Source organism: Candoia aspera, chromosome 6 (genome assembly GCF_035149785.1).
Source record: "Candoia aspera isolate rCanAsp1 chromosome 6, rCanAsp1.hap2, whole genome shotgun sequence".
In the NCBI taxonomy this organism is placed as follows: domain Eukaryota; kingdom Metazoa; phylum Chordata; class Lepidosauria; order Squamata; family Boidae; genus Candoia; species Candoia aspera.
The window spans coordinates 49603163-49812269 of record NC_086158.1 but is presented as its reverse complement, the minus strand read 5'-3'; the positions used below and the strand labels follow the sequence as shown (position 1 = coordinate 49812269).

The 209107-nt window shown below is 38.4% G+C and overlaps 2 protein-coding genes across 13 annotated transcripts; one reads left to right on the top strand and one right to left on the bottom strand.

The window, feature by feature from the left end:
- Positions 1–1499: 1499 nt before the first annotated feature.
- Positions 1500–81917, top strand: NT5C2 (5'-nucleotidase, cytosolic II). 8 transcript variants are annotated; one of them, XR_010068207.1, is made up of 19 exons: positions 1500–1577; positions 17094–17235; positions 37526–37599; positions 53304–53421; positions 56110–56205; positions 57023–57114; positions 57281–57338; positions 57747–57840; positions 58539–58592; positions 64182–64265; positions 71724–71765; positions 72523–72630; positions 73812–73878; positions 74624–74794; positions 75628–75679; positions 75935–75995; positions 76951–77127; positions 77984–80130; positions 81602–81917. XR_010068207.1 is itself a non-coding variant. In XM_063307099.1 (19 exons), the coding sequence occupies exons 2-19, from the start codon at positions 17135–17137 to the stop codon at positions 81644–81646; spliced, it is 1623 nt and encodes a 540-aa protein (XP_063163169.1). In that variant the 5' UTR covers positions 1500–1577; positions 17094–17134; the 3' UTR covers positions 81647–81917. The 8 variants fall into 8 exon arrangements, 7 of the variants coding, with proteins under 7 accessions (XP_063163169.1, XP_063163168.1, XP_063163174.1 ...); XM_063307099.1 differs by having other exon boundaries at positions 77984–78112; XM_063307103.1 differs by lacking the exons at positions 1500–1577; positions 17094–17235 and adding exons at positions 47241–47300; positions 54912–54970; positions 55919–56008 and having other exon boundaries at positions 77984–81917.
- A 5513-nt stretch (positions 81918–87430) lies between these two features.
- CNNM2 (cyclin and CBS domain divalent metal cation transport mediator 2) lies at positions 87431–201675 on the bottom strand. 5 transcript variants are annotated; one of them, XM_063307097.1, is made up of 8 exons: positions 199872–201627; positions 117829–117972; positions 113245–113382; positions 112217–112386; positions 98680–98773; positions 96947–97012; positions 93239–93423; positions 87431–88557 (listed from the first exon to the last, which is right to left on the bottom strand). In XM_063307097.1, the coding sequence occupies exons 1-8, from the start codon at positions 201487–201489 to the stop codon at positions 88348–88350; spliced, it is 2625 nt and encodes an 874-aa protein (XP_063163167.1). In that variant the 5' UTR covers positions 201490–201627; the 3' UTR covers positions 87431–88347. The 5 variants fall into 5 exon arrangements, 2 of the variants coding, with proteins under 2 accessions (XP_063163167.1, XP_063163165.1); XM_063307095.1 differs by lacking the exons at positions 87431–88557; positions 93239–93423; positions 96947–97012; ... (1 more) ...; positions 112217–112386; positions 113245–113382 and adding an exon at positions 124734–124796 and having other exon boundaries at positions 117902–117972; positions 199872–201675; XR_010068204.1 differs by lacking the exons at positions 87431–88557; positions 93239–93423; positions 96947–97012; ... (2 more) ...; positions 113245–113382; positions 117829–117972 and adding exons at positions 122459–122977; positions 123029–124796 and having other exon boundaries at positions 199872–201675.
- Between the last annotated feature and the right edge of the window lie 7432 nt (positions 201676–209107).

The window sequence follows — 209107 nt, the reverse complement described above, 5'->3', positions numbered from 1 at the left end:
GCTGCCTTGGAAGGGAAATTTGTAAGAGTCCCTTATAAAGACAGTTGTGTACTTGTGGATCAAATGCAGTGGAATCTGTCTGGCGATGTTTTATCATACTACCTCTTCTACAGAGATATTAGGAACAGGTACATGGCAGCTCTTTTACTGGATTTCCCAGGACATACAGACCTTTTTTATATGCAGCTACTGCTGGCTGATCAGTACAGTCTTGCACATCTGGCAGTGGCCAAATTCTGCCTTTAAGATCAGAAGCCAAATTCTGATCCAGCAAGAGAACTATTCTGCTCCTGGATAAAACAATCCTAATTGTTTCCTGACTTTTCCTTTTCTTTTCGTCAGCTTTTAAATAATATTTTTTCCTGTTTTGTTTTCTTTCTGTATTTTGGTCTATGACCGTAAATTGAATAACTGAAACGAAATGCATGAAAAATTCATGGGAAAATAATACAATTTTTGGAAATAAATTTCACTTTATCCAACCTTAACGAGATTGTTTGTTTAAATAGCCTTTTTAAAATTGAAGAGCCTTAAGCATTTGCAACGATATTTACAGGCGCGATTATTCAGACCCAAATTACCTTATATTATTTTTGAATGGAAGCTAGCATAACGTCCGGAAAATGAATGAAGTTCCCGTTCTGTGTGACCCAGCAGAAACAAACCAAACCTCACGAAGTTACTAAACACCTCCCTCTGTCCCCGTTTTCATTTGCCAGCCAACTCTCCTCCCCTTTGCGCATGGCTGGTAGCGTTTAGCTGTTTTAGGGACGGTACGCAAATCACTGCTCCTCCTTTCTACTATTTTGGCAAGCAAACTAAGCAAGCCCTTTATTCGCTCAGAAGCGCATTGTAAAAAACCGGAAATTCGTAGTTCGCATCCGCGGTCTGTCTGTGAACTGTTTTTAAAGGAATGGTGAACATGTTTCGTTATGTTATAAATTAGGTTCCACATCGGGTAAGCCAAAATGTGCTTTGTTTGTTGGTGGCATAATGTCTTGCGTGAAGCCACCCGTAAAAGAATCTCTAGCGAAAACAGTGGAATTTCTTCAGAAGGTCGTTGGGCTGATTGATTATGTGCCATCAGTCGTTCTCGAGTCCTAGCGGCTACACTGATAGATTTTCCCCATGGTGATCCGTTCCCTAATCTGATCTTTCAGGTCGTGCAACTGTCCTTGGGATTATTACTGCAAATAAAAAGTGATAAGAATATCTTTAATTAAGTGGAACACACAGAGGACTGTAACCAGAGAAGTGTGTTTTGTGCTAACCTCAGCTTCATTGCCGGACCATAGTTCCTAATCTGCAAAATATGAATTAGTCAATACAACAACAAAACAGCGTCCCGCCCCGCGCGCGCTAACCGTCCCGCCGAGTCAGTCCAAGGCCCTACCCGGGCTTTCGGCGCTGCAGTAGAATTGCACGTTGTCTCGGGTCCCTAACCGGGGGGCGGGGGCAAATAAAGTGATGGAGGGAAGGTCTACTCTTGCGCATGCGCGGCTTGCGAGGTCCAGCGCTACAGCAGTCCTGCGGTTTCTTTTGGGCGAGGGCGAGAGGCGACGGACGGCCGCGGAGAGGTGAGCGGGGCAGAGGCCGAAGAGCCGCGACCGAGTTTCTCGCGGAGAAGGGGAAGGAGAGCAGTGCCTTTAAAGCGGAGTTGCCAGGCAAAAGGCGGGAAGTGAGATGACCCCTGCAGACTCCTATCTCAGTCGGGGGAAGGAGGAGAGAGAGAAAGAGGCGCCTTCTTGTTTCTTTCTCTTTCCCTGAGAGGGGACGGGACCATCCTTCTCTTTCTCCGGTGGTAGCAGGACCCTCTGCCTGCCCGCGCTCCTCGCTCATCCGTGCACTTAAACGCGGCGCGGGAGAATTAGTGGTAGAAATCCCATCCGGGCTGAAGGGAAAACCGCCCCACCGGGTGGAGAGAACAGGCACCCTGCCTGCCCCAAACTCGTAGGCTGAGCCAAAGCCACGGTTAACTCTCTCTCTCCCTCCCCCTTCCTTGTGCCAAAATATAAGGAGAAATATATATTTGATGAAAAAGTATATACCAAAGTATCACCGAAAAAGTGAACGGATATCCTCCTGATGCTTAACCCCGTATATTTCTCTTTGGGAATGGAAAGTATGAAGAAAAATTCCAAGCTTTCCTTCCAATCCGTTCACTTTTCAGGTGATATTTGAAGTCTCATTTCATGATGCAGATGTGGTATCATTTTGCTCGGTGCTGCATGCATGTCCACCTTCTGTCTTTATATGATATTTATACCTTTCACCTAGTGTGTTATTAATAGCAGGACTTTGGAAATTGTTTCAATACTGTTAATTTTTTTTAACAATAAAAAAAATTGTGCTCCTCTCAAATGTGGATCAAAATAATCTTCAAAAGTAGAACTCAGCTGAATCTAAGTGACTGATAGAAGAAAGGTCTTTCTTTAGAGACACTGGATAGAAGAATCATCTTGGTTGTAAGGAATAGATAGATGGGTGTAATCTGTTTTTAGTCCCTCAAAAGGCTGTTATTTGCACAGGAATATTCTTTGCCCAATGTGTACAGTGCTAGTCAAAGGCAACTTGATGCAAAAAATGTACTCCCTAAATTGTAGTCTCTGCCTGCTTAGGGCTGGTATTAAAAAAAAAAAAAGCTTAACCTTTCAGATGTCAAGTCTTTCAACTTATCCTCCTCATCTCAATTATAACTTCACTCTAAATTTGAAGTTTTCTCTCCTTATTTCTTTCCTGCAGCTATGTACCATTTGCATCCATTCATCTAAAGTTACTTTATTTTTAGGATATATTCTGGGGGAAGCCCTTGTTTAGATGGGGAAAGAGTGATTTTTAAACAGTAATGATGGGGAGTGATTTGATTGCCAGAACTTTGCAAAACCTCCACGTAAAAATATGTGTTCAAATCAGCTAGTTGTAAGATAAAGTGTAGGTTAGAAGAATGCCATTAACATGAGTCAGTTTTATTTCAGACCAAAGCATTAACAGCAGCTTTAGATTTCATATTAGGTAGATGCTGTTAACAATTTAAGTATCTTTGGCCTTATGCCTGAGATGAGCAGTAGTTTGGAAAGGCAACTGATGTTTTCTTCTTCATATAATTTCATTGTGCAACCACAAAATCTGCTGGTGAAAGAGAGGGGCAAAGGTTGTATATAGAGTAAGTAGTTAGCCGAGCAGTGTGTTGGATATTTCAGGAAAATATTTTATAGGAACTGAGTTGACATTCTTTATTTAAATGTAGGTGGCCTTGGGGAAGGTTTTTGCAACAGGCTGTGGTTGCTAAATTACATCAGAGAGATAACTGTCAGGTTGAGTAAGAGGTGTCTGAACATGTGTTTTCTTTTCCTTTAGGCTTTTAAGAGCATCTATCATTGGTGTTCTGTTGCAACATGAACCAATTTGCAGTAATCATACATTAACTAAATTGTTTAATATGGCTCATCTGTATTTTTGTGGTATTAATTAACTGCAGTCCTTGGAACTGCAAATAATTAAACACCTTAATGTTCCAACAATTGAACTTTGTTCCTCTAATAAGGACATCTGACCTGCTGGCCTTTTGTTTCATATTCACAGATGTAAGAATCTCTAATGTTAACTGTGTATAATGATAAATATGAATCAAGAACATTTTGAAAAATGCTTGCTATGTTGAAATTGGTAACATTGTATTGTATTTACCTGAAAGGCAGACAATTTCTCCCTACCCCCAAAAAATATCTGTGAATTGGGGAATTGTCTTATGTTTGCAGAAAATGTAATAATACAAGATTCAGTTGAAAGCAAACAAATGGCTTCCAGGTACACCATGGCTTATAATAGGGCAGAAGTAGAGAAGCTTTGGAGGGTATAGCATTGAACATGTTAGCCCAATCCTCATTTGTCACCCTCCATTTGTGGAAGGTGAGTGTCTACTATGGAGAGCCTCTTCTATCCATGTAGATTAGAATTTTTGGAAATTATGATTTATTTATTTATATTTCAAATTTCGTCACCACCCATCTCACTCAAAGAGTGACTCTGGGCAGTTTACAATAAAACTGGAATAAAGATTAAAATACAATAAAAACAATATTCTTAAATATAAATATAAAATCCAAGATAGAGATGTTAAAACATTCTTAAATTAAATTCATTTAATTCATGGAAGTGTCTTTAAGGTGCTAACCACCCCCAGGATTGATTACCCCTCCTCATGCCCAAAGCAAGATGGCAGAGCCAGGTCTTTACCCCTGATGAGCCTGTCCATTGTAGACACTCTTCCACTGTTCTTTGCTCAGCTTATATGGAGTAAGATGAACTGAACAGATCTATCCTCAATATAGCGGCAGTGTATGTATACTTCAGTGGGAGTAAGAGCCATTGAACTCAGTTGGACTTGCTACAGAATAAGCACATCAAAGTTTAAGCTTGCTGAGTCTATAGTTTCACATGGGATCAATTAATTTTGCAGCTGGAGAGCCTTATTTTACAGGCAATTATTTGTAATCACTATTCATTAGTTCAGTAAATATTAAATCCTTCCTTCGGTCAGTACATAAATACACATACATATTAGAGCCATCCAAGATTTTTAAAGAGGAGCTTCACAACATGCAGCAACAAATATGAAGCAGCTCTTTTTGAATCATTAAAGCAGCCATGTTGTTTGCAAAAATGGCTTTGGAAGCTGCTCGTGGTTGTCTCTCCATGTGCAAACTGCACACACATGCATATAAGGGCAGCAAAGAGCTGCTTCCAGAGTTAAAACAACTTTAATTTTTTTTTAAAAGAGCTCTTTCCTATGCACTTCCACTTGTTGGAGGCATTTCTTTGAAACATTTTGAACCAGCAGTAACTTCTGGATATTCTTCAAGGGTAGCCCCATGTAGAGCGCATTGCAATAGTCTATATGGGAGATGACCAGGGCATGAGTGACTAATCGGAGAGCCTTCCGATCCAGGAAGGGGTGTAACTGGAGTGCAACACAAAGTTGAGCAAAGGCCCTCTATTTATACTATACAATTATACAACTTCTTATGCTGTATTATTCTGAGCACTGAACAAATGGAACTTGGTTAGATTAAACTTCATTATATGAACAAGGTTACAACTGTCAGCCTTTCTACTAAGTTCTTGAACAGTGATAAATTCATGAGTAGCTGTTCTTCAGTTTCTTTTCTTTTTTTTTGAGGAGATTGAACATAGTGCTATTCCTTTTATTTTTGTTCTTATTGCCTCTCTTTTTCAACTATTTTTCCTGTAGTCTGCATAAGCTCCACCAATATTCACAAAGAATTAATTGATATTATATATTACGTATTGATGAGATTACCAATTCAGTTGAATTTCACAGTACCACCATCTTTTTCTTGAGCTTTTGTTCCAACTTTTTCAGGATCATCTCCACCTTTTCCAGTGCCATTCATGGAATAATAGGGGAGCCTACATCTTGAGCCTCCTCTTTGGTGCTGGTAACGCTGGTAACCATCAGTCAGATTAGTATCTCCTTCCTCTGCAGAATTTTGACAAAGATTATTTATCAAGTGACACAGCTACATGATGTATTTTGACCATCTTGTCATTCTGAGATGTAGATCCATTCTTTTCAGTGATTAACTTCAATATTTTTGTATGGCTTAGCAGTCACATGGGTTCTATGCCTACTTTATCCAACTGTGTTCACTATTCTCTTACATAGTTTGCTGGGCTCTGCCATTCCCACCATTAAATATATAAGTTTCATTTTTTCATAAAAGGTACCATCAAATAAATTCCCATCTTGTCAGATGAACCCTGACTTCTACTTGATACTTTTGCTATCCTAAGAAGATTGGCAGGCTTTCTGTTTTCATTAGGAGACAACTCTTTCAATTTAATGTCCTCTCTTCTTGTCATCCAAGTCTATGGCATCAACATGGAAAGTCCACTTTATCTCTGTCCTAAACCCTGTCATTTATTAAAATGCACCTAAACTTGCATCAGGGTCATCTTATATATTTTCTGACAGGCATTATATGCTGAGTCAGATAGCATATAGTGATCACTTGGCTATGAAAAAATCGGCAGCAAAATTTGGGTCTTACGGCAGCTATTTCAGCTATAGTATTGAATATCAGACCAGTCATACAGATGCTGCAATAGAACATTTCACATTCCAATGGTATGTCCCTATCCTCTAACCTTGTCTGCATCTTTCTTTGACAACACAACTGAAGCGGTAGATAGTTTGTTAAATTCTTGTTTCATTCCAGCAGCTGATCCTGTCTTGCTTGTGCACAACAAACATCTCACTTTTACACTGTAGGGCAAACTATGTGGGTTTTTGAATTCATGTAGTTTGGTCTTGGATGGAGAAAATGACTAATGGTTAACCAGGCCTTGGTATTTTATCCATCCTGCACTATATAACATGGAGAATACAGCCATACTCAGTGTGTCATGAAATATATTGCAGATTATTGAGATGGCACAGCAACCCTCTGCTTACTGGTCATAATTTTGCAAAGTGGATTTATTTCAGTCATTTGATGCTATATTTGGTGTTCTGTTCACTGTGTATTTTAATAAATATTGAAGTTTCATCTGATTTGACAATTTGGGAATATTTCATTTTCTTCCCTCTTGTTGCTGTATCTGCTTAGCACATAACTGTTTCTGACTGTTCAGTTTTTTCTCTATCACCCTGTGGAAAAAATGTCTGAGAAAATCAGGAACCATTGAAACAGACTCAACTTTCTCCTTAAATTCTTGAGCTGTTTATATAGGACTAAGGTTGAAGCTTAGTCTCATTGACTGACACTTCAGGAAGCCTTTTAGGTTTTCATTGCCTCTGTTTGTAAGACTGGTAAGTTTTCTGATGTATCATGGACCCACCCGAACTAATTTTAAGTTACAGTAAAGTGGTACTCAGACCTGTGACTGAATCCTTTTACCCACCTTTCTTGTCACCAGAACCTTTCCTCATTCACCTGGTCTAAAGAGAGCAATCATATTTGATCTATACTGCTGGGCACTCATTGAAAAGGACTTCTTGTCTCTCCCAGTGCTTAACTTTTATTCTGAGATATTAAAGAATATTCCATGTGAGCAGTGACTTTGTTTACCGCACATATATGTGTAAATGATTAATCTGGAAATAAGCTAATTGGTAATCTGGTCCGATCTTTCAATATGTGTTCATCATTATAGATTGCACATCTGTGTAATTAATGATATATTTTAGGGGGAGCTATTACTTCCCTCTCTTTTGACATAATATCTGATCAATAAGTATTTGTTGTTGTTTATTCGTTTAGTCGCTTCCGACTCTTCGTGACTTCATGGACCAGCCCACGCCAGAGCTTCCTGTCGGTCGTCAACACCCCCAGCTCCCCCAGGGACGAGTCTGTCACCTCTAGAATATCATCCATCCATCTTGCCCTTGGTCGGCCCCTCTTCCTTTTGCCTTCCACTCTCCCTAGCATCAGCATCTTCTCCAGGGTGTCCTGTCTTCTCATTATGTGGCCAAAGTATTTCAGTTTTGCCTTGAATATCATTCCCTCAAGTGAGCAGTCTGGCTTTATTTCCTGAAGAATGGACTGGTTTGATCTTTTTGCAGTCCAAGGCACTCTCAGAATTTTCCTCCAACACCACAGTTCCAAAGCATCTATCTTCCTTCTCTCAGCCTTCCTTATGGTCCAGCTCTCGCAGCCATATGTTACTACAGGGAACACCATTGCTTTAACTATGCGGGCCTTTGTTGTCAGTGTGATGTCTCTGCTCTTAACTATTTTATCGAGATTTGTCATTGCTCTTCTCCCAAGGATTAAGCGTCTTCTGATTTCCTGACTGCAGTCAGCATCTGCAGTAATCTTTGCACCTAGGAATACAAAGTCTTTCACTGCTTCTACATTTTCTCCCTCTATTTGCCAGTTATCAATCAAGCGGGTTGCCATAATCTTGGTTTTTTTGAGGTTTAGCTGCAAGCCAGCTTTTGCACTTTCTTCTTTCACCTTCATCATAAGGCTCCTCAGTTCCTCTTCACTTTCAGCCATCAAAGTGGTATCATCTGCATATCTGAGATTGTTAATGTTTCTTCCAGAGATTTTAACTCCAGCCTTGGATTCCTCAAGCCCAGCATGTCGCATGATGTGTTCTGCGTACAAGTTGAATAGGTAGGGTGAGAGTATACAGCCCTGCCGTACTCCTTTCCCAATCTTAAACCAGTCCATTGTTCCATGGTCTGTTCTTACTGTTGCTACTTGGTCGTTATACAGATTCTTCAAGAGGCATACAAGATGACTTGGTATCCCCATGCCACTAAGAACTTGCCGCAATTTGTTATGGTCCACACAGTCAAAGGCTTTAGATAGTCAATAAAACAGAAATAGATGTTTTTCTGAAACTCCCTGGCTTTTTCCATTATCCAGCAGATATTGGCAATTTGGTCCCTAGTTCCTCTGCCTTTTCTAAACCCAGCTTGTACATCTGGCAATTTTCGCTCCATGAACTGCCGAAGTCTACCTTGCAGGATCTTGAGCATTACCTTACTGGCATGTGAAATGAGTGCCACTGTTCGATAGTTGGAACATTCTTTAGTGTTTCCCTTTTTTGCTATGGGGATATAAGTTGATTTTTTCCAATCTGATGGCCATTCTTGTGTTTTCCAAATTTGCTGGCATATAGCATGCATTACCTTGACAGCATCATCTTGCAAGATTTTGAACAGTTCAGGTGGGATGCCGTCGTCTCCTGCTGCCTTGTTATTAGCAATGCTTCTTAAGGCCCATTCAACCTCACTCTTCAGGATGTCTGGCTGTAGCTCACTGACCACACCGTCAAAGCTATCCCCGATATTGTTATCCTCCCTATACAGGTCTTCTGTATATTCTTGCCACCTTTTCTTGATCTCTTCTTCTTCTGTTAGGTCCTTGCCATCTTTGTTTTTGATCATACCCATTTTTGCCTGGAATTTACCTCCAATGTTTCTAGTTTTCTGGAAGAGGTCTCTTGTCCTTCCTATTCTATTGTCTTCTTCCACTTCCGCGCATTGCTTGTTTAAAAATAATTCCTTATCTCTTCTGGCTAACCTCTGGAATTTTGCATTTAATTGGGCATATCTCCCCCTATCACTGTTGCCTTTTGCTTTCCTTCTTTCTTGGGCTACTTCTAGTGTCTCAGCAGACAGCCATTTTGCCTTCTTGGTTTTCTCTTTCTTTGGGATGTATTTTGTTGCCGCCTCCTGAACAATGCTGCCAACGTCTGTCCAGAGTTCTTCCGGGACCCTATCTACTAAGTCCAGTCCCTTAAATCTGTTCTTCACCTCCACTGCATATTCCTTAGGAATATTAGTGAGCTCATATCTAGCTGATCTGTGGGTCTTCCCTAATCTCTTTAGTCTGATCCTAAATTGTGCAAGAAGAAGTTCGTGATCTGAACTACAGTCAGCTCCAGGCCTTGTTTTTACCGACTGTACAGATGTCCACCACCTTTGGCTGCAAAGGATGTAATCAATCTGATTTCGGTGTTGTCCATCTGGTGAAGTCCATGTATAAAGCCGTCTCTTAGGTTGTTGGAAGAGAGTGTTTGTTATGCAGAGTGAGTTGTCTTGGCAAAATTCTATCAGCCTATGTCCTGCTTCGTTTTGTTCTCCCAGGCCATACTTACCTGTAATTCGAGGTGTCATTTGACTGCCCACCTTAGCATTCCAGTCTCCTGTGATGAAAATAACATCTCTTTTAGGCGTGTTGTCCAGTAGGTGCTGCAGATCCTCATAGAACTGCTCTACTTCAGCTTCTTCAGCATTTGTGGTTGGGGCGTATATTTGGATCACTGTGATGTTAGATGGCTTGCCCTGAATTCGAATTGAGATCATTCTATCGTTTTTTGGGTTGTATCCAAGCACTGCTTTAGCCACTTTACTATTAATTATGAAGGCTACTCCATTTCTTCTGTGGTCCTCTTGTCCACAGTAGTAGATCTGGTGGTCATTTGATGTGAAGTGGCCCATTCCAGTCCATTTCAGTTCACTGACGCCCAGAATGTCTATCTTTAATCTTGACATCTCACCAATAACCACATCCAATTTGCCCTGGCTCATAGATCTTACATTCCAGGTTCCAATGGTGTGTTGATCCTTAGAACATCGGATTTGCCGTTCACCACCAGCACCGTCGGCCGCTAGCCGTCCTTTCGGCTTTGAGCTAGCTGCGTCATCACGTCTGGGGCTAGTTGAGCTCATCCTCTGTTCCTCCCCAGTAGCATTTTGACCATCTTCCGACCTGGGGGTCTCATCGTCCGATGGTATACCGACATATCTCTGGTTGTACTGATCCATTTAGTTTTCACGGCAAGAATACTGGGGTGGGTTGCCATTACCTTCCCCAGGGATCGCATTTAGTCTGCCCTCTCTGTCATGACCTTCCCGTCTGGGGTGGCCCTTCACGGTTTAGCTCATGGCATCATTGAGGTGCTCAAGCTCCAGCACCACGACAAGATAACGATCCTTTGCTGAAGAAATAAGTATTATATTTACTCATATGGCTGGTTTACCGACACCATGAAGGAAAGCAAATGGCTTTATCATATAAGCCACTCCAAGTTTACATTGGCCATAATAAAGAACTGAAAAATAGTTCATTGCTGTGAAGTATCCTCTGTAGCTTTTCTTGATCACTATAGCTATCCATGGAAACTAACTGGCGAGGATGGGAATCTCTGTTATGGACATATGCAGGTAGGATAGGAGGAGAGGTTCCTGTTAAACTCTCAGCTCTTGGAACATTCTTAATGAGATATTGGACAAGTGCAGAAAGCCATATATATGACTACATAGGTAATTACTCAAAGAATAGTAGCTATACATAAGACACTTGTTTTTCTGGACTGTGTCCCTATGGCAAAAAACCCCAGTACCTTTCTCTTTTTTTGTTTTTGTTGCTGAAAAACAGATGAATATAACTTGTTCTGTTACTCTGAATATTGAGATACAACAAGTTAAAGTTAAGAATTTAAGAAAGATACGCTGCCTCAGTTCAGACAACCCTATAAAGTTGGATGATTAGAATCAAGTTGCAGGATCATTTATTTTTCCCTCTACTACTCAGTTGCATTCTTCCATTTCAATTACAGGTAAGCTGTGAAGTCAGCAAGGTAAGACTTTATATGAGAATAGGAAACCGTGGTTTGAAGGTGGCATTCAGTTCTGATTTGAGGTGCAAATGCTAACCATAATTGTGATGACATTGTAGTACTAAAGTATAATCTGAAAGTGAACCTGTGGAGTGGAGGATAGAGGACATGATCCCAGTATATATTGCTGATCCTCCAACCCATACCTTGGAAGATTTTTTTAACTGATTGTGATTGCCTCTCTTAAATCCTGGGTGAGGAATATTTTTTAGCTGAAGGCTATAGTCCTGTGGGAGTTATCTGTCAAGTGTTGTATGCTGCTGGTGGACAGAACTCCAGGTAGGAAACCAAAAGGGTCATCCCTTCCCTCAAGCTTTTGCTGGAGGGATAGATTACTCTTGCAAAATGTAAACTAATTTTTTGCAGAATACTCCCCCATTCCCTTTCTCTTTTTATTTAGCTTCTCCCTATTTATTTCTTCCTTTGGTGTTACTTCCCCCATATCCATATGTGTGTGTGTGTGTGTGTGTGTGTATGGGTATGCATACACAAATAACACACACTTATACAATCATATACATCTATGCATGCAAGCATGCACAAGTTCTTTAATAGTTTGGTCTCAGGTGCCTTTCAGTGGCAGAACAAATCTGCCACTCTTATTAGCAATTTATGTTTGAATTATTTAACAGCACGCTGTTTATTTTCTATGCATGACATCTTCATTGCCAATAAGTACTTCAACTTCCTTCTATAGCCAGAAATATTGTTTTATGGAAGTATTTTGTGTAGAACAGTTGACACGTTCTGGCAAGTTTAAATATCAGGCCTCTAGCAAAATCAGACTGCAAGAATAAGGATATAAAAAGCCGAGAAGTAAAGGCTGTGATAAAATAGAAGATAGAACTGTTCTGGTGTATATTTGTGCTCAGTTTCTCTATAGTGAATCAACAATAGCTTTGGGCAATAATGAATGTGTTCAGGTTAGGTTAAAAAATAAATTTTTGGACAAATTTGAATTCAGGAGATACTCCTTTCAAATACTATCAGAATCATAGTCATATGAGGGAGAATATTAATAATTTTGTACATGCTCTGCAGCTTTGTAGTAAAAAAAATACCACCACCTTGAATGTTGCTTGGCCTTCTGAGTTCAAATTGCTTAAAATAAAACAAGTGAAATTATTTTGGCCAATAATTCTTGAGTATCTTTGCATTTTTGAGAACAAAAGCTGACTATGTCCACTGTATGTTTATTCAGCAATTTGCAATTAACTGCTTCTTGTACAGTCAATATATAGAAAAAGGGAAGTAAGCCAGTAATAAGACTTTCCTTGGGAGTTATGCAAAGAATGTGGTATATCTGTTTTTGTTCGTTGTTTTGTTAGTTTAATAAAATAATATTATGGTTCTTTCTTTGGTTTGGCCATTATAACATCCAAGTACTATGATAATTTCTCTACAACAGTAAATCTTAACCTTCTCCTTTATTCAGACTATTGCACCATCATTAAAAGCTTTTGAAAGCCTTTTTACATGAGCCAAGAATTAGCATTGTGGCAATTGTGGGTTCCATGGCACACATGACTCTCTCAAGATGGCACCCGCGTACTTTAAAATTAAAATTAAAGATTATTTCCTTTTTAATGGCTGAGATCATAAACTCACCAAATCTCACTATATTTTAACATTCCCACCTACATTTTTGTAATATTTGGGGCAAAATATCTCAAAAGATTTCAAAAGAAAATATCAACATCTTGTAAAATTTGGTGCCTCATCTGCAGTGCCATTGCTCTACAATAATTACCAAAATAAGTTCTCACAGTTGAAACCTATAAAATGGATATGCCTTAGTTGATAAATACTTACTTACTGCTTTTAAAATAATAACAGAAAAAAAGAAACAAAAGACAAAGATAATTACAATGCAAATACATACATTTTCGAAGAAAAAAACCAACTCATAAAAAGTGCTTTAAAAGTGAAAAAATACAACAGAAAAAAGAAACAAAGTATAATATATTGCTATAATAGTTAACAGTTACAATTCTATATATACTTACCTAATGTAAATATTATTCAAGTGTATATATATATATTAATTTCTAATACACTTATATAACTATCATTCTTTTTAACCTACTGCATTTTGTATAAACGAATTCCATATTTCATTATACTTGTTTGTACAAAGTCTATGTCTATAGGTAATCCGCTCATAGGTGGCAAGTATAATCAGGTCTTCAATCCATTGAGTGAATGGGGCCATACATTTATCTTTCCAAAGCTGCAATATCAGTCTTTTGGCCATAGTAAGGTCATGGAGAATCCATTTACATTGTCCAGATGTCAAATTCCATGTGCTAGGTTTATAGTTCAAAATAATACTATCTCCGAGAATCTTAGCTTTTGTTGCACAGTCATATTTATATAGTCCACTACTTTCTCCCAAAGCTTAGTTAAGTATAGAACATTGTAAAAACTTTGCTTAAAAGAAGCATTATCCTTATTACAGCTCCAACAGTCCTTTTCTATACAAATAGAGTAATGGAGTCCAATAAATTCTAAATATTATTTTTTGTTGTTTAAGGTCCATTGACACTCTTGCTATAGAAGTTAAGATACTCTCCCATTGTCTAGGCAGTATAGGAACCTCTAATTCTTTATTCCACTCATTTCTTAGCATCTGCATATCAAATAGATTTATTGATAACAAATATCTATAAAAACTAATAGGGTTTTTTTAAAATTTTAAAGGATTTAACAAGTTCTAGTATCTCAGGTGTCTCAGAAGCTGAAAATGCTGCTGGTCCGAACAACGTTATTAACAAATGTTGTAGCTGTCAATATTGCCATTGGGTTACACCTGATAGATCATATTTATCTCTTAACACAGCATATGTTAAAAATTCATCTTCATCACTTAGCAGTTGGTCTAAAGTCAGTATCCCTGCTTCCATCCAATTTTTCCATATTGTCATCTTTTTCCCAAATTTTAAAGTTGGATTTCCCCATACAGTAAATTTAGCATAGGAAAAGGGGTCAAAACTTTTTTTATTAGACATTACATCACATTCCATAACTTTCTAACTGACATAATTGTTTCCAGAGATACTAGAGTTCTAGTTTATTTAGATCCTAATGCTGTCCATCCAACCAAAGGTACCATGTATGTATATTCCAAAGTTGCCCTAATCGGAAAATTAACACCAGTTGTTGGCTTCTAGTATTTAATACTTCACAAAAGGTAAGCATGATGATATAGCTCCAGATTCAGAAAACTGAATCCTCCCTCATTAATTGGTAATTGCATTTTCTGTAAAGATATTCTCAGAATCTAAGAACCCCATAGAAATTTTCTAAACAAAGAATTTATTTTCTGAAAATATTCTCCAGATACATGAACTGGAATTCCTCTCAGAATATAAATTAATCTGAGAATGTTCACTTTTCCCCAGAGGGTGAGGTTTAATGACTCCCATCTATCAACACCTGAAGAAACCTCTCTATATATTTTACTTATATTACATGTTGCTAACTGAGTTATATCTTTTGGTATACACATTCCTAGATATTTAATGTTCAGTTGAACACAAATTGGTTTTGTTTGCAGACAATATTTTTTTGTTTATTTCTAAACCTCATACTACTATTTCAGTGTTGATGCAAATGATAGATGCCTTTACTAAAATAGCAGGATACTCTATTAACTGGTCCAAATTGGAATTGATGCCAATAGGTGAAAATTTGGTTACCCATCCATTTAAGCAATATCAATTATGTATTTGTACCAAATCTATTAAATATCTAGGGATCTGTATACCAAAAGATATAACTCAATAGTTAGTGGATAAAAACTTTAAAATATTAGATCTAGATTGCTATCCCGTATCCTGCAAAAATAATTGATTTTGATGGAATTTCTGAATAAACATGTATAGGGTTATTCTGATAGACAGTAGTGAAAATAGAGAGTTATAAACATATGTAGTATAGTACTGTAACATGAGTTTGTTTCCAGATACTGATTGGATAGTTTCTTGGTGTTACAGTACTTACTACTTAGTTTTTCTCAGCAGTACTAAATAAATATTAGAACATAGCTTAATGTTCAAAGTGTTCCATATGAATGAACTTAGTAATTGTGTAGTATAGTATAGCATTGAAATAGTATTGTATTTCCTGTAGAAACAGATAGTCCTCACTTAACGACCACAATTGGGCATGGTATTTTGGTTGCTAAGTGAAACGGTCTTTAAGCAAATCTGACCTGATTTTATGACCTTTTTTGTAGCAGTCGTTAAGTGAATCACTGTGGGTTTTAAGTGAACCACATGGTTGTTAGTTGAATCACATGGTTCCCCATTGATTTTGCTTGTAAGAAGCTGGCTAGGAAAGTATAAAATGGCAATCACATGACCACAGGACTCTGACAGTCATAGATGTGAAGCGGTTGCCAAGCGCCTAAATTGTGATGATGTAATGGTCATAGGTGTGAGGACTGGTCGTAAGTTGTTTCTTTCAGCACCGTCATAAGTTCGAACCATCACTAAACAAATGGTTGTTAAGTGAGGACTACCTGTAACATCTTTTAATATATAGCTTGTATATATTTAAAACCTTTGTATATATGTGTGTGTGTGTGTGTGTGTGTTTGTGTGTATGGGGTGGAAGGCAGGATCCAAAAGTATTAAAATCTGCACCTAGTAATTTTTTTTTATGAGAACATCAAATGACATTTTCAACCTATGATTTTATTCTCATGTTCAAAATTGTTATATAGTGTATGCTTAAAAAAGGCATCTAAAACTTTTTTCATGACTCCCTCTAATTTACTGCCCTTTAGCCAAGTTAGGAGGCCTTCCTGATACTGCATTTGTTATGTGAGCTACAGTATTCTTGTTTCTGGAAATTGGAATTTAAATCCAGCAATTGGCAAATAACATGCCTTGCCTCAGGCAAATTTCCAAATGTGTTTAAAAACCATTTTCTACCCACTTACAACAGCTGGTAGTGCATCTAGCCCCATTTAACCTTCTATAGGAGCATAGCATGTCCTGTGAACCAATCAGCTAATATGGTTGATGGATAGCTTTGTCTTTTTCCTTTAACCAGTTTCCAGTATAGAATGCTGTGCAGACTGAAATAAATCTCATATCAACAAAATAAGTTAAAAAGTAAACAGTTTTTAACAATAGTATTCCATTTTTATAATCTGTATATGTGTTTCATATATACACAATGGCATAAATACATAATTCGTTTTATTAACTTAGTAAAAATGTTATACCTAAGAGTATAACAATATAAAATCTCTGAAATTATTTCACAGAAGGAACAATCAATTACTTAATAGTGATAATGTCAGAAGCAATGTAATAAAAATAAATTGCTAAGTTATTTAGCATGTTTACGCATTTCTGTATTTATCTGAAGCTATTTACAGATGCTTAAACTTTAAAATAGATTTTTGTAATTTAAGAAAGGTGCCATGGATTTCAGTAGCTTATAATTAAGAATTTTAGCTGGCTGCCTGCCTATACTGTTACATACTTATCCCACTGACTTAGAAAAGTATGCCAGAGTTCAGACAACTTTATTTTTAGGTTGTATCCTTGACATCATTTAAAAAGAAGCAGTCATACATTTAAAGCAAACAAAATTATAGAGAAAAACAAGACCATGAGGCTAAGAAGTGACAGGATAAGTGGGAACAATATACATGGGAACAAGTTTTTATGTGATAAAGTTCCAGACAAATATAATTTTTAGTTATCAGTTTAAAATCATGAGGCTTACACACTGAAGTATGTATTCCAAACGTATGCTGACATTTCTGGTTTTTCTTGTGTTTTGTTTAACTAGCCAATGTGAATTGTTTTTATCAGGTGCTTGTGGATGTTTCTCAAATACTCTTGTCTTTTTAAAAGGGTAGCAGTTAGACAACACTTTGGAAATGTGTATGTAAGTTAAATTTTTATTTGTTTTTCCAGAGTTTATTAACCTTTTAAAGAAAATCAGTCAATCCATAAAAATGACAACCTCATGGAGTGACCGACTACAAAACGCAGCAGATCTTCCTGCAAACATGGATGGCCATGCTCTGAAAAAGTATCGGCGGGAAGCATATCACCGGTAAGCTCTATCAAAGTGTTTCTTTGATATATTGAAGGAAAAGCTGAAATCCTAAATACCACATTCACACACTCTATTGCTTCACAGTTCTGATTTCTTCCTAAGGAAGAAATCAGCATCCTTGAATGTTGCTTAAATTTGATCATGGGATGAATGAGAGAAAACAAGTGAGATTACATCCAGACAAGATGGAGGCACTGATAGTAAGGAAGAACCTGGATTTAGGGCAGAGCTTTCCAAACTTTTCATGTTGGTGACATACTTTTTAGACATGCATCATTTCATGACACAGTAATTCAGCAAACCGGAGGTTAAACTAACCCCTTATAAGAGATATGGACACATAGATAAATTAGTGGTTAGAAGCCAATCGGGCCTCCCATTGTTTGGCTCTCCTTCCTGCTCGTCGATCTCTCGCACTGATTGGTGGTGGTGACGGCAACTCACGCCCCTGACCAATCAGCTGCTTTTCTTCTTCCCACGCTAGGCTCTTCTCAATTTTCACGCCTTCCCCATCGTTTCCCGCCAATTGACCTAACGGTCCTAATGGACCTTCTTTGTCTTCCTCTGACTCAGACTCCGTCCTAACACACTGCAGGTGCGGCCGCGTCATTGGAAATCATGTGGAATCAACTGTTTCAACCCGATTACGCATACTGCACATGCACAGTACCTGTATGATCCCTCAACCACACAACACACCTAAATGTTGCAGCCGACACACTAACGTGTCATGACACACAGTTTGGAAAGCTCTGATTTAGGGATTGAGATGAAGCCTTGTTTTTGATGGGGCTGCATTTCCCCAGAAAGAGCAGGTTTGCATTTGGGAGTACTTCTTGAACTTTGTGATGGTTATCCACAATCCTGGTTAATTCCCATCCTGACTACTGCAACACGCTTTATATAAGACTGTCCTTGAAAAAGCCTGGAAAGTTACAGTTAGTGCAAAATGCAGAAATTGAGGCTGCTGACAGGAGCAAGATACAGAGGTAAGATGCTTGTACTAAAATATCTGCACTGATTGCCGGTTGTCTACCGGTCACAGTTTAAGGCATTGGTGTTAACGCTTATAGCCTTAAGCATCCTAGGGCCTATCTGGGGGAGCACATTCCTATTATAAATCTACCTGATTACTTAGATCAGCAAGAGACTGCTCTCCTATTCTCACATTCTGATCTTTTCTCTGGATTTCTTCTCATTTCCTTCTGCCTCCTCCTGTTTCTCCTAGATGCATTAGCAATGTTATTTGTTCTGTTATGCAAACTCACTATACAGCAGTTTTGATCAAGCAAGTCTTTATTATGGCAACTGCTGGTGTGACTTTTGCAGATCTATTGGCAGGAGTTCAAAGAAAGGTAGATAGAATCCTAGTTCAGTTTGCCTTTCCCTTCAGCTCTTTTACAAGGGAGGATAGGTTATTACTTAATTTATTCTCTCCACAAATGACAGATAACTGGATAATGAAAAACAACATGCATTGAGTGAAGTTGAGGCTTTAATGTATTGTTCTGAAACATTATTAACAAACTGGGAAAAGATATAAGAAGTAAGACCTATCATAACAATTCTTCCATCCTAAAACTGGAACAATCCTTCCATCCTAAAACTACAACAGGTGATCATGAGGAAACAGTTAAACTTGTTTGTCATTCCTATATTATTTTGGCCTCTTCTGAGTTTCAAAAATAGTGTAACCATCCTTGGATGAAAGAAAGATTAATCAGACTTAGTGGATGTAATGGAAAATATTTTTTCAAGCTGTGCGTAGTCAATGCCACTAATGTCAAGGCAACTCTCATTGCGTAACACATTGCAAAACATTCCACAGATATTTTACAAATATAGATAACAGGCAGCTTATGTAAGGAAAAAAATCAAGCAATTATCAATATAAAAATTATATTCCAAAACCAATAATATTAGATACAATATGGAGTAAATATGAAATGATGAAAGCCTTGGGAAAAATATATTGTCTAATTCTACAACATAATTATACTAACATCATTTGTAAACTGTCCAGAGTTGCTGGGAGTTGAGCAGCATATAAATTAAATAATAATAATTTTCCAAATGATCTATTTGGATTTAATTAATTTATTAATTAAATTTATCAGCTGGCCCAATCTGACTCTGGACAGAATACAACAATAAACACACTATAAAAGCACAAAAATAATCAAAAGTCATTAAAAAAGTAATTATTTAAAAAACAGAGCATCATACAAGAGGCCTATTACTCACACTGACCTGAGGCCTGGGGACAGAACAGAGCAGGGGCCATGACAGAGAAGGCCCTCTTCCAAAGTCCCACCCAAAGGCGTTGTTTAATTGATGGGACCTGGAGCCTGATGACTCTGGTCAGACTGTGTGGGATGGGAAGAAACTATGGGGGATAGGTTGTCTCTCAGATAAACAGGCCCTATGCTAGGAAGAGGTTTATAGGTCATAATCAGCACTCTGAATTGCACCTGGAAGCTTACTGGCAACCAGTGCAGCTCCCAGGACAGAGGTGTCACATGAGCATGCCATGCCCTGCCCATAATTGCTATTGTAGTAGTCCAGCTCTGAGGTGACCAAAGCATGAGTGACTGTCTTAAGGGTCTCCCAGTCCAGATATGGATGCTACTTGTGAATTTGTGCAAAGGCCCTGTTGGCCACCTGCTGCTCAAGTTGCACACCAGTGCTGAAGAAGAAAATGCAATCCCATTCAGGACCAAAGATGGAACAGCTCCAGACTTGGGAGATCCAAACATTCACATTCACAGCCACTCAGTCTTGTCGGGGTTGAGCCTAAGACTGTTCTCCTAAATCTAGAGTAATACAGCCACCAGACACTAGGACAAGACCTTGACGGCATCACCCAGCCAGCCCAGGGCTGAGATATATAGCTGTGTATGTATCATCAGCATACTGAAGTTACTGGACCCCAAACCAACAGATGACCTCAATCAGTGGCCTTACGTAGAAGTTAAATGGGGGGTGAAAGTGTAGAGCTCTGAGGCACCCCACATAACAGGGTTCTCTCAGACTTGATTTCTCTCCTTTCCCCCACTGTTAATGTTGACTGAACCCACCCACAAATAAAGGAAAACCATCAGACCACCATGTTCTCCACTCCCAATCCTTGCAGATGGTCCAATGGGGTACCATGGTTTCTGGTATCAAAGACCTGCTGAGAGATCAAGTAGAGCCAGGACAGTTGTGTTACCCCCATCCCACCTCCACCAGGAATCATCAACAAGCACAATCACTGCAGTCTTAGTACTATGTTGTGATCTGAAACTGGACTGAAACATAATTCATATCCTCCAGAGCCCTTTGAAGCTACAGTCTAACCACCTGCTCAATAATTTCTCCAAAAAGGGAAAGTTCTTTGACTGGACAAAAATTGTCCAGAACAGTTGGGTCCAGCAAAGCTTCTTGAGGAAGGGGCATACCACCACCTGGTTCTCAAAGAGCAGATACTACTGCAAGGACCCAACTACATATCACCTCCCGGGTAACTTTCACTAGTTAGGAGGGATAGAGATATAATATATAGCTCATTGGCCCAAGGTTCCTGTTCACTTCACTGGGAGTCACAGGCCCAAACTCATCCCAGATAACAAAACTCTACAGCAACCCGCTAAAAATCCTGTGACCCATCCCTCATAGAAAAGTGGGCTGCTAGGAAACTATCTGAGGACACAGTAAGGGTGGAGAAATAATTTTGCCACTCTTATTACCATGATGTAATCCAGGTGGGCTCTTACTCATGTCCATTTGCTCTTTTTCTATCCTCCAAAGGCTCAATGAGAGAGGACAATATGATTAGTCACATATTCCTACAACTATGTTAATACTGAAGTGGGTGTTGAAAGAGGAAGAGTAGCCCAAACAAACTTTGTTTGTTTTTTAACTTTGTGTTTTGCTTTGCTGAAACTTGCTGGGAATAGGAAGTATTTTAGCTTCTTATAAGGTAGTGTTCACAGGAGAAGAAGGGGCAGATACTGAATTGGCATAAATGGGGAAGTCTTAAAAACTTCCAGGTTGACATATGAAGATCAGAGAGGATTATGGGAAGAAGAAGCTGAGTAATGGAGTTTCTGCTGCAATAGCTAAAATGGATTAGACAGTTCTAGTAGCTGTTGAAGATGGACTGTTGACCTGTTGGTTTTTATCTGTAGTAAGCTGGGCTGGTAAACCTCAAATTGACTGAACAGTTTATACTAATTAAGATTTATGGGATGCTGGGTGAGAATGGGAGAAGACTCACTGAAACATTTGAGCACACAAATGGAGAGAAAAAATGCTCAAGGGGAATGAGAGTGGGACAATTTTATAAATGACCTCCAAAATTCTCAGAATTTCATGGTTACATTATCTTCCCAGCCTGGTAGAATCATCCCTTCATTCAATGATGAATTCACCACTTGAACCAAGTAAACATCATCTCCCAGGAGGCTTTGACCAACCAGGAGGAACATGAATCTAATAAACAAGTAATTGGGTTCATAGTCCTGAAGACCTTGTCCACTTCTTTGAGATTTACAAGCTCAAACTCTTCCCAGGCGGTATCTTAAGTCACCTCAACAATACTTGCATACCATCTCAGAGAGACTCCAATTGTCCGTCAGATGCCTAGAGTAATCCCCATAGCAGCCCTGCAGGTGTTCCTCTAACCCTTCCTTTCCCAGTAGGGGACTGGGTCATTTTAAACAGGGCTATCAGCTGGCATTCTACAGATTCAGTAAGTGTTTTCCTGATTTTATTGCCATGATGTCATCCTTAATATAGGCTTTAACATATGTTTGATCAGAGTCACTAATCTTTCTTCAGTGGCACTCCAGGAATCTCTTCTGTCATTTTTTTTTAGATTTTTTTTATCCCGCCTTTATTATTTTTTATAAATAACTGAAGGCGGGGAACATACCTAACAGTCCTTCTTCCTGTTTTCCCCACAACAACAACCCTGTGAGGTGTTTTTTTTTTTTTTTTTATCGTATGGCATAGCAGTTCGGTGTTCATGCTGCTTTTTTCCTTGCTGGGAAATCCTTGTGAGGTCCAGCAGCCAGATGTGTAGACTATTTAGCCTTGACAAGTCACGTTGCCCGGGGTGCACCACAAGGAGGCTAGTCTATATTGCATCGAGTTGGGCTGAGAGAAAGTGACTGGCCCAAGGTCACCCAGCCGGCTTTCATGCCTAAGGCGGGACTAGAACTCACAGTCTCCTGGTTGGTTTAACTGCTAGACCAAACTGGCTACCATTTCATCTCCAAGAACTCTTCTGAAAATCAGGGAGTCCCCCAGGATCCCTAAACAAGGGGAGTACACAGGTTTAATCTAATCTACAGCTGTCACCCTCTCATTCCAAGTAACAAATAAAGCTATGCAGCAGAGCCTCAAGGAGTTTCCCAAGTTCCGTCTGGAACCCAGATAGGTCCATTAGGCACCTAAGGTGGACCAATCAAATCATCCTCTATCATACCTGGCCTGAGGTCATGGCTGATCCCACTCCAGAAACCCACCAGTCACATCTCTGAGAGAGAAACACCCTCCCTGCCAATCCAGGTCTTGATTATACAAACCGAGTTGGCCCTCTCATCCATAATGATTCTGGATGAGGGAGGCCTTATTACAGGCCAACCTGGCTTATAGTAGCAACAACCAGAGCTGCTAAGGATCTGCTGACTTGGCATTGGGACTTGAAAATAGAATCAATGAGACACCAAATGGTCTTTCCTGAGATAGCCCACTCCTGTCTCCCACTGTATCTCCCTATTGAGATGTTACTGTCTGACTCCCCATTGTAGGCCTAATCTCCCTGCCCCCAGTCCTAGAGCCCCATACCACTGTGAGATATCTGCTTGAGCATTCAGCAGCCCTCAGTACCTGACAGCCTAGCCACCAACCATTCCTTATTCAACACATTCCCCCAGGATTTGTACATTCTGCCACTGAGACCAGCCCAGGGCACAAAACAACTAGGATGGCTAGACAGTGATGTAGTTGCTCCCTGCCTTTCATCTTGGAGGGAGAGCTGGTGCCAAACACCTCAGCTGTTCCCAGTCCACAGCCAGATATTGAGACCCATTTCAGAATTTGACTCACTGCTGAATTCCTCTACCATTAAAAAAGAAAAAAAAACTTCTCTGGCTCTGATGGATAGTCCTAGCTGCTGGCACAATTGTTCCTTGCTGTCTTATTCCTTTATAGAGAAGACAAGATGGCTGTCACCTCACTGGTGAGTATCCAAGCAGCCTTAGGACTCATCCTGGGGCTCACCCCAATCACCAACCTCCTTCCGCTCCTGATGCAGATCTCCCTGGGCCACTGATTGCTGTCATATTCTGCTTGCTAGAAGCCCAGTGCGCCTGGGTTGCTGATGGCTTCCACCAAGCAATGGAACAGCTAATCTGGTCATTGCTAAATGGCTGTCCTCTTGCTTCCACCAAGCAGCTGGTGTCTCAGACACTGCTGAGCCCAGCTTCTACCCTAGAGATCTGCTTGCCAACAGCTAATCTCTGGTATAAACTGATTCCTCTGTGAACTCCTCAATCTAGACTTGGTGGGCTTAATCTTTTCTGTAAGGCCTGTTTTTAGGACATCTAGAGACTTGTACTCACAGCTATCTCCAGTCTCTTCCACCCATCTTGGCATCATCCCAAAGTTTGGCCACTCTGTTCCCACTTTCTGTCTTTTCCAACCTGTTCACACTTCTACTGCCCTAAATGTTTACACCATCCCACCCATTTATCCTGTGACCCGGTTACCTGGCCAAAGCCATTTTGAGTTCAGATGGGCATTCCCAACTTCCATCCTAATCTAGACCCATTCCACCATTCCCTGCTGAGCACTTCTCCCACTAGTGTTCAGTTGTTCAAAGGCACTCACTCCTCTGGGGGTGATGCTCCTCCAATTAGCTGTTCATGGTATGTGCCTTGCCTCCCCTGTTCTTTCACTTAAGGCAAGAATAATTATCATCCCAGGCTTATAGTCCAGAGTCATTTGATAAGTCTGTGAATCAGTCCAAGATCACCTCTTCTGCTGTGGCTCTCCAACCGGAATTTCAATCAGTGGAGGGGTACATTCTTTTTTGGTTGGGAGTTTCCTGGTTACATAGCTTGGGCTATTATTTCTCTCTTTATCCCATTTGCCCAGCAGCTTTGGCGTCATCTATTCTCTTCCTGTACATCATCCTGACAATAGGCTCTGTAATGGTAGAACCATTGCCCCATTGCTATTCTATCATCAACGGTTCTTTGGTTCTGTTTGCATTATTTCTTGTGTGTGTGCATGTGTGCATGCCTTCAAGTCAGTGTTGACTCCTGGCATTTGCCTGGACTAGTCCCTGCAGTTTTCTTGGCAAGGTTTTTCAGAAATGGTTGCTGTTGCCTGCTTCATAGGCTTGAGAGAAAGTGACTGGCTCAAGGTCACCCAGCTGGCTTCATGCCTAAAGCGGGATTAGAACTCACAGTCTCCCAGCTTCTAGCCTGGTACCTTAACCAGTACACTAAACTGGCTATCATTATTTTTTATCAGCAGATGTAATACACATTGATCACTACCAACTTTAATTTTGTTTATTTATTTATTACATATATTTCTATACTACCCAGCTCTTAAATTTCTAGATGGTTTACAATAATAAAAGCTAAAAACATAGCACAATACAATCAAAAGTTGTATATGCAGAGAAATTTAATAATAAATAAAATAAAAAGGCAGTAATTGAATAAAGAAGCACCAAAAACAGAGCCAAAGACAAAGGTTATTATGAGTAGAAAATCACAGTCACCTTAAGATCATGACCCAAATTCTCATTTAAACAAAATGCTTTTAGGAGTTCTGCCGAAAAATCAAGGAGGATGCTACATGCATCTCTGAGACCAAGGTGTTGCATAGTTTGGAGATCATCATGGAAAAGGATTATCTTTGGATCTATGTGTATAATTAATTTGTTCCTAGGATTTCAGGATCATAATCATGCTATCAGGGCTGTCTTGCTCATAGATTTATTCACCCTTCTATAAATATATTTGTTTGTTTGTTTGTTTTATTATTCAAATTTATATCACTACCCATCTCCGCCCCCCCAAAAAGGGGGACTCTGAATTAAAGGTTCAAAATAAATAATTATTAAATTAAATATATTAAAACACATAGTAAAATAAGATTGTGTTAGGTCAGACATGGCACTATGGATTATTCAATAGGACAGTATTATTCACCTTATATGTGGGTACCTAATGGGACTAAGAGTTAGAGTTTAGCTTTGAAACTAAAGTCATCTAGGACATTCATGGCAGAAGGAGGATTCAAATTAGAGAACGTTGCGATTTGTAGCTTAGTATTTTAGTATTATACTACACAGAAAATAGATATATAGATATAACTTTACATGAATAAAATACCTGATAGTGGATTTTAATTTCATCAAAAATTATATGGAGTCCAAAGGCCACACTTGGCTTTTATTATTTAAGCTGATTGGTTTCATCTGTCCAAAGGAGGTATGTATCTTATAGCTGTCTAGAGTTGGGATGATACCTGCTAGTCAAGCCATCTGGGGCAAAGTCCCTTGTAGATGGAGAGGTGGGGAGCTGACTTGTGAGTAACAGCAAGCAAACACTGGACTCCAAAGATACAGAAAACCTGCTGCAGTTTATTCTCCCCAGACCCTTAAGCATTCAGGGTCAGGGGTTAAAAACAAAAACAGACTTTTTGGAGTGTCAGCAGTCCAAATCAAGAACTCAAAAGTAATTTCTCAAAATAAAAAATCAAGTGGGTCTGGCAGCAGCAGTTTGAGGCTTGTAATCCTCCTTTTGCAGCAGCAGACTCAATGGAGGTTCCAGCCTCAACATAAAGGCAATTCTCTTCTTCAGAAGTCTCTGGCCCTTTCCTTTCTTCTAAGCAAGGCTTTCCAGTAATAGAAACCAGCTCTATTCTGTGCCTGAAAAATGAGCTGGGTCCTAACCAGAGAGTATAGAAGGTTGGGAAAGTCTGTTTACACAGGCCTTGATAAGGGTAATTCCAGCAGGAGCTTCCTCTGCAGGCTTCTCTTTGTCCTTTACTATCTGCCATATACCTCCACCTACCTACCTCCTCCACCTACCTACCTACCTACCTTCCTTACACACACACCTACAGGCAGCCTTTAAACTTAGCCAGCCCTGTAGGCACTTACAGCCAGGAGCTGTGGCTTACTTACAAGGAGCCTGGTCTTTTCCCTTCACCACACCATCTTCTTGTTTTTTACTTGATTTGATTAGTATGCTGCTTTTTCACTGAGGGCTGAGAATTCTTTGAGTTAAAGTTCACACATCTTTGCAGACATCTTCCTTTCTTTTGAGATATCTGTAGACTGCCTGGGAAAGCTGTTCCTCCCGGTACCACTTCAGGGCATCCAGAATCTAATAGTGAATAGGCCAATTATGGATCAGTGGGCAAGTAGAACAAACCATGAACTCAGACAGGAAGCATGAAAAGAAAAGTCAACTCTTGAACTTAGAAAGATTCCTATTCCAGGATGTCTGGAAGCCTGTTAAATATTCCTGTAGAAGTTTCCTTAAAAAGGTGTGCTATAAGTATAATCAGGTTTTCTTTATTTTTCCTGCTTATAGAAATTCAGCTGTTTGTATATACAGGTCTATAGTTACTGAGCTGTGTATGATGCTACCGTGGTGCTTAAAAGTTTGTGAACCCTTTTGAATTTTCAATATTTCTGCATTACAATGATCTAAAACATTATCTGTTCTCCACACAAGTCCTAAAACTAGATAAAGAGAACCCAATTAAACAAATGAGTCAAAAACATTATACTTGTTTATTTATTAGGAAAATGATCCAAACCTATACGTTTGTGTGTGGCAAAAGTATGTGAACCTCTAGGATTATCAGTTCATTTGAAGGGGAAATTAGAGTCATGTGTTTCAATCAATGGGATGAGATATGAGTGTGGGAGGTCCTGCCTTATTTAAAGTACAGAATTCTGGGTATTTGCTATCAAAGTCTGATCTTTACAACACAGGTATGTGGAAGTGTGTCATGGCTTGAACAAAATAGATATCTGAGGACCTCTGAAAAACAGTTGTTGATGCTCACCAATCTGGAGAAAGTTACAAAACTATTTCCAAAGGATTTGGACTCCAACAGTCCACTTTCAAGCAGATTGTGTACAAATGGAGGCAATTCAACGGTACCCTCCCCAGGAGGAGTCGACCAACTAAAATCACATCAAGAGCAAGGCATGTAATACTCGAGGAGGTGTCTAAGGAACTAAAGGCCTCTCTTGCATAGGCAAATGTCAGTGTTGATCAGGAGAACACTGAACAATGGTGTGCATGGCAGGGTTGCAAGGGGAGAGCCACTACTGTCCAAAAAGAATATTGCTGCCCATCTACAGTTTGCAAAAGACATGTGGCTAATCCAGAAGAATGTTCTCTGGACAGATGAGATTAAAATAAAACTTTTTGGCTTGAATGAAAAGGGTTATGTTTGGCAAAAGACAAACAGGAGAAGAACCTTATCTCATTTGTGAGACATGGCGGCAGTATCATGGTTTGAGCCTGCTTTGCTGCCTCTAGACCAGGACAGCTTGCCATCATTGATAGCACCATGAGTTTTGAATTGTACCAGCAGATTCTACAGGAAAATGTCAGGGTATCTGTCTGTGAACTGAAGCTCATGAGAAAATGAGTCATGCAGCAAGTCGAACACCCAAAACAGGCAAGTCATACAACCAAAGAATGGTTAAAGCAGAAGAAAGTTAATGTTTTGGAATGGCCAAGTCAAAGACCTGCCCTTTGGCTCATTTGTTTAATTGGGCTCTCTTTATCTAGTTTTAGGATTTGTGTGGAGAACAGATCACATTTTAGGTCATATTTATGCAGGAATATTGAAAATTTGAAAGGGTTTACAAACTTTTAAGCACCACTGTGCTCCCTCTACTTTGGTAGGGACTTTGTAGTTCTTTTTTGAGACCCAGAGATTCTCTTCCACCACCACTCAAAATAATCAGTAAGAAATTGCCAAAAGAAACGGCAGTGCAATTTCTCAATAGATGAAGGAAAGAAAAAAAAAACGGCATGCAAGCCATTATTCAGACTGACTGAATGAAATAAAAAACCTTTTAGAAATCTCAATTCTGTTTAAATAATGTTATGTCACTACTTTTATCCACTGTATTACAAGACTATTAATATTTTTAGACGTAATCCCTAGCACCAGAAATTGTCCTTTCCTCCTCTACAGTGTTCCATCTAATAGCTGAGAAGAAGCTAAAGGGCAGAATGGTTGTCAGGAGTGTTGTGAGTGATTTTTGAGGACCATGTTGTTTAAATATGCTGCAGTTACAATCAATTCTCATGGTTACGTTAAAAATAATATACGTGTATATATTTTATATTTTATTATTTATTTTTTACTGGAATGTATTTTGGAACACTCTATACAAAACTTAGAGAGTTGTATATGTATGTCTAGTTATTTCATCAGGATAGCTAGAAGTTGGACTGAGTCATTCTGTTGACAGATCTGTTGTATTACATCACCCTGGGTGGGTGTTGTGTATAACCTTTTTACAGCTGTCACCCTATAAGACTGGCTTAACCTGTATAGTGAATACTGATTCAGTACCTGATAGATTATCATATATATTAAATTGTACATAATATTTATATTTTGCTTTATGTTTTGATGTAAGTACAATTCAAGAAGTGTTCAAAAAACCCTGAGATGCTCATTGAATCTTAGGTGTAATATTAATTAGGAAAATATGTTTTGTAAAGCATGAATTAGAATAGGAAGTACTAACTGTAAATTCAAGGAAGATGAAGTAAAGGGACCCATGGAAGATGGGTTACAACCTCTATTCTTACTTTATGTGTAATATTTATACAAATCCCCCCTTTCTCCCTCCCTTCCACTTCATCCCAAATAATAGCTAGCTTTAGACTCATAGCTGGTGTCAACTGTAAGTCTTATTATATCTTATAGCCTATTTGTGGAAATGCTTATTGTGTAAACAAAAATAGAAATTGACTATACAGCCACTGACTTACTGAAACATTTGGAAATAAGATGCTAGTCTTTATAAGCCATTACTGATAGAATGAATTTGGGTGGAAATAAAGCTGACATTTAAGTAGAAGGAAGTTCTTCGCTGTATAGAAGAAAAATGCTATCTCCTTTACTCATTGTTGATGTATCTGGGTTGGGAGTAACTGTGAGGCTGGTCCCTCTGTAGGAGTACAATCACGCACTGTGATTGTAGTTAGACAGGAAGGAGGTTGAGTATGAGACACCAAATTGTTGTGATGTCTATTTTTTAACTCTGAGGGAATACTTCTCGTCATCCTTTGGATTATTGCATACAGTTCTTTGGTGTCTAACAGCTGTTACAAGTAAAGGTTAAACAATGGAAAAAGTTGGGTTTCCATCCTCTCTTGTTACTAGCAATTGCCAAGAAGCAGAATTCAGGTATTTGCATTATCTTATTTTATATGTGTATAATTAATTGGCTGTAATAGTTCAAGATCATAGGATAAAATTAGTTATTTTGCTACACATATTTTTACAAATAACTCTATTTAAATATAGATGATTTGAGAAAGGATTCAGTGCTTTGCTTTCTCTACTTTTGAAGACAGCTGAAGGTTGGGATAAAATTATGGAAGTTAGGCCTCTATTTTTGTATTATGATCTGCCACTGGACTTACTTTGGCTTCATTTTGGACATCTTTCTTTATTTATATCACAAGCTTCACTGAACCAGTGTGAGATTGTAAAGTTCTCTGTCCTGAGAGTAAAAAAATAGGCACAAAATGTGTACTGTGACTTCACCAGAGATTTGGTTTGCCTGTGAGAAGCATCCAAAATGTGGAAATTGAGATAGATGAAACTGATGTTTAAACAGAATAGTGTGAAATCATTTAGAATTTGCCTTCCTATTAACAGATTATCAGATCTAAGTACAAAGAATAATTTTCTGAATTTTACAGATGAAAGTTACCATCAGCTTTAAAAGATTTAATTTAAAAGACTGTAGCCTAAGAATTTCAATTATCTTTTCAAGAGTAGTTTGTGTATGGTTAGTATTACTGAATACATATCCCATGCTTTAAAAACTCAATGCTCACTTTTTATGAATGTTTACCAGAGTGTAAAAGAAGTACATAGAAAATAGATTTAAAAAAAAAAACTGAACTGAACACAGGAAGGTATCAATGATTCAATAAAGAACTGAGTAGCAGCTAATGCTTATGAAAAAAATGTTAGCTCAAATACCTCTTCTGATTTTGGTAAGCAATTTATTTACACCTTTTCATTCCACTAATGAAGTGGCCAACAGAAAAGTTCTAACTATTGTTTATTTATCAGTTGATTTTTTTTTCTTGATAAGTGAAATTAAATACATAAAATAAAGAATATAAGGCTAAGAATAATCCATGCTTGAACTTTAGAGCAGTTGCCTTTATTTAACTTCTTAGGCTGAATTTTAAAAAATGCCAGTTTTCTTTTACAGTGGTAGAAGGAAATATTTGTCTGCATATGTAATCATGATAGTATACAATTCTGCAATCATGATTTTTATGTGTATAATCATCCATATGAGAGTAATAGCCTTGTACTTACATGCTTGATAATGCATCTGCATATATTGACGGCCCACTTTTCTGATACTCCAATTCTATTAGTGATCTCTAAAGCTGTAAGATACACAATCAAATTCCTTTGATGCATCTTGCAAATGAAGGGGTTACTGTGTCAAAATGTTGTTGTTCCTCAAGAATTGTGGTTAAGAATTTGTTTTTATAATGTATGTATTTCTGGAGAGTTGCACATAATTTTGTAAGTATTTCATATATTTATGGCAAAAATAAAAGCATTACTTGTTAAAAGGTAGAAAATACAATTGGAAGACTGGATCACTGTAACGCCATCTGCACAAATGAATGTGGTAATCTTATTGGGAGCATTTTGTATTGTACACCTGCAATTTTACTCAAGATTCAATGAGAAATTAGAGGTGCTGGATTGAGATCATTGTGTAGAATGTACAGTTTAATCATTTGATGAAAAGCAGATTAAATCATCATCTTTCTTTTTGTGTCTTAAGGGAAATAGAATAAGCTGCAGTACTTTCTCTTTTTTTGCTTTGCCTGATTCTCAAATACAACTCTTAGTTTCAAATTGAGATGTTCCAAGGCATTTTCTTAAAATGTAATTCTAGTTCTTAAATAGACTAAAAGGATTCTGTATAATAGTATCACTGTCATGTTCATTTTATGAGTATGAGTAAGGTAAACGTTTATATATAAAATGGCAAACTGTTGTTTCTACTCTCATCCATGGAAGAGTAACAAATATAGGATGCTTGTTGACCAAAAAGTAACAGTTAATCATCTTCTTTTAGCAAAGCAATTTATAATAGCCTGTACAAAATTGCTATATATATGAAAAAGATTCTCATTTGGATGTTCATATTTTCTGAAAAGAATATTGAATTGGTGACCTATGGTTATAGCCCTGTACCCACTTATCTGAAAATAACTTGCACTGTGTTCAAGGAGTCTTATTTCTTAATAATAAACATTAATCCATAAAACATTGGCTACATTTGGAGGATCTCATTTTTAGTTTGACAAGCCAAAATGTAAATGGCCTTCAGGCACACATGCATAGCTGTTTTGTTTTTCCCTTTTTTATGAGTGAATAAACAAGGAGCTTATTATGCATCCAGATCAGGTAATTTTGCCTTCCCCCCTCCCCAAAAAATCCAGAATATATAAACCAATTTTAAACATGGGCTTGAAAATCTCTTTTGTAAGTTCTTAATCCTAGTTTCTTGGTTCAAATGCAATGGTAAGATATAGTTAATTACAGCTTCCTGGTTTTGTTTTCTTCATGTAAAAAATGCTGCTAAGTGGCTGTGGGAACCCATTTATATCTTCATGTATTATTTAATTATCGGAATATAATAGTTAAAATACTTTTTTTCCCTTCCCCTCTCTCCGGCCTGGTTAGGATTTCAGACTCTGTTTTTAAAGACTTAAGTTGTCTTGAATTAAAATACACAGCGGTTTTGATAAATAACAATCCTATTATATTCAAATAGTAAAACAGTTGAGAAATGAAGTTTAAAAAACTGTTTCAAGTTTCACTTATATGGAAAATGATTTAAGAAAAATAGGATCCATTATTAATTATGTACAGAGTTTTAAATAGTGCCAACGTGAATTTGATTCACATGTTTGAGGACTTCTCATTTCTGTTAGAATTAGTTGAGAATCTCACAACCAGCATTTCTCATATGTCTTTTAATTTTTAATTTGAATTTTAGAATTTGGTAAGAAAGAGAACTCTAGCAGGTTGAAATATTCAGTATTTTTCTTGGTAGGAACTTAAAAATGTTTCTTTTAAGGTAGGAATGGATAGTCTTTTTTGTGGCTGTGGGCTACAATTAATAAAATAATCAGGTTCTTACATGCAGAGAGCATGGTAGTGATGTGATTCTGGAAAGAAAATATCATTGCAGTTTTTGATTTTGCTTAAGTTGTTTATATCTATAATTTTCATAATGTTAGCAATACTTCTGGTGAACTTTTCCAAATAAACAAGTTTTCATTTCATTTTATTTAGTAGATTTATATGGCCACTCATCTCAGATACATGATTCTGGGGTGCTAACAATATTTAAAAGATGAAAACATGTACAGAAAAACCATAAAACAGCCAGAAAAAAATATAAAAGCAAAGATCGAACATTAAGCACCACCAAGAAATGGGCTCCATCTCACCTCTGAGTTTGCCCAGGAATATCTAGGGAGGAGTGGGATTAATCTATGAGCTGCATACAGCTTCCATGCAGCTCCTTTGTGACTCTGAAGCTCTCTCTTGAAGCTAAACACACACTCTCTCTCTGTTTATATTTGAGACCCAGACCATTGAGAATTTGCTATTTTTTTTTCTTTTTGTTAATACTTTTGTCATTTCTCATTTTGATGACATCCTATGCAGTGCAGTCCTGGATGCTAAAAGTTGATACAACATTAAATGGTATTACCAGAAAAAGATATGGTATCAGCTTATAAATGGCCATATACCATTGTACCATTACTGGAATTCCCTTACAGTATTCTCTATTATTTAGGAATTAACAGAAATAGCATAGAAAAGTAAGTCGTGTGTTTATATTTTAGTAGTCCATCAGAATCAAATAAGACTTTTATTATCTAATTCAGTTGGGGTTATCTGATTTGTGGGTGGAGGATAAATGACTGGTAAATTGTATTCTTCCCATGAGATGGCTGAATAGCCTTCTAGTCACAGCCCTGCGTTAGACTCTCTTGTAATGTAAGTGCCCTGATTGCTAAGGATCAAAACTATTTATCTAGGAAAAGGTATGTCTAGTCCAGAATCATAGAGGGTACAATGCAGGATGGGCAGTATTTACCAATGCCTTCCCTTCATTTGTAGGAGAGATCAAAACAGAATGAATCTGAAATGGAATTGGTTTCAAGGAATATTTATCTCTTGGCCTGTATTCACTTCCTCCAAGTGACTTAAATACTTTTCCTCTAAACCTTAACAAGCTAATTTTCTCCAATACTTACTTTCAGACCCTATCACACTCAACGTTTTGTGGAAGGACAAAGAGTAGATTCAGTCCTCAGTGGAATGTGCTTGCGTTAAAAAAGTACACATATTTTCCTACATTCCAAGTGGTTTCCTGTGCATGTAAAAACTATCATAACAGTTTAGTAGCCCTTAATTGCTGCCCTGCTGATCACCATGGGATTGTTTAATATTAAAAGAGACATAAAAATTTCTAGCTGGCATGGAACAGGATCATTTTCTCTGAATTGAGTCTGGAGGACTCAAGGAGAAAAGAGAAAAGGTTTGTAGGAAATACAATGGACATTTTTTAAAACCTCACTTTCCTTGCTGTCCTTTTTGTGTGTATGTGTGTACCTTTGAGTCAGTTCTGATTCCTAGCAACTACATGGACAAGTCTCTGCAGTTTTCTTGGCAACATTTTCAGAAGTGGTTTGCTATTGCCTTCTTTCTAGGGCTGACAGGGAGTGACTGGCTTTGTGCCTAAGGCAGGACTAGAACTCACAGTCTCCCAATTTCTAGCCTGATGCCTTAACTACTACATCAAACTCATTCTCCCTTGCTGCCCTAGATAGTGTTAAAATTACTTATTTTTGAGATTAGCTGCAACAAGGAAGAAGTTTCTGGAAAATTAGAAAGGAAATATATATTATTACTTCTATCTTACCCTATTGGAACTAACCCTTCTTGCGCAGATAGAACAATTCTTTAATTGCGTGGTGTGCTTACCACCCCTGACTCTGTTCTCTCCAAACAGATTGTGAATTTGTTATGGACTCGAACATGCAATTTCTCCAGTCTCTCCTTTTTTCAGATGAGATTCCTAAATGGTCATAAAGATTTGAGCTGAACTCAAATTCCACAGACCATTTGGAGCAGTTAATTTTTTTTAATTTACAAACTAATATCTGCGTTTATATCTGGAGAATCCTCAGAGTATATAGAAACCCCACAGCCTTTTTGTGGTGATCCTGTTGCCAAACAGAGACCAAACCATCTAACTTGTGTATGAGAAAGATTAATAATCTCTTGTTTACTCAAACCATGATGATATTTAGCAATGTCGCCTTTCTGTTGATATCCCAAGGGCTCCTATGGTGCATCATGAAGTCTTTGCAGTATTTCTTCTGTTTGGAGTGCCTTTCATATATTCCTGTTGTGTAACTTTTGTCATGTTTAACTCCCTGTCTGTTCCCCCTCCCATCCCATTCCACTGTTGTACTTTCTGTGCCTCACTGCCAAAACAGGCAGCTTGCCAGGAAATTATGACTCTTAGAGCTGCATGGAAAGTTAAGGGTAAAACATATAGCCAGAGAAATTGTATTCCAAATGGAGATGTATTGAACAGTGATATCCAGTAACTTGCTAAATTAGCCGCAGATCTATGTTCTCTAGCACTGTCTAAAGAGATACGTGGCATCTCCTGGTTTGCTTCACACATAGTGCTGTGCTGAAGTCAAACCAGAAAAAAGCAAAATTGCTTCTGTATGGGGGAAGGGAGCCTTTTAAAAAATAGGTAACATGATCAGGCTGAATTTGACAGCTACAGATTTTACAAGAGGAGCCTCCAAATAAGATGATGAGGTAAGTTTGCTAGTACAGGAATATAATAGTTTGACCTTAGATGTTGATGGTTTGCAGTTCAAATGTTCACATGTATAAATTGCCTTGTAGTGAGACTAGCTCTTTATGCCTTGCTTGGATTTTGGAAGGGAAAACTCTGAGGTTAGAAGCAGTTAATAATTCGCTATTTTCAGATGTATTTGTTTGCTTTTTTAATAGTCAGCACACCTTATAATCTGTATAAATGAAATGTTAGTTTAATCTTCTGTATTCTATAAATCTAAAAAGGAAATCCAAGTAAAACCTGAAGATACAAAATGCCTGTTAGTGGCTTTGTAATTGACTACTATATTTATTTTATTAATGCAGAAGCGTTATTCCAGAAGTTTGGATTGATTAATTCATCTGAAATTTTTCAAAAATGTAGTTGTAATTTTGTTAACTTTGCCTTATGACAGAATATTAATTGCATATTTTGAGTACTTTATTTAACAAGCAAGAATTCAATCACTATTCTAAAGTATATTTTCCAAACAGGTAATTTCCTTGCTTCATGTATATGTGTAATAGCAGGGCAATTTTTTTAAAAAAAATTAATGCAAGATCTTCAAAGGATTTTGAACCAGAAGTAACTGAATTACTGTATTGAATCAGCAATAAGATTAGCTGATTGTTCAAGGTAGTACATAGCACACAGTAAAGAGAGGAGCTAAGCTTCTGCTGTTCGTTTACTTAGTGTCATCAGAAAATTTAGATTTGAATGTCTCTGACTGATACACTGTTGTCCTGAAATGGGCCCTGCAGGAAATATGTGCTGTAATCTATTACAAAGGTGAGCAGTGGCTGACTGGTGGATACATGGGCTGGATTTACACCATGGTTTGATCATTGATTCTGGTATTGAATTTCAGTCAAAAGTACAGTCAAAAGTACTTAACTATACTAATATACTATAATTCATTTTAATGTCTTGAAAGACTTGGCTGCAAGATCTAAACTCTTCCTTCATTTCCCCTTTTGCTTTAAGTTTTGGCTTACTTTAAATCTAGCTGTCATTAGGGGGTAAGGCCAAGAGGGGAGTTAGAGGAAGACATGGGGCAAGCCCAGGTAAATTAGATTCAGATAAGTTGCCAAAGAGTTCAGCACTTCTTAAATGCAGTCAGATCCAAGGATGGATAGACAGACAGACATGAAGTTAAGCTGAAAGAGGCAAGTAGAGAATGCAGGGACAAGATTGTGCAGGGACAAGAATGCAGGGACAGATAGAGAGGCAAGTGCATGGAGTGACAAGATTGTGATGTAACGAACAGTGCACTGGTATGCTACTTACAGGGTGAAATGTTAAAGGAGGAAGGGGAAGTTTACTGTGGGTAGTAGAGTTCTTTAGAATTCCTTAGCTTTGGCATGATCTAGCTGGGAAAGGTCTGAATTCAAATTAAGGAAGACTTTGATTTGTGTGGTAGATGAGATATAATCTGACAAGCATTTTTTTTTCATTTCCATTAGACTTTCAGACTTCATTATTTAAAAATCCGTTAGAATATTGCCTTCAACTGAAATATGCTTTTGAATATAAAGTTGCTGGTGCAGGGATTGGGTTTAAATAATTTAATATATAGTATGCATTTATGTATTGGTGGGATTGGATTTTAATTGCTATGGCATTTTTTAAATCTTAGATTATTTAATGATACAATGATACAGACTTGATTTTGACAATAAACTTGCATAGTATTTCATCCTTTTTTTTCTGATTTTTGATTTGGTATCTGCAATTTGTGTTTATTCTGTTTTGTTCACACATGTAGTATAAATAAAAAATCAGAATCATATAAATACAACTGCTGTTGATAGCATCCAGCAATCTTGTTGCATTTAGGAGATTAACAGCCCAGTTCTATACAGTACAAAGTTATTCCCAGATGAGTCTACTGAGTCCAGTGGCATTTGCTCCAAAAAGTGAATGTGCCCAGGATCAGTATGAAAGCATCTCAGTCATTTTGTCCCTTGGCGTGTTCCCTTAATAACTCTTGGATGCTTTGAAGCATATGTATTCCTCATGATGTTTAATCAGATTTCATATCAACAATACTTACTGTTGGTTTTCTTACTTTTTTTTTGGCAGGGTTTTTGTGAATAGAAGTCTAGCCATGGAAAAAATAAAGTGCTTTGGATTTGATATGGATTATACCTTAGCTGGTAGGTATACAAAGCTATGTTTCATAACTGAACCTTATTGCTAACAAAAGCAAGAATGTATTAATATATTTTGGGATAGTAAGTGCTTATTTTAAGTAATTACTTAAACTCTGTTTAAGCAGTTTATAGACAGAACTAAAAGAACAGGCAGCAGTTGGCTACTTCTTATCATTTTGCCTAAATCTTGTCCATTTTGCTGAAGTCTGTTTATTCTAATAAATGAACAGAAATAAACCTCACCTCTATGTGCAGATAATTAATCTTAGCTTTTTTTTTTCCTAACACCATTCTTTATTCTGGATCGTATAGTTTCTTCTTGTCCCCAAGCTTTTAATGTTTAGTTTTTATTTTCTTTTACCATACAGATTTCTTCTGTCTCATTTTCATCTATTTAACTTCTCCAAGACTTGGCCCTTTTACTTTTGATTTTTATTACTGCCATTGGAATGGTCCATTCTCTTATGGTTTAGGATTGAATTCTCTAATACCTTGCTGGTTATCTCTCTGTTTCTTCTTAAGCCAGTTTTGGCTGTGCTACATGAATTGCTTGAATTGTCTATTTCTTAATATTGTTTTTTGTTCTGTTCCTTCAACTCACTGTGCTCTTCAGGCTTTTCCAATTTCATTTTAGATTGTGAGGAGTACTGTGCTTTGCACTGTCTGCTCTCTTTCCCTACCTCAACAAATTTATTTCTTATGCATTTTCTTTCTGCTGCAATGACTTTTTACCTGATTTACAACATGCTGTGACTTTTTTCATTACTGAAATGTCTTTAGAGTGGCATTTCTGCTCATGCATTCCATCACAGAAGTGCTTCTTCTCTCTTTTCTTCATGATGCCCTCTTTTAGAATTGACCAATAGAAACGTAGTTCACCCAGCTAATGCCAGGCAGAGTTGATTGAAACAGTAATTTTTCATGAAAGGACATATTCCAAAGTATTTATGTTAATAATAGTTCATATTTATAAGTGCTGGCTTCAGAGGAGGATGACCAATTATCCCAAAGTTATTACATCTCCTAATTTCAATAATATTTATTTGTCTTGGCACTATCATCTTACAATCATTTGCAGAATAAATTGTCCCAAAGTTGGCAAATACATAAGTGATTATGTGTTGCTTTTTAAAGGAATTTAATTAATTTTGATAATAATTAGTGTTTTGCATGTCATGCACAAAAACTGAGCATTACATTTTGGAAACTTTGAATGGATTATGAACTTGTTATGGTTAAATGCACGAAGACACACACATCACACAAATGTTGTAACAATAATCCCTGGTTTTTCTTTGATATTTTTTGTTTTCTCTATGGCATAAAAACATTTTCTACAAATGTATAAACATTTATATATAGTAGCATTTCAGGTTAAAAGATTGAAAATACTTCTACGTGCATGGTCCTCTGACTTGCCATTGCATGCTGCTAACTCAATAAAAAAATTATTATTCCCTAAATTTTTGCTCTCATGTTGAGAATCCTGTATACCACATGGAATGGGGTGATGTCAGGGCCAGCCTCGCTTCGCAATAAGACACAGACTCACTTAATGGGTATTAAGGATTTCTGGTTTATTGGAATGATAGCTGACAGAACGAAAAACGGGAACGGGGTAGGTAGTGTGGGGGTGCCCCTTTTATACCCTCCTGTATTGCCCCGGGCTTCCCCACCCCTCAATGCCCCGATCCCTCTTGATGGGATCCTTGATGGCTGCGTGGGCGTTTTCCCCGGTGTCCTCTTTGTCTTCCTGCAACGGTTGAGTTCTCCGGGGCACCATGTGCTCCTTATCTTCACTCCTCTGACGTCTCTCTTTTCAGTTGTTGATGGGATCATGGGTGTGGGTGTCTTTGGGTGCTTGTTTTAATCCCTGATTGGATTATCTTCTTCCCCCTTTTCCTTAATGATCATGATCCACGTTGTGAGGCTCTTTGTGCCTTGCAACGAGGTCATGACAGGTGATTTGAGATGGTTTTGTACTCAGTTGTGGTGGAAGTGTTAACTTCTTCTGTGTGATTCAGAATCTGTTGTGGAACTCCAGCTCTGATATATAGCTTGGTGACTGAGTATTCAGGAAAGGAAAGGCATTTCTAAACCAGGGCTTTATTATTATTTTTTAAATAATAGAAATAATTATAGAAGTCAAATAAATAAATAGGTAGATAGCATCTTTGGTGCTTGTTCATATTACAGAAACAGGAGTTTTAGATTAGGGGTTTGACAGAGAGTCTTCAAGATCTCTAATCTTCTCAGAGAGTCTCTTACAATCAGTCACTCCAATCATAGTAAGTGACAAGATGGGGGTAGGCAATGGTGATATGATAGCCCTGTTTTTGCTACCACTACATTTGACACTGCATTGTTGCCCAAGATCTCTTTTTATGCATTTGGGTATGCAATAGTTAAGTGTGTGAAATGTTACATTTTTGAGACAAAATGTTCCAAGGAATTCTGAAACATTCCATTCTTCCTTTGGACAGTGCTGATTCAGCTGCTTTGGGAGTAGTCTTGCAATTGTTTGGAAGTGAAATGTGCTCTCTAAGGAGATGTTTCTTGCTTCTACTATCTTGCTATTTAAGAAGATGGTAAAAACACATCTATTTTACCTAGCTTTAAATGGTTAATTATTGTAATGAACTGTTTTAATTTTTTTAATTTTAATTGTGTTAATTTTGTTATGTTTTATTCTGTATCTTTTATTCTTACTGGCTGCTTTGAGTGTTGGAATAAACAGAAAGGTAGGGTATAAATTCAATATAATGGCACAGGGTTTTCCAGACATATAATTTGATAGAAGTGGCTTGTGGTCCAGAAGAAAAATGTACTTTTTGTTGTTCATAATACAGGTGTATGTCAATCTAGTAGGCAATATCATCCAAATATCATCCCTCTGGGACAGGAGCTGGAGGGTGGGCCATCTTTGGAGAACACGCCCCCGGTGTTTATTACCTGTGGTGTGTTCTGACCCTCCATGCTCAGACCTAGGCCCTGGACAGCAGACTTGTGGGGGCCCTGGTTTCTGGCTGCTGCTTCTTAACACCAGGTCAGTTAACAACAAGGCCCATCTCATATGTGATTTGATCACGGAGGAGGGGGCTGACTGGCATGTATTACCGAAATCTGGCTGAGCCTGGAAGGAGGGATACCCATTTCGGAGATGTGCCTGGCCAGGTTCTGAGTATGGCACCAGCCGAGACCACAGGGCAGGGGAGGTGGGGTGGCAGTTGTCATCCGGGAATCTCTACTGGCCTTCAGGAGCCCTGCTCCACAAGTGACCAGTTGTGAGACCCTGTTTTTCAAGTTGGGTTCCCAAGAACAGTTGGGAGTGCTGCTACTCTACCAGACTCCCTGTTGCGTAGCAACCTCCCTGCCTGAGTTGCTGGAGGCTGTTTCAGGGTTGGTGGTGGAGTTCCCCAGGCTTAAGGTTCTGGGGGATTTCAATCTGCCTTCCCTGGGGCGTGCCTCGGAGGCAGCTCAGGAGTTCAAGGCCACCATGGCGGCCATGGGCCTGTATCAGATTATTCAGGACCCAACTTGAGACAGTGGTCTCATACCGGATTTAGTTTTCTTGTTGGAGCAGTGGCAACATGATCTATCCCCGTTATCATGGTCAGATCATGCCCTGGTGACCTTGAGATTCTCCTATGCCGGCCCCCTCCGCAAGGAGGCAGGACCCATTTGATTGGTCTCCCCCCAGCGACTGATGGACCTGGCTGGGTTTCAGAGGGAGCTAGGGGTTATCCCCGAGGAGCTGCTGCATGGTCCAGTGGAGGCCCTGACTGCAGCCTGGAATAGGGAGGTGGCCGGGGCCTTGGACAGGATCGCACCTGTGCAGCCTCTCTTGTCCCATCAAACTGGACACTTCCCGTGGTTTATGGAGGAGCTGAGGGTTCTGAAAAGGATTAAGAGACGTCTGGAGCACTGCTGGAGGAAAACAAAGACTGAATCCAACTGAACACAAGCTAGACCCACTGTTAAGGCCTACATTGTGGCGGTAAAAGCAGCAAAACGTCATTATTTCTCTGCTCTTATTGCATCTGCGGAATGCCACCTGTCAGCCCTGTTTAAGATCACCTGATCCCTTCTGGGGAAAGGGGATTCAGAAATCCATCTACAGGGCCATGGTGAGGAGTTTTCTAGGCATCTGGAGGATAAAATTGCTCAGATCCGTTCCATGTTGGACTCCAAGCGTGAGACAGGGTCTGTGGAGATGCCTGGGGAACGTACTTACCCAGTTATCAGGGAAGAGTTCGATCCTGTTGGGCCTGAGGAACTGGACAGGATCCTCCAGACCGTAAATGCCACCACTTGCCAATTAGATCCATATCCCTCCTGGCTAGTGAAGGCAGCTCAGGAGGTGACGTGTGGCAGGGTCCAGATGATGGTAAATATATCTTTGAGAGAAGGAGTGTTTCCGGTGGCCTTTATGGAGGCGCTGGTGCACACCCTCCTCAAGAAACCATCACTGGACCCTATTATCCTAGACAATTTTTGTCCAGTCTCCCATCTCCCCCTTTGGGGGAAGGTGGTTGAGAAAGTGGTGGCATTGCAGCTCCAGAGGATTGTGGGTGAAATGGATTATCTAGACCCCTTTCAGTCATGTTTCAGGCCTGGTTATGGGACGGAAACTGCATTGGTTGCGCTTATGGATGATCTTTGGCGGGAGCGGGATGGGGGCAGTGCAACCATCCTGGCTCTTCTTGACCTCTCAGCGGCTTTCGATACCAGCAACCATGGTATCCTTTTGGGGCAGCTTAGGGAGTTGGGGGTGGGCAGCATGGTTTTAGGCTGGTTCACCTCCTTCCTCCAGGGCCAGTCCCAATTGGTGTTAATAGGGAGAGAGAGATCCAGCCCTCGGCCCCTTCTTTGTGGGGTGCCGTGGGGCTCGGTACTCTCTTCGCTCCTTTTTAACATCTACATGAAACTGCTGGGTGAGATCATCCATCACCACGGGATGAGGTATCATCAGTATGCTGATGATACTCAATGATATATCTCCATCCTGGGTGAAGTAATTGATGCCGTGACCACCCACTCCAGGTGCCTGGGGGCTGTGGGGGCCTGGATGGGAAACAACAGGCTTCGGCTGAACCCTGGTAAGACAGAGTAGCTGTGGATTAATGGCTCTTCAATATCTGGGAAATTGTCATCCTTGGTTCTGGATGGGGTTGCACTGCCCCAGACAGACCCGGTGCATAACCTGGGGGTCCTCCTGGACTCATGACTCCTGCCCTTCAAATGGTCACTCATGCCCTGGTCATCTCCAGTATAGACTGCTGTAATGCACTCTACATGGGGCTACCCTTGATCCGGAAGCTACAACTGGTCCAGAACGCAGCCACACGGGCAATTTTAAGTGCCCCAAGGCTGGCACATGTAACACCTTTGCTATGCAAGCTGCACTGGCTCCCAGTTTGCTTCTGGATCCAATTTAAGGTGTTGGTTATTACCTTTAAAGCCCTACATGGCATGGGGCCAGGTTACCTGAGGGACCGTCTCATCCCCATCACATCGACCTGTCCCACCCGGTCATGCAGAGAGGGCATGTTACGGTCCCCATCCGTAAAGGAATTCCATCTGATGGCGTCCAGGAAGTGGGCCTTCTCTGCAGTAGCTCCCGCCCTCTGGAACATTCTTCCCCCAGAGGTGAGATAGTCCCCCTTGCTCCTGGACGTCCACAAAAACCTGAAAACCTCGTTTTGCCATCATGCCTGGAGCAGGATGGGGAACAGCCATTCGTGGGGATGGCTAGTGCCCTAGAACGATCTTTTAAACTCACAGACTGAAACACAACTTTTAGTCATCTGGATTTTATTATATTTTATAATTTTATTGTCTATTATTGTATTTATATTGATATTGAATTTTAAATTTTGTTTCTGTAAACCGCCCAGAGTCCGTCCTTTGGGTGGGAGATGGGCAGTAATAAAATTCGACAAATAAATAAATAAATAAAATGATTGAGTTGAAGACAGGGTTTCGTTCAAATTGTACTTACAAACAATCACTGGATCACTGGAAGAGTTGCAGGAATGGTCTGAAGAAATGGCTGCTATTCTAAAAAGACTAATTGAAAATCAGTGTACTCATTTCTCCAAATTTTAGGAAACTGTATCCCTATGTAATGGTCACCTATCCTATAAACTTTATCTAGATATGTTAACTCTCAAGGAAAAAAGAAGAAACCATTTTACACCATTTTTTTCTCCTTAGACCGTTTCTGTCCATTTTTGATCCTAGGAAGTTAAGATTGCTACTTATATTCTGCCTATAAGGTAAATAAATGAGGTGAAAATATACAACATTGGCATATTCCTTTCCCCATTTTGAACCATTTAGTTACTTCATATTCTAACTGAGGCTTCCTGGTTATTATAGTAATTTTTCAGTAGGCAATGAGGTGTTCTGGTACACCATGGTTTTAAGGACTATTCACAGTATGTTTCAGTCTATCCTGTCAAAAGCCATTGTATAATCAGTAAAACAAAATAGATATCTTTTTGGACCCCCCTTTTCCATCATCCATTGAATAGTAGCCAAATGATCTTGGGTGCCATCACCTCTTCTGAATCCAGTTTGTACACCTGGAAGTTCTTGTTCCATGTATTGTAGAAGTCTATGTTGTGAAATATAGGGCATTATCTTACTAGGATGTGAAATTAATACATTCTTTAGCATTACTTTTTTATGGTACTCAAGTATGAACGAAACTTTTCCACTCCCTTGGCCACAGTTGTTTTCCATACTTGCTTACAAAACCCTTTTCTGTATCATGTCAGATTTTACAGAGCTCCGCTGTTATATCACCAATTCCTACAGCATTGGGTTAGCAATATTTTCTAGGGCCAATTTAACTTCACTTTCCAGAATGTCTGGCTCTAGTTCAGTGATCAAACATAGTAGTATATTAGCTAGCTATCAGACATCTTACTTGTTAAGTATAGATACAGCTGCAGCATTTCTGAAAAAGATAGTTGCAAGTCCATAAGATATTGGCATTGAATTGTTTTAGGTGCAGTAACTCATTACATATGATCAGGTATATGTAACCAGGAGATGGATGAAAGGTACACACATTCCTTAAAAGTTAACCACAGAATTCTTGATTTAACTAAGATAATTTCAGAGAACTCAATTTAGTACAAATTTATAATGTGGAGCTTATCTGTATGCTTTTGGCTGTTGGTATACACTTTTTTCAAAGTACATAGCAAAGTTAATGGAATTTTGGAGATTTTCCAGTACTTGATATACTTTTGCCTGAAATCTTGAATCCTGATATCACTTTACCATCTGTTCTCATCTGTAGCCATCTGTGTTAATACTGATTGGAAACCTCTTATTGACTTTTTGTGTGAAACAGAAAAAAAATGAAATTATGAAGTATAGTTTTGATGATTAGAAAAAAAATAGATTATAGAAAAAATGTAAGCAATGCTGTAACCATAGAATAAGAGGTTAATTTACATTTATACTTAACAACTGTTGTAAAAGAAAATCAGAAGTCATTCCTTTATTTTTTTCTTTACTTTCTACCCTTTTAGCTTTGTTCTTTTCTTATTCCCTTCTTTTTCTTCTCTCTTCATTCTAAATATTAGTTCTTGTTAGTTTTTATCTTTCTTTTAAAAATTTTAATGAAGTCTGTCTGTCTGTCTGTCTATCTCACCAAAATTGAATGATAGACTTTGACAGGAAAAAAGATAAAATTGGAAGTATGATCTGAGGAACAAAGGGATTTTGAATATTTGGAGTCAGGGATGGAAATACAATCCTAAATATACCACTGCCAAGAAAAAGAGCAGAACATGTCAAATTTATCAGGTAAAATATTTAATCTTTTCCATGTTCAGCAATGGTGTCTGTTAGCAATATCAAATAGTCCTCCAGGAGGCCTCCTGCTAACTTTTTAAAAATTACATTAGGGGAAAAATAGTTACGCTGTGGAAAACAGCCAGTTCTTTTTGCCAAATTTTGATAATGCAGACTCAAGTGTTGAGTGACTACAGAGGAATGCTAGGGGCCACATGTGGCCCATCAGTTAAGGAATGTTGCTATTAAACTTAAAAGCAGACTCTAATAAAAGCTGAAACTAGATTGAACATGGTTGTCAGATTTTGTTTCAACAGAAATATTATTTCACATTTGGGTGGTTAATTCTGATACTGAAGTTTCTCTTTGCTGCAGTTAAAGGAGAATAAGAATCTGCTTTTGAGAGGGGAGGGATGGGAGTAGAATATGCTTGTTTTCACAGCTGGCTTTTAATCTTTATAGCAAGGTTAAAGAAGAGTCATCGTTCTCTCTGCAGTAGCTGTAAGTGAAGCCAAAATAGCAAGAAGAGCTTTTCGCTCTGGAATTACATGTTCTAAGTTTATGTGCATTCTTCTTGCATGTATAGTCACATATCTGAGTTTTATCTATGAAATTGCTCTTATGTTTAGAGATATGGAAACATCTTACTTATAGTATACTTCTTAGATGAATTTTAGTAATTCACAACATGCAGTCCATCACAAGTTTACTCAGAAATGGCACACAAACACCTCAGCAGTCTTTAGTCTAACTTAAGCATATTTGGTAATGTATCAGGTGATTCTTTCAGAGGTAAATGTTATGAAAGCTATTGCTTCATCTTCCTATTTCACCTCTCTGTTAGTGTTTCTCAATGTACTTCTGCATTTATAAGAAATTTAAAGAGATAAGCTCCCATCTTTAGTCATGTTTGACACAGTTGTCCTTATGGCTGCCACTCTGAGGAGTGGGCAAGCTAAGCCTCCATGACCACATGTAACTCCTAAGTTCCTGGATCCTTTTCCAACCATATTGCTAAAAATCTGCAGCATATTTCCTTCTATTCTGAGAAAAAAACAACAAAAACTATTGTGAAAACCATGAGATCTCACAATTTTAAAAATAAAAAACTCCCAATCTTCCCAAATGGGACTTGCCCATTTTGCATGAACTGCATTCTCATTGCAACCCTTATCTTCTCCAGATGTGTTAAGTGTAATCATTTATCACCTGCTGAGCTTAATATTTTTTTATTCTCAATTACTTTATTTTATTTGATACTCCCATAAGCTATTGTGGACTATTAACATTTCAATATTTATTTCAACATATGTCTCAATAAATAGGTGCATGATTTTCTTTCAGAATCCTGACATGAGTATTATATATGTACTTCTATTCTCTTTCCTTCCAATATGCACTAAACTGGCTTTTGTGGTAGAGGAAATGGGAAAAAGTCAAATATTTTAATTAAACCAGGTCACATAGAGCAAATAATCGACCTCGACTTGATAAGTTAATGTTTTATTATAAGTTCTACAATGCTGCTGGAATAACACTATGGATTTGGGTCAGAGGTCTAGTTTTTTTTTTAATCTTTGTAGGAACATAATTCATATATGAATGAATCAACACCTCTGTGCTCAGGCCTCCTGCAAATTTTCTGTTTTTAAATCTGAGAGCATTTTGTCATTTGAATATGGAATTTTGCCTATAGATTAGCAAATATAAACCATGTCTCATTGGCTAGTTTTTGGTCATTCTCAAGCCAATAGCTGAGGCAAGCATATTGGTGTTAAGACATCACCACTGCTGCATTTTTTAAAGTCAGTGTGATTCTTTCTTTTTGACAGGAGAGTCCAGTGTAACTCCTTCAAGACTGGAGTGACACTCTGCATCTGCCTCTGCCTCATGTGAGTTAAAATCTTGGCAGCAGTATTTTGTGCTAGGTGGAGCGGCTGCAGATTTTTTCCCTCCACAAAGGCTATAAATGTGGCTACTGTGCCTGTCTTGATAGAACAAGTAACCCTAGCATGCATGAATATCTCATATTTTAACATATAGCTTCCTGTGCTTTTGGGTTCTTTTATGATTTTCATACTTCATAAGGAAACCTACATTCTTTAACTTGTTAAAATATTTTTGAACACAGTACATTTTATTGAATATTGCATTTGATCGTTACCAGATCTGTAATGCTGTCAGCTGGGTTGTGTTCTCAGAGCCTTGCTCCATTTCCCAAATCACCCCTCCCTAATCTGACATTAAATTTGTTGCCTTGACTGATGACTTCAGTATATCTCTTGGTAGCCTTGTGGTCTTACTGCACAATTGATTATGTATAGCAACATCTACTTCTCTTCAGTATTTCAGGTGGGATTTCCTCATCAGTGTTTTCTGCAGTTTTCTTGGCAAGATTTCAGACGTGGTTTGCCATTGCCTTCTTCCTAGGGCTGAGAGGAGTGACTGGCCCAAGGTCACCCAGCTGGCTTTGATAAATAAATCAATAAATAAAATCTCTGTGCAGGCAAATAATAAATCAGTGAATGAAGTGCTTACTCCTTTCTATATATCTCAGAGGTAGGTTTCCAGAAAAAAGAAGCAGTTAGCTGATTTCCATGAGTTTATGAGGACATTGCTCTCTTCTGCCAGTTTCCAGCAGCCTTGTAACTTTTGTGGGCTTTTTTTTTTTTAAATACAGTGCTAAAATAAACATGTACTGATATGGATTGATGAAGGACCCTGAAAATGGTGTTTCATGGATAAGAGAATCAAATTGTATATAATTGATCTTAAGTCCTATGCTAAATAATCTTTTTAAATTACACAATAAATGCAAATGGTTTGCTTAAATACCTAAGTGCATTAAATGGCTTAAATTGTCCAATCCTATTTTAGGATCTAATTTCCCCTTGAAGTATTTGGGTTCTTAATCTTAATAGTTTTCCTTGTACATATGTAGAAACTTATGAACTATTATTGAACAAATAGCTGCATTTACTGTTACGTTCTCATGTTTTAAAAGCATATCTGAATACACTGAATTACATATATATTCAGGGATCTATTTTGCTAGAGCTTTTCCTAAGTGCTTAGTGAACTTCACATTATAACATATGCGTTATATTGGTGAATATTGATATGATGGGCCAGTATATCCCGATGACACAATTAATTTATATCTAGCTCTCAGTATGCATGATGCTTTTCAGAGTAATAACATAAAGACAAATCCTTGCCTTAAGATTATAATCTAAAGTTGATCCAAAGAAAGCAACACCGAAAGGTGGTGGTGGGAGATGGAGGTGAGAATAATCAAGGAATGAATGTAAGTTTATATATATTTGATTTCAGAATGTGTTAAGAACTGCCAATTTTTCTTTCTGTGGGAAAAAGTGAGATTTAAGAAAGCAGTTTGCACTGTTCCTTAGAAATTGTGTAAAGCTATAAATTGTGTAGCTTTTAAATGAGAACTATGTTGTATGTGCATCCTCATGTGTGTTATGTAGTTGCACAATCCCCCCACCCCCAGCCCTGTATGGGAATAATGCATGTGCTTGGATTTTGTGTAAAAAATGGTTGGAGACATAGTGCTAGGCTGTAGTCACCTCATAAATTAATGTGTTGCACCAGATTTGAGTCATGAATTTCAGTTTACATCTTCGACATTTATTTATCTGCATTAGATGAGGCAGTGATACAAAGGAAATTGAGTCTTTTCATGTATATGGGGATTGCTGGGATTTTTCTTTTTGTTTCTTTATGCTAGCTTATTTTAGGACTTATGCTAAAATGTCATTTATTTCCTCTTTCAAAATGGAAGGAAATCAGTTTTCAGCAATTGTTCCATAAGCAATGTGGCTGGAGGGATTTGTGAGCCATAGGCTATATGTATTCCTGATTTGCTACCTTAGCCCTTTTGAAAACTTATTTTCTCCATGTTTGGGAGCAGTATACTGTATGTTATAAAAGATCTGACTTGCTGGCCTATAATGAGGGGCAGTTTCAACTAGCAAGTAAAATCTTTAAGTTTTCTTTAGGTCTGTTTTTTTCCCCAAGTCTATAGTACAAAATAGCTTTCATACAAGTGTTTTAGGAAAAAAAAGTGAAGTTCTATAGACAGAGACCTGAACACTGAAAAGTAGATCAGGTTATTAAAGGAAGATGGTGAGAGAGATGGTTTGCAGCAAAATCACTACTTTGCTCCTCATTATGTGATACCAAGCTTTTATTTTAATTGAATTGCCTGATGAAGCAACCTCATCAGAACAAATCCAGGGCTGTTTAGTCCCACTATTGGCCCACACATGAATCTAACTGTTGTGCCTAGAACCCAACAGTCATGATGTGGTGATACCAAATTGCACAAAAAGATTCATAGAGCTGCTGTTGGATTTTAATGGATATTAGTAAACTATTACTGTTTTTTTCATTGGGGAATCTTGGGTAATTACAAAGAATCCCTTATTTTCTGGAAATATTGTTTGAGAAGCATAAGGTTAGTAGCAAGAAAATTCAGGATTAAAATCTCATTATTTATTTGTTTATCAAATTTGTCACCACCCATCTCCTCCCACCAGAGGCACTCTGGGTGGTTTAGAATAAAATAATCACTAAAACAATAAATAAATAAATAAAATGCCTTATAAAATTACGTATCATTAATAATATAAATAAGAGTAAAGTCCAGATGGCTGTTACCTTGTTCAGTCTTTGCATGGAAAGGGTACTTCAAGGCACTAGCCAACCCCAGGCATGACTGTTCTCCTCCCTGTCCCAGGCCAGGTGGCAGAGCCAGGTCTTCAAGTTTCTCCGAAAGGCCAGGAGCGATGGGGCTAGCCTCACCTCTGGGGGCAAGATGTTCTAAAGGGCGGGCACTACTGCAGAGAAGTCTTGCTTCCTGGACCCTGCCAGATGGAATTCTGTTACCAACAGGGTCCTCAGCATGCCCTCTCTGCAAGATCAGGTGGGGCGGGTTGATGTAATGGGGAAGAGGCGGTCCCTTGGGTAGCCTGGCCCCATGCCATATAGGGCTTTAAAGGTGATAACCAACACCTTGAATTGGACCCGGAAGCAAACTGGTACCCAATGCAGCTCACGTAGCAAAGGTGTTATGTGCGCCCTTCTGGGGGCGCCAAAAATAGCCCGTGCGGCTGCATTCTGGACAAGCTGAAGCTTCCAGATACTCTTCAAGGGTAGCCCCATGTAGAGCGTGTAGCAGTAGTCAATATGGGAGATAACAAGGGGATGAGTGACCGTTCGAAGGGCTTCCCGATCCAGGAAAGAGCGTAACTGGTGCATAACACGGAGCTGCACAAAGGCCCTTTTGGCCATGGCTGCCACCTGCTCTTTGAGCAGGAGCCGTGAGTCTAAGAGGACCCCCAGGTTACGCACCGGGTCTGTCTGGGGCAGTGCAACCCCATCCAGAACCAAAGATGACAAAGTCCCAGATACGGAAGAGCCATTAACCCACAGCCACTCTGTCTTGCCAGGGTTCAGCTGAAGCCTGTTGTTCCCCATCCAGGCCCCCACAGCCTCCAGGCACCTGGAGAGGGCAGTCATGGCATCACTTACTTCACCCAGGATGGAGATATACAACTGAGTATCATTGGCATATTGATGATACCTCATCCCATGGTGAGGGATGATCTCACCCACCAATCCCTGAGATTATAGTTCTCAGGGATGTGTATTTAGTATCTGCTTTCCTCTATGTTTTAATCCCCATATACTGTACAGTATAGTATGTCTGTTTATCCTTATTATATACACTGTTGCACTCTAGCAAAATTGTTAGTGGTTTACAATATTTCCATGAAAGCTATAAAATCAGTGAGTAAAAAAAGAATGAATACAATCCAGAATCTCTCCAGCTTCTGTTAACAACAACAGTCAAGGTACAGTATTATTTAACATTCTATTGATCCTTTCTTGTTTAATCTGTATTATGCAATGGTTCAGGGTTTACAGTATTTCTTAATTTTCTTTGTTTATAAAAGATCTCATGACTTACTTATTTTTTTTCTGGTTGAAATGTAAGATTGTTTCCTGTACTTTCTAGCCTTCTTTCCTCTTTTGGAGTTAACTTGTACAAGAGTTTTTCGAGGCAGTACCAACTCCTGGGGACTTCATGGATAAGTTCATGTAGTTTTCTTGGCAACAATACAGAGGTTGTTTACCATTGCCTTCTTCTGGGATATTTTCTGATTTTCCTAGTGTAACTTAAAAACCTGAGATTTCTGGCAGTCTTCCACCCACATATCAACCTGGTTCAGTCCCAGTTAGGTTTTGTGAGAACAACCAAGGTTGGCTAGTTGTTGCCTTCTGTTGTAAACTGCAACTCTTACAAATATTATAACTCTCCTGTTGTAAATAATATGAATCTTTTGGAAAAAATAGCTGTTTACATATGTTCAGTCTGTGAAACACTTCAGTGCTGTAGACAACATGGTGCAGTATATCCTATAAATATCAAAGGGCACTTTTGATTCTTTTGGGGCACCTTTTGAAAAATTACATGGATAGTTACTAAGAGTTTCCCAATACTTCCAAGACTCTAGATCAGTGCTTCCCAAACATTTTCCTTCATTACCCAAAACCACTTATCAGAAAGTCCTTTTTACTCAATGTAGGCAATACACTTTAAGTCAATTTAATGGATTTGTGTGTCGTTACCCCAAGAAAAACTACTTTTATCACATTTTGGGTGATTTACCCAGGTTTGTGAAGCACTGATCTAGATCTTCCTTGATTTGGCCAAGTAGCATGCTATGTGGCTTTCCTATAATAAATGCAGGGTTAGCGATTAATTGGCTTTCCCTCATGGGGTTGACAGGACCACAATCATGATCCTTAACTAAGCATCACCAGTCTATTACTTTTGCCCACCCCCCTTGGTTGTATGGAGACCAGGGTATTACTGGTGGGCATTTGTGGTGCTAAGTGAGGGCTGCAGATGTATTACGGGATTCTCACACATTACTGCTTATTTATTCTGTTTTAACAAAGGATTTTCCACAGCCAATTCTCCCCCCTCTAAAAAACCCCCTAGATTTAGATAAGCTACTATACAGTTTGGTTATACATGCATAGTCTGATCAAGTATATAACATGATCTGATGCAATATATATCATGTATTTCACAGTATATGCATTTATTAGCTGCAGTTATTTTTGGATGCTAGAAATAACTGTGTTTTTCCTCCTCTGGGTTAGAATTGACAATTCTTTATAATGTGTAGAGGGTGTGTGTGTGTGTACTCCATATCTCTGCAGCAAGAGCTGCCACTATCAAAAACTTTGGATAATCTGTGACTCTTCCTATATAAATAGGAAAGGCCTTATAATGTCAAGTCACTTGACATAATAAGCAGTTTAACTGAATTTCAAATAATGTACATTCAGTTATATACCACCACCACCACTACTACTACTACTAGTAATAATAATAGTAATAATAATTTATTAAACTTGTATGCTGCCCAACTCCCAACGATTCTGGGTGGCTCACAACAGTCAAATAAATTACAGTAAAATCAATAAAAGATAAAAGATGTGCAACCGTCCAAATGAAATAAACAGGGTTTATTTCGAAGCAGGGGTTCAACTGATGTACTAGATAAAATTGTACAAAGGCTTCCTGGTCAGAGCTGCCACCTGCTCTTCAAGCAGGTTCTGCGAGTCCAGGAAGACCTCGAGATTGCGCACCAACCCTGAAGGGCGGACTTCCCAGTATTATGATACTTTACAGTCAATAGTTACTGAAGTATAATACCTCAGCCATTGCTTTATGTCTGCTGAACTATCTGTAAAGAGAGTGGTAAAATTAATGAAAATTTCCTAATTTGCTTAGATGTGACATCTCTCTTGCTCTCTGTTGTGTATTTTCTAACTGGAATCTTCTCATCTTATCACAGTGTATAAATCTCCAGAATATGAATCCCTTGGATTTGACCTGACAGTTGAACGGTTAGTTTCAATTGGATATCCTCAAGAGCTGCTTAGTTTTGTCTATGATCCTACATTCCCTACCAGGTAAATAATTGTAATTTAAATAAAGTTGTATTTGTTCTGTACAGTTTAAGTGGTACTTTTAAGCTTAAGGTGCTGTAGTTCATAATATGCTAAACTGCATATGTGTCTTGCAAATTTAAGTTTATATATCACAGATAATATGTCTTAAAAGACAAATAAATAGAACTGCATAGCAGACAGGCATAAATGTTTCTATAGACCAGTGTTTTTGCCTTGTTATATAAGTATCTATTTTAATTTATGGCTACCAAATAAATGCTCACAAAATCATCTGGGGATAATATTTACAGGTATGAACAGGAATTTTTAATGATCTATGTATTTCCTAAGATGCTTTCTTGAGCATATCTGGTCTGCCACATTTTGCCCATTTTTCTCAAAGCAACTCTTTGTGCTATGTCAGAGGCTTCTGAGGTTGCTCTGAGTTTTGGGAAGTACTTACTGGAACTGAAAGGAAACTCCAGAGCATCATGGTTGGCCATCTGACAAGGATGCTATAGTAGTGGTTTCCTGCATTGGGCAGGAGTAGGACTAGATGATCTTCAAGGACCCTTCCAACCCTGATATTATGTGATTCTATGGACCTTTCCTGAATTCATCTTGAATGTTTGCAACATTGTTAGAACATCTAGTGCATTAGTAAAAGTGGGGGGTGAGGGAGAATGCAAGCTCTTTTATAAAATGTATTTTTAAAAAAGGCTCATCACATTTTGATACTTTTTATTAGGCCCACTTCATTAATTTTTAATGATGAATTATTTTTGAGATGTTGTCTAATAGGGAAATTCTCCCTGATAAAAATATGGTAGAAGAATCCCTATAGTGCATAGTGCACAAGAATAACCATGGGAATCAAGCCTTAATCATGAGAAAGTGAAGAAAAGAAAGACAGTGCTATTTGTTCACATTAATTGTTTTTCCCCAGGGAATACTCACATTTTCTAAGAGGCATCTGAAGGTTAGCAGAGGTACAGTACAATGTGGGCAAAGATTATGATCTAGACTCATGGTGAGCCACTTAGACCATTACTTCACTATCTCTATAGTCCACTTGCATATAGTCAAACCATGTATATCTGCTGTTGGCATCAGACTAAACAGTCCTGGTTCAAATCAGTATGCATTTAGTTTTTAAGCTTGTTTCCAAATGTACTTGGATTTCTCCTTACTGATTATAGAATGAAAATTTTAGTTGTTGCAGTTTATTGTAATGTCTTAATTTGATCGTTGTGAGCCACCCAGAGTTGTTGAAAGTCGGGCAATATACAAGTTTAATATATGATGATGATGATGATGATGATGATGATGATGATGACGACGACTGGTTATCAACTCCTTGTTCTCTCAGACCTGGGGACAAACTACTCATTGCAAAAAATATGCTCCACTCTTCTTTTTTGATTCACATTCTCACCTTTCTCAATATTGTTGACTTAACATAAGAATTAAACTCTTTATACCTTGAACATTCTATGCCTATCTTTCTACAGCAACTATTGATGTAGAGCGAGGTCTGAGAAATGCACTATAGGATAATGTCACATCATGGGTAAGGAAAAACCATGACACATTAATGGGAGAGAAAGAGGTTCCCACAGAGCACATTAAATAAATTGGCAATAAAGCCAGAGAAAAAAGAAAAGGCAATCTAAAGTCTTAATTTATAGCCACTCAGTAGTAAGATTGGTACTTAGGGCCAAGCTAAGGAAAAGCCAAGGAAAAGGAATCTTAAGAAATGAAAAGGAGAGGAGCCCTTTACTTTTTCAAAGATCTTGGATTGCCTCTCTTTCAAGCATTGTTCAGCCAGTTGAGGCCACCTTAATAACAGAATTTAATAGAGGAATAAATAATTGGGAGGGGGAGAGATAATTATTGAGTAGCGGGAGCATTATACACCCCTCAACTGTGTTCCCCATTGATTGTTTAAGTTGGATATGTTGCCTTTCCATGTAACTAGGGCAGTGTGGCACTGAAACATATAAAATTATCACATTTATGGGTACTTTGACTTTACAGCTTGTTCTAATCAAAGCCCTCCTGGTAAGCTGCTGGCACCTAACATTTCATGGAGGATTTTAGTGTATATAACATTTAAATGTATACTGCTATACTGCGTACATATTGGCTGTGTGTGCACATCATATTTAAGCATGGTTTAGGAAGTTGTAGAAAAACTTCAGTGAATGTTAGCTTGCATGGTCACTCCTATTCTTCTGGATGGCCAGACACTAGCATACGGTGTGACAAATTTTGTTTAATAGTAGGTATGGTTCGTTTCAAATAAACCAACTTCAACGAACTATTTCTCAAGCTGGCTTGTTAGAACTAATAAACGTGTTAACCACAATTTTGGGTTAAGACTAGCAAACTGTGGTGAAATGCTGCCAAAGTTGTTCTGGCAAAGGTACCTTGCTGTTAAGATAAATGAACTAATTATAAGCAATTAGATCAATTGTACATTTAAACCAGGCAATGCAGACTATTTTTTCCTCTGCAGCTAAACAAAAGTTCAATGGGACTCTATCAGCAAAGTGTCCTCCTTAGGGTCAGATTCTAATTTGGACAGAACGTGATAGAACTGGCTCAGGTATGCCATTCCAACAGACTATCTTTCAAAGTCTTGCTGTTCATCATTGCTTATTAGAAAATGCTGACATGCATCCTTGCATTTCTTTTTTTTTTTAATAGAGGCCTGGTATTTGATTCTCTTTATGGAAACCTGTTAAAAGTTGATGCCTATGGGAACATCCTAGTGTGTGCACATGGCTTTAACTTTATGAGAGGGTAAGTGATGCAAATACTGGTAGTCTCTTAAGATTGTCTGCAGTCCTTATGCACAACTGGGATATATTCTGTTGCATATGGCATAGCATCTCTTAGCAGCTTTCAGGTTTGTTAGTTGCTCTAAGAAATTACCCTAACTTTAATATTACCTTATGCCTGTTTTTTCCTATAGATAGATTGGTAAACCAATATAATAATTTTGTGATCTTGTAACTCCACAATAGCTTTGGTGACATTAGAGAAAGTAATTGAAGTGAGTTTGGAAGACATACAGCCAGACTTCTTGTAACTATTGCAATGCAGCAGATCATTAGGTCCACATATTTCCTTCTTACCTCTTCTGTTGCTCCACTTCCCTTGCAAAGAATACAAAATTGTTTTTTGAAATCACGAAAAGGGAACCTACAAGAACTGAAAGAAATAGGTTGCTTTCATAGGCCTAGTTTAGATATAAACACTAAGACTTAATGTGATTGCTTTGTTTTTCCTGCTATATGAATCCACCCATTATAGCTTACAGTTATATTTAAAATAGGAAACTAGTTTGCTCAACAAAGTATGGTTTCAAAAAATTCCAGTTTACCCTTTGTGTACCAAAGCAGTACATGGATAAAAGATTTAATGTCACATTTCCTTTTAGGAGAAAAGTAAGCATATAATCTACTCAGGGCTCAGTGTTTTCTTGGATATTTTAAGACAGGTGGCTTAGCTTTCTCATAGGGCTTGTTGACTTTTGATTGAACTTTACAAATATAGAGAAATTGCTTTGATTTGATATCATTAACTCCCATATTCTCTTGTCCTTTATATTCTTCAGGCCAGAAATACGAGAACAGTATCCTAATAAATTCATTCAGAGAGATGATACTGACAGGTTTTACATTTTAAACACACTGTTCAACTTACCAGGTGAGAATGGAGAGGGGAATTGTGTAGTCCAGATCAGTAGGTATACTGCTATTAATTTTAAAGGAACACTTTTATGAATGTCTTCTTGATTTAGATTAGTTACATGAATGTTTGACCAATCCTTCATTTTAAGAACTGGTCTTGCCTTGGTTTTGCTTTCTTGCAGAGACCTATCTGTTGGCTTGTCTGATTGACTTTTTTACTAACTGCGACAGATATTCAAGGTGAGTATTGTCTTGGCTATATGAAATCAATGAGGCCATGCTGTAGCCATCTTTTCTACTGCAAGGGTGTTAAAAATACGGCATAATGAAATTGTCCCTTCAGAGTGAATGAAAGCATTTAAAGAATTGTTTCTTCTTTTTTAAAGACTGTGATTTAACTTCCAATATGGTAACAGGGTTTCCTCATTCACTGGAAAAAAATGATTCCCTTTGAATTGGTGAAGATAGTAATTTAATAGGTGGATATTGTATAATACCTATTCATGAAATGTAGCAAAATATGTAAGCAAAAACTCATGGGAAAGGGATGGGAAACTATGCTAAGAACACTGATGTCATTTTAATTACATAAAATTTCTCAAGGCTCATGCAATTTTCTACATGGCTGTTTAATTCCATTTCTCTCAGCTGTGAAACAGGATTTAAAGAGGGAGACCTCTTCATGTCCTTCAGGAGTATGTTCCAGGATGTGAGAGATGCTGTGGACTGGGTTCATTATAAGGTGACTTGCATTTTGGGGATATTTGGATTGTCTCTTTAATTCAAACACTGTTTCTAAATTTTGAATTAGTTATAGTATAATTTAAGTAGTTTATTTTTTTTTTTGTCTAGTGAATAAATGCTAGATACCAGTAGTAACCCAACAAGATAATTGGGGAAGATAGGATAAAAAGTGAATTACTTTTTCCTCTTCCTCCATTCTCCCCTTAATTTAGTCCTTCTATTTCTACCCTTGCCTCATGAGATCAGTAGCTGTAATCCATCATAGAACAACTATCAGTCCTCTTATACTCTCTTATATTCATTTTCTCTCCACCCTATTATGTGGTTTATATATAGTTTCTTGGTGGCCTGTCATCCAGACAGAGTTGAGGACAGGGACACCTCATAGCTTTAAACTATCATATGTCTTCAGACTATTCAATTTTAGAATAGAAATTATTTGAATGGCACTTTGACTCATATTTCATTCTTATGTCATAAATGACCCTGAGAGCTGTCCAGCTCCACAGTGAAATCATCAGAACTAATCACTTGACATATGAAACTCTGCAAAGAACTTTCTGTCTTTAGTGTCACTTGCACATCTTTCTACAACATGATGACAGTATGGAAGATTATATTAATATGAAACCCAAGTAAGATATCTGTTAGATCGTTGCTTCTGCTGTCATGTAAGATTTTTTCCTGTTGTTTCAGGGCTCACTCAAGGAGAAGACAGTTGAGAATCTACAAAAGTATGTGGTGAAAGATGTAAGTATTCAGAAACTTGCTTTACTAAAAGAAGATTGATGGTGATTTATTTTGCTTATTCTTAATTGGTCTTGCTGCCTAGTCACTTAAATAATGGATAGAAAACAGAAAGTTCTGTCTCTCTCATTCACCAAACCAAAGTAATTTTATCTGGCAGTTACTGATGATATAATTGCTTCAACAATTATTGAAGACAGTGTAGTATTTTCTCTTTCTCTTATTAAATGGAATTAATATTAATGGAGCTGGAAGCATCTGCTTCTGATCATCTATCAAAGATGGACATGTGATGCAAGGTGATGATTGTGGCTCCGATCATTACTTACTCTGTGCAAAAATTCAACGTAAGCCCCAATATATAAAAATGACAGATGATTCATCAGCAAAGCAGAACTGGTTAAAACTGGCTGAACTGGGATGTAAGCAAGAATTCCAAATAGCATTAGCAAACTGGTTTCCTACCCTGACATTACTTGATGATGTGGACACAGAAGAAAAACAAGTCTCTGAAACTATCTACAAACATGCCAAAAGCATGTGCCTGACCATATGATACCAAACACTAGTATGGAACTTGGATGAATGCCTAGACTTGGTAGACCAGCACAAATCAAACTGGCAGAAAATGCATGATATGGGCAGTTCAGATCTGAAGTTTGCCATCACCTAAAGACAGAGCGTGAGGCACACTGGAACACCAAGGCCCTGGAACTGGAAGAAGCTGCACAAAAACACAAGCACCATACGCTCTTTACTGCTCTCAGACACCTAAGTGAAAGGACTAAATCAACAAATGACAGTAAATATGAGGCTGATGGGACGTTTGTACAGTCTTGAAATGAGTGGCTGCAAAGATGGAAAGCCCAGAAATCCACCACTCATTGAGGGGCCAGAATATCAGGCCTTGGATGCTGAGCCTACATCTGAGGAAGTAAGAGTGGCAATAAAGCTACTGAAAAATGGTAATGCTACAGGAATGGATGGAGTCTCCGTTGAGGTATTCAAGGCTGGGTGGAGATAATGTGACTCAGCGAATGCATTCACTGTCATAACTCATTTGGCACTCAGAGGAGGCCCCATTAAATAAGAATTAGTGATGATAATCCCTTTTTGAAATCATACAGCTACATTTCCAGAAACAGCAGGAACAACTAGAGAACAGCAGACCAGATGCTGGGATCAGATTTCACCATCAGACAACTGATGGAAGAAAAAATTCAATGTGGCAAATGAATGGCCATTGTGTTCATTGATTTTCAAGCAGCCTTTGACAGTGTATACTGGCCAGCTTTATGGATAGCATTAAAAACTGAACACAGATCCACAAAAGGGATATCCTTACTGCAAGTAACTTACAGTAAATCCAGTAGCTGTGTGCACATCCAAAATGATCTTTCAGAATTCCCAATTTGAACTGGCATTAAGAAAATGTTTGATATAGTACAATGAAACCCACAACCTAAATGACCTCATGTTCATTGATGACAGTGCCATATTTGAAGACAGTGACACAGAGGCCATAGACATTCTGTATAAAATCATAAAGACTGCCAATTCATATGGCCTGAAAAGTAATGCTGACAAAAGAAGGGTTTTGACAATTGATAAACTACAGCCTCCTGTCCATCTCAGTGGAGTCCAAATAGACCAGGTTAACCATTTCTGACTGAAGAGGAGCAAACAGCATCAAAAGCAGAATTACTGTACAGCAGGATTGATCAGGCCACTGTTCTGTTTGGATTGTTAAATTGGTGTCTGTGGAGGAAACAAAGGGTGTCAGTGAAAACAAAGTTGTGAATCTTCGTCCACTAATCTTGCTATACAGATCTGATACATGGGCACTATTAAAAGCAGATCTAAACAAACTTGATGCTTGCATGACTGTCTCAAGAATGATAGCATCATTTTCAACATATGACTGAGGATGAAATACAAACATGCATATTAAGGTGGTTTGGGATGTACACAGAATGGCAGAACATTGCCTTCCTTACAGACTATTGTGGAGAAAGTGACCCGTACAGTGGAACAGCACCAGGGAAACTATAGGCGAAGCAACAGTCTGAAAAGCCAAAGTTTCAACTAAAATGAGAAGCAGCCCTCAATCGGAAAACAAGGAAAACCGATATAAGAGATGGCTGTAGTCCAGTGGCAGCCATACCAATGTACTGGCTCCGAGGTCAGCCCTGGCCAGACATTTCCTAAGGGAAAAAAGAAGAAGTGGAACTTGAATTACCTCTATTTCTAAAGAAAGTTTTACCAATCGAAGAGAATATTTGTAGCTCAGGGTTGAACTGCAGAGTCCTTGGTGCTCTCTGAACCTTGTTGTTTTCTTGCAGACATTTCATTGCCAGACTAGGTAACATCTTCAGTGCAAGAAGGGAGTGGGGTTTGCTTTCTGTTTATATACAGTAGCTTGCTTCTTTCTCACACTGAAGAAGTTGCCTAGTCTGGCAGTAAAACGTCTCAAGAAAACAACAAGGCTCAGGGAGCACCAAGGACTCCACAAAGTTTTGTTCTCCTCTGCTACCAAAAATGTAAGAACAGTAGCAAGAGAAAAAACATCACAAAGAAGATGCAGGAAACTTTCCAAGGTGTCAGTCCAGCCTTAGTTCTTGTATTCAATAGTGACAGGGCTATTTGGTTCTCAGGATCTGGCATCTGAATTGCATTATTTAAGGGGGTTGCTGGGTTCTGGACTGTGACATCCTCCACTCTCTCTGAAGTTGGCAGTTTCACAAAGCTGGGTCCATTCTTTCAGGCTTCTTCTCATCAGAAGAGGTATTCAGTGCATCCCTGGTCATGATGCTCTTAAAAATAAAGGCTATATCTGTTTCTTTCTCTAAAATCTACAGTCAGGACCAGAAATATTGGAACAAGGATAACTGTTTTGGCATCTGGTCTCCATACACCACCACATTGAAGTTGAAAGGAAACACACCCAGATGGGAGCGAAGTCAGGAATTTTAAACTGTAATTCAAGGGGTTTGACAAAAGTGGGGCACTAACCATTCAGGAAGTAAGGGATGCGGTGGCGCTGCGGGTTAAACCGCTGAGCTGTCGATCGGAAGGTCGGCGGTTCGAAACCGCGCGGCGGGGTGAGCTCCCGTTGCTCGTCCCAGCTTCTGCACACCAAGCAGTTCGAAAACATGCAAATGTGAGTAGATTAATTGGTACCGCTTCGGCGGGAAGGTAACGGCGTTCCGTGAGTCATGCTGGCCACATGACCCGGAAGTGTCCTATGGACAACGCCGGCTCCAAGGCTTTGAAACGGAGATGAGCACCGCCCCCTAGAGTCGGACACGACTGGACTTTACGTCAAGGGAAACCTTTACCTTTACCTAACCATTCAGGAGGTACAGCTAGTGGCATACACATACCCCCATCATTGGTGGCTCATAAGTAATGGAATGAATGGCTGACAAGCACCTGCATGGCCAGGTGTGACCTGCTTCCTGGGTACCCCATGACCAATCAAGCAAATAAAAGGCCTGGAGGTGGTTCTGAGTGTTACATTTGCATTTGGTAGCTGTTCACTGGAACTCTCAACATGAGGTCCAAAGAGGTGTCCATGCGAGTGAAGGAGGCCATCATTAGGCTGAGAAAACTATAAAAATAAACCTATCAGAGAGATAGCAAAAACATTGGGAGTGGCCAATACAACAGTCTGGAACATCCTGAAAAAGAAGGAATTAACTGGCAAGCTTAGCAACAGCAAAAGGCCTGGAAGACCACAGAAGACAGCAAAAGTGGATGACCGCAGAATTCTGCTCATGATGAAGAGGAACCCTTTCACAACATCTAGCCAGGTCAAGAACGCTCTTGAGGAGGTAGGCATGTCATTGTCAACATCTACAGTCAAGAGACGGCTTTATGAATGGAAATACAGAGGCTTCACAACAAGGTGCAAACCACTGGTAATGCTCAAGAACAGAAAGGCCAGATTAGACTTTGCCAGCAAACACCTAAAAAAGCCTGCCCGGTTCTGGAATAAGATTCTTTGTACTGATGAAACCAAGATTAACTTGCACCAGAATGATGGGAAGAGAAAAGTACGGAGAAGGAAAGGAACAGCTCATGATCCAAAGCATACCACATCATCTGTCAAACATGGTGGAGGCAGTGTTATGGCATGGGCATGTATGGCTGCCAATGGAACTGGGTCACTAGTGTTTATTGATGACCTGACTTCTGATTAAAGCAGCAGGATGAATTCTGAAGTGTACAGGGCTATACTTTCTGCTCAGATTCAGCCAAATGCTGCCAAACTGATAGGACGCCACTTCATATTGCAGATGGATAATGACCCAAAATATACAGCAAAAGCTACCCAAGAGTTTCTCAAGGCATAGAAGTGGGATGTTCTTCAATGGCCAAGTCAGTCACCTGATCTCAACCCAATAAAGCATGCTGTTCACTTACTGAAGACAAGACTGAAGGCAGAAAGACCCACAAACAAGCAGCAGCTGAAGGCAGCTGCAGTCAAGGCCTGGCAAAGCGTCTCGAGGGAGGAAATTCAGCATTTGGTCATGTCCATGGGTTCCAGACTTCAGGCAGTCATTGACTGCAAAGGATTGATTGATTGATTGATTGATTATCCTACCGTTGTTATTTTTATAAATAACTTCATCCAGGTATTAAAGGCGATCCTTATGTATGTAATGATGTTGGTTTGTTCCACTACTTATGAGCCAATGTGGTGGTGTACAGAGGCCAAATGCCAAAAGTTATCCTTGTTCCAGTATTTCTGGTCCTGACTGTATTTGGCAACTGTTTCTATAATATATTGAAATATCACTTTTTTTCTCACCCCATTACTAAATGATTTGAGAGGTTGCTCCATTCTTTATAATCCAGTTACTACTTTTCTATTCAAGCTTTTAAACTGCTAGCCACAAATTGCTAACCCCCAAATAGATTATTTCTGGGCACATTTATATCTGCCTGGCATGCCAATCAATTTTGCAGTTATAGATGAATAACAGTGAAAAGATAAAGGAAGGCTATTTATCTCTTTCATAGAAGTTCCTTGATATACTGTGAATACCTAACAATCAGCATTCTGAAATACAGGCCTAGAATATATCATACTACCTAAGTGCTATTTAGTGCCTTCTGTTTGCAGCCTCTCATTTTAAAATCATAAGCATTCTCATTATATATATTATACAATTGAGTTGATATTTTGTGGGGGGTTTTGTATCTTGTAATTAAGACACATCCAAGTAGGAATTCAACATAAAGAGTAAGAGATGACTTATAAATCTTTCCAAAGGCTTATCATGTGCACTCTCCTCTTGTCTGGAACTTAAGGTGTAATAAGCGTGCACTAACCATAGCTGCCCTTGATGCTGTTACATTGAATCAACTATACTATATTCTCAGAAGCTGGCATGAGATTCAGTGCTGCATAGCTAAGATATGTAGCATTTTAGAAGATATTTTAAGCAGACTGAAATATGTATTTGGCATTATTCAGAACAGCAGGGTGCTTGCTGCTGTTTCAGCTGGGCCATATGAAGTACCCCAAAATAAATTTTAACTTAAATGATTGAGAATCAGTTCTGATGTCAATGTTTGTCATTTTAGGGAAAGCTTCCACTGCTGTTGAGTCGCATGAATGAGGTGGGGAAGGTGTTTCTTGCCACAAACAGCGATTATAAATACACTGATGTAAGTAGAATCTTACAAAGTGTTCCAGTAGGTATGATACCTTGCATTTGATAATACAGGAGGCTTTGAATTTTTGAAAAAATCAAATCCAGTATTATGAATTTAAAATCCTGGACTCTTCTCCAGGTTTGATTACTGGTCTTCAGCTTAATTTGCAGGGGTTGGGGGTGCATATAAATACTTTTTAAAAAAGTTTCTCTAATATATTTATTACAAAATGCAACAGTTCTTTTCAGTTAAATTCAGTAATGCTCAGGATATCATGGTCAGTTTCCTTCAGGAAATTGTATTTGAGCTTGCACAAGAAATCTTATAATTTGAATGCAGTCTCACTCTGTGAGACTGAATGTTTATTCTTCAGTCCAGTGAACACACACTAGAGAACAATCTTATCTGAGTTTAATTCCAAGTTAAATGAATATCAGGCTTGCAATGTCAAGAGAAATGTGCCATTTTTCAGTTCTGTCATTTGCTTCTTTTTGCAGACAGATAAATAACTGTTTCTCTGATTACAGGTGAAATTGCTTTCTGTGTTTATGGAAGGCATCCATAGTGGTTTAACTTCCTCTCCTTGCTCAGAAGATGGGGAAATACACAACTATGCTTTTTGTGCTATACCTTTTTCTGTACTTCCATTTCTTTGTTTTGGCTCACCAGTATCGGGAATGCTTCTGTTTCTCAGTTATGCCTTGTGGCCATGTAGGGAAAGGTGATATTCTCCATACCTGGCAGGACAGCAGATATTCTACCCAAATGTAGAAGGGGTATCTAGGCCACTGTCTCATTCCTTTTATCTGGGAAGCTCAACAGAAAGTACACCAACACTGAGCACCAACCTCTTCGTATTTCTCAAGTGACAAGGACTTTAAAAAGAGCAGGAATAAATCACTTCCGACAGAGACCCAACCCACCTATTCAGCCAGTCACAAAGTCCACTGTTTTAGAAGCAAAACTAAAGAGTGATGTCACTGGAAAAATACAGTAATATCTAGTGCAAGTAAAAGCAGTGGCAGAACTTATTCCAGATAGTGCCCAGATTCAGATCTGCTTCCTAGTCTAGTAGATGTTACTCCCTATCTCTCAAAAAAATATACACAAGGCATAGGAGCATCCATCCTGTCTCCCTCTTGCAAAGACACAAAGGAACAAAAGACTCCACTTTAGAGCCCATCATTAAGGGAGCCACAAATCATCTGAATGGAAAATACCTGGTGAGAGTTCAGTATCTACCATAGCATACATTATCATCTCATTGCCATTTGAAGGGTACAGAGGAAGGCAAAGTTTTACTGGGAGAAAAAGTAAAACTGCAAGTTTCATACAGTCTCTCCAAGCTCTTTTCCAGAGTGATTGCATCCTTTCTAGAAGTTCTTTAGTAATTCTTCCAGCATGAGGACCAGTCACAGATGCTTCTCAGGCTCAGAACCTTCAGGTTACTTCACCCTCTTTTTAACTTTCTCCAAGCTTCAGAGAGATAATTTAAAAGGTGTGGAAAAGGCCATCCAAGCTGCAGTTCAACCATTGCTTCATTGACTGCTTTAACATACTCCAAGCGTATATGACAAAAGGATCTAACTATATGGTAATGACACTGCTGTGGCCATGTTGCCTTCCAAGGCACTGGTATCTTAAGAAAGAGAAGAATAATTAACTGATTATATGACAAAAAAGTTGAGCCAACCTTGTACAAAAGCTTTTAGGTATTCTGCACAGTACTCAGAGCCTCAATCAATTTCTTTGTAGGAAACTAGAGCATCTTCATAAAGACCAGTGGTCTTCTCATTAGAAGCCATCTAAACAGTCACACTAATTTGTAAGAGAGATTGTGGTGCAGAATTCTTCTCCAGTGGCTCCTTAGATGTTCTTGATTCTTATATTTCTGAATGAAAACCTAAGGCTTCTATTCAGCATTACATCATGCAAGAGACTTGTACCTTAATTTCTATCTTACTCTTTGTTCTTTCGCTCTGTTCTTTTTCTGTCTCAAGATTACTTATAATAAACAATTGCAGAGGAGTTTCCAAGGTAAGAAACTTTATTGTAGCAGAGTCTTCTTGTCCTTTGAGCAAGTTGAAGGAGTTAGCCCACTTTGGATACCTCTGAATAACAAAGCAGAAGGAAGTTGATTGGTAAATCATCACTACTGTGAATCCATGTGTATTGTGAGCCACTGAAGGAAATGGGGAGTATTGAATGTATTCAAGGATTAGTAATTATAATCCACACTGTATATTTTAGGACATTTTGGTGGCTTTAGTAAGTTTTTCATGAATGCTTCTGAACATTTAGATATCTTTACTTATGATCAGAGACACTTTATAACAAAATTATTTAAATTCAGAAATTATTTGAGTGTAGGATTCAAGAAGCTATTGCTTTGAGCTGTCAGAGTCAAGTTAAAATACCTGGTGTATTCAAGGAAATCCAGTGAATAGCAGCATCATAATAACATGGGGTCTGGAAGAATAGGTTGCTTACTTGTAACTGTGGTTGTTCCATTGATTATCTGTGTATTCACACTCATAGATTATATGCCCTGCACAAAGCCCATGTTGTGAGAGCTCTGAACGTTCCCACTTCTCAATTCCTTAGGACTGCAAAAGTGGTCATAAAGTTGAAGTAGCTGTTAAGCACAAGCTCCTGTGAAAAGAATAGGTAGATGGCTCATACAAATGCATAGCTGACTGCTTGGAAAACCACAATTAAAAGCAAACACAATAAAAAGCTGTTTATTTTCTTTTTTTATAGTAATTTTATTAAGGATTATAATTACAAACAATAAAAACTAATACAAACTGAAAAACAAATAGAAGTATAAAAAGGAAGTAGAAGGTGCAGAAAAGAAAAAAAAAGGAAAAATAGAAAAAGAAATAGAAAAGAAAGAATATAGTAAAAAAAGAAAAGAAATATATAAAGAAGCAACTTTTCCCTTCATCATAACAAGTATAAACAATTTTAGAAACTTACCACCTTCTCTTAAAATATAACAAATGAACTCTTCTTCCCATATCCCATCTCTTATCTATAAACACGTCCATAAAGCATTGTCATTTCAGTCCCAATGTCAGCAAAAGTCCACTAAATGTTACCAGATATAACAACATAACTATTTTAATCTTGATCAAATAAACCAACTTTATATTTCTTCCTTTTACTTCTAACAATCTTAATCTTTAGTCCCTTCAAATAATGTCCAGAACTTGATTTCATTTTTTCTTTGCCCCTTATCACTAAATTCTTCAAAGCTTTAACAAGCCTAAATCCAATACAAGAAAATTATCCAGGTCACTCTCTTGGTTTGTTGTTAGTATATCCCTTTTAATTATTAAGACATCAGCTGGTTTCTTTTGTATATCCAGTATAACATCTTTTTCCATATCGGTCTCGATCTTGTCAGATAGAATTTATTCTTCTTCCATAACATCTTTTAGACACAGTCTGTCTATAGAGGCAGACACTATTAAAATTAACTTCTGGGTCCATTGTTCAAAAATACCTTCAATATGTCCAATGTTAAAATATTTTCCTTCATTCTGTAATTGTAAGTTGAGATTAAGTGTTTTTCTCCTTTAATTGTAACTTTAGTTCCCTCTAGTGTCCAGTTTTTAAAATCTTATGGTGTTTTTTTTTAACTCAAAACAAGAGCATTTTCCTACAGGAAGGTTTCTTTATAATTAATTCCAAAAACTTATTTCAAATTTATCTGGACCCTTAGTCCATTTGTAGCTTTCTAAAATCAAAGTTTTAATCACTCTTTTGTTGTTGATTCCCCCCCCCCCCAATGTTCTTAAAACTTCATTTGCTAAGGATTGAAGGAAACTCAACCAGTGCTGTCAAACTTGTCAATCCTGTTAGCTGAAAAGCAGTTAACAAGCAATTTCTGAAAGTGATTAGAAAAGGAAGTACGTGAAGTACAGTATGTGAGAGCTAGTTTGGTCTAGTGGTTAAGGCAGTGGGCTGGAAACCAGGAGACTCTGCGTTCTAGTCCTGCCTTAGGCATGAAAGCTGGCTGGGTGACCTTGGACCAGCCCAACTCACTTCACAGGGTGGTGGTTGTGGGGAAAATAGGAGGAGGAAGGAGTATTAGATATGCTCACCACCTTGAGTGATTTATAAAAATAATAAAGTTAGGATATAAAATAAAATAAATAAACTTAGTGTCCTTTCAAAGGTGCTGACTGTGGTTTGAGCAAGATGGTTATTCCCTCATCTCCCAGAACTCTAAACCTGCCGGAGACTGCTATCTTGCATTGTCCTCGCAAGGAGCAGCTGTCTGGAGCACTTATGGGCAATCTCAAGTCCTCTCCTTGTCTGGAGAGGAATTATTGAAGAGCCAGTCTGTTTGCTGGCTCTTCATTCCGCCGTGGTCATCGGCTCTGCTTTTCGGAGCCGTCTTCATGCCACCATTTCTTCCCCTGAAGTTACAAACAGTCTGTTCTTTTTCATTGTCTCAATGCATCATGCATTTGGATGATTAGAAAAGCAAGGCTTCTTGGTCCACTAGTAGAAGTTGTGTAGTATCATACACCCTGAGAGGTAGGGTGCCTGCTACTTGCTACATGGGTTTGGAAATTGCCATCTAGTGTAAAGTGGTCCATTAAATTAAGGGTTGTAGTGATAGTAAGACTAGGGTGTTTCAAACAGATATTTTTTTATTTTCAACAGCCTATCCAGTTATCACTGGATAACAGCGATTCCATGATTGTCATGCTGGCCACATGCCGCAGAAGTGTCCTTAGACAACGCTGGGTCTTTGGCCATGGAAATGGAGATGAGCACCACCCCCTAGTGTGTCATTAGACATGACTAAATGGGAATCTTTACCTTTTTACCTTTTATCCAGTTATCACTGATACAGTCAGTTCTCTATTTGTGGATTCTGTACTTGCGAGTTCACCTATTTCCTAAAATGTATTTATGACTGCAAAATCAATACTCAGGGCACTTTCTTGATCATTCACAGACATGCAGAGCAGGGAAAAAATTGAGTCGCCCAACGTGCAGTTTCCTACCTGAGGTTTCAGTATTCAGAATTGACTGTACTTAGGCTAAAGAGGACTGTACCATTAAAAGGCTTGTCCTCTGTTCAGGTTTGAGGTTTTGTATGGAATCTGAAATGCATAACCAATGTGAAATGTATAACCAAATGTCCCAGCCATGCTTATGTTGCACTAAGCAGAATGCTTATCTGTGGTTACCTAGGTTTAGAAGGCCTCCATTCATTAACCAAGAACATATTGCCCATAACCAATGGAATGAAAAAAAGAATGCCATCTTCTTCCACAGAAGATGACAATAGCTGCTCGTACAAGCTTGGTATTTTGCTATGTACGAAGGAAGTATGCTTAAAGACTGCTATGGTATCTAGTTTTCTTGTCTTCCATGTCCACCAGGACCAAGTGGCCTTGGGCATGAGACTTGCTTTGAGCCATCTTGATTATTATAGAGGTTAGAGAAGGATACATTAAAAAATACATGAATCCACACAACAGTGTAAGATTCTGTATCATCCTGGATATTATTCAGATGTTCCAGTCATTTAGATGCTGCTGGTATATTCTTCCACTCATTTGTCCTTTCTTTAAAAAATGTTCGAAGGGACTTAATAGTACAGCTGTTGCTGTGAAAGTTTAAAAAACTGGATCATCTATGTTATTTTGAGGTTTGCGGGCTTCAAGACAAAGAGCAAGTATGAGTTGGGCCATTGGTGTATGGTCTGTTTTGTCACATAAACATAAACAACTGATTTCTTACTATAGGAACAAGCTAGTCTTTGATTTATTTCTGATATGGTCCAATTTTTTATTCTTTGTTTCCTTCCAAATGTACTATAGAGCTTGATTGCCCATGAAATAATTCACAAAATCAGCCTTGTATACTTCAGCATCAAATAATACAGTAGTATGGATTATGCAGTGGAAACCCCAGAACAAGAACATCTGGAGTGGTCAAAATGACAGACTTCAATAGAAGTTGGAATTGAAGAGGGCATTGAGGTAGATAGTAATTGTGGTTGTAGGAAAAATAAAGGCTCAGTTGAAACCAGAGATATTAGTAATAAAAGCAAGACTGACATCTGTAAAAGAAAGGGCTGGCATCTGTCTGCTCAGATGCAATGTATCTGCATCTGTCTGCTCATGATGAAATATAATCACTGTGACTTTACATCTGCACTATCAGGGAACTGGGGCAATGGTAACCTAATGATACGTTAGTGATGGTCTTGAAATAGCAATTGAAACTGGCATGAATAGCAGTATGTTGGGAAACTGTGCGAACTCCTATAATCCATGGAGGTTTGATCAAGTGATGATCCCCCAGAGATATTGGTCTCATTAACTTGTAATAGGTGAAGGGATGAGCCATCTCAAAACTTAGGAAGCAGAAGCAGAGATTGATCGCTGATCTCTCCTATGGAAGTAAGGTGTTGCAGGGATTATGATACAAATCAAGAGTTTGAAACAGTTTATCATACATGGTTAGGATGGAGAGTCTAAGAATGGAGGTATGTTACCTCCATTGATATACCTGAAACAGAAGGGTGTTTTTTTTTCCAGAAGATGACTCACGTTACTTTTTATTTTCTTATACCTGTTTCTTATACCTGTGAGTATTTTGTCTTTATAATCCTTTTAGTAATTGGAGGAGAGACAGCTACATCAAAAGTTGGAGTGAGTGGGAGCAGGTTGCCCAACAAAAGACACAGATGGTACTGCTAGCTTGAAAGTTGATTCCAGGGTCACCATGTTGTGGGGTGCTTTAGTGCAGATTGAAATATATTATAGAGCATTGAGTGGGATTCTGAAGGGGCAATCATTGTATGGAGCACTGCTATTACATGGAATGTCGGAAAGGATCAGTTAATTTATATCTGCTTTGGGAATCACTGACAGCATAGGCCAAGAGTGAACAAAATGGCCATAAACATAGAAGGTGGAGGGACACTCTGTCTGTAGGGAATTTGCTTCATAACAAATGCATTTATAGAACAGGGCTAATGCTAAATTCCCGTGCTCATTTTTAATCATAGCATCTCGGTCCTTGAAAGGGAAACAGTTTCCACAGAAAGCATCTCAGATGATCCAAAAATGGAGAATCTTCCCCAAAGAAACAGTGTCTTAATGCTGCTGCTGACACAATGATCGAAAGAGAACTGAAAGGAAGTGCAGATATGCGCTGGGGATGTGTTTCCCTTCCCATCCCAAATCCTCCGGATTCAAAATTCCTAGTGTGGGCTCTGCAGAGGCGTGGAACCCTTACAGATGATGCATAATTACTATAAAGAATTGTATTTTAGAAACTGCAAGGCAACTTAGATATTTGAAGCTGGTTATAATATTTCATTTAAATGTAACTGATACAGGTTTGCTTCAGTCAGAAATGGGTGAATGAGAAATATTCCCTCTAATTTCAGTACTTACACTATATATTACATCTTACTTCTTACCTGTCTTTCAGAAAATTATGACATACCTATTTGATTTTCCACATGGACCAAAGGTAAGTGCAAAGAGATATGTCACTTTATTGTTGGACAGTATTCATTATCTATTCTTGAAAAAGTCATGAATAGAATTCAGTTTTGGTTCTGGGTACTGGAAAAACATGGCAGCTATTTAATTATGTATTTGTAAAATTCAGATTGAAGAACCATTGTGGCAGTTGTCTTAGATTTGTTATTTCAGGTGGAAATAAGTCTGATGTATTTTCATATGCCACATATGACAGCTTTTTGACGTCACTAGTGATAAATAATAAGAACTGCTGCTAACTCATTTAACTGTGATTAATTAGCACTCATTGCTTTTAATGGTAGTTGTTTGCTTATTTGTAGTTCTACTATGAGTAGAAACAGCTTAGATAAAAGGAATAATTGCATAACCTGCATTAATAGATACAGAACTAATAATGCTAACCAGTATGTTGATAGATGAGAGATTTTCAGAACTTTAGGCAAAAGAACAGTTGTATACTCTTTTAAGTTTTATATTTCTGGTGGTATCATGTATCTGAATTAACTAATCACTGTATTATAGGGAACATGGATTGCCTGGATGGTCTTTCCTCAGTATGTTGGCAGCCCTGTAATTGAACAATTCCTTGTAATAGATGCAGTATCAGATTACATATAGCACAGAGAACAGTTAGTGGTCTCTGTCACAGAACTAGAATTAGCCAATACCAATATGAATTATTAATATTTGTTTACTTGAACTTTAAATGAGACGTGCTTCTGTTTGATTTTTTTTTAATGTAGCCGGGTAGCTCTCATCGACCATGGCAGTCCTATTTTGATCTTATCCTTGTAGATGCACGCAAGCCTCTTTTTTTTGGAGAAGGCACAGTCTTGAGGCAGGTGGATACAGTAAGTGTACATTGAATACATGGTTAAGACTCACCAGGAAGAACAGACAGCATTCCTATTTTGATAAGCAGAATATGGGTGTTGACTTCTTAGTGTAATTTCTCCCCTTTTGAAAATAATTGAATACTTGCTCTTAACTGTATTTATGAGAGCCAGTTTAGTGTAGTGGTTAAGACATCAGGCTAGAAACTGGGAGACCATGAGTTCTAGTCCTGCCTTAGGCACAAAGCCAGCTGGGTGACCTTGGGCCAGTCACTCACTCTCAGCCCAAGAAGCAGGCAATGGCAAGTCACTACTGAAGTCTTGCCAAGAAAACTGCAGAGTTTAGGCCAGGCAGTCACCAGGAATCAAGACTGACTCAAAGGCACAAAAAACAATAAAAAAAAACCCATAACTGTATTTATAGCAAATTTGGGGTTACTTGGTTTAATGAAGAAAGTGCAGCATACTTTTCAAATAGACCTTTAAGTATTCTAGTAAGCTGTGCTAACTAAACTTTCTGCTATTACATACAGCTTAGGAACCATCATTTTACTTAAATCGGTTCCACTGCAATTGCAGCTACCTCATTTGTCACTGTATATGTCAAAGCCAAATCTGGGCTGGAAGTAGCTTGGTGCAGGAGGAATCAGTTGTGATCACCATTTGTACTGTACCATTAGGTAGTATAGGTTTGTGCTATCCTCAGTAGCATTTTCCTGGAGTCATTTGTAGGTTATAGAAAACTTGCTGTCGCAAAGGTGATTTAATTGTTTTTACTTAGGTTGAGGCAAAAGTAGGAGACAGTGTGATAGTGCTGGTAATATATAAATTTCAGAGTTGCAGTTTTGCACTGATGTGAAGATCTCACTTTCTGCTTTGAGCCATTATGTCATAGTGCCTGTTATCATTTGCACTTAAATGGGCACCAAGCAAAGTATACTGAATTAGACCTCAGATTGGGAGGAGGACCACTAGATTGTAGCAAAGAGATACTGTACCTAAAACCCTTAACACTGAAGTCATCTAGTGGTTGTTTGTGTCTTTGCAGTCCAGGCATGGTAGCCCTAGAAGAGACAAGCACCAGTATTTGATGCATGTAACAAGTCAACTTTCCATTGGGCTCTGATTTATCCCGACCCCGTTCCTCCAAGTGGAAAATAGGTTGGCATTCATGAAAACTAGTTTCTCTGTCTTTATAGGTTACTGGCAAGTTGAAAATTGGAACCTACACAGGTCCTTTGCAGCATGGTATTGTCTACTCTGGAGGTAAAACAGAGATGAAGCTGTTTATTTTATTAAGAGCAGAAAGAGGGATTTTGCTTTTAGTCAGCCTCAGTCAGAGTTTGAAGCTGGGACATATCTTCTGTATGGGGAAGAGTATTCTGTTGATGGAAGCAGAGTTTTTCCCAGCATAAGCTGCTGGGTACAGTTTTTTCCCAATTCATTTTGTGTTGTCTTTACTGTAGGGACAGGCAAACCATGGCTTTTCAGATATAGCTGAAATGCAGCTGCCAGCTTCCCTAACCTTTGGCTGTAATTGGAGAGAGAGAGGCAGCAGCTTTTATCTCCCTCACTCTCATGTATCCCTTTTGAATACATGAAGTCTTCTGTTACGGAATGCATCAGAGAGACCCCAAGTGTCAGCCATTTCAAATCAGATTTTTTTGTATTTTACTAGTATACTCTAGAACAAAATACACATATCAGGCATTGCATCCTCTGTGTGTGTGTGAGAGAGAGAGAGAAAGAGAGAGAGAGAGAGAGAGAGAGAGAGAGAAGGGCCCAATCCCCTTGAACTTGCCCTTTGGGAGCATTGGCCCTGAAAATGAAAATGTTCTGATCAGCAAAGCAGAGCAAGCAAGAGTTACATATGAATGTGCTTGACATCTTAGTCATTACTGTTTAGGGAACAGTGCATGAGAAGCAAGGAATTTTCTACATGACATCTTAGAATTTTGCGAAGGACAAAAAACATCATTATTGCTCCTAAGACTTTCCTTCTTCTCCTCAGGCTCCTCTGATACAATTTGTGATCTCCTGGGAGCCAAAGGCAAAGACATCTTATATATAGGTGACCATATATTTGGAGACATTCTGAAGTCCAAAAAACGCCAAGGTTGGAGAACCTTTTTAGTGATTCCAGAACTGGCACAGGAACTTCATGTCTGGACAGACAAAAGCTGTAAGTGATTAGTTGTCTAATTTCAGATTTGACTTGGCATAGAAGAAATGGAAAAGTACTTGCTTTGTTTCGAATGGATTATTTGCATTATACTTATTTAGGTGGATCCATATATTAGGAAAGAGGAAATTTTCCAGATCATTCTGGAATGTGATATTGATGTCTTGTGGAAACTATTCATCTCCTAATACATTTTGGATTGAAACTTTAAAAGAATGTGTTTCCTTTGATAATAATGTCACTAATGCTGCTGACATTTGTTGTTGTTTTTATTTATTCAAAACATTTATACCCTGTTTTTCCATTAAAATGTACACGGTTGTTTTCAGCAACAATTTAAATAAGAAATATGCACTATAAAGACAAACTATTTACATTGGAAAGCATAAAAATATGAACGTAATAGAGCAATGAGAGACCCAAGGATAGGAACTACAACTCTGAGAAGTCCCCAATTACCTTGGATGCTTTCACTTGGTAGGTACTGTAGATACATTCAAAAGACTGATTGCAATTGGAATCAGTGGAAGCAGATTATTCTTTTTAGCTATGTAATTGTTCCCACCATTCAGAGACTAGAAATGAAGGACAAAAATTGCAATGTCTACTCAGCTGTAACTTTTTAAAAAATGGAGACATTTGTTGTGACAATTGCAGAAGGTTTTCCAAATAGGATTTCATATTGCCACTTAGAAAGCAAGCAAGCAAGCAAGCATCTGTGCCTCCCAGCATTTCTTGTTCTTTTGGTGATAAAACTGCTGCCTGCTAGATAGGACTATTTGCTTTGGTTGACTTCCACTGTAGGAATGACCTTTACTCTCTCCCCCACTTAGGCCTTTTTGAAGAACTTCAGAGTCTAGACATCTTCTTGGCTGAACTATACAAGTAAGAAATGAATTCTTATCCACACAGCATAACCCATACACTGTAATGTATCTTGTCAGAAGGTAATTTATAGCCTCTCCATTTTACAGTGGCTGCATCATTCCAGTGACTTCCGGATTTAACATAAAATCTGGGAATGGAGCTGTATGTGAGCCCCAGTCACCTTCCAAAATTGGTCTTTGTTTTGCCCAGTCCACCCCATGTTAGTTTTTAAAACACTCTTATGTGCTTTTTTATTTTCTTAAACGTCAACAGGCATTTGGATAGTAGCAGCAATGAGCGTCCCGATATCAGCTCCATCCAGAGGCGTATTAAGGTAACGTTCACCACTTGGCCTTCATGGCTTGCTTTTTGCCCCATTATTAAACCCTCCCATTCCCAGTTCTTCAGCACAGTGCTGGGGTGAAACATTCTGTGGTAACTTTAATGGAAGGCTATTCTACAGGCTGTAGGACATGAAATGAGTGAAAAGGGGGACTAAGAGGAAGAAGGGATGTTGTGGCTGCACTTACACATTGTTTTTGGCTTTGTGTGATATATGAACCCGTGCCAAGACTCTAGACTTTATATACATCCCATTATGTGTAAACCAGACTTAAAAAGAATAATTGTAGAAAAACATTAGAACTAAAACATGAGAATGTATGCTGCATTGGTAAGAATTATGGGTTGTGCACCAGAGAAAAAGCAAGACTGAACAAGTAGGATGTTAGGATAGCTAAAGAAAATAGAAGGCAGTGGCAACATTGCAGTTACATGTAAAGCATGTCACTTTTCAGGGCTAACAGTGCCAGATGAGGCATATTGCCAGTTATGTAGCTCTATCTGATTACATAGGTTGTAGGGAGGCTAAACATTTCTGGGCCATAAATATTATTTGCATATGCTTTAGGGTTCAGCGCTTCCCACCCCATTTTATTTTCTTCAACAAATGCCTCTATTGTTGTCAAGGTATATAAACACAAAGCCCCCAATGGCCTGCTACTACAGGGAACAGTTTATTTGTGAATGATCTTTCCTAAGATGTCCATTATTTACAAAGGCTTTTGATCTCTAATTGAATGAGAGGCTTGGATTCAAAAGAACAAAGCATTATTTGTAATTCAGTAGGAACATGTTTGTCCTATGCTTGCAGTGACATCCTTTTTAGTAAATGGAATTATCATCCCCTGAAGTAAATGGGGAAGCCTCATATAGGAATTCGAGCTCTCACTCCTAGAAAGACTTGCTGATCATGGCAAATGCTTACTAACTTTATTCTCTGATTTTAGAAAGTGACTCATGACATGGATATGTGCTATGGGATGATGGGAAGTCTGTTCCGAAGTGGTTCCCGACAAACACTTTTTGCTAGTCAAGTGATGCGGTATGCAGATCTCTATGCAGCATCATTCATCAACCTCTTATACTATCCTTTCAGTTACCTCTTCAGAGCTGCCCATGTGCTGGTAAGTTGAAACACAGATTTTCATTCTAAGTAGGCAGAATGGTCCAGACATTTTTCTGAATCTTCAAGGCACAGAGTAAGGCATTCTCAACAGAAAAGAGATGTGGCCTAATGTATCAGATAGGGTGACATATACAGAAACCTTTAAATACAATTGGCATTGCATAGAGCAAAAGAAAAATGAAACTAATCAGTTACTACATGATAAGGGTAGACCAATCAGCCCTCGTTTCTGAAGCGACTTTCCTGTCTGAATTCTGGTGAGAAGGAGAGGCTTGGGGTACTTTGAAATCCTGCTTTTAAGGAGCAGTGCTGACAAATGTTGCCCATGAAGACACACTAACTTGAAACTGAATGTACCTATATTTGACTGATTCATATTAAACAAGGAAGCTACACATGATGTAAGACCTACATCCATATTGCCTGTGTGACCAACAATGCATTTTGGGAAGCACTTGGTGAACAGTGTTAGCAATTGGCCAATTCCTCCATGAGGAAAAATTCCAGGGTTTCCTGCACAAAGAGTTCCTCACCTGTAACTCATTTTGTTATTTTGGAAAATATTCACCACTCTAGGATGACAAACTCCTCTGCAGGAGAGGCAGATTGTCCCCTGCTTTGTAGTGAGGATATTTCAGTTCTGCCAAACAAGCATTTTAACAAAATATTGCTGGATTTATTTGTTCTAATGCATTTCAATTTTTTTAATGTATTGTTTTCGTTGTTGTAAGCTGCTTTGTGGCCATATATAGAGATGAAAATTCATGTTAGTGTTAGTGTCTGCATGTAATGCAGCTAATGAGTCACCTACCTTCTCGGAGCACTGAGGGAAAGATACTCTGTCTCCATTGCAGATGCCACACGAGTCAACAGTGGAGCACACCCATGTGGATATCAATGAGATTGAATCCCCAATGGCTACCCGTAACCGCACTTCAGTGGACTTCAAAGATTCCGACAAACGACATCAGCTCACCCGATCTGTTAGTGAGATTAAACCACCCAATCTCTTCCCTCAAACACCCCAAGAGATCACACATTGCCATGATGAGGATGATGATGAGGAGGAAGAGGAAGAAGAGGAAGAATAGAAAATACTCACTTGCATAAAATGTGGCTATAGCAGGAATTGGCAGGAACTGATCCCCAGGTGGGGATAACAAGCAAACAAACAAACAAACTCCTATCAGGAGCCCTTTATCTTTAGCAAGCTTATTTCTTGCAGACCTATTCCAAACATACAAAGAATATGCTGGCTGAATTAAGACCACATATAGATAGCCCAAATGCATTGCCCCCACACGTAGAACATGGAAAGGAGGGATTGTTCGTGTATTCTTTCTTTCTCTACTGATGCATTTCATGAAAATGGTCTCTCAGGCAGGAAGGCTTCCATGACCTGCAGTAATCACAGCAATCATTGTTCTTTGACCCTTTAGGAGAGCGCCACCTAATGCTGTATGCATAAAAATGGGAGTGTTTTCAGGGTTCAGTCCATTTGGTCAAGCACAGGCTTCTGGCCTCACTCTACTGCTATTCAGCTTCTGCTCGTTTTTGTACTTTTATGATTTAAGAAATGATATCATATCATCTGTTCTTGGATGTCTGATAGGTAGTTTTCTGTGGCTGAAATTTGAAAGCTTTTATCATTCTGATAGAGGCATGCGATGCCTGTGTTCTGGGACCCTCTAAAACAGGTCCTTATGCCATGTGCTTGTTCTTTGCCCTGAATATATCTACTAAGGAGATCTATGCTTTTTATGCTCAATTTTATGGGAAAAGGAGGTTATTTTGTCTGTTAGCATGGCCTTAAGGAAAATAAACGCTAGTACAGCCCAGACAAGGAAAATTACAACCGAAAAAAGAAAGTTTCACTTGCACCTCTTTTTATTACCTTAATATTGCTAGAACCATAGACTCTGTGTCAGAGTGAGATTCTGTTGTTTAGCTAGCAGCCACTCATCTCACTCCTGAGTTGGAACATGTGGCGGCAGATGGTTCCAGAGCCTTAACATGAAAGAACGCCTTCAACAGGGTGTCCTTATTGGGCCACTGTGTTTTTACCTCCATTCCAAGAATGAGAATCAATGAAGGTCTGCTTCTTAATATTTGTAAATGGCTCTGAGGGCCTGGCTTGTTGTCCTATTAATCAGTTCGGGCTGTTCAAAATTAAAACACATTTCCTGCTAAATTACTCTCTAGTGCAAGGCTGTCTGGGTTTCTTTTTCATATACATAAGCAGTTTCCTGAAGTGTAACATATCTCTTACCATTCTGTGCCATTGGTGTATAGAAGACAGAAAAGAGGCCCTATTTTAAAATATTCGATTTTTTTATTTTGAATCATTTGATAGTAATTATATTCCATTATTAAACACAGTGAATTGCAAATCAGCAGGATAAGCTGATACTGCTCTGACAGATCTGCAAATAAAAAAATTATATTTCATAAGAAGCAGCTTTCACGTGTTTCTGAAAAGATGCAAAAAAGATGGATCCATCAGTGTTAGACTGGCTAACCAAAAGATTTACAAGCAAGTTTAAAGATATTACATGAATAATATCTAATCCAAGGATAATAACCATTATGAAAAGGACAGATGTTTTGAGAAATGTAGAGGAATTCTGGGAAATTTAACTCCCAGTATCTATACCTGACTACATTCTGCTGTACCCTGGTAGCAATAGTAGACAATTTGGACTTTGTCCAGAGATTGAGGTTAGTCTTGGAATGGAGATGAATACCTGCAGCATAATGAGCTATGTATTATCAGTGTACTCAGAATTGGAAGAGACTGCCTATAGGCAACAGATCAAGGTGGTCTCAGATTTCCAACAACCCAATCTTAACCAATTACATTCCCCACTGTTTTTTCCTGTTCCATGTTATTGTGGATTGCTGCCTTGTGAACAAGCACTTAGTTGCCCCGTCAGTAATTTCATCATGATGTTGCAGTCATCTTGTCTTAGTTTGGAAAAAAGAGCTTTTAACTGCTCTGGTGGTAAGTATAGTCAGTTCAACTACTACTTTTATTTCTGAAAGATATTATTTACAATGGTAGGCAAGCATTTCCAGCATCCCACTCAGATTGTTCTTAACACTTGGACACGAAGGAAGATTATCAAAAAGTGGGGAAATGCTGGAAAGTGGGATTTGTGTCCAGTAGTATCACATACAGCAAAATAATTTAGATCTTCCAGAGCAGATTTGAGAGACTAAGAGTAGAAAAAGAAAAAAAAATCCCATTGTGGCAATGGAGGCTAAGTCCTGTAACTCTAAACATAACCCATTGTTTGTTCTGGTCTTAAATATAACTTATGCCTATAGATTCCATCAATAAATCTGGATGCAAGTTTTTCTGGTTGCCCAGAAAAACAGCTGCAGCGAAAATGGTCATTGCATCAAACAAACCCTTCATTGAATGGTTAGGGTCCTATTTTGTTTCACTGGTACAGAGATGATTGATTGACATATCACCATGCCATTGCAGTCACATGAGAGCAGTAGAATTGAAGTGCAAATCAAGAAAATTAGGCACATTTTCTAATATTATATGTAGTTGTCACTAAGCATCATGTCCTATTTTTTGTATTCTTTCTCCAGTAAGAAGACTGTATTATTGTATTAGTTTTCACTTTCTTTTAGGAGAAACCAGGAAACAAAATCTGTTTAAAGGGCTCTTACTTTGTAGCACAAATTCAGCCAGCAGCTTTTCTGTTAAAGCCACTTTAAGTACTAGACATGGTATGGGTGAGGTGTATTTAAATCCCTATTTGGCTAGAGAGTTCACCAGACACCATGAGCCAATCACATGCAAACACATTTTAAATTACCCCAAAGACTGGTTGTGAGGATAGAAAAAGAAAATACATTGTAGGGAGCTCTAAAATGTATTTACAAGTTAGACAAAATCCTATGGAGCTGTCAGAGTCATATTCTGAATTTCAGAATGACACAAAAAGAGGCCTTTGGCAGTATGAAGACCTTTTTTACCTTTGTTATCCACTGAGATAATTTAATGTTTGGCTGCTTTATTTGAATGTTGAACCCTACTAACATTCAAGGATGACTGGCTTAAAGTTGAGAAGGAGTCATTGTTCTTTGGTATCTTATAAAGGAAAAAAAACACTAAAATGTACAGAAAAGTATATGGTTTATATCCATTAGATGAAATTTAAGCTTTAAATGAATACTGCAGGCATTTTTATCCAGATTAAAAATAAAACATAGTATATGTCCTTATATAGGAAAAGAAAATCCACCACCAGCGTGTTCAGTACATAGTAACAAGGCACCTAAAATTGGGCACCAAAATTTTCCATGAATACTAGAAATAATATCACACTAGGAGGGAGGAAGGAAAAATTGGAGGGCCAACTAGTTGTTCTTAATTTCATCCCGTACGTTTTTTTAAAAAGTGTTTTTCTTCTACCTGAAAAAAAATACCAGCATAATGTTCTCTCCTTTTCTAGCTGGTGACTGTGACCATTAACAAGACTGCAAGTAACCATTCATGAACAACAAAGTCAAATCCTGACCAAAGACTTGCGGAAGTCACACATTCCTTCGGAAGAAGCCTTCCATTTTCCCTGGAAGCTACTTTTAGAAAATTACCATCTTGTCCTCTTATAAAAAAAAGATGATGCATGGAATGGGAAAAAGCCACTTAAAACAAAGAAAGGTCAACAAGAAAAACACATTTATCTAACAGAAATAAACTGCTTTTCAATAAAATCGCAAAATATACAGATAAATCAAGTTCAAAATAAATAGAATAAATTGTCAACACCACTGAGTAATGGTACACTCCACTGGGATTGCAGATTATGAACTGTATACATTCCACTTGTGCTTTTTTAGAGATTATATAAACACATAGTCAATATGGAATACTATTAGGAGACCATTACCATTTAGAAGAGAGAGAATACATGACATAATACAACGTTAGCAATGAACCTACAAGGAGTATAGATATTTTGGAGTGGAGTAACGAATGGAAACACATTGTGTGAGGAACCTGTGCTTCACAAGGTGGTGTTGAATTCTTAACAAAGCATGGTCAGCAGTCGGCAATAATGTAAATTGGAATCCAGTGCTTGGAACTTTACAGCTTTGATTTAAAAGGCCTTGATATACTGTATTACATGTACTGGAAATCTGTGCAGCATTTAGGAGGGAGAAACAAAGATACAGTAACTGCATTGGAAAGCTTGGCCTGAGATACAGTTAAGTTTCAACTACTGAATGACCTTGAGTGTAGCTACCGTATTGTAGTGCATTATGTAGACATACAGATAAACATTTTTGTGAAAGAACATTCTGTAGACAGCCAGATAAACCTCTGTGAAAAAAATGATGTATGGAATTAAGAACTCTTAAGCCATGAAGTATGGTATTCTCCTTTATGGTTACCTTTTCCCTTATGAAACCGGTTTAACCCCTAATCTTGGAAATTGTAATTGTGATAGTTCCATGTGGTATTTAGAGATACCACAATCTTTGACCAGCCAGTTAAGGAATATAAATACAGTAGTAGGATCAAACCAAGAGGAGTTACAGCTAAGAAATGACATTAATCATAACATGACTAATGTACAAAATAGTAAAAATAAGTGGAAGAAATATACCTCACAAATAATGAACATCTCTCAGAAGTCCCTATACAACTTATATTCTCTTTCAGTAACAGATCCCAGCCTCCCGCTGTGGGATGCACTATGAAAGACTGTGTTTGGTTGCAGCACCGTGTCACTAACAATAGCACACACGTGCTACAGATACCCACCAAAAAGTATACACACTTCCCTTCTTCATCCTTGAGCTAATCTAGGTGTAGGTTGTACAAGCATGCACAATGACTTCTAAGTGAAATAGAATTTCTGAGAAAGTCAAGCGAGAAAAGGGAAAAAATCAAGAGGCTCAAGCACTTTCTAGCGCCTCATACATTTATAAGATAAATTATTTATAATCCTATGTTCATTTTCCCATCCCTTTGAGTTCAAGGCTCATTGCTTTAATGCTATTTCAGTCTACACATTTATTTTGGAATTAACCAGAAGATGGTTTAGTATCACTCACTTTATCAAAAGGTAAGTCATTGCAGCATTGCTACAGCAGCTAGACAGGCACTTCAGTGGAAATAATGCTAACTACCCGCAGCATGATAGCAAAAAGATAGAGAAAGTAGGTGGATCTCAACTAGTTGCCTGTTGCAATGGCATTTTACACATATTACAGAAATGAAATAACCTAAGCCAGCAAGCCTGCAAATTCACCCTATTCTAGCCTAGTTTCATCTGCACAGCTACTTGTGGCAAAGACTGTCTTGGGGATTGATTTCACAGGAAACAGATTATGAAGCCTCTAATGGTGTATAAGCCAAAGGAGGCAAAACGAGGAATCGATGGCAAAGGAAGTAAGTTCAATGCAACAAAATAATCTTTTGCCAGTTTATACTTGCCATGTGAAGATGCCACATTCTAAAGGTGACAGGAGATGCTGTACAAAATCCAATGTCTGAAACAAATGTGCTTTGATTTATGGACATTTTTTCCTTCCATAGTAAGATGGAGGAGGGGGTGTATTCTGGTAGTTTAAATAAATAAACATCATTTTGGCTTAAAGGCAAAAGTATTTTTAAAAAGCTATTAAAAGCTAATCTTATTCCCTAAATACAAGGCACAGATTAACCAAAGATACAGAGATGCAAACAGGATTCTAACTGAACATTAGAATGAAGCATGAATATGCCTTATTGTTCATTTGTTGTCTAGTTCAGTCAAGAAAGTCCAAGTGCTCAAACTTTGTTCAGGGCATCACCACCACCCCACCAATTTAGTAAATGTCTGAAAATGGAATTAGGCCTTTCCTGCTTACCAGTTGCCTTTGTTGCCATATCAAAATAGCAAAATGCACAACATTTGATAGAAATGTACAGCCATTTGACACGCTGGCCTAATCATAGCTATCAAGTATTAAGAGTTAAATGCTTCTGAGACCCCTTCAAATAATGCTTTATTACATTTACCTGAGGGACAAAGCATTCACGCATCTCAACAGTGGGTCTAACAATATTGTCTTTGTCTTATCATACCTTAGCATAAAACATAATGTTAATTACTTGTGGGATTCCATCTGCACAGTTAATTGCCAAATTACATCTCCATACTCTGAGAATAAATCATACAAAAACCACCATCTGAGAGTTGCTCAAAATTACAGAACTGCTGGTACATGCTGTATGAAGTAGTTCATTGCCAGAAGCAGCCACAATGTGGTGGTGGCTTCTTCACAAGCACAGCTCACCACATGGAACAGCCATCCCTATAATTTTAAAGCACTCTAGACACTTGCTTTTATAGGTAAAATGGCACCTAGGCATTATATAGGGCAACACAACATGATCAGAAAGATCACATGGAGCATCAAAGTAGAGGAAAAAATGTCTTGGTGACTGTTGGGTCAACTGACATTTTTATTGCTGGATACTATACTACCTGTTTCCTAAGTATGCCAGAGTGGTTTTGCCAGTGAAAAATAGGCCAGAAGCATTATCTACCATACTATCGCAAACCTACAGAACGTCTTCCTGTCACAAAGGTATAAAATCTCTGTGCAAGACTTGGTAAATTTAGAGCAGTCATGGATGAAGAGAATGAAAAAGAAGTGTAACTCTCAAGTACCATTTCTTCACATGCCAGAAGGGTTAAGATGCTGTCATATTTAATATTTCTAAAGATGTACTCTAAAAAGCAGGGGAGGGGTACAGGGGGAAAAAAGTGGATGACTAATGCCAATTTATGTATCAAAAAATAAAAAGGAATACACACTTAGGTTATATTGCTCTTTGCTTTCATAAATGCTAGCCTGTTTTACAGCATTTCCCAATAACCTTGGAAATTAACCTTGGGATTTCCTCCTTCAGAGAAAGCACACAAAATATTTTTGGAAATTAATTATGCAAGAGTACATAATTTGATTTACTGCACTTTGTTCTTCATTTGCTTAGCCCCAATTTTCAGCCACACTTGGATGATTAGTGCTTACATAGTCCATATTTTTAAAGTTGGGCATTTAGGTAGCCAGTTAATCACTGAAACTTTGCAAATCTTCTGCACTCACAGTTTGCAGGCTGAGAGGGAAACTTTTGGGACAAACTCCAACCCCCGAATGAGGTCCTCACAATGCTCATGATCTCTGAGACATTACCTCACAGACAAAACATTTGAAGAAATAACTATCGCTTTATGAAGACAGCAATGTATTGTCCTAAAAGGCATAAGGCATTCACATTAGTAAGTGCAAAACTAATTCACAGGCATTTGAAGAACTATTGTAAAAAAAAAAAAATCACACTTGGTTCAAAGGACTATAGAAGACTATTCAAAAGCTTAATGACCATTGCTGGCTACTGAATCCCAGAATGAAGAAACTGAAAACAACATGAACAGCTGGGATAAAGATGCAAACATTTCTATCAAAATTTGAAGGCGCAATGCCTTGTATTTGGACAGGAAAGCGCCGGACATTCCATTCTAGGGTGACAGTGAAATTCACATTACTTACCAAAATGTTTGAATATTTTAAAAAACTGCTAAAATGATTGACATAATACATGAAAAGCAGAATTTAAATAATTTGAGTAATATTCCTAAAGACACGACTACATTCAGATAATCCAGCGGATGTTAAATTTACAAATTACATTTTAATACATGTTGGAAGCTCAAAGTTACGGACAGGGCAGGAGACCACTCATCAGAAAGTGAAGTCCAGCTGTGATGCAGATATCGACAGAGCAAATATCACGAAGTCAACTTCCAAAATGCTACCTCATACTTTGAACTGAGAGCACCTTTATCTTGGCATTGGCTGGGGACCTTAAATAATACAAATGGCCAGGCACTAATCTCTTCCATACCACATTTTTTTTCAGGGATAGAGATCACCCTTGAAACTCTAGGCCCTGGAATACTTAGTCCTTCAACTATATATGCTGATTGGTAATAATTACAAAATATTGATACCTTTAAAATATTTAGGAAGTTCTAGAAAATCTTTTCATGACAAACCAGCATAATCATTTGGATATAATCAATTTGAACAATTCAGTATATGTAATGGGGAACAAAATATGAAAAGAGATACATGAAATACAGGCACAAAAACAGTTAAGAATCTATCTGTGTCATAAGAGGCCAGATTATAATGTATCATTTTCAACAGTACATTACATTAGAAAATTCAACATCCAAAGGCATAGCATTTTGCAGCCTCTAAGAAGTCTGTCTGCGTTTCATGACAAGCCTGAAAAAATAGGTTAAAAATATTATGCTAGTAAAAGGAAAGTTTCAAAATGCCAATCCTACTCAATGACATACTGTAGCTTGAACGGAGAAGTCTCTATTGTGCTTCATGGGAACTCAAAAATTCTTCTGGGCAACAATGAAAAAAAGCAGCTGTTTCACATTTACAGAATAAGAATCACAACCTAAAATATAATAAACGTCACTTAGGTGCACCAGCTATTTGGGAGAGGGGATTAGGATATTTGTATAAGCAGAGCTACAGAGAATTTACATAAGGTTCATCTCAAGTCTGCAAGGAACCAATTCCCCATCTGGAAAGTATCCTTATAAATTCAGGGTTCCAGCATGAAGAGTGGGAAAAAAAAATCAAGGCTCAGGAGGTACTGTGGATAACATATTCTGGAGGTCAGCACAGATGCTATTCTACAGAATACATTAATACTGGATTTCACTCATGTTTTGTATAAGCAATGAGAATGGCACTGGCAATTCAGGGTCTCAGCAGTGTCAAATGAGGTTGTTTAAATATATAACTGCAAAGCAGTCCTCAGGGAATGCTCCCCAAATACTCCAAAGTAAATGGCAACTTCCTGAGGTGTGGGATGTTCTTCAAGGAACATCCTGAAGACATTACTTGTTCATTGTTCATGCCCAAGTGTTCATGAAAAGTCTGCCCTATACAGCTGATTAAGAACTGAAAGTTAAAAAGAGGACTTCTAAAAAAAGAATATATAGAAAAATAGAAATTCTCTCCCAGTTGTTGAAACATACCCCAACTCTCCTCTTCCTGCCCCCTAGCTTAGACTCCTCTAATACAAACTGACTTTATCTTAAAAGGTATTTGTAAAATCTAAGAGAACATGGTGGCCCAGCAGCATCCACAGTGGCATGTATCTTCTAAGAATAGAGCCTTTGGGAGGATTGACTTTGGCTATCAGCATAGCAGCATTTTTAAACAACAGAAGATTCAGACCTATCTTAACATTACAAGCTCTTTGCTGAAAGTAAAGGGCAGCATGACTGACAGTACCTCAGACTCTGAAAATATCCCAAAGTTTAGACATGCACCCAGCAAAGGAGAAGCAGCAGAAATTGCCACTGATCTCCCAAATAAATAAAATACTATTTGCAATTTTCCAGGACTCAAATACTATCTCTGAAAAATCAAATCCTCCTCTTTTCATATGGTGCCTACATTTTCCACTATTCCTGAACTCAAAAATACGGCCTTTCAAATGGCATGTCCACATGCACAACCCAGAAAGATTAAACAGAGGGGCCACTAGCTTTCCTCCAGTCTCTTAAGAGCAACCTGTGAGAAGTTCTTTAAGGATCATTCATACTTTTCCCCAAACCAATACATTCTAATACCCTTTTGTCATTTTAACTAAGGGGAAAAACAATAAACAAAAGATGGGACCATTGGGACAAAGTCACAAACAATTACAGTAGAGTTTAACTGGGAATATCCTGCAATATTTACAACTGCAAAATGTTTTTAAGAATCATGATATTGCTTGAAAAAATAAACCACAACTGCTTCAACCTTTCAGCACATATTTGGAAGGATCACCAATATAACTGGAAGAATAGACCTGATTCTGTTCCACTTGGAATAATGTTGCCATTTGTCCCAGAAGGATGGGTCATCATTCCCAAGCTTTGCTTAGGTGTTTGCTGCTTTTTTTTCCTTCTTTCTGTGCTCTCATTTTCTGAGTTCCCATTTCTTCCCAGTTCTGTTTCCTGCTCCCAGGATGTCTTTGGTCTCAGAGCACCGGATGCAGCACACCTTTATAAGCACACGATACTGGTGGTCACAGGGAGAAGGCAAAAGATAAGGACTAGTCCTGGTGAACTGGGGACGAGGATGGAAAGCAGAGAAAGAGGATGAAGCCATGTGACAATTCCTAGATGGTACCTTCATTGTGAATACTGTGGTTGGACTTGTTGTGAGTTACACAGTTCTGTTCATTCAGTAGATTTGCCATCTCATCTGGCAAACCATCATGCAGTTCTGTAAGAGTCAGTTCTATTTTAGTGGTTTCACTGTCTGAGGACTGAGGTGTTTTATCCATTCGAGATGCCATTAGGGCATTTTGGTATTGCTGTCTTGAGATCTATACCAAGTACATTAAAAGATACAAAAAAGAAGTTGGCAATTAATATTCTCTTTGATGCTGCTAGCATTAAGAGATTCATAAATTGTAACTTGTCTTTATTGAAAATAAGCAATATAATAGCTGTTTTTTTAAATTTTGAGTTCCAAGGCAGTTTGGGATCATTTAGAATACATTCCCTTTTATTCAAGGCAGAACGGAGGGCACCCATTCTAGCACCCACAATGCTCTGGTCCTACCTATTGCTCCAGAGCCCAATCATGCTGCAAATTCCACCTGGGTTTCCCTCTCTCTCCCCCCTAGCATTGTACAATCACATCTCTGTAAGCTGCCTTAGCGAGCTGACTAGTTTACTGTTTTCAGTCTGGAAAGGACCACAGATTTCTTTCTGAGTCAAACTATCAGATCCTCAGATTCAGGAAGGAGCATCATTATTCCTGATCAGCTTTCCTTTGTGATCCACAAAACCTTCTAAATTTGTCTGAAATTTGCTATGGCTGTTCCTCATGCAAGGAGCCACTTTCACTGTAAATTTCATAGTATTTTGTCTACAGCCAAAACAGTTACAACTTTTTTTTTAAACACAGATTTGAAAGGATCTTAACTTGAAAATCCCATTGCCCATTTCTATGTAATATGCTGAAATCATCCCATCCTAATAATACATTTCATCCTGCTATGATGAAAAGCAAAACAAATATGGTCACTTTAAAAAACCAGATTGTAAAGAAGTTATATTTGAAAACATCTGCAATGATTTTTTTTAATAAAAACTAGCATACCCTCATAATCATCTTATTCAAATTAATACAAAGTGAGATCTCTCTCACATACTATTATAGCTATTTAGGATTCTTTTCCATACTAGATAATAGGAGAACAAAGCTCTGTTTTTTCCTCATCTGTCTATGATTAAGTCCCCAAATTAGAAAAACCCAGTAACAAAAACCAGGACCTTGAAGGGAATGGGTTTCTCTATACACATCTGTTATATTCCATATTAGGCGTGCTTTGAATTTCTAAATATATGTCATGGCTTCTTCAGAGAAGGAGGACGAACTTGGGAAAGAATCCAAAGCCAGGGGATGCCCACCACTTGGATCTCACTCAACAAACAAGAAAAAAAAAGGCCCATATGAGGGTGTGCTTTGCATCCCAGACTTCGACGAGATGCCACCAAACCAGGTCTAAACCTATGGGAATAATAGGATTGCCAGGGTGATCAGTCAAAAGCCTGCGAAGCAGAGAAATCTAGATCCTCAAGAAAAAGGACTTTGGTAGTAAAGGTTTACTTGGAAGTCACTATTGGTTCTGAGAGGATTTTATGATGCAACCCAGCTGGGTAGAGGGTGGAGTCCTATAGACTCTGAGATCAGTTCAACAACTGGAGGTAACTTTGTGTTGGGAATAATGTTTTTACTTTGTGAATGTATGCCTTATACTGTATCTTAGAACACTTGGACCAATTTTCTCTTGATTCCTTTCTTTAATCCTGGGCAGCTAGAACTTCCATTTCTTACTTTATCAACTCCTCAGCTATTTGCTAAGTCATGTACCTGTTCCACTCCCTGAGCAATTATTGTTTGACTAAGAAAGACTTAAGCCCAGTGTCTCATCAGGCTTTTATACACTGCCTCTTCTGATGGACCGGGCAATGTATTACCTTAGTGCTATTATTAAAGCAGGCTTATTATGGTTGTTCCTCTAGGTGGCTTCCATTAAACAAATATGTATAAGTAATTTATATTTTATTATGGTGCAAACTGTAGAACTATTTAATTGTGAATACTCAACATTTGTGAGAATAAATGGCAGTTGCAGTCTATGAACACTAATTAAAACATTTACTCCCTCAATATGGAGAAATTCTAGGTGACTGGAAGCACTTATTCCTTCAAATAATATTCAGAGTGCTTTAAAGAAAAGCAGGATAAAAACATGTAAAATACAATTAAATAAAGAGAATCATAAATTTAACCAGTCCATAGAAATCATGTAGGCAAACTCCTTGCTCAGTGCAGAGTCTGCAATGCAGGATATCACTGTAAGGCAAGATGTTGATATTTTCCACTTCCTGCCAGTCTGCTCCATTTTTAAAAAGTGCTTATGCAGTTTTAAACAAAAATGTTATGCTTGGAACTGAACATAATATTTCAAATGCAGATATATTTAGGCAGTTATCCACCTTAGACATCAGGTTTCTTTTTTCATAACTACCGTATTGAAAGATAACCCTGAATTTAAAATGACCCATGCTCCCTCAAAAAAGAGACTACTGTAAACAAAACTCTCTGTGTGTGTGTGTGTGTGTGTGTGTGTGTGTGTGTAAAAACAGAAGAAAAATCTTGTGCAATGCCCAGCTCCAAATCTAACTGCTAACTCCATCTGAAACCAATTTTGGAGGTTTCCAAATGAGTTCAGAAAATCAGGAGTCTGGTGGCACCTTTTCCAACTAACAGAATTTATTAAAAGATAGAAGCTTTCATGAGCTAGAGTTCACTTCATCAGATGAGATCCTACCAGACTCCTGGTTTTTTTTTGCCACCATAGATTTATACAACTCTCCTTCTACAATGTCTACAGCAGGAAGCACCAAATGAGTTCGTGTATCACACACTTACGTCTATATGTACAAAAGGATGGGACCAGGAGAAAAAAAGGATTAACTGAACAACCGCAGATTATTATTAATAAGGCATACAATTTATAAAATTGATTCTGCATTTGCACATACCAATTATTCTCTCTCCTGCTTACAAACCACTCTCCCACAGAGTCACTCACAAGTGCATGCACACAGATATACATATTCTTTTCTTTACTTCAGCAGAACCATCAAAAAGAAGGAAAACATACACATACACACTCAGAATGGAAACTGGATGAGGAATAAATGTACCTGCAAAGGAAGGAAAGAAGGAGAAAAGAAGGAACAAAACTGGATGGAGACAGGCTGAAGAAGGTCCATGCCCAGAAAAAAAAGAGAGAGAGAAGCCCTTTTTGAACCTTAAAGGAAAGGTTAAAATCAATTAGGCAAGCAGCCCCTCCAAAGCAAAGGACTAATAGCTTTCCAGGGTATCAACATTTTTTAGCAGGAACCTCTGTAATCATTTGTACCATCTCCTATCCAGTAAGTTGCATTCAGCAACTTCTTCTATTATTACTGTAGTGGGTCTGAAAGGATACCGTCAATTTACATTTGGGGAAAAGCCTGATAGTTTATCAGAAGCAATCCAGGTCTCCCCCATGCAATACTTACATCTTTGATTTTTTGTTAATAAAAAAAATAATTTATGTTTAACTCAACTGCATTCTGTTAGCTTCAGTTCTGTGTGCTGATCTGTCAAGAAACTTTTACAATAATTGTTTTACTTCCTAGCTCTGTGTCATCCACAACCCAACCCCAATACCTGTACCTAAATCATTTAATAACAAGTTAAATCAGAGTAGTCTTCCCTAACCTTGGCACCCACTAGGTATGTAAATTTCAACTACTAGAAATTACTTTTTAGAATGCCCATTACTATGAATACTGGGAGCTGATGTCCACATATCTGATGGGCACCAGATTGGGAAAACTGGCATAGGGCCAAATAAAGACCTGTGGCATTCTGCTTAAAAATCTGTTCATATAAAACCAGTGCTATTAACAAGAATGATTGCTTAATCAGCTGTGGATCCACCTGACAGCAGTACAGTATAGCTTATTACTATACTATACTATACACTTGACAGCTTTATCATCCAATCTATATTTTTACTATCATCAGCTGCGATATTGTGGGAAACTTGCCAAATGCTTTGCTGAAACCAGTTTTCATTGCATTCTCCTTATTTAAAAAAACAAGACATATTTTTCACAGTAATAATTATAAGTTGTCTATCTGTATTTTCTTGGATCTGTCTTTCTCACCTTAAAAAGGTGGACAGCATTTGCCCATCTTCAGTCTTCCGGCACCTTACCCATTTTCCAAGATTTCCCTGTACAGTACTGCAAATCTATTCTTTGTTCTCATGTTGCTACACACCTGTAATTCCTTCATTTTTAATATGCTAGTGATATTAGATCAAGCGGTGAGGATACTTTCCAGTAGTGAGAATGAGTAAATACAAAGTGATCAAAGCTATCTTTCTGTCTCTGTTACCCACATTCTCACACATAATATATATCCATCCATCCACATGCATAAATGTCCAAATCATTAGCAACATTTAAAAGATGCTTTTAAAGTGTGAAAAACTCAGAAATCAAACAATTTGGGAACAGAATTACATATGAAGAGACAAACACAGGGTTTCCAACTCTACTAATGAGTGGCTAGAAAGTATTTGCAGGAAAGAACAGGCAGGTGGAAAGAAGTAGGATCAACAGGAGAATTCGTTTAACCTCTACTGATTCTTCCCAACAACAGCTCTCAAATTGCCATTAGCTGAGCAAACTTCACTGTAGAAATTCTCATTTACCAGGTTAAAGTTTAGTTTTTTCCTAAAAAGAAGTAGAAGATCACTTCTAAACAGATAAAATGATGCGCTTCTGCATCTGAAACATTTTTTTTCCCAAATGTTGGGTGTTTTATCACAGCAGAATTAGAATTGATTGACAATCAAGAGTTTAGGGACAGCCTACACTCCCAGACTACACCCTACACTTGTGGAAGATCCATTTTTTTCCCTTTCATACCTTGACGTATTGAATGTCTGAGATTGCTCTCACTGAGTAATCTGGAACATATACTTGAACAAATGAGGAGTTCAACTGATTGTTGCTATTCCCTATCGTTGGTGTCATGGCATCAATGCGATCTCCTCTATTAAGTGAATCTGAATGATTTAAGCCACAAGAACGAGGTGGTGACTTATTTTCAGCTGGAAAAAAAGAAAAAGAAAAAAAATATGTATGTTTAAGAATACAATTTAAATCCTAAAGACTAACAACAGTTCATGGGACAGACTGAGGGCTGCTTGAGATAAATGGCAAGTTACTTGAATTTAAATTCATGAAGCTAATTCAGCAAACAAATTATGTAAATGTTGGTCCTTTGCTTAAATTTCTTGTTCAGTTTCTAAAACCACTTTAAACACACACAAATGCAAACAGCATTCAAATTCATAATACAGTACAATACATAAAGTACATAAAATTCACAAGTAAATGTCTAATGCTCATAAAACCTCTGGGGGACTAGAAAACTTTTTTCACAACATTATTAGCAAGTAAGATATCCCGAGTTACAAGAGAAATTAAAATGTTTATGCAAGTCAATGAAAGAAAAAGTGAAAGTCTGATCAAAGTTTCTAAATTAAACCTTAATTTTCAATTTATAGATGTTCTAAGAGAAACTAATAATGTTTTTCAGTTTTCAACTAAGCGATCATATTCTGCTGATAATTACTAATGCACCAGCCAAAACCCATACCACAGTGCAGTTAAGATTATTCCTCAGTCTTTTCTGTTCTGTACCAATTAAAGCCAATCCCTGTGCTATATTTGCTATTTCAAGTTTAAAACATTGTAGGAAGTAGGTCAGAAAAAAAAAGCCCAAGACTATATTGCCACATAATTACTGAAGCTTGGCGAAGTTTCAGAATCTTTTTGCAGTGTTTAATTATCTTAGATATCTGAACACCAACAATGCAATGGAACTTAATTGTGGTTATTATAAATGCTTTTCTGTGGACTATAGGAAGATCACTACTTCATATCACAGTGAAGAGATCTGCAAAAATAACAACAAAAGAACTGCAACTGACAACAGATAAAATAGGTGTTCAATATAGATACAATCCTATTTCAAATAATTTCCCTCCCTCTTATACCCAAGCTACTTACGGCAGAGTCAATTTAAGTTTTCTTCTTGTCCTGGGCTTAAATCATGTTTTTGTAATTTCCATTGCATAGTTTCTTCAAGGTCATCTCTGTGGTTCCTTATACCCACTAATTATTTTATGTCCTGCTGCTTCCAGCTATCTAGGGGCACCTACTTTTTCCATCAGCTACAACAGTTGCCAGTCCCCCGGCTCACCTCTCCCAGCAGATCTGCATAGTGACCTTCCACAACTTAACCTTGCCAAGACTGCTCTCTCACTGCATCACAGACATACCATAGAACAGTTTCACAATGGCAGCTGCAGCTCGGGGGCATACCTGTGCTGGCTGTGACATGATAATACCAGAGCTCTTCCTCTTCTCTGCTACTCACTTGTCTCTGCCAGTTGTCAGGTGATAGTCATCTGTCTACAACTCCAGGCCAGTTCTTCCTCAAACATTCTTTCTTTCAACTTTGTCTTTCTTCACTTTCTTATATTCCACCTCCTTTCTTTTGCCCAGCTCTCCCTTGTTCTTCTTCAATCACTTGTAGAGTAATATTCCACAGTCTATAATCTATACTTATACCTCATCCACTAATCACACATATCAATATAATCCTACCAATCTATTATCTAATACCAATAGTGGAAAATACGTGTAGCCCACAGTTGGAATGTTGGGATCTTGCTGTTCACGGAGCTTGGTTTTCTTTTTGCAAAAGTTTCATTACCAAACTAGGTAACACCACCCATCAGTCAGTATGTTACCTAGTTTGGTAGTAAATATTTGCAAGAATAAAACCAAGCTCAGAGAACACCAAGATATTGGACTATTATCTAGTCCAATAACAAAACATATTCAAAAGCTTCCTGCACACTAATGATGTGTTGCTGTGGGACCTGACTTAAAAAACAACAACAAATTTGCTGAGGCCACCTGGTTGGTCAGAACTGCCCTAAAACCAAGCTCTCATGTCAGTTTTGTATAAGGCATTGAACAAGCTATTGTTCTAGTTGCCTTACTATTGCTGATCATGCTTCAGCTGAACTTATTAGAAAATAATGAAAAGACTAAGATGGCTGCAAACTAAGAAAGAAAAGAAAAGAAAAGATCTATCTTATTTTTATACTTATTGCTTCATTAAATAATAAAAAGACTAAGACTCAAACATTATGGCTGGTTAAGACAGATGTTATAAACTGCCACAGATGATAGCACATCAGACCTGGCATCATAAAAAAGACAGACCAAGACAATAGTGGTATTCCTACTTAACAGTAGCCAGAATTCTGACAAATTCTAGCTTATTGTTCACAAACAGTATGCTTATGGACACTGATTGTTCAGCACTAGTAGTTAAAGAAATGAGGAACTAATTGGGAGAAAGTTTAGTATCTATATCAAGGCTTCTTGATAATTTCTCCCCTAATACACGGGAGAAATCCCAGACACGGGAAATCAATCATTAAACCAATCTCCCCAAAGAATTAAATTATAGGTTGCCCATTCCTAGAATTAAGGGAAGAATATTTTAAGGGCAAAAAGTCTACTTTAATTATAATAGTGTAGAAGCCAGAGACCCAGAGCTGGAAAACCAGGAGGGCTAAGGGCTTCACAGGTGAGGAAGTGGCTAAAGGCATTCTAAGAAGCAAGGAAACCTTGTCAGAGAAAAAGCTGAGTGGAAACAAGATATTAGAATTAATGACCTGGCAGTGACAGAGGTTTGCCCATCCAAACTAATATAGGATATTATTTTACATTGACTCAGGCTATTGATTAATCTCGCTCAGACTGGTATTTTAGGATTTCAGGCAGGAAATTTTCCAGCCCCACCTGGATTGGACTGAACCCCTGACCTCCTGCATGTGCTCTACCACTGAGCTATGGCCCCTCCTATAAACAGTATCCACAGCTGCAAAAGAATTAAATTTGAGATGCTGGGTTTTTCAGTTCACTGGCTTTTAAAGGAAGTTTTGGCAGTGCTTACAAATGTGGCTGCTGTAATCCTCATCAAATATAGCAAATTAGAGACTATGACAGAGTGGTTTAGGGAGTACAGTAGTTCATCCATGACATCTTTTGAATGAAATGACCTAAAGGGGACAACATACAGACCATTTTAAAAAGATTCCTCCCATTTCTGTTTCTTCATTCCACATGGAAAACACCACTCAGCACACAAGACTATCTGGAGTCCATGTTCCTACTCTCCCTAGAGCTTTCAGAAGATTTAACTCTATATTCTCATATACAGGACTTTACACAATCCATAGCAGTAGAACAACTGCATAACTTTAAAAATATGCTTTGTTCTTGGTGGTATTTTTAAAGATGTGGGAAATGTTAACTGACAAAGAAGTTTCCATGACCTAATAAGCTTCAAGACATGATTTGTTTTTGCTTCAATATCCATTTGTTATTATCTAATCAGAAATGTAAACTCAGGGCACCCACTTGGTTAGACACAAACCCTTTCTTCTCTTAATAAAATGTGATATGCAGTAAATATAAACTGTTGCTAATTAGATACAGGGCAAGTGCAATTTACAACAGAGCTACAGAAGAAACAAGTGTGTTTACCTGGAGTACCTGCTGCTAGTAATTCTGTTCTGCTGACAACAAAGGTACGAGACAGGGACAAAGGAACTAGAAGAGAAGGGGGGAAAAAAGATGAAACCAGAATCAGAGAAGACACTAATATCTATAATCAATAAAGAGATAATCAGTTTCCTCATGGTGGAGAAACCAAGTACAATTCAAATGTAAGTAAAGGACATAAAGAGAACAATGAAAAACTGGTTGGAAAATAAAACAGTTATATTTAGGAAATCAGATATCATCAAACAATACATGCTTCTTTCTTAGTTACTTTAATAGTCAACATTCTGTGAATTTGGAAATAAAGTTGTTAATGTTTTTAGAGTAAACTTACTAATAACAGAAGTTAGAGATACAGTAGAAGATATTATCAGAGGCTGTTTAAAGGAAGTAACTGTTCCATAAACACATGCATTTTGTATTTTTGTGTTATAATATAAACTAATAAGTACAGCTCATCCCCTTACATCACAAAATGAAACAGATCATTTTGCTATCTTTTTTTTCAGAGAAGAAATAGCATTTATTTCTGTACAATCTTTTGCTGTCAACAAGTGCAGCAACTATGTATTCTTTTAATCCTATCCCCAAAATTCCAGATTATACCAGATGTGAAGGTAAATACCCAGCTTGATGGAAGTTATTATAGAAGAAGGAAGGAAGGAAGGAAGGAAGGAAGGAAGGAAGGAAGGAAGGAAGGAAGGAAGGAAGGAAGGAAGGAAGGAAGGAAGTTACTTCCCTAATATCAACCCATACAGAAATCCAGCATGCATTTTTTTCACCTTCTTGTTGTAAAAGAAGAGGAGTCATTCCAACAAAGGAAGTGATCAAATAGTATCTGGAAGAGGAATTTGTTCCTTCAAAAGTAGGTACATGGAGAAAAGTAGGAGAGCAGGACAATGCCAATATATGCTAATAAATACTTCTAAAATTGAAGATATTGCTATCAAAAGCACCAGGAATGGTTTTCCAGTGAAACAGTGGTACAAAGATGAGGCCAAAGCAGAAATTCAGAGCTTGCCCCAAGTTGTCCTTTACTCCTGCTCTGATGTAACAAAAATAAATTGTGCTGTATCTGATTGGGTAGCTGGAAAGCGCTAAGGAGGGGAAAATGTCTCTATAGGTTTATCTTAACCTACTAAAAAACTATACTGTCTTCCTCTATTGAAACAGCTGCACTGCAAGTACTTCAGGATAAAAACAATTCCCCCTCCTCACAACAAGTGTGTAGTGGATACAGGTATAGTACTTAACTCCAGAAAGTGATAGAAGTAAGCTTTGTTACAGAGGCACAGCTATGAACTGAAAACATGCTGTGACCAAGATCCCCCAAAATCTAGGTTTTAACAAATCTATTTATCAGCTACTAGAAGTGAGGATCAAAAACCAATTATCATTGCCAAACAATTGTATTCCTTGCTGAATGAAAATTTGGCATTTATTTTGCAAACATCAGCTAAATAGCATTCCATCAGACTATATTTCAATCTGCTACGAAAAAGTAACTGAGTTAGTCTTTATGAATATTTTAACAATGATTTTATTATCAGATGTTCACTGAAATAGCATTTCTAGGTACTATGCTACTCTCTTTCTTAAATAGACATTTAACAATGTGATTTAGTTTAAGAATGCCTCCATGTTCAGTGGTTTATGCTAACATAGTGTGTCATCCATCCGTCTTAATGTTGGAGATGGAGATCTTTAGAAATTACCTGGTGAGGCTGTGAGAGCCATTACTCCATAGTAAGAGAAAGCACCAGCTTCAAACTTCATTCCTTCTTTCCCAGCCTCCACTTCTACTTTTCCCTACAGAGAAAAAGAATATAATGTTCCTGTGGTGTTCAGAAGCATTCAGAATTAGAAGTAATGCTGGTCCCTTAGCCAGATCCATTAATTTCATTCCCCATAGCAATCATTTATTCTTTTTCAACAATATTTGTTCTTTTTCACATTTTCCCAACTATAACTAGTGTATCTTCATTATTCCAGAGGCTAATTCTCAATTATATACCAATAATTGAACATAAAAGGTTTTTAACGAAGGTATAAACTATTCTGTCTATGAATTAAACAATTTCACTGTGCAGCACAGTGCCATATGTAATTCTCAGTAACATTTGATTAGGCTGACCATATTCCCCTGAGACAAAAACGGGACACTGGGATGGCAAAACGGGACGGGGTTAAACTTATGTAATATTCCGTATTCACGAAAAAGACGATAAGAAAAGTTATCAACAGTAAGCTGGGAAGGTGCAGGAGGGGGAGGTGTGGCAACGGTTGGGTCAGAAGAGGCTGGTGCAGGGGTGTGACATTGGGCTGAGAGGTTGCAGGAGGGCTGAGAGAAGCGGTGGGCTGAGGGCAGCAGCGAGCTGGGATGGGAGGACAGGAACGAGGCGGCAGGAGGCTGGAGAAGTGGAGGGCTGAGAGAAGCGGTGGGCTGAGGGCAGCGGCGAGCTGGGACGGGAGGACAGGAACGAGGCGGCAGGAGGCTGGAGAAGTGGAGGGCTGAGGGCAGTAGAGGGCTGAGGGCAGCAGCAGACTGAGGCGAGCTGGGACAGGAGGACAGGAATGGGACGGGAGGACAGGAACGAGGCGGCAGGAGGCTGGAGAAGTGGAGGGCTGAGGGCAGTAGAGGGCTGAGGGCAGCAGCAGACTGAGGCGAGCTGGGACAGGAGGACAGGAATGGGACGGGAGGACAGGAACGAGGCGGCAGGAGGCTGGAGAAGTGGAGGGCTGAGGGCAGTAGAGGGCTGAGGGCAGCAGCAGACTGAGGCGAGCTGGGACAGGAGGACAGGAATGGGACGGGAGGACAGGAACGAGGCGGCAGGAGGCTGGAGAAGTGGAGGGCTGAGGGCAGTAGAGGGCTGAGGGCAGCAGCAGACTGAGGCGAGCTGGGACAGGAGGACAGGAATGGGATGGGAGGACAGGAACGAGGCGGCAGGAGGCTGGAGAAGTGGAGGGCTGAGGGCAGTAGAGGGCTGAGGGCAGCAGCAGACTGAGGCGAGCTGGGACAGGAGGACAGGAATGGGATGGGAGGACAGGAACGAGGCGGCAGGAGGCTGGAGAAGCGGAGGGCTGAGGGCAGTAGAGGGCTGAGGGCAGCAGTGGACTGAGGCGAGCTGGGGCAGAAGAACAGGAACGGAGGAGTCTGGTGAACGGTTGTCCCCGACAACCTGTTCCTCTCTGGCGTGCCCTTTTATTTTATTTTCTTCCCCCCATTTTGGCCTGAGAGCCAATTGGGCTTCTTTTCTGCTGGGTGCGCTTTTCCGACCGTCTTCCACTGCACTGATTGCCGGCAGTGACTCTTCCTCTTGCACACCGCCAATCAGCTGTTCCTGCGGTTCCCGCTCTAGGTTTCCTGCCAAATTGAGAACTACTGCCAAGTCAGCCTCCTTTTCAATTTCAATTTCAATTTTTCCTGCTTTTCCCAATAATGGCTCCAACATTTTTAAAAAATGAGAGAATTGACAGTTATATTAAAACAATGGGACAGTCGGGAAATGTTAAAAAAATGGGACTGTCCTATTCAAAACGGGACTGTCCCGTTTAAAAACGGGATGTATGGTCAGCCTACGTTTGATGGAATATTTTATGCTTCTTTTTCCAGTATTTTTCCTTATTCCCCACTGTAGTTTCCTAACATTATCTTCAATGCAAGGCAAGCAAGCTTTAAAGGATCAGATAGGTAGTTGTCTGAACTAAGCCAGTTGGTGGTGAAAGTGGAAGAAAATGGCAAGTAGAATGTGAACTATCAGAGCAGAAGACATACAGTAGATACCAAAATCAGTAAGCTAGTATTATTACTTTAAGAATCTCAAGCTCTATACCAGGATCAAGATGGTATCTTTGTTCTGTGTGTGTTCTTATGGTACATGTCAAAAGTGACTGATATTTATAATTCTGATGCTTTGCATGCTTCACAAACTTCCAAATTAATTAGCAGCATACAGAAATGAAATTTTGGAAGCACTTGCAACCTGATGCTTCAGTGGTTAGTCCATAATGAGAATGGCCACTGTTTTTTCCCAGAAGGAACCCAGAAAAGTTTGTTATAATGGGAAGAGCTCAACGTTTCATTTTTGGTCCTCTTACAGGCAGCCAACTTCACCAAAGACAACTGGGGATTTGGGGGGAAAAAAGTGGATTAAAAACAAGCAAAACAAAAGTAGGAATATACCCTTGTTTATTAAGAATTGAAAAACTGTTAACTAAGGAGGAGGAAAAAAACAGTAGAACTCAAACACAGGAAACAGTTCCTATGCTGCTACTATCATGTTTGCAGCAAAGTGCTTTCCTCACATGAGTTGGGTGGAAAATCTGCCAATACATTGCTTTTACAGCCTACTTTTGCTGTGCCTCCATAGCACAGCCAACACACACACACTTCAATTTGAGAAGCTTGGTTTCTATGCTGTCCTTTCCGCTCCCACCCACTGTCATCTACTAACAGGAAAACCAACCACCAATTGCTCCCCTCAACATGTGATAGGGCAAGGTTTGGGTGTTCAGTTCAGTTTTATATTGCTTAATTTTGACCTACTTTACTACTAGACTTTCACTGCACTAGTGACAGAACTATAAATGAACAGTTTATTTACAGTTCTGGAAATCACATGATTTCCAGCCCCTGGAGGAAGAAAAGTACCACTCTGAAGTGAGAACTTGTGCATGATGGAGGTCAAGGGGTCTCACACAAGAGGGCTGAGAGCTTCCCGCAGCTGAGAGCTGTCAACAAGGCAGTGCTTCTCCTTGTTGTGGCCCTGGCCAGAGGAGAAGATCTGAATAGCTTTCTCTCCTTCTACCTACAGTTGTTAGCAGAGATGAATGCTTCCAAAATGGAGCAAGGGTTTCACAGACGTGAAAAGATGAGATTTGCCACTTCAAACATTCCTCCTATTTGGAAAACCGAAATGCTGTTTCCATCTGACATTCCCCACCCCCATCATTCTTAATCTGCTGTTCCTATGAACTCATCCTTTAGGAAATACCCCTACTGAATACATGGGCCTTATTACAGAATAAATATACCCAGATCAGAGCTGCCTCTGTATTTACCAGAGAGTCAAATCTCAAGGAATGCAACCAATGGAATGATCAATCTCACATTAATTGGATGGTGGGAGGAAAGATTATTTCAGAATGCTTCTCAGTGCAGCAAAAGTTGCTGGCTGAAGTTCTGCCTTTTTTATCTTTGCTTAACCATGGAAATATTGATCTCCTGGTACACGTGGGAAGTTTTCCACCAAGTCAATATTTTCATGTCTAATTTACAATATTATTTTCTAATTTAGAACAAAAAATGTTTTGTTTTGTTTTTAGCTACAGCAAAATTGCCATGGAGGTCCAGAGCCCATTGGCTGGATGGGAAGGGGCAGTCCAGCAACAGGCAATTGGAGCCCAGAAGATCACTGATTTTGGAAGGCTCTTCCTTCATATGACTTACTGCCAGTACTTCTCCACTCTTACTGCGTCCGCAGAATGCCTCCCGGTGGCCCTGTTTAGGATTACCTGATCCCTTTTGGGGAAAGGGGAGTCAGAAATCCATCTACAGGGCTGTGCTGAGGAATTTTCGGGGCACCTGCAGGATAAAATCGATCGGATCTGGAGCGTGTGACAGAGTCGGAGGAGATACCCAGGAAACATACTTACCAGGTTATCTGGGACCAGTTTGATCCTGTTGATCCCGAGGAAGTGAACAGGATCCTCCAGATTGTAAATGCTACCACTTGCCAATTAGATCCATGCCCCCTCCTGGCTGGTGAAAGCAGCTCGGGAGGTTACATGTGGCTGGGTCCAGGCGATGGTAAATATATCCTTGAGAGAGGGGGTGTTCCCAGCAGCCTTTAAGGAAGCACTGGTGCACCCCCTCAAGAAACCATCGCTGGACCCTACTATACTGGACATTTTTGCCCAGTCTCCCACCTCCCCTTTTGGGGGAAGGTGGTTGAGAAAGTGGTGGCTTTGCAGCTCCAGAAGATTCTGGATGAAACGGATTATCTAGACCCCTTTCAGTCAGGTTTCAGGCCCAGTTATGGGATGGAAACGGCATTGGTCGCACCTATGGATGACCTCTGGCAGGAGCAGGATGGAGGCAGTGCATTCATCCTTGCTCTTCTTGACCTCTCAGTGGCTTTCGATACCATCAACCATGGTATCCTTCTGGACCAACTTAGGGAGTTGGGGGTGGGCGGTGTGGTTCTGCGCTGGTTCACCTCCTTCCTCGAGGGTCGGTCCCAGTCGGTGTTGATAGGGAGTGACAGATCTGGCCCATGGCCCCTACTTTGTGGGGTGCTGCAGGGTTTGGTACTCTCTCTGCTCCATTTTAACATCTACATGAAACCACTGGGTGAGAAGATCATCCGTCACTACGGGGTGAGGTATCATCAATATGCAGATGATACCCAATTATACATCTCCATCCCGGGTGAAGTAAGTGATGCCGTGGCCACCCTTTCCGAATGCTTGGGGCTGTGGGGGCCTGGATGGGGGACAACAGGTTGCGGCTGAACCCGGGGACGACTGAGTGGCTGTGGATTAATGGCTCCTCAATTTCTGGGAAATTGTCATCTTTAGTTCTGGATGGGGTTGCACTGCCCCAGACAGACCCGGTGTGTAACTGGGGGATCCTCCTGGACTCACAGCTCCTGCTCAAAGAGCAGGTGGCAGCCGTGGCTAGGAGGGCCTTTGTGCAACTTCGTGTTGTGCGCCAGTTACGCCCCTTCCTGGAGCGAGAGGCCCTTCGAACGGTCACTCATGCCCTGGTTATCTCCCATATGGACTACTGCAATGCGCTCTACATGGGGCTACCCTTGAAGTGTATCCGGAAGCTACAGCTGGTGCAAAATTGAGCCGTGCGGGTGATCTTGGGTTTCCCAAGATCAGCACATGTCACCCCTTTGCTCCGCGAGCTGCATTGGTTGCCAGTATGGTTCCAAGTCCAATTCAAGGTGTTGGTTATCACCTTTAAAGCCCTACATGGCACAGGTCCAGGTTACCTAAGGGACCGTCTCCTCCCCATTATATCAACCCGTCCCTCCCGGTCATGCAGAAAGGGCATGCCACAGACCCCGTCTGTAAGAGAATTCCATCTGGCGGGTTCCAGGAGGCGGGCCTTCTCTGCAACAGCCCCTGCCCTTTGGAATATCCTTCCCCTGGAAGTGAGATTGGCTACCTCCCTCCTGGACTTTAGGAAACAACTAAAGGTTCTGTTATCATGCCTGGGGCGGGAGAGAGAGTAGTCATTTCTGGTAGTTTCTTAGAAGGACCCTGCTCTGCTTGCAAATCACAGAGAACTTCCAGCCATTGGGGTTTTTATCATATTTATTTTATTATGTATTATAGTATTTTACAGTTTTATATTTTTCTTATTTATGTTTTATTGTAAACTGCCCAGAGTCCCTTTTGGGAGATGGGCAGTGATAAATTTGATTGATTGATTGATTGATTGATAAATAAATAAATAAAATGCATGGGAGGTCTTCTGTTGGCATAGGACTGAAAATATCAATTTCATGCCAGCACATCTTAGCCCAACTTCAGCCAGTCTCAGCAGCATGCTGCTGACCAGATGGAAGCTCTTTTGTGAGGACATATCCTTGGCAAAAGTAAGTGGGGTGTCTTCACACCACAACCACCAGGACATGTGGATAAACCCTAAAATGGCATTTAAAAGAAAAATGAACACAGAGCTACTAGATCACCAAGGAAGAGTACATGTAGACAGCCAAGATTTGCAGAGAATGTATCAGGAAAGCAAAAGCTCAGAATAAGCTGAAATTAGCAAAGGATCTCAGGAATAACAAAAAGAGATTCTTTGGGTATGTTTTAAATAAAATAAAGAGGGGGAAAACAGTATACCAGCTGCTAACTGAAGATGGCAAATAGTAACAGATAACAAAGGCAGAACTATTCAATTCCTATTTTAACTTAGTCTTCTCTGAGAAAAGAATATGTGTTCCACCAGGGAATTATTAAGAACTGGTGGAAGGAACAGGTTTCCAGTTGAAGCTTGTGAGAAATATTAGTCAAATACTGACCTTAAATGAATTCAAATCTCCAGGGCCAGATGGATTGCACCCTAGGGAACAAAAGGAAATTGCTGAAGATCTGGCCAAAACTCTGAAAACCAGGTGACATAACAGATGGAGGAAGGAATATAGTGTCCCTATAGAAAAAAGGAACTACAGACCAGTCAGTCTGATAATGATACCTGGAAAGATTTTGATTTTAAAGCAATCAATTTTTAAGCACCTTGAAAATAATATGGTGAATACTAGAGGTTAGTGTGGACTTATCAAGAACAAGTCTTGCAAGACTGGTTTATTTTTTACCAGGTAGTTTCCTTTGTAGACTGTGGGAATGCAGTAGACATAAAGTATCTTTACTTTAGCAAAGAATTCACCATGTACTCTGTGACATTCTGATTAGCAAGTTCATTAAGTATCAGCTGAATGACACATCTGTAAGATGGATCTACAGACTATTTGAAAACCATTCTCAAAACTGAAATGAGTTTCATTTCTCAAATTGAAGTGAGGTACAAAATGGGATACCACAAGGCTTAGTCCTGGAGTATTTTCATTAATATTAATGAGTTGGATGAAGAAGTGGAAGGGATGCTTATGAAATTAGTAGATGATGTAAACTGATGAGATAGTTAACACTCTATAAGACAGAAAGAAAATTCAAAATGATCTTGAGATAACAGAGAAGTGAATTAAAAAAAAAATACAGAGGAGAGAAAAGTTTGCAGCAGGAAACCTGATCCAATTCTACTGTCATACAGAAATAACTGTGCTGTTTCATTACAACAATGCAAACAAGTTTATTAAAGCAAAACCCTAATAATGCTCTCACTACCAAGCAATGCAGTTGCCATTCATATAAGAATGGGGCTGATCTGTTTAGATAGATGGAGGCTTTGTTGTCTGCTCCCACAGGATGTATTACCACAAAAATGCTGAATACATTTTTCCTAGAATTTGCAGGGTGAGTTGCATCAGGGACTGAGAATGATGTTACCCTGCTTGTTTATATGAACAGCGGCTGTGGTGCTCTCCAGAGTGACATGAATGGATTAATTCCAAAGAACTAAAGACCTGAAGCAACTTTGGAAGGATGTTCTAAATAATTGATGTGGTGCTATCACTCTGTTACCATCCAGCAGTCATTTATTTGATCTAAGCCTAAATGCGTACCCCACCCTAAGTTCAATGGAACTGAGAACAGAGGAAGGTCAACAATATTATTTGTGAATTCTGTCCATCAAAGAAAGAGACACAAGTTTCCATGGAAAGTAAAGGCACTCCCAAAGGTACAATGTGAGAAGAATGAGTTACTGGCACCATCTCATAGGCAGCTGAACAAATAATATTATTACAATAGTAAGTGCTATAAAATGTAAAAGCCTCTAAACCAGGAGAAGGCTGATGGTGTCTTGGTCCCAAAAAGGACTCATGAAGTCAATATGATAGAATTTCTTCTTGAATGGCAGAAAATGATTTAAATTCAGGCGGATCCTAGAAAGAATAAGGTTTGAGATAGCTGAAAGTGCAATTCTAATGTATGGAATTGAGAAACGGTAGCTTGGACATGGTCCTGATGTGGAAAATGAAACAGCCACCAGGAGTCAATGAGAAATAGTATTTAAGAAACTGAACTAGGAGTGGGAAGTTCTAGGTTCAAGTCCACCCTCAGCTATGGAATCTTAGTGGTGACTTAGGGACAGTTACTTTCTCTCAGTGCAATCTATCTCACAGGACAGATGGATTTCTCTGGGTAAGCTATGTGTGACTCCTGGAAAAAAGGGCAGGAAATAAATCTAACACATAAAATAAATAAATAAATAATATATAGATGTATACACTGTTGCATGAGATATACCATGACAGACATCATTCTTAGTGAAACAAAACAAAAAAATCATCCTCCTTGACCAAATAAAGAGTTTCTAATTATTTAATGTTAGGCAGCATTGATTTTATTCTCTCTCAAGTATTTTTCTGTGGTCAGAAATTCTGGTAGGACTGGAACAACAACAGCAGGAATGCAAAGTAGATTAATGAAAGATCAGGAAAAGAGTATGATAGCACTTTTCATCTACAGAAGAAAGTTAAAACCAATTCTCTGTTCTCATAGTATAGAGGACTAAGAGCAGTGGTCTAAAATCAGTTCATGTTAAATATTAGGAAAATCTGTCTAACTGTAAGAGCAGCTCAATAGAGGGACCAATTAACAAAGTGATAGGGGAGTGATAAGCTCCCCTTTGGCTGAATTATTCAAACGGAGGCTGGTTAGCCACCTGTTGGGGATACTTTATTTTGAATTCCTGTGCTAAACCGGTGATTACACCTTGATGATATATACCATTCTGAGAAAGGCAAGGTTCACACATCATGGTCGCTTATTCAAAGTACATAATGTTAAAACCAAACAAATTACATTATGACTTAGCATAATGCATGAACCCAACCAAAATCTCTATGACAAACAGAGTGAGTGCTATCTCTCAGGATAAACCTTTACATTATTCCAAGAATTCACTCCATCAATAGAGCACATGTGAGAAACTATACAAAGAGATCATTAAAAGTGTTATAGCAAAATAATCACTTCGAAAAAGACCTCAACAATAGACAATTTCTAAGTACAAATTCTACAAAGCTGTCAGGAATACTGCTACATATTTCTACATAAAGAAAGATCAAAAGACTTTCTGGTCCAAATACAACTAAACCCTTCTGTGAAGCCCTTCAGCATGTAATAAAGACAGAATCTTTTTTTCTTCACAAAAACATTTTAAGGTAGATTGGATTAAGAGATAGTAACTGGACCAAAACCACCCAGTGAACTCCATGACTAAGTGGGGACTTGACCATTGTACTGGATCTCAGACCTAGCCAAACAGTTGTGTGAATGGGCAGTTCTAGAGTTCAGCAATTGGATTGATGGCCTGCACTACATGAGGTTTTACTGTCTTGCAGCTGCAAATATTTTGGAAAAGGGTGCTCTTTGATCTAAGCTTGTTACCAGAGGCCCAGAAGGTGCTTTTGCTCAGCTTCATTTGGTACATTAGGTTCTGTCATATTTGGATATGGATAGCCAAGTCATAATGACCCATACTCACAATAATCTTTGATTGGGTTATTTTTTTTAATTTAGAATTATTATAATTTCAAGGAAAAAAAGAAAAATGAGTAAAACTGGCACAAATTTTAATGATGATGATCCTGTTTACACGTGTTTTATTGTGGTTATTTTTCACTGTTTTACTGCCTTGGATTTTTTTTTACAAATGGGATATAAATGGAACAAATGAAAAAATGACATTGGCACTTCTAGCTATATTTTTAATGACCTTGATTTTAGGAACTTCAAGAACAATAATGAGTTTTCTTTTTAGGAGACAGTCACAGCACTTTTCACAAAGTTTGCATGAGGTAGTACAGAAACCACCATCCTCTTTAAAATGCAACTATCCCTTCTACCAATCTAAAATCTTAACTAGGATTTACACTGCCTCTTGTAAGACATTTCCTTTGCATTTTGATATGAGGTAATAAAACAATGACTAGACCTAGCAAATGAGAGAAAAATAGCATCAAGGAAACTAAAATCCTATTGAGTCACAAAACAAATTTCGAGCATCATTAAAAATCTTCAAAAGTCAGAGTCTAAATTACTGACCTAAAACTTTTCCCAAGAGCTTTTGCAGAACATTAGCTATGGAAAGCAAGGGTACTACTTGAACGATTAGTTCTGGATGCTGAATAGCAAATGTTAATCTTAGTCTTTAATGTTAGATCCTGGAAATGGAATCTTGGACTCCCAAATTATCACAAAGCCTTCTCTCAAGTTTGATTTCACATCCCCTCTTCTTCTCTGCTGGAAGGCAGATTTACAGTGAGCCCATAAAAGGATGTACCTGCCTTGTGACTCAAGGACAGTTGATACAAATGGAATGTCTTCATATAACGTTAATTCTAAAGGGAGTAACATGATGATAATTATGCTCCTTTTAGTAAACTGTCAAGGGCACCTAGACTGATTCCTCACCCTTTTACACAGCCAAATTCTCTGTGCAGCATGTAGAATACAGCAATAAATGGTAAGAGAATACCAGCAAAACCAGTTCCCTCTCCAGCTATAGCAGTTATTATCTATTGTTTTTATTTTACCATCTCTTTCCTACATACCGTATTATTTACTATGTAATGCAGTATTGGATTACTGTCTGGACTTTTTTTTAGTTCTTGTAAGCCTTTGGCTATAACAAAGAATTCAATAATTCTAAGTCAGAGCTGGCCTAAGCAGGTAGATAAGAATGAACTATGATTATGATCTGCTATAGGCAAGAAAATAACCATATTAACAATATAAGACTCAAACACTTTTGCAAACTTTCACTTTGTTGTTTATTCGTTTAGTCGCTTCCGACTCTTCATGACTTCATGGACCAGCCCACGTCAGAGCTTCCTGTCGGTCGTCAACACCCCCAGCTCCCCCAGGGACGAGTCCGTCACCTCTAGAATATCATCCATCCATCTTGCCCTTGGTCGGCCCCTCTTCCTTTTGCCTTCCACTCTCCCTAGCATCAACATCTTCTCCAGGGTATCCTGTCTTCTCATTATGTGGCCAAAGTATTTCAGTTTTGCCTTTAATATCATTCCCTCAAGTGAGCAGTCTGGCTTTATTTCCTGGAGTATGGACTGGTTTGATTAGGTGGGATCATTCTTAGCACCTAATTATGCAAGAAGGTTTACACAATACATGCATTGTGGCTCAGGCTTTCACTGACTACAGTTCATCAAATGCATAAACTGTTATCCAAAATTGATAGATATATCCATGTGCTAGACAGAACAGTGGAACTGAAAACATTGAAATTAATTTTTTTTTTAAAAAGGACAGAAGATTCTTCTACTACGTCCTAGTATGAAACATGTCATTGTATTTGTGTTGGGGAGAGGAGTTTCTATTACTTGTAGCAGTTTTCAACTAGATATTTTATCTATCATGTAGGTGGCAACTCTTAGAACAAACATCTGTTTGAATTTCAGAACATATACATTCATTATACAAGAGAAGCAGATAAAAATACACTCTTTAAGTATATAGAAAGCCTTTCTTAATAAAAAGCAGCAAATATATTTTACAAAACAAGCTCAGTAAGATCAAATTTGTGTTTTTTTTCTTCACTACTAATTTTAAAGGTTTTTTAAAAAAAACATTACATAAAAACAAGTGAAACTGCAGTGATAACAGATAAAATATATTAAAACATATCTCAGCCATATCTCAAATTTCCGTCAAGATCTAGTGACTTTTCATACTGTTTTTGGTCATCATAAAAAGGCTTTCAGTATTCATATTTTGTTTTTCTCTGTAAAAATAACATCTACACAGGTACCTGAAGTAAACAAATTTGTGTAAATCAAATGATTTTTTTTATCAATAAAGATAATGCAAATATTCAGACTACTTGTGTTAATTATTTGTGAGAATATCAAAATCATAATAGCTAAGGGGAACTAGAAGATTCCAGTTTTGTTCAAAAACAAAAAAGGAATCTAATTAAAAACATTAAAATAAATAGTATTGTCAACAGCGGATTTCAAGCAAAAAAAAAATTGCTCGTTTTCTGCCTTCATTTGTTTTAAAAGCAAACCAGTAGATGGTGCTGTTTGCTTACTATATATGATTGTTTAGTTTATTAAGCAAAGCTAAGATTAGTCCAATATTGCAAATTACCTATAGAATATTTTGCCCTGACTTAATAATATGCATACAAGGACTGCATCAAAATGACATCTGTTCTGATTATTGACCTAAAAATATGTATTTTGAGGAGGGAGTATGATTTTTGAGCTTGTTTGCTGCTTAACTGTTTCCAACTGTTCCCACTACTTTAGATTCGTTAAGATTTCCCTCCATTTTGATGATGCAAAAATAACTACCTTCTAGATGTTGCTGAATTACAATTCTCAGTATTCCTAGCCAACATGGTGAGCAATACTGGGATTGGTGACTCAGAAACATCTACAGAGACTTAAACTATGTAATTAATTGGATGATGTAATTCATTAAAGGTAGCTAATATTAATTAGGAGTCCATCTAATATTTTATGATGATCAACAAATTGAATAACTGAATAAGAATTTAACACATGGCCCTGATTTTATACAGGCTAACATTTTCACCTTTTCTTCAAAATGGTCAATGGCAATTTCTTTGGTCTTTCTCAGACTGTGCCTTCTTCTTTTATCACCTTTCACCTCATAAATGTAATTAAGATTTTTTTTTAAAAAAATTGTATTTTCCACTCCTGAGTACAGAGCCCAACTTTAACCAGACACCTCCAGCATTTTAATAGGAACGTAATAATTATTTTACTGAAAATCAAATTGTTCCACTAGGTGGCTAAATTCCTAATAAATAAGATGGCATTGAGTGAAGTCCTTTTAAAAGAGTGATTCAGACTAGGACTATGGCAGGGGGGCTGTTCTTTTGACTGCTCCCTTCCTGTTATTTTAAACCAGCTCAGCTCCATCCTCCTGCTATTTGCACTGAGAAAAAGAGCTCCCACTCTTACTAATGGACCCTTTGCCAACATCTCTGAAGCTGCTACAGGTAGTCCTTACTTAACAACCATTTGTATAGTGACAGTTTGGACTTACAACGGTGGTGGAAAAAACTTATGACCAGATCTCATACTTATGATTATCGCAGAATCCCTGTGGTCATGTGATCATGATTTGGGTGCTTGGTGACCAGTTCACATTTATGACCATCACAGCGTCCCATGGTCATGTGATTGCCATTTTTTACCTTCCCAGCAGGCTTCTGGCAAGCAAAATCAATGGGGAACAGCGTGATTCATTTAACAACCATGTGGTTTGCTTAATGCCCGCAGTGATTCGCTTAATGATCGCTGCAAAAAAGGTTATAAAATTGGGTCAGATTTGCTTAATGACTGCTTTGCTTAGCAACTTAAATTCCAGTTCCCATTGTAGTCGTTAAGTGAGGACTACTTGTATTTAGTTTTTAAAAGCCATACAGTTGCTCTTTGAACAAACGGTATCTTGTCTAACCAAATCTTAGGTTGCATAATGCAGGCAGAATAAGTAACAAGGTAATGTGGGAACTCTGGTGCACCTTCTTACATTAGATACTATCACTGAATATAGTCATGCTGGTCAGATGAGAGTTGCAGGAGACACAAATGCTTTTATAATCATGGGTCTGACCTGTAAAATTAGAATGAAGTAATCAATAGGTTTGTTCCGCTGATAGAGGTAGTATTCAGGGGCTTTCTTGTTCTTCTCATCATACTTCAGCTCCTGAATCACATTAGGATGCTTTAGTAGCCTCAAGAGGATCTTTTCAGACATCTGGGATGGGCCAAATGCTTCAACCTCTGAAAACATAAAAGCAACTGGATTGATAACCTATTGTCCATTTGTTAAGACATATGCATTGCTTATTGGTATATAATTAAAATAAATACAAAAATAGATTGGCAAATATCTCAGACCAACACATTTCTGTTAACTGATGATCTCCATCCTGTGCCATGTACACTATGTCCAGAATATAAAGAATATATCCCATAGCTCATTGCTCAGACTGCCCAAGAATTTATCAACCATTTGGGCAATATCAGACTGCAGGTTCGTTCATAAGATGTCTGAGACCAGAAATGGAGGAAGCAGTTAAAGAAGACATCTTTCTCCCGTTTTCTGCTGGCTACTTTACCTCTGAAAATAAGCCTAAAATATTTTTCCTCCCAAGATGAAAAAGGCACACATATAAAAGAAAAAAGCAAACTGGGGAGAGAGGAGGGAGAGAGGAGGAGAAGGACTATCTTGAATAGAAAACAGCCACTATTCAGTCCTCCTACACTTTTGTTTCCTTCCAGCAACTGTTTTTAATTAAATGAGAGGCAAAGAAAGTTACATGGATTTCCTAGTGGTATCTAGTTTGGCTCTAGTCTGATTAAGTTTACAAGAGCAATGTGGGGCTGCTCCCCTTATCCTGGCCTTCTAGAACAATTTTAAAGTGTACTAGCCGTATTTCTGTTAAACCCTCAACACTTCTATCAGCACTGAACATAGAGTATAACAGAAGAGAATATAATGAAGACGACAACATAATATACTATTCTCTGACACAGCTTCCCTGACAGATCCACTGCCCCATCCACTGTTTCATTGATCCTGTTAACAAACTAGCAGTTGGATCCTAATGTGATCAAACTTTAACAAACCACACTTGCCTGTTGCTAGGAAACGATGCATTGCCAAAAGCAACTGTGGTGAGATTTTAACCTTCATTTCACTATCCGTCTGCTTGAAGGCAGAGAAGTCCTGCTTTCTCTCCCGATGCGCTACTTTCTTTTTGGTCTTGTTATCAGCTAGAGATAAAACAAATAAAATGTTCATTAGACTTGTGAGACACATCAAAACAGCAACATAATTCCAGTTTCAACACTGGTATACAAGCTGTTGTTATTTACACAAATATAAGTTCACACACCTCTGAGAAGATCCACCCATCTAATTAAAAGTTTGTTATGTCATGTAACTTTTGATAAAGGTCTTTACTTTTTCAAAGCAAGTTACTGAGTAAATGAATATTTGATCTGTTTTCATTAACTTTGCATGTAAAGTGTGCTCCCACTGCTAGTTTTCTGCATCAGAAATTATGGCAGTGAGGCATAAATTATGGCACTGAAGAAATGTTCCTGGCTTTACAAATAATGACAACATTGAGAAAAAGAGGTGATAGGCAGAAAACAATCCAACATTTCTTTGAATAATTATAGACAAAAAATAATTGGCATTGTTTGTTGTTTGTTTCTCTTGTACCAACACATAGTTCATGCTAATAAGTAAACTGCATTAAGTTTAATGGACTTATGGAATCAGATGAAACTGTTGCCTATCTTTCATATACAAAATAAGGAGAGGTTCATATAATCATAGATGGAAATTCTTCTAACAAGAGGAAAATTTTTTAATGAAATGAGTGTTGCAAATGTTTGATGATTATATAAAAATGATAAACCAATATGAAATTAAGGAAGCTGTGCTGTAATAGGCTGATATTTAAAATATGGCTATAGAATAGGTCTGTTCTCTGTGAAGTAAAATCAAATCTAATATATTGCCAGATCGGCCCATATAGCCATCACAGAATACCCTGCACTTCAATGTAGCTCTTCTGATATCCAATCCATTTATTCAACCAATTTACTAACTGGCAGATATGTGGCTTAGTGGAGTAAAATTAGCAGTCTTCTTCTACCCTCTTTAAAATTATAGTGGAGTATGAAAGATAAAAATGAACCCATTTCTTATTCCTTTTGCTTTTCACTGAAGTAATATGTGCAAGAAATGGAAACTGACATAAAGTACAGATTTCTTTTTCTATTTGCATGGTATATCAAAGAAAATGACAGTAAAAAAAAATAAAGGAAATTTTATCTGTAAAGTTTTACAATTTATTCTTTTTAGACATAATCCAAAGTTTACCAAATATTTAAGACTATTACAATGAACTACATGCAATATATAAATCATATAAGCTTTCAGTATTTAAAATGTCACAGGTACAATAGATACTTTGTAATTTAATTTAGGAATAGGCAGAAAGTTTAGAGGATAACCTGTTATATATCCTGTAGTGCAGATTACATTTTAAAATGGTTACATGGGCTGTACATGAAAGGCTGTCCTAAACATATTTTGTCAAACATATTTATGACTATGAAATTTTTTAGTACTAAAGTTTTATGATATCTTCTTAAAACAGTTGAGTGGAACGAGCATAAACTATTGTTTAGATATTGTGAGTTGAAGCTGTTTGCATAGTATATATTAAGATTAGTTAACGTTAGACATGGTTTATTACACTGAGTGTTACCTTTTAACAGAATGTATGTATCTTTGCAAATTGTGTCATTTTGTTGTTTTTATATACACTTTTTTCATAAAAGAAGGTTCTTGAAATATATTGGGTGGAATCCAATATCAGACAAAGTTTGCCTGGGGAACAGACTTCTTCCTCCTCAGCTCCTCTCCACAAACCAGCCAGAGAGTTCCTCAACCCTACCAAGACTGGGGCATTCCTGAGGGCATGTGAAAGAGGTTGCAAAAGGAAGGACCCCTATTCTGACCCCCACATAAAATATTATGGAAGCAGTTCAATCAGTAGAAACCTTTGTTTGCACTTTTGGTTGATCCTGGTGGGAGCGGGATGGAGGTAGTGTGTCCATCCTGGCTCTTCTTCACCTCTGGGTAGTTTTCAATACCACTGACCATTATATCTTTCTGGATCAGCTCTGGGGTTGAGAGTGGGTGGCACTGTATTGTGCTGGTTCTCTTCCTTCCTTCGGGGCTGATACATCAGTGCTGATTGGGAGTAAGCCCTCGGCCCCTACTATGTGGGATGCTGCAGGGTTCAGTGCTCTCTCCACTCCTGTTTAACATCTACATGAAACTGCTGGGGGAGATCATTCATAGCTATGGGGTGAGGTATCATCAGTATGTTGATGTTACTTAATTGTACCTCTCTGCCCCTGGCAACCTAAGCAATGCAGTTGATGTCCTGTTCTGGGCCTGGAGGCTGTAAGGGTCTGGATGGGGAACAACAGGTTTCTACTGGACCCTGGAAAGACTGAGTGGCTTTGGGTTTTAGAGCCTCCCAAATCTGGGACTTTACTATCTTTGGTACTGGTTGGGGTGGCACTGCCCCAAACAGACACAGTGCGCAACTTGGGGGTCCTCCTGGACTCATGACTCCTGCTCGAGGAGCAGGTGGCAGTCATGGCCAAGAGGACCTTTGTACAATTTTGTGTTGTGCATCAATTGTGCCTATTCCTGGATTGTGAGGCTCTGCTCACAATTACTCACACCCTGATCATCTCCTGAATGGACTACTGCAATGTGCTCTATATGGGGCTGCCCTTGAAGAGTATCCAGAAGCTCCAGCTGATGCAAAATGCAGTGGCATGGGCAGTTATATGTGTCTCTAGAAGGACACATTACACCTCAGGTCCGCGAGCTGCACTGGTTGCCAGTTTGATTCCTGGTCCAATTCAAGGTGGTGGTTTTGACCTTTAAAACCCTACATGGCATGGGGCCAGGTTATCTGAGGGACTGCCTCTCCCTAATTACATCTACCCATCCCATCAGATCCAGCAGGAGAGGCATGCTGTGGGTCCTGTCCACTAAAGAATTCTGTCTGATGGGACCTAGGAGATAAGCCTTTTCTGCTGCAGCACCCGCGCTTTGGAGCATCATCCACCTGAGGTGCAGTTAGTCCCAACCATTATGGCCTTCTGGAAAGCTCTCAAAACATGGTTTTTTCAACAGGCCTGGTGATCCCTTGACAGCAGGGAGCCCGCACGGTGGCTACCACACATGTAACATTCTGATTTTGACCATGTCACAAAGTAGGTTTTAATAATTAATTTAACTGTTGTGAATGGTTTCATAATATGTGTAAATTGATGGGTTTTTGGTATGCCGCCCAGAGTCACCTTATGTGAGATGGGCAGCCATATAAATTTGATAAAATAAATGAATAAATAAACATTAACAAACAACATTCATGCAGAGAAGGTGTGGGTGATGAGATTTTAATAGGAGCTTAAGATATATCACAGTAGGCACAACTGAATAATAGGGAAGAAAGTGTCCTAAAGAAAGGACAGCAGAGAGGTCTCAGCAAATGGTAGTCTACAGGTCACAGCAGTAGTCTCCTTAATTGACTGTATAAGTTTACATCTGCAAAGGTGATCTGCTGGGTACCCTGTTCTCAAACTATTTAGGAAGTTATATACAAAAAAACAAACTCTGAACCTTGTTTAGTAGCTACTAGGCAGCCAGTACAGTTGTTTCAGCAGTAGTGGAATGTGTAACTAGGTATTTCCTTAGCAAATTGGCTGCCGCCTGCTTCACTAGCTATAGCTCAAGGATAGGACCATATCAAACCCATTAGTGGATGATACCCCTATCCAGGAAAAGGTACAGCCGGTATACCAACAAATATTCCTGGTCACATAACTCATTTGGGCCTCCAGTGATGATAAACCTAGCAGCACAACCAAATGATGTACATATTTTTATTGAGGGAGCACAACTCCATTTAGAAAAGGCAAACTCCTCGATTCACATATTGAGGAACACACCCTCCCAACAGAGTCTCTGTGCTGTCAGGATTCAGCTTCTGTATTTGCCTTCATTACTGAGTTCAGCATCTGAAAATAGGCTTGACCAAATGTGACAGTATAACAAAATTATATACACATCTTCAAAAATGCCTGCAGTCCAATCTACATTGTTCTTCCATACCTGTCTGCCTCTTTTCCACCCCTTCCAACTGCAGGGGTGGAACACTTGTTACTACAAACCAGGCACTGGTTTACTAAAAGTCTTCTGACATTTTCAGAAAAGATATGTACAGGGTTTTTGAGGGCATTTTGCTGCCTAGTACAAGACAATATTCTTATACATCTCTCACATACCATGTATAGAAGACAAGCAGAATGTAGTTGAACAAGGGTGACAGATCATTTTAAAGCAGCAGGCTTTAAGTTAAAGGATATAAAATTGACAGTGAGAATTTTGTCCTTTATCTGCCATCTAAAATAGCTGTCTAGTGATAGGCCTGATTTTTTGTTATGATACAGAGGTAGACACGCGCATTTTAAATTGGGCCAGGCTTCCAATTTTAGTTCAAACTTAATTTATCTCAGAATATAATTTCTCTAAAAAAAATGAAAAGATAGAGAACTTCATTGCAAGAAGGCCTTCATATAATTTTGAGGGCAAACACTATGATGCTTAATACTCACTGTAGAGATCTGTTTCATCTAGAATCTCAGACTTGATGATCTCTTCAATTACATCTTCCAAGGTAACAATGCCCAAGACTTCATAAAAAGGATCCCCTTCCCCTTCATTATTCACCCGCTGCACAATTGCCAAGTGAGATTTACCTGCACAAAGTAGTAGACCAAGAAATTAGAACTTAGAGCAGAATGACTGACCAGTCAGTTCCAAAATGACACAGATGAATCCTATAATGCAACAACATATAATCTAAGGGATACTAATACTTAAAAAACAAAAAACTGAAGCCTATCTAAAAGTTTACCAAGCATTTTTAGAGACAATTGAAACGAGAGACAAATATCGTTTTTCCAGTTGGGTACCACAAGAAGCAGGGCTACTTAAGTATTGACATTACCTAGATGGGTGGAGCCAATTTTTCAACATTTTGTTTGAGAAGGTTGGAAATGGGATTAAGGAGCAAAACAGACATTTATTTTCCCTTTCCCCCACAGCAGCAAAAAAGAAAAAAGAAAAGTCATGCTGCTAAAGATTAGCAGTTTTGTTAAATTATGGCAGTATAATCTGGAAGTGCTCTGGGAATCATAAAATGGGTGGAGGGAAGCATATGAGGTCCATGAGTAATCCACTCCTGTAAAGATTTTTAATTGCAGAGAACATTAGATCTAGTAACTACAAGGAACAGATGATACTCCTGATATTTCAGCCATGCTAAGAAAAATGTTGTTTAGCTTATGCATCTTTAACCACTTCACAAAGATCACCACCATTACCATAGCAAATGCAACAGAATTTTATTTGTTCATGTCCAAAATATATAAAAGATATTAAACAAAACATCCTCGAACAGCATACAATAAAATTAAAGCAAAATCCAAATAGCATAGCATAATAAAAGTTTTATATTAAAGTAGAAATTTAAACATCAGAGATTAATATATTACATTGTATCTTCTAAGAACCTCTGTGACACAAAATCTAGTTTGTACTACTATTATGTATGCATATTCTAGAATGATTTACTCCAATTCTGACTTACGAATCTAGGAATTAACTATTTTTTTCAATACACTTATAACTGCTTTCATCAATTGTCCTTTCCCTAACATAATGATATTCTATATTTAAATTACTAATTATAGTGTGTTATACCATTCATCTACAAACAGATGAATCTGATCATTTGTGATTTTAGAGAAGCAAAACAACTTGTTACTTCATGGAGGTGAAGCCTGCATGTTGTCAAGAGCAAATAACTAAAGATTAAATATGACATTCTCAAGCATGCTTGATTGTACTTAATTTATACTTCCACATGAATATTTTGATTACACACAGTTGTTGAAATTCTGTATAATATATTGGGATGTGTCACTTATTTAAATATGGAATGTTTAGAAGGGAAACTATTAGAAGATTGATTTAAATTTTTTTGTATATATTGTGTGGTTCATTTCTATGGCCAATAGTAGAACATAAATTTAGTCCTTGTTTATTTACAAAACTCAGATGTCATGCACAGAACCTAAATGTTTGTTCATTAAAGAACAATACAGGTAATCATCATTTACCAACCACAATTGGGACCAGCAAACCTGTTGCTAAGCAGTGTGGTCATTAAGTGTGATGTCACATGACTGCACCAACTTATGACATCAGTTCCATCAGTTCTGGCTGTGGTTGTTAAATGAATCACTGGGGCTCATTAAGCATGATGTCACATGACCACAACTTGTGAATTTCTGCCAGCTTCCCCATTGACTTTGCTTGTTGGAAGCTGGCTGTGAAGGTCTCAAATGGCAATCAGGTGACCGCGGGGGGCTGCAATCATCATAAATGTGCGCTGTTGCCAAGTGCCCAAATCGCGTTCACATGACCACAGTAACACTGCGATGGCTGCACTTTCGAGGACCAGTCGTCTCTATTTTCAGCACCGTTATTAAGTTCAAATGGTTGCTGAACAAGTGGTTGATAAGCGAAAACTACTTGTAAGCTAATTGATGTCTGACTAATCACATTAAAAGATTCCTTTAGATGCTTAATAACTACACAACAGCAAACTTATTTAGAATTAAAAACCAGCTCAACTCAGACACTATTTAATATCTATCCTAGCTGCTAGATTACTACCTAAATGGCAGATGCAAGAAAAAATGTTTCTTTTTTTTTTTTTAAAAAGATTTTTGTATCTGTTGAAATATCTAGGCTTATTGAACAAGCAATCAAAATATCCTATTCAAGCAAATGTATGTTTAAAGAATGAAGATGCTCTGGAAAAAGTAGATCAGGGAGGGGACCTTAATAATTGACATAAATACTGCATCAGGTCAAAATAATTCAGTTCGGTAAACTTCACATCTGCTTTCCCAGGGACCTAACATAAGCAAATTCTTTGAGAATGCTGTCTGTTGAAAGTTAAATTCTTTTGCTATTCCCAGCTTGTGATCATTTAAAAGGAATTTTCCAAAGCAAGGTCTAATATTAGACTCAAAATGAAGTTTCCATTCCACTTACACGATATTCTCACCAAAGTAACTACTACATAATCTGATTGTCTTGGAGCTACTCGTTTAGATGCAGATGGCCATACTTCAAATACCAACTGAACCACACTGGCAAAGCTTGTCTCAGAGAAACCTTTACAGCAGGAATAATTACTAGAATCATTATTTGTATTTAAAATTATGCACATGAGCATAAACTCCCTTTAGGCCATGAAAAAAATGAAATGCCTTTCTTATATATAATTTTGCTATCTATCTGTAGTCCATGAAATGGGATCTATGTTACATGCTCTCTCTAATCTACATAATTTCCAGTTACTCTGATTGTGTCAAAGAAAGACAATACTGATTTATTTGGTAGCAGAATACAGTGTGCTGATATAAGGTATGAAATTATTTTGACTTAAACTACCCATTTGAAGAGAGTTTACAGTTTAAATTTGAAGTCAATAAAACACATATTATTGAAAATAAACAACTCCCACAATTTCATAAAGATTCACTGCCCTTTTTATATTACAGCATGATGCTATAAAAAGTAAATAAGAAAAATCAATACTTTACATTTTGTTCCAGTCTTTAATCTTTTTTTTTTTTGCTCTCTTACAGCTTTATGGAAATCAAACCACTTTTAGATGAAATAAAATATACATTGTGATATCACCAAAAGTTTTTTTTTTCTTCAACATGCAAAGATTAGGAAAAAAATAACTGGACCTTTAAACCAAACTAAAGCTATTGATACGTTAGTTACTGTGGGTTGTTACAATCACAATAGTTCATTTGCAATGCAATTGGCAGCTTATTTTACTTCTGTGTTGCTCTTCTTCCCAGAACTGTATGATTTGACATGGCTGCATCTCATCCAATGGTGTAAAAAAGCAGCAATCCAAGACATACTTGAAATGATGTAGTTTTACATGGGATTGGGGCAATTATTACTGAAAGATTTATGAAATCATGTGCAAAAGATTTATATACTGAAATGCATCGTATGTTTAATTACTAGATTAATCAACAAAGCATTTGATTATTAATTAATGAGGATTAATTTTAATCAGTACAATTAAAAACCAACCAGTAGAAATATGGATTAATAGCAGGCCTTCTTTCTGATGGGGAAACTAATTTGATTGAAGTATGCTACTTTATAACAGGACATTTTAAAAGACTACAGATAACCTATGTAACAAAATATACTCTATGTTATTTTGTATTGAAGTTCCATATGCAAATGCATTGCCAGACTAATCAGTTTTCTTTGGTTAGCAAGTAGGGACACTAATAGGTTTGTATGTAAATGTGTCTATATACGTACAATAAATATATGTCTATGTAATAAAGAAGGTTAGGGCTGAGGTTGAGAGGATGAGGGAAAGGTTTTTAAAGTTTTCTGGAAAGAACAAAAATGGATTCTTCACTTTAATAATTAACAAAATTATACAACTTGAGACTTGTGGCATGATTGCCAAATAAGAAATTAAGGAACTACTTAATGTTACGATATCTGTTTTTTCTTCATTCCACTTGGTGGAACTGTTTGGAAGTTATGCATAAAAACAAACAAGCAACCCCCGCCCTTGACATTTATACAAGTATATACAGTTATTAAATATCTTTCTGCCCCATACAATTGACCCCCATCTTTCCCACTCCCACATTACAGAATCAGTATTCTGGAGATCTGACAATTGTCCAAACTGAGAAAGGATGTGGAAATTAACAAAACAATAGAAAGATCCTGAAGAGAATGAAGCCATTTTTTTTCAGATGCTCAGAGAAGAACTGAGATAGACAAGAGGAAATAATGGAGATGTTTTCTATGATTCTTAAAATGAACCAATGTGCACAAGAGGGCATTATTTATAACAACATATTTATCATGGAGCAAGAGAAGTCCTAACAGAAACTTAAGTCTTTAAACACTTCAGCATAGTACTGAACTATTTGCTGATAAGTCTGACTGGGACCCTACTAGGATAGACAGGGATTCTGAAGGACTGCTGTACATTCTATTATCCACTAAGAACCCATCGTGGATAATTGGATAGTAGATAACCCGTAGTCCATTTTCCTTCTAAGTTAATAACAGTTACTTATAATTATTACTTTACTCTGTCAGTCAGTGAGTAGACCTGCCAGATTGGTGCCAGTTTATATTCTGAGATCAATGTCTTAAGAGAATAGCAAAGAAAGAAATCAGGAGAAATATGAAACCAAAAAAGTCAACACATGGATACCACTAGTAGCCCACTGGAAGTCAAAGACACAAGCTTTTCTGTTTTATATTGTTTTTTTTCTTTTATTTGTAAGCTTTCCAATGATGTACATGCCCAAAACATGATCTCTTGTCTAAAAGGAGACTACTAATATCATAAACCTTGTTCACAGACAAAAGAGCTTATTAGAATGGCGTTTTACTAGAATGTTGGAAATTTCAGACATAGCACAAATACATATACTGTTTCAACTACATTATAAAAATGGATTTTTATAGTGATAAGAGATATTTTATGCAGATTTAACAATAACAAAAATGGTGCACTACTTAATATAGCAACAGTAACATCTGGTTCAGAAAGTAGGTTGATGAATGACTATCTCTTTATCAACCAACCTTTATTCCAAAATTACCTGGAAACAGGTACTCTGAGAAGTCTGTAGAAAAATGCATAGTAATTACTCATGGAAAGCTCACTATTTAAAAATCTAATATTTAGTATTTGGAGAACTAGTTTGGTGTGAAAGTATCTGCCACCCCAGTTATTCACCCAGATGTGTACAATTCCATAAATAAAAGGCATGGACAAACTTAGGATCAGGAATGAAACTCATTGGCTCTTACCAAACAAAATCTTTAGGGACTGTAATAGACTGCTGACCTAATTCAGGATCTTTGGAGTTCTAAGAGTGCTGCCTCCTGGGTTCATTGCCAACATTTCTCAATCGTCTAATCCTAATTGCCACTCCAAACAATATGAAGTTTCTACATAGACCGCATTGTTATGTAGAAAAAAAGATGCCAACAATGTGCAGTTTTATATTTCTCCCAGATTTGCCTTTTACCACAGGTGAACCGACCTTTAGCTGCTAGGCAAGAAAAAAAATCTGTATCTCTGATTAAGAGGATGAAACAAAACAGATACAAATCTCAAATTGGTGCTATATGGAGGATGTATTCATTAAATGTCTATGGCCCCAAAGGTTTTAAGAAATATTTTTTCAAGTGCAGACAGCAAATGCTGCCAATTATGCAAAAAATAATGTAACTTGTTGCTTTCATCCATCAAACTTATAAAAAAAAAACAGCCAAAGCAAATGAAACAAAGGACCTAATGTTAAATAACATGTTTACCTTATTAGAAAATCAACAGAATATGCATTATGCCTTTTTAAGCAAATACATTTACTTTTGACATCAATATATAATGATCAGAAATGTGATGGATAGATGTACCCTAGTAAGTTCTCCATCCAGTGACATTTTGAAGCCTGCTATCCTATAGCACCTTTGCCTCTCTGCTACTTTTGGTACTGCCATCCCTTCAATTTATTAACCAATCATCTTAACTACAAAAACACTGCAGAAAGGGAAAGTAATTTGCACCACAGATCATATCAATAACTGAGGAAATCTTCATGAAATTCTAAGCATTAGATGAGCATTGATAATTAATTTGTCAATGGATGATAAGGCCTGTACATCACTATAAGAACAGAAGAGCAAATTCACTTCAGAGTTCCTTAGATTTTGAATACCTGTCAAAAGTAACTTTTTCTGCCTCTAGTTCCACTATGATGTTTGGGTAAATGTTGAATCTGTGCCAGAAACAACCACTGTGTTATACTATTTCACAGAATGAAAGGGGTAAAATTATCATCTATGTTACAAATGACAAACAACACCGAGACAAACAGTGATAGCACTATATTAATGGCATTATATTGAAAAAAGGTCAAGACAGAAATCAGTGTCTACTTTCCCAAAATTAAAGTTACTTCTGTAACACATTGTAGCAATACTTGATTAGTGATTACTCAGTGTACCAAAAGAGATTTTTTTTCCTATTGTTCTTGGACTTCTTTCAAGATGTAGTCTTAATCTTCAAGAACCATGGAGGAGAACAGTGAATGATCAGAACCAGCTGCTTCACACATGATGTCATATGTTGGAAATCTCTGTAGATCACTAACTCATTTAAGAGAACCCTATTTCCCTGGCAGTGAACTTCAACATCCATTTCTGGAAATGCATTACACCTGTACTGTTTAGCAGACTGGTACTTAAGTTCCATGATTTAATTCTAGTTCAGGTAATTCAGGCAGATGAACATCTTTGGCTTAGTTTCATGAACCACATCTCTGGCAGACAGCAGATCATGTACAATCCTTCTCTCCTCTACCTTTTCCTTCACTTCCTCATATTCCTCTGGTGATGAGTTGTGATCCTCAAGCCAGCCACATCACTGAAAAAAGAAGAAAGGCACGTGACCCAGGACAATAAATGTACCACATATAGCTGCCATTGTTACCCCTGCAAAATAGGAAAAAAACAAGGAAATGAAGGGGGCATGACAGTCCAGGGGACATATTCTGCTTGTGATGATACACAGAAGATATGCGAGATGGGGTAAGAGAATGCATGCAAACTATGGGGATTTGGAAAAGTAAGTGGAAAAACAAGGCAAGGAAAGATGTGTGGAAAAATAAGGCCCAGTTTTGTGAAGAAACAGTAGTAATAATATAATGTGACAGAATACCAAGCAGTAAAATAAATAGGGGAATATTGTTATTTCTCTAATAGCATATGTTTCCTTCTCTATTTTTAAAATTACTTTATGAGACACAATATCTCTATAATGTGATCCTGAATAGAACAGCCAAAACTGCAGGTCACAACAACTTAAAAATATAACATAACACAGCATAGTTAGCTTACCAGTAGGAAAAGTACAATGAGCAATGCTGCCTTTTTTGTTGGCCTTCTCTGTCGTGGTACCACCTGTAAAAAAAGTGGAACGCTGGCAGCTCAGATCTTAGAGTCCTGCTTTCTCAGATAACTTAAAAGTGTTGAATTCTTTGAAGAAACTGTCCCCATGCTTAAGGTAAAGAGTTGCTCGGAGACAAAATGTGTATCTGGCATCAGAAGTTATAATGAAGGCAGTTCACACTACTAAGCAACAAGAAATGCTGTATTTTTTATGCCTCTGTAATTTCTACAAAACATTGGACCAAATTGGAGCACTTCTATTAGGGCTACTTCTACAGACATTTTGTCCTCCAGAGTCTGGAAACAGCTGCAACAGTTATTCCTGCCCAGTATTCCACTGAAAGTCTAGTCTACACCACACAAATTATTTTAGATCCAACTGTGCAGCCTCTTGTGAAATTCATCATTACTTCCCAGATACATCTGCAAGCTCTGGGCACCCAATAGAGAAAGAAGTAATAAGGCTTATATCTTACAGCTTTCAAAAACACATTGGCAGGATTCCCAATTTGATTCTATCAATATACAAGTGCTTAAGCTAACAGACATCTGATGATAGTATATAGTGTGTAAAGAGTTATGCATAAAGAGAACCAAGAAGCAGAATAACTTTACCTGACCAGGAGATTAAAGTAGCGGTGAAGATTGTGCTGAGGGTGGGGGTGGGGGTCAAGTCCCCTCTCATCCAGGAAGACTCACTGGATGGTTTGGGGCTGAACATTATCACTTAGCTCAAGCTACCCTCTGAAGATGTTGCTGGGGTGAAAAATGGAGGGAGGAATATTCCTCCTTGAGCTCATGAAGCAAAGGTGAGATATAATTCTAAGGAATGAATCAGCATTTTATTGACAGAAAAGAAAATGGCTAAAGTGTCAAATACATGAATGTCTATAATACAGATGGAAGAATAGTCTGGTAATTTATTAGCAAACAAATACGGATTTTCCTTCTTGGGTATTCATATTTTACTATTTCTGTATTTGCACAAAAAATTCAATCTACCATAAGAGACAACAATTAAAAAATCAGCTGCAGCAGCAAGGGGAGTAGGAGACTTAAACTACCTTTTCCCCCAAGACATAATAAAGATATAAATGTGGCACCATGAACTAAATTTGAAAAATAAATAAATAAATAAATAAATAAATAAATAAATATTTCCAACATCTGACAGATTATTATATATTCAAAATAATTAGCTAGCAAAATAAAAACAATGAAATACATGTTTGTCAAATATCAGAATCCTGGATTTCAGGTCACAGCATCTGGGAAAGATAAATAAAATAAAGTTGCTAATCTAGGACCCTTTGCAGTATGATCAGCACTGTGTTTAGTAAACTTAAAACAAGATGAAGAAACCAGAAATAACTGGATACATAACTATATAAAGAATTTGTCATTTATGTCTCAAAACTACTATGCATATTTGAATATCAGTTATTCAGTATGGCTGCTTTTTTTTTCACTTCTCTGCATAGATATATAAATTCCCTTCCAAGTATAAAAAGCTATACAGTACAGTTTTCAGGAACAATCACCTAGCTTCATACACTCATGTGTTTTCATATGCAGAATTCTGGGGCTGACTCCTCTCATCCATCTATCTGTCTGTCTGTCTGTCTGCTTTATTTTAACTCAACCTTTAGTAATCGAAATGGTTTTCTGTGGGACTCTCTCCCATTGTTTCTGCCCCTCTGATAAGATCAGAAGGTGCCTACCACAAGAGAGAGATCTCCTTATGGCATTCAGGAAGCATGCCTTCTCTGTTGCCACTCCTGCCCTCTAGAACAACACTTTTCCCAAAGTCTGCACCTTCCTGACTTTATTGTCCTTCAGAAAGACATTAAATTCAGGTGTTGGTTGTCACCTTTAAAGCCCTTCATGGCTTAGGACCGGGTTACTTATGGGACCATCTCGACCCAATTGTTTCTACCCATCCTATATGATCTGGCAGGAAGGGTACTATCAGCTAGGGAGTGTCAGCTGGTGGGTCCCAGAGGGAGAGTCATTTTTGCTATGGCACCTGCCCTTGAATATCATTCCTCCTGATTTTAGATTGACTCATTCCTGTTGGCCTTTGGTAAGGCCTTGAAAACTGGTCTTTGTACTCAAGCCTGGGGCCCTGGATGTGGGTTAGAACCTGTGTCCTGGTTATATAGATGATAGGTTAGATCATGCCCAGCTACTATGTGTTTTATTTTGTTTTATATTATGTATTTTGTGTTTTTATTTGTTTTATTGTAAGATACCTAGAATATCTTCTTCTAAGGGAAATTTGTGAATGTGCTGATACATTATCAGTTTTTAAGTTTTCCTATTCCCAGGTGTTTGTGTGTGTGTGTGTGTGTGTTCTTTTATTGCTATATTATGTTTTTTAACCATTTCTGTATGCCCCCTAAAGTCACATGACTATTAGGTAGCTTTATAAATCAAATCACTCAATAAAATAATTTTATATATTGCTTTTTTTTCCTATTCTGGGCATCCCTGGCATGATGAGCTCCAGAGGCCATCTTAGAGCGGAATCTAATTTCTTCTACCTCTAGTATGGACAGCATGGTGAGCCAGCCACCTAAATTCCTTAGCAAACACAATTCCATACCCGCCCCTGGCTGGATGAGTTTGTTTGAGGTTTGTTTTTTTTAATCATCCCAAGGTACAGCAATGTTTTGGGGAAGGAAAGAGTTTAGGTCCACTTTAATACAAAGAAAGGAATTTAACCCTTATGAATTTCTAGGAAGAGAAAGGAAGTTGTTTTGTTTTGTTTACTTTACTTTACTTATTATTTTGGATGTGTACAAGGCCATTCCTGATTCCTGACAAAGATATTTTCCCAGAGTCTCAACCTCCATTTGGATGAGCCTACCAAACAAGTTCATACTTGTTTTTGAATCACTAAAACTAACACCCATCTGTATTGCTATTATAAACTAAATGCTATTGTAAAGAGGTATGTTTGTGCCGGTTTGTGCCTTGGTGATTGTAATCTGATAACTGGTAACACACCTCAGAAACCCACACCAAGGGCAGATAATAAAGAGATCCCTTGAGAACAATGTGTTGATTATCAGAAGTCAGCAGGGAGTTGTCAAGTACTAATTTTGCCAGGAGAGCCAGTCTGGTGTAGTGGTTAAGGCATCAGGCTAGAAACTGAGAGTCCATGAATTCTAGTCCTGCTTTAGGCACAAAGCCATCTGGGTGACCTTAGGCCAGTCATTCTCTCTCAGCCCTAGAAAGGAGGCAATGGCAAGCCACTTCTGAAAATCTTGCCAAGAAAACTGCAGGGACTTGCCCAGGCAGTAGCCAGGAGTCAACAGTGACTTGAAGGCACCAAAAAACCCCACCTAATCATAATTTTTTAATCTAGTTACTTTATCTAGTTACTTTCCTAATTGATTATGCAAATGCTATAGGCATAATATACTGTATATTTTAACAAAGCAATTGAGAAAATACCTAATATGCTGATCAGCAGCGGTAGGCTGGATGAAATGACAGTTAAGTGCATACATAGCTGACTTGAAAATTGTGTTCAAAGAGTGCTCAACAGTGGTTCCTCATCAAACTGAAGTATCAAGTGAGGTGCCAAAAGAACAGCCCTGTGCTCCTTTTTATTTAATAATTTCATCAGTGATTTGGATGATCAAGTGGAGAGAATGCTTACCCAATTTGCAGATGCCAGCAAGAATGTTTGATAGCTAATACCTTAGAAGACTAAAATAAAAGGCAAAATGATCCTGATAACTTGGAGAAATGGGCTGAAAGTAACAGTAAGAAATTTAATAGAGAAGTGCAAAGTTGTTTACTTAGGAAACATTGAAAATCAAATGCAGGTCCACAGGACAGGGATATTGGGGTTGAAATTGCGGTTGATAACAATTTATCTGGAAGCATTCTTGTAGGAGGAGAGCTGTGTGTGTAAAAAAATCTGGAGTCTCATAGCATCTTTTCCAACTCACACATTTTATTAAAAGGCAGGACTGATTTTATCCTATTTGGGATTCTCCTAAAGCTACTGAAGTGTATATAGTCATCTAAAAGCACAAAGGTTTCAATTCCCAGTAGGGGGTTTCAACTGCGTAGAGTAACATCTGGCTACCTACCTCTGATGATCTCCAGTTGGATGAAACCAATCATGCTTTTTAATAAAATGTATTAGTTAAAAGAAGGTGCTACTAGGTTCTTTCTGAATTTTCGAAAAGTTCTTGGAATAGTAGCTGATTGCACACCCAATGTGAACCAGTAGTGTGATATAGCAAATATGATTATAAACTGCATCATTTCCAGATCATTCCACTCCATTCTTTGTCCAGCTCTACTTTGAAGAGTCAGAGAAACTGGTAAGATTCAGGGAAGGCAAGGTAGATGGTTAAGGTACTTGGAAACTATTAGCAAACAAAGCACCCAATAATAGAACAGATTAAAGAACATCTCCAATTATATCACTTTGCAGGTACCACCAATGTTTAAGTTTCTGCTTTCTGAGTTATACCTCAGAAATTACTGTGTGATGGCAACATGGAAGAAAATCTCTATTGTGGCAACTGTCCTATGTAATGATCCCCCCTCTGTAGCATGCCAAGCCTCCACACTGATAAGTTTTATGTATCTTTTTTTTTTAAATGCCTTTTTTACATTTGTCTTTTTCAGCTATAAACTCACTCTAACATTTGGTTTTCAGTTGACAGTTGTTTTTCTGATTTCATTCTGATTTAAATAGATTTGTAAACTACTGTGGGACTCTTTGCAATAGCAAGAAGTTTTAAAATACTTTTAATAAATAAGTAAATGATTTCTAGTCGTCAGCAATATAGTGATTACTTTTTATTTGGTCCCAAAGTTTTACCATTGAACTTTGGTTTTGACTATCTTTTATATTCCATATTTTCAATCATTAAATATGTGGGCAGCAGGAGCTATATGGAAGCACTCTCTCAAAAAGGATATAAACAGTCTAAGAGCCACTGATTAAGTTGATACAGAGATTGAAGAAAAGGTATAGACATAAGATTCTGATGACTGGTTACATGATGGCTGTTCAGAAAAAAGTAAGGAATTTTTTTTCAAGTTGTCCAATCTGCTGTTCATGGAAGTTTTAAGAGTCTCTCTCTCCCTCCTCTCACTGGTCCTGCCCCACTCAACCAGAACAGCCCCAATATAGTTTATTTCTGCAGTGACTGTCTAAAAAAAGAATTCAGATTACTCAAATTGCTATTTTACCTTACTGTCCTACCAGAATAAAATACATTTTTCCATTCAGATTTTCCCACTATTAGAAAATGTGACAAATATTTCAAACTGTTTCTATAAAAGCAATTGCAAAGTATAAATATAGAAATGTAATCATTTACAGAAATATTCAGTTATAGCAGACAGAGAGTGAGAAACAATGAGAGTGTGCTTCCAGTTTATAACTTAAGCTACAACTCTCAACATCTTTTGTTGTTGATCACGCAGGCAGGGGGCTGCAGGAAGCTGTAATAAGGTATAGATTCCAAGTTCCAATTTCAAGCATCTGAGGTTTTTTACTTAAAGTGCAAAATCACATGGTTAATGCACATGATTTTTAAAAAAGAATCTGAATAGTACAAAATAATACAAATAAACCTTTGTATTTTGTATCACCCACTGCTCAAATTGTGGGATAAAGTAGGAAGACTTTAAATGAACTTTACACATGACATCCTTGACAGAAAAATAAAGGTAAGGGCATAAGCATCTGCATATAACCACAATGACAGAATATAGGCAGAAATGTCACAACTCAAACCTCTCACATACTTGTGTCCTGAAGTCCAAGGCAAGTATTATAAGTCACAGGGCTTGTCTCAAGACATGACAGACATTTTGTTGCTTCCCACGACCACCCAAAATGCCGATGACAAGAGATTTATTTTGCATGGGTCATCTACCAAGGCAATCACAACTGCCTTTGTGTCATAATCAAACCTGAATCTGGACTGAAATCAATTAAATAATCCATTTCATCCAAGAAAATATAAAACCAAGACATCACCATGTGTTTGAACATTTTGCCAAAAAAAGGAAGGTGCCTCCAAATTATGGTGAAATTCATTGTTATAATTTTAACTTAATCTTATTATTTTGGGGATTTTTTGGTAATAAGAAATCCCACCCCTAAATAACCTGTAGCTCTTTTTCTCCATTTGTAGAGGCACTTAAGTTCCCCCCCCCCACTTTTCTGTGATGATAAAGGGGAAAAAAACAGTCCTCCCTCTCTCTCTCTTTTCAGAAGGAAGAGCAAATGGAAGAGGGAGGTCATAAGAGTAGTCAGTGCAAGACCTGGCTCTTTATTATTTGGGGACCTTGTGGGGCAGGTCAAGGGACAAAATACTTATCAATACCTTCCCAAATTCAGAAAACAAAGGGTTTGAAAATGTTAGCCATACCAATCCAAAGAGGAACTGGTCAGTAGATTGAAGTTGTAAGGCTCTATTGGCCGAGAATGACCATGTCATATCAAGAGTTTAGGATAGCTAAGGAAGGAAAAGCCAAGAGAAGTCAGTCATATACCTTAGCTTTTAACAGATTTGAATGAATTCAGGGGAAAGGTGGATAGCATGCCATGGCTCAAAAGCCTGAAGGACATACAAATGCAGAATGAATGAATACTGAAAGCACAGGCAAAACAGTCCCCATGAAAAGAAAAAATGGGAAATTTGACTTCCAGGGGAGGAATGGCAAATTGAAGTCTATGGAGATGACGACCACGGCAAGGCCAAAGAACTGGTGAGTAAACCAGTTCTTCAGAACCTCTCCAGATAAGGAGATGATGGGAGATTGTGCTCCAGATGGCTGCTGCTTGTGTGGACAGCTGTCTTCTGTGGGTTTGAGCACCGGGAGACAAAGGGATTAGCTATCTTGCTCACAACCGTGGCAGAGCATTTTAAAGGAAAATAAGTTTGCAAGCCTCACTTTCTAATCACTTTTGGAAATTGCCTATTAATCATCTTAAAGCTATCAGAGACCTTTGGAAAAACAAGTTTGAAAAGTCACCAGGTATGTTTAGCTTCAATTCTGAACAACAACAACAAAATTACAAGTTTAAAAACTTAAAAGAATTTGAAACAAACAGCAAAAAGCTAAATAAGATTTTGATCTAAGAAAGTTACAAATGGATTAAGGGTCCAGTTAAATTTGGAATATTGACTTTTACTATAAGATTTTGGAATTAACTATAAAAAATAAATAGCTTCTTGTCTGAACCAGAACTGTTTTGACTATCTTGCCTCATAACAAAGATAACAAAGATAAGTGACTTTATGATTTTGGAAACTGGATACTAGAGGGGACTAAAGAATCTAAGTGGAAGGAAAAAAAATACAAGCCCACTTTGGTATCGGTTAACTGTGACTTACAAAATGATACTAAACGTCATAATATTGGAAATATTAAAGGAGATCTTTGAAGAATGGAGCCAGAAATTAGCAGCTACAATATCAACAGTGTCAATAATGATGTCTGATTATACAGATAGTTGATATCGAAAAGATGTTAATGAGGGAATAACAGAGCAAATTTTGTCTGACAAGACAGCAAAAGTACCAAAAGTGGAACTACAAATGACAGGCCAAGAGAATGATTTGGAAAATGATGCTTTATTGGATATACGAAAGAAATGAATGAAGTTTTAAAAATTAAAGGGGAAATACAAATGACAAACCAAGAGAATGACCTGGAAAATGTTTTCTTATTGGATCTGCAAAAGAGACTTGTTAAACCCTTGAGAAAGTCTGTGAGATGGGATAAAGAAGAATTGAAGAGAAATCAAATCCTACAACAATATTTGACTGAACTAAATATTAAGATTGTTAGAAGTAAAAGGAAGGAATATAAAGTTGGTTTATTTGATCAAAGTTAAAATATGTCTTTTTTTGCGAAGTTCTGGCAACCTGTTATGCACTTTTTGCTGACACCAGAATTGAGAAGTTGATGTTTGATGGATTTGCTTACAGATAAGGGATGGGTTATGGAATGAAGAGATACCTGTTTGTAACCTTATAGGAGATGAAGAGTCACTAAATTTGTTTATACTTGTTGTGATGAAGGTTGGAAGTCACTTCTTTACATATTTCTTTTTTATTATATTCTTACTTTTCTCTTGCTTCGTCCTCTTTTTTCCTATTTCCTTGCACTTTTTACTCCTTCTTTCTATTCTTTCTCTTTAAGTTTAGTTTGAATTAGATTTTACTATTATAATCAAAATTCTTAATAAAAATTATATGTATATATAAAAAATGGAGTTTTGTCAACATTCTAGGAATTACCTGGAAGGCCTAGGTAATTGGCAGGGTTTGTCTTTCAGTAATTGTCAGGGTAATTAAATTTTCCTATTGCTCATACTTCATGCGTCCCACAAAGGACCTGCAGTTTGCTTCTGTAATTATGTGTTATCTATTTCAATTTCATAGATGTATATTTCTGTGTTTACCTAAAACACATATTCTTAAAGGAAAATCCCATGGCTACCCCATTAAATTTTTCTCTCATACCAGATCACCACCCTCCTGGGTGGTCATTATATTGCACACATACACTCCTTCACAACTGCCAATTACCCCTAGTCTCCTTATTTACTCACTGTTCCACTTTGTAAGGAAGCAGTAACTGCTGATGTTCTCTTCCTTTCCCCCTGATGTAGCTTTAGTTGATATCCACTTTCATCCAATTATCAACTACTATGCTAAAGTTACAGGAGAAGCAGCAGCAAGCCTTTTTATTTTGCTTAAATCTAGCATCTTTACTTGTTAAATACTGCCTGACATGCAGATGTGAAAGGTTTTAAAAAATAAAAAGTTAATATAATGGAATTGTTTTTTAAAAGAGCAGCTGTTCAAATTCCAAATCCTTTCCATTGTTGGGATGAAGTTGCACATTCTGAGCTTCAGCCCATGCAAAAAGGGAGGTGGTTCAAGGGGTAAGGGGAAAACTCAGAAGTGGAAAGCTAAAAAAAAGAAAAGAAAAAGATCATCAGGATCTAGTCTGGAAGTGTACTGTAAATCAGGGGGAAACACAGTGTTTCTGTTCTGTATCTTCAGCTAAATACTATTCTGCTATGGGTGTAAAACCAATTTTCTTTCATAAGCTACGTCAGCCAGTGATTTGGCTTGAATAGACATTATGAAATAGATACTACTGTCCCTGCCTATCCCTTGAGGTGACTGTTTCAGTGCAGGTCATGCCCTGAAGGCTGTGATTACCTTTGAAGAGGGTTTAGAAGAGTCTATTACTGCAAAATACTGCTTCCACAGTTTTGAGCACATGCAGATCACTTTAAAAGTTGCACAAACCAATTTTCATGTCCAGTTCAGTGCTGATATATAACATCAATTTACCCAATGGCTTGGGATGCTTTCTCCTATTCCAGACTTCCTATTGGTTAAGATCAACTACAGATACCCACCTTGCTTCTGAAAGAGGGGGCATTTGGAAAATAGAAATCACTGGGGAAGAGGTTGAGTCTTTTGGTGTTCCAGTTGTGCTTGCTTATTATTCTTACTTGTTAGATCCTAAACAGAATGATCTTTTTGTTCACTCAGTTCTTTTTAATTATGGTAAATATTTATGTTTTAAAATCTGATTTAAATCAGAGTTTTATGATTTTACTGGGGCTGCTTTCAATTGTCCTGAACTCTCCTGGAGCAAACTTTTGATGAAGGGCAATACTTCAACCCTCCACTTTTTTCAGTACATGCTTTGAGCAGAAAATCTGTCGTTTTTTAAATGTAGTCCTTTCTCACAAGTCCATTTTATTGATGGAGTTATTATTATATCACAGGTGCTAGATTTACCATCAGATACTTGGGACAGAGAGGTATTTCTACTTGTCATAAAATCAATTTTTAATTGATTTTTCTGCTTTTCGATGAGCATAGCACCTATTTTTAGGCATCAGTGGATATTTTGACTATCCCATTCTCAAAAGCACATGTAGGTAGAGTTGACTAGAGCTGCACAATAGAGCTCATCATTTGTTTCCAAAATTTATAAGTTTTCCTCAGGTTAGCGGACAGTTATGTTGTCCTTCAATTACATATTCATACTAAATTGAGCCAGCAGGATGAGAATTTTCCTGGTCTTCAAGTTCAGCCCAACTCGGTGCAATGTAGACTAGCCTCCTCATGGTGCACCCTGGGCAATGTGACTTGTCACGGCTAAATAGTCTACACATCTGACTGCTGGACCTCACAAGGATTTCCCAGCAAGAAAAAGCAGCATGAACATCAAACTGCTATGCCATACAATTAAAAAAAAAAAAAAAAGCAATGGATTTTGCTTTGCTGTCATTTTGGGGATAGTTTTAATCTTCATAGTCTGAACAAATGCATAGGATTATTGAAGAAGCAAACAAATAAAATTCTTATATTCTTTCTTATTACTTTCTTATTATATTTTGTATTCCTTGCCAGGAATTATTGTTCTCATTATTTAATCAGGTAACAACCTAGGTGTTTGTGGAAATGTTGTAAATATACTATCTTTTGATTTCAGGAGATCATGTGACAAAATACCCCATGATATTCTTATGAGCAAGATGTTTAAGTATGAGCAAGAAGGCAAAAAGCAGAAATAACATACAAAAGAATCTTGATATGTTAGAGAAATGGGCTGAAAATAATTGAATTTAGCAGAGACTAATGCAAGATTTTCTCTGTTTACATCAATCACATTGATCAACCCTAAATTAGCCAAAGACATAATCACAATGTTACTACACAACACACTTAATCTAACTGAATACACAAAGCCTATAGAACTTGGAGACCTATGTCTCACAATGTACTTTTAATTTTTTGGCGAAATCTGTGAACATATCAAAGGGACCTTAAAGGGTTCACCATTTCAGGATTCTTAGCAGAAACAGTAATGCAATGTCTAGAAACCATGGTCCTCCCACAAAGTCAACTCAAAATATGGATATACTACATAGATGATATCTTTATCATAATCCAAAAAGAATTTTAAAAAAATATGTACAACTTAACCAAATTTGATGGAATCAAATTCATGAAAAACAACTCTCTTTTCTAGAAATTTTCATCAGCAGAAAAAGCAACAGCACACTACAAATCCATGTCTACTGGAAAGCAACTCACACAAACCAAATACTCAACTACAACAGCGACAATCTTAGAGCACACAAAAGGAGCTATCTACATACCCTATCAGACAAGCTACAATGTGCTTGAACTTGATAGCATTTTCAATAGAGTAGTGTCATCAGCATAGTGCAGGTTATTGATGTTTATTCCTCCAATTTCAAATCCTTGCTCATCTTCTTCCAATATTAGCTTCCCTTAATATATATTCAGCACAAAGGTTGAATAAATAAGGGGAGAATATATAGCCTTGTTGTACTCCTTTGCCAACCTGGAGCTACTCTGTTTTGCCATGTTGTGTCCAAATGATGGCTTTCTGACCTGTATATAGGTTTCTCATGAGAACAATGAGATATTCTGGGATTCCCATTCTACAGCTTGACATGAATGACACAATCAAAGGCCTTTCTATAATCAACAAAGCACATACTTCTTATTGATATTGTTTGGCTTTCTCCAATTATACATTATGTATCAGCAATAACATCTTGTGTTCCTTGGCCTTTCTAAAGCCAGCTTGAACATCCAGCATCTCTTTTGCCACACAGGGCTCTAATCTGCATTGGATAATCTTAAGCATTATTTTGCTACCATTATGAAACACAAGATTAAAAATGTATTTATTGTTTTATTTATTTTATTTAATGACAAAAATGAAATAACTGTTTATTAGAAATGTATGTGTGTGTACCTTTCAATCATTCTTGACTTCTGATGACTGCCTGAATGAGTCCCTGCAGTTATGCAATACTATACTAATGCAATTCATTGACTGAGAAGCATTAAAAGATAATACATACTGAATTTTCCAAAGTCTTTTGACCTGGTGAAGCAAAAGTGGAGGGAGCAAAGTGGGGGTGCTCATAGCAGCCACACTATCAGATGGGCAAAAAGAGAAACTTAACAAATTGCTAGTCTAACAACTGCCTAGGTAGTAGGCTAGTTGGGTGTTGTTCTTATGTTTATAACCTAAGAGAATCACCATCCTTTGGAACTTTCACCTAAGACAGCAACTACTAATTACACTGAAAATAAAGTTTATACGATCTGCTTCCTATTTTAGATATGATGTGGCAAGGATAAGATTTTGAAAGCTTCAATCTAAAGCTATTTTCTCATGTCAAGGAACCCTCTTATCATTTACCTTCCTAATCCTAGAGAACTAGATTTGTGGGGGTGGGGGGCATTCAATCATGTCCGATTCTTGGTGACTGCTTCGACTAATCCCTGCAGTTTTCTTGGCAAGATTTCAGAACTGGTTTGCCATTGCCTTCTTCCTTGGGCTGAGAGAGTGACTGGCCCAAGGTCACCCAGCTGGCTTTGTGCCTGTCATGCTCCCAGATCCAAAATTCCCAGAACATCTGATCAGACTTGTATGCATGAATGAAGTCAACACGTGTCAAAACTTGCAAGTTGGGAGAAGCGGGAAGGACATGCCAGGAGTGTGAAAGCATATTGTTTGGGCTATCTCTGGCATCCAAGGTCAGGCTCCCAAGCTGTTGGAGACATCTGCACAGAACTGAACAAACTGCCACGAGAAGGGAGGCTGCATACCGAAGAAGGGGGAGGGGGTTGAGTTCATTGGACTGTTTAACTGGGAGAAAGTGCGGGAACTTCTATTCGCAACTTTTTCACTGTACTGCATACTACACTCCATTAAAGAAATTTCTACTTAAACCACGTATGAATTGGATTTAATGGCAAGCTGAGTAAGGCAGTCATCACAGTGCCCAAGGCAGCACTACAACTCACAGTCTTCCGGTTTCTTGTCTGATGCCTTAATCACTACACCAAACTGGCTTTTTAGTAACTGAAGTTATTAATTACTTATTTGGGAAATTTATGTGGCCACTTATCTCACATAAATACAAGTCAATTAAAAAAACTAAATCAGTTATAATTAAAACAACAATAGATTATTTGGAACCTTCACTATACACTACACTTCACAAGGCAGAATCACGTATCACCTTGGGCCCAATGCCTGAGAGAAGAATCATGTTTTTAATGTCTTTCTAAAAGCCAACAGGGAGCCAACCATATCTTGGGAGGGAGATCATTCCAGAGGGCAAGAGCTGCATCAAAAAAGGCATGCCTGCTAGTCCCATCAGGTGACATTGCTTCAAGGAAGGGACTTAAGGTGTGCCTATCCTATTAGAGCATATGGGACAGGTAGAAATAGCTTGTCCTATGCCATGCTAGGCTTTATAGGTGATAACTAGCATCCTGAATTGTACCCAGAAGTCTACTGGGAATCAGTGCAGCTTGCAAAGTAATAGTATTACATGGGTATATCAAACTGTGTCCATAACTATCCACACTGCTGCATTCTGGACCAATTACAAGCTTCTGGAATACACCATTATATTCCACTGCTCTGAAAAACAAAAAAGAGTTCAGCTTCACAAGTTGTCTGGTATACTATAATTGCTTGATATTTGGTTCCAGCTATAGAAATAGATCAATGTTAGAATAAGATAGCATTTAAATTAAATCTGGTTAGTGGGACAAGCAATTACATATATCTGAAAAATTGATCAGTGCAGTAAGAATAAGTAAGGTGTGATAAAATTATCTGAGACCAAGGGAAAAAAATCAGAACATGAACAGATGAAGATTTTTGTGGTATCAAATAAGAGATTAGCATCTTCCCCATTAAACCAAATCTGAGTTAGAAAGAGGATCAAGCGCAATGGGGAGGCCCACCTGATAAATGAGGGTCAAGGGAAAATACCTAGTTTTTAAAATGTTGTAACCTAACTCCTTTTTTCCTTTACCCCCTTTTAATCAGCTTACTTACACAGTGAAAGTCTTGCTTTCCAGGATTTGAACTGGTATAAGGGGCTTGGCAGAACAGGTAATGGCAGAAGATAGTGCCTAACAGGAAAAACAAATAGAGTATATGGCATGCTACGAACAAGAAATGGCTTGAATTTGAAGAGCAAATTACCAAAATTGATTCCTATAAGCTATTCATGAGAAAATCTCTTGAACCCTGAGAATAAAATAAGCCAAGCATTTTCATCCTTCCCAGAATATTTAAAGACTTGCAATTTTCCCATCTTATTTTGGTTCATCTACATTTTCCTATAAATAAAGATTCCACATAGAAAATAAATCTCTCAATCTTTACTGGTGCTAACATGTACATATTGGGTTTTGCTTGCTTGATAGTTCTTGTAAGCAATAAAATAATAATAATAATAATTTGAGACAAAGGATACTGGGCTTTGAGCACAGATAAATGGGGAGATGGGAGCTTTCTCATATTTCCCAAGAGACAGGTATCTTTTCTTTAGACCCAATTTTGTTTTGGAAACAAATGCATCTATTTCTGTCATTTCCTTTAGACTTGTAGTCTTTAGACTTGTAGTCTTATACCAGATAAGCATGCCTGACTGCACTGTCTGAGAATGAGTGTTGGAGCCCCCCAAAGCATTCTTACCCTAAATATGAAGTAAAATATGCTCTGCTACCAAACATACTGTATGTCTCAATGGAATAATATTTGTGGAATATAAATGTTTTGCTCCCAGCATCCCTTCTTTAATCCAGAGTCTAATAAGCAAGTTAGCACTTTATATGGAGGACATGTTTCTGAGTTTCAATTCAAGAGATTATCTGAAGGAATCCAAGAACTCAAAAATACTGAAATAGGCATTAGGAAATATTTTTCATTATCGCATATTAGTTACTAATAATAACAATGTTAGCAAACAATGTTAGTTAATAACAATGGAGTAAACCTAAAATCTGGATATTATTTCCATTTTTCTAGAATTTCCCTATGCCTCAGGCACCTTTTTGTTTCTGTATTCGAATATAATTATCCAGACATGCTTAGCAAAAAAACAAACGAACAAACCTTTTATATCATCACTAGCCTAGTCTTAAATGACTATGAAAGAGAACACACTATAACCACATCTCTAGTAATCAGAATGATTTAAGTTTATAAATTCTCTTCACTTGAATTTACTTTCAACTGTTATCTTGTTATTGTTCAATCATTCAGTCACTCTCAAATCTTCATCACCTGATTGACAACGGTGCCTCTGCGGGCCTTTTTTCTTGCCTCTGCCGGCCTTTGATTTTTCCATGCCTGAGGGTCTCCTCCATAGACTCTTGCTTCTGCTTTTTTGTGTCCAAATATTAAAGCTTCATTAATAGTGGTTACAATGAGCCGTTCGGTTTTCTTAATCTGGCTGTTCAAAATATGCTCAACAATTTTTATTAGCACCTCAGTTCAAAGGTATACATTTTCCTTCATTTGACTTTTCTGATGGTTCAGCTTTCACAACAACCATGTTATGACCAGAAAGACCACTGCATTGTTATTTTTTTGAAAATGACCCCAGCTTAGCAGCTCAATTACACAGCTCCTCATAATACTCTTTCTTTTTCTTTAACACAGCGGTTTGTGATGCTTCTACTCTAATATCAAACAACTCTGGATCAAGTCCTGTAACTCTACACCTGGCAAAGCAGCTAAACAGCTATAAAAAAAATCAGTGATTATTTAGCAGAGAAGCCTCCTCCTGAAAACCTGAAGCCTTTGACTCCAGTGGACACTCTAACTGCTTCTACAACGTCTACTAAGCATCTAGGGGAGACCACTGAGACAGAAGATGGCTCTCATGAGTGCAGTGATCACCAAGGACTTACTTCTGCTGATAAGCAAAGTGACCTGTTGGCAGATAGTCTTGTCCTCACATTTCTTGTCATGTGACGATCTGAACAACCTGCAGTCAGATGAGTCTAGAGCAGACTTTTAGTGAAATACTGCTTCTTAACAGCTGAGACTGTGATAGCTTTGTTTGCCCAACTGGCAGCTATCTCTCTTAAAATTGAGGACTTGAGGAAAATGCTAAATAACTACATTGATTATCTCCTTCAGTACTATAGCTAAGGACAAATATGAACATACTCTACTCCTGGATGAGGGTGCAATGTAATATGTGCAGACACTGCAGTAAGGAAATTCCGGTCAAGACAGGAGTGAGACAAGGGTGTATTCTAACTCCCCTTCTCTTTAATCTATATATTAATTCCCTCATAGACAAACTGAATAGCCCATCTCTTCATCCACCCAAAATTGGGAAATAAGACACATTTCTCTTCTTTCATATGCAGATGATGCCATGTTGCTATCTCAGACACAGATTGGCCTGAAATGGGTGCTTCATATACTTGCTGAGAACTGCCAAGAAGAACGGTTAGAAATTAATTACTCCAAAACCAGGATTATGGTTTTTGCTAAGCGCCCTAAGGCACACGTCTGGCGGCTAAATAATCATCCAATAGAGCAAGTTAAGACCTTTAAATACCTGGGGATTGTTTTCCATGCTATGGACAACCGAAAGTCCCACACTGATTATGTCAGCTTAAATGCACAAAAAACAGCATTGGCTTTAAAATCTTTCTACTTCTCCAAAGTAGCTCAGCATATACCTGTAGCGATTAAAGTTTTCTCGGCTAAAATCTGAGCTCAGCTCCCTTTGGAGTTCAGTTGGGTCTCTACAGGTCATTTCTTTCTCTTGAAAGAGATCAATCCAAGTTTCTGAGATCTATTTTTCAAGTACCTCACTGTGTTCCAAATGTGGTGCTTTGTTGTGAAGCTGCCCTACTTAAAACTTCTGCTTGGATTTACATCTTCTCCTATTGGATTAAGCTCTTTTTTTTTCCAGTTGGCTTGGCCCCTTTAATTATGATCGATAGCTTTCAATCTTCCTAGTGCCAGGCAATACATGCTAAATTGCAACCTTACAGCGTTACATGGGCAGCCATCACCCTGATGGGCTGTGAACTTGCACTAGCTGCTAACAATGGCCATCAATTTAAAGCTGCGATCAGATTTATCAGTGCTACCTAGAAATATCTTTTTGAGTCATTCTGCGTATTTTCTCCAACCAGCCAGATACCTTAGCTGCATAACGATTCCAAAATTCAGAAGGGCTTTACCCTTGGCTAGATTTAATGTCCTCCCAACAGCTGTTATTGAAGGGATATACTGAAATTTCCCTTTGAACAGAGATTGTGTCCATGTGGTGGAAGAATAACTGAAATGATGGAACATGTTATTCTGTACTGTTCCCTCTACGCAGGTGCTTGCCAGGAATTATTATCTCCATTCTTCACTAAACATCCTGGTCATTCTGACTCGTTTTAACTTAAGTTTTTACTATCAGATCAATCTGATTCCATTTTGTTGACCACAGCTAAGTACTGTTCTATAGTTTGTACAGTATGCTGTAGTATCTCCTCTAATTTTTCTTAGATATTTTAGATTTCTTTTTTGAGCCCGTGTTTTTGGCTCAAATTTCTGAGTTTGGATTAATCCTCCTCCAGGAAACCTGGCCCCTGGTGCAGATAACCCTACTGGGATACATTGCCCATTCTTTTACAGCTACATTGGGAGCAGTGAGAGGCCATGCCTGCAGAGCCCTATGTACAATGTTTTCCTGCAGGTTGAGGACTGCCCCTATCCATCTTGGGACTAGCTAATCTAATCAATTTGGCAGACCAAACGTTTCTAATTATCAACTATTTTTAATTGAGGTTGGCTATAATAAAAGAATCTTTAGTTCCGTGAATTAGGGAAGCATCTGTCTGAGCCACTTTCAGATGTTATCTGGCCATTCTGGACTGAAAAAAATGCTTTAACCCCTTTTGCCTAGGCAACAGCTTCTGCATTATCTCCATCAAAGCCATTTTTCTCACTCTCTACAGCATTGTATTCTAGGCCTCCAGAGCCTGGCAGGAACAAATTAAAGCTTCTCTGAGAAAGTCCATTACAGCACCAAGGCAATATTGGCCTTTTTCCAGGGGTGGTAGGCGCATCCCGGCACCTATAAAGCCGTTTAAAGCTAAACCTGTTTTGCAGATGCTTTATGGCTCACAGGTATGTGTTATAACACCCATAAACCCCTACAAAGTGTTAGTCTAAGTTTTTGTGTGTGGTCTTTCTGGCCCCATGGCAGATTGATCTGGGGACTACAGAATATTCTTACTGGTGTGTTTTTTGACCAGAACCCATTTCTACCCACTAAATACCTATTTAATCTCATTTCTGATATACACTACAGAGCTTTTTGTCTGGCCCATCTTGACATCTTCCCCACAGCAGTATTGGAGGGCAGGTATTGGAAAATTCCTTTTGTAGACAGTCCTTGTGATTAAATCCCACATTTTCTTCCATTGTCTCTTCTATGATAATGTATGTTCTATCCTTTTAACACCCCTAATTAACAGAATTCAATTCTTCCTCGAGGTACACATTGTATGCCTCCTCCTTCAGGATCAGAATTCAACTCTTACAAATAGAGTAGCATCAGATATTGTTCTTGTTTTTGTTTCTTTTACTGAATAAAACTGCTCCATCTTTGCCTGAAAGTGTATAGTTAATTTGAAGCTGATATTGTCTGTGCAGCAACATCCATGCATCGACTGATCTTTTATGCTGTTGAAAAAAATTTTGCTATCAACTTTGAATTATCCTTTCAGTCTGTCAACTACCTTTAGTCTGGGAAAGGTAGAAAGAAAGAGAAAAAGAGGACAACCAACAGCAAGGTGGATGGACTGTTACAGTGGCGATGAATGCACAATTGGAGACCAGAAAGACCAAGTTAGGGACAGATCATCATGGAGAAAATCTATCTATGTTGTCACTAGGAATTGACAGTTACTTGATGGCATATAATCAATCAATCTTTATTTGTCTGTCAGACTTGTATGAAGATACAAAGTTTTCTCTAGAAAGTTCTTGAAATTTGTAATATTAACATACTGTATTTCATGTGTTTGTGTGTGTGGTTTTTCCCCAACTGCTGTTCTCCCTTGATCTGAGCACCTTTTGTAATTTATCTTCATGGGCTTTTATATTTCATTTTTTATTTTTTTCAATAAGGTTTCATTCTGCTTATTTATTAGATTGATCTGTCTCATAAGAGAGAGCTAAATCTTCTAGCCACATGCCTATACACTATGCAACCAGGAAGTGTCATTATAGAAATTTTATTTATTTATTATTTATTTGTTTTCTTGTCTGAGCAGTGGCAACGTGATCTGAGGGGAGAGTTACATCTTTCCCCTTTGTCATGGTCGGATCATGCCCTAGTGACCTTGAGATTCTCTTAAACCACCTCCCTCTGCAGGGAGGCCAGACACATTCAATTGGTCTGCCCCTGGCGACTGATGGACCCAGTAGGATTTCAGAGGGAGCTGAGGGTTATACCCAAGGACCTGCTGCATGGTCCAGCAGAGGCCCTGGCTGCTGCCTGGAATAGGGAGGTGGCCAGGGCCTTGGACAGGATTGCGCCTGTGTGACCTCTCTTGTCCCATCGAACCCAGCACTCCCCATGGTTTGAGGAGGAGCTGAGGGTTCTGAAGAGGATTAAGAGACGTCTAGAGTGCCGCTGGAGGAAGAGAAAGACTGAATCCGACCAAACACAAGCTAGAGCTGCTATTAAGGCCTACCCTGTGGCAGTAAGAGTGACGAAACATCAGTATTTCTCCACTCTTATTGCATCTGCGGAATACCGCCTGGCGGCCCTGTTTAAGATCACCCAATCCCTTTTGGGGAAAGGGGATTCAGAAATCCAACTACAGAGCAGTGCTGAGGAGTTTTCTAAGCATCTGGAGGATAAAATCACTCGGATCTGCTCCACGTTGGACTCCAAGCATGGGACACAGTCTGTGGAGTTCCCCAGGGAATGTACTTACCCAGTTATCTGGGAAGAGTTCGATCCTGTTGGGCCTGAGGAACTGGACAGGATCCTCCAGATTGGAAATGCCACCACTTGCCAATTAGATCCATGTCCCTCCTGGCTAGTGAAGGCAGCTTAGGAGGTGACGTGTAGCTGGGTCCAGACGACGGTAAACAAATCCTTGAGAGAGGGGGTGTTTCTGGCAGTCTTTAAGGAGGCACTGGTGCACCCCCTCTTCAAGAAGCCATCGCTGGACCCTACTGTACTGGACAATTTTCGTCCAGTCTCCCACCTCCCCTTTTTGGGGAAGGTGGTGGCATTCAGCTCCAGAGGATTCTGGATGAAATGGATTATCTAGACCACTTTCAGTCAGGTTTCAGGCCCAGTTATGGGACAGAAACGGCATTAGTAGCACTTATGGATGATCTTTGGTGGAGGCAGGATGGGGGCAGTGCATCCATCCTGGCTCTTCTTGACCTCTCAGTGGCTTTCGATACCATTGACCATGGTATCCTTTTGGGACAACTCAGGGAATTAGGGGTGGGTGGCGTAGTTTTGCGCTGATTCACCTCCTTCCTCCAGGGCCAGTCCCAATCGGAGTTGATAGGGAGCAAGAGATCCAGCCCCTGGCCCCTTCTTTGTGTGATGCGGCACGGCTCGGAACTCTTTCCTCTCCTTTTTAACATCTACATAAAACCACTGGGCGAGATCATCCATCACCATGGGATGAGGTATCATCAGTATGCTGATGATATCCAATTATATATCTCCATCCAGGGTGAAGTAAGTGATGCCGTGACCACGGTCTCCAGGTTCCTGGGAACTGTGGGGGTCTGGATGGGGAACAACAGGCTTCAACTGAACCCTGGTAAGACGGAGTGGCTGTGGGTTGATGGTTCCTCTGTATCCAGGAAGTTATCATCTTTAGTTCTGGATGGGGTTGCACTGCCTCAGACAGACCGGTGTGTAACCTGGGGGTCCTCCTGGACTCACAACTCCTGCTCAAAGAGCAGGTGGCAGTCGTGACCAGGAGGGCCTTTGCTCAACTTCATGTTGTGCGCCAGTTACGCCCTTTCCTGGATCGAGAGGCCCTTCGAACAGTCACTCATGCTCTGGTCATCTCCCATATAGACTACTGTAATGCGCTCTACATGGGGCTACCCTTGAAGAATATCTGGAAGCTACAACTGGTCCAGAATGCAGCTGCGCAGGCAATTTTAGGTGCCCCAAGGTCACCACATGTAACACCTTTCCTGTGCAAGCTGTACTGGCTTCCAGTTTGCTTCTGGGCCCAATTCAAGGTATTGGTTATCACCTTTAAAGCCTACATGGCTTTATCTCATCCCTATCTCATCCCTATCACATCTACCTGTCCCACCCGATCATGCAGAGAGGGCATGTTATGGACCCCATCTGTAAAAGAGTTCCATCTAGCAGGGTCCAGGAAATGAGCCTTCTCTGCAATAGCTCCCGCCCTCTGAAACACTCTTCCCCCAGAGGTGAGACAGGCCTCCTCACTCCTAGACTTCCGCAAAAAACTAAAAACTTGGTTGTGTCAACATGCCTGGGAGGAAGGGGAATAGTCTTCTTTGGGGATGGCTAGCGCCGTAGAAGGGCCCTTTGTACTCACAGGTTAAGATGCAATCTTAGCGATCTGGATTTTATTATGTTTTATATTTTTACTGTTTATTATATATTTATTGTATTTAACAACACTGAATTTTAAACTTTGTTTTCACTGTAAACTGCCCAGAGTCCCCCTTTTGGGGGGAGATGGGTGGTGATAAAATTTGATATCAACTTTTTGTAAAACTATTTCAACTTTTGTAATTTGATATTTTATGAGAATCCATGACTTTCACGCTGGGTAAGGCAATGGATGCCAGGTGAGGTAACTCCTGGAAAACAGGGAGTAGCCACAGGAACTGCCAAGCTGCTACCCAAAACAGGAGGTGGGGTCAGGATGTGAATACATAGATGACCACTAAGAGAAAAGATTTGAGACTTCCAGTCTTCCACCCTACAGTCTACTACAAATATTTTTTCCAGTTTTGATAAAGGGAATTATTAAGAAATCCTGTTGCTTAATTCCTCAGCATCTAACTGATGGCATTTTAGCTGTGGTATGTTAACCTGCATCTCCATGAAAATCAGAATCTGATGTCACAAGCTAGTCTATTATGTTTACTTAGCATCCACCAATAGTCCTGCTGTTAAATTCAAAAAGCAACTGAAACTTTTGATGCATTATGGTGGCAAGAAACACATACATTTTCATCTTAGTTGCACATTTTAAAACCTAGATCTAGTTGTCAAACACCACACAGGTAGGCAAGATCAAGGAAGAAGAACTACACAGATTTCAGTAAGATATCTTCAGTTGAGAAATTGAACATCTTCATTTACACTAAATAAATAAAGTTTCCTTGTATGATTTGAAATGCTTCTTCTCAGTTTCTCCCCACTACCACCTGGGCTAAATTGACATTTATAAAATAAACTGTCAAATGACTTGCCTGCTATCTCTTGATAGTTTATATCTACTATCTCTTTCATTTCCTTTCCCAGCCTCCCTACAATATCACATACTAGTGTTCAAAGCAATCTGAAATTGCTTCTTGTATGCGCTATAAAAAGGCCTATACTATACTCACATCTCAGATCATGGAAGGTTATTATTATAAAATCCAGAATAAAGCTAGAAGTTATGTATGAGGCTTAAGCTAAGAATTTTCATTATTATATTTCAGAATTCTTGTTGTACATTTCAGACCAGAGAAATCTACATTCAAATTAGCTGGAAGACAATTCTGGATTTATACACTGCGTTAAGCCATAATGTGATTTATGTTTTTAGTTTTCTGGAGAGGTGAATGCCTCTCCCCAAAGTAACTATAATTTCACTCTCTGAATGGGTTTCTACCTCACATTGTTCCAAATACAGTTACATTGATTGATTGATTGATAGATAAAAACAGTGAATAAATAAAAACAATCATTATAAAAAGATAAAATCATTATTAAAAAAAATATCACAAAATTTTAAAATATACCAACCCCGTAGAAAGAATGAGAATGTCAATCATAGTAGAGCCATCTAAGAAAATCTCCCATTCCCAAAGACCCCCAGGCCTGACAACATAACCAGGTCTTGAGGGACTTCCTAAATGACAGCAGGGAAGGAGCTAGCCTAATTTCAGGGGGGAGAATGTTCCACAAGGAGGGAGCCACAGCAGAGAAGACCCGCCTTCTGGGACCAACTAAATGCAAGTCACTGGAGGGTGGAAACTGTAATATGCCCTCCCTGCTTGATCTAATGGGATGGGCTGATGAAATCGGAGAGAGGTGTTCCCTCAGCTATCCCAGCCCCATGCCATGAAGGACTTTAAAGGTCCAAACCATCACCTTGAATTGGAGCTGCAGCCAATGCAACTCACAAATCAGAGATGTAATATGTGCTGTTCTAGGGACACACATAACTGCCCGCGCCACTCTATTTTGTATCAGTTGAAGCTTCCAGATACTCTTTAAGGGTAGCCCATGAAGAGTGCGTTACAATAGTCTAATCTGGAGGTGATTAAGGCATGAGCCTCCCAATACTGGAAAGGGCACAACCGGCGCACAACGCAAAGCTGTGCAAAGGCCCTCCTAGCCACGACTGCCATCTGCTCTTTGAGGAGTTGAAAGTCTAGGACTCCCAGATTGCACACCAGGTCTGTCTGGGGCAGTGCAACCCCCTCTAGCACCAAGGATGGCATAGTCCCAAAACCAGTAGGACCCAAAATCCAAAGCCACTCAGTCTTGCCAGGGTTCAGCTGAAGCCTGTTGTTCCCCATCCAGACCCTCACAACCTCCAGGCACTGAGATAAAGCATCCACAGCATCACTTAATTCTCCAGGGTGACAGATGTATAGTTGGGTATCATTAGCATACTGATGATACCGCACCCTATGGTAATGGATGAGCTCACCCAGCGGCCTCATGTAGATATTAAATAGGAGAGGGAAGAACACCGAACACTGCAGGACCCCACATAGTAAGGGTCGAAGGCAGGACCTCTCCTCCCCAATCAACACTGACTGAAATTGACCCTGGAGAAAGGAGACAGACCAGCACAATACTGTGCTGCTCACCCCCAATCCCCTGAGCCGATCCAGAAGGATACCAAGATTGATGGTATCGAAGGCCACTAAGAGGTCAAGTGGGGCAAGGATGGATGCATTGCCTCCATCCTGCTCATTCCAGAGATAATCCAAAAGTGTGACCAATGATGTTTCTGTCCCATACCCAGGTCTGAATCCTGACTGAAAAGGATCCAAATAATCCACTTCATCCAAGGCCCTCTGAAGCTGTTGGACAACCACCTTCTCAACCACCTTCCCCAAAAAGGAGAGGTTGAATACTGGATGAAAATTTGTAAATAAAATGAGTAATTAAATAAGCATAGATCAATCTATGTATCCATATAACAATAGATCAGTTATTATGAGGGCAGCTTTTGAAAGAGAAATATTTTCAGAACTGTTCCACAAATAACTGGGGGTTTTGTGTCTGTGTATTTGTATGTATACACAAGTCCATAGGCAAGCTATAGCCAGCAAGCATATCGAGGTACTGATTCCTACCCCCTTTTAAGAGCTTTTAATGTCATTATAGGACATATATTTAAATAATGAGATTTTAAGAATAAGAAATATCTATTAAAAACAAAATCTTGATACTCCTCAAAAGTGACTATGGCTGTAATTTCACCAACTTGACTGCTCTGGCTGGCCAATCACAATTACCCCTGATTTGGAATTCAGTTTAAGATCACTAATCATCCCCAATTTGCTCAAATTATCCTGAAAAAAATCCATTACTTAAATAAGTTATACTTATTTCTTCTGAATTTACTCAACTTGATGCTAATAATTCCTGGACTAAAATAAAATTATTTGGTTTAGTGAGACTACAAATTACACTGATTACAAGACAATAACTGATCTTCCATTCATTTGTTTGAAGCCTCACTTGAAACTGTCATTTAGGAAGGAAGGCTGGCATTAATCTGATTGTATATGACAATGTTTTAGTAAATACTATTTAGTATTGCTCAGTTTCATAGAACATTTACTTATTTTTATTTCAGTAAAAACCCAGTTTAGAATTGTGTAAAACACCAAGAAATAAAAAACCATATATACAATTGAGACTCAATCAGCCATGCTGATACTATTGACAGCACTGCTTTTGTCTCGGCCCCAAGCAATATAATATTTTACTAGTGAGAAGAAAAAATATAACAAATATTTCTTGTTCTTCCCTTTATATTTAACACTAATAAAAAATCAAGCTATCCTAATACTTCTGCTATATACAAGTCCTTTTAATTAGTCCATATTTCAAAACTCTGAACATGGACTAAAATTCATACTACTGAAGGATTCTCAAAATTTCTTCACGATTAAAAAATACATAAAATCATTCTAAAAAATTTTCACAGACATCTCCAAATGTTTGCATGAAACTTGGTAAGAAAAATAGAGACAGTGCAGTTGTGACACTGGTAACATCATATGGTCATTTTAAAAAAAGCTAATTATGATGATGCTTCCATAACCACAAGCAACAATAAAAACTTTTATGAATCCTGTGTTCCTGTGGATGCCTCCACTGGAGCCTGCTATGCTCCCCATTCCACCTAACTTTTAATTAAAAGGAGGAGAGGAAAGGGGCTTGCAGCACAGTAAACATCAGCTTTTATCCTCAAGGTTTCAACTGGACTCCGTTGGATTTCTTAGAAAATAATCACAGTGGGCGGCTTTGTTTGGAGTGTCCTCTTCTGACTATAAAAAGGGCAACAGTTAGCAAGGAAAGTGCAGACCCACCTGTGTGGGGCAAGTGAGCAGCAGGCTGGGCATGGAGCATCCTGCTGAGCTGAATGAGCACTTTTTAACGCTTCATGTCTCCTAGGAGAACTGAGAACTTACAGTATGTCTCTCAGGGACAACTGACAAGCCTCCCTCAGCGGCCATTTTGCAAGGCCAGAATATATGTTCAAAATTCTGAATGAGTCCACCAATACCGCAAATTAGAGGGCCTTGTTTTTAAATGTGCAGAATGCATTCTTTCTCACACTGGGGTAAGTCCTTTATTTCTGAACTCTCCTCTCTTCAAACTTCTATGCCACATACCATGCCTTTCTAGTGGTCCCCATCCTTCAAGAGTTGCTAGTGGTTGAAGCAGAAAAGACAAGAAAGCCCATGTCTTTCTGTTGTCTAGAACCTATCTGTTATGCATAATTGGAACCAGTTTAAAGATGATATAACTGAAAAGATAAGTTGCTGACCTATACAGTATAAGACAGTTGTAGCAGATTCACAGAATTTAAACTAAAACCTTACAGGGGTCAAATAGTATACCTATTACCCCCTGAAACTCACACTGACCTTTTTATTTTCCATTGCAGTTGCAATTTTCCAGCAGTTTAAGCTCGTTTTACTTAATGACTCTAACATGAAGTTGAAGATGGAAAATGTTCCTGGCAAGTTTGTTCCACTCAACAGTAATTTATGCAGGTGTGTTTGCGTCAGGCCCCACCTGCTTTATACCATGGACTCTATGCCACTGACCTTCTGTCAAGAATGTTTCAGTTGGTATGCCTGTATACAATATCATTATAGCACACTGTGTACTTGCAGCTAAGTAAGTGATGGCTTACTACAAGGAAATATAGTGGCCAAATAGCACAATGGACTTCCTTACTACCTTAGAAGCTTCTTGTAATTGAAGTTTAATGTTTTAGATGTAAGATCTAAAATAGGTACAAAAAAAATTGTACCTATTGCAAAATACATTTTATATGGAAATGCAGTCATTTCATTTGAAAATTTGTTTCTAGATGAAGTTGCAAAGTGATCAGCATTTATTGAGGGTAATTTTCCTATAAAACAGTAAGCCTTCCTGGGTAAGTAACAGTAACAAAAAAAAAAGTAAGTAACAGTAAGCCTTTACTGGGACAAGAGCTAACACAAGAGGGAATAATAGCAAAAAATTTTAAAGATCAAAATTATGTATTTTTCATTATCATAGCAATATGCAAAGTCAACCACAATTGTGAAAGTCCTTTTCTAAAACCCTACAAAGCTGCTACTTATCCATGTAGTTAATAATAATATTAAATTTATACTGAGCTATTTGATGAATAAATGCTGTTTTCTAAAAAAATTTTTGATTAGACAAATTTCTATGAACAACCATGGTTTGCATAGTCTTTGTGTATTTAGATAGAAATGGTTATCAAGTGATATGCATGCACATATAAATCTTTCCTAAGTATTCTTAAATATTTATTACAGCTACAATCCTAATACACCCATTTCTGATGTGTGAGAGAAAGAAAAATATATATTTAGTAAAGATTTGAGAGCTCATTATGCACACATATAAGTAACAACAATAGCTCCCAAGTATACAAAATAATTTCACTGAAAATGGTTTTATTCAGTCCAGTACCTGAGAGGTATTCTGAGCTTTAATTGAACTTGTAATAATTGTGTGCTACCCATATAGTACACACACACACACAAATGAAGATGTAGACAAAATGGAAACTGACATAATAATTAGCACATTCATAGTATTTTTTGTGTGTGAAATAAATAATCAGATATTTCTAGTTTATGTAATCTGACCTCAATACTCTAGATGGCATCAGACTACATAATACAAAATACACAAAGGAAATTCAGCACCTAGGGGTATGGTTCAATAATTTTCAGAAAAGTAGATGTCTTACAACACATAGTCCTGTGATATCTTACAAAGATTTAGGACTAAGATTCTGTGGAATTGAATTTATTTCATCAGATGACCCAAGTAGTATCCTCTGTTGTATATGGTTCATCTCTGTACCAGTGCTCAATAGCCTTTTTTCATTACACAACTCCAAATGCCCTTTTGAAATAAATATTTTTCAGAGACAGAATGCTAAATAGCAAATGCTACACTTCCATTTACATCAAGTTAATAAGATTAAATATATAGCTAATACAAATATTCTCCATTCAGGTATTTTAATAATTTTTCGCTTTGTTCTACTAAACATTATAATTTGATAACTCTGTTAATTCTCTGGGGATCCTTTCCAAGATTTTCAGGGGCTTTATGTTGTACATCTCTGATTTACAACATCCTGGTTCATTTACAAAAATAGTTTTACACCTTGATAGTAACTGTAAGAATAAGTCAAATGTCTTCTGGGAGGCATTTCCCTGGGCACTATAATCTGAGCTGAATATATGAACATATCTAAGGGATACTTAGTCTATATGCAGAGTGTATCAGCCATGCACACTGGCCTTCCCCTCAGTGTTATCATACATGCCAATTCTGTCCCTCACTCCCTAACTTAGGGCTCTTCCTGACAGACACAGGAGGGTCACTCAAATCCTAGTCACCTCACAATTGGACTATTGCAATGCACTCTACATGGGGCTGCCCTTGAAGTCCAACTGGAAGCTACAGCTGGTTCAAAATGGAGCTGCGCGAGCACTAATGGTACTTCTTGCCATGTCATTGCAGCCATGCAAGCTGCATTGGTTACCAGTTGGCTTTTGGATGCAATTCAACGTACTAGTCATCACCTTTAAAGCCCTTCATGGCATAAGGCCTGATGATCTTATTTCCAATTGTTTCTGCCTGCCTGGAACATTCAGGCAGAGTGGATGAGCTCCAGATCTCTTCCATTAAATGTTGCCATTTTGTGGGACCAAGGAAGTGTGCCTTCTCTGTTGTGGCCCCTGCCATCAGGAACAGCATTCCACCAGAGATACAGATGACCCCACTCTCTTGGGGTCTGAGAAGCCCTTAAAACCTGGCTTTGTTCCCAGGTTTTAAGGGCAAGCTACTATATATAAACACAGAGCAAACTCCACTCCCTTCTAGCACTGAAGATGTTATCTAGTCCGGTAACAAAACGCCTGCAAGCAACCAGCCAAGCTCAGAGAGCACCAAGGACTCCAAGGTTCAACTCTGAGCTACATATATTCTCTTCTATTGGTAATTTGTATTAGTTTTTTATCTTCCTTTTAAAAAATATTTAATGAAATATATATATATATATATATATATATATATATAATAAAAAAGGAAAACATAAGGGTATCGGTCCATGAACTGACAAGCTCAAGAGAAAGTGGGTCATGTAGCAAGACAACCACCGAAAACACACAAATCGTACAACCAAAGAATGGTTAAAGCAGAAGAAAGTTAATGTTTTGGAATGGCCAAGTCAAAGTCCTGATCTTAATCCTAGAGAAATGTTGTGGAAGGACCTGAAGTAGGTACTTCATGTGAGGAAGCCCACTAACATCTCTGAATTGAAGCTGTTCTATAAGGATGAATGGGCAAAATTTTTCCAAGATGATGTGCAGGACTGATCAACAGTTACTAGAAATGCTTAGTTGCAGTTACTGCTGCCCATGGGGAGGGGGGCACACCAGTTACTGAAAGCAAAGTTTCACATGCTTTTGCCACACACAAATATGTAGCCTTGGATCATTTTCCTCAATAAATAAATGAACAAGTATAACGTTTTTGACTCATTTGTTTAATTGGGTTCTCTAGATTAGGACTTGTGTGGAAAACAGATCAGGTTTTAGGTCATAGTTATGCAGAAATATTGAAAATTCAAAAGGTTTAACAAACTTTTAAGCACCGCTCTGTGTGTGTGTGTGTGTGTGTGTGTGTAAAACATAAGTAAATAAATGATTCAATTATTATTACTTATTAACAATAAATAAAAAATGGAATCCAACTGTCTTTTCAATTCATATTTTGTTTAAACAAACCTTAGAAGTAACCTGGGAATAAAAAACAAAGCTGTTGTTGAAGGCATCATACACCTCAAATTAATGTTCATACAGTCACCACCTATTCTATAGAAAATCTCATTTACTATAATCTTTGAGTGCCCTCCAATTGGTTGTATTTGAATAGACTCATCATTTTAACAGTTTCAGTCTTGAAGTATAATAAAGGTTTTTAGTTATATATAATGGATTTTTTTTACATTACAATAAGGATATCTAAGTAATTTTCAATTGATTTGGTTGAGTGAAGAAATGTTTTCTCTTTTTTTGTTCCATATGAACATTGTTGTGGCCAGGGCTTAATACAGAGACTACATTTGAACATAAATCGATCCTCAAAAACTATCATAAACATATGCAGAAGTTTCCAGCTGCCAGAATCGTACAATGTCCATGCTATAGACTCAGAAGTTCTTGAAAACTATTTTCCCATGGTTCCAGGAAGTGTTAAGAACATGAGACAAGAATACTGCTAGATAAGGGCTTACAGATTCATTCAGGGTATTTTTTCAATTGTGGCTAACCAATGCCTTTTAAAATGGGTTTCTACAAAAGTTCATAAGAGTATCAGTGATCCTCTTGATTCTGATGTGTATGGAATATGGGAAGGTACTACAACAAGATGAATATGCCAGAGTAAAGCTAAACAGCAACAAAAACATCAAGCTATCTTTCCTTCCACTTTTTTTCTCAGTAGAAAATAGTCTGGCTGCCAGCAGCGCATTCATTCTCAAAGCAGAAGTACCTGGTGAACACCTATATACTTTACTGAGCCTCTTACATATTGAAGCAATATCTTCAGGCTTCACAGAGGCCCTATGGGCCAAAGAAACAGATTCTTCTTAGCCCTGCCCCCTTTCCCCCCCATCATCAATTTCATTTCAGGCAGAACTCTTGCCATTAAACAATTTCCTTGTCTATTCTACATGAGAGTGAATGAATTGCCAATAAAAACTAACTCAAACTTACCTCAAGCATAGCTCATTGGAAGCCATTCTTCAGCATTATATACCACAGCCAAAAGATAAACTAAACAGATGAAAAAAATCTGAGGCATTCAGAGATCCTCTATGGTCTAGCTAATGGTAGCTCTGTTACTTTGAATAAAATAAAAATATTAGATTATGTTTTAATCTTTTTTCCCACAATAGCAGTGAAAAGTTAAATACTGAAAACCCTAGATAACAACTGAGTATACTGGTTCTTACACTGCACTGAGCCCTAATGAGTTTACCATGATATGAGAACCCAGCCATTGTGCTTTAGGGCATGGTTTATAGATTAACATTTATGAACCAGTCCACTGTGGCTTGTTTACCCAGCCATGATAAAAACAAAGCATGGCTTACTATGAAAAATAAACTTAGCTACTGAAAAGTTTAATTATAACTAATTGATAGTGTCAGAAGCAAAGCCAAAGTCCTACCATCAGTTGCTCAACAGAAATTTTGCTGAAACTTCACTCTACCCGGCTATCTCAGTAGTCACTGAAAACATGAAGTTTATCCATGATCAGGCTGATACTCCAAAATAAAGTAACCCTCAACAACTGCACAGTGGATATAGCAGATCTCCAGAAAACAATAAGCAACTGCGGAAAATAATGCATGAAGGCGAAACAAGCTGGAGCCCTTATTTGCAATTCAAATGTATTTTATGACTTCAGGCAGCCTTTGTTTCCTTCAAAGAAAGGCATGCAAGGAATGGTTAAAAAGGGTGTGTTGGAGGATATGACTGCAATGAGGGAATATCACCTGGCAGGAGAATTTTGTAGGCTGAAGAGTCTTGACAGGGCAGATAAAGCGCTGGAGGTTCCCCATTGCTATTTAAAGAATCCAACGTCTTTTAGCAAATTTTTGTACAATCCTTTTTTAGGATTATGATAATTTTACAGTACTTTGGGTACAGAAATGAGCCCCTCTGCTGTCCCACTGCTTCGAAACACCTGAGGAAAAAAAATAAAAACTCTAGCCTTACCCATATATATGATATGGCCAGATCATCATCCCTTGCATATGGTTCCTGGTTTTTCAAAAAATATTGTGCAGTCCCAAATACTGAAATGTTACTCTAATATATTGGACCTCAGAATACCTATTATATAAAAATGATCCAGTCTTCACGATGAGACAAAAGTGTTTTTTATCATTTTCCTTGGCACCATCTTTTTATGAATCTGAAATACACCACATGATTGAGTGTACATATAATGGTTTCCTACAATTCTGAGGCAAAGAATCTATCTTTATCAGGAGGTTTAATAAAGCCGAAATGTAGAAAAATACAACATACAATGACAATATTATGTAATATTCTCACTCTTGCTTTCCAGAGAGATGAATACATAACATCAGAACTGCCCCTTGTGCTATTTATCTAAATTGCTAATTGAGTTAACTATTGTCAATGAACTCAACGATAGTCAGTAGTTAGGTTAGGATTAGGGTCAATACTATAACTGTAAGCAAAACTTAGCCCAAATCAGCCCAATTTGGGGGACTTCCAACAGCAGAACTCCTGAAAATCTTTACTTTCAGCTCAAAAAAACAAAATCCAGTTCGAGCTAATAAAAATAAACACTGATATGAAAAATAAAATATAAGCAAGTAAATAATTTAAATTGGTCTTGTTTTGTTTGTATAATGGACTATATCCCATATCATTATATTTTATGTTACTGTCATATGAATTTCTGAAATGTGTATGTACAGCTTGTAACTAGATAGCTATATAAATGTTAAGCACCAGTTAAAAATAACTGAAAATATATCATTTGTGAGAGCTTTCCTGATCATAGTTATTGCTAACCTGAAAAAGGTAAAGATTTACACAAAATTGATTGTTTTAACCCACAATGCAATTCTTTAATAACTATCCCAACCACATTCCAGTTTTGATCAACCAGTTCCATTTAATGCTGATGTATTTTTTTTTAATTTAGAGGCTAATGTACGTAACTTCTCACATGATTTGATGTGAGAAGTTACCTACATTACAGAAAACAACTTCTGTATTTAAACTTACAGCAGATACTGATTTATGTGAATAGCAATTATCAAGCAATTCAGCTGATATAAAACATCAGTGTTTTTCAAACAACCTATTTCTATAGCAATATCACAAGAAACTCTTCATAATAATTGATTTGAGGTGTCCCCTTCTCATAATCCTGCAGTTTTTCTTTGCAACAATGCAACATGGGCAAAAAAAGGTAAGAGACTCCATCCAGGCACTTTTATCTCTTCTCACTCGCTTCCCAGGAAACTGTCACTGGTTACTAGTTAAGCCATATATATATATATATGTACGTATGTATGTATATATGTATATATATATATATATGAATATATATATATATATGAATATATATATATATATATATATATTCATTCATTCATTCATTCATTCATTCAGATTCAGTCTTGTATTTAATTAACCACTTGCCCAAGTTGAATAAATTCCTTCAAGGATAATAGACTGATAGAGTCACTGCTCAAGAAAAGTATTTTGTCTGCGTGTCACAAGTTAAGTACAAAAAGTAAACATTTTGTAGGGACAGGAATTTGTTTTGCCTTTATCTTCGAGATTAACGTATTCAGTAAGCTGTATTCAGGAACAGCATGCTCTAAAAAGGATGCTCTCCAGACTATTTTTAAAGTCTTTACCTTTTATTGATTCTATCAGTTCCTGCTCCTTAGACAGTAAACTAAATAGAAATGCTTATATAGCAACTAGAAAACTTGTTTATCCTATATTTTCTCATGCCTTAACTCAAAAGCATCTAACATTAAAAACATGTTTTCTATACACTGCAGTACAACGAGGTCAGTATGCTTCTGACTCAGAGCTGAACAGCAATACAGCCATATCTGCAGACATGCACATTCTTGAGCATAGCCCTTTAAAGGTTTGCAATTCATAATTAATATCCCCAATGAGAAAAAATCACTTGAGTCAAAGCCCTAAAGCCACAACAAGCTAATTACTAATAAAAGCTCCACAGTTTCAGTTAAGCTTTGGGAATGTCGCTAGACACAGCAAATAGCCCAACGGTGAGCAACATTTTAAGCCTCTGGTTCTTTGTGGTAAAAAAATCCATCTTTTCTATTCCCTACCCCATCAAGCATTGAGGACTCATGGTAGACAGAATTGCTTACCCAGAGTGCAAAAACAGAGAAAAACCATTAGCTTTTTTTTTTAACTCCCTAATCTGCATTAAAGTTGCGCGAATCTGGCAAATAATATATCAATTCAGACCCGCTCACTAATACTACTTATTACAACCAGGACTTCTTATATCTAAACAGGCCCAGGCCACTTACAGCTTTGGTAGTTCTTAGGTATAATAAAATTTTGAAGTGACTTATGAAATAAGTCATCCAAAAAGAGTGAGGCATGATTTTACTTTTTTTATAGTATAAAAAAATATCAAAAGTTCCTATTTGAGTTCCTAATCCTCATTCCCTCTCAGTTTGGCTACTACAAGACTTATTAGCTCCATGGCACAAAATGAATTGGCTCAATGCAGATAACGTGAATTAATTCCAGACATCTGGTAAATAAAGCCATAAGAGCTATCTGAGGCCCTTTTAAAAAAACGTAACAGACATAATTTTTAAAGGAAGTAGTAGTACAGGATATTAGAAACCACAAAGATTCTCTAGTGAATTTGCATAAATGCTTAGTCTACTGACAATATTGGACATAGTAAGTTTTCAGATCTATACTGATATTCATAACATAATTAGAGATTGCAGAGAAAACCATTCTCACTTGACCTGCCTCCAAACTGGAGGAGGAGTGGAGTGGAGCTGATTTTGTCAGAACTCATTTTTTTTTTATAAGAATCTTATTAAGTTCAGATTTTATTTTATTAAGTTCAGATTTTATTAAGTTCAATTTTTTTAAGTTCAACAATGGTTTATTTTATCACAGTCAGTTATAGTTTATGGCCAAGATATGAAACAGGGTGAGTGATTTTGTAGTTATTGACTTACTTGTGATAGGTTTTTTTACCCCTCCCAAACTTGTGGTCAGGGAGCTAGAACCAGACATCCTGAAGAGTGAGGTTGAATGGGCCTTAAGAAGCATTGCTAATAACAAGGCAGCAGGAGACGATGGTATCCCAGATGAACTGTTCAAAATCTTGCAAGATGATGCTGTCAAGGTAATACATGCTATATGCCAGCAAATTTGGAAAACACAAGAATGGCCATCAGATTGGAAAACGTCAACTTATATCCCCATACCAAAAAAGGGAAACACTAAAGAATGTTCAAACTATCGAACAGTGGCACTCATTTCACACACCAGTAAGGTAATGCTCAAGATCCTGCTAGGCAGACTTCAGCAATTCATGGAGCGAGAATTGCCAGATGTACAAGCTGGGTTTAGAAAAGGCAGAGGAACTAGGGATCAAATTGCCAATATCCGCTGGATAATGGAAAAAGCCAGGGAGTTTCAGAAAAAACATCTATTTCTGTTTTATTGACTATTCTAAAGCCTTTGACTGTGTGGACCATAACAAATTGCGGCAAGTTCTTAGCGGTATGGGGATACCAAGTCATCTTGTATGCCTCCTGAAGAATCTGTATAATGACCAAGTAGCAACAGTAAGAACAGACCACAGAACAACGGACTGGTTTAAGATTGGGAAAGGAGTACAGCAGGGCTGTATACTCTCAACCTACCTATTCAACTTGTATGCAGAACACATCATGCGACATGCTGGTCTTGAGGAATCCAAGGCTGGAGTTAAAATCGCTGGAAGAAACATTAACAATCTCAGATATGCAGATGATACCACTTTGATGGCTGAAAGTGAAGAGGAACTGAGGAGCCTTATGATGAAGGTGAAAGAAGAAAGTGCAAAACCTGACTTGCAGCTAAACCTGAAAAAAACCAAGATTATGGCAACCAGCTTGACTGATAACTGGCAAATAGAGGGAGAACACATAGAGGCAGTGACAGCCTTTGTATTTCTAGGTGCAAGGATTACTGCAGATGCTGACTGCAGTCAGGAAATCAGAAGACACTTAATCCTTGGGAGAAGAGCAATGTCAAATCTCAATAAAATAGTTAAGAGCAGAGACATCACACTGACAACAAAGGTCCGCATAGTTAAAGCAATGGTATTCCCAGTAGTAACATATGGCTGCGAGAGCTGGACCATAAGGAAGGCTGAGCGAAGGAAGATAGATGCTTTGGAACTGTGATGTTGGAGGAAAATTCTGAGAGTGCCTTGGACTGCAAGAAGAGCAAACCAGTCCATACTCCAGGAAATAAAACCAGACTGCTCACTTGAGGGAATGATATTAAGGCAAAACTGAAGTACTTTGGCCACATAATGAGAAGACAGGGTACCCTGGAGAAGATGCTGATGCTAGGGAGAGTGGAAGGTAAAAGGAAGAGGGGTCGACCAAGGGCAAGATGGATAGATGATATTCTAGAGGTGACGGACTCGTCCCTGGGGGAGCTGGGGGTGTTGACGACCGACAGGAAGCTCTGGTGTGGGCTGGTCCATGAAGTCATGAAGAGTCAGAAGCAAGTGAACAAATAAAGAACAACAGGATTCTAATCATGAGTAGCTGCAACAAGGCAGGATTTGTGGTATAACTATGCATGCAAACCAAGTTAAGTCCAGACTACTTCATGCATGAGGTGGAGAGAGTAGATCCTGCCTCCTATCGTAAGTCTAGAGCCCAAGCTCAGACCACACAGTTGAATTGCTGTATTTCTTCAAAGGGAAGACACCCCTAAATTTAAGGTGATCCCTCCAAAAAAGAAAAGACTTGACAGAAAAAAATGTTATATAAATAGAAATACATTATAAATCCACACAAATACTTCTCAGTTAGGATTGCCAACTTTCACTGGAACCAGTCCTAAAGATTTCTCCCCCAACAAATGTGTACATGTCACACATCTATATATGTGCATGTATGCATGCAGATACAGAAACACACACACATATATCCGTAGATAAAAGCAAGCAAGCAAGCAAGATACCCAGAGACAGGACAAATAGAGGGGAAGTGAACAGATAATGATGAATGGGACTATAACTGGGAAGCTGAAATGGCCTACAAACTGTCTGGCCACAGCAGCAGGTGGGAAGGAGTTGCTGACAGAGGTCACCAATATCCTTTTGCCTGAGTAGGAGCCTGAAAGAGTAGTTGTTGGCATCCAGTTAAAAAAGAAGCCCTATCCGGCTGGGCCAGACTGAGAGGGCTGACACTAGTGAGTCTATCATTGTAACATCTATTACTGCGATTATACTATCTGCCATTATACTACTAATTATTATATCACCTATCACAATACTTGTCAGCCCTTCCTTCAAGGTAGACCAGGTCAGAAAACAGAAACAAAAACTATTAGAACTCTCTTGTTATAGGCTGTAATGAAGAATCTTAAAAGCCTGACAGAGTTTCTCTCTGTCCTCTCTTAAACAAAAGAGAATCAAGGTGGTCAATCCTGAGTTTCTTTCTCATCCCCTCTTCTTTCTCTGGAGTGAGCTGGTATTTATATAACCATTCTTGCATTCCTTCTTTAATATTATCTCCATACTCCTCTACATGAATAGTCCTCATAAGGTCAAGGACTAAGCTCAGCAAAAGAGGTGGGCCTGGTTGGCTGTGGTCAGCAGCCCTAGGTGGGAGACAAGTCAATGAAGTGAAGGCCCCTCACTTAAAGTGAGAGACTAGTAAGGAAGGAGACAAAACTGACATCCTGGTGCATGGGGTGATCTCTAGATTGACATGGTGAAATATATGGAAAGTTGATGATGAGTGAGATGTCTGAGGAATAGCCAGCTGATTAGCATTGCCAAGAAGCAGATCATATGTGAGTGGTTTGTAGAAAGTTGGAAAGTAGCTTGGGAAGATCAATGGGAGGGACCAGAGAGGTACTATGTGCAGTGCCTTTGGATTTTGGTCTTTTAGAGCTGGTGATGCATCATCTTTGACTCTTGATTAGGTAGCACTTCCCTGGACAGGGCTAGCACACAATTTGGGGGTCTGCACTCACTCCTGAATCAGGAGGCCTTGTTCACAGTCACTCATGCCTTGGTCACTTTCTGGGTGGATTACTGCAACACAAAGAGGGCTACCCTTGAAGACCATCTAGAAATTACAACTGGTTCAGAGTGCATCAGTTTTGGGCACCACTTGGTTTGTCCATATTACACCACGGCTGTGCAAGCTGTATTGGTTTCCATTTTTTTCCCTGGGTGCAATTCAAGGTGATGGTTATCACCTGTAAAACCCTACATGGCACGGACCAGGTTGTTTGCAGGACTGACTCTCCCTGAGGGTATCTGCCCATTCCACCAGGCCAGATAGGGAAGGTGCACCCCAGGCCTATTCCCTTAAATGTTGTTACCTTTCGGGACCTTGGAAGCATGCCTTTTCTGTAGCAGTCCCTGCCCTGGCAAGTTCTGGCAACCCTCCGGTCAATCTATCAATCAATGCTGTGAAAATGATGTATTTACTTGATTATCAATCAATCAAGCCATCAAGTCAGTGTCAACTCTTAGTGACCACATAGATAGATTTTCTCCATGATGATCTGTCCCTAACCTGGTCTTTCAGGTCTTTTAATGGTGCACCCATTGCCACTATAACTAAGTCCATACACCTTGCTACTGGTCGTCCTCTTCTTTCTCTTTCCTTCTGCCTTTCCAAGCATTAGAACCTTCTCTAAAGAGCTAGGTCTTTGCATAATGTGTCCAAAGTAGGATAATTTGTGACTCTAGTGTGAATTCTTGGTTGATTTGTTCGATGATCCATTTGTTTGTTTTCTTGGCTATCTATGGTATTCTCAGGAGTCTCTTCCAACACCAAAGGTCAAAAATGTCAATACTCTTTCTATCATGCTGCTTCAAAGCCCAACTTTTGCTTCCACAGAGTGTGACAGGGAAAACCATTGCTTGCACTATTCTGATTTTTGTAGGTACAGCATATCATGGCATCTGAATATCTTTTCCATGGCCTTCATGGCTGCTCTACCAAGTGAATATTTACTAACAGGTATTCTTATGCTAAAACTTTTAAATTATTTCAAGCAGTCTGATAAGATATTAAGATTTTGATAAAATATGAGGATTTGTTAATAAGGATAATCTAAATTTCTTTTGACTTGACTTTTTTTTTAATTGATTTTTATTAGAGAAGTTTTTTGCAATGTAAACACAATACAAATTTAAAGAAAATAGAAAGTTAAGAAACGTAAAAGTGATAACTAAATAGAAATGAAATGAAAGAAAAAATACAAAGAAAAAAAAGAAAAAAGATATAAAGTAGTGGCTTCCAATCTTCTTTATAGCAGTAATAAATTCATTTATATTTTATCCTCTCTCTCTTAAGATTACATCATGGCTCCCTAATTTCCATATTCTACCATTTCCAATCATCAAACTCATAAATCACAAGTTCATTTTTTCCTGTTTTCAGCAAAACGTCATAAAGGGTTTCCAGTCATTGACAAATGTAGTTATTGTCTTTTCCCTAATCGAACAAGTCAATTTTGCCATCTCTGCAAATTCTGTCAACTTCACCAACCATTCCGCCACTGAGGGTATTACAAAGTCTTTCCATCTTGACATTTCTTTTGACTTAACATTAACTTACCATGTTTACTTTCATAAAGAATTCTTCTGATCTTTTAAATGTTTGATTACCCAAACATTAAATGACATCTGTACAAGTCAAATTGCTAGTTTTTAATATTCAACTTTTATTCCAGGCCAGCTTTCATCTCTTTCAATGCTGCCATTCTTGTGATATATTTGCTATATAAATTAAACAGATATGAGGATAGTATACATGTCTCACTCTCTTACCTATTCTGAACCACTGTTTCTCCAAATTCACTTCTTATAATAGCTTCTTTTTCATTGTTCTTATTCCTCAGAAGAAAAATGAGGTATTCTGGTACACTCACTACCCTTAATATATACCATGTTCTGGCATGATCTACATACTCAAAGACCTTGCTTGTAGTCAACAGAGCTAAATCTCTCCTTGAATATTCTTGTTCTCTATTGTGCATCTTATGTTAGCAATCAGATGTCATGTTCCAAAAAATATGCTAGTTCTTCTGGTATTCTTTTCTCCATGTATGGTTCTATTCTTCTGTGTAAGATTATAAGAAAAACTTTTCTTGTGTAAGGAATCACAAGAATTAAGAATGCAATTATTTTGGTAGACCATGCATTCTCTACCAATGAATACTATACTGATCTTTTTCCAGTATGTAGACTACACAGTCTTGCTGCATATTTGTTGACACAGAACTGTTGGCACTTTCTGTTTCTTTTCCTGCAGCATTAAACAATCCAATTGACTTCATCTGCATCTTCAGCTTTCCCATTGAACAGCTGGTCCACTGTCTGTTGTACCTTACTTTCTAGTTGAATTAGGTCCTAATTATATTATGACTGTACAGTGCTTCAGTGTAGCCTTTCCATCCACCTTTAATCCCATTTGCTTCTTAGATCTCATCCAGTTGAGATCCAACTGAATAATCCTACCTTTAATTTAATATTAAATTTCCTGTAATTTCTCTGATCTTCTTAAAGAGATCTCTCATTTCCCCTTTCTTATTTATGAAAATATGAAATCCATCAGAGAACATTGGAACTCAAACAAATGAAAAAGGAGAATAATAATAGAAACCTAGTAGTATGTATGCAAGTAATAATAATTAAGGATCACTAGTGAAACAGATTTAAAATTCCATACAGAGCCACAAAGGAAATAATTACTCATGATCTCTGGTGACACTGATCTAGGAGATATCAGATAAAATAAGCCAAAACAGAATATGCACTACTGTGTTCATTCTGCCTTCCAAATTTTGAAATGGCACATTATCATTATGCAGCTATATAAATCTCAGACAAAATAACCTGAGACAATCAAGTTGAAAGGAAAACCCTTTGCAATGAAACTGGCCTGCTGCATATATACAGAATAATCCATTTGCTTTTATGGAAATCTCCAAACCCCCATAAATATTCTTTCCTGCATCAATCTCTTATAATTTAAGTAGAACTAAAGATTGTAACAAAATCTGATCATTTGGGTTCCATTAAATCCCTTATAAACAAACTATCTCAATGTACAGCAGAAAATCAGAAAATTTTCTTCCCTTCCCTTGGTTTGATTCTCTAATCTGAAGCCAGGAAAATATTATTTCACAAAACTGCAGAAGTTTTAAGTCTTACACCACAGGAGCTAAGATGAACGGGGGAGGGGAAAAAGTGTTAGCCCATTGTCTGGAGCCAAGAGATCTGCATGTGGTCAAGTTAGAAATCAAGTTTAATTTTGCTCTCATGGGTTTCAGAAAGAGCAAATGCCAGGATTTGCTTTAATTGGGATTACTAAAAATAACTCACCTATACAAGTAACACTCTACAAACAGTTCTGCCTGATCAAAAGCTGGTTAAGTAATAAAGTAACAGTATTCTGTAATCAGTAGTAAAAATAGAACAGATTTTCTGAGTAAGTTCATATTGGTCAGTTTCAGGGGACAGTGCCCTAACTCATTACATATCCAAGGTCCTTTACCTTTATGATCCTAAAGCATGTGCTTTACCTTTACCTTTATGATCTTACAGCAGTTACATTGTTGTAACTACCATATTAAAGATGGCATTATGCCATCTCCACTTATATTTAGATTTTCAGCACAAAAAAAAAAGTTGAAAATCTGACTGCGCAGCTGACAACATTAAAATAATGCAGCCATACAAATTTTTAAATTTGTTTCTCCACATACAATTATAGGTAGATCCCATTTAGTGACTCCCTCATTTAGTGACTGTTCAGTTTCGATGTTGATGAAAAAGCAACTTTACATCCAGTCATTGCATTTACAACCTTCACAAGTCTGTAAAGCAAAGGAAAGCTGAAGTAAGATCATAAGCACGGTTGCAGTTTCACTTAGCAACCACTTCGCTTAATGACCAAGTTGCCAGTCCCAGTTGTGGTTGCTACATGAGGACTAGCTGTATGACCTACTAGCAATCTTTGCTATTCACAATGTGTAAGTAAGAGGAAACAAAATTATACAGAAAATTTATTGCATCTCATGTTGGAGTTCATCAGGCCACAACCAGTCTCATATCACTAATATTTTTTTTAAATAAGGGGCTATCAGTTTAGTTTGCTGCTTTTTTTAAAAGGATCCCATTATCTTCAGAAAAGCAAAAGCACAAGGACCACCAGTTTTAGTTCTGTTTCTTTCAACATATTAGAGCTTGTGAAATGTAAAAATTTCATCTGATCACAAGTAACACTTCCATAAGTTAATGGTACTTACTGAAGCAAGGCAAGGCTCAGGTTCATGCGCTTGCATATTCCTCCTATTTCCTCCTGGTTTATGTTTATGCTTCAGTAAACTGTATCTTAACCAACTAGAATTTACTTTAATTTGGATGCAATGCTAAATTCTACATAGTTGCACAAAGTGACTATGCTTCTCATAGCCATTCTGGAGGAAACAGAATGCTGCACAAAGTCAAAGCTTATTCCTGAACAAATACATGAATTAATTTTACATTCAACAGAGGTTAAAGAATACTATAACTAAAGTCTCTTTCAAGTCAAATTCAACTCAACATAGCCATGCAGTTTTCTTGGCATGATATAAAAGTGGTTTGCCTTTGCTTTCCTCCAGGATGTTTTGTCAACTTTCTAATCTGATTCCCAGATGATCCTCAACCAAATACTAACCAGGGTTGATCCTGCTTTGGTTTCCATGTCAGCCCAGGTCATCTGGTTGCTGCCACCTAAATTAGACAAAGAATGCTGTAACAAAACTACCATGATGCATGAGGTTCAGTTTATTTATAATGTGTGCCAGTGTGTACATGGGGTTAAGTATAAACTGGTCACTATAAACTGAACAAGAATTCAAAGAACACATCCCCAAAAAGAAATTTTAAAAATCCTAAAATGGATATATTCACATATTAAACTGAAGATGTAGTTTCTTTTACCATGGTTTGTTAACAAGTAAGAAAGAAGTCAAGAGTCTTTCCTGCAGATGGCAAACTAACTGTGGTTTTTCTTCCTTTTATAGCTGTACCTCTATGGATTGGCCATAAGCAAGCAAGGCACAAAAGCAAACCTGGAATAAGCCAGGCATTACAAACTATACTTACTATACATCTTCATTTTAAACCACCATCAAACAAAACTATATAATACCTGGTGAGAATAAAAATATGCCCTAACTAGATTTAAGTTATGTCAAGAGAGATGTTGACTCCAATTCTTTAAGAATAACACAACTTTATTAATTTAAGGTGAATGGTCCCAGAGAGGTGACTGCACGTAGTCAACCTGGGCTATTCTTGAAAAGCTAAGCAGGGTTGGACCTTAGTTAGTGTTTGGTCACAAGACACCAGGAAATACTAGGGCTGTAGGTAGATACCAGGGTTGTAGTCAAAGAAACATCTTGAAGAAAACAGTGAAAAAAAGTTTCCACGTCATTGCCAAGAAAACTACTTGGACATGTCTATAGAAACACCAGGACTTGAATTCATCTTAAAGGAGACTTTTTAAAAATAAAACTTAGTTTAAGAAGAATAGGAAGACTAAAAGCAGAAAATGCTAGATTATTAGTTTAATTTATAGCTCTCATCTAAATCCATCCCAACATATCAATGATCTTAAGTTAACTTTGAATTAGGAGGCTTCAGGTTCACAGGTCTTGAGCAGTTGGCCTGTCTGCTTACAGACAGACAGCGCTAATATAAAACAGCTATTTACTAATTCAGTAAACCAAACTCCAGAACATTTCTTTCTTTACACCTACCTGGGCAATGCAAACTAAGGGCCCATTCACTTGCTTGTCTTCATGTTTGAAATTTGTGATTGTCTGCCAGCAACCTTCTGCTGTATTATACACAGACCATGTCAGTTAACCAAAAGAAAAAATGCACACAAATTTTATAACAGAAATGATAGTATTAAGAAATCAATACATTTCTTAATATATCTTCCTATACAAACTGCAAATATTTCATAGGTTGGTAAAGGTATAATCTTTGGTGAATTGCTGACAATTCTTGTTGATGTGGTTACTATACTTTCCAGTTGTCATAACTGCATTTTTTTCTCTATATCCATACTTATTATACTTCTGCCATCTGATTAAATGGACTTCAGTTACTAATAAATTTCAGAGTCTTAGAAGAGTTACAGGAATCTTGTTTTTCCTGTAAAAGACTAAAAAACAATGCCTCTGGCACTTGGTGAGTACTCGAACAAACTTAGCCTGGCGTCTGTCAGGAAAAAATGTAAGAGTATATTAGTTCACAAATATGCTAAGTTCCACTAATTAAAAGATACTAATATAAAAATTAAAAATGGAATCAGTAATAAATTTAATAAAAGCAATTAGTTTAGGGGGGGAAGTACAGCAACTATGATCTAAGCCAAGTACTCTTAAGATTTAACTTGGAATTTGGACGGAGAAGAAACGGCAAACTGAAGACAGCTCCATTAAAAGCAGAGCCGATAACTGCAGTGGAAAGAAGAACTAGCAAGTAGACCAGCTCTTCCTAATTCCTCTCTGGACAAGGAAAGGACTTAAAATTACCAACAAGTGCTCCATACAGTTGCTCCTCATGAGGAGACTGCAAGACAGCAGTCTCCGGCTCTGGGAGATGAGAGAATAGCCATCTTGCTCAAACCATGCTCAGCACCTTTAAGGACAATGGGTTTGCATACTTCCTTTTCTAATCACTTTTAGAAATTGCTTGTTAAATGCTTTTCAGTTATCAGGAACCTTTGAATCAACACGTTTTACAGCACCAGGGGAGTTTCCTTCAATCCTTAGCAAAAGAAGCTTTAAATACAAGTTTAAGGACTTAAATTTTTTTTCTTTTGGAATAAACAGCAAAAGGGTGATTAGAACTTTATTTTGCAATGTTACAAATGAACTAAGAGTCCAGATGGATTTGAAATAAGATTTTGGAATTAATTATAAGAATCCTTCCCTTGGGAAAATGGTTTGTTTTGAAATCTCTTTAAAAAATGATAGGATGAGACTTTGAAGGTTGGAGACTAGAGGGAACCAGAAGGAACTAAAGATTACAATTAAAGGAGAACACTTAAATTTGATTTACTAATACAGAATGAAGCAAAATACTTTAACACTGGATATATTGAAGGATATTTTTGAACGGTGGACCCAGAAGTTAATTTTAAGAATGTCTGCCTCTATAGATAGGCTGTGTTTAAAAGATGTTATGAAAAAGGAACAGGTTTTACCTGACAAGATTAACTTATCTGAAAGTGGATTTAAAAATGAGAAGCTACAAGAATGATAATGGAAAAAGATGCTACACTGGACATACAAAAGAAGCTGTCTGATGTTGTAATAATTAAAAGAGATATACAAATAACAAACCAAGAGAGTGGTTTGTTATAGGTATAATTTTCCTATATTGGATTTACAAAAGAGGCTTGTTAAAGCTTTGAAGAATTTTGTGAGAAGGGATAAAGAAAAAATGAAAAGAAATCAAGTTCTAGGACATTATTTGAAGGGATTAAAGATCAAGATTGTTAAAAGTAAACAATATAAAGTTGGTTTATCTGATCAAGGTTAAAACAGTTATGTTGTTATCTCTGGTAACTTTTAATGGACTTTTGCTGATCAGGACTGAAACAACAAGGCTTTAAGGATCTGTTTATAAATAAGATATGGGATATGGGAAGAAGAGATCATTTGTTTTATTTTAAGAGAAGGTGATAAGTTACTAAAATTATTTATACTTGTGATGAAGGGGGAAGCCATTTATTTATTTATTTATTTATTTTTCTTTACTATATTCTTATTTTTTCCTTTCTTTTGTTTTTTTTCATTTTTGTACTTCCTATTTTTTTTTATTCTTTAATTTTTTAAGTTTGTATTAGTTTTTATCTTTTAATTGTAATTTTTAATAAAAATTACTATTTAAAAACGTAACTTGGAATTTAAGCAAACATGCAAAAAATGTGTGAACTGAATCATGAGCCCCAAAGGCTACAGAGATGAATAAAGTACACTACGCTGATTATTACAAGAAAGTTCTCTCAAGATTATGGTCTATTTTCAGCCTGAGTTTCTTTAAACAGGCTGTACTCCAATGCTAATTTCACTGGAATAATAGTGTTTTTAATATTTTTCTCAATGATAGAAAGAACCTTTTGTATTTTCAAAACTACCTGATGTTTATTCAGAAGGCAATTAAAATGCCTGAAAAATTAATTGTGGAACGAAGGAATTTGCTAGACAAAAAAGATGATTATGAAATCAAACCAAAGATAGGACACTAGATATTAAAATTTAATGACATGTCCCCACATTTATGATGAATAACTGAATATATACAACCAGTATGCTTAACAAGGCTTTATACATATTTATTATTCAATTAACTTTGTAGCTTGGTTGGATCTTAAAAGGGCCTATGTTCTGATCTGGGAGACCTATATACTTCAGAATTATACTGAAAATTCAAAACAGCTATTTATTTTCTAGTTTAGCATTCTAAGGTAAAGGTAAAGGTAAAGGTTTCCCTTGACATTAAGTCCAGTCATGCCCGACTTTAGGGGGCGGTGCTCATCTCCGTTTCAAAGCCGAAGAGCCGGCGTTTGTCCGTAGACACTTCCTCCGTGGTCATGTGGCCAGCATGACTAAACGGAATGCCGTTACCTGCCCACCGAAGCGGTACCTATTAATCTACTCACATTTGCATGTTTTCCAACTGCTAGGTTGGCAGGAGCTGGAACTAGCAACGGGAGCTCACCCCGTCACGCGGATTCGAACCGCCGACCTTCCGATTGGCAAGCCCAGCAGCTCAGCGGTTTAACCCGCAGCGCCACTGTGTCCCTATTAGCATTCTAGCAATACAAAATTTTCCAAACTGAAAATCTGGAATTTTAGCTTTGGTGTAGTAGAGAAGAGAGAGGGTTTAGAATGGAATGATCAGCAGCATGATTACAGCCTATGGCTCTACTTATGTTAAATAGGTTTGATTCCAGAATTTGTTCAATGTTGCTAATAATTTTGTAGTGGAAATATATTTACTGTAAGTCCCACTGAACGTGGTGAGAGTTTACATCTGAATAAACGTGGTAAGGTTTGATCTTACACATACAATGTATAATAAATAACTTTTGCTCATCAAATTTGTTTGGTTTCACTGTGTGAAAGGTGAAAGGTCCCCTGTGCAAGCACCAAGTCATGTCTGACCCTTTGGGGGGACGCCACTTTCGCAATGTTTTCTTGGCAGACTATAGCGGGTTGGTTTGCCATTGCCTTCCCCAGTCGTCACCTTCCCCAGCAAGCTGGGTGCTCATTTTACTGACCTTGGAAGGATGGAAGGCTGAGTCAACCTGAGCCGGCTACCTGAGAATCCAGCTTCTGCTGGGATTGAGTCATGGGGAGAGTTTCCATTGCAATACTGCCGCCTACCACTCTGTGCCATACGAGGCTATTGCTATTGGTTTCACTACATACAGGGAATCTGTGGCTCTCTAATTGTCATTCATCTGCAACTCCCAACATCCTTCAAATGGGTTAAACTAGTTCATATAGACTGGTGGGAATTGTATAATATTATCTGACCAGCCATTAAGTTCCACAACCCTGACTACATTGTAATGCCTGAAACTGCACCACTGAAATTTGCCATTTTGCTGCTGATATACACTCTCCTCATTTAGCGACAGCACTCCATTCCCATGACTTGGTCGTTAAACAAAATGGTCACTAAGTAAACATGTGACAGAGAGAGAAAGAGACACTGCAAAGATCACTGGTTGCTGCCATGTAATTCCTATGAAGTTCTCTTGTACAATATCCTGTGCCTGACCCATTTTTTTCCTTTTTTTTTGCCCCCTCGCAGAGCAGAGAGATTGCTTAAACAGGCTATCTCTTTCCGAGGTGCTTTTCTCCACAGCACAGCACTTCCCTAAAAAGTGCTAACTGAAAGTTAACAAGCTCAGCTCTGTGACCTTAATTAGTTAATTAGAACCCTCTGCCTGACTCGCACTGCTGCCTGAGACCTTAATCAGTTTTATACTGAAGGCTTTTATGGTCAGGCGGATGAAATTTGGTCGTAAAAGCGTGCATTGGTTGGAAAATGAATTTTTTTATTACTGTTTATTACTGTTGGATTTGCAAATGGTCACTAATGAGGTAGTTGCTAAATGAGTGGCTGTGTTCAGGCTATTTGCTACAGACATTCAGGCCATTTTTGTGATATTTGTATGGATGGGAATGGGAATAACTTGTCACTTGGCAGTCTCTTGGTCCCACTCCCTCAATAAACCCGCCCAAATAATACAAAAATATAACCACATCCTTTTCAATGATGCATGTAGATGACCAGAAGTGCTCCAGAAGGTCTGGAGGCTGAACTGTGACCGCTAGCTACTCAAAAAGTACCCACTCCTGATTTAACACAAGCATTGAAGCCTGTGTCCTTCCACCTTTTGCAGCACTAACAATTCCCAGTAGCCTCAGCTAGCATGACCAGTGGGGGGAGATATTGAAAAATAGAAGGAATTCAGCAATATCTACGGCCACATTCCTGTGGTGTAGTTAGTTTTGGTGAATATCATTTACTTGGAATATAGTTTCTATTCATATCCAAAAGGAATCTCTAAAGACCTGTTTTATAAAAAAAACCCGCTCCATTTATCCAAAATACAAACAATCAGGTGAAAAGGTCAGCTTATTTATTAGAAAAAAAATCTCCTTAGACCTTTATCTAGCCTCCAAAGCAGTCACTTAATTTAAGTGTGATAACCTGCCATTTGAACTAATAACATAATCCTATATCCACAACTGCATATAGAAATAAGACACATTGACAATCAGACACATTGATTGCAATGGGATGTACTTCGAAGTACATACTTTGAAGAGCATTCGGAAGCTTCAGCTGGTACAAAATGTGGCTACCCGAGATGTAAATACTGCTGGCTACTCAGCACACGTAACACCTATGCTTCAGGAGCTGCATTGGTTGCCAGTGTGTTTCTGTGTGCAATTCAAGGTGCTGGTTGTCACCTTTAAAGCCCTTCATGGTCTGGGACCGGGTTACTTAGGGACCATCTTTTCCCAGTCAGTTCTGTCTGTCCAGTCCAGTCCAGCAGGATGGGCATGCTCCAGGTCCCGTCAGCCAAGGAATGTCAGCTGGCAGGGACCAGGAAGCGTGCCTTTTTTGCTGTGGCGCCTGCCCTCTGCAACATCCTCCCTCCTGATATTAGGATGGCCCTGACCCTGTTGGCTTTCTGGAAGGCCTTGAAAACCTGGCTTTTTGCCCAGGCCTGGGGCCCCGAGTGTGGGAAGAGCCCCATTTCATGGTTATGTTAACACCATGGCTTTTAGATCGCTCGGCTCTATTTATATTTATTTTTAATTTTTGTTATTGTTTTTATTGTTTTATATCATGACTGTTTTTATTGTTGTTAGCTGCCCAGAGTCACTAGTTTGAGATGGGCAGCAATATAAATTAATTGAATGAATGAATGAATGAATGAATACATACATACATACATACATACATACATACTGTATGTATAGGATTCTATTATCAATCAGATTTTTTAAATACCGTAATTTCCTGGTCTTACCCAAAATTCATATATTTTTTTCAATTTGTAATGAGTAAAAAGACAAGGTCAAACCCTATCTATCAGTGAAAAATAATAGTCTTAATAGGAAAAGCATAAATATGTGATCTTGAGCATCTTAAAGACATAGAAACCTTTCCATTCTATCATCTTTTTACTCCTTGATTTTCTTATAAAACAGAAAAGGTGGCTAGCATAAAAAGAACTCTAAACAAAACACTGGATACCTCTGAAACAGTTGTAGGAACTTGTGTATCTCATAGTAAGCTGGAATACATCACAGTTGTTTTCTCTCCAACCAGTTCCTTAAGTAACATTTGAGCTCAAAATCATCAAGATTCAGGAGCTGGATGAACTGTTAATTCCTGGAAGCTTCACTTACAGATTCTTTCCCCTAATAAAAAAACATGATGGTTTAGAAGGGAGAAATGTTGCAAAGCCTTTTGCACCTGGACCTTGTTCAAAAATATCAGCTTAGCAACAAGTTAAAACCTCATACTTCAGGCTATTGTCAATAATGAAAATATTAACTATTCAAGCTCTGGTACCTTTCCGTCTATCTGTACAATACGTGTTTTTTAAAAGAAGAACAAAACTGCTTGTTTAAAAAAAGTTTCAGAAAATAAAGAAAACAAATTCTAAAAGTTATATAGTTTGCACCATTTTCCTTGAAAACACGTTTCACATCACACAAATACACACAGAGAAATAAATTAAAAGGCATATCATACCAAGAAAAAAAAAAGTTTATTTCTAGCAAAGCAAATCAGCTTATTCCCTGAACATGAATGTGAAGAAAAAGAAATAAAGTTCCATATATAATGACAAAAGATGTAAGTTTTAAAATGTGATAGCCATTAGACGATTTCTATAAGTGAAAGGTGAAAGGTCCCCTGTGCAAGCACCGAGTCATGTCTGACCCTTTGGGGGGATGCCGCTTTTGCAACATTTTCTTGGCAGACTAAAGCAGGGTGGTTTGCCATTGCCTTCCCCAGTCGCCACCTTCCCCAGCAAGCTGGGTGCTCATTTTACCGACCTTGGAAGGATGGAACGCTGAGTTGACCTGAGCCAGCTACCTGAGAATCCAGCTTCCGCTGAGATCGAATTCAGGTCGTGGGGAGAGTTTTGGTTGCAATACTGCCGCCTACCACTCTGTGCCACACAAGGCTAAATAATACAATCCTATATAATACAATCCTATATATTTCAACTAAGAATAAAGTTTACTTCATTCAGGTAGATTTTTGTCCAGCTAAGTATGTACAGCTTTGTACTCTTGCCCTCTTAAGACACTGAACACTTCCTAATGCTGGCCAAGCTGGACTTCCGGTGGGGACATGGTGGAATGAACAGCTGTGCCGCAGGCTCAGCAGGCAGAACTGACAATGCGGCAGTTTTTTTGGGCTCAGGCAGGTTTTTCCTGAAACCCAGGAGTGTTTTTCCAGAAAAAGGAAAACACCTGGAATCACCCTATTTGTCCTCCAGATGGCTGCTTGCAGCCAGAAGATCACAAACAGCATTTGTGTTCGACTGGTAAGAGCTAGTTGGGAGGGTGGGACATCACCATTTCCAAGCTGCACTGTAGCCTTAAAGGGACACTAAGACCGGCCACCCCATTTCTAAATCACCCAATTTATATTTCTTTTAAGTACGCATACCCTAAGAGAGGTTTTCTACAGCAAGGAGAAGCAGGTTCTCTTGGTGCTCATCATTATTTTGGGGATTAATTTTTTAAAAAATTCTTTTTAAGTTTTGGGCTTTGTTTTCCATCCAAATATTAAGGAGGATCAAGAGTAAATAACTGTCTCCCTGTTATTATTTTTGTACTAAATTTGAAGATATTAGCATTTTCCTACATGCTGAATCAGCTGTTTTAAACTTTCAGTTTTCTGCTTCTACTTTCCCTGAGGAACTGTCTGCATATCTCACTTTTGCTTGTGTAAACACATTCCGGAATCCTTTCATATCTTCGACTTTTGCTGGTTAAGCTCTTCATGGGCGCCATAATCTACTCCATAAGACATGGAGGAATTTAAACAGACTTTCTCTGACTTCCAACAAGATTTTAAACAGATTCTTTCTGATTCCTACCCAGTTTTTATGCAAGGCATTCAGGACATTGTGGAAAATATGAGATCTAAAATGTGTCATCTGGTTGGGGATGTTGGGGATGAAACTGAGGAATTTAACAGCAACAGAAATGTCTCTTCTAAGAGTGAGATCGGGACTTCTGTTGAAATGCTGGGTGAAGATCAGATAGTCAAGTTGGAGAAATTTAAGGGAGAGATAGAGTTGCAAGCCATAAGTGTAATTGATCTTCTGGTCGAACACCATGGAAAAGAAGGGGTTATTATGTATGGGAGTTCTCCTGAAGAGAAGTCAGAGTTTTTGAGGGGGGCAGTTGGGCTGTTCGATTTTTTAAAGAAAAAAGCTCTGTGAGCATTGTGGGGATATGTAAATACTCTGGTTTATTTTGAAGTGGGGTAAGGTTAAAGAATATTTATCTGGATTGCTTTTAGGGTTTGGCTGATTTCATTTATCTTTAACAATTTGGGTTAAGATTATTAAGGTATAATAAAAAAAACAAATGTCTATTTGGATGGTTTTGGTTTTAATATGAGTCTTTTTCTTAGCGTTTTTCCTGCACTATGGCAGGGTCCACTTGTCGGCATATCCGTCTCCATTTGGCTCGGTCCAAGGCATCTTCAGGGGTGACATTCAGGCATTCCATGTCCTCCTTAATGCGGTTCATCCACCGTTTCTTGGGTCTACCACGGGGCCGCCGGCTGCCAGGGTCCAGGTACATGGCTGTTCTTGCCATGTTTTAATATGATTAAGATTATTAAAATTGTTGTATTATCAAGTACCATGGCAGACAATTTATGTTTTTTAGTTTGATCTTTATTATAGTAGACAGAAATGTATAGAATAGTACTAGGAAGGAAATAAATAAATGTTATCTGGGGGAGTTGATTAGGAGGTTTATATAAATTTTTCTTTTCTTTTTTTCTTTTAATATAAAGGGAGGGAGTAACTGTATTTAGTGACTTTTATAATGTGCCAATGGAATGATTTATAGAAATAATGTGATTTTGGTTTAATACAGAGTAAGGGATTGATTATGGAAATTTTTGTATATCCTTGCTGCTAAAAGTCGGAAGTAACCTCTTTTTGTAACTTTGAAAAAAAAATTATCTTGTGTTTCTACACTTTTTTTGTTTTTTGTCTTTTTGTCTTTTTTTCTTAGTTTTCTGTTTTTCTGTAGCTTTTATCTTTGCTTGGAACTTAATAAAATTCTAATGCAGGCCAAGCTGTTGCCAAACTTCTTTCCATGGTACTAAAAACCTCATCATCTGTAGGAAGAGACTCCATCTAGAGCAGTGATTCTTAAACTGGGGTTATTACCCCCAAGTGGGAATTTGGACATATCCTGCGGGTAATGTAATTGCTTACATTACCCCAGTTTGAGACTGCTGCTGCTGAGACGCTTGTATAAAACAACAGAGTCCGGGGTGCTTCGGGGGAGAGGGGGTAATGACATTATTTGAGACCAGGAAAAGGGGTAATTGGGTCAAATAGTTTAAGAACAACTGATCTAGAGAAAGTACAGTTCTATTACTTAACATTAAAATTTTGCAAATTATTTCATAAAACAGTTTGGTCCATTTTTGGCTGACAACTTCCTGTCTGTTTTTAACACCCTGGCAAAGTTACCCTAGTTTAACAGTATATTCAAATGTAGATCTTGGTTAGCATGTCCTCTGCTCAAATAAAAATAAAATTAAATTCCTACATTAATTCATGGGTGAAATATTGGTGAAATAATAAAGTATTTAAATAAGTATTTAGTAGATCAAAGAATAAAACAGACCCTTACAGAGCAGTAGCTTAGATTTCATGGACACTACTTCTTCCTAGAGCTAACAAAATATATTGTCTCTGGGCCTTATTTTCTAGATAGGGTTTAATTTCCAAATCTGATTCATAAATATGCTTGGTTATAAGATTACATATTGAGTATATTTTATAAATTCACATATTCTGTTGAAAGTGTCAAATGCCTCATCCTAAGATAATTACTCAGTTCAATGGGAATTATATTAACACTAACACTACATGCTTGAGCCGTGTAGAGTATTTGAGCATCACGCACTGATAAGCAGTTCGCCTTATATGGTCCATTCATTAGCACCAGCTATTCCTATGGTCCATTTATGAAGAAACACAAGTTATGTGGGGAAGCATTATGTATAAACTTCTACATTCAGAACAAATATGTTGGGCAACATGCTAGAAATATATTATTTGTTTTTAAAATATACATCCTGCCCTTCCTCCAGAAACAAAACATATAGGAATATATCAAATGGAAATAGAGCATGAGAAGACCTTTCCTATCACTTCCTTTCCACAATATGACAATGTTCCAGCTATTGCCCTCTTCCCCAAAACAACGTGGGGAAGAATGAATTTTGGCACACACACAAACATGCACACACATGCAGCTACTGTTCCATAATCCAGTAGCACATGGCAGACTTCATGGCCCCAAAATTTGCTATCCCTAGAGAACAGGAAGAAATATTCCATTGGAATGAGACAGAAACAAGCAAGAATCTGTACATCAGATAATGTAGTTTTAATTGAAATACAAGAACTACAAGTTTAAGAAATTGCTAACATGTATTTCTATCCCTAAGTATTTAGCTATTGTCGTCTTTAAGCTAATCTGTTTAAAACAAACTGCTTTAATCTGTTTCAGATATTTTAATTGTTTCAATTAAAAAAAACAAACAGTTTATCGCTTTTGGATTTTGTTTGCCAACCACCTCAGGAGACAAGTGGCAGCTGATAAAAATATGCAACAAATAAACAAACATGATTTTGATCATTTGTCTCATATTTAATAACTTGCTCATTTGGTGACCAGTTATTCTATCTAGGTTTCATGTGGAATAATAGGCTGCTTACTGTGATTCTTAAAGTGGACATCTGTATACCCACATGTATAGGTTTCCTGTATCTCTGCAGGCAGCATTGGAACATTCTAAAAACTGAGATGTGTTGCAATTTGGGAAGCTCATAGGGTACATGTGTCTAAATGACTTATTATTTACCTAAGTTCCTTGAGGCTATTGTAAAATCCCAAGCCTGCATGAATTGGGAGGGAGAGCCATGTAAATTCATGGATGAGTATTTAAAGAACCACAGTTACAGCTAGCAATTTGTTATTTTAATCAAGATCTTTCCACATCACACATGTGGGTGATTAGCAAGCTACATTTATCAGTCAATGCAATATTGAAGAAAGAACAGCCCATCCAAACACAGCACATGATCTAGTCCTGGTATCAAGGTAGTAGTGACAAATAAAAGTCAACAGCTGCAACTTGGTGGCTTCTCAAAATATGTCAGGAAGTGAAAATGCCTTGTAACACTGGGGCTGATACAACCATAGCCCACTCAAAATGGCTCATGCAAGATGAAGTGGTGAAAATCTAGTTAATATTCAACTTGACAAGAAAATATCATGGAAAAGGGCAAACATTTCTAATACTAAATAAAGGATGGCCAAAAGGAATTGGGGAAAATGCCAATAATCCTTCAGACATATGTGGTGGGAGATAATCTAAGAGCCCACAAAACTGCAGCTTGTTTCAATTTCTAAAATGTCCCGATGATGTCTGCTCAGATGCCACAAACTCAAATATGATGTATAGAGACCACACTGAAGTGCTCAACTGCCAGAACTCTGACTTGTTCAGCTCTGACTTGTTTACCAGAATGCAATAGCAATTTTATACTGAAATGCCATCCACAATGAGACTCAACTTGTCTTGACATTACTGTTTTTTTGGTATCAGTTTAAAATCCCAAGCATTTTAGATGTGATCCTATTTCTATGCCTGTCATCTGCTTGATTGTCTTGATTATATTGTATTCAGTTTTTTATTTGTTCATTTTGTGCCTTCGAGTCAGTGTTGACTCCTGGCGACTGCCTGGACAAGTTCCTGCAGTTTTCTTGGCAAGGTTTTTCAGAAGTGGTTTGCCATTGCCTCCTTCCTAGGGCTGAGAAAGAAGCAGACATGTTCAACCCCATTCAAATCATGCACAATTCAAGCAACATTATTGTCTCATAAAGATATCTATCTTTTCAATTACACCTATAGTGCAAGTAACATTTATAGAATGCTTTAAAAAGTCAGGTAAAGGTAAAAAAATCCAAATTACTGTCCAGTACAGAAAAACTCTTGCCTATCTGGAACAATTCAAAAGGGAGATTAAAAATAGCAAAAGACACACACTGGTTTTAATAAAACATCTCTAAATGTTAGAATCAGATTCACAGAAAACCTAATATATTTTTCAAAATTTAAATTGCAAGCCACCAGTTTAAAAATGTGTAATTTATCACATTTGTTCTTATATGTCTGTTAAAGGAACATCAGAGCAACATGAAATATTTCAAGACTAACACTGATTCTGTGGGTGCAAAGTTTAAACCAAGCATTATCTCCAACAACTTAAAGTACAGAAGGAGGGGCAGAGTAGAGAAAAAGCCCCAGAAAAACTTGTTTTGACATTTTCAATTTTTTTCACTGCCAGCAGGCAGTTCTATTGAAAATGTGAATCAGAGTATTCTAACAATTTAGTACTGACTGATACTATACTGACAAATTGATAAAAGTGTTGTGTAAATGTTATGATGGCTTATGGTCGCAGGTTTCTACCAGTTTCTTCACATCTAGTAAATAATATAAATATCCCTTTCCACTGATCCATGTGGGAACAAACAACACAGTCAGGCACAACCTTGAAGACACTGCAAGGAATTACAGAGCACTGGACAAGAAGGTGAAAGAGGTAGGGGCACAAATGCTAGTGAAGGAGAGGCCTAGGAAGAGAGAAAAAAAATCCTGGCAGTGAATTACTGATTATGCCAATGGTGTCGATAAGACCAGGCTCAATTCTTTGATTCTTTCTGTGATGGGAAACTCCCGAGAAAAATAGAGATTTATTGACTGACTGACTGACTGACTTTACACAATTCTGTCCCCTAGATAGAAGACTTTTGGTGTCTTACATAGAAAATCTACCTATCACAATTAAAACATTTATGGTACAAACTTCAATAAAAACAACACCAACCAAACATAAGAATGCAAGCAATAAAAATAAAAGTGAAATATGGTATGATAAAATCAGGGGAAGGTTCTCCAAAATAACTCCATCTTTAATAACTCCCAAAACATCAACAAGGAAGGTGATAGCCTGTTCTCTACCAGAAGGCTGTTGCTCAGCATTGGCATTGCCTCCAAAAAGCAGCACCCTCTCACTTCAGCCCCTCAAACCTGAAAATGTGGGATCAATAACAGTTTCTCCCTGTTCGATCTTATTGTTGGGCTAGTAATGGTTGGAGCAGAAACCAGCTGACAAGCAATGCAGGCTCTGTAAAACTAGTGTTATATACTCCCAATAACGGGAGCCAGAAAGTATGTGGGCTGATGCATTTTGGACCAATTGTAGTTTCCAAGTAATCTTTAAGGGCAGCCCCAAGTAGAATGTGTTACAGTAATCCAACTAGGTGTTGATAAGGGCATGAGACTGTGGGACACAACTGGTGCATGAGGCAGAGCTTGGTTGAGGCCCCTCTGCTCACAGCTTCCACTTGCTCTTCCAGCAGGAGCTGAAGTTGCACACCTGCTCCATGATGGGTAATGCTTCCTGCCAAAGAACACCGCTGGCAACAGAGAACCTCGATATATCAACAGCAACTCCAGGGTTCAGTTTCATTCTGTTCTCTTCCATCCCAACCCTGACAACCTCCAGTCATGAGGAAAGGACATTGACAGCATCTCCCTCACAGCTTAGGGAAAAGGCTAGGAGAGAGAGGAACAATCCCTACAGCACCCCACTCATCAGAAGCCATTAATCTCTCTTCCCCAACTATCACGAATTGGAACTATCCACTGAGAGGGAATGGAACCACTGTAAAACAACTCCTGCAATCTCCAGTCTCTGCAGACAGTCCAATAAGATACCATGGTCAATGCTATCAAAGGCTACTGAGAGGTCCAACAAGATCAGAAGTGGTGTACTATCCCATCCAGGTCTTGACAAAGGTCATCTAAAGGGTGACCAAGGGTATCTCTATTCCAAATCCAGGCCTGAATCCTGACTGAAGAGTCTAGATAATTTGTTTCCTATAGGCTGCTGTGAAGTTGTTTCACCATCACCAGCCCAATAACTTCCCAACAAAGTGGAAGGTAGAGACGGGTTGATTGTTCACCACCACTGAATCCAGGGATGGCCTTTTCAGGAAGGGGCACACCACAGCTTCTTTCAAGGCCACCAGAAACTCCCCCTCTCATAACAAGGCATTGACAATTTCCCAAATCCACTCTGGGAAATTGTCAATGCCTGGACGTCACTCTACCTGCTTCTTGAACAAGCCAGGTGTGAGGTTCCAGCCAACCTATGGCTCAGAAAATGAAACTCTTTCTGAATCAGAGGGGGAAACAGAAACTTACCAGGCAGAAACTGGGAAAGCGAAATCCAAAGATGACTCAGCAGCATGGGACAAGTCACAGACGCTAATTGGCCAGTTTTCGGAGGAGGATTTGAATCCTCCAATCAGTGTGCATGAACAACGGGCAGAAAAGCACGGGAAGGAGAAGGCAGCCCAATTGGCTGCAGAAGGGAATAGGCACGCAAAGAATCGGCATAAAAGGCAGATGCGCGAAGAGCAAGCTGCTGGAGACAACCAATCCTTCAAGTTTGCCGTTCCAGCAGAAGAGTCCTTACCTGCGTCAGAAACCTCATCTGTAGCTGGAGGGGAATCAGCGCCAGTGTTTCCTATTGGAGAGGACTTGGATCCTGCAATCGCTGCCACAGAGGATCTTCTCCCTGCCCAGCAACCTCAGCCTCACGTCCAGCTTCGGACCTCTTTGTCATTGTGTGCATTCCAGACACGCTTCCAGCCCTGCTTCGGGTTTCCAGCCATGTCCAGAGTCTCCAGTCCAGCTTTGTCGTGCTTCGAGTCCTCAGCCTTGTCCAGGATCTCCAGTTCAGCCTTGCCATGCTTCTGGCTCCCAGCCTTATCCAGAGTCTCCAGTACAGCTTCGTTGTGCTTTCGACCTTCAGCCTTGCCTTGGATCTCCAGCCAAGCTTAGCTGCTCCCCGGATGCCGAACATTGTTCAGGAACTTCTGACCTATCTTGTTGCGAATCGGGTTTTCAACCTTGTCTAGAGCCTGTGGTCCAGTCCAATCATGTTTCAAGCCCTTCCCCTAGTCCAGAACCTCCAGTCCAGTCTAGTCGTGTGCCAAGCTTTCAGCCCAGTCTGGAATCTTCAGCCAAGTCCAGCCTTGCTTCGAGTTATCAGCCTTGTTCCAAGTCTCCAGCCCAGAGTCTCCAGCCTAGCCCAGAATCTCCAGCCAAGTCCAGCCTTGCTTCAAGTTCTCAGCCTTGTTCCGAGTCTCCAGCCCAGAGTCTCCAGTCCAGCCTGAGTCACTGAGCCCAGTCCAGTCCTGTCTCTAGAGCCAAGCCTCCAGTGGGTCCAGTTCGGTCTCACCCAGCTTCCCGGTGCCAGCCTAGTTCGAGTGGTGTTCCAGATCGCAGACGTTCGTCTCCAGTTCCAGTAGTGCCATGTGCCCTAGCTTCTTCCAGTCTTCTAGCTCCCATCAGCAAATCCTGCTCTGTTGTTTTACCACAGTTTCCACCTGCAACCTTGCTGGTTTCCTCGTTGTTACCCAGTTGGTCTTGATCAGAACCAGCCCACCTCTTGACCATAAGGACTTATTTATTGTAAATAATTATTTAATAAAGAGTGGTTTTGATAATAAACCTGCCTGGCCGCCTCATAGTCTGAACAGGACACCAGGATAGGCTGAACCTCACATGAACTGGGAAAAGTATGTTTGGAATGTGCCTTACAAACTTGATCTAGAAGTCCTTAAGCTGAATCCTGTAAGGGAGGGAGAAGAGACTATGGAAAATAGTGTGATGCCAAGAACCAGAAATGGACCTGGGAGTGATATGCAGGATATGTGGCTGTTCAATAATGACTAAATAAATACAGGAAGGAATAAGTTATACAACTCAAGGATTTCAGTGTCTGTATAACATTGCATAGATTATTGGGAATATATAGAAAATAATGCATTGCTTGGCAAGAGCCACTGTGGATTTATCAAGAATAGATCATGCCAAATGTATCTAATCTCCTTTTTATTATTTTCAACACCCAAAAATAAATTATGTGAAAGGGGTTAAGATTCTGTCTTTCTGTCATTCAGCACAATAACTCTCCAAAAACTGACCTGAACAGAAACAAATCTGGTGTGGCAGGAGAAGCCAAGAAAAGAAAGATTGGGTTTGAAAATGCGCCAGATCAATCCAGGGGGTACAGGGAAAACAAAACCCTGAAAAATTTCCCAAGTGCTACCCTATACAAGAGGCAATCAAGCAGCAGCTCAGAATGTTGCCAACTCTTGCATTCTATGATCCCCTTCCTCCTCCCACCCAGACACGTGATAAAGAGCGAAACTATTATTACATGGTTGAAAAGAATTCCAGAAGTCTTAATCTGCATGTGTTTCCTACCTGTTTTGATAGGGTGACCAGTTTACTTGACCATAGAAATGCAGTAGATATAGCGTACTTTGTTCCAGCAAAGTATCCAATGGTCTCCCATGAGATTCTAGAAGAGAAGATGGCAAAATGTAGTCTGAACTACACTACTGTTAGATGAATACAGAGATGGTTGAATAATTCTATCTAATAACAGCTCTGTGTCAAACTGGAAAAAGTGCTGAGTGGCAGGGCTCTATTTTGCTCAACATATTTATACAAAACTTGGATGAGAGCTTAGGAAATACAATTATCAAATTTGCAGACAACATAAAGATAGCAGAATAGCTTATTATTGAGTTAATATTAATAATAACACCATAGAGAATATTTTCAAGATTCAGAAATATCATGACAAGCTAGAATAATGAGCAGAAACCAGCAACATGTATTTCAATGGGGATATATAAAGACCCATAGGAAAAATCAAAGGTATGAGAATGGGATGAGAAGACATACTAGGCAGCAATACATACAAAAAGGATCTGGTTGCCTTGATGGATCATCTACTGAACATGAGCTAATGGTGTAGTACAGTGCAAAAAACTGCTGGAGGTCACCGTCACAACCTGTTAGCAACTGTGATGTCTGACTGTAGTAAGATTTCATTCATTCACAATATGGTAGTCAATCAATGTATGGATCTGGTTGCATTATGGAGACCTGGCTGGGCAAGTACAGGGTGTAGTCCTGTCTAGGTTTTGCCCATCAGGTTTCTATCTTTGATGTCTTCATTAGAGAAGGGTGTAGCAGTGATAGCATGTATCACTGTAAGGGACTAGAAGCATTGCTCTGATAGAGGTTAGGTATGAGTGCCTGTGTGTTACACTGGACCTTAGGGACAGGCTAGGACTGCTTCTGGTGTAGCAACCACCCCACCTGCCCATCAGTGTCCCTCCTTGAACTCCTGGATCTTGTTACCAAGATTTCAATCTTCATTCCCTGGGGCAGATTCTAGATGGGCTCAAGAATTCATGGCCTCTACAGCAATCATGGGTTTGCCCTAGGAGATCTTGGGCCTGACACACAGGTGGTCACATGCTAGATGTGGTCTTTTCTTCAAAGCAGCTGCAACATGTTTTGAACATGGAGGATATTACCATCAGTTTTGCCATGGTCAGAAAACTTCTGGTTCATATGTTCTTCATTGCAACACCAAAATCTCAACAAGGGCACTGAACCAGTTAAGAAGGTTTACTCCATGTACCAAATTGATCTTTCTGGTTTTCAGAGCGCACTGGGGAACTTTCCAAACAATCCTGTAGGCAGCTACCACTGAGCAGCCTTTCCTCCCCCACAGATCCCAGCAAGCTCCCTGATTTACTGAGGAGCTACAAGAAATGAAGAGACACTTGAGTGACAGTGAAGGACAACCAAGAGTGAACCTAACCAATCATGACTGCATACCTACATTCAGCAGCATACTCTGGTGATAAGGGCAATGAAGCACTCTTATTTCTCCATGCTTACAGTATCTATGCATTTTGATAGAGCTATTCAAGGTTACTCATTCCTTTCAGGGAAAGATGAGAGTGAAGATAATCCAGCAGGCTACTATGACATATCCATGGGTTTCTTTCTTACATTCCACCCAGGCTTGACTACATTTGGATAGGGTCTGACAAGATGACCAGAGCAACATCTTGTGGAATGATCTGGCAGCAGTTTGAGCTTGTCTAGACCAAAGTTATGAGGAAGGCCACTGTGATATGAGATCTGCCACTATTATAATGTTCAATCTATGCCCCATCTAGCTTATTTGTGCAGGCTGAAGGGTATTAATCCTTCACTGAGGAAAGGAGTAGTGCCAAACATCTTGAAGGGAGTAGTGATGCCACCCCTTTTAAAAGCCATCTGTTGATCTAGCCACTTTGGACAATTATCAACCAATTTCCAACCTTCTCTTCTTAGGGAAGATTCTTAAGGTAGTAGGGATCCAGCTACAGAAGTTTTTAGATCTAATAGATTTTCTGGACCCTTTACAGTCAGGATTCAGGCCTCAGCATAAGAAAGAAATAACACTGTTTGCCTTGGTACATGACTTTTATTGGGACCTGGAGGGAGTGTACCTTTCCTGCTCCTTTAATACCTCTTGGAGTCTTCAATACCATGAACTATGCTATCCTTATTATTTATTGAATTAATATTCCACCTAACTTCCAACAACTCTGGGTTTTTACAGATGAAAAATGGTAAAAATAAGAAAAAAACCCAACAATAGACAAAAATGAAGAGTGAAGGTGGGGAGAGTGACAAAAAAATGGACAGAAACAATAGAAATAAACCTACATAGTTCAAAAGGGGGCTTCACCTACCCTCACAAAGGTCTGAGTGAAGAGCCAGGTCTTCAAGGGCCTTTGAAACATCAGCAGAGTGGGGGCTGTCCAGATCTCAGGGGGAACCTCATTCCAGAGGACAGGCACTGCTACAGAGAAGGAGCATTTCTGGGGTCTTGATAGATGGCATTATTTAATTGGAGGAACCCAGAGCACACCAACCCTGCCAGATCAAATCAGCCAGGCAGATAGTATGGAAGACAGGCATTCCCTCATGTAGCCAGGCACTATGCCATGTAAGGCTTTATAGGTAAAACCAGCACCTTGAATTGCACCCAGAAGCAAACTGACAACCAGTTCAGCTCATGAAGCAGAGGTGTTACATGGGCATACCAAGACATGCCCATCATTGCCCACAACACACCACTGCATTCTGGACCAGCTGAAGTTTTCAAGGACAGCCCCATGTAAAGCACATTGCAATAGTCAAATCATGAGGTCACCAGGGCATGAGTGACTGTCTGAAGGGCCCCCCAGTCTAAGAAAGGGTGCAACTGGTGCACCAGACAATGCTGTGCAAAGGCCTTCCTGGCCACAACTGTCACCTGTTCATCAAGCAGGAGCTGTAAGTCCAGGAAAAGCTGCAGACTGTGTACCACCCTTGAATGGAGAAGTGCAACCCCATCCAGTATCAGAGATGGAAAATCTCCAGATCTTATGGACTGCCTGCAAGGTTGGGGCCTGGAGGCACTGTTTCACAATACTTCTGCTCTTTCCTAAGTAGGCAGTTCCAGCTAGCATGTATGAGGGAACAGAGCTTGATCCAATGCGGGGTTCCACAGGGTTTGTCAGCATAGTCAATAGTCATCATACAGCATACAGATAGTCTTCACTTAATGACCATTCATTCAGCAACCATTCTAAATTACATCAGCGCTGAAAAAATGGATTTACAACTTGTGCCCAAAATTACAACTGCTGCAGTGCCCCCACAGTCACGTGATCAAAATTTGGGCGCTTGGTAGCCTGCCAGCACTTACGACTGCAGGGGTGCTTCAACTCCCCTATCTGCCTATCTCCCCCCCGCCCATCTCTGCCCTGTTGGAAGCCCTGCACCCTGCCTCGCGGGGTGGCAAGTGAACCTGGAACTGCACGGTTCTAGGGTTGCAGCCAGCTCCAGCCTCCCTAGTCCAGCCGCATAAAGGTCCAGCCTAGCTCATCCCACCTGACCTGCATGAATATCCAACCCACCCGCGCAAAAATCCAGCCAAGCCCAGCCCACCCACATGAAAATCCAGCCAAGCCCAGCCAACCCGCACAAAAATTGAACTGAAATAAATTGTAACAGAGTTCACATATTACCATTTTTCTGAGGTAAAGATCGAGTTCCAGTTCAAAACGCTTTAGATTTCAACTTATGGTTTTCACATACACATACTGTACTTAGTGAAATAGGCTTGGTATGCTATTGTTTGTGAATTTAATGTTCTGAATTATATTGTTGTTCTAGTTTATGTCCTGGAAGTGGGGAGCATTTTACTGAACATTGAATTTGGAATACTACCTTTAAATAAATGAAACAAAATTCAAATTAATTAGACAATTTTCATCTGTACACAGTCTTAATAGGCATGTCATTTATACTGCAGAATTAGTAAAACAAATACATAATTAAGCTTGGTGGCATTTATTCCCAAATCAACATACATAAGATCATCACCATCTCTATGTCCTTCCTCAGAACAAATTTCATGCTCTTATGTTAATAAATGTATTAACATAATAATTTTTATTATATTATATTATATATTATATTTTACACATATAAATTATAATTATATATAATTATATAAATATATCATAATAAAAATATATAAAATATATATAATGTAAATATATATATAATTTATATATATTATACAAATATTATAACATAATATTAACATAATAATATAACAACATAATAAACACAATAAAAATTGCTTTTTCTTTTGAATTATTTCAAGTTGGTTAAAATAATCACTTACACAAATTGTTTAAATAGTATATTTCTTTCTTTGATTAGGTTCCCTGTTATTTCACTGTAAAATACAATTATTCTTGAACTGATTGCAACGCGTGTATCTCCCTATTTTATTCTAAAGATGAAGTTTTTCCTCTAAGTTAAATTCATAAAACCTATTCACACCATTCCACATCTCTTCAGAAGGTAAAAACTCCCACCAAATACACCTAAACTGAATGACCTTGGCAACAGAGAGGCTGCAGTAGCCAGCTGATCTGGGGTCATTAGCCATGTGCTGGTAGTTGCAGTTCATTAGAGTTTAGTATTTAAGCTACTGTTTGTAGCTGGCAGGCTGCAAATGAGGACCTTGTCAAATCACTGTGTGAGTGCCAGGTCACGCACACTAGACATGGCATGGTTCATAGCACTGCATTCTCCAGTGTCAATGGCTAGTTTTATGAGCTCAATTATTTGAGCTAGGGAAGACTAAAAATAAAAAATTTAATCAGCAAGATGTGGGCCAGGAATTGAAACACTAGCTTGGAAATACCCCTTGCAGTATTGTTGTTATTAGCTTATATATTAATGAACCAAACATTTCAGAGTCTCAGTTTAAGCTTAAATTACACAATGCCCTCAACAATTCTATTCTATTCTAAGGATCTCATTCCAGATAAGAAATTGTTTTTAAATACCATTTTGACTTCACTGTGATGCTAATATTCTTTTTGAAATATTTAGCCTGCAATCTTGTGTACATATTCAGATTTACTGTATATTTAAACTTTTGATCTGACAATGTAAGCCATTCTACATTCCTGTCCTTAGTCACTCCATGACTGTAGGGTTGTGAGTCTGTGTGTGTGTATTAGAAGAGAAATCAACAGTCAAGTGTTTGGATATTAAAAAACTTAAGTTCAGAACCCACCATTATACTCACCAGATATAGTTAGCCAAATTCTTATTTCCTATTATCCTCATAATAGACCAGAGATAACTTAGACTGAAAATTAATTTAATCAAAACCAGCCAATAGGAAAAAGAAGGTATACTGAGCTTGTGAACCTATAAACTTCAAAATGTCGCTGAACTGTAATTTCCAGTATCATTCATGATTGCATACGCTGGCTGGAATACTAGTTCAGCCAAATCTAGAAAACCACAAATATCTCTGCCCACCACCACCACCTGGCTCCATGTATACAGATAGAATGTATTAATTCAGTAGGAAGAAGTGCTGACATTTTTTTTAAATGTGTAATTGACTACTCTTTAAAAATGTTCTCTATATAATATTAAACTTCAAGTGTTGTTCAAAATGTTATGCTGCTGTCTATGCTGATTATTTAAAACTGCATCCCTGACCATCAATGCATTTGTTAAAGACCATTTTCTCAATTTAAAAGAAGTCTGATTTCTAAGGTCCGGTTTCAGACATTTAATAATAATAATATGACTCCCTTGAATCAAGCTCAACTTCTGGTGACTGAATGGATTTATCCATATTATTTTCTTAACGAAAATACGGAAGTAGTTTGCTACTGCTGTCTTCTGATTTTTTTCTTTTACTTCCCAGTTATCCTACATTTCTAGGATTTCGGCATGGTCTCTCATCCAACTATTAACTAGGTTTAACTCTGCTTAATTTTTCTGAGATCCATCAAAGTCAGCTTAGGTGCTGCCATCTGGTACTGTCATACTTTACCAGCAAAACCACAGCAGCATCTCTCAGATATTCAGTTCAAGCATGGTTTGACTAGGCTCATTCTCAGTTGAAAACTGTCATGAGTAAGGATGGCGAGCAGGGGGCTCCCATCCAGACTGTCAAGCGCATGCGTAGCACTGAGGAATTGTTCAGCCATTCAAAGAGACACAGATTGGGACCGCCTTAACCCTTGGGGGTTATATGGCTGGGTTTTCCCCACGCTTCTTCAGTTTGTTAGGATTCCTGTTAAGTACTAGCAATAAATATTAGAGACCAGTTCATTGTCTCAGTGTGTTTCCTGGTTGTTAGGACATCAATCCTAACAAACTCCTACTCCCATCGAAAGAGGGAGGAACAAGCAATTAAGGAGATACGTTTAGAAATGTCTTCAGAAAACCAAGAAATGCTGCTCGCCATCCTTACTCATGACAAAAACTCTCATATACAGAACTTGCCCTAGTTAGATAAGCATACTTGCATACTAGGAAGAAACCACTAAAACAGTTAATTGCTCTCTGTCGACATAATTCAGTTTTTTATGCCCACTGTAGTTTAATTCCAGTGTTTCCCTTTCCCATCCCTCCCCTTGAATGAATGTTTGTGCCCTATATTTCTCAGCCTTGAAGCTGGGTGGCTGTTAGTTTTTGACATAAGTGACATCTCTGCCTGGGAAATTCTGGCTTTTAACTTTCCCAACCACAATGCACTATATTTTATTATTGTGGTGGTGGTGGTGATGATGATGATGATGATGATGATGATAGGCCCAGCCCAAGAACGACGATGAATTAGTCCATTCAAATTTCAGTTATTTGCTCACACCATATAAACAGAATCTTGCCAGACTAAAGCTACTCTACCTAACTTAAGGGGAAATAACCTGGGAGAGCTCTAGGGTGGGGCTATTCTGAACCTCTTAGTTTTCCCACCATCACTTCCTGGACTGTGTCTCCTTTTATCTCTTCCATCTTCTTGGAATGTGCTCCCTCCTTCCTGAGAACCAGTGGAACTGCCGAAATCCACCACAGATGATGATGTAAAAAATCAGAGGGTCATTTGGTGTAGTGGTTAAGGCATCAGGCTAGAAACCAGGAGACCGTGAGTTCTAGCCCTGCCTTGGGCACAAAGCCAGCTGGGTGACCTTGGGCCAGTCACTCTCTCTCAGCCCTAGGAAGGAGGCAATAGCAAATCACTTCTGAAAAACCTTGCCAAGAAAACTGCAGGGACTAGTCCAAGCAGTCTCCAAGAATCAAACACGACTGAATGGATTAAAAAATTGTAGTAAGGTTCAGCATTCATTACTAAATTGTTCAGCAATAATAGGTGTGTTGATAAATCATCCTAAGTCAAACATAAGCCATATTATGGCTTAGTGTTAGCTATGAACCAGGCCAGATTTCTCATTGTCATACAACTGATTTTGTCTAGTATCTTTCCATAGAAAGAATTAAGTATTAATTAATTGTCTTAATTGTCTTTATTTGTATTATTAAAGGACATATGGGCAGCATGGCCAAACAGCTTATGCTTAAAAGGTATACAGTTTCAAGAACTAGTTAACATATATTCTTGTTCATGAAACAGGCTATGAGATGGGAAATTTTATTTCAGGAAAATTATAAAAATCAATGTATCCTGTTATGCAAAAATCACAACATACTGGGCAATACAGGTAGTTCTCACTTAACGACCATTCATTCAGTGACCGTTCAAAGTTACAGCAGTGCTGAATGAATGGTAGTTATGCCTGGTCCCCAAAGTTACAGCCATTTCAGTGCCCTCGTGATCATGTGATCAAAATTTGGGTGCTTGCCAGCTGCCTGCACTTACAACCACAGGGGTACTTCAACTCCCCCCACCAGCCTATCTCCCCACATGCCTGCTGCCTCTGCTGGCCCTGCCATCCCCAGCTGACCTTTGCTGTCTTCTTCCTCCCACTGCTGATGAGGCACACCCAGCCTGGCCCTTCATGAGGTAACTGCTGGCCATGCCAGGCCTTTTTCCTGAGGCCATGTGCAGGCTTGTCGAAATCACATGCAGCTTTCTCGCAGGCTTTGGAAGGCTTCAAAGCTTCACAAGAAGGCATGTGATTTGGGCAAGGTGCAATCAGAGCTGGCAGGGTGAGTGGAGCCCAGGGTGGCAGGGCGACCAGAGAGCAGGGCCGGCACAGGCAGCAGAGTGCAGAGTGGCCAAAAGGGCAGAAATGGGAGGAGATAGGCATGGGGGGAAATTGAAAAGGAGGCAGAGGAGGCAGTCCCTTACCTTACTGAGGCTCGGAACTGGGAGGGACCAAGCCAGGAATGGCTCAGACCAGGGTGGGTCCTCACCTAACAACCAGTGGGATTCAGTTAAGGACAGCAACAGGGACTGCGGGGATTGCCATCACTTAGTGATGTGGTCACATGATGTGCTTTATAACTGCATCACTTAGCAACAGAAATTCCACTCCCAGTTACCATTGTAAATCGAGGTATTACTTGTAAACATGAAAGGATATGGATGACTTGGTGTATCACAAACTGAACATGAGCCAACAGCGTGATGCAGCAGCAAAAAAATGAAATGCAGTTCTAGGCTGTATCTACAGAAGTAAACTACTTCGAGTTCTGGGAAGGAAGGTCATGGACAAATTGGAGGAATTTAGAGGACAGCAACCAAGATGATAAGGGGCCTGGAAGGAATAACTTAGGAGGAACGATTTGAGCCACTAAGTTATGTTTAACCTTGAGAAGACTAAGGGGAGAAATGATAGCTGTCTTGAAATATCAGAATTGCTGTCATGCTGAAGCTAAGGTAGTGTTGTTCACAATTATTCCAGAAGTCAGGATGAGAAACACTGGGTTTAAATTACAAGGAAGTAAGTTTTGTTGAACATCAGGGAAAAATTCTAAATGATAAGAACTGTTTAACTGTGGAAAAAACTTTCTCAGAAGACAGTGGACTCTCCCTAGTTGGGGGTATTTAAATAGAAGGTGAATGGCCATCTGTCAGGGGTGCTGCAGTAGTGGATTTCTGCATGAGGCAGGTGGTTAAACTAGACCTCTAAGATCCTTTCCAATCCTTATATTCTATGCTTCAATGATCTGAAGAGAAGCAGTGAAACGTGCTAATGGGAATACAATTTAAAATAACTAAAATAAATGGGGAGGAGGTATATTTGATTTCCAAGCTGGGTCCAAGATGAACTAGGGCACAATACGATTAAGAAAAACAATTTTTCTAAACTGTGGGAATTATGCTAGCATGGAGAAATTACGTATTCAGTAATAAGATACATTTAGTTTTCTGAGCAACTCATAGTTCCCTAAATGATTAACACAATGTACAATATTTAGATGAATTATCAGATATAAGCTATATCATTTCATGATACAACTTTTAAAATTTAAGGTTTTAAAGTATGTTGTCTTCTAGAACTACTAATTATTCTACCCTGAACAGAATTCAAAGGAAACTGTAAGGTATTCATGTACATGCTAGAACATGGAAGCAGCATAATGCAGGTGCTCTTTTGCAAAACAAGTTATTAATCCAAACTCAGCAATCTTGTAGTGTAATATAGTAGCAAACAAAAAGATAAAACAAGAACAGGAAGGAAATCTCAAAGTCTCTAGGTCTACAATTACAGCAGATAAGGAGGAACTCACAGTGTTGTAAAAGGCTCTGGGAAAGTTTCTATATAGAGTGGTCTGCACTATGTGTACTAGCTTTACAGTATTAAATACAAGGCATTTCAAGCTGAATTTCTGCAGTAAGCTAAGAAATAGAAGGCTTGGGATTTAGAATCATACATGCTGAGAACAGCCAGAAGAAAAAAAAAAGGACCAGAAAAAATGCCAATGTTTTTAGCCAAAGCTCAAGCAAAAACAGTCATTAAAATCACTTGTCCACTGGAAGAAAGGTAAGTGAAAAATTGCCCACAAGTTTATTTCCAAATCAGACTTTTAATCACATCTTGCCACTGACTTCAAGGCAAATCACACAATGGGGGGGATGGGGGGGAATGAATACACTTTTACACTATAGTTAGACTGGAGCTGTGGAAGCATCCTGTATGGTATAGATCAGGGTTTTCCAATCTGTGGTCCACAGAACCTTAAGGTTGCAGGAGGACTTGATGGGGTTCTGTGAAAGACTGTAGACAAAAACAAAAGTTCACTTGAATGCAGCCAATTTTCTTACTAGAGCTTTGACTTTTGATCCAGAGTTCCAAGGTTCCAAATTCCATAGTAGGAAAAAGTTTGAAAACCACTGGTATAGATTTTAACAACTGAACAACACCATATTTACTTCAAAGGACTGTTTTCCCACCCACAAATAATTAAATTTCAAAATGTGGGGAAGATGGGCGGTGATAAAGTTTGATAAATAAATAAATAAAATGGGAGAGTTGTCTTATATTCATTAAGAATACGGATAATGAGAGTAGTTTTCTCTGTCTCATCTTCCTTTTATGGGAGGGGCTATCTAAAATCTGGTGCCAGTTTTCTTTATAATATATCAATAGTTCTTGCTCTTTCAGAAAAAAGTCACAATAAAGTAGAAATCAAAGTTGGCTTACTCTGTACTTCCATCAGAGTAAAGACTATTTTGCACCTCTGCTAGAATACTATATATAAAATTTTTTGTATAATTTTCATTAAAAGTTTTAAGAGCAGTAAGAACTAATAGAATACTAAATAGAAATTGATAGCCTTTTCACCTTCTGATACTCCAAAACTTGCACAGAAAAATCCCCCAAAAATTTAGATCCTTGGATGCAGATTGAAGCAAACACATTAACATTCCTTTTACATCATTTCACTTTTCACACAGAATGTGGAGTGAAGAGAGAAAAGAAACTATATATACTTGTCTGCTTTCACCATGGTATATAATACTGAATGAAACATCTTATCAACAACAGGAGGTACTTATTGGAACTGGTAAGATTCACCAAAATCACTCACAGTGAATACATACAAAAGAATCCAGAAGCATAGCTATTTTTTACTGAAATCTTCATCACAGTGTATCATGTTCATATCCCAATTCAGTGTATTTGTTTAACTTATATCACCAGTCTCTCAACCATAGCCATCCACTCCTACCATTAGAAGACAACTAGAACAGGACTGACCCAAATTCTCTTCATAAAACCAAACATCAGGATTAAAACAAAAGAGCACTGTGTTTGCTTCTTAGCATACTATATGAATTCACCTTGTGATTTAATAAAACATGTTTAAACAGTGACGCAGCATAATAGGTGGATCCAGTGTGTAGTTCTATTACTGGGAATAACAAGAAAGTATCTGTCATTATGTGCAATGCAGGACTCTATTCATTACTTTGTAAGCTGCTTGTGTCTTACCTTCACATGTCTTGCACCTTCCTATCCCCTACAAAAAGGGACTTCAGCCTACTTTATCAAAACCACTGATATTGGGGGAAGGAGGTATCAAAGTGTTTAATTAATTATATTAAGATTAATTAGTAGGACTGCTCCAGTGTTCTGTTTATCTAACTGTGAGGGATGATTTCAAGTTGAGGAAAGCATAGAGGTCAACTTGTTTTTGCTACTGGGTAGTGTTACAATACTCTGCGGAGTTAATCACACAAATGGGAATTTGCAAAGAGCATTTTACACAGAAGTTTGTCAGAACAAAAGGAGCAACAAGTTGTTATACAACAAAGATAGCAAAACGAGGTATGTTAACACACAACACCATTCTGAATATTAATCTAGAAGCCATTTATCCATTTAAGGAAAACAACTTTTCTATTTCCAGTATGATGACAAAATAATATTTTAATCCATCCCACACAATACTACAATAGCTTACTAGATTCAGGAATCTTTCATTTTAAAAATAAATGCATCCCTGCCAGCAGCTTTTCAGAATGTTACAAGTCCCTGAAAAAAGAAATATTAGATATTAAGTTTTAATATAGAAGGGCAATATATATTTTTCTTATAAATACAAATAATGAACTTGATGTATCTAAACAGAATTGTATAAATTAATATTTAGATAAACTTATTATTGCCTAGAAGGAAACTTTCTGTAGGCAGAGTACCTTCATTTTCAATGTATTTTACTAATGCCACTGAGCAACCTATCTATATTGACTGAGAAATAATCCTACTGTGCTTAATAATAACATTATCCCTTAATAAACGTGCTTAGGATTACAGCATAGGGAAATCAGTAGAAGGAGTGAAAAACAAAAGTGTTATTTTATATGATTTTGTTTTAGTTACTTTGTAAAGAAAATCCACCCTGTCCTCCCATTCTAGCTCCTACAGAATACACACAGACACAGAATGCAGTTAGTTTATATAAATTAAAACCAAAATATTAAACTTTAAATATAGTAATAATAGTAAACTCAACAAGAGCACTGTTTTGCTGGCATTCTAGACATTTAAGCTATTACTATCAAAATAATATTATTTTCTACAGCTTCAGAATTAGATTGTAATGCAATCGCACTAAATTCACTTTTTATAAGTTTATTTATTTATCAAATTTCTCTGCTGCCCATCTCATACACGACGACTCTGGGCAGCTATAAGTTATGAAGTCCAGAAAACAATCCTGATTCTTTTTCTAGAAAATATCAAGTGACTATAGGAAATACATAACAGATTACCAAAACATTTTATCCACCAAAACATATTCATTGCAGAAACTGAAAGAAAAACAAAAACAGAATTTACAGGAAACTAAAAGATGTATTAACTTTAAAATGGAAAAAGCTAGAGCTAAGGGTTTCAGCCTGGCACTATTTGAAATCTAACAAGCAGTTTACTGCCTACAAATCACCAACTGAGTGCAAAAGTTCAGCAACAGAGTAAGTACTACTTTGAGAAAAGGTTAACTCCAGCAGTAACCTGCTTATCCAGGTACTGAACAAATGCTATTCTCAAGTTGACATTGAATCAAACTCTCTTCAAATATATTCCCTCTGAAAAAAATTGATCACAATTATCTTTAGATTGATAACCTACTCTACCCTAAACATTCAGAGTGCTTGACACACATAAACATTCAGAAACTAAACAACTGTGTACCTTTCACTATGGCTTCCCAACTTAATTGATCCCAAAGTCCAGCCAAACAAGTAGATTTTAAAATGGTTCTAAACTATTCTCAGTACTGGCAGTCTGCAGCTGAAAAAAGATTCATAGGAGGAGACCAACCAATAAAATGTGCTCTTGCTGACCAAGCTTGAGAAACAGACAGTATCATTGAGAAGATGCCCTCAGTGATTTCTAGATAGCATAACAAGATAGAAAAGAATATGTGATAAAATTCATATAAATCACACAGACCAAACTGCTGTTTAACAGTGTTCATGATTCAGAGTGGACCAGCTTCTCTTCCCAAAAATCAAGTGCATTGTGTAAGTTTAAATCAGATGATTTGGGCACCTGAGGAAGAAAATATCCCTGGCAGTTAAAAAGCCTCCAAAAATAAATTAAATAAATAATAGTTTACAGTGTTTTCATGACAACCAGAATCAGATACCTAAGCAACCATCTCTCTACAGCTAGTCATAGAGACAATCATATCAGTAGAGTGGTGGCGTACTAGCAGTGGGAAATACTAACAATGTTCCTAACAGAACTTTGGGGTGTTAAAAAAACAAGCTCACTGACAACTTAACACCAATGATATGTTGCGGTGTATATAAATTATTGAAAGCCATTTCATAAAATTTATAGAGGATCTCTACCTAAAAATTAATATAGTATAAAAGTTATAGCATTGGGTGACTTGTTCATACTGTTTTAACTTCCATGTACAGTACAGATACATTGAGGATCCATAACCACAGTTCTCAAACATGTGTATGTGTACAATGAGAGAAAAGCCAACATTAACCAACATTTATCTGAAATTTCAAATTAATTTGTATATAAGCACCTACCATGTATGATCTCTGTAACACACTTCTACCAAAGTTTTTCCTATATAAAACAGATGCTGTATTATTGCTTACTAATGCATATACAAATAGTTGTTAAAGGAAACAAAAGTTGCTATTCAAGGAAAGGTAATCTGAAATGTAAAACTAGTTGCCAATAATAACAGATTAAAATCTAAGATAAACATCAAATAAGCAAAAGTTGATATATGTCTTGACACATACTAGGCACACATTTCTATTGAAAGAGAATGCTTGTTATTTATTACTTTTTCCTATACATTTGGAGATAATCTGGACCCATAAATTCCTTGTTTCTCAAGACATAAATGCATGTACATATTAAGCACTTAAGAAAGATGATGAGTCCAGGATGGAGCCACAATTCAAGGTAATATCTGAATAACCCACTGACTACTGAAAAACCTAAACTGATCCTTTAACTATATTCAACAAAATACACATACACAGAAATTATGGGAGCAGTAGATTAAAGCCTATGAATATAGGGAAAATATGTGAAGGCAAGAGAATCAGTTTACTATTCTAAACTATACTATATAAACACCAAATGTTGAGCACAGAATTTAGCATCCCCAGAACTTCAGCTTTCATTTTAATAATGAAGCACCTTCCATACTCTTGAAGCTCTTTTTCACATTTTCCTTCCCCACTCACTCCACCAACCATCATCCCACCTTTTTTGAATTCCTCAAGCATGGCATCAAGCTTGGTGTCATTGAAGACAAAATGCAGGGGGTGGTTATAAAAACGTGTGATGGTCTTGAGTGGAGTACAATCATCAGGATCCACAAAAGCTAAGTCTTTGACAAAAAGAAGGTCCACAATATTAGAGCGGTCCCCTTCAAAAACAGGGATACGTGTATAACCACTCTCCATAATTTCAGACATAGTGTTGAAATCAAGTACAGCCTCAGCAGTAATCATGAAGCAATCCCGGAGAGGAGTCATTACATCCTCCACAGTTTTGGTGCGCAATTCCAGCGCTCCTTGAATTATATTCAATTCTTCTTTGACCAAATCATTGTAGGGATCAGTGACTCTTAACATTTCAAGTAGCTTCTCACGGTTATAGACAGTACCAATCTCTTGCCCTAAAACGCAGTCCAGCAGCTTGCTGACTGGGTAAGAGGCTGGAAAGGTCATCATCATAAAGAACTTGGTGAGGAAGATGGTGTTGGCACCAACAGCCAGACCATGCCGAGAACAAATAGCCTGTGGCACAATCTCACCAAAAATGACAATACCAATGGTGGATACTACCACTGCCACCAGTCCAGAACCCGCAATGTCATCAAGCAGGATGGTAAGGGTAGTATTAACCAATACATTACCCAAGAGCAAGGAACAGAGCAAATAATTGCCCTGGCGGCGCACAGGCTCAATGCGCTTAGCATAGTTTTTTTCTTTTTCTGTCCCACAATTCTGCACAATACGCAACTCCATAGGATCAAGAGCCATAAGTCCCAGGTTGAGACCACTGAACATGCCAGAAAGACACAACAGGAGGGAGATGAAGATCACCTGAAGCCAGAAGGGTAACAAGAATTTCTTCTCCTCGCCTACAATCATTTTGGTGTCCTCACCATCGTGATAGATCCAGGTTGTTTCAGTCCAGGGCCCTCCATCAGGACCAATAATGCTACCTCCACCACCAGGGCCCCCAGCCACACTCCCTGCCCCTCCTAGGATAGCTGGGGAAGATATAGAAGTACACAGGTAGTACGACTTGCTCTTTTCCGTTTTGCGCAATGGCTTGATATCAATCTCGATAATACCCGAGGTACGGCGGTTGAGGGTGATACGCGGAAGGATAATGATATCCGATGTCCGGATGCCGCAACGCTGCGGGGCCGATGACATAGAACCAACGGGGACCGGACCATCTTCTTGTTCAGCTGGGGTCCGCCTGCCTTCCCCATCCCTCCACCGTTCATGCTCAGTGAATGCGATGCGGGACCAGGTCTCGTTATTGATATTCTGCCCGTAGACCCGCAGTTTGACATGAGTCCTCTCGCTCACCCGCAGCACTCCCTTTTCCATGAAAGATACATCGTCCGTGTCCTCCAGCCGTAACCCTATTATCACCGTTTCCTCAGAATCGGACGCCCCGGGCAACGCGGCGGCGGCGGCGGCGGCGCGAGCAGGCTGTTCTCCCAGGCACCGGCTGAGGAGAAATCCTAGCAGCAGCGGCAGCAGCAGCGGCGACCGCGGTAGCATCCGCGACTCCCTTTCTCCGCCTCCCCCCGGCCCTGCCATAAGCCTGGGAGCAACCGCGGGTAGCGGCGCGGCCATATTCCAGTTGAAGGGGGTCAGCGGTAGCACGGCCACAGCAAACTGAGCGACCTCATTGCGCTACCGCTTAACGAAGATAGCAAGTACCGAACTCCTCGGCGGCTGACAAGCGACTGCCGGGCCTGGGCCAGGAGCTGCTTCAACCCCTACCCCGAAGGGGACGGGGAGGGGGGAAGAGACCCGCGCGTGCGCATCAACCAATCAGGTGAATAGAGTCGAGGCAGCGGAGGGTGCAGATAAAGAACAATCGTCCAATCAGATCGCTCATGAGAACAGGGTGGGGATGAGAGCTAGCCGGCCGGTACGTCGGCCTCCCATTTTTCTCGTGGTTGGGGGCGGGTGAGGAGGGAAGAGAGGAGGGAAGTTCCAGCGCTACAGATTGAACCCGGGAGAGGTTTTGGCCAGGGAGACCGGCAAGAAGAAAAATCGCTTGAATCGGTTTATCCTGGGCTTCTTTCCAGAATCCACGGGTTTTATCGAGCCAATTTTGTCCGTGCCTATATTGCTGATCGTTACCCCGCAATATAGCTCGAGGGGGAGGCGGTGTCTCTCGGCCTTCTTACCTGTTTACAGAGCGCGTGACAGTTGTATCTCAGCTTTAACCGGAGTGAACAATAAGCCAATCGGAAGGGACGACGACGGAGATTGGTGAGAAGACCAACCAATGGGACGGAGAGTTTTCTTCCGGAACCGAGCCTCCTTGCGCTCTTAGCCGCAAAGCGATCCCTGCTGGAAGGATGCACCAGGTTCTCTAGGTGGCTTATTTCCCAACGGTAGAGTATGTTTGTGCCTGGAATCCTCTCCTCCGTTTTCCATCCGAATTTTCCTGGCGGCATTTTCCTCGCGATAAATACTTCCTTACGGCTGTTCGTTCCTCTAGTCCTTTATTCAGCAGAAAGGTGTGCCAGCGTGAGTGCACTTATTTATTTATTTATCAAATTTATCACCGCTCATCTCCCCCACGAGGAGGGACTCTAGGCGGTTCACAGTAAAAACAAGTTGTGCTGCCCGACAGCCAAGATCTAATCTGCCTGAGTTAGGAAGCTTGCTAGTGGTCCTGTCCTTTAGCTTTAGTGTAGGACAATTGAAAGGTAGCGATTGGTGGATTCCCGTAGCTTCACTTCGTTTCCTGCCCAGCTTCAAGTTTCCAGCTCAAAGGTGCTCCATGCCAGGAAACTGTTACTTGAGCTACTTCTGTCCCAGAAGAACCAATCTATCAGGCTGGCGGAGCAGAGGGAGGAAGAAGCATGTTTGGCACATTGAAAAGGTCTGTGTCTGGGTCATCACAGACCCATCCCCCGCCACACTAACCTGTCAGCCGGGCTATTGTTAGACACAAGTTTACTAGAATTCAGGATACTGGTAGGCCCATAGTCAGAAATAGCCCAAGTGACACATCATAGGAAAGGTCGGGATTATGAGGAGGGGTTGGGGGGGCTTCCTCCAGCCTTACTCTGCACTCCTGGGCTGGGCTGTGATCTGTCACCTGGGCTAGAAGGAGAAACTGGCAGAACTTATGTCAATTTCACCCCAACTCTCAAATACTCTAAATAATTGCTGCAAAGGAATGGAAATCAGTGGCTGTGTTCTGCAGTATCCAGAAGAATTTCATGGGATACACAAAATGACATTGGAGTAGGTTCCCTAAAGTAATAACAACAGAAAGCACCCCCATATGCAGAAGCATTAGAAAGCCTATAATGCACTCATTTTGGACAAAATCAGCAATGTACGGCTGATAAAATCTGATACAGGTTAAAACCTGATACAGCTGATAAAAGTCTTTACCAGTTTAAATCAACCTTTTGTGCAGAGAGCACTAGTTCTGTCTTTTAAACATGGGACTACCACTCTTTCAGAAGACCACGAAACTGTGGGAAGTGTGTCCACAGCAACTGAAAGTGGCCAATGGGATATGAGCAGATCCTAGCCCTGACTCTGCCATTGCCAAAATTGTCAGTGAATCAATGTAGAACACATGTTCTGCAAGACTTGTCTTGGAAGAAGAGGAAAAACACTATTTTAAAACTGGAACAACTGTCTCCAAATATAAGCTGTTCCAGCTGAGAACCAGTTTGGTCTAGTGGTTAAGGTCCTGGGCTAGAAACCAGGAGTCTGTGAGTTAGTCCCGCCTTAGGGATGAAAGCCAGCTGGGTAACCTTGGGCCAGTCACTCTCTCTCAGTCCAACTCAGTGCAATGTAGACTAGCCTCCTCATGGTGCACTGGGCAACGTGACTTGTCATGGCTAAATGGTCTACACATCTGGCTGCTGGACCTCACAAGGATTTCCCAGCAAGAAAAAAGCAGCATGAACACCGAACTGCTCTGCCATACAATTAAAAATAATAATAAAAATAAGCTGGGAATGAGACAAAGTCCATATCATGAGGACATGTCCTCCAAAACAGTTTGTCTTCATGTCTCAGAGGGACATGAGGATGAGCCCCTTGGCTAAGTTCACATATTGCATTAAGTTGCAGTTTATTGAACATGCTATAAACTAGGGTAAAGCACAAACCATGGTTTATAAATCAAATAGCTGAGTTCATGAAACACCCTAAGGGAAACCCATACCACACATTCTTGCTTAGCCAAATGACAAACCCATATTTTGAGATTTGGTGGGACTAATTAGAAGAAAATGAAATGATATTCTGAACAGTGAGTTGTTTGCCTAAGTATTCTCTAGAAGCAAGTGCACATATTTATGCAGTTAAAATAATTGTCTGCAAAAGAAGATATCTGTACAATGAAACATTCTGTCAGAATCTGTTAGGCCCTGTTAGGCTTTCTTAAGCATAGGTAGGATGGAGGGAACAATTGTTGGGAGGGACAACACACCGCACTGTTCAGTAACAGAAAATAAAATTGAAGCAGTTGTAAAATGTTTGCAAACTACTGAAATAAAATACAACATTAATAAATCAAAACATTGACAAGATAATATATTTATCAGGCTATTCTAAAACTTACAAAATATTTAACAAGCTATTTAAATAGGATACTACATTAAACAAATGAAATAAGTATAAGCTCCAGGTCATAGATCAGGGTTTCTCAACCAGGGTTCCATGGAACCCTAGGGTTCCATGAGAGGTTACTAGGGGTTCCCTGAGAGATCACAATTTATTAAAAAAAAAAATTTCAAATTCAAGCAACTTCACATTAAAGAGGTAAGTTGCATTCTTTAGTTTAAGAACACTTTTAATGCATATATGCAGGCCTACACATAAAATGAATATAATAATTTTGTAACTTCTGGCCTATATTTGAGCCTCAATGTGCAGGGATTCCCTGAGGCCTGAAAAATATTTCAAGGGCTCCTCCAGGGTCAAAAGACTGAGAAAGGCTGTCATAGATGAACAAATCTAAATTATATATTTAGAAAGAATCACATATCAGATTTCTTAACTCAGAAATATCCATATGGAATAGCTTGATATACTTCAAATTTCAACTAAATGCCAAAATTATTTGCTCCCTAATGGTGATTCCATATGTGCATGTAGGACTGGTTTCAGGTGACTAAATTTAAGTGATTCTGCTCAAATACCGTATGTGGGGCTTATATTTTGGAAATTGACAGGGTTCCATCCCTGAAGTCATGTAAAGGTTGAAGTAACATGTCATGTCATTAGTATGCTGATGACACTCAATTCTATTTGTCTTTGCCAGGTGAGTCTAGTAAATCAAACACAACATGGTTTAGTATTGGCTTAGCAAAAAGTATGAATCCAGCTATTGTGGTTTGTAAATTATGGGTCTGGTTAATATTATATGAGAACCAGATCATAAGGGCTTGCTCAAGAAATCATGGTAAAAACACTGTATATGAATGGTTCTTCTGTATGGAAATGCTGGCACAACCTGTTCTAGATAATGTGCAAGAACCTATATGTAGCCTTGGCACAGTCCTCAGTGCAGGTCTAACATCTGAGACCAGGCAGGCTCTATAACTTGGAGTGACTATTCTAGCTTGTTTACTATTTACAACTATTTGTCTGACACAGTTTCTCACAGTTTAACTGCATTACAAACTATACTGCATCATGTGTGGGGCTTCCATAGAAAGTGATTCAAAAGCTTTAGGTACCACAGAATGCAGCAGCCAGTAGTTAACTAATGAAGCCTAGTGGAATTCTTGTTACTTCAACAATTACTGTATCAGTTTTGTTATTCTGTTCTCTTCCTAGCGTTTTTCCTGAAGGTGCAAGTCCACTTTTTTGGATAAACCGAATGTTGATCCATTGGTTGTGACAGGAATTAACTGACCAGCTTGTCACCTGAGCCTGATGTCATGGGCTGAGAGAGAGTGACAGGCCCAAAGTCACTCAGCCAGTTTTCATGCCTAAACCAGGACTAGAACTCACAGTCTCTTGGTTTCTAGCCTGGAGCCTTAACCATTAGACCAAACTAGCTGTGTGATCACAAATCAGTTAATCTTGAAGAAGTAACAGACTTCCTATAAGAAAGCTGCACTAAATTTCTAATAGTTTGCAGATTCAATTCTGTGTGATAGTTGTTTGCTTTTAAAACCTTACATCAGGGTTCTGGAACTTTGGGACATCCTGACTCCATAAAACGATAAATTAAATCGTGCAATCCCTCCTCAAACAATTTTATTGGAGGTAAGAGTTGGATAATAAATATGCTTGCTACTTACTAAAAGATATATAACATTCATCATACCTTCTTGACTTAGGCTTACTTTTATCAGTCCATTGGTCATCTTTAGTTTTTCCTTACCACCCAACAACACCTTTCCACTTTGGAAAGCTTCAAATTTAAAATAATGGATTAAAATACAGATCTTCAGAAACAGATATACTTTCATAGAGATTCCAGAGACTATGGATATACTATTACATGTCATCCTGGAAGTTACCCATCAGCAGGAAACTGTCCACCAGTCATAGAACTGTTGTGATTGGCAGATGGTTTTGACTGGTAGCTACACCCATCTGTTTAGCCATCTCTCAAAACTTGCCTATCAGTTTTGCTCCCTCCTTTATCTGAGCAAGCCCACAGCAAACTTGCCCAGTAAAAGTGAGAGTGAGTTTTGATAGCACTACCATTTTGCTTGCATAAGTCTGATCAGGTTTTTAAAAAAACCCACAATCCCCCTTCTAAGCGATTTGACCTGTGCCAAATGTGTGGTTTTAAAAAGATACCAGCTCAAAACTGCTTTGTCCAAGCATTTTAAATGAGGCAGATTTGGTTGGTCTGTTTTGATATTTCTTTATGTTTGGGCTGTTACATAAAGTTTTTATTTACTACCATATTGAGTTTGTCTTACGTAAGATTTATTTTGGACATATTCACTTTACACTGCTCCACTATCCACAAGGACAAATACTATTAAAACTTATTTAAGATTGGGATATAAATATTATGAGATTTCAAAAATATTTCTTTGTGAAATTCATCTAATTTTATCCCTAGTACAGTTTTTCAAACACTCAGATAATTTTGTAATCTATATGTTAAACAAGCAGCCTGTTCTAATCTATGGAAAGCCATAATGAGTTTTGCTTGTTTTTAGCTTACAATATTATATAAACATAGCTACTAAAGTTTACAAATCATGGTTCATAGTTTAGTGTCCATGTGAACCCAGTCATTTGTGGCTTATTCAATAAACCATAGTTAAGCAATGCATGATTTTGCACATGTGTGAACTAGATCTAACATGGAACATTTCTCTATCTTTCATTCTGTCAAATTGGAAAACACCACCAAAATAGCTAGAGCTGGAATGTGACATGTGATTATTAGAAAAGTCTGGAAACAGCATGTTTTCACCTCTGTGCTACCTAGAAAGTGGACATTTAGTAAATATGAAGAGACCCTGTTTACAAGAAATCTCTTAAAATGGAATATTCTTACAGTGCACAATTAAAGCATGAATCTCATAATTGCAGAGAACATTCCAGCATGGGTAAAATTAAATCAAAGTTGCATGAAATATGAAATTCTGGAAGTTCTCCATGTGTTTTGAGTGAATTTTGCAGGGATTTCCAGTAATAACACAGAATATGTATGTCACAGGTATCCTTTTAAATTGCACAAGTGATTTATTAGAACATCGTCAGCAACAATGCATTTTGTATCAGGGGGATGGGGACCAAAGCATTAACTTTCACAACTCCATACATCTGTACATCCAAATGCTAGTTCTATGTACCTTATAGCAACATCCCAGATATATCAATTCAGCAATACTTCATTGTCCTCTATAGTAAAAATGCTTTGGTAAAAGGCATATATAGGGACGCGGTGGCGCTGCAGGTTAAACCGCTGAGCTGCTGAGCTTGCCGATCGGAAGGTCGGCGGTTCGAATCCACGTGATGGGGTGAGCTCCCGTTGCTAGTCCCAGCTCCTGCCAACCTAGCAGTTTGAAAACATGCAAAGGTGAGTAGATGAATAGGTACCGCTTCGGTGGGCAGGTAACGGCGTTCCATGTAGTCATGCCAGCCACATGACCACGGAACTGTCTACGGACTAACGCTGGCTCTTCAACTTTGAAACAAAGATGAGCACCGCCCCCTAGAGTTGGACACGACTGGACTTAATGTCAAGGGAAACCTTTCCCTTTACCTTTTAAAAGGCATATACTGCTAAATAAATATTTTATCATATCTTAATGCTCTACTTAGGCTGATTTGATAACATTGTTCAGCATTTACCTCACAAATATGATGGAAATGTACTTTTTTTAACAGTCTAAAGTTGTGTTCTCTTTGCTGATGTTTTGGCTTGGTATTTCCATTCTCCAATTTGGTTATTATGGCAGCATGGCTCCCCCTGCTGTCAATATTAAAAATCTATATCACTACCCCAGGTAGATTATTCAGAAGTAAATTGTATTTGGTTCAGTGAGGTTTAGGATTGCAGTCTAAATCATCATTAATGCAAGCACCAGACCTTTCTATAAGGAAATGTTTAAGGGTTCTTCGACCTCTCTTGCCTCAGTTTAAAACTCCTGGAAGTTTTCCTTTATAATGGCAGTCTACACTCCAGCACAGAGCAAACAAAATCAAACATTCATCAAACATGTAGATATGCTGGGGGGCAGCGGGGGGCGATGAATGCCAAATTTTTGCAGTCCTATCATTATCACCCACCATGTGCAGGGGGAAATTGTGTGCAGTAGAGAACCTCTACCTGATTCAAAATTCTAGAAATCAAGGTATGAATAGATGCATAATCTGTAGCTGCAGGAAAGTACAATTCCCCCAAAACAATGGTACTCCCTAAGCTCCTCCAAAAACTGCCATTAAATTATACATTTTAATGTGATCAAAGGAAAAATGTACTAACCTACGGAGTTACTCATATTAACTGTATTAAATTAAAGCACTTTTTTTTTTACTGCCCACCCAGTTTTTAGAGTGGAACCCTCAGCCTGTCATTCAAATACCAAATATACCTTACCTTTTTAGCTTTCCAGAAGGCCATGAAGACCTGGCTGTTCCCCCAAGCACTGGACTAGGATGGGGGTTGAGGTGGGAGGCTGTTTAGTCTGGCACCTGGGGGGAAAGGTACTTCTGTTTTTATCTTTGTTTTTATCGATTCTTGTGAGCTGCCTAGAATCATTATATGAGATAGGCAGCCATA

Bases quoted from the DNA above. Each gene is read 5' to 3' on its own strand.
- NT5C2 (XM_063307098.1), top strand. From the start codon at position 17,135: ATGACAACCTCATGGAGTGACCGACTACAAAACGCAGCAGATCTTCCT. The intron at 17,236-37,525 runs GTAAGCTCTATC...TTTTTTTGGCAG, and splicing joins CGGCGGGAAGCATATCACCG to GGTTTTTGTGAATAGAAGTC. The intron at 57,841-58,538 runs GTGACTTGCATT...CTGTTGTTTCAG, and splicing joins TGGACTGGGTTCATTATAAG to GGCTCACTCAAGGAGAAGAC.
- CNNM2 (XM_063307097.1), bottom strand. From the start codon at position 201,489: ATGGCCGCGCCGCTACCCGCGGTTGCTCCCAGGCTTATGGCAGGGCCG. The intron at 112,387-113,244 runs GCAAGTGTGGTT...TTATGTTTTCAG, and splicing joins GCATCGTTTCCTAGCAACAG to AGGTTGAAGCATTTGGCCCA. The intron at 97,013-98,679 runs GTAATTTCTAAA...CTTCTCTTCTAG, and splicing joins GGCTCTCACAGCCTCACCAG to TTCCTTTGTCCCTGTCTCGT.